Source organism: Trichomycterus rosablanca, chromosome 1 (genome assembly GCF_030014385.1).
Source record: "Trichomycterus rosablanca isolate fTriRos1 chromosome 1, fTriRos1.hap1, whole genome shotgun sequence".
Lineage (NCBI taxonomy): Eukaryota > Metazoa > Chordata > Actinopteri > Siluriformes > Trichomycteridae > Trichomycterus > Trichomycterus rosablanca.
Genome location: NC_085988.1, coordinates 50,809,151 through 51,044,377, shown reverse-complemented (window position 1 = coordinate 51,044,377; position 235,227 = coordinate 50,809,151). Strand labels below are relative to the sequence as shown.

Here is a 235,227-nt window from a genome sequence, read left to right as displayed (position 1 = left end):
TCCTGGGCTACATAAAGAAAAAGTCCTGAAAGATTCTGGAGTAGCCATTATAGTCGCCTTACTTGAACCCCAAGGCAGTTGCAGCATGCAGAACCAAGACTATTACTGCACTGGAGGCCAATGCCCATGAGGAATGGGCTAAGATTCTTCAGGAATGCTGCCAGAAGCTGGTGTCTGGCTATGCATCACATTTACTGCAGGTCATCACAGCAAAGGGTGCTCTACTAAGTACTGAAGACAAGTCATGAATGAGTTAAATAATTCTGAGACTGCAGTAGTCATTAAAGGTGGCATTTTGTGTTGAATTTGGAAAAACCACTTGTTATATTAGTTGTATTGAGTTATTTAAGATGTTTTTATTGATTTCAGCAAATGTAAATGGACAGGACAGATAGGACAGGTAGGACAGACGGACAGACAGACAGATAGATAGATATATACTTTATTGATCCCGAAGGAAATTAAAGCCCCAGTAGCATTATACAACAAAGAATGAACAGTACAGTACAAAACAAAAACAAACAGAAAAGCTACAATAAACTTAGGCTTAATGTATATACTATGTGTGTATATACAATGTGTTGTCTATTAAACACATTTGGTAATTAAATTAGCATGGTTGGTTAATTGAGTAATGGAGGACGCACTTACGTTAGCCAGAGGAGGTGTTGATGTGAAATCATTTTTTCCTTCATAAATAGTTAATATAAATTAGTTTTGGATAAACTTGGAGGACATGCGTCTATTACATCTGGCATAAATCCACCACAGCAGTCCACAATAAGAACACCACACCAACGATTAAACATTGTGGTGGAAGTGTGATGGTAAATAACTTGTTGCTTTAAAGCTTGAGTAATTTGCCACAGTGGATGGAACCGCAAATTTCGGTCACCACCAGCAAATCAATTTGTGGTTTAAAACTGAGGCACAGCTGGCTTACAAGAAGAAAACAACCTGGAATGCAAATCTCCCCTTAATTAAATTAGGGTTTTGAGGAGTCATAGTCAAAGTCAAAAGTCTTCAAATTTAATTAAGGTGCTGTGAAAGGAGCTAAAGCAGAAGCTTAGAGGGACATTTAGTTTTTGTGTTTCATAACATTTGTTTAATGTCTTGTATGAGGATTAAATCGTTTACATGCAAAAATATATCAGAAAATCAGAAGGAGGACAAACCTTTTTTACAGCTCTACAAAAAATAGTGTTGAATATATACAGGACATTTAATCCACAAAGCAAGGATATCATTTGTACATCTAAATCTAAAGCCTCTTTTTATCTGAGCGAGTATAATAGGGCATGTTAAACACTTTGGGAACTTCTTGTATTTTAGTGAGTGCCAGTAAATAAAGAAGTATGGCCGTGGGGAGGTGTGTTGTGGTTTCACATGCCTTCCCAAATTGGTTTTGGCATTAATAGACCTTTTGAATAGAGCTTGCAAAGAAGGGGAAGGAAAGTGGTTCATTGTTTGAGAAGATAAAATGCTCATTGCAGCATGAAGTAAAAACTGTCGATACCACACACACACACACACACCTACACCCATCTAACATAAAAATGGGGACTACATGACATAAATTCTACTTTTGTGGACATAACATTCTGTAGGGCTTAAATAAAAATATCTGTTGTTCTGTGTTACTAAGAGAGTAAATTGTTTTAGTAAAACACATTTTAAACATTTTTAAAATATTACATATTTTTTATATATTTTAAAAATTATATGAATGTATTTTAATATATTAAAATTTATATAAATGTATTTTAAAATAAGACAACAGTTTGGATTTCTGAAAGTATGCTTCATTTTAATTTATTTTTGTTGGTTTTAGCAAATGTTTGTGTTATACTACTGTCTAGTCTTGAGGCAGGATATTAAAGAAATAAAAAATGTTATAGTAGAAACGATTTGTATGTAGTAAGTTTAAAATTTTAGTCACAAAAAATGATCTTGGTGACCATACATGGTTATTACTGACAGCTTGTTTTTCTTAATGCTGTTATTCAGTTCTTGACATTGAATTTAACAGCAGTCCATGCCCGTCCTGTTTTGAAAAGTATGGGATTCATCTGGCAGACACAGAAGTCTTTCTTAACAAGTACTTGGAAAATCCTTGAGGTGTCTTTCAACCGCTTCTACCTCCTGCGTGTCCCATCTTTTTGGCATTACTTAAGCTAAAACAAAAATATTTCAAAAACAAAGATCCTTGTGAAAACAAAGCAGAAATTAATAGAAGGTATGTTCATTCATAGCATAACTAAGCAGTGGCAGAAATAGCAGAAAAAGCTGGCTAAAAAAGCATGCAGAGAAACAGATGGACTACAGTGAGTAATTGTAGAACTACAAAGTGCTTCTATATGGTAAGTATAGCTGATGAAATGGACAGTGAGTGTAGAAACAAGGAGGTGGTTTTAATGTTATGGCTGATCAGTGTAGCTGTGTATGTGCAGTCAATTTGAATAGGTTACCCTACTTTTTCTGTCTTTCTGCCCAAAATCTCTTCTTCATCCTCTTCACTTCTGGATGATAAAATGTCGGTTGCTGTATCTAGTTTTCTTTATTTTCTATTTTATTTATGCATTTTCTTCCATTTTCTCCCAATTTAGCATAGTCAATTTGTCTTCCGCTGCTGGGGGATCCCTGATCGCAGTCGAGGTGGGTATATTGCTGCTCACCCGTCCTCCGACCCGGGCGCAGCCCTTTGTGAAACCCTTTTCCACCTATGCACTTTGCACAGGCACCTCTTTATCTGCCAATCAGGGTCCTACACAGCGTTTGAAGACCCCACCCACATAGTCCAGTCATCCCGCCCTAGCAGAACCGTGTCTGCAAGCACTGGCAATTATGCCCGCTAGATGACGCTCAGCCGACGGGTGGCAACTCCAAGTTTCGAACCGAGGAGTTCAGAATCTCGGCGCTGGTAACATCTCATCTTTATCACCAATTTAATTCTTAACACTATAATGAAAAAAAAAAAATTTAACTCACCAGCCGGGCTAGTTGTGATTTGAAATGTGTAGTCTTAAAGCACAGTTTTTTTCTTCTCAGTATAGCTCATGTGCACTAAATGAATAAAACCTGGTGTCATCGACCTTTTTCAGAGCAGTCATTTTGACATAAAATAGTAGGACAAATACAGGTGTTAGCAATGACATTAATTTGGGTTCTATTCCATTTAGGTTCACGAGGTTCTTGATATTGCTCAAGTGTAAGAGAAGTTCACACTAAATACATACCACTTTAACATATAAAACCTTCTTGTTTCTTCTTTTTTATCCCTTTTTAGTATTGCATACACATTTCCTGTGTTTTCTGGTTGTATTCGAATAAAGAGACTGAGAAATAATAATATATTCTCACTGTACCTCAGACTTTTGCACAGTACTTTATATATATATAAACTATATACCTTTGTGTTGATTTATAACAGGCTTCCACAAGTGGGGGGGAAAATATTACAATGCTCCTGTATGCTTTATCAGTGAGGTGCAGACAGGAAACAATACCACAAAATACTGTGTTTTTGGTTCAGAGATGCACACACATAAACAATGTGGTTTGTGATAACAATCACATCACAAGTTCCTTTTTTAAGTCCCTGATACTGTGTCATGGCACACACCGTTTATAATTTCCATGCAGTCTTTGACTGATTGCTGTCCTTTGTTAGTTCCTGTCACTGCTAAATGGCAATAATCTCAGCACGGTTCTGTAACCTACCTCTCGCCCTCTTTTTTTTATCACGGTTCATCTATTCTTTTACATTTTGCACACGTAAAAAAGAGGAACTTCCCTGTTAGTCCGTTGATATTTAAAACTTGTTTCTTGGTAGCAGGAAAAAGACTAATGTATTCTTAAAGGTTCAGATTACAATTAGCGAGATGTTAGTCTCGGCCAGGCATCTATTATTACATAAAGTGACACTGATTTTACTGATGGAACTGTGTGGTTTACATGGTCATAGTTAATCTTTAGATTTAATAGTACAAAATAACATTACAAGTACAAACCTTACTGGTGCTTATTCCTTTAAAGTTTTATAGTGTTGTAATGATACACAGAAACAAGGCAGTGTGAGTTATTTATACACAGCCCAAATTCACACTCAACCTTTACAATGGTAAAATGATAAATTAGGATAAATAAATATGATTACATTTAGGTAGGCTGAAATGCTACAATATGTGCTTTTTATAATGCTTAATGCCTATGCAAACAAAAAAAAATCTATTTCGCGGTGGACAAAATAACATCATGTCAATGAGGTCTGACAGCACTTTAATATGTTGGATTTACCAATAACATGGCAAAGAAAAAACACAAGGTGAATAATTGATGTAATAAAATAAAGCATAATATACAAAATAAAGAAATCTTACATATAAAAGGGGAAGGAATATAAATAAACATACAAACTGCTACTGCAGATAGAGTCACAGATTTAAAGATATGTGCTTACATTACCATCATTTCTATTGTAGAATTTACAAAGCCTAAAAGCTTGATGTTTTCACACTTAAATTAACACTGTTACATCCCATTTGTTTAGGCAGAATAGAAATAAGTAAATAAACAAGTTAGAAAATAAACAAATAAGCCATTAAAATTAGTTAAAATTACTCCTTAGCAGAAAAAAGGTAAATCCTGTAGATCTATGTTAAAGTTTGGGTATTTCTGGCCAAATTGATGCACAACCTGGGTCAAAAGTTTATTTTCTATATCTTTGCAATAAATTAATTTCGTCATTCAAGCTTCCATGAATTTTTCAATTAACTTGTTTTTGATCATCACAAATCCTTATTTCAGTTTTATATTTTTTGCTTTTTTAATAAAAATAATTTTTGTATCACTACCCTTCTAATGCACAACATGGGTCAAAAATGACCCTTATGTATTTACTATGGAATTTCACAGAAACTACTGACATTTGTAAGTGTTTGTAGTCAAAAACATATTTACTGATCTTTTGAAAGACAACCAAAGATTAGGCTCTTGAATCTTGAATATGTCCAATACTATTTGCTAGCTAGCTGTTTACATATTCTAGTATAGATAGCTTTTATTAGCTAAGACAGCAAATACATGAATAACTGACAAATGTGCATATGAAAATATTCTTGAATGGATGAATATGGGTCATTTTGGCAGCTTCAGTTTCTTGACTCACTGTCCATTTTATCAGCTCCACTTACCATATAGAATAGAATAGAATAGAAGAACCTTTATTGTCATTATACTTGTGTACAACAAAATTTAGTTTGACACCCTCCGAAAGATAAAAAGAAGAAGCAAAGTATTTACATAAACATATGGATATATACACAGAATAACCAGTACAATTTAAAGTGTGGATTTCAAGATAAATAATAAAAATAAATTATGGGTGAATATGAATATATAAAGTGACTGTGCTTTGTGGAGATACCAGTTCAGTTTAAAAAATGATGATTTTATGCTTGAGTAAGAGAATGGTTGTATGAAGATGTGCAAATATGCAATGTTCAAGTTCACAGTCTATGAGGTGTTGAGAGGGGTGATGGAGGCCACAGCTCTTGGGAAGAAGCTGTTCCTCAGCTTTTTAGAAGCACTTTGAACTACAATTACTGACTGTAGTCCATCTGTTTCTCTACATACTTTTTAGCCTGCTTTCACCCTGTTCTTCAATGGTCAGGACCCCCACAGGACCAACACAGAGCAGGTATTGTTTAGATGGTGGATGATTCTCAATACTGCAGTGACAATGACATGGTGGTGGTATGTTAGTGTGTGTTGTGCTGGTATGAGTGGATCAGACACAGCAGCGCCGCTGGAGTTTTTAAATACCGTGTCCACTTACTGTCCACTCCATTAGACACTCCTACCTAGTTGGTCCACCCTGTAGATGTAAAGTCAGAGACGATCGCTCATCTATTGCTGCTGTTTGAGTTGGTCATCTTCTAGACCTTCATCAGTGGTCACAGGACGCTGCCCACTGGGCGATGTTGGCTAGATATTTTGGTTGGTGGACTATTCTCAGTCCGGCAGTGACAGTAAGGTGTTTAAAAACTCCATCAGCATTGCTGTGTCTTATCCACTCATACCAGCACAACACACACTAACACACCACCACCATGTCAGTGTCACAGAGAATGATCCACCACCCAAATAATACCTACTCTGTAGTGGTCCTGGGAGAGTTCTGACCATTGAAGAACAGCATGAAAGGGGGCTAACAAAGCATGCCGAGAAACAGATGGACTACAGTCAGTAATTGTAGAACTACAAAGTGCTCCTATATGGTAAGTGGAGCTGAAAATATGAAATATGGACAGTGAGTGTAGAAACAAGGAGGTGGTTTTAATGTTATGGCTGATCGGTGTATGTGTTACATTTTCTTTCATTATTAGCTAACATTTATGGAAAGTATTTTTTCGTCCATTTTTGCAATGTTTCTTGTGCCAATTGCAGCCACACAAGACTAAACCATAACAGATCTCCAAACTTACTCTTTAGATCCTAATCAACCCTTATTTCCAAAATGTATGTGGCTAATGTACAGTATTACATTTTTACCAGTACTTTCAAGAGACATGTATGTTTTATATTTTTTATTTTTTATTTTTTATTTTTTTAAGTCAAAAGCACAGCAATTTTGATTAATAATTTAGTGGTTTAATGAAGTGTTATTGTCTCTTAATACCTTCTTTTTGGCCTTATTAACAGGTATAGTGTAACTGCCCTCATTTAAAAAAACATTGAACAGTGATCTCCTGCCATTACAAACTATCACCTTATGCTCAGGTTATTTAGATGTCAGATGTTATAGAAAACACCTAAAAATGGTATGTAATAAATTTAAAGCTGCTGGAACATACGAGACACTGTCCGAAGTCAAGAGTCAAGCAATCTTTAGATTGCTTTAAGCTTAGAGACTGCCATACAAGACCCCAGGTCTCAAATCAGCATCTTAAAGTATTATATCTTAAGTATTCCAGTGGTGTTACAATCATTCAGCTGCCTAGGTTAAGCATTGTTTGTTGAACCCAAGATTAGAAGCATCAATTAATTTGTTATTTTCTGTAGCTGTTCTCAGTTAAAAAATAATGCCTAAACATTTTTTTAAGTTTTCAGGGTATTTGAAAGTCTTCAAATATGTTTGTGCATTTTCAGGTCAAAATGCTTGCCAAGGGTAATAGGAAAAAAGAAGCTTATTCAAAAGAAGCAAAGACAAGGAAACAATAAAACAAATAAAAGGATCATTTAACAATGAATATGATCCCTCTGTGCTGCAGTGAAACAGTTACATGAGTGCCCTTAAGCATCTAACTAGACATGCAAATATACAATTTATCACAGCTGTCTTGGGGAACAATTAAAGCCAATTGTGCATCATTTAATATTAAGATTAATGTGCATCAATAGAATATAGAATTTAAAGTACACACAGTTCTCCTTTATTTAGCAATTATAAGTAACCGTGTTAGTTCTGCAAGAGGTGACGTCTCTTATCAGTTAATAGGCAAATACTCTTGTTTGTTGAATTGAATATATATTTAGGGCTTAAATAAGCTGTTATGAAAGTGTAAACAGTCAGTGCATAAGCAAATAACTAACAATTTTACACCAGCTGATGTGATTTCAAATGTTGTAGGTGCACACTAAGCATCTAACCAGAAATGCAAATATGATTCCCAAACAAAGTAAAGGATTTGAGGGAATGTTTTTATCAGTCGATGGAGATAAGGAGATAATGTCAGAGAGCGATTGTCATGGTCCTGCCTGGTCTACAATTCCAAAAAGAGAAGTACCATAGAGGATGGGTTGAACCATAAAAAGTTTGACGTTGTCACATTTAAATTGAGTGAAGACTATTACATCCCACTTGTTTAGAGAGGCTATAAAAATCACTTGCTGTTCCCAAAAACTTGTATACACCAGTTAGAAAATAACCAGATGAACAGTTAAAACACTACCTGCTGAACCACACCTGGATTAAACATTGGGCAATATGGTAAATTTAAATTAATTTCAATTTGAACTTAAATTAAAATGTTTCTAAAATGGTATTTAAATAGTTAATATCCAGCTGATTGTTAAGACATTGTAAAGACAATATTGTTGGGCACTTTATTATTCATTGGATGTTTTTTTTGTCTTTAAGAAATAAGTTTTAATTCCATTATTATTATTATTATTTATTTATTTATTATTATTATTATTATTATTATTAATAATAATAATAATAATAATATTTATTGTTAATATTATTATTATTATTATTATTTATTTACTTTATTTAATGTAGGTATCTCTAGATAATGACATCAATCAAGATTTTCAAGATGCCATTGATGTGATGCAGCGACACTCAGACATTTTCTATTGTGACACAGGTATTCTATCATAGTTATGTTTCATTTTAGGTTTAATTTAAAGCGCTGTGTGCAGGCCAGTTAATGGAATGCTGTAAATATGCACTATAAATGTAATTTATTTTAACCTAATTTAAATGGGGTACCCTATTTTCACATATGTAAATATATATTACAGCAACACAATTTTGTATATGAATGTTTCTGTTTTTTATCATACAACTGTATATTATTATTGTTATTAATATTATTACTATTATTACATGTATTATTATTATTATGATTGTCAGACAACTGTTATCTAAATGACTTTTCAGTAGACAGCAAACACTACGAGTCTCTCAGGAGTCAGGAGTCTTCACTGCAGCATCCTGCGTCTTGTTACCACTACACCCCTAACTGTTGGGTATCACCAGCCCCAAGTGACTGGAGTGAATTATCAGTAAGTCATTATTATCATAATTATTATAATTATCAGTGGAGTGAATAAATAAGTAAGAAAGTGTTTTCCCATCATCCTGTACTGTATCTGCTATGGTCTAACTGCTGAGTTGAGTTTGTAATTAAGCTATTTTGTCTTGTTTTTATTAGCAGTGGTCTCCTCTTGTGCCAGAGGGAAATCCATGGGCAATGACTGAGCCCACAACACTTTATCCTATTTTACCAGAACGCCTCAGAAAAGGTGAGTGCCGACTTGGCTTCTTTTGCTCCCTTTTACTCCTTGTGTTTTTTATTTGGTTCTGGCTCAATTTAGCTCTTAAATGCATTTAACTGGCTGACTCATTTGCTCTTATCAGCTATTTTAACAGAAAAAATAAATAAAATAAAACAGGTCTTTTTAATTAAACTGGTCAAATTTTTATTTAGTTTAAATCACTAAATAAAAACTCTGCAGAACTAAATGTATGTTTGTTTTTATTTTTGACATCTGTTTTACCTTTGTTTTAAAATAAGTATATTGAAAATGTCCCCTCCTGCATGCAGATATTATTAAAAGCTACGTCCTTTTGCAAAACCATAGCATAGTGGGCCAGGGATAAAGTAAAAGAAATATCTAGTATCAGAGACAATATTACCTTAGATTAGAACAAATACATACTTGTATCTAAATAAATTCTTAGTAATAAGAGGAAACCAGAGCACTCAGTGGAAACCCACACAGACATAAATAGAGCATGCAAACTTTACAAAGAAAGGACCCTGGCCACCGTTGTATGCAGGTCAACATTTCTTTATATTGCCTTTATTCTAGCTTACTTACCTTATAGCCTTATTGATGTTGTATATTTCTTTTTTTACACAAAAAAACTGTGGACCTAAAATACAGACATAGTGTCACTATAAAGACAACAGTTCAGCAAACAGCTCAGAATAGATCAATTCTTGAGCCAAATGTAAATCCTCCTTACAAATATTTGCTTTATATCACACAAGCCTTGTGTACAGTATTCTTTGCACATTGTTTCATTCTTTTCCCTTATACTCTTATATTTTAAAATAAACAGAATGAACATGTACAGCAATTGTCTTTGCTTACTTAGTAGATATAATAAAATTAGAACTTATTACTTTTAATATTTGTATTTTTTTTATATATTTAATATGATCACTTATCACTTAATATTATATTTTATTATATGTACGTATATATTATTTGTGGAATTTCTTAAGCCCTGACGGTTTACCTTTACAAGATTGAAGCAATTATTATTTTGTAATCAGGCACCCAGATGAAGAAAACTTACATGTGGGTTTCCTTTGGGTACTCCGGTGGTCTTACCCCTTTCAAAGAGACCAGTAGGTGAACTTGAATAATTAAGTAGTTAAGTGTGAGAAACCCTACAAGGGATTATGCTCTAATCAAGTTTAAATGTGCATTTATGGTTAACAAATAAATAAACTGTTTCCAACCAATGAAGTCAGAGCCAGCAACAAGCTGCTAAACTCGCATCAGGATTAGGAATGATACTGGAAAAACATGAGTGGTCACACAGGAATACACCCTGGACAGGGCTTTAATTCATCATTACTTATTTATTTATAAACCGAATCAGTGTTAAATAAAGATTGGAGCTAAAAAAGGTCAGTCACTAATGTTAGATACAAAGGTTTGCAATCGATGGTCTAATTCCTCCCAAAGTGGGGCTGATGTCAGTGCAGTGAGGATCACTGAAGTTCATCCACACGAAATTATGTTGGGGTGTCAACATACTTTTAGCAATATAATGCATAAAACAGTACTATAACTTCAGTTGTAATCATAAAATCATAAAGTCAGGAAAGTCTGCTTGACCTCAAGTTCTTAATATTTCTGTTGTGTTCTTTTCTGTCATCCTAAGGTCGTAAGAAGTTGCGTCTGTACGAATACCTGCATGAAGCCCTGCATGATGCCAGTATGGGTGACTCCATTCAGTGGACAGACCGTGGCAGTGGAACCTTCCATTTCATTTCCAAAAACAAAGAGAAGCTGGCTGAATGCTGGGGCCAGCGCAAAGGTAACCGCAAGGCCATGACCTATCAAAAAATGGCACGGGCACTTCGTAACTACAGTCGCACAGGAGAGATCGTCAAAGTGCGTCGCAAGCTCACCTACCAGTTTAACCCCATTATCCTGCAAAGACTAGAGACCATGACAGCACCCACATCTGGGCATCCATCCCAAGAGCTTGTTCCTCATCACACCTCACACATCCCGGCTGAACAGGGCTATTACTGCACAGCAGGAGCTGACTGGCACAGATGGTATGGGCAGCACCCTTTTCAGACAGATTATGACATAACTGCTGTACTAACATCCTCAGACAATCTGAAAGCACATGTTCTTTCTCAGTAAAAGGACTGTATGTAAATCACTTTTCTATTTTTATGTGCATGTTACTCCCCTGGGGGTGACTGATGCTATTCAATAAAGCTCACTTAAATAATATGGGGTTTTTAAATGCTGTTCATGTTGTAATGTAAATATTCAACCTGCACTGTTCTTACTCGTTTTGATTCAGAAGATATAATAAATGTGTCATTGCAATAAAATGTCTTTTAACTTTGCATGTATATAATCATATCTTCTTTAAAAACATATCAGGTCAATAATATGTTTTATTTAATTTTACATTTACTTTCAGAATAAAAATTTATTTTCTTTTTCAAAACGTGCATTCAGTGTGGCTGCTTTATGATTGTATTGAAGTTTACACCCTCTGATCATGTTTTACATAATTCTTTCATTCATTCATTCTTTATCAGTGTGTTTTCAAATCAAACATGGTGAAGTCAAAACTCATGAACTTACAAAAAGAATGAAGAAAACTGATGCCTTTGGATTACTGCATTATTACCAATTAAAGGTTGCCTGACATTCTCATCTTGGCAGCAGACAGGAAAAGTGATGCGTTCAATAAAGATAATAAAGATAAAAAAGTGTTTTTATTAATATTTATTTTATTAATAAATATTAGACCACAATTTTAATGTAAGTTATGTTAGTTAATGCATTTATTTATCTATAGAAACCACTTTTTCTGGTAGTAAATAGAAATGTATATTTTGTACACTGGGCACAGCATCTAGCCTGCATTTGGTTGGATTTGCTACTACAAATTACCCCTGGGATGAGTGACTGACTGGAGTGTGTGAAGCCCTGCAGTAGACTGAAGATGAATGAATTAATAAATGTATTAAATACACTGTTAAAACTAAAGGGAACACTTAACCATCACATTACCACACCAAGTCACACACAATTAAACTTGAGATACTAACCTGCCCCGATAGTAAGCATACAGTAAATGATTTAGTGCAAATAAAAGTAACAACAGGTGCACTGGTAAGGCAACAGCAAGACAAACCCCAAAAAGGGAATAGTTTTTCAAGTGGTGGCCACAAACAATTACTCTCTCCTTATCCTTCCTGATTCTTCTCTAGTTTTGCATCTTGCTAGTGTTCTTGTCACTACTGATAGCTCGAGGAGGTTCCTGCAACTCATTCAAATTGCACAGGTAGTCCAGCTTCTTCAGAATTACACATTCATAAGTGCTGCCCAAGCACTGTCTTAAGAGCATAGAGGAGATACCCATCAACCTAACCCAGCAGCAGGTCCGGTATCTGCTTCTTTGTGTGAGGAGAAATGGGGAAAACTGCCAAAGCCCTACAACAATGACCTCCAACGGCCTACTTATGTGCATGTTTCTGACTAAACTGTCATAAACAGACCCCGCCAGGTGCCGATTGAATGGTATTCGCCAGCAGGTTCACACTAAACACATGTGACAGACGTAAAAGAATCTGGGGATGCCGTGGTGAATGTTATGCTGCCTGGAACATCATCCAGCATGACCAGTTTGGCAGTGGGTCAGTGATTTGGTGTTTGGGGAAGCACATTCTTATAGGGTCGCACAAACCTGGTACCTTGGCTGTTTGGTCCTGGGATGAAACCCTCAAAGCCATTATCAGACCTTACACTGGGTTCCCCCTGGTACAGGACAATGCCCAGCCTCATGTGGCCCGATCTGTTCCTGGATAAAAAAAGGCACTGATGCTATTGGCTGTCCTTCATGTTTCCCAGTCCTGAATCCAACTGAGAACCTCTGGGTTGTTATGTATTAGTGCATACAATGCCACCGAGTAGTGTCACAGACTGTTCAGGAGCTCCCTGATGTCCTGTTCCAGGTCTGGGTGAAGATCCCCAGAGCCCCATCCGCCATCTCATCAGAAGCAGACGTTGTTGGGAGTCACATTATGAGTCGATGTGATTTTAAGTTTGGGCCTCAATGGGTTGAAGATTTTGTTTTTAATTGTTATTTTGTTTTGTTCTTAACAAACTACACAATTTATATCAGTAAAGATTTTCAAATCAAACCATATTTTTTAGCAGAGTAATACATTTTGTTGAAGTTGGTACAAAGTTGGTACAAAAACCTCTCTATGGAAAGATCTCATACATTTCATATTTTATCATATGCTTTTCACATGATCATGTTCAGATGAGTGACATAAAAAATGTGTAGAATGTAACATGCACTGTCTAAAAGGTATAATGTACATAGATATTTAATGCAATTAATTATAATTAACATGTGAATATATACATAATATAACCTAAGCAGGCAATTTGTAACTGAATTGCCCTGTAATATACATTCTACAAAAACTAATAACAACAATAATAATACACAATAATACAATCCTTTATTAAAGACATTAACTATACATTTACACTCTTGGCTGAAAAACATATGTGAACTAATAACCTCTCAGAATATCAGACGTTTTAAATGATGATGTGAGATTAGAGGTGTGAGTTGTAAAGGTGCTTTGCTCTTATGAGCTATTCCTGTTCAGAATTTCTAATTACACTGGTGTAAATTAATCCACAGACAAAAGACAAAAAAAAATCCAAAGAATTTTGGTGTCAAATAAGAATAGAATGGAGAACACCAATTTAAACAGGCTGTTGTAAAGTTTTTTAATGTATAATGAAAAGAGGATTATGGATTGGAGCAATTATTTAGGGAAAAATACATAAAAAATTCAACATAGCAGTCCAGTAAGAGTTCCATCGTTTGAAGCTTATCTAAACCTTACAAGTAAATCAACAACAAAATGGGATTAAAGCAGGAAAACGTATGCTATGGATTGACTAAATTAGAATTTATAATTTGGCTTATCTGTGAAGCTGTGACATAACATTTTGTTTATATCTGATCAGCAGCTTCAGGAAATATAACTGCTGCTGCTGCTGTTAAAAACGCTCTACTTATTTTGTTTAATTTCCAACCTGAACTCTGGAGAAAGTGTGAATTTCATGTGTTCTTACTTAAGGGTAATGGCATTCGATTTTCAGTTTTACCCTCAATTTAAGTTAGAATGCGGGGATATTTGCTGCTGTAGAATGTGGCTGTGATGTGTGGTGGTTGTGTTTTCCTTATCTTGCTTAGTTAGGTGGAGGATGTGGTCAAGGGACTAAATAATGCCTCCAAGCAGGAGATGTGTGTGAGTCAGAGATCAGTGGCTGCCTGTGTTATGGTGGATGTGGTTCAGTGTGTAAATGTCGAACATATTGGAGAGTTTGGGCCTCTTCGAGAGGCTGCTTTTGTTGTATAGGTCGTAGATCATGACAGAGGGAAAGTTCACTCCCCTGCACTGAGCTTAATAAGGGGCAGTCGGAGACTTATTCTGCATCATTAGTACTATTTTACTTACCATCCATTTTAAGTCATTCTTGCTTTTTATGATAATCTTACAATTACTATTGATTTGGGAGAAAGTAATTGGAAGGTTTAACAATACAGAGTCAAGTGACAAGAGTGACAAAGCAGCATGGTAAATGTTTGTGTTAAGTTTCTGGATGTTGTATTGTCAGAACCTCAGTATATACTTGACAGATAGGATTTGGTTCTTCTTCTCGAACAGAATTACTCACAGGCCTATCAGACGGATCTGGAAGTCATCTTAGAGTTCCTGGAAGAGCACTGCAGACAAGAGGCTAGAAAAAAGGACCTATGGGACAGCTGTGAGTAATTCTATAAAAGAAACCGTTTTGAGAGTAAATTGTAATTAATTAAATGTATTTATACTGTAATTGTTTAAATTTTCACAACCCAGAATGTCAATTAAAAGCATGCAGAAAGGAAACCTGTTTGAAATGCAAAAACTTCATAACATTAATGAGATATGGCTGCATAAAATTTCCTTATCAGTTTATGTAAGTGGGTGAGTGTTTGGATGTGTGTTGCCTATCAGCTGTATTGTCACCCTGTCCTGGATGTATTCCTGTATAGTAAATGAATGAATGATCTTAGGGTCAAACCAACTTGCATAGTAAACCTATTTAGCCATGATATTACTGTGTAGTATTTGTGTAGTATTGTCTTTCAAATGAATAATTTAAAATTTTTTCTTAAAAACTAAAGTTGTTGATTTTGCCCCATGACGTCAAAACGTATTGGCTTTTCTGATAAATATCAGATTATCAATTTCATTTTCGTTTTCTTTATCTGAATTGATGGTTTAATGATTGCACTCTGTGACCTTTTAAAGTTTTGTGTTGTAATGAATGCCAAAAAATGTGTTTATAAAAGTACAATCACAGTGATGTAATAGGTACTGAGGGTTCAAACATTTAAACCTTACCTCCAGTTACTGTAATCTGTGAAGAGTTTGGCAATGTCCAGGGTTCCCTCTGAATCTTAATGAGTACTCTGGTTTTCTTGTCCCTAGATGTAATAGAGTCAGTAAATAGGTGAGGGAGAGATGCCCTACAGTGGACTGGTGCTTTGTCCAGAGTATATTTCTTATATTTATGTCTTGCATACAGTGCAAATAGGTTCAAGACCATTTTAAAGATATTTGAATGTTATAGAAGTGGACATTTAAACAAATAATGTCTTGATACTGAACTATAAATATGGTGTTTTGTTACATTTCTTTACCAACAGCTGATTTCCATCTGAGCCAGCAAATTATGGGAGATGATTGCAGCGATACAACACATAACCTGGATTCTCTACAACTTCTTTCTTTGACCAAAAATCAACAGGTAGAGGAGTTTTACTGCAGTTAAATGATGGCTGATTTAATAATATACAACCCCAAATCAGAAAAAGTTGGGACAGTATGGAAAATGCAAATAATGCCTTTGTAATGTGTGCAGCATGTGGTTTTGCATTGTCTTGTTGAAAAGTGCATGGACGTCCCTGGAATGCAAAATGCATGGACGTCCCTGGAAAAGATGACGTCTTGAAGGCAGCATATGTTGCTCTAAGATCTCAATGTACTTTTCTGCATTAATGCTGCCATCACAGAAGTGTAAATTAGCTTTGCCAAGGGCCCTAACACAACCCTATACCATAACAGACCCTGGCTTTTGGACTTTTTGCTGATGTCTGGATGGTCCTTTTCATCTTTGGTCCGGAGCACACAGCTTCTTTTTTTTTTTTTTTTTTTAAACCCGGAATGCTGATTCATCTGACCACAATACACTCTGTGATGGTCCATCCTAGATGCCTCCGAGCCCAGAGAAGTCAACGTGGCTTCTGGACATGGTTAACATAAGGTTTCTTTTTTGCACAGTAAAGTGTCGTTTGTGCATGTAACTCATATTGTAGTGCTTGACAAAGGTTTGCCAAAGTAATCCCTTGCCCATGTGGTTATATCAGCTATTGTTGAGTGGTGGTTGTTGATGCAGTGCCATCTGAGGGATCGAAGAGCTTAAGCTTGCACCCTTGGCCTTTACTCACTGAAATTCCTCTCGATTCCTTGAATCGTTTAATGATATTATGCACTGTAGAGGAGAAATATGCAAATCCCTTCCAATCTTTTTTTTTGTTTGTTTTTAAACATTTCAATAATTTTCTCATGCATTTGTTGATAAATTGGAGATCATCTGATCATCTTTGCTTTGTACTAAACCATGATTACCATCACCTGTTGAGTATCACATCATTATTTAGTTTTTTCACCTCATTACTAGCCCTAAATTGCCCCCATCCCAACTTTTTTTGGAATGAGTTAACAAATGAAATGAAGTTGTGCAGACAAAACATGAAATATATTGGGTTCAAACTGTCTGCAACCAAATAAATGTCAAAGTGAATGTAAGGAACACTGCATTTTTATTTTATTTGCATTTTCCATACTGTCCCAACTTTTTCTGATTTGGGGTTGTATGTTATATTTTCTGTTCTAACCATAAGTCATTGCACTGTGAAGGATGCAGGTCTGCAACTTAAGGGAAACGGATTTGATTCAGTTGTGGAGTTTGGAGTAAGGGACTCTGTAATCCAAACTGTTTCCAGTGAGCAGGCTTTAAAACCCTTTTTTGGTACAGAGACTCCACAAAGCCCTGTGGAGAGAGCAGGTTCGTCACAGATCTCTGCACCTGCAGGCAGAGGTGAGTTCAGTTTTTTTTTGTGGTTTGCCATATAGGAGCAGCTAAGCATTGCCTTAGGGAACAATAGATTAGGAGGGGCCAGTCCTGCCCATAACTGCCATGCTCAAACTCTCAAACTATTCTTTCTTATCGCTCATCTGTGGCCTGACTAACTATAATGTGGTGAGCAAAAGATATTTATCTCAATAAGTTCTGCACAAAGCCCGTATTCATTATACCTTTTAGGAGAAATGCTTTGCCTATGCTATCAAACTCTAATCCATTACACACACACACATATCTACACACAGCATTTAAATACAAATCTGTTTATGCTTTCAGGGAAAAAACTCCGCCTGTTCCACTTTCTGTTCGAGGTGCTGGAGGACCCAGGCATGGCGCATTGTGTGTCCTGGGTTCCTGCAACTGCAGGTGTTTTCCGCTTCTCCTCAACAAACAAGGAGCGTGTGGCTCAACTCTGGGGCCAACGGAAGGGCAACAGAAGGCCCATGACCTACCAGAAGATGTCCCGTGCCCTGAGAAACTATACCCGCTCAGGTGAAATTATTAAAGTTAGGAAAAAACTGACCTACCAGTTCAGCAGAGCCACCTTGACCAGATTGAGGAGTCAGCAAGGAATGAAAAATGCCTCACGCTGAAAGAATAGATCTCTACACAGGCGTCATTTCATCTATTCTTTATCTGTCTTTGCTGAGTCATAGTAAGCATAGATGGCTGTAATTAGCAGGGTTAGCAGGGTCAACTCTTACTCAGAACAGTTACTGATGTACTGAACTGTGGCACTGTACTTAATAAAATGTACGTAAGACCCTGAGCCTGTTTAAAAGCAAGGGTAATTCATTCAAGTTCTCGACTACACTAGTGCTCTTACAACAGTTATAACCAGAAAGCTTCAGTAGTTATTTGTACAATACACTAAAATTCTGTGAAGTGTTGTTTCCTGGTTTGTATCATTTTACTGTGATTTCATGTTACAAATAAAATAAACTCATTCATTCATTCATCTGTTATAATGACTACCCATGCTAATGGGTCTGGTGTCACTTAGGAACATTGGACATAAGGTTATTCACTGATTACTTCCTTGGTACACATGATAAACATCACAAATGCCTCACAGACAGTAGCCATACTACCCGCTGTGGTGCTCTAGACTAAAACTCTGTACGTTGTTATGTCAGTTTTAGTTTCCTTCTGTATGTTTTCCCCTTTATCTTCCAATCTAGAACTTTTCAAATTCAGACTGTGTATCTGCTGTTGCTTGAACAATCTACAATCAAAGAGAGCCAGGTCACGACTTGCCTCTTTTGTCCATATCCAATTTACAGACACTTCTTATCATCTGATTACATTTTTTTTAAATATTGTGCCATTAAAATCATAGATTTAAAATTGAGGAGAAAATACATTTTAGAACCATTTTCATCAGCTGTGATAATCAGCAACAAAAAAGTCACTTGCACAATGCACAAGTAAAGAAGATTATTTTGGTGCAGCTTGTGCTTCCTGGCGCGAGAGCAGAAATGTAGAACGTAGAAGTCTATTACTGTAAGGTTCCGAGATTGGTTAGTGTGATAACACAGTTAATGAAACATCTAATGTAATTTATTATAAAACATAATTACACATTTTAACTGTAAGAAAAACATTTTTATTGAATTTTATTTACTAAATCTACTACACAATTTCACAAGTGTTCAAACCTAGTCAACAGGGAGCACAACATAAACAAAGTAAAATACGCTAGCACACCAGAGCAGGGATTTCAAATACATTGTATCGAATCTCAGCTCTGCCATTCAGCTGGGCTGGGCGGCTACATGAACAACGATTGGTGGGAAAAGCTTGACCAGGGTTCCTCATAACTGGTGCAATTACGACCTCTGCTGGTTAACTGATGGCGCCTAGAGCTGAGAAATGATCTCAACTGATCTCGTGCACAAGGCTGATCCGCATATGAACTCCCCTCATGCAGGTGAAAAGATGCAGTCGGTACTGCACACATGTCAGAGGGGGGATGTGTCAGTTGCGAAGCTCCTCAGTCAGCAGTGGAGGGTTGTATCGGTAGAGGTGAAGCATAACGCAATCAGGGTAATTGGATACGACTAGATTAGGGGAGAAAATTGGGGGGGGTTGGAGAAAAAGAAAAAAAAGAATGAATAAAAATGAATAAAAATGCTATTTTAATTAGAATGTCTTATTTGGTTACATGTTTATATAATTAACAATAATTACTTTAATTACAATAGGATTATGTGAATAATTGCATATGACACTACAGTACAACAATATTAATGTATTTAGTGATATAGTTGAATAAGTGCAAATATACTGTAAATGTTTCATTACATTCATTTAATTTCATTTTCATCAACTGCTTTATCCTGGTCAGGGTTATGATGGGTCAACCAGGAGACACTGGGTGCAAGGCATGGCAGATTTTTTTTTTTTTTTTTTTTTTTAATTCCACTACATCTTTTGACAAGACTGTTTTGCTAAACCATTAATCAGTATTATTTACATGAAGTGCGTTTGTAGTTTTACTGGTCCCTCCTTTCTATCTTTACCAACCTTAAATAAGTCTTAGTTTTTCTGCCCTGTATGATTATAATTGGATAAATGAAAAAGATGGACTGTTTATTTTCCACAGTGATTATTTAGGCAGTACAATATAACCCAGCTGAAATTCAAGCCTATGTTTACGCATAGCTCTTTTTTCCCAAAAGCATCATTACAGTATAATCCTAAACTGGGACATATGAAGTGCTGTCTGCTGTTATATTTAGCTTTGACTAGAGGACTTGACTTTAGTAACAAAGACATTTCTGTATGCTGTGGGGACACTTAATTAAAAGTAAATCAAAGCCTATATTTAGATTTACTGTGGTACCTTTTGTTTAAACATTGTGTATGTGCTGCTTTACATTGTGTTATTACAGTTTTATTCAAATAATACATTGTTTAAAGCTAAACGCTACCTAGTTTGTGATTTTTATCTGCAGTAGAACAATACATAAGCAGAAGTAGGTGGTTGTGTGCTACTTCCACACTATTACATTCACTCAGCTATCTTTTTAAATACATTGTACCTGTGAGAGTATTTTTTTTCTGTGGTTTAAAATGTCAAACACTGTTTGCTTGGGTTGGGCATTAAATGCCACTCAGTTTCTGAACGCTGTGTAAAATATGTGAGGTAAAGTTAAGCAAAAAGTAAAAAGAAATCATTTAGGACAACTAATATTAGCATTTGAGGTTTAGGTGATGCCCATAGTGTTTTGTTGATTCTGTCTTCGACAGATTTAATATTCTTTGTATTACAGATAGGTTTACAGATAATATTTGAGGTGATATTTAATACATTTATAAATGTTCATATTTAAACATATCTCAATTGATTGTGTGTCTACTATTTTCTAATTTGAGTCCTTTCTTGCTTTTACTCAGTCAGTTAGTTGAATAGATTGGCATCCTGTCCAGGGTTTTTTTTTTTTTAAATACAATGGCAAGTCAGTCCCAGTGTGGAAGCTTTTGTTTCAAGTAAATTCAAGCTCATTTCAATTTGTGAGTTGACAGACTTTGGCTAAAGAACAAAAATACTCACAATATTAAAAAAGTGGACCTTTGGGGCTATATATAGTATGAACTTGATGTTAGGGACAGTGGTAGCCTAGTGGGTAGAGCTTTGAACTATCAATTGAAAGGTTGAGAGTTCAAATCCCAGCTCTGTCTTGCAACCACTGTTGGGCTCTTGACCAAGACCCCTAACCCTCTTAGCTCCAGGGGCGCCATATAAGGGCTGACCCTGTGCTCTGACCCCAGCTTCCAAAAAAAGCTGGAATATGTGAAAAATGAATTTTTATTGTACTGCACTTGTGTTTGTATATATAGGACAAATAAAGACATTTGATTTAATTCAATTCTAAAGCTAAAGGCATTTGGTAAAACCAAGATTGTGTCACTATTTGGCAAATACTGGGAAGCTCGGTTGCTGTTCCAGCATGACCATGCACCTGTGCACAAAGCTAGGTCCATACAAACATGCTTTGAAAAAATGTTTTTGTAAAGAAACTGCCAAGAACCTTGGCCAAAAACACAATGAACATCTAAGGGGTCAACTGGAATGTTGACTTCGAGCCAGGCCTTCTCGTCCAACATCAGTGCCTGATCTTTGAATGATCTTAACTGAAGAGTGAAGGCTGCTATAGCTGCAAAAAGCTGACCAACGTTACAACAATGCCAACAGGCTATTGATCTTATGGTCAGGTGTATATGCAACCCTTCTGCAGTATGTAAAACTAAATCCCTAAATTGCATGTAGAGAAAAAATAATTGATTCAGTGGTTGATACAGTGACCCAGTTCAATGATTAAGGTACTGGACTAAGGTATTCAGAAGCTTGCAGGTTCAAGCACACATCTGCCAGATTACCACTGTTGGGCCCTTGAGCAAGGTACTTAACCATCAGTTGCTTGGAATCTATACTATCACAATTGTAAGAGTCTAAAATGTATAATTACAGCTATAAATGCCATTTTTACCTCTCAGGTTTCTGGCATTTTGTCTATATAATGTTTATTATCCTTCAGTTACACAAAACCATCTTCGACCACAACTTCACTCACAGCAGATGGCAGCATTGCTACAAGGTTTGTTCCTAATAAAACCTTCCACAGTATTTTCAGATCTTCTGACTGTTTCAGAGAACGTTAGATTGCATGCAGTGATAACGCTGTACCTGCTTATATTTACTAATCTACTGTTATATTCTGTAACCTGTAAATTATAATATTATAATTTAGGAAATAGATCCATAATAGACTACCATTATTTGAAATGAAGTAGCTGCCCTGTCCTTTAAATACACTCCAAATACTAATTGGCATGTCATTCTATAATTTGGGGTACATTCCATGTCCAGTGATAATAATTACATTTATTCTAACAATTTTCTTAAAAAATGTCATATTTTACCTATTAATGGAAAACATGTTGTAATATCACAAAAACATTATGTGCATCCTATGCTTCATTTAGCTTGACATTTGTCATGATGTTCCTAAATGAACAGTTTTTGCTGTGTCTGTTTTTTAAGTTGAGGGTGCCTTGGTTTCAAAATAATGAATAAAATTATTAAGGGCATCAACATCTTTTTTTTAATTTATTTCAATAGTTTAAATACTAAAGAAAAATAATATTTTATATTTTAAATATCTCTTTTAAATAATTTAAATATATTTATTTATTATTGTCCGCAAAAGTTCTGTGAACTATGTTACTAACAGAACTCCACTCAGCAACTCAAAAATGGTTTGTTCTAAACTATGTGACCAGCATTACATGATATAATTTTTCTCTGTGGAGGGCATATTGAACAAACTGTGGTGAATGTTCTCTTATTTTTTTAAATATTTGATCTATAATAGAACATTGTCAATGAGTATATTAATTGACCGTCAACTATGTTACATACATTGTTATGGTTACAATTTGTTTAATAATTTTAATTCAATTGTATGTTCAAATTAGACATTATTCTGTTCAAGAAATGACATGTGGTCAGCCAGGCAAGGTCTACCACTGAAGTTATGGGTCAAAATAGGGAAATTGTCAACTATGTTACCTGTCAACTAAGTTACCTAGTAGTCTACATCTACTTGCCCTTTTAAATAAAATAAAAAATAATTATGTTTAAGCTTTGCAACTAGTGGATATGTTACACTAAAGGAATATATTAATTTGAACCACTGATTGTTCTATTGAGAGAGAACAATTTTTTTGTACTTTTTTGGAGATGTGAAATGTACCCCAAATTATAGAATGACCCATGTACACTTATCAGAATGCACATAAAATCAGAGCAAATTTATTCTGACTCATTCATCTTATACTGGATTTTTATTATGCGTTACCTTGAAAATAAATGTACAACGTAGGTTTGACATGTACCAAGGTATAATAATAACCCATCTTGAGCAATTTACACAGCAAAGAGTTTCAGCTAATAATTATTATTTTTTTTTTTTTGTAGACTTTAAATTATGGGGCAGTTGTTAGGAATTTAAATTTGTTAGGAATTAAAATTGTATTCAAAAGTTTTTTGAATAAAAGTTGTAAAGACGAGCCTGAAATTAGGTTCTACTATTTATTTATATATTAAGATTCTTCCTGATCAGGGCGGTAGTGGGTAGTGTGGGCAGTAGTTCTCTTGGAGAGAACAAGAGTACCCTATAATAAAATGATTGAACAAATGAATAAACAAATAAATAATTAAATGAATTAATTTATTAACAGGCTTATTTAACTTTGGTTTACCTTAATAAATGTTAATCCTAACAGTAAACACAACTTAAATATGCATCATATTAAGTAGTACAAATAAACTGTACACTTCATCCACTTTGTTGTGCAAAATTGTAATACAGTGTGGTCACAATTTTAACAACTTACCTTTAGATTATGGTAAAGGGGTTCATGACTTCAGTATAGCACTGTCATCTGATGTTACCCTTCCAACAACCCAGTCTGTCAGATTTTGGTCCTGCTAATGGTGCCCCGTCAACTGGGCTGTTGAGGTACTGTGATGTGGAGAAATCTAAGAGCAATAACATCCAAACAACAAAGTGATTGGCTATGTGGGCTCTTAAAAATAGACTGATGACTGCTTAAGTCTATTGCACAAAACACGTCCGTCCTTTTGCCACACACCACTGGCTTTTAATGATCAACAATGATATAGGAATGGAAACTAGGTCAAAAGTTGGGTCAACAACTGTCCTGTCTTGCCAGAAGGTTAAATGTCCATCTTTATTAAGCAGGATTGTATTTAATAAATCAAGGAAACATTTTGAAAAATAAAGGCTTCAGCTGAGAGCAATGCATTATAAGTATAACGTTTATTTTCTGTTTATTTTCATTATTACATATAAATTGGGGTGTTTATTTCTGTCTACGTGTGTTTGGACATGCTCATGTGTGCAAGCACATGACACAGGGAGTGCCTGTTTCATTATTCCTCAGCTCTAGGCTGGTGACCTCATAGGTAAAACCTCCAGTGTGACATGAACCCCAGTGCAGTCCAGGCGCTCCCAAATAGTGTTGCTTGTTCTTTGTAACCAGCCCACATGATACTGCATCTAAGCCTAGCATTTACTACTGGTGCCCACTTAGAGTTATAAATGGGCTGGGACCACCAGTCACCAAGAAAGGCCACATACTTTTAACTAGCCAGTCTGCCAACACTATAATAGCGGCCCACTGAGAGCCGGTCCATTGGCAATTGCTTTTAATTCAAGAACATCAGCCTGTCAATAAGACAGTATTTAGGAATGTAATTATTAAACCAATTAGATAATTAGGGTGGATTATTTGCTGGTTTAGGTCATCATGGAGATAAACAATTCTCACAACCTGGGATTTGTATACTCAAAACATGATATCTAATAACAATATAAAAATTAAAAACTAAAATAACAACAGGCCAGCATGGTGGCATACCAATGTGCATTGCTATAGGGTCTTGAGAACCTTCTTTCTAAAAATCTTGATCTTCTCAACCTCGCTTAGGTTTTTTTCAGACTCTGTTTCTTTCACAAACATGCAGAGGGTGTACCCGTCGCTCTAAATCAGCATTAAACTAAAGTGCATATGTGAGTGAGTCTGTATTATTCTAGAAGAGATTTACACCCTGCACAAGGGCTCTTAACTTGCATCACTCATTTTTCAATCAATTCTGACCAGACTGCTAGTCCCTGCTGCTGAAAAGCATCTAAGTCTATCAGAGCACAAGACTATCTGCCACTTTGTTAAGGAGAATTCCAATTTATGCCTTCAGTTACAGTAGCCTTTGTATCTCAATCTATTTTTAGTTGGTTCACTAGGTTCAGAAGATTGCCTTATATAGAGAGTGTTGTTGTACTTTTAGATTTTTACATGTTTTTACCTAGTCTGATAGAGTGAACTGAGATATGAGGTATGTTTAGCGCATTTGAGATGACTTTGTGCTTCTTTATGAGTAGATTCCTGGCTTCTTATAAATGCTATTTATGGTCTCCACCATACAGACAGGTCCCACAAAGGATGTGCTATTTATCCTTGAATAGTTTTTGAAAACATCTCAAGTCTAGCATGACAAAATACATGCACATTGGTCTAAGTCAAATAATATTTACAGTGTATCACAAAAGTGAGTACACCCCTCACATTTCTGCAAATATTTCATTATATCTTTTCATGGGACAACACTATAGACATGAAACTTGGATATAACTTAGAGTAGTCAGTGTACAACTTGTATAGCAGTGTAGATTTACTGTCTTCTGAAAATAACTCAACACACAGCCATTAATGTCTAAATAGCTGGCAACATAAGTGAGTACACCCCACAGTGAACATGTCCAAATTGTGCCCAAATGTGTCGTTGTCTCTCCCTGGTGTCATGTGTCAAGGTCCCAGGTGTAAATGGGGAGCAGGGCTGTTAAATTTGGTGTTTTGGGTACAATTCTCTCATACTGGCCACTGGATATTCAACATGGCACCTCATGGCAAAGAACTCTCTGAGGATGTGAGAAATAGAATTGTTGCTCTCCACAAAGATGGCCTGGGCTATAAGAAGATTGCTAACACCCTGAAACTGAGCTACAGCATGGTGGCCAAGGTCATACAGCGGTTTTCCAGGACAGGTTCCACTCGGAACAGGCTTCGCCAGGGTCCACCAAAGAAGTTGAGTCCACGTGTTCGGCGTCATATCCAGAGGTTGGCTTTAAAAAATAGACACATGAGTGCTGCCAGCATTGCTGCAGAGGTTGAAGACGTGGGAGGTCAGCCTGTCAGTGCTCAGACCATACGCCGCACACTGCATCAACTCGGTCTGCATGGTCGTCATCCCAGAAGGAAGCTGACGCACAAGAAAGCCCGCAAACAGTTTGCTGAAGACAAGCAGTCCAAGAACATAGATTACTGGAATGCCCTGTGGTCTGACGAGACCAAGATAAACTTGTTTGGCTCAGATGGTGTCCAGCATGTGTGGCGGCGCCCTGGTGAGAAGTACCAAGACAACTGTATCTTGCCTACAGTCAAGCATGGTGGTGGTAGCATCATGGTCTTGGGCTGCATGAGTGTTGCTGGCACTGGGGAGCTGCAGTTCATTGAGGGAAACATGAATTCCAACATGTACTGTGACATTCTGAAACAGAGCATGATCCCCTCCCTTCGAAAACTGGGCCTCATGGCAGTTTTCCAACAGGATAACGACCCCAAACACAACCTCCAAGATGACAACTGCCTTGCTGAGGAAGCTGAAGGTAAAGGTGATGGACTAAACCCAATTGAGCACCTGTGGCGCATCCTCAAGAGGAAGGTGGAGGAGTTCAAGGTGTCTAACATCCAACAGCTCCGTGATGTCATCATGGAGGAGTGGAAGAGGATTCCAGTAGCAACCTGTGCAGCTCTGGTGAATTCCATGCCCAGGAGGGTTAAGGCAGTGCTGGATAATAATGGTGGTCACACAAAATATTGACACTTTGGGCACAATTTGGACATGTTCACTGTGGGGTGTACTCACTTATGTTGCCAGCTATATAGACATTAATGGCTGTGTGTTGAGTTATTTTCAGAAGACAGTAAATCTACACTGCTATACAAGTTGTACACTGACTACTCTAAGTTATATCCAAGTTTCATGTCTATAGTGTTGTCCCATGAAAAGATATAATAAAATATTTGCAGAAATGTGAGGGGTGTACTCACTTTTGTGATACACTGTACCATTTGAAGCACATTCTTAGTTACTTCTTATAAGTTACTAACTTGTAGTGTCTGCAATATAAATGTGGGCTGTTGGTTTACATCACAGGAAAGAAGACACTGAAAGTATTAAAGTAACTAGCGGCATGTTGTAGTGCAGAGACCAGTTCTTTTTTGGGCATTAGATCAGGATAGATATCCTCCCAAGTGAACTGAAGTTAATCTGAAGTGCATCCAAAATGGTCATTTTAATTTTTCATCCAATCCCCTTTCACTATCTTATTACCCTTATTAAAAATAGCCAGTCTTTGCATATTATTTATTTCGCACATTGAACACAAGTGCAGACTGGCTTGTTTCTTGCTAATGAACTAAGCCTGCTTGCATTTGTCACATTCACTTAAGTATGATCCCACCATCTAACTTAACTCTTAAGTTTTTATAATAATATTTAAGAAATGTATTTTACTAGTATCAGAATCTCTTAATCTGTACTGAACAGTTTGAACAGCCACTGGTGTTAATAGTATTGTTGTAGTTATATAGTAGTTAATAGCATTACAACACCAGTGCTTTAACTTTAGCAACTTAATTTTATTTAAGTTACTCATTCATAAGTCATGGCATCATTTCATAGTCCAGGGAGGAAAACAACTTAGCATTATAAAAACAATGCCAAAGTCCTGCACTTCACCACAATTGTGTAACATCCCCATCAAACCACTTAGTATAGCTTAATTACTGCACAGAAACAAGGACAAAGTGTACAGTGCACATAAATAAATAAATAAATAAATGCAATAAGCAATTACTCCAAAGCAAATCTGCCCTCTTACAACAAATTAACCCTTTGTTTGAAAGTTAACACACTTAACAAAATCTTAATAATGGGTGCTAACTTACTTAAGTGTTTTGTATTTAATATTCATTTGAATTGAATCTATTGTTCCTGATGCTGATTCATCTTTAAACTCTATATAAGCCTATATACACCGACCAGGAATAACATTATGACCATTGAAAGGTGAAGCAAATAACAATGATTATCTCTTCATCATGGCACCTGTTAGTAGGTGGGATATATTAGGCAGCAAGTGAACATTTTAGCCTCAAAGTTGATGTGTTAGAAGCAGGAAAAATGGGCAAGCGTAAATAAATTGAGCGAGTTTGACAAGGGCCAAATTGTGATGGCTAGACGACTGGGTCAGAGCATCTCCAAAACTGCAGCTCTTGTGGGGTGTTCCCACTTTGCAGTGGTCAGTATCTTTCAAAAATGGTCCAAGGAAGGACCAGTGGTAACCCGGCGACAGGGTCATGGGGGGGCAAGGCTCACTGATGCATGTGGGGAGCAAAGGCTGGCCCGTGTGGTCCGATCCAACAGACGAGTTACTGTAGCTTAAATTGTTGAAGATAATTAATGCTGATTCTGATAGAAAGGTGTCAGACTTCATGCCTTGACTGGTCAGAACTGTTTTGGCAGCAAAAGGGGGACCAACACAATATTAGTAAGGTGGTCATAATGTCATGCCTCATTGGTGTATGTAACATGCCTTTGCAACTAAAACAGCCTCAACTCTACTTGGACAACTTTCCATAACATTTCAGAGTTTGTATGTGGGAATTTGTGCCTGAGGTCAGGCACTAATGTTGGGATAATTAACATTTCCTTAACAACCAAACTGTGCAAACCATGCCTTTATGGGCTTTGCTAGAACAGAAAAGAGTCTTTGTCAAGGTGCCACATCTGGAAGCATGGAATTTCTTTTATACAAATGGTCATACACCCAGAAGCAAACCATAACTCCTAAACCTCGGCCATCTGACCCCCTCTGCCCTCTATCTTAGACCCTCTCTAAGGGCGTAGAGTGTCCTGGTGTTTCCCTTCTGCATACACCATAATAGACCTGTTAGTAATGGGTGAGGATGAAAAACCTGAACTCATTATTTGCAAATTATTTGGCCACTTTTATTTTTATGAACTCCTAATAGACTCTTGTCTTTACTCTCGTTGTTATAATTGCTGAATATACAGAATTTAATTATTCTTTTTAATTTGAATGTATTCTTTTAAGATGTAAAGGCACTATTGGAGTTATGTTAATGTTGTAGTTTTCGCAGGTTTGTTTGCTTATTAATTAGTTTGTTTTTATTTATAATTATTATAATATTTGCTAGTTTCCTAGTTTCCTAATTTTTCAAACAGTGAGTTCTTTAGCCCTAACAGCTTTAAGCCCTGTTGAGTGAATCACTGTCATGTCAATGAAAAACAGTTGCTAGTTATAGTGGAAGCAATGTTATGACAGCTTAATTAGAGTCCCTTACCAAAAACTCTTTCCATGGCACATCTGTCAAATTTTCAAGTTTTACTGAAGCCTTCTATTTATAGACTGTAAAAACACAGCTTAGACACCCATCAGAAGTTAATGCTTTGATTGTTTATTTAACCACTCTTGGTATTTGATCTCTGGCGCTTCGTTGAAAAGTGAGAAGAAGGTTTTATTTTTTGCTTACTTGTCTTTAAACCAGCCAGAAGACATCTAGTGATATTCTGGGCTTAAAATCTGATAACTCTGGACTATTTCAACCGGGTCATTCACAGCTGGGTGTCCTTTCCTATATTAGCCACATTTTATACATGCACTCTCGGTTATTAAGGGAACTGATAATTGCTTTCTCAGATGCAGATTTTTAAAGTTGCAAAAATGTGAAATGTAATGAAATGTGCTCATGAATCTAATGTAATAAAATGAGATATATAGCCCCCAAGTCAGCAAGAGGTCTTGCGGTATCTGGTACTAGATGTCCTTAGGGCTAGCATGTCCCTAAACAGTGCATCCATGTGTCATCTGGGTAAATGGTGCATACATGTGTCACATGATTTTAAGTAGTAAACAGGATCTGTTGGGCCAGTTGACCTTTTTGGGTTCAATGTCTAGTTCAAATGCTTGTGTAAGTGTCATAGTTGCTTTCAGTGGGCTATGTAGCCCCATACACAGAAGAGTTTGATGCACTGTGTATTGTAACACATTAATTCCACCACCAGTATCTGCAGTTTGAGCCACAGTAGCTCTTCTGTTAGTCTGTACCAGACGCTGTAGCATCAGTGAGTCTTCATTACCCAACAGCCTCTTAGACCACTGTCAGTAGGTACTCACTACAGCAGGTAGACAACCACGAGGAGGAAAAAGTATATAATGCGTATGCTGAAGGAGCATCATGTTTTATTGACAGCTTGCCGTCATTGAAGAAATAATCAGGAAAATGACACCTGCTTAATAAAACGTAATAATTTATTTATTTATTTAGCGCAATAAAAGCTTAATAAATGTTATGCAACAACACAATGAAAAGAATGATTTTTAAAAAACTGTGTTTTCGATTGACCAAGTCAAAGTCCTGACATGAAGAGGGCTGTTTATTCAATACATAAAATAATGGTCACAAATTCCTCCTCATAGTTATAAAAGTTTATCAATGCTAAAGTTATTTGATTGTATACCTGCAACAAATGAAACCGTTTAAGACATTCCACAATAAGCAGTTGAACTGGTAAAAGGTAAGGCAATCATGATTCGGTATTAGGGGAGGATCCACCAAATGCTCATTCTTGATGATGCCATCAAGGTAACATCTCCCTGGGTGACATCTCCTATGGTTATTTCAATCAAACAAAGGTTAATTACATTAGATTTCCATGGCACAGTTGTCTATGTTATGACTCTGGCATTCTATAACTTCTCCCAAATATTTATATTCAAATCTAAATAAATTTTGTACATAACTAAGTGGATTGCTCTTCTCCTTCTTTTAAACATTTTTTGTGGAATTTATTCTTAATTTTAGCAAGTTTAGAGTCAAAGCTTCTTCTGTCATGATTCTGTCCTCCACTTACTGTCCCCTAACAACAGTGTAGAGGAGATGGAAGAGAAAGCCACCCCTAATCCTTTGAACTGTTGGAAAGGGGAGAGAGGGGAGACAGGGGTGCATTTGGGTGTAATGATCTAACAGATGGGGGAGTGACTCAAGCCAAGGCTATATAAACCTACTTAGTCAGTCTCCTTCAGTTCTGTCACTTCCTCTGTCACTGTCCCCTTACCCAGGGACTCCTTTCTCTTAACTTGGTTATTTCATCATTAGTTTGGCTCTCTTCCTATTTCTCCTCTGTTTCTTCACACGATCTCCAAGCTAAGGGACCAGGGCGCCATCTTCAAATCTTTACACTAACTTAGGGCAGAGGGCGGCACATCTGCTGGAGCACAGCTCAAGATGCCTGAACCCACACAAGGTATGAGTTATTCCGCAGTTTAGCAGGCACAATAGTGATGCACTGATTTTAATCTAAAGGATTTTACTGTTTTTGTGATAATGCTTTGTTTATTTTAATCGCAGAGCTAAAATGATTACATAACATATTATATGTTTTATGTTTCATTAAATGTTTTAATATTTTATATTGGGAATTAAATCTAATAAATATTTATATGATACTTTTGCTGCAATATGGTGCATGTAGTATGATCCAAGTGATGTTAATACTATCTAAACATTGAGATTAATAAAAATTCAGAAAGTGACTTTGCCAGTGCTGTTGTAAGGCATTAGGAGAAAAAAGGGAAGACATGATGTCTATGGTGAGCTTTGATTAAAAAAAAAAATCTGCTATTGTTGATGCTGGGGTGATTAACAGAATTTAATCAAGATGGTTAAATGGTGGAGGAAGCACAGAAATTATGTGTTAATAATGTCCTAGCTCTAACTGAGGAGGTTTATGCCTAGCAGTGATAAATGATGCCATGATGGCAGCCTGGCAGAGTGCTAAAGGGCTGAAAGGTGCTTGTGATGGGACAGATATGTCATGAATAATGTGAAGGTCAGATGAAATCAGGTGCTGGTAGCAGAACAAAATATCATGTATTAAATGAAGGATTAAGAGAGGATCTACTTTTCCTTTTCAGTTTTAGGGGTGAAAAGTTTGCACCCCTATGTTTTTATTGCAAAAGTTACATTTAGATTTATTAGATTTTATTAGAATTTATTTATCATATCTATAGAGACAAAAATGTTTGTGTCCTTCAACATGACACCAGTTCAAAATTATTGGCACGGTATATTCACTTTTACTTTATGTATTGCAATCTGTTCATAATATTTTCCAGTAAAGGTAACTCTCCCAAAGAGTTCCTTCCAAGTTGGGATTAGATGATGGAATGAGAGGGATTTGCAAGACTAGTATGGCATGGCAAGACTAGTATTGCAGTCAGTTATTTTGATGATGCTCCAACATAGCTAAAAGCACCAGGGGGTGGTACGGTCTGTTCGTGTTTAGTGAACTACTGATGGACAGCACAGATGGTAAACACATTGTATGATCCTGACTTTGTGTAATGCATGGAAAATAGTACATCTCTACTGTACAAAAATACATTGCTGAAAGCTTGGTAATAAACCACTATTAGACATGTGAAAAGCAAACAGTGTTGAGACTGGAAAAGTGCAAACAGAAGATCCAAGATCATTCATCAGGGTGTGGTTTTTTCAACCTATGTGCCCCAGCAACAGAGCATAAATAGCGTCTATAGTCCCTAAGAGAGATCTTATTCCAAGGACTGTTTGTAAACAACTGTATTGTTCTCATTACAAAAATGTTATAAAGGGCAGCTGAAGGTAATGTGGTTTAGGTTGCTCTAAATGACCAACAGCAGGCTGTAAAAGGCAGGATGAGAGTCAGGCTTTGCAAAGGTCCCCGGGGAACTGGATTCCTGGACCTGGGAATAGTTCAGAATGAGCAGACTTTTAATCCCCGTTCCTCCCTCCCTCTCTATCAGTTTCTCCTCACATATAATCTGCACCCCTCTTGCTCTTTGACGCTTTGACTGTTTGCATATACCATGCCAGAATTTTTTGACTCCTGTTTGTTTAAACTTTAATTCTGGCAGATAGCAGGTGTTATAAGTATAAGCAAATACGTGCCAGAGGGTAAAATTTCTTTTGAATTATGCACCTCTGATTGTGAGCATTATGTAACCTCTGAGACCTTCCAAAGTTCAGGGAAAGCCCATGACTTCATCTATATTTATTCATGATCAGCCATCAATCACTCATTCCACTCATCATTGCACATATAACATCAAATTTAAAAACCACTGCAGCACTAAAGTCTCTACAGGATTTGTCAGCACTACAGGCAAGCAGTTTAGGAGATTATATTGTCAAAATTGCCAAAGATCAATGGAAAATTCTCAATCACAATCTTTATAACTTTAACATATTGCTTAATATTAATATTGACGCTCTGCCAGTTGCCTGCCTTCACAACAGTAAACAGAACTAATCACCTTGGCACTGTCAGCACTTATGATGTATGAGTTGTTTATGGAATAACAATAACATGTGGGCTCTTTATTACGTGGGATCAACGTTAAACAGTCTATATTATAATAATGTGGGTCAAAAATTTGGCTCAATGTGCTCTTAGTTTAAGCCTCTCTGTCCACACAACAAGGGTAGTGACAGCTGAACATACCTGGCCTACAAGTTGCATACTTGTAGAAAGACAGGGGGACTATAGGCAGTATGCCATATCTTACTCAAAGCTGAAATATGGCTTACAAAGAGATGTGGGGGGGTGTGCGGTCTGAATGACTCATAGGTGTTCAGATATTCTTTTATGACGCTAACACAAAGCATTAAAAAATCCAAACGTTTTCCATTTTATAGCTGGTGATGTATGCCGACATGCAGAGCAAATGTAAGTGATGCAACATTGAGTTGTTAAGCTAAGGAGTAAAGAAATGTAGTATTTCTTTTGTCCTATAGTAAAATAAAACTAGTGCACCACAAACACATTACCACAAAATAATGTATTTTTATGATGCTTAGGTGGTACCCTTTTTTTTACAAAATATTATATTTTATAGTCAGTTGAAGCACAGGTGACTCCTCTGGCTCCATCTCATCAACAGTCTTTACATGACCTTTTAGTCAAAAGGACATATATAGAACAGCTGGCCTTGGTATTCCTCTAGGCACTGCTCATACCTGGCATCCTCCCAGAATTTACAGCAGACTGGGCCAGGGATGAGGGAAATACATGACGGTGGTTAAGAAGTCAATACTGACATCATGTATTATGCATTTCACACCTCTGTTTTGACCAGCCTGTAAACAAAGACGTGCCCTTAGAGATTTCATCACCAGTGAACATAACATGAGGGTTTAGCAGTAACAGCAGATGAAAGACATGAATCTAGACCTAAAATCTTACTTCATATGGTCAGACTAATAATAAAGACAATGTGATTAGTAACATACTGCCCAAAACATGCCAATCATTGACCTCTGTGTGTCAGGGCATGCCAGTTATGTTTGATCCACTACTGTGTACTTACTTGTGTAATCATGATAATATGTGAAAGGACATTGTGATGTCTGATGTAATCAACTTTCATACATTTTTAAAGCTATGTGCTAGGTGTGATATTACTTTTATATTTAATCAATTATATTTTCCACTGTAAAGCAACAGTTTGGGAAATACTCTATCTTGTTTTAGCATGACTGCACAAAGCAAACTGAAAAATCTAAATAAATTAAATCATCAAATGCAAACCAAACCTTCTCATCCAACATCAGTGCCCAACCTCACAAATGCCCTTTCAAATCAATGGGCACAAATTCCCAATTACACACTTTAATATGTTGAGTAAAGTCTTGCCAGAAAATGATCAAATCGATATTTGAAATTACAATTATGGCATTTACCGGATGCTTTAATCCAAAGTCCCTTGCAGTTGTGACCAAATATAATACAGACCAATACAGCAACTGAGGATTATGGGTTTTGCTCAGAGGTCCAACAATAATCTAGTACCTAACAATCTGCCAAGCTACCACTTTCCTTATTATAAATGCACACGGTTTTGGACCATGTCCAAGCTCATGGTCAGGTGTCCACATACATTGTACATATAGTGTGTTCCTAAAAATTGCAGATGTCTCTAGCCTAAGACCAGTTAATGACTACACAACATGTAAAAGACAAGGCAAAATGAGATTTGTGTCAGGCTAATTATGAGGAAAAACACTTTTCAGACAGAAAACATTACTGCTTGTCTGATGTTGTTTTGGGATAATGTTATATGCACTGAAAAAGGGACACCAACTGACTTAATATGGAGGTGGGCAAATATAGCATCAACATTAAACCATGCAGGTGGTAGTGTTGGGTTGCTGTGCTGTGCTCCATCAGGTCCTTGCATTTACTGAAAAATCATTAAGTTTCACTGTGTATTAGAAAATCCTTAAATGGAAATAAAAACATTTGATCATAAGCTAAAGTTATAGAGTAACTTTCAAAGCTGAACCACATTGGAGAGCTGCCATTAACATTTTTCAAACTTAACATCATTACTTGCTTTGTTGTCAGTTAGATTCTGCATGTTATTACAATCCTGTACATGTATTTGCCACAAAAAATGTCTAAAATGTCTTTTATTTCTTTTTTCTTTTACAGAAAATGGTCAGCCTGAAGGTGAGTTATTTATTTTAAGTTATTTATATGTGCTCTTTTTGATATAGGAGGATCACATAGCAATATAAATATCACTTTTAACCCTTTTTTTTGTTAAGAAACCATTTAAATAATTTGGAAAACTCCTCTTGGGTTGCCACCTCTAGGTTAAAACAGATATTTGGGACAGTGCAAAGTAATGCTTTTACTTTTATTTAAAACAGAACCTTTCAGAAAATGTACAATAGAATCTATGCTCTGTTCACCTAAACATTAATCCTAAAATTTTTATGGAATTCTTTAATTTACAAAAGGATGATTTGGTCTGTAAAAAATTTGGTAAAATAGCAAATGTTAGCCAGTGTTAGCAAATTTAATGTTTGGTTTAGTTTGGTATATTTGGCTACTTTAAATAAATCGACGAACAATTGGAATCAAGGCTCTGATACAGATACAGAAATCCTATTTGTTTTAATAATTTCCCATGGAAGGCTATATTGCATACATGAAATTGTGTAAATTATATTCTGAATAAATAGCTGATATAGTTTTGTAAATCAGTTAATCCCAACCATGCTTACCTGTGATCAACAAAAGCTAGTTTTTAGCAGCTATCAGACCTGTTAGGTACTGCTGAAATCAAAAATTTACATACACTTGTGATTTGCAAAATCAAGAATGTACTGGTTTTCCATCTATAATATAAAATAGAAGTACTGAGTGCAAATCAACACTCAACTGAATCAACACGATACTGAAATCACTTACATGGTAATCTGTAACATATCCATGGTATTATAGTTTGGAAGCGGATATCCAGCCAGTCTGCTATTAAATATTGCAAATGAACATGTCAGTTTTGCACAGTTTTGCACTATTACACCAGCCCACCAACACTAATATCTGGGTTCAAATAAGATCTAGCTGGCTGGGTGATGTCTAAAGGGGTGTCCAAAGTCCTGTGATGGACTGGGGTCCTGTCCAGGGCATTCCTACCTTGCAAACCAGACCAGGATTAGGTGAATGAGGAGAATGAAATAAAAATTAAGTGTGTTTTAATGCATAATCATAGATTCTGGTATTTGTACTGAGATTAAAGATGTAGTCCTTTTTTTATTTTCTTTTAATTTTATTTTCAGTGGTATAAATGATGTTCTAGATACTTTTAGATAAAGTTGAGCATATCCAAATTAACCCCATGCTGAAGGGCCTGTTTAGCTTCATATACCTCTGGCCAGGTATATATAAACCTGTAAATTGATACACATTCTCTCTTAATAAGCTAAATACAGAGAAATTTGGCAGCTCTCCTCCTCTGTATTTTAATGAATGAGCGTAACTGACTAATTTGTAGTGTAAATGTGTAAACATGGTCAGTTTATTCACTAGCTGTGAGTGTAAATGTGCCAATGTGTCAATGCTGTTCTCAAACCAGTAATGATGACCAGAAGCTTTGCGTTCCAGCATTACACCATGTGATTCTGGGGTGCTGATTCAGCTGTCACTTGGAGCCCATGTGACTACATAGCTGATATTGAATGGCCTATAAAGGGGCCTCTACTAATGTTCTGCCAGTTAGCTAGTAAACTAATAGTCTAGCATGACAATAATTTCACTGATTTCATCGCACAGTTCATACTGAGATATTCTAGTCTTCAGTTTCAGTCTGTAAAGGATAGAATTCTAACCAGCTGATGATCTTGGAGCTGTCAACACAATGTTTGAAATAATTTAAGCATGACTGCATTTAACTGCAGATCTGTAGTCATCTCGAAAATAACCTTAGTGACCTTTTCCAGTTTATATTTCCATATATGCTAAAAGCAGCTCAGTGTTTCAGTCATCTCTCTCTCTCCTGCTTTGAAGAGAAAAGGCTTTGATGAATAATATATTAATCTTAATTTCAGCCCTGTACTAAAATGTGTGTATGTATGTGTGCAGGTGTGGTATACAGAAATGTGTTGTGTTGCATATATGTGTATGTATATATTGTTATGAATATATGTGTATATATGTGTCAGTATGTCTTGTCAAGCGTTTTGTCTTGTCTATGTTTTTAAATGAGTGTCATGAGTTGTTGTGAATAGTGGTGCTTGCATTTGCGCTGTTTGTCACACACTCAGAGAATGGTGCAGCAGGTACTGGAGAGGCCTTGCCTCCATCTGAGATTTCCCTTGAGATATCTCCACCAGGTAGGTCTTCCCTAACCTTTTCCTTCCTCCCTTCTTTCACTCTGTTCTTAATCTTTACCCATGAAACATTTCCCTCACATCTGCAAATGTATAGTTGGTTTTCCACCTTGGTTTGACACAGCCCCTTCATCTTTGTAACCCAGACATGACCACGAAAGGATAGAAATATAGATCTTTTGTGCATAATGTGTATAGACTTACAAACACATACACTTGAGCACTACCTATCCCTGCTTGCTTTGTTTGCATGTATGTGGAACTGCTCTTTTGTTTATGATGTTTGTCTCAGAAATCATGGTAATGTACACTTACTAAATAAAGCACTTTATAAGGTACACATATCTGAATGAAAATGACCCATCAACCAAGCATTATCTAGTCAGTGAGGGTTCTACAGGAATTCCTTTTGATAAATTGGATAAATTTGATAAATGGGTACAGGGTTGAAAATGTTGAGAGCAACAGATGGGCTATAATCATTATAGTCATTACAGTAATTTCATACCCACAAAAAGGTCATCTAAAGTATTAAGTGAATGTACATACCAGATAAGTGTGCCTAATAAGGTGCTTGGTGAGTGTACATACACTGAATGAACATCAATAATTTCCCTCATGTAAATATACAAGTAAACACAAAAATCACAAACTCAGACAAGAGAATTCACTTTCACTTCAAGTCTTACAGTGCTGTAAAAAGTATCCAGTCCCTGAACTATTTTCCGTCTGTATAGTCAGACTGCATATCAAGTTTAGTAGAATGGTTTTATACCCTCTATAATTGTATGACTAGCCTTACCCTTAAGCAACATATTACATTGCCACTTTAGTCAATTGTTAAGAGTCAACATATATGTAAAAACATATTGAACAGACATTTACAAACATTTTAAAAGGATAAGTAACCTATTCTGATCCAATCCAATCATAGGCATGCAAAAAAATTTTTTTTAATTACAATATGACCATGCCTCATAGCTTAGTTTAGTTCAGTCCACTGTAAAGAAAACTGCAGTCTGAAATGGCACCCAGCATGGATTATGGAATAACCATATCTAATATTACATCAAAAGGACCTAAAACAGCTAATTAGATTTTATTGAAAAAAGTTTACAATACAACATTTAAAATACTGTTAACAAGAATTCAATAAGGTACATCAGCCAGGTAAGAATATCCTTAATGTAAAATACAGTGGTGGTAGTGTCATGTTATGGAAATGCTTTGTAGCAGCAGGGACTGCCACTCTGGTTAGGATTGTTTGAAAAATAAGTTCACAGTACAGCAGAATGCACAGTACTCAGAATCTTGGACAAGAAACCTTGTCCTTTCTGCCACAAATCCTAACCTGAAAGGGAACTTCCATGTATAGCACACTGCAACATTGTGTTGTTTATAACATTACAAATCCAACATTTTGTCTGAGTTTGTGTTATTTTGCTTACTTGTGTTTTGATGTTGTTTCATAGATGTGCAGTGGTTAGATTTGGGATGACCGCTTGTCGGTTTTGCATTTGGGACAAAAAGATGATTGTTAGAATTACAATTAGTATTAAAACTCAAAAAAAGCTAAAATACTAATCTAAAATGTTGGAATTGAACTTTATTTGAAAACAAATCTAATCACTCAGCATCTATGTGCGGCTTGTTGAATACAGCTGTAAGGCTTGGCTGCAGACATTTGCTTGCTGCTCCAGCTAGCTTTATTTGCTATGCCTGTGCAGAGGCTACAACGACAGTCAAAGACCCAGAGCAAGAGCCAATAGCACCTGAGGCCTTAGAGCCACAGCCAGTAGTGACTGAGGTTGCTGAGCGACAGCCAGTTGTGGCACAGCCTGAAAAGCATGAACAGGCAAAGCCAGAGCCCACAAAAGCTGGTAAGGTGGTAAAAGTATGTGAGGTTGAGGAGGCTCCTAACCAACCCCCAACCCCAGGTAAGTATCGCTCAGTTTTTGTTCCTAATACATGAAGTATAGCATTTTACAAACACTCATTGTATCTCTTAAGGCTTTGACTAATCTGCATGAATTTTGTTTATTCCTAATTTTTTTTCATTATAGCAATAATATAAATCAACGATACCCAGTGAAGTGACTAATCAGAGTACACTATATGTGCAAAAGTATTAAACACCTGACCATGACCTCTATGTGATATTTTAAGCTGTAATAACAGCCACTCATATGAGAAGGCTTCTCACAAGACTTTAACGTACTGTATGTCAGTGAGAATTTGTGTCCATTCAGTTAGGAGAGCATGTGTATAGTTTGGCACTGCTGTTGGTCAAGAAAGCCTCAACTGATGTGGGGTTTAGGTCTGGGCTCTGTGCAGGACACTGGAGTTTCTTTGAACCAGGCTTTTCATAATGTCTTTATAGACGTTGCTTTGTGGACAGCAATACAGACATGCTGCAACAGGGAAGGGCCTGAACTGTTGCTGTTGGAAGTTGGAAGCATGGAAGTTGGTAGCTATAGTTGTGGCTGCAACACATGAATTCAAAAATTAGAAAGGGTGTCCTAATACTTTTGTCCATATAGTGTACACTGCCAGATATTGGCACACTTCAGCAGACTCTGTCTTATACCAGAATTGTAGTGCAAGCTTTGCTTATTTATTTTTATGTGCTGCACCATGACTCTGAATAGGATAAAGCAGTGGTAAAAGAGACAATGAATAAGTGTTGTCAGGGTTACATTCATGTTCATTTGGAAACTCAGAGAGGTCATAAATAATATACTACGATGTAAAGTAGTCCTAATTTTAATGAAATTATAACAATGAAAATATTGTTTGTTTGTTTATTAGGATTTCAACATCATGTTTTACACTTTGGTTACATTCATGACAGGAACGGTAGTTACTCATTACACAAGATTCATCAGTTCACAATTCACCTCACTTGCATGTCTTTGGACTGTGGGAGGAAACCGGAGCACCCGGAGGAAACCCACGTGGACATGGGGAGAATACGCAAACTCCACACAGAAAGGACCCACCTGGGAATTGAACCCAGGACCTTCTTGCTGTGAGGCAACAGTGCTACCCACTTAGCCACCGTGCAACAATGAAAATACTGATGGATTATTACAGAGATGAGAACCCAGTTTTATTATTTTAGGCATTTAACCATTGCATAAATCCCAGTTTGAATGTACCTGATTAACTGGTAAAGTCAAAACTATATCCCCTCATACTCTTAACCCAGCTTCTGGGTTACAAAATTATAATAAGATAGTCATTATATAAAAATGATTGCCTTACTTTCTATGTATCTCAAACACACTTAAGCTTCTTTAAAATGTCCTTATAATAGGACTTTATAATATTCTATATAATATTCACCTATATAAAATCTTTAAGACTTTAAAAAATCAGGAATTTACCTGATGTGACCAAAATTGTCATTTTTATCTGGCATGTCTTACTTTTAAATTATTTGCATGACTGAACACTCCTAGAGTACATGACTTACCTAAAACACATATATTGATCATAAAGCAGACTTGTGACTAATATTGGAAGTCATAAGAAGAGCAAAATGTTTTAATGAAGCAAGTAGGTTTGCATTACCATACTTACACTGTATATACAAGTGTTTATGTAAGAGTCAGAGAGAGAGAGAGAGAGAGAGAGTTCTAATATATGCTAGCCTTGTCCCAATCAGCAGCACCTACGAATGACGCAGTGCCGGTAGTCTTGGTGGTTCCTCTTACTTCCCCTACCAGCAAAGGTCTGATATTGTGTAAAATATCGCAAAATGTGTGTGTGCGTGTGTGTGTGTCTAAGATTTTTGGCATTTATGCTGCTATATTCAGTCTTCACTCACTATAAAATTTTCATCACGATTTAGGATCATGCTGTGTGTGTACTTAGCTCATTTTGTTACAGCAGATATACAGTATGTACCTGTGTATGGCAACACCAAAAGGCTGTGTGTGGCACCACTGAAAGGGTTTTTGTATGGCACTGTGTATGGCACCAATATGAAACTATTTGTATAGCACTGTTTACATTTGCTTGGTACTAGCAATGAGAGCAAATCCAGTTGCAGATGAAGTTGCGACTACAAAAAATGGCTTTATGGCATTTTAACAACAAAGCAGATTTAACATACTTTCTCTGCCTATAGTTCTGTTCTGTTGGAAGTTGGTTTCCCAGCTAGAAATCAGAAGAAATAGCAGAAAGTGAACTGTACTGGACATAGAAATAATTCATTTCAGAAGGAATCCTACGAATTATGCAAAGAATTATGATCATAAAAAAACTAGAGCACATATTATTGACCAGAAACCTTTTTTGGGGGATATCAAAAAACATACTGGTTCATATATACACACACAGCACTTAAATTGTTATTTTGGATTTATAATCATTTAACATTGTGGCATATGGCCTCCTAATTCCTTGTCAATGATTAAGATTGAATACAGGTAATAACTTATCTGTTCCCAGAAAAACAGGACTAGTACGAGAAACTATCATTTGTAAACTAATGCTAAAACAAAGTTTCTCAAAGTGGTCATATCACTAAAAACAGAAGCTGCTGGAACTTTGCAGAGGTTACACTGTCCAAAGTCAATCAGGATTTTTACTCCCTTGGGTGTAGAAGCTGTGGTGCAAGCTTTTTTTGTACCTGGCAATCTCTAAATCCATGGTGATGGAAAGACTGCTTATGTCCCAGCAGATTCTAATTCATGGTAGTTCTAACTTGTTTTGTTGGAAATGAAATTCAATCTGGCCATCTAAAAACGAAAGTCAATCGTAATACCTAGAAGGTTATACCACAAAATGAAATAAGCTTATGTAACACATTTCTGCACTGGTAAAATAATAACTGTTGTTTTGTTAGTTTTTTTAGCCCAGCATTTTTAAAGAAAACATAAAGTTATGAAGGAGCTAAAATTTTGTATTTTTTGGGCACAGACAAAGAGCAGAAATCTCCTTAAACATTACAAATCATATGTTGTTTCAAAATGTCTTTAATTATTATATAATGTGTTATATTATTTTCTTTTTAATATTGCCTTTCTCGTGTTTATTCCAAAAGAGTTTATTCTAAAAATCTGAAGGACCTAATAAGTTATTTTCATGTTTATGCATTAAAAATAAAGCATAATGTTCAATTTGTTTTAAATCACTACTATATAGGTAGAGGATTTGCTCCTGCAAAGTTACCATAAATGAGTGCTTCTTGGGCTTCAACCTCATTTTGCATTCAGTTATTTTGCTACATCACAATAGCACCACTGCTTCTCATGTCATATCAAAATAAAGGCACAAACCCCATAATGTCTTTTTATTATGTGTATTTAGACAAATCACATCATGCAACATTGTGGCTGAACATTGTTTGTTATTATTTCTGAAGTCACTGCTGGTCACTGCCTGCTGCCATAATATCATATCACCTCATTCTGCCAAACACACTTCCCTATACCTCACAGAGTTGTGTTGTTCAAAATCACATCTCTCACTTCGCACTCGCACGCTCTGTTGGTGTATTATTGAACATGGAGCTCACTAATAGGTGGGTCTATGTGTCAATTGCACTTTTGTTGCAGATGGTGATGTAACTGCCAGCAGTCCATCACCCACACCTCCATCAGGTTGGTAACCACCATGAATCCTTATAACTTCATTTTCTTTTGGCTGAGGAGTTCATCATGAAAGCAGCATAATAGTTCTGTAGAATTTGGTGTCTGAGAACAAGAATAAGCTAACACAAGATATTACTCAAAGGTTTTGATTAAATAAAACATTTCCATGAGAGTGTAAAGTTATGTTGTTTTGTTTTATTTATTGCTATTTATTGCTTTTTATGCAATATTTAAATGCATAAAAGTACAACGGTCTTGTTCTCTTAGTGCCTATATGCACAGGCCTACATCATATCTGTATTTATATTGGATTTTTGTATTGTATCTGTACTCATAATTATCTGTCCATTCCCTATATAATAATCATGAGTCTGTATGTACTTTGGATGTGTTTACCAGACTTACTTCATTCAAAATACTGAAATTGACATTCCTATTTTTTTTTTTTTTTTTTTTTTTTTTTTTTACTTAAAGATGATTAATAACACTTTCTTTCCTTTCCAGAGAATGGCAAGAAACTTTCTGTTGATCTACCTAGTAAGAATTCTTATGAATTCTCAAAATACATAATTAAATAATAACAATTAATTAAAAAATTAATTAAAATGTATATAGGAGCACTCCTGATATGTACTGAATGTCCCTTAACACTATCTAAGTACCCCACCTAAATTAGGGCTGGTACCAGTTATTGTTTCAATGTAATAATATAATAATTATTATTTATTAATAATATATTATAAGTAAAAATTATGTATATGTAATTAAGCACTTGACACTGTAAGTACTTGATAATCCTTGCTTAATTGGGATTTTGAAAACAAATCCATAGTAAGTGATGTAAAAAAGTATTAGTCCTTCTTATATACACTGATCAGTCATAACATTAAAACCACCTCCTTGTTTCTACACTCACTGTCCATTTTTACAGCTCCACTTACCATATAGAAGCACTTTGCAGTTCTACAATTACTGACTGTAGTCCATCTATTTCTCTACATACTTTTTAGCCTGCTTTCACCCTGTTCTACAATGGTCAGGACCCCCAAAGAGCAGGTATTATTTAGGTGGTGGATCATTTTCAGCACTGCAGTGACACTGACATGGTGGTGTGTTAGTGTGTGTTGTGCTGGTACGAGTGGATCAGACACAGCAGCGCTGCTGGAGTTTTTAAATACCGTGTCCACTCACTGTCCACTCTATTAGACACTTCTACCTAGTTGGTCCACCTTGTAGATGTAAAGTCAGAGACGATTGCTCATCTATTGCTGCTGTTTGAGTTGGTCATCTTCTAGACCTTTATCAGTGGTCACAGGATGCTGCCCACGGGGCGCTGTTGACTGGATATTTTTGGTTGGTGGACTTATTCTCAGTCCAGCAGTGACAGTGAGGTGTTTAAAAACTCCATCAGCACTGCTGTGTCTTATCCACTCATACCCGCACAACACACACCAACACACCACCACCATGTCAGTGTCACTGCAGCGCTGAGAATGATCCAACACCCAAATAATACCTACTCTGTAGTGGTCCTGGGAGAGTCCTGACCACTGAAGAACAGCATGAAAGGGGGCTAACAAAGCATGCAGAGAAACAGATGGACTACAGACAGTAATTGTAGAACTACAAAGTGCTTCTATATGGTAAGTGGAGCTGATAAAATGGACAGTGAGTGTAGAAACAAGGAGGTGGTTTTAATGTTATGGCTGATCGGTGTATGTAGTCACCCACATACAGTATATAAATATGCAGAAGCTAAATATCCACACATTTTAAATCCACATGTAATTTTTTTATGGAACAAATTGATCAAAACTCATATTTCTCACAGAAAAAGTAATTGCCTTTCATGTTACTAGTTATAATAATGTTTAGCTAAGAAGCAAAGCAAATGGTTGATTTTAGCCCGCACTGTAAAATATAAATCTTACTCAGTTTCAACCTTACTATTAAAATTAAGCAGTCAATCTAGAATTTTTAACTTAATGACTGGTTTCACTTTCTTTGGCAGCAATGACTGCAACTAAACACTTTCTAAAATCCGGTATCAAAAAGCCTCAGCTACAGTTTTGCAACCCTTTCAAAACTGATACAGCTGAACGATTTTCACAGAGTTTCTGGTATTTTTAAATTGTACAATATTTCTGTATGATGTATGGTTTAAAATGTGTGAGATTAAGATTCTATAATTCTGACGTATGAGGTCAACAGTATAAATATGAATATTAATTAATATAGTTGTCCTAAGGTCTAATTTTTTAATTGCTTGTTGCCCAGTCCTTTAGACAGTCCCTCTAGATTCGTTTTGTCATGTGAATGTCTTCTCAGCTTGCAATTTAAATTGCAACTGTTGTGCATAATAAACCTCCCAATAATTTACCTCCAGAGCTAAAAAGAACCAGTCTGCCTCTATCCCCATGACTGCATGCTCTCCTAGTGTGAGCGAGTCCTAACGTTTGACTGCCTCCTTGGACTTTACAGTTATATTTATTAAAATATGCTGTAAAAAGGTTGTTCTTTGTCTTTATCATAGACGATAATGTTGAGTCATCCAGGGAGAGAAAAGACTCAGGTAATCCTTTAGCCATCATAGAAACCTTTATTTTTAAATGAACTATTAGAGATACATCCAATATTAAGGACTGTTTATAGAAACTTGACATAAGTCAGTAACATAACTGTATAAGATGTTGCAATAGTAGACAGAAAAAGCCATACCAGACATAACTTTTCCAGCAAACTTTGCCCCGTATACGCAAGTGTCCGTGAGGCATGTCAGCAGTCTAAACACTGATGTTTTCCAGTTCTGATTGTGAAAAGAAATTTGACAAAGGAGCTTACTGTTGATACGTTTTTTTGTAAGCATTCATAGCGACATGGTTTTGCTTCTGCTAATGTTTTTATACCCCCTAGGGAACTGTGTTGTATTATAACTTCAACAAAATGTAAGAATCTTTGTTGTGATTGGTTAACGCATTCTGGTGTCACTAAGAACTGCTGAAAAAAAGGAATGCATGATGCATTTAAGGTAACATTGGGATAAAACAAACGTCACAGTTGATTCTTTTCTGTGTGACTTAATAATTTGCCTTTCCTCATTTTACAGGTTATTTATTGTCTTGATGCTTTATATGTTGCTAAATGCTATGTTCCATATGTGTATATGTATGTATGTGATGTCTTTGTGTTTGCAAGATTGAGAAGATCTGTGTGTTTTTTGTTGTGAATGTCTGTATTTTGGTATGTTATTTGATTAGTAGTTCTGTTGTTATATGATATTCTTCTTCTTCTGTAGTGTGGTCTCTGGGGGAGGGACAGACACCTGATGACATTGACAAGCAGATTGAAAATCCACCTCTGTCTAGCTTACTTATTGAGAAACCACAAACTGGCTCCATCCATGTAGGTTGGTAAACCTAATACTTTTTATCCTTTACGCATACAGCAAAGGAGGACCTTTTAAGAGGTTTGCAACGTTAGCAATATTTGCTCGTTTCTGCCTGCCTACTTCAGTCAAATGCAGTCCATCCACATCTCTAAATGCACTCCCTCAAAATACTGCAAAGAAAAGACAATGTGAAAAAAAGCTAAGTTTAAGCAGCAACATATTAAGAAAAGCAGTTCCAACAATAATTACTAATTGTAGACTTAGTGTTTTAACCACTTAAGACAGGAACAATCTATTAAATCATCTAATAGTTGATTTTTGTGTAACTAGTTGTTTTGCCAGTGTTTACAACAATGTCATTTAATTGACAGCATTTTGTCACTTATCTTTACCCCTAATTTTCACTCTGTTATTGTTTATGGACATTTTCTTTATCACTACACTCATTGTCAGCAGTGATGGAACAAATACAAACTCTTATCTTTATGCTGTTCTTCAATGGTCAGGACTAGGGATGCATCGATACCATTTTTTCCCAACCGAGTACGAGTACGAGTACATGTATTTTTGTACTTGCCGATACCGATACCTATTTAGAATACCGTTTTTTTTAAACAAAAACACACGTGAGAAGTGACGAGAAGTTTAATGATACCACGTCCAAAAATGCACGTCAACAAGTAGTGAGTGATCAAAGTGTTTGTGCGCTGATGTGATGAAATCAAGGAGGAAAAATAAATGAATCTGTTTACACTCCTCTCCTGCGTTTCCCCTCACACCGTATCCTGCGTTCTTATTGGCTGTTCGACATGTCACTCATTCCCAGTCGCACATCTCACATCAGATATCTGATGCTCGGTGAGCCGGTCGGATCGAGTTGTTGGATAGTTCACACTTAGCGATTGAGAGCCCAGTTTTGATCGCCGAGCGAATGGCGAGTTGCTCCCGAGCTCAGCGCTAGATTTGCCGGCTCGGGAGCAACTCGGTGTTCGCTCGGCGATCAAAACTCGGCTCTCAAGAACGCAGGATACAGTGTGAGGGGAAACGCAGGGGAGGAGTGTAAACAGGTGGGACAGGGGCTTAATTAATATAGTTTATATCAGAATTCACCGGCACACACACAAGTTTTACAGTATTTCTGATTTGATCCTCTACAAAACATAACACCAACACTGCATTGCAAAAATATTTTTTAACCTCCAACTCACTACAGAACATCCATGCTGTTCGTGTTGCCAAATCCACTCAGATTCATTTATTTTTCCTCTTTGATTTTACGCTGCACATCAGCGCACAAACACTTTGATCACTCGCTACTTGTTGACGTGCATTTTTGGACGTGGTATCATTAAACCCCTCATCACTTCTCATGAATGTTTTTGTAAAAAAACTAAAAAACTTAGTTTGGGAGATCAGAGAAGCTCGCCTGAGATTCCAGTTGGTGATAGATCGTGTAGTGTGAAACCCCCTATCACCGATCAGTCGTGTAGTGTGAAATACACACCGACTGAAAGACTCCCGATGTGCAAAAGATTCAGTCGTGTAGTGTGAACTGTACAGCGACCCGGCAAATCAGAAAATCGTGTAGTGTGAACTAGGCATAACGCAGCAACGTGCACTAGGTACACGGTATCAGATGTTTAGTATCGGAGCCTCGTTTGCGAGTACAAGTACAAGTTAATGAGCGCGGTATCGGGCCAATACCCGATACCAGTATCGGTACTCATGCATCTCTAGTCAGGACCCCAGAGGACCCCCACAGAGCAGGTATTTTTTGGGTGGTGGATCATTCTCAGAGGAGTTTTTAAACACCTCACTGTCCCTGCTGGACTGAGAGTAGCCCACCAACCACAAATAAACAGCCAACAGTGCCCTGTGGGCAGCGCCCTGTGACCACTGATGAAGGTCTAGAAGATGACCAACTCAAACAGCAGCAATAGATGAGCGATTGTCTCTGACTTTACATCTACAAGGTGGACCATCTAGGTAGGAGTGTCTAATAGAGTAGACAGTGAGTGGACAGAGTATTTAAAAACTCCAGCAGCACTGCTGTGTCTGTTCCACTCATACCAGCACAACACACACTAACACACCACCACCATGTCATTGTCACTGCAGTGCTGAAAATGATCCACCACCTAAATGCTCTGTGGTGGCCCTGTGGTCCTGACCATTGAAGAACAGGGTGAAAGCAGGCTAAAAAAGCATGTAACGAAAGAGATGGACTACAGTCAGTAATTGTAGAACTACAGAGTTTTTCTATATGGTAAGTGGAGCTGATAAAATGGACGGTGAGTGTAGAAAGAAGGAGGTGGTTTTAATGTTATGGCTGATCAGTGTATTCTTTGACAATTTGCTATGACATCAACTTCAACTTTGAGATTTTCTGTACATACATAGAATCACAGAGTAATTGCGAAGCTTCTAACTAAGCAGATGCATGTGTTTTAAAGGTGAAGACATTACCTTTATTGCAAAAGTGGAGGGCAAGGACTTACTTCGTAAGCCAACTATCAAGTGGTTCAAGGGAAAATGGATGGATCTTGCTAGCAAGACAGGAAAACATCTACAGCTGAAGGAGACTTTTGACCGTAATGCTAAGGTAATACACGTAGTCAGCACAAGAGGACTTTAGAAAGCTATAACTCAACTCATTTCATTTATACTGAGCACTTGTGGAAACCTGTTGCACTGCAGGTTTACACTTTTGAGATGCGCATCATCAAGGCAAAGGAGAACTATAGTGGAAATTACAGATGTGAGGTCACCTGCAAGGATAAGTTTGACAGCTGCTCTTTTGACCTTGAGGTCAAAGGTTTGTCTCTATCATCTTGCTTTGTAATATTTAATGAAGCAGTTATTTGGAGAATATTTAATCCATTAAGTGTTTATAATATTGTGTCTACAGAAGCTCCTGATTCAGGAGGTCTCGACATTCGATCAGCCTTCAAAAGAAGGTAACAAGGGATCTTTAGTTTACTAACATTTAGGCTTATTTGATTTTATTGCCGTAGTAATAATAATAAAACAGCTAAAAAGATGCAATGTATGTTAGTTGGTATGCTTAGGCTTTTATTATACCCTATCAAGATGTTTAGGTACTGTTTTTCTGTTGGGCTTACATGACTATAAGCAAACTTGCAAAACCAAACATGATTTTATAATGAGAATATAATGAGATTCTTTATATAATGTCGGCTATATAATGTCGGCTCCTCCGACACATTCGCATGTATGCGAATCAGCCTTGTGTACGGAGAGGCACACCCTGATCCGCACTCTTTCTCCGCCTCTGTGCAGGCGCCATCAATCAGCCAGCAGAGGTCGTAGTGCATCAGTTACGAGGAGTCCCTATCTGTCTTAATACCCCACCCCTATATGAACAATATGGCCAATCGTTGTTCATGTGGCCGCTCAGCCCAGCCGAGACTCGATATTATGTATTCGAGATCCCAGCTCTGGTGTGCTAGTGTGTGTTTTTACCGCAGCGCCACCTGAGCAGCCCCATACTTGGTCTTTTTGTATTTCAGTATTTTACTTGGATTTTGGAAAGTCTTTCTGTATTTTACTTGATTCTTATCTGGTTTTAAGGGTGAATTATGCATATCTTGCATTATAAAACATTTTGTTTCACTAAAACGACCGAATGTTTCATTTTAAAATATATATATACCGTATATACACCATTTTCTCATAAATTATTTCAACAAAACTGGATTAAAAACTTTTTTTAAGCTGCTTGTAATGTTTCTCTGGGCGCAAGAAACCCATCAACCTACTTTACCCATGTTCTTATTTGGTGGCTGTTGGCCTTGATAACTTTTATCCATAGTAAAGACAGATACATTGTCAGACATGAAAATTTGAGTAAATCCAAACTACATAAACAGTATTAAGGACCAGGATATCATTGGTGTTTTATGAGCTTTGACATGAAGTCTGTTTCATTCACAGCTGTTGTTTCAATTATTGAAAATTATTATTGAGTTATTATTGAATTATTGAAAATTTAAACCCTAAACCTTTAATTAGCTCATCTTGAAAATTCCTTTGGTTCTCTAGGTGTGTATTTCATTATGAGATCAAGTTTGGCTATGCAAGTCTATGAGATAACAAAACATTTAGTAACCAAATGCATGCAAAAATACACTGTTCTATTTTGATAGCTATTTTCTGAATCTGGGTTTGACATTGTTGTCTTTGCAAAGATAAATATGTGACTAAGTAACTGTGCTTTTTCTCAGACAAGAAGACAAAGGTGGCTGATTTATTTAAAATTGACCTTCCGTCACTGTAATCCTTCTTAAACCAATGTTGAAACATGGGTTTGATAAATTCTTGATTACCATGTTTCCAATTAACTCCAATGATTTGCAATGTTTTAACTTACAATCAAACAACGAAACACATCCAATGATCTTATGATGTGTTAAAGGCTAATGCTCCAAAACCTCGCTTCCTGTATTAGAAAGCAACGCAGACATTCCTGCCTCATACGATTCTCACATAAGATGAATGATATGAGAAAACTGTTATGAGTCTCTTGGATGTTTTTCTTGCCTTTGCACAAACCAGTTTGCTTGATGCAAAAGGTTTTTGTGTACGCCTCAATTGTGCCTTTGCTTGACAACAATGCATAGATTGCAGGCAGTGGCCCTGGTTGCGTTGTTTTTATGTCAGTGTTTAAGAATTTCCATATTGATTTCTATTAATCCCTTTTTTAACAACAGCAGTGAAGGCCAGGAGGATGCAGGAGAGCTTGACTTTAGTGGGCTTCTCAAACATAGGTGAGCTTCTCAAACATAGATCTGCTTCACAGGGGTCTATTTTTTCCTTTCTTTTTGTGTGAAATCCTTTTTTTTAATTCTTGCTTTGTTAAATTGGCCTTTTTGTTGTGTGAATATTTTACATTTTTTATACATACAGTGATGAGTCAAAACAATGAGTAACACCTGTCGATTATGTAGTCAAAACTGCTCTGATGGTTATCTGGTACCAAGACATTACCAGCAGATCCTTCTGTACCTCTGCATCTTGCAAGGTGGATTATCCAACAGGCCATCCTGGTGCCATATATTCCATGGTTAAATGATGTGCACATGCCTGGACATCAAGTCAAGTCAAATTTATTTGTATAGCGCTTTTTACAATGGACATCGTCTCTAAGAAACTTTAATAATCGCAGAAAGAAAAAACCCTAATGAGCAAGCCAAAGGCACTGGTGACAAGGTCTAACTATTATAAGAAAGAAACCTAGTGCGTATTTTGAACAATACGAATTCAATTTAAAAAACACATAGTAGATAATTTAAAATAAAATGAATTATAACAAAAGCAGCAATAGCAAGCTTCTGGACATTGTGAGTGCAGTCACTGCAAATTCCCCATCAAATCCAGCAGTCCGGTAAGAACAGCATTATTGGCATGTCTCAAACCTACAGGCTTCAGCCTCAGTAAAAATATCAGAACCACCGTAGAGTAAAAAATATATAAAATATGATCTAAAATATATATACATTAAAATATATGAACAAAATAAATAATAAGAAGTCAATATTGCAAAATAAAGCATGAGACTTAGGCATCCCTAAGTATTGCAAAATAACTAAAAATGACAACTAGGACAGATATGAGACCTCCTATAGAACATAAACATAAACAAACCTGAGTGATAGCAACTGAACATCCTTGATCACCTCAAATCTCTCGGACCATGACTGCCAAGCTTTGTGCTTTTGTCTGAAGCAGGGGTGAATATCCCCAGTCCTAAAGGGCTGGGACCCAGCACAGCCAGATGACCCAAAATATCACATAAACCCAGGCCGGTGGAACAGAGCATGAGGCACCAGACTGCCCAGACACGGCCTGCATTTTACATGGTAACCAATTAAAAGCTAGAGTAATATACTTGTAAACATACTTATTTTTAATTTGGACTCAAATATTGAGACAGTGTCTAATACCCGATCCGAGTCATGGATATTATTCCAAAATCGTGGAGCCATGTATGAGAGTGCTCCTCCCCTGCTGTGATCTTTTTTTTTTTAATTCCAGGAACAGATTGAGTCAGATTGGATTGAAACCAAGAGAGTGCCAGTCATTTTACACCTACTCCATTTTCTAGCCTATCCAGTAATATACTATGTTCTACAGTATCAAACGCTGCACTAATATCTAATAGAACAAGAATAGAACAAGAAAAGAGACACATTTATTATCATTATCAGCAGATATAAGGTAATAATTAGCTGCTATAATTAATGCAGTTTTAGTATTATGCTAATGTCTAAATTATAATATTCTGAAATGTTTTATGAATAATATTTTTGCTCAGATAAGAGCAGAATTATTGGTACACACTGCTTTTTCTAGGATCCTTGAGACAAAAGGAATTGTTATATTGGACTAAAATTAGATAGCACAGGATTCTTAATCATGGGTTTAAAACAGGAATATGTAAAATATTTGGATATGTATACAAGGATAAAAGACATATTTATTATAGTAAGAAAAGGTTCTATGGTGGGAGGGAGTAACTGTTTATGTAAGCGTTTCCACATAATTGGTCAGATTGGTTGCTCTTTTTCCATTGCTCCGATAAACAGGGTGTCCACCTGTTTATTCTCCCTATTTAGTTTGTGGCTGTTTAGCCACAGTATTATTCTACCTTGTGTGTAGGGATTTGCCTCGCTAGAGTCTTTCCCCATTACATATATGTACAGTTTTGTGCGTCGTTCCCCATTACATACAGTGTATGTACATTTTGAGCATCTTAACATTCATTTTTAGAACATGAAACCTTTAATTATTTTTGTAAATCGCACAAAAGTTATTCCATTTATAAGAACATAATTCCACATTTATTTTCGGCTTGTCTCTTTCTCTTCTTCCCCACACATTTAGAAATACCAGGTTAGTGCAAAAAGTAGGTAATTAAATTAGACCTTACTGCTGGTAAGTACGGTAATCCCATAGATTACCCAGCATGCATTGTAGTTATCAATACTGGAGGAGCAAGAGTGTTCACTTGCTGTAGTCTGGTAACACTTAATTTAAAGCCAGCATTCATGATAGCCCCAGAAACTCTCATGAATTATGGAAATTGCTTGTTGTACTTCTGATCAAAGTTTTAACCCAACCAGAAAGTGTTCAAACAGCTAGATGGCATAGGATGTACTGTAGTCTTTTAAAAAGACAGTGGTATAAAAAGTTAAACACCGAATACTAGTTATTGCCTTAATAATAGCAAGCTAGAAGGGAAATAAAGTAGATTATCAGGGATAAAACTCCCAGACTGGTGCTTTGATTGAGAGTTTCAAGGGTCACAATTTTCCATTGATTCATGAGTAGCTGGTAGATCTATGAAGCTGCAAAATAGTGTTATCGCTACATTTTACTATCATTAAAACGCAAATGTATATCATACAATTGCAGATATGCTCGTCAGTGTTTTTTAATACCTGCCTGAGTTTATGTAAACCTGAACATTAGAAGAAATGAAAATAATCATTTCATGTTGTTCATATCAAGTCTTTCTGACATTTTGAAGAATGTCAATGAAGTAAAGGCCTGATTGACGTAGACCAGTTTTAACTAACTAAACTTCTCATGTCCGCAAAAACACAAAACACTGCACTATATATACATAATAACCATGATATACCATCTTAACTTTCCATTATCCATTAATCAACCATAATCCATTTCATTATCACATCATGTCTATTTAGGAAGTTTGTTTTTTCTTATGTTTATTTCAAATGTATATTTGAAAAAACCCTGATGAGCCTTTAAAATCCATATAATTTCACTTATCATTATACTTAAGTAGTTTTATGACATTCCTTGTCAAATGCTGTAACATTATTAAAATATTCATTCTTTATATATATGAGTCAGTTATCATATATCAAGGCAGATATATATCATTAATATTTACAAATATTATCAAGTGCCTCATATGAAATCCTCCGTTTGTCTATTCGTGAGTATTCTATGTGTTACATTACACAATTACCCTTACTAGCAATAAATTATAGAGTACCTTAAGTAAATCATCATTAAGAGTATAATGCAGGATATTTAAGTTACTTTTAAGACTTTTATTGACTTGTTAAATACATTGTGTATATGTGAGGATATTTAAATTTGCCATAAATTTTGTTTTATCTTACCCACATGTAAACATGTAAGAAAGAGGATGACTCTTAAAAACTGTGAGTCAGTATTATTAAAGGAACCAGTAATCCACAAAGAACCTAAAAATTAGAGGTTCTACAAAGCCTTTTTCTGTGCATAACAGTATTAAAGTTTAAGAACTCTTAGAATACCTACTTCCAACAACATCTTTAAAAAAGCAATAATAATTTAAATTGCTTTTATTAAATTGCTATTAGAAAAGGCCTCTTAGGTTTCAGGTGACCTCTTGCTTTTAGAAAGTGTACATATTGTGATATTTGTATGACATATGGCTAGTCATGAGATAAAAATAAAAAACAACCCTAAATCCACAAACATTACTACAAAATATTACAACTATAACTGCACTTTAATACACACATTAAAGAAATAAAGACTGTTAGGTCCATATAGGCGTGACATACAGTGAAAGCCAAACATTCACGCTTAAGAATCTTTAGCAATAAGTCATAATCTTATTCAAATATACCAGACAGCAAGCATGCTCGTTCCTCAGCATATGTTGTAAGGAACAACCTGGAAGAGGCTGGTGATCTGACATGTTTTGGTATCAGGGAGGTAAAGCAGGAGGAGGTACCAGAGGTGGATGTGTGGGAGATCCTTAAAAATGCCAGACCTGACCAGTATGAGAAGATTGCGTTCATGTACGGAATCACAGATCTTCGTGGCCTGCTTAAAAGGTTGAAGAAGACAAAGAAAGAGGAGAAGAAAAGTGAAGGTACTGAGTAGACTGAATTTCGGTAAGTACATACTGAATATAGTATGCATTTACCTCTGTAACATACTGGTATTCAATATTTCTTGTAGCATTTGCCAAGAAGTTAGACCCTGCATACCAGGCAGACAAAGGTGGAAAGATAAGATTAGTGGTGGACCTGGCTGACCCAACTGTTGAACTGAAATGGTACAAAAATGGCCAAGAGATTCGTCCTACCCCAAAGTATGTCACTTCTAAATTCTGATCAAGTATTTGTTTTACTTACTACATTTCTCCACAGATAAAAAGGTATTTCATTGTGGAATGGTTTTGCTAGAGTTTTGTTTTTATCTTGTGAGGCTACAGCACCCAGCTAATGTAAGTCAATATTACCAATTTGCCTAGCTGATATTGTTCAAATTACTTTTTAGATCATATACAGATCATATTTGTACTTGTTAAATCTGAGTTTATTGCATTTATTTCAGTAAAAGGTCAAGCAAGAAAATATGAAAATGAAAAAAGGATTAATTTTAGATTAAAAAAAAATTACTAATATCAGCCGTTATGAACTGTTGATGTACATCCATAACACAAGGCACTGATAACTCCGGGTGTTAAAGTGACCTCCACATCTAAATCTCCACATTTGAATCAAACGAACTATATTAATATTTTTAATGACAAAGAGTTGGCTGGCCAAGAAAATCTGACTTTATCGAGACTGAATCACTTCAAAGTTTTAAACAGCTGAGCCACTTAGGTAGTGCAGCAGTAACATATGCTAGCACACCAGAGCTGAGATTTTGAAATCAAATCTCAGCTCTGCTATCTGGCTTGGCTGGGCGGCTACATAAACAACGACTGGCTGTTGTTCAGGGTGGGATTCTCATAACTGGTGCAATTACAACCTCTGCTGGCTGATTAATGGTGCCTGCACAGAGTTGAGAAATAATGCTGATCAGGGTGTGGCTCTCTGTGCACAAAGGCTGATCCGCATATGAACTCGCTTCGTGCCGGTGAAAAGAGCCAGTTGGTACTGCACGTGTGTCGGAGGAGGTGTGTCAGTTGCGAAGTTCCTCGGTTAGCAGTGGAGGGTTGTATCGGTAGAGGTGAAGTGCAACGCAATCAGGGTAATTGGATACGACTAGATTAATGGAGAAAATTGGGGTAACAAATCTGAGAAAAAAAAGTTTAAACAGCTGTGTGTTATAGCTATCTTTTTTTTATTCTATTTTTCCCACTTTTTTCCCCCAATGTTCTCCCCTAATCTAGTCATGTCCAATTACCCTGATTGCGTCCTCTATACTGATTTGACCCTTCACCGCTGACTGAGGACGCCTCTCAACTGACAGACTGCATTTTTCACCTGCACGAGTCGAGTTCATACACTGACGGGCACTGTGTATGAAGGGCCACACCCCCATCAGCATTATTCCTCAGTTCTGTGCAGGCGCCATCAGTCAGCCAGCAGGGGCCGCAGTTGCACCAGTTATGAGGACCTATGATCCGACTTTTTACCACAATCCTGAACAACAGCCAACAGCCGCCCAGCCCACTCGGAAAGCTGTTATAGCTATCTTAAGTTACATACATTTGAGCCTAAGCCACTCATTCTGTTTACAATTTTTTAAATATGTCTGGGTGCTTAGTTATATTTGAGTGAAAATCATCAACATGTTATTAATTGAACAGAATATGGCTTTGTAACAACCATTGTTTTTTTTATCAGTGTTGTTCCTGCATTTGCGCTGTGACTGATCAAAGCACAATTCAATGATTTAATTAACTATAATTGGCACAGAAATTTTGGTATTTATAGTATGTGATTTATAATGTAGTATTTATAGCTCTGTGAAAGTATTTGCCCCTTTCCCAGTTTTTTTCTTTTTTACATATTTGTCACACGTGTTCCAGATCCAAGTACTTTTAATGTTAGACAAAGATAATCCAAGTAAACACAAAATGCTTTTTAAATGATTATTTCATTTACTGAAATAAAAACAAAACTGTTTAGCCTTACCAGGCACTAGGTGAAAAAGTAATTTCCCCCTTAGCCATTAAAACAACAATTTTACAAACAAACTAATTTTATATAACAATTGTGTTTTATTTCCCTAGCCACACACAGGCCAGACCTGTTAAATCTAAACATCACTTAAATAGAACCTGTCTGGCAGTGTGTATCAGGCTAGAGGGTTTTAAAAATCAGCACAATGCCACATTCTATAGAGTCATTGGAACCAGTCTTTCTTAACCGTTTATCCAATCAGAGTTGTGGGGGAGTGCTGGAGCCTATCTCAGCTTTTCAATGGGCGCAAGGCACACAGTAACACCCTGGACAGGGCGCCAGTCCATCGCAGGGCAGACACACACACACACATTCACCTATAGGGCAATTCAGTATCTCCAATTAACCTGACTGTGGGAGGAAACCGGAGCTCCCGGAGGAAACCCACGCAGACACGGGGAGAACATGCAAACTCCGCACAGAAAGAACCCAGGACCTTTTTGAGTGGACCTTAAGAGTGGCTGGCCTACCAAAATTTAAAGAACACATCAACGACTCATCCTAAAGGTCACAAAAGAACTCAGCAAACATTTAAAGTGCTGCAGGCCTCACTTACTTCAGTTAAAGTCAATGTACATGATTCCACAATAAGAAAGACACTGGCATCCAGTTGCAAGGTGCAAACCACTGCGGACCAAAAAGAACACAAAGCCTTGCACTTGCTAAAAAACATCTAGATGACTTGCAAGATTTTTGGGATAGTATTTTTTGTTAAAGTGGAGCTTTTTGGAAGACATGGCTCTGGTTACATCTACAGTGTAAAGCTGATGCCACATTACACCATAAGAACATCATACCAACAGCCAAACATAGAAGCAGCAGTGTGATGGTCTAGAACTGCTTTGCTTCTGCAGATCCTGGATGACTTGTCATAATTGATGAAATCATGAATTCTGCTCTCTATCAAAAAATCTTGAGTGTTCGCCTATCATTTGTGACAGTTGGGTTGTGCAGCAAGATAATGACCCAAAGCACACAAGCAAGTCCACCTCTGAATGGCTGAAAAGAAACTAAATAAGATTTTGGAGTGGCCAAGTTAAAGTCCTGACCTGAATCCCATTCAGATACTGTGGCAAGGTCTTAAAGAGGCCGCTTGTGTTGGAGAACCCTCCAAAATAATACAGCAACACTTGACTGCAGTTGTTACTGCCAAGGGTGGTACCACCAGTTATTAGGTTTAAGTAGGCAATTACTTTTTGGCATGGGGGATTTAGGTGTTGAATCAATTTTTATCTTTAATAAATGGACTAATCATTTAAAAGCTACATTTTGTGTTTATTTCTGTTTTCTTTATCTTATATTAAAATGAGATCTGAAACATTTAAATGTGACAAATTAGCAAAAAGAATAAAAATTGGAATAGGAGTAGATACCTTTACACAGCAGTGTAATACTATAATCATTAATACTAATTAAAAAATAATTAATTTAAAAGAGTTTTTCATTCAATAGTTTGAATGTTCTTTGTTGTTATTAAATTCTAAAATTCTTTCATAGTTCAAAGCCATATGTGTTTTTTGCCATATTGGTAGTCATTGCTTTCATATATTCAACAGTGTCTGTTGTCCCAGACCTTCTTGCTTTTTAGGACATTCTCCTGCTATAACATTGTAACAATGCCTTTTTTTTGGCTCAGTTGATCCAAGCATGATAACATTCTGTCCTTCTGTTCTGTCTGACTGTCTGTTTTGTTATGGTGCTTTCACCTGCACCATAACTTCCATCTCCGTCTCCTCCATTCCCTGGTGCGGACTCCTCTTTCGGTACAAAGTAATAGGAAGTAAGTCTTCAAGTCTGTAAGTCTCGGATGAATTGTTTGCTTTCGTGCTTTAACAGTGTTGGTCTTGGAGTGCTGTGATTTTGTTAGACTTAGATGCATGCGGGATATTGAGTCTACTGGATCTGTGATAGAAGCTGTAATGGATCAGGTAAAGTAATTCAGTCCATTGGTCTTACTGCAAGTCAAAACTCTACAACCATTATAGTGAATGACATTTAGTAATGTATAAGATAAAAGATATTTTTTTTACAATAAATACAGAGATTTGCTTACAATGCTAGCCCCCAATACACTGATGTAAAAATAAATAACATATTCCACCAACTAGCTTTGTGTAATGTTAGGATCTGTCAGTGTTCCAATCAGTTGTTAGCATGACAAAATGTTTTTAAAATGCCCCTCCGCAAAAACCCGGTAGATTGGGGGCGGCCCCAATCTACCGGGTTTTTACCGGGTTTCTACCGGGTTTTTGCGGCAGGCAGAGCTGAGATTCGATACGATGTATTCGAGATCCCAGCTCTGGTTCCAGCGTGTATTTTTACCACTGCGCCACCTGAGCGGTCAGGTGGCGCAGTGGTAAAAATACACGCTGGAACCAGAGCTGGGATCTCGAATACATCGTATCGAATCTCAGCTCTGCCTGCCGACTAAGGCTGAGCGGCCACATGAACAACGATTGGCCTGTTGTTCAGATATGGGCGGGACTAAGCCAGATGGGGTCTCTCTCCCATGACTGGTGGAACCAGAGCTGGGATCTCGAATACATTGTATCGAATCTCAGCTCTGCCTGCCGTCTAAGGCTGAGCAACCACATGAACAAGGTACGGGGGACTCTCTCCCATGACTGGTGCAATTATGACCTCTGCTGGCTGATTGCCTGCACAGAGATAAGAAAAGAGTGCTCTCAGGGTGTGTCTCTCCGTACACAACGCTGAGCTGCACTGCACTCGTCAAAGTGCAGGTGATAAGATGCATACGGCATGCTGCCCACGTGTCAGAGGGGGCATGGGTTAGCTTCGTTCTCCTCAATCAGAGCAGGGATCGGCATTGGTGGAGAGGAAGCATGATGCAATCGGGCAATTGGTCGCGCTTAAGGGAGAAAAAGGGGAGAAAATGCATAAAGAAAATGTTAAAAATTAAAAAAAAAAAAAAATGTTCAGTGATGCTGTTATTTTACTCAGTGTATTGGTAAATATATTTACCTATTCACTTAAACTGTAGAATAAAATGTATTATTAGTCTTGATTTGCCGCAATATATATATAAATTGCTTAAAATAGTAGTGATTTTCCTGAGTTACTAAAGAACACAACATGGAGTGATAGTGTACTAAGCTTTTCTCTAATAAAGGTGTTTTTTTTATTTTTTATTAATATTGCACAATTGTATTTTTATTAACATTTAACAGAAATTTTTACGGTGAAGTCCCCTGGGTTATTTAAGCTTAAGGAAGACACATTTTGTTTCCGTACATGTGAGATTCTTAACAATTAAGTTAAATGAAGTAGCTTTTCACATAGTAGTTTTCGTTTATTTAAATATTCGACTGATTCTACAGGTATATCTTTGAGCACAAAGGCACACAGCGGATCCTAATCATCAATAACTGTCAGCTAAATGACGATGCTGCTTATTCAGTGACTGCAGGAAATGACAAGTGTGCTACTGAACTGTTTGTGAAAGGTATATCCACCCACATCATTTAAACACATGCAAAATGAAAATAAATGACTTGTAAACAAAGATAAAAGTTTATAGATGTGTATTATTTTGGTTATGTTGACGACTAGAGGTGTTCTACACAGTGAAGGTCCAAACTTTACATACACATGTATGCATTGACATTCTTGTGTTTAGCTCTGCATCCTTTTAGATCTCTGTAGCTAAAAAATTGTAACACAAAATTTCTGATCCAAAAACTTTCACATTTATTTCTCCTTTCATAAGATTATTGTTTAGAACATATGAGTCAAATATGACAGGAACATACTGGAACCGATCAGCCATAACATTAAAACCACCTCCTTGTTTCAACACACACTGTCCATGTTATCAGCTCCACTTACCATATAGGAGCACTTTGTAGTTCTACAATTACTGACTGGAGTCCATCTGTTTCTCTGCATGCTTTGTTAGCCCCCTTTCATGCTGTTCTTCAATGGTCAGGACCCCCACAGGACCACTACAGAGTAGGTATTATTTAGGTGGTGGATCATTCTCAGCACTGCAGTGACACTGACATGGTGGTGGTGTGTTAGTGTGTGTTGTGCTGGTATGATTGGATAAGACACAACAATGCTGATGGAGTTTTTAATCACCTCAATGTCACTGCTGGACTGAGAATAGTCCACCAACCAAAAATATCCAGCCAACAGCGCCCCGTGGGCAGCATTCTGTGACCACGGATGAAGGTCTAAAAGATGACCAACTCAAACAGCAGCAATAAATGAGCAATTGTCTCTGACTTTACATCTACAAGGTGGACCAACTAGGTAGTAGTGTCTAATAGATTGGACAGTGAGTGGACACAGTATTTAAAAACTCCAGCAGCGCTGCTATGTCTGATCCACTCATACCAGCACAACACACCACCACCATGTCATTGTCACTGCAGAGAAGGATCCACCACCTAAATAATACCTGCTCTGCCGTGGTCCTGACCATTGAAGAACAGGGTGAAAGCAGGTTAAAAAAGTATGTAAATAAATAGATGGACTACAGTCAGTAATTGTAGAACTACAAAGTGCTTGTATATGGTAAGTGGAGCTGTTAAAATGGACAGTGAGTGTAGAAACAAGGAGGTGGTTTTAATGTTATGGCTGATGATGAATACTACTAATATTATGGTGATGCAAATATTGTTGTGTTGAAAGTTTTATCATGCAGTTAAACTGTTTTGGCATTAACTCTCTCGTAGTTAATATAATTGACTACAGGTGGTGACTTCTCTGTGGCAATAAGTAGGGTTAATTTGACTATGCCCATTAAAATGTACATGAAATAGTCATCTCTTACTGGAATTCAAATAACACTGTCCACAGACAAACTTACTCTTCACATAAGATGACAGTTTGTAAGCACTTAGTCATTTAGTCACAGAAATAGAAACCAGTTGCATAACTTACAACTTATTGCCATAACATGTCCCTAACAAGCATATACACCAACCAGGCATAACATTATTATGAGCAATGACAGGTGAAGTGAATAACACTAATTATCTCTTCATCACAGCACCTGTTAGTAGATGGAAAATATTAGACAGCAAGTGAACATTTTGCCCTCAAAGTTGATGTGTTAGAAAGCAGGAAAAATGGGCAAGCGTAAGGATTTGAGCGAGTTTGACAAGGGCCAAGTAGATGACTGGGTCGGAGCATCTCCAAAACTGCAGCTCTTGTGGGGTGTTCCCGGTCTGCAGTGGTCAGTATCTATCAAAAGTGGTCCAATGAAGGAACAGTGGTAAACCAGCAACAAGGTCATGGGCGACCTAGGCTCATTGATGCACGAAGGGAGCGAAGGCTGGCCCGTGTGGTCCGATCCAACAGACAAGCTAATGTAGCTCAAATTGCTGAAGAAATTAATGCTGGTTCTAATAGAAAGGTGTCAGACTCCATGCCTTAATGGGTCAGGGCTGTTTTGGCAGCAAAAGGGGGACCAACACAATATTAGGAAGGTGGTCATAATGTTATGTCTCATCGGGGTATACACATTATACCTGAATTGTATGTTTCTGTATAAGTAGATAAATCACCAGTTTAAAGAAAAGCTTTCTTGTCCTTAAATTTCTGACCTACCTACATTTGACCTTTGACAGAATTACCAGTGAAGATTGTAAAAGATCTGGAGCCTGTGAAGACTACTGTTAATGAGAGAGTAGAGTTGGAGTGTGAGGTATCAGAAGAAGGAGCACAAGTGAAATGGTTTGTATGGGTGCCAATAAGTAACAGAACACTTTGACTTATTAATGAAGTTTGATCATTGGTTTGCTAATTGTATCTAATTTGTTACTCAGCTTAAGCTCTTTTTATTACTTTGTTTTGTTAATTTGTTTCATGTTTTTTTTTTTTATAAAAGAACCTTAAAAAAATAAGTTAACTAAGTAATGGGACATAGAAATAGCATTGATGACCTTTATAGATTTTTATAAAACCATTGACAAACAACCCTGCATAACTTTGTAAAACTAAAACTGATGTAAAACCTGTAAAACTAACTGATGTCCAACCATGACAGGATGAAGAATGGTGTGGAGGTTCCCACTGGAGTACGTTCAAGATATCGTGTGAAGAGTGAAGGCAAAAAGCACTGGCTAATCATAGAGGATGCATCAAAGGAAGACACAGGAACTTACTCTATAATGGCAACTGGAGGCACCAGTGAGGCTCATGTCCAAGTAGACCGTGAGTACCATTTGCTGTTTTGTTTTACTGATTAAATCATATTCTGGGGTTTTTTTGCCTATTAAATGGTGCATATTTAAAGCTGCATGAAGTACAGGTGCATGAGTGAGTCAAAGATCTTTCTAGAAAAACTAACTTGATGTTTTTGACTGGTTCAGTAAAGCCTTTCAAGGTTCTGCAAGACCTGAAGGATATAACGGTACGGTTGGGCCAGCCACTGAAGTTACCCTGTGAGGTCTTCCCTGGAAATGTTCCTGGGCAATGGTACAGGAATGGACAACTCATCCAGTCCAGTGATCGAATCAACATTCTCCACCGTGCTAAGTACAGTCACCAAGCTTTACTTCTTTACCCACTGCTAGCTCATATTTTCTGACATGATTAGATTTCTACATACTTTTAGTTCACTCTAATTAAAAACAGTAACACTCAGCTTTGACTTATTGTCCTTACAGAAACCACAGCCTGGAAGTGGGGAGTTGTACCCTCCATGATGCTGGAGATTACACTTTTGTGCTTGAGGGATACACCGAAACTCTTTCTGCTCATGTCCACATCATAGGTAATAATTAGTTTCTTACATGCTTTGTTTTGAAGAAGTATTGGCACCAGCTTAATCCTTTTCTTTGTATTGTAGAGTAATAATTAAAACCTTATACAGTATATAAAAATCCATGATGTTTTAAGTGTGTGCAAACATTAGACTCCAGCTCTTCATAGCTCAGCAGCATCTTAGCCACACCAAAGATCTTTTGACAAACGGAACTGAACTGCACATTAACCAAAACAACAAGAATCAGAACTGCAATAAACATCATTCTTTATTATCACCAATTTACATATTAATCAAATTATATAATGCTGCCAGATCATTTGATCTTGCCTTACAAAAACATCACAAAAAACAAGAACAGCAAGAATACTAGTACAAATAATGATGACAACATTAATACTAATATTGATAATAACAACAACAATACAAACAATAATATGAGGAAGAACAACATCCATAATACTAATTAAGGCTGGCACCGATCCGATACTCGGTATCGGTCCGATATTGGCCAAAATCACTGGATGTCACTGGATAATGTAAATAAGACCATTGTTTGTGTGTAAAGCAAATAACACACAAAGATACGTTGTATATGTTGTAAAATAATTAAATGTCCAAACATTCGAGTGGGGTTTCACAAGAACGCTACTTTAATGTCACAATTTACGCTCAGTGCAAACACAGAACAACATAGCACTTCCAGTTGTAGACACTTTTGTTAAACAAGCCAAACATAGTGCTACATGTTCTGTGTATAAAAGTTCAAATAAAAACAGCAGTTTTGCATAACTGTGATTCTGTATTCATGTAGATTCTGTATTTATTCCTTTAGAATATTTGTTTCACAGTCTGAGCATTGTTATTAAAATAGCTACTTTAACCATGGTGCATTGAGACATGTATTATTACTGCTTAGTTGTTTAAGAGGAGAAATGACGGTATCGGATTGGTATCGGTATCGGCAGATACTCAATTTGCAGTATCGGTATCGGACATAAAAAAGTGGTATCGAGCCAGCCCTAATACTAATAATAAGTGTAGCTTTTTAACCAACTTAATAAAATGACATGAGTCCTAAGTTAATAACTGTTAACTAACAATGATTTATTAGACACTCAGTCACAGTATGAGGACATTATGACGTGCTTATAACCCACACCTCTGGTATTTCATTTTTTCAGATCCCCCTAAAGCGCACTTAGATGCTCTGAATGCACCAGATAACACTATCACAATTGTGGCTGGTAACAAACTGCGCTTAGAGGTCCCAATCAGTGGAGAGCCAGCACCCAGAGTGGTGTGGACGAAGAGTGAGAGGGTGAGTGCAGATGGACAACTCTTATAGCCTTAAGAATCCAAAGTATCATGGGAAACTGAGGGTAACAAACCACATCTATTCACTGCTTGTGTACACAGGTTATTCTCGAGTCAGGGAATCGGGTTCGTGCAGAGACATACCCTGACCAGACTTCCCTCACTATTGACGTAACAGAAAGAGAGGATACTGGCAACTACAAGATTGTTCTACAGAATGAAGCAGGGGAGGACACAGGCAGTGTCAGGATCAAGGTTGTAGGTAAGGCTTACCAATAAAATGTATTTGTAGTGAAAAGTATCTGTAAATACTGTGACTATACAGGATTTTCTACAGGATTTGTCATTTTATTATAGTAAACAGCCCCAGTTATGTGTGGCATTGATTCCACATATTACAGAAATCTTGAAAACAAGATCCTTTGAGATATTGGTCCATGTTGACGTGATTGCATCCACGCTGCAGATTTGTTAGCTACACATTTAGACTGAGAACCTTCAATTTTACCACATCTGCACAGTGCCTAACTGGTGCACAGTGCCTAATTCAGCCATTCATACAGATATCCAGTACTGTAAATGTATTATGTTAATGGGACCAGTTTGAAATGACTTCTGCTTTGTGACATGGTGCAATATCATTGCATTTACGGGGCAAGCCGTAGCCGCAGTGATTAAGGTACTGGACTAGTAAACCACTGCCAGGTTGCTGCTGTTGGGCTCTTGAGCAAGGCACTTAACCCTTAATTGCTCAGACTGTATACTGTAACTGTAATGCAAGTCTCTTTTGATAAAGGTGTCTGCTAAATGCAGAAAATGCAAAATGTTCATCACATTATTACACCACCACCGGACTCAGCTCTTGACAAAAGGTAGAATGGGTAGATGAATTCAGACTCTTTACACCAAATTTTAGTCCTGCATTCACCAAGATTCTTCCATTTCTCTTTCATTTCTGACCAATTGGCATCTTTACAATGAGTAAAAACTTAAATACATTGTAAAAGCAATAATTTCAGCTTCAAGGGTTCTTGGATATAAATCAAATAAGATTTGCATAGCTAAATTAAGGATCAGCCATATATACGAGGGTTCTTCAAAAAGTTTCCACACTTTTTTAAACTCTATTTAATAAGAATTTCAAAAACAAATTACATCACTTTTCTACATAATCACTTTCCAATGCATTTTTCCCAACATCGTACCAACTCTTTAATGCCATCAGCAAAAAAATGATTTTGGTTGAGCGTGTAGCCACTAATGTACTGTACCACTGCTGTCACATCATCATCACATGAAAATCTTCTTCCCCTTAAAGCTTCTTTGAGCTTCCAAAAAGGTGGAAATCAGATGGCGCTAAATCCGGACTATAAGCTCTCTCTCAGTCTCTCAGACATGCTGATCCTTTTAATTTTCATCAGATGTTCAATGAGGTTGTTGTCTAGGCTTTGTCTGGTCACATAAGGTGATTTGTCCCTGAAAGCTGACGTGCAGCTTCTTCAGTGTAATGTTGAAAGGCTGCATGTCCTCTGGAGAACGTTCCTGTATTTAGTTGTATTCTCTATCTCTTAACCTCTCACTATCCCTAAACAGTGTCTGTTTTTGTTTCATTTTAAATACATAGTAAAATTTTTGTCTCATCAGACCAGAGACTTATTTTTTTTATTTTATTCTTTATAAGCTGTTTAGCAAACCCCAAGCAGGCTGTTGCAATGCTTTTACTGAGCTGTGGCTTCCGTCTTGCCACTCTGCTATAAAAGGCTGATTTATGAAGTGCTAAAAAGATGCTTGTCCTTCCAACAGGTTTTCCCATCACTGCACATGACTTCTGGAGCTCTTTTACAGTGACTGTTTGATCCTCTCAAATTTCTCTGTCCAAGGCCTTTCTTGCCCAGATGCCCAATTTGGCCCCACGGCTAATTCTAGTAAGGTTCAAGGGTGTGCCAAGCTTCTTCCATTTCAAAATTAATAAGGCCACTGTGGTCCTATGGTCCCACTTATACTGTAGATTAGATATAAATTTATATCCAGATCTGTGCTTTCCCAAACTATGTCCAATCAATTCAAACTGCAGCAGATGGACTCCAGTTAAGTTCTCTTATCTCAAGAAATAAAGCAAACAGAATGCACCTGACTGCAATCTGGAGTGGATACTTTTGTGAGAGATTTCAGTTTTTAATTTTAAATAAATTTTTGAAGGGCAGTCTAAAGCCCTGCAATAGATTTGGTGCCCTGTCCAGGGTATAATTCTAACCAGGATAAATAGGTTGGTGTAGTAAAAAAAAGAAGTATGCTAAAGGTCAAAGGGTCTGAATATTTTCAGAATCATAACTGCTCATTAGTATTTCTACTTTTTTCCTTGTCTAGATATCCCTGATCCTCCTAGTCCTCCCTTGGTTACTGAAATTGGTGGAGACTGGTGTACGATGACATGGGACCCTCCTGTTTATGATGGAGGTTCTCCAATCCAAGGTATTAAACACACAATAAATATGACGCCATAAATATAAGATCTCATTTTACTTATATTTATTTTTTAATTTGAAGATATTTTTTTGTATTATAAATGTTACCCAAACTAACCTGCATCTGTCTCTTACCCATGCCTAGATTACATTTAAAGAGCTTCAAAATACCAAAAAAATGGCAATACATCCTACAAAGGGGCTATTTAGTAAGCTTAGAATAGGGGCCAACATAGAAAAATTATATCAGTTGGGAGGCCACAGACACAAAGGCTAGCCTCTAAATTTTCTAGAGACAATTGATAAGCTTCCCATAAACACACATGCTTTGTACCAACGTGCTCAATGTGTTCTACTGTTCTGTTAATAAAAAGCCACATTTTAATAAAAGCTAAGCTAGCTAAGCATGCTGGACTTGAAGAACTGAGATGGCAGCTTCAGCTTGTGTATCATCACATAATTATAAAACTGATTAATGATCCAACACTTATGTAGTCAAGGGCTAGATCTGACCTTCAGGCTGCTAACTGAACAGCGAAGACTTACAGCTTTGCTCTTCTGTTTGTCAGGATACTTTATTGAGAGGAAGAAGAAGCAAAGCTCTAGATGGATGAGACTCAACTTTGATCTTTGCAAAGAGACCACATTTGAGCCTAAAAAGATGCTCGAGGGAGTTCCGTATGAGGTGCGGGTGTTAGCCATTAATGCTATTGGTGTGTCCAGGGCCAGTGAGCCCTCCAAACCCTTTATCCCCCTTGGTGAGTAACACTTTTACCTCTTTAAGCTTGCTGGACACCATTATCCATATAGTAATTAACAGAGAAATTAAGTGTATACAGTAATTCTGGCAGACATTTGATTGATACACGGTACATTTAATTGATACACGATACAGTAAAGAACAGTTTCCAGTTACAGTTACAGATACAGTTACCAGTTTGCCCTTGGGTCACCTCTTTTGCAGCTGTTGCTTAATAGACATCTGAAATATTCTCACTCTACACTCCACTGCACAAGCCAGAGATTTAGAGGATGTTATATGTCTTTTTAGTGTCTGCCAAATCCGAGACTTAAAAGGTTTAGGAGATCAGAACCTCTCTCAGCCTAATGGGATCTGAAGAAAACATGCCATAAAGATACTGTAGATAAAAAGTGCTCTGTGAATTTATATGATAACATGCTATCATATGATAATGCTCAAATGTGACTACATGTTCAGATTGTGCTGACAACCCACACATACATGTGAGAAATTGACCCTAGCCCAGTGGTTCACATACTTTTTAGGCATGGTACATAAATAATTGATGAATTAACATTTATTTTCTGCCTTGTTTTTCAGCTGTTACCAGTGAACCCACAATGCTGGTGGTAGACGATGTCACAGATACAACTGTGACAGTGAAATGGCGTCCTCCAGAAGCTATTGGTGCTGCTGGGTTAGATGGATACCAAGTGGAGTATTGCATCGAAGGAAGTGAGACATATATGTATATTTTTCCTCAATTATTTAATAGCTGCTCGAACAGCTGCTACATATCTGTCTGTTTGCATTGTAACAAAGCCCTATCGGGGCGGCACGGTGGCTCAGTGGGTAGCACTGTCGCCTCACAGCAAGATGGTCCTGGGTTCGATCCCCTAGTGGGACAGTCCAGGACCTTTCTGTGTTGAGTTTGCATGTTCTTCCCATGTCTGCGTGGATTTAAAATTGTCCATGACTGTGTTTGACATTAAACTTGTGAACTGATAAATCTTGTGTATCGAGTAACTACCGTGTCTGTCATGAATGTAACCAAAGTGAGTAAAACATGACGTTAAAATCTTAATAAATAAATAATAAAGCCCTATCAATGTAAGATTTAGCATTTCTGTTAGTGCTTATTTTGTGTTTTTTTCACAGCTGACGAGTGGATACTATCCAATAAAGAACTCATAGACAAAACCAGGTACACCATCACAGGCCTGACTCCAGATGCCAAGATCCAAATTCGAGTGAAGGCGATTAATGCAGCCGGCGCCAGTCCACCTAAGACAACTCAGCATGCAATTCTGGTCAAAGAGGTCGTTGGTGAGCCACCTTAGTCACTGGACCTGCTGTTAGAATTAAAAATAAGAAAACATATGTACCTCTTTGTCAGCTTATAACCCCTTATTACTTATAGCACATTTTTGGTACCTACACTAATTAGTAATTTGATATACATCTACCACATTATTGTAGCATATTTCAAATATTTTGGTGCTTTTTTTCATTAGTAATCTGCTGCGTCACTAATATACACACAAAGATGATTAATTTGGTTGTTACAATGTTCTGCAATGTCATTTAAATGTGTGATTTTGTAACTTTGTCTCTTGTTTGGTAGTAAGCAGGTATACAGTAAGCTTCTGACTTATTTTTTGCCCATAGGCTTTGATTACACCAATTGGTCCCAGCCCCAAGCTTTACCAAGGGAATGTCTATAGATCTCTGTAAACATTTCAGATACTAGATTATTAATCTAGGAGCCATTCCTAATTAATTTAAGGTCACAGGATTATCTCATGCTGAAAGGAAATTGTCTACAGTCAAGCAAGCTTATAGTACTAGGGGGTAGAGTTGTGGGTTACCAACTAGAAGGTTGCTGGTTAGAGTCCTGGCTTTGCCATGCAGCCACTGTTGGGCCCTTAACCCTATTGGCTTACATTTAATTGTACTATATACATATATAAAAATAAAGGCATCCCATCTGCCCAAGATTATTATAATTATCATGAGTTTAGAGACTCACAAGTGTGTGTGTGCATTTCTATATTGCCAACTGTATTGGCAGCCCACCTCTGCCTCCTCTATCAATGGAAGCAGCCACCATAGGTCCATTTTCAGCACAGGAAGGGCGGCACGGTGGCTAAGTGGGTAGCACTGTCGCCTCACAGCAAGAAGGTCCTGGGTTGGAACCCCAGGTGGGGTGGTCCGGGTCCTTTCTGTGTGGAGTTTGCATGTTCTCCCCGTGTCTGTGTGGGTTTCCTCCGGGTGCTCCGGTTTCCTCCCACAGTCCAAAGACATGCAAGTGAGGTGAATTGGAGACACTAAATTGTCCAACACTGTGTTCGATATAAACTTGTGAACTGATGAACCTTGTGTGTAATGAGTGACTACCGTTTCTGTCATGAATGTAACCAAAAGTGTAAAACATGACATTAAAAAATCCTAATAAACAAACAACTAAACAGCACAGGAATGACACTGACATGATAAAGACATGAAAATGTGTGTGGTGTCAGTACGAGTGGATTAGACACAGCAGCATTGCTACGACATCTAAAACCCTCAGTGTCACTGACGAGTTCAAATTAATTTAGCAGCCAAAAATATCCAGTCGGCAGCATCTTGTGTTATGATACTGACCACAGATGAAGGGCAAAAAATTTATTGACATTGTATAAACTGTCTACGGTAGAGAATAAGCTGTAGTCTCTAAGTGAACGCCCAGAACCTGCACTGACACTGTAAACTCTAATAAAAAAAGTAGCCAGTATGAGTTTAAAGTTTTAAAAGAAGATACATTTATATTAAATGATAAATCTGAGCACAATATATTATGCTCAATATATTATGATGGTCCCTTACTACTGATGTACAGGGGGAAGGGGACTGAAACTGTATACTTGTAAAAATTGTCTATAATTTAAGTGTACTTGATAGCAAAGAGGGTAGATCTACTACCCTAAACTGACAAATAAGTGTTCTTTACAATCAATAAGTGATCTTTACAATTAAAATACATATGAGTACAAATAATGTCAATAAGACTAGATTCATGGATTGGGATCTTAAGGTCTTATTAACTGTATATAGGCTTTATCGGTAATATGGTTTAATAAATACAAACAATAAAGTTTTAATAGATTATTTAGCCATGTAAGTAGCTTTGATTCCTGTGTCTTGTAGAACCACCTAGGATTCGTGTTCCTCGTCACTTGAAGCAGACGTACATGCGCAAGGTCGGAGAACAAGTCAACATTGTCGTGCCATTCATGGTAAGTCAACAGATTAAGTAAAAAGACTAATTATATAAAACATGTTCTTGCTCTTTTTAAAAAAAAATGGTAAACTGGTCCACAGGGTAAGCCCAGACCACAGATCACCTGGCTGAAGGACGATGAACCTATTGACCCTGCACAGGTCAACATTCGTAATTCAGACTGTGATACCATCATTTTTATTCGCAAAGCGGAGCGTAAGCACTCTGGGAAATATAAGCTGACTGTGACGGTAGAAAGCTATGTGGACACAGCTATCTTGGATATCCAGATTGTGGGTGAGTCACTGATGCCAAAAGTGGTAACTGGACACATTCGTTACAATATGCCAGCACTCCTAATAATATAGACATTTTTCTTTATTTTAGACCTTCCTGGTCCTCCGCAAATTGTTAGAATTGATGAGGTGTGGGGTAATAATGTAGCTCTGGACTGGACGCCACCCAAGGATAATGGCAATGCCCCTATAACAGGTTATACCATCCAGAAGGCTGATAAAAAGACTATGGTATGTATGAGTCTTTGATTCTTTGTTGCAGTTTGCTGCTTCTTGCTATGAAAAATTTAATGTTTTGTATTAACATAAGTTCTATATGAATACAATCATTATGATAAATAAAGCTAATAGATATCATTGTATTGTTGTAATATATTGTATTCATGTGAAACTGTTTGAATCCATTACTTGTTCTGTAAGTTTGTTTGTGTGTAATGTCAAGAACAATCCATTTTACCTCTTTTAAACTGAGTTAGCTTGTACTTGCAGGAGTGGTACACCTGTTTGGAGCACTACCACCGTACCTGTGTTACTATCCATGAACTGGTGGTGGGTAATGAGTATTACTTCAGGATCTTTGCAGAGAACATCGTGGGTCTGAGCCAAAGTGCCACCACTTCTAAAGACACTGCAGTCATTGTAAAGGAAGGTAAGTCTTGACTCTGTGACTCCATTCTGCTACATCAGCTGTATATACTTGGATAAATTATTAGTACAAATCCGAGACCACCTCATAATACCCAGTGGGTTTTATTTTTTACTTTGGTTAACACTGGACAAAACTGTTTCTTAATAGGTAATTGTAGGTTTAGTTATTCTTACTAAGTTACCCTGTTAGGGTCAAATTAAAAGCTAAGGAGACGTTTTGTTTATTTTTCTGAATTATTTTCTTCCTTAAAGGTTTGCTTTGTGACAGCAAACTACCCATGATCAATAGTACTGTTGTACTGTACGTCTCTAATCCCAAACATAAGGTTTTAAATAAAATCTTAAAATATCTAAAACCTTAAATTAGATGTTTTAATTGTTTCTAAACATAGCTTAATTTCACAGTGATGCTTTAAGGCCAATATTTAAAACATAAAATATTTTTTAACAACAAAGCATTCAATGTGGGAGGCTGTGCCCGTTCATACAGTTCGTGCAAAACAGCTTTTTTATAATAATAATAATAATAATACATTTTATTTATATAGCGCTTTTCAAGATACTCAAAGACGCTTTACATAAGACAAATAATCAAAACAAATACGTACATACACCATACAAATCATAGTACAAAATCAAAATAGTACATCAACATCAAGAATAATTAAGATAAAAACAAAGAGAGCAGCATAAGACAGTTCATTAAAAATTAGCTAAATTATGAGAGAGAACAACAAATATAGAACAATTTCTTAAAATTAGACAGAAACAGGACAGATTCACATGCAATCAGGAAACTGAAAACTTTACAAGTTTTAGGATCTAGGACTTCACATTTCTGTCGTGATCTAAGTATAAAAACTATTAAAAAGAATAGCAAAAATAAAAGCATTTATTTCGTGTTGTTACAAGTTAAATGCCATATTGAATAGATGAGTTTTGAGAAGTGACTTGAATTTGGACAGGTCAGGACAATCTCGTAGGTGTTTGGGGAGAGCATTCCATAAAGATGGAGCAGCTATGGAAAAGGCCCTGTCACCCCAGGTCCGGTGCTTGGTCCTAGAGGGTATGGACAGTAGGTTAGCCTCAGAAGAGCGAAGGCTACGGGAGGGAATGTGCTGATGGAGCAGGTCGGTGAGGTAGGATGGGGCCTGATAATGGAGAGCTTTGTGAGTGAATAGAAGAATTTTGAATTGAATGCGTTGAGCAACGGGAAGCCAATGAAGTTTTTGTAGAACAGGTGTAATATGATCACGGGAGCGAGTATGAGTAAGGAGGCGAGCAGCTGAATTCTGGATATACTGAAGTTTTTTTAGGATTTTGTTAGATGTACCATAAAGGATGCTATTGCAATAATCAATTCTGGATGTAATAAAAGCATGAATCAAGGTTTCGGCGGCAGAAAAGGAGAGTGATGGACGTAGACGTGCTATGTTTTTTAGATGAAAGAAAGCAGTTTTGGTGATGTGATTTACATGGCGGTCAAAAGAGAGGTTGCTATCAAAAATTACACCAAGATTTCGGATGTTAGAAGACGGAGACAAAGTGTCATTATCAATGGTAATTTGAAAATTTTTTGTGGTTTTTGCCAGGGTTGTAGGACCTACGATGATCATATCTGATTTTTCACAGTTTAATTTGAGGAAATTAGCTTTCATCCACAATTTCATTTCAGTGATGCAATTTGTCAGAGTGGAGTGAAGTTCAGTATTAATGGATTTGGAGGAGATGTAAAGCTGAATATCATCAGCATAGCAGTGGAAATGTAAACCATGCCGACGTATGATGTCACCAAGGGGGAGCATATAAAGAATAAACAAAAGGGGACCTAACACTGAGCCTTGGGGAACGCCTTGGGACAGTGGAGCAATGGCAGAACTACAATTGTTGATATTAACAAACTGTTGTCTGTTTACGAGATATGACCTTAACCACAAAAGGGCAGTACCAGTGATGTTGACAGAGGATTCAAGGCGGGACAGAAGAATGGAGTGATTAATGGTGTCAAAAGCTGCAGTAAGATCAAGGAGGACGAGAATATTAATTTGTCAAGAGTCTGAGGAAAGAAGAAGGTCATTTGTGACTCTGAGGAGGGCTGACTCAGTGCTGTGCTGGGGGCGGAAACCAGACTGAAATGATTCAAATAGATTATTGGAATTTAGGTGATCTTTGAGCTGTGAGGCAACAACACGTTCCAGTATTTTCGACAGAAATGGAAGATTGGAAATGGGCCGAAAGTTACTCATAATGTTAGAGTCAAGTCCAGGTTTTTTAAGTATGGGAGTAACAGCAGCCAATTTGAGTGATTGAGGGACTGAGCCAGAACTAAGAGAGGAATTGATTATCTCTGTGATAAGTGATGAGATAACTGGAAAACAACCCTTAACAAGTTTTGATGGAGCAGGATCCAAAACACAAGTGGAGCTTCGCATCCCTGTTAAGATCTCAGATAGGTCCAAATGAGACACAGGTGAGAACTGAGACAGAGGCTGGGTAATAAATTGAGATGAGATAGGCGGAGAAACAGAGATGACAGGGGAAACTGTCAGAAAATTGTGGATATTCTCAACTTTTGTTTGAAAAAATGAGAGGTAAGAGTTACACTTGTCAACTGTAAAGGAATTGGTAGTATTGTCAACTGGTTTGAGAAGTTTATTTATTGTGGAAAAGAGAGTCTTAGGATTTGTTGATCCAGCATGTATGAGTTCGGAATAGTAAGTGGATCGGGCTGCCGTAAGAGCGTCTTTGTAATGTTGAAGATAATCAGAATAAATCTGATAATGTACTGTTAGACCGGTTTTCTTATAAAGTCTTTCAAGCTGGCGTTTACGGGATTTCATTTGGTGAAGCTCAATTGTGTACCATGGTGCGGAATGACTAAATGAAACAAATTTGGTTCTCAAAGGAGCCAGCTCATCAAGACATGAGGCGAGTATGTCATTATAGTAATCGACAAGGTCAGATGAATTACTAGACAGTACAGGACAGACAGACATATTTTTAACAAGAGAATCTGAGAAAGCAGAGGGAGAGATATATTGAAGATTCCTGAAGGATATTTTACGTTTAGCTCTAGTGATGGGCCTAGTGACCTCAATGTCCATGATGATTGTCAAATGATCAGAGACAGTAAGGTCATGGCTGGACGGCTGATGAACTAGGACACCAGTAGAGCAGACAAGGTCAAGAGTATGACCTTTTTTATGAGTTGGAAAATGTATATGTTGTGTGAAATTAAAACACTGTAACAATTCCAAAAATTCCCTGGCAAATTTACAGTTGTTGTCATCAATATGGATGTTAAAATCACCCATAAGCAGTACAGAGGATGAAAGGGCACTAAGCTGGGTTAAAAAATCTGAAAAATCAGAGAGAAAGGAAGCGTTTGGCTTTGGCGGACGATAAACCACAGCAGTGACCAGAGGAGTAGGCCCTGACAACTTGAAAGCCAGGTGTTCAAAAGAAAGAGCAGCAGGAAAAGACAAAGTGGTTATTTTAATATCATCCCTATAGACTGCAGCAACACCACCACCTCGCCCTTCCATACGAGGTTCATCAATATACGAGTATCCCATTGGCGTGGTCTGATTTAACATAAAATAATCCAAGGGTTTATGCCAAGTTTCAGTGAGACAGAAAAAGTCTAGTTCACTGTCAGATATAAATTCACTGAGTACAGTACTTTTTGTGTTGAGTGAACGAACATTAAGCAATGCCATTTTCAAGTGGTATTGTTGTGTAGTTGGCTGTGAGGAACGAGGAAGAGAACGGAGATTTGCTAAGTCCACTCCGCGTTTCCCATCCCACTCCGTGGACAGCGTTGTCATGGAGACTACACCGCTACTGGTGTGCAAGGCAGCAGCGCTCTGATGACGTGTTTGCGGAGCGACAGTGCGCACGGCTGACCAGAAGGATGGAATAGCGTTACCGTTTCGAAGATAAACAAGCTTTCTCCGGGAGCCCCTGTGAATATAACGAGGCCGGCGAAGGAGTCCAAGCTGTTTGATGACTGAAATACACGATGGAGTAGTGCAGTTGTTGAACTTCCTCAGCTGGTCAACGGAATAGTTCAACATCGTGCCGATCCCAGGAAAACTCATCCACCGTTCACCACCGGCCGCAGACGCGATGTACAGTAGAAAGAACAAAAAGTATCAAAAGCACAAATAAAAGTATCAAAAGTAACATAAAAGAAATAGATCCACAAGGTGTGTAAAAAGATGAAAACGAAAAACGATAAAAATACAATAAAATACGGTAAAATACGGTAACGGTAGCGGCAGCCAAATGCGCCAGCGTCCACCATCACCATGGCCCATACATGTTTCAGTCTTTATATAAAACAGAACAGTATATTAACTTCAGGTTGATCATTCTAAAATAATGTTTTAAATTTACAGTATTTGATGTTTGGACTGCAGATTTTTAAAAATAAGCATATTTATTGGTACCTGAACATGTTCTGTCTGTTCTCTGTATAAGATCATTTGAACAGAATTATCAAATGACAAAATCATTTGGAATTCATTCAATTTTATACTGAAATTAAACTGACAAATGTGCCTGTCCAGAGAAATCCAGCTCTGATTAACTATTGTGAGTAAATTGTAAACAAACAGAAACATGGACAAAACATCAGAATTATTAAAATTGTGTCTGTTTTCTCTGTTTCAATGTACTGCGTATTGGAATTAATTTCTAAAAAATGAGCTTTTTGCAACACTACAAACTACCCATTTTTTCACATGCTTCCTTTTACGATGATAAACGATACTGATATTGTCATTTCCTCATCATTTAAGGAAAGTTCCCCATGATGCAGTGCTCGTCTCGTATCACGCACACATCCACTATCCATTTCTCCTCTATTCTTCGTCTTCCTAATCTCACTTCTCTCGCTGTCATCCAGGCATGAACCTGAAGAACCCAGAATACATTGATCGAGACTTTAAAGAGGCACCAAAGTTCACACAGCCACTCATCAACATATGTGCCATCGCCGGCTACAACACAACCCTCAACTGCAGCGTCCGCGCCAACCCAAGGGTACATGAAGATATGATTAATGTTGTTCTTGTCATGCCAGCATTCAGGTGTAAAAACATAAAACAAATTGTGTGTGAGTGTTTGCAGGGCCACATTATGCCACAAGTATATAAAGTGTATGCAAGTGTATAAAGTGTCTAAAAGTAAAATCTTGACAAAAATGTTAATGACACAACTGAACAACACTTTAGTTGAATAAATTAGTATCATACTTCATTTTAAGCAGTTCATTTAATACAGACATGAATACTTCCTGACTTTTTATTAACACTGATATGGAGGATGACATTTAAAATAGTGAGCTATAAAACAACGTTAACAATTGTTAAAACAGATCACATCATGAGGTGAATGATGAAAATCATTGATATAGTTATATAAAAACTCTTAAAAATTAAGTACTTCTTTTTTGTGAGATGAAAAATTCATCATGAGGGCAGTAATGTCAGGTGCTCTTGCAGTTCATTTGCACTGATATTGAAATCCCAGTTTTGGTTGAAAGCTGGTCAACTATGTGGCTGTAACAGCCTCCACTCCACAAAGAAGCTTTTAAGACAATATTTTGGTGTGTATGTGGACATTTGTGCCCATTCAGCCAGTAGAGCATTTATGAGTGCAGGCACTGATGATGAACAAAAGTTCCCTCACACCAAACTTGTCAATTCATGTCTTTATGGAGCTTGCTTTATTTTGTATAATTGATTTTATACATTTGTTAGCAATGGGTGTGGCTAAACACCAGAATTAAGTAATAATATATAAATAATATAATAAAATAATTATATTTTATAAATATAAAATCATGTAATATCATATAAATATAATTTAGTATGATCTATTATAAAATATAATCACCGGGTCTTTCATTACGAATACCTACCTGATACATATAAATTTATTGATTTGTTTATTAGCTACACAAACACTTCCTAACTGTAGCTCATCCGTGCTCTATACACTTTGTCACTCCCTGTACCACATCAATTGATCAAAAGAGACCCCATAATACCCCCACTGACAAGATAATGTTTAAGTGGTGGACCATTCTTAGCATTGCAATGACACTAACGGCATGATAATGTGTTCGGTTCTAGTATGAGTTTACAAGGTGCAGAACTGTTGTTCATCCAGCACCCAAATAACATCTGGTCATCCTATGTGGTTCACTTTTAATTGATACCATGCAGTACAATGCAGTGACAAAGATTGCCCACAGTACAGTATATTCTTCTGTATGGTAGACAAACATTTACATATCAAATAAGTGTGTATATTAGAGTGTTTTTATTATTGACATGTGTCTTCATAGGTATTATAATGTCTGTTGTTTAACTTTAGGCTTATGTGACTTTTGCCACTGGTACTTATGTAACTAGCTAGTGAGCTACAGTTTCAGGATCTGATTTTGTGCTCTCAGTCCAGCATGTCATGGTGGGTTAATTACCATGGTTCACTAAACATGCAAATAGATGCACTTAAAAATAAGATTAGTTAAACAAAATCTGTTACGATGCACAGTCAATAAAACCAATTAGGTTGTTTTAATTTATGCTGTGTTCATAGATTTGCCCTTCATGAATTGCTGATCCAGATTAATCATGTCTGAGCACTGTGGATCATACATGATTGTGTTGGACCAGCCAGTCACGGCTGTCTGGACTTTTAGGAAAATCCTTGTCTCTTTATTTTATGGCTTTACACCTGTCTTGTGGCTCAGACTTTTCCAGGAAGCTTACAAACACCTGCTGGCTATTGTCATGTCCACATGCATACAAACACTTGATATGGCTCTGTCACTGCAGTGTTACAATAAGCATTTATCCAGCTATGTTATTGCATTTAAAGTTACAGTACAAACTTTCACAGTTTGTTTTCTGCATTTCTACTTTGCAAAAGTTCTCCTCTGCATGAAACCTGATCAGAATAATGCTGGTGTTATGGTGGGTCTTCCTTTTTAACGTCTAAACATCTGTGTAACCTAGCCCAAGGTGATCTGGATGAAGAATAAAATCATTATTGTTGATGACCCACGCTACCGTATGTTCAGTAACCAGGGCGTGTGTTCACTGGAGATTCGGAAGCCCAGCCCATTTGATGGAGGTGTGTACACCTGCAAGGCCGTGAATGATCTTGGGGATGCCCAGGTGGAATGTAAACTAGAAGTCAAAGGTAAGTGTGTGCTGTAGGAGGAATTAGGAAATTGCTTTATCATATTATCATTCTACCATCGGATATTAGCTCAAAATACATTGTAGCTCAGCAAAAGCAGCATTAACCAGCAGGTTCCAATTTTAGTGTACGTGGGTCGTCTTTAATCATCTTTAATTTATACCTTTAGCAGTTAATTATTTAACCTTTAATATTTCATACGATTTAATTTTCTTCACTTTAAAAAAAAAATATGTCACTGGTGTAATAAACCAAGCAGGACAAACATTGGTACCTTGTAACTCAACGTCCCCTAAACTCAAAATCTTTAAAACTCAGTGCCCTTGGTCGAGAAATTTGTACCCTTACCCTTAATTTGTACTTAAACTCAACGTTTACCTTAAACTCAACGTGTTCAGTTTGTTTTTAAAACATGTATTTATTTCATTTCAAATTAACGATGAACAGTCGCTTTGTTCAGCGCTCAAATTGACCGGTGCGGTAATACGTCATCAAAGTGCGAATATGAGACGAAACTGCATTTGTGTGGAATAACCATCAGATCCATTCTGAAAGCTTCTACATCTTTTTTTAGCTGGATTTTCGTCACTTTCAAACTTGTGTTACAGCTCTGGGTTCTGAGAAATTGTAAGAATCAGCTTTTTATTTCAGTGTTTTTATATTACACTTGTGTTATTTTCAGTGTATAAGTGTCAAAAACAAGCCCATTATTTTACATAAGCCTAAAATATATGCAGTTCCACAGGACCATGGAACGCATTAACAGGTTTCCCATACATCCTTTTGGGAAAAAATACCTTAAACTCAACGCCAGTCCCAGAACCAGTTGACGTTGAGTTTCAAGGTACCACTGTATATTCATTTATTTATTACAGCTCACATAATGGTTAGTAAGTAAAATTATTTATGTGTAAGACCATTTATATACAACACACACTATAGATATAGACATATTTACTGCTAAACATTTGTGTTCCTGTGACATCACTGACCAAATGTTTTATATAAAAATGTAAATTTATCATTGTAATTTTTTATGATACCATAGTGATGCCTCATTAAGTAATGACATTGAATATATAACTTCATTCTGCAGTTATAGTAATTGACCAGTCGATTAGGTTTGGTTGCAGGATAGGCTATCGTATAGTAGTAACAACTGCAAAAAGGAACACAACTTATCAAAATGAAACATTATTTATTTCAATATTGCACTTTCTTATTATTGTTATTGATCTAAAACCATATACAAATACTAAACGGCAAATCATTCTAAAAGCATTTGAAACCTATGAACTCATTGGACACACCCTGCAACCCCATGCAGAAAATGACCCACATTTTTATAACACCTCGAGGTGTCATTACCATGACACAACTTCTCTGATATCATAAAGTAAAAATAACTGCTGCTCTTCTCTTTTACATATAGCAAAGCTGCCCTGTCTATTGGTGTATACATCTTAATTTTTTAATTAGTTGCCTTGGTAGAAAAGATTCAAATATCTTCTTCATGAGATAAGATCTGTTGCCTGTTACTTCATTTCATATACGAAATATGTGTTTTATTTTCATACAACAACAATCCCTATTAATAAATACGTCCCCCATAATTCATGTGAGTTATAGAACTGTGTCCTACATTCTTACATCACCTTTTCATCTTTGGGTGATAAAGATGTTCTCCTGTAATATGTGTCATAATCCTCTTCATCATGTTAAAGCTATAATGACTAAGTCAGCAATGCCATCTGACACACACATAACTCCCTCACATAAATCACTGGTTTTAACCCCTCTTCTCTTCTCTCCCCAGTCATCACTCAGGAATAGTGAATGTGTTATTCCCATCTAAGGTAAGCTTTCATATGGTTTCGGGCATATGAAGCTTATTTATGTCATTCATTCTGCAGCTCTTGCTAATCCTGCTTTAAGTAAGGTCATTCATTTGGCATAATGTTTTATGTGACCAAATTATTGGTAAGAATTCTAGTAGGATCATTTTTGTTTATTGGAATATGTAAACTTGCTGTGTGTGTCCATGCTGCATGCTTTCTTATTACAAAGTGCTGACTGTAGTAGGCTGATGTCTGTCTCTCTGTAATCACCTGGGAACCAGAGTATGTCCACTGCAGATTTGCCAATATTAATTTTGTGTGTGTCAATCTTATGTTCTTCATAACTGTGCCTGTTGCATCATGTAACTCGTGAGTAACCTTCTCCTGACTAAAATGGAACAGTATGACTGCAATCACTTGAAGGATGTTATTAAACATCACATTTAGCACGTCTGACCAAATCAGAAAGCACCCATAACAAGCTTAAGAAGCTCAAAAATCTAGATTAGACTTGAGCTGGGCTATGAGGAACACACCTTAAACCCCACACAAACATGTAGAGAAAATGCCAAGGTGCCCTCACAGACACTGCACTGAGGCTAGGTTTGAACCCAGGTCCTTGGTCCTGTGCCATTACCTTCTGTGCCACCAAGCCAGCCAGTTAAAAAATCACAAAAACTATAACTAACATGTTATACATTTACTGATACAGTCAATGTATTTTAGCTTTCTTTAGTGACCACAGTTGTTTGGCTGCTTTGGCCAATATATTGTTGATGACAGCTTCTGTTGCATACATTTTAACGACAGGCTGTTGTCATCTATTTAACATATTGCATTGTATGTATCATATTGCAATATAATGCTTGGTTGAGTGTGAACAGTGTCACACATGTTTCAGATGTTATTTTAGTATATTATAAATTGGTCTAGTTTTTTGGTGGTTCTTGGTTCTTGTATACACAACTGACCTCTTTTATAAGATTGAACCATCAAATGAATAATTTAAGTTGCTCTATTTGTATGTTTAGCCAAGAAAATTGTCCACATTTTTTAGAAAACTTACAAAAGAACTTGATAGAACAAAATAGCTATTTTTGTTCCAGTCAGAGGAAAATAATAGTTGCAGAAATCCTAAAAAGCCCAAGGGACTGTTGAAAGTGCCACTGATTTGACTGGGCACTCTACAAACACAATGACCTGTATCCAGGGGAAAGAAAACCAAATACCACATTGACTTTTACTGTCTGGTCAAGGCGCCTGCACTAACAGTGGAAAAATACTATAGCATGTTTCTCTGTGCATGTTATATAGTAAAAAAGAAGGTCAATGGCTTCACACATTTCTAAATCTTAGTCTGTGGTCCATTCTTCTTATATCTTAAACTGTTTATAGGTTCATTCTTTGTATTTACAGTTAAAGTTCAGATCCTTTTTAATTACATCTGGACCAGTAATAACCAGTAACAACACAGTACACATTTATATTCTGCTGACCTTTAGCTGGTTCCAGTTACAGTTATATATGTTGGTTACAGTTACAGTTACAGTAACATGACACTATTGCGTATACTTCTGTTATTTTTGTCGTAATATAAAAATAACTGCTGCTCCTGATTTTCAAACACCATAGCCACTCCGTTTCTACTTGCACTAGTCACTTGCACTAGTAACAAATTCATCTGTCAACATTAACAAAGGTTTAAAAACACATCAATGTATTTAATTCAACTTTACTGTCATTTTACCAATACAGGGTTGTACAGTACATCGAAATGCTGTCAGGCTACTTCTCTGGTGCAGCAATTAAAAAAAAAGAAATATAAAATATAAAACACAACAGTGCAAAGACAATAGACAAAAAAATCAAGACAAAGGAGCATAGACAGTTAATACAGAATATGAAGGTCAGAGAGGTAGTATTAAAGTGTACACTAAATTACAACTAAATATGTAGTCAGAGTGACTGCAGCTTAGGTGTTTTGCGTGCATTGATTGCTAGTGTACAATATGTTAAGGTGAACCAGGTGAAATGTGCAAATGTAGTTCATATTTCTTGGTTAAATACTTAAGCCTGAGCTATGTATGTACAAACCGAAATTCAATCCATTTCCAGATTTGTTTAAATCAAATTGCTAATTTGCAGGCATTAGTGCATATAGTACAGTATATATATGTCTACTTACAACTTTAGCATTTGTGAGGTGCTTTTGTACTGATCTGTCCTGTCCTTATGTTGTTTTTTAGGTCTCTGCATCACAAATCCACACTCTTAAAAATTAAGGTTCCTAAATGGTTCATTGTTAGGATTTAGAAAGCAAATTAATTATGTAAAATGTTTATTTGCAATAGATTCTTTATTTTTAATAAAGATTCTTCGCATTCACTTATCTCATTTTACAATCACTGAATGTAATTAAACATGTCCAGTAAAATGTAAATAAATGCAAACTTAGTAAGGGAGATTTTATCACAAAAACTAATACCACAATTTATTAAGCAAATTGTGAACTAATAAACAAACAGAAATATATATTTAATGTTTATTTGTCTTGACTATCCTCATATATATTAATTAAATATTGTATATATTATAATGTGCTCCGGTGGCACAGCCCACTACTAATCCCAAGCAGTGCAACTGGCCAGTTTGGCCATCTATGTACAGACATGATTGGGTGTCTTTTAGGGATGGCTGAGGCCCTGAGTTGTATTGGCATGTTGCCTGGGGTGTGCTATTGCATTGCGCCCAGTAATTATGGGGAAGCCAGAACTGCCGCAACCCTTACTAGGATAAAGTGTTGGTAAAACCTAAAATGAAATTAAATAGAAAAAAATACATGAATATACATTAGAGTACATCCAGTTCATGTTATTAAGAATATAAATATACTGCAGGAAGTTTATACTATAGTTATTAAATATATTAAAGTTTATATGTATTATAAAGTTTAGAAACAAAATTATACCGCACATAAAGTACTATTGGTTTGCTTTAAGAACCCATTCTGGTTCCTATTTTTAGTGTGTGTAAGTGTACTGCTTTGAAATGTGGATAGTGTCCTTTCTTTTCCTACTGACTTGATACCTGCTTTATCCTCCTATTCACTTCATTTGTTTCTCTTCTCAGGAGGATTTACGTTCTTTCAGCTGATGAAGCGTGGCGTTCCCCTGCATCTCATTAATAAGTACATTACCGACACAAAGCCCCCCGAGTCTGAGAAGAAGGGTTCTGACTGATGAGTGATTTGCCCAAAGCTTTTCCAGTAATCCCTGTTGCTAGAGCTCATCATTCATGTGTGAACAGTCTTTGGCATGGCATGCAGTGTTCAGACATGAACCTATAGTTCCCATAGAAAAGCCTGCTCATAGGCTACTGTATGACAGGCTGCTTTACCCTTCATATTGATGAGTAAATAAACAAGATGAATCCCAGAGTTGGTTAAAAAAATATATGAAACAATTTTGGTAATGAATTCAGTGTATAAAATAGGCCTGTGGGTTGCCAATGGCGTTTGTTGTTCTTTTTTGTTTTACTTTCTTAGCTTTCCCTATTGTAATGTAACAAAGCCATTTTCTTGCAAGTTTGTAGCAGAAACAATATTATCTCTGATATGCAAGATGTTACATCATTTACATACAAAGTATTAACCTTTTAATCCAATAGAGCTGGTGAAGATGAACTACTTGTCTTATGTAGCAATGCTTTATTTAGCATGGTTGAGTTGATTAAATGTCAGTAAAAAAAATAAAATAAACGTATAGTAAGTGTTTTTAAACGATCTTGATCTTTTGTTGTTTTTGCATTGCACCCAATAAGATAGGTATTTGTTAAACTTTAAAGAATGTCTATCAGTCATTTTACCTGACACTAAGCATCAGAGTGAAAAGGTGGGGCATCTAAATTTTAGTTGATTACACAGGGACTGCACCTCACAGAAAGAACAATCTTGGTTTGATTTCCCAGCATGTTCTCCCCGTGTCTGTGAGGATTTTCTTCCGGGTGTTCTGTTTCCTCACACAAGTCCAAAGACATGCAGTCAGGCCAATTGGAGCTAAGTGTGAGTGTGTCTGAATGTGTGTGTGTCTGCCCTGTGATGGACTGGCAACCTGCTTTTCACCAAATGAATTAGACACACCGCAACCCTGACCAGGATAAAGCAGTGGTAAAACAGACAACAAATGAATTAATGAAATTTCACACACAGTTATTTACTACCTATGGTAATAGAGCACTGAAACAAAGTTTTTTGCTCTCAGTAACTTAGGTCACTCTTTATTTTTGCAATCAAGTAAAAAATGCAGTGTTTCTTACATTTACCTTAACCTTTACTTCACTGCAGACAGTATGAGGCCAAGATATTTCATATTTTGTCTGGTTAACTTCATTTCATTTGTTAATATACACTCATTCTTTTATTTCAGGCCTGAAACTTATTCCAAAAAAGAGTTGGGACAAGGGAAATTTAGGGCTAGCAATGAGGTTAGAAAAGCTAAATAATTATGTGATGTTCACAAGTTATTGTAAACATGATTTGGAGCAAAAGCAGCATCCAGGAAAGAGGAGCAAAAATTAGCAGAGGACCTAATCTCATTTGTCAACAAATGTGTAAGAAAGTTAATAAACTGTTTAAAAACAATGTTCCTTAAAGAATGATTGAAAGGGATTTGCATATTTCTCCCTCTACTATACATAATATTATTAAATAATTAAAGGTATCTGAAAGAATTTCAGAGTGTAAAGGGCAAGGGCGTTCGCCTAAGCTGTACACCCCCTAATCTCTGATCTCTTAGACGACTCTGCGTCAGGGACCGTCATTCATCGATAGCTGATATAACCACAAGGGCAAGAGATTACTTTGGCAAACCTTTGTCAAGCACATTCATAAATGCCACTTCAAACTTTAATGTGCAGAAAAGAAGCCTTATGTTAACCATGTCCAGAAGGCTTTGAGTTCTCTGGGCTCTGAGACATCTGTAATGGACCATCACATAGTGGTCGGACAAATCAGTATTCCAGGTGTTTTTTTGGAAGAAATGGATGCCAAAAAAGGACCATTCAAGTCCAAAAGCCAGGGTCTGTCATGGTAATTTACACTTCTGTTATGGCAGCATTAATGAGGAAAAGTACACTAAGCTGTACAGTACTGTAGTTGAGAACCTGTGCTGCACTCTCCTGTACTGTGTGTTTGATTTTCCCGGCTCAGGCGACTTCCGGTCGTTGGTTTCCTGCTCACTTGGTGTCAGCAGCGGCTCTGAAGTAGTGACGAGCTTTAGCACAACAGTTGGTGTTTAAAATGACTTCGAACACGTAGCTGAGGTGTTTCACGGCGCACCTCGGTGTACATTCGAGGTCTACATGTTCTGTCGGAATTGAAAACAGGCGGTATTCGCGTGTGAGTGTGTGTGTTTTATTATTGCGGTATGGCGCAGTGTGTGTGTGCGGAGCCGCTGTCAGCGGTACAGTTGCGGCGGCTAGCTGAGCATAAGTACAGCTCTGCGGGGCGCTCTTTACTCGAGCCTCCCTGTCAGCTCTACTGGAACTGGTTAGTGCAACAGATCCCCACCTGGGTCGCTCCTAACACCCTCACCATCACCGGACTGTTCATCAATGTGTTCACCACAATTATCTTGGTCTATTACTGTCCCACCGCCACCGAGGAGGTGAGTGTAGATATTTTTGGTTCACTATTTTTGGTTTGGACTGTATTACTGTTCTCGTTACCTCATGTTTTGCATAGCAACCAGTTGTGTAGTCCAGTCTGAAGGTGTTGGCTGTTACTTCATTGAAATATACACACAAACAGCTCAGTGGCCTTTACACCATCCTGTACACACAAATCTGCTACTAAAATCAACACTGTTACTGTACTGGATGTACAGTAATGTACTGGATTAAAATGAGTGTTCCTGGACTGTAACTCAGGTGTAAACCAGTGGTATCTTTGGCAGTTGTTAATTTTGATCAGGGTTATTCTAAATTCAAAGCCTAAAGACTCTCTGTAGACATATTTTTGGAAAAAGCCTTCTGAAACACAGGACAGATTCCTTCCGGAGACCCAGGCAGGGATTGTATCATGGTCCCTTGGATCCTAGAGCTGTGTGGCACCTACACTACTCACCTTTTTTTAAGATTCAATATACATTTTTACCTTAATATACGAGTTGCATTTTATTATTTAGATTCTTGATTGAAACATGTCTCATAATTCAAAACATACTAATAAACACACGGAACATTGTAAACATCACTTACAGGCTAAACATTATTGTTGTGTCACTACTAATTTACAGGTAAAAAGTTTTCCCCCTCTTTAATTCCCAACCTAATACTCGCAATTGTGAGACCCCGATCTGATCAAGGAGAGCTCGATCACCATACGTCCCCTCTGACACAGTCTGAATGAAATCGTACATCGCAGTGGCAGCCTAAGAGACCCTGACCGACCTCTTGTCCCGCAAACATTGCCAACTGTGTTTGTGTGGATGCCTGGCCAGGTCACTATGTTTAAATTCAAACACTCCACAGTGGTAGCTAGCTAGTTTTTTGTGCTTTAGTTTGTAAAAACAGCTTATAAAATGGGTATAACAAGTCTACACACCCCTGTTATGATGACAGGTTTTTGTGGAATTAAAAAATCAGACCAAGATGAATCCTTTCAGATCTTTTTACACCTTTAATGTGACCTATAATCTGAACAATTTAATTGAAAAACGAATAAAAGACAGTAATGTGGTTGCATACATATTCTTAAACAAAGTATTAGTTTATGACAGAACAGTCTTTTTGGGTAGGAGTCTGTCAGCACGACACATCTTGACTTGGCCATCTTTGCCCAGTCTTCCTTCGAAAAGTGCTCTAGATCCAAGTCTGTGCACATTTCAATTAGATTCAGATCTTGGCTCTGACTGGGTCATTTCAAAACTTTGATCTTGTTCTGGTGATGCCATACTTTGTTGATGTGGAGGTATGCTTTGGGTCGTTGTCATACTGACTGGTGAGATTTCTTTTCACCTTCATCTTTTTAGCAGGGACTTGAAGGCTTTATGTCAAAATTAAGTAATATTTAGAACTGTTTATAATTCCCTCCATCTTCATCAGAAAAACAGCCTCCAAAGCTTAATGCTGCCACCATGCTTCTGTTGCTATGGTGTTCATTTGGTGATGCACAGTGTTGCTTTTGCACCAAACATACCTTTTGGAATTATGGCCAAAAACTTCACCTTTGGTCTCATTAAACCATAACACAATTTTCCCACATGCTCTTGGCATACCTGCTTCCTTTTTCTTACAGTTCTGACGTATAAATAATACAGGAGATTGTTTTCACATGGTTCATGTAAGCTGTTTGGCAGCCTCCCAGACCAGTTTTCTTGTCTTGTTATCAATTTTGGAAGGCTGGCTGGTGCTTGGTGATGTCACTGCTGCTCAGTATTTTACTTACTTATTTATGACCAAGTTCTCTATCCTCCATGGTGTATTTAATGCCTTGAAATTTTCTGTCCACCTTTCCTGACTGATACCTTTCAACAATGCAATCCCATTACAGACCATGGCTTTTGCTATAAGATGCAACTATTTTTTTATTATTGTTGTTACAAAACAGTAGTACACAGTAGTAAGTGAGTATGGTCAGAAAGAAATAAAGAATTAGGATAAATAATAGGTTATCTATCAATAATACTACTACTTCTAATAATAATCATTATTATTATTATTATTGTGGTTATTATTGTTATTATTATTATTTATATAAATCTGTTATTATTCCTAATATTTATTATTTATTTCCAACCATATTCACTTACTACTGTACTACTGTTTTGACTAAGTTAAACCCCTTAGCAAAGGCATGGAGTTGCAAGAGTGGTCTGACTGGTACTGTCAGTTATAAATGAATAACAACACTGAAATGTGTGTCAGGCTTTGAATCTGTGACTGTCATGCTTTTGTTACAATTCTTTCTGTTTTATATTCATGAGGGTACATCACTAAATTGGGCGGCACGGTGGATAAGTGGGTAGCACTGTCGCCTCACAGCAAGAAGGTCCTGGGTTCAGTCCCCAGGTGGGGCAGTCTGGGTCCTTTCTGTGTAGAGTTTGCATGTTCTCCCCATGTCTGCGTGGGTTTACTCCGGGTGCTCCGGTTTCCTTACACAGTCCAAAGACGTGCAAGTGAGGTGAATTGGAGATACTAAATTGTCCATGACTGTGATCGATATAACCTTGTGAACTGATGACCCTTGTGTGTAATGAGTAACTACCGTTCCTGTCATGAATGTAACCAAAGTATAAAACATGACGTTAAAATCCTAATAAACAAACAAACAAACATCTAAATTAACACCACCGGTATTAACTCCAGCCTGACCTACACTGAACTGTTCTTTCTGTGTTTAATTGTAACTGCTGACGATGAAAAACATTATGAACATTGCTACACCAGTTCCAGCATGACAAGCCTATCACTAAAACAGTAAAGGTGGGGCCAGTCTAAATTGCCTTGCATGGTAGTTTCAGTGCAGCACAAACCAGCTGTGGTCGACAACTTTCTATATGCTTACACAAACTTTTGACTTTCGACCTCTACAATATACACAAAAGTAAAAAGCTGACCAAACTGTCCAAATTCCACTCCTGCTGTTTTATTACTACAGATATGAGTAGTACTGCTGGGGTGTGAGCAGTGCCAGATAAAGGCCAACCTTTAACCCCATTGGCCTTAAGTTACGTAGGGAGATTTGTAGCAACAAAACCGGATTCACTGTTCACTGTTACCTGTCTGCTCTGAGGCAGTACTCTATCCCTTTTCTATCTACTTTCTCTGTTGTGGGCTAAACGTGTTTTTTGTTTTTATTTGTTACTTTGTTTCCGTTACTTTGGCCGCCACATTTATTTATGATTATTCCCTGTTTGTGGCACAGTTACAATACAAGAATAATCACATATTTTTGGTTATTATATGGAATAAAAAAAAGTATAACATGGGTCTATTTTTAAGTAAAACTGGTTGCAGGTTTAGACACTATTCTAAGTCTGCTTACCTATCCAAATATTGGCATGTTTAAATGTGAAGAGAACAATGGACCTTAATAATGATGTTATTGATCAGCATTTTTTTTCCTTCAAGTTTTTTCTTTTATGCTTCTTAACCAAAGTGAAATATATCAATCATGGAAACAATGTCTTGCAATTCTTTAATACTCATCATTACACTATATAGCTGCCAAGGGATATGGACTGCAGGCAGGCCAGTATAGCACATACACTCTGTTGTAGCACATGCAGAATGAGGCCCCGGGGGCAATGAGGCCATTGTTTTGCTAAAATAACCATGGGACATAGCCTTTATGGCAGCATATGTCTCGCTGTTAATGGTATCTTCACGAATATGCAAAGAATATGCCCCATTGACAGATGTTGGCTTTTTAATTTTTCACTGCTTATGCCAAGTTCACACTACACGACTTTCCAAGTCGTCAGGTTGCTGTACAGTTCTTGTAATCAGGAGTCTTTCAAGTCGGTGTGGCTTTCACACTACATGACTGATCGGCGATAGGGGGTTTTACACTACATGATCTATCACCAACTGGAATTACAGGCGAGCTTCTCTGGTCTACCAAACTACGTTTTGTCACGAAAACAAACGCGAGAAGTGACGAGGGGTTTAATGATAGCACGTCCAAAAATACACGTCAACAAGTAGCAAGCGATCAAAGTTTGTGCGGTAATATGCAGCGTAAAATCAAGGAGAAAAAATAAATGAATCTGAGTGGATTTGGCTACGCGAACAGCATGAATTGTTCTATAGTGAGTTGGAGGTTAATAAATATTTTTTGCAATGCAATGTTGATGTTTTGTATAGAACGATAAGGTCAGAAATACTGTAAAACTTGTGTGTGTGTTGATGTATTCTGATATAAACTATATTATGCCCCACTCCCACCTTTTTACAACTCCTCCCCTGCGTTTCCCCTCACAGTGTATCTTGCGTTCTCATTGACTGTTCAACAGCACTCATTGCCAGTTGAGCGACTCAGATCCAGATATTTGACATGCTAGCTATCTCTCTTCAATCGCCGATTGCTCGGCGAGCCGCTTGGAGTAGTTCACATATTCACATTGTGAATTTCCCCACTGTGGGACTAATAAAGGATTATGTTATCATAGCGATTGAGAGCCGAGTTCCGATCGCCGAGTTGTTCCCTAACCGGCAAATCTAGCGCTGACCAGTTGGCAAGCGAAAATCAGGGCAAAAATCGTGTAGTGTGAACTAGGCATTACAGTGTGGATGGTCCTTTTTTCTGTTTGGCACCTAAAATTCGATGTAAGTTTTCCACTAAAATAAGCTGAAAGGTGGACTCATCTGACCTCTGAATGTTTCCACTCTCTTTTAGTCCATCTGAGATGAGCTCAGGCCCAGAGCACTCTACGGTGTTTCTGCACAGAATTGATGTTTGGCTTTCTCTTGAGTGACAGCGGTTTTCCAAAGTATTCCAGAGCCCATGTGTCGACATTTTTTTGCATTATCATGACCGTTTCCAATGCAGTGCTGTCTGAGAACTCGAAGGTCACTTACAGTCAGCACTCGTTCCTGGGCTTGCCCTTCATTGGCTAAGATTTCTCCAGATTTATCTAATCTTTTTTTTTTTTTTTTTTACAATATTATATACGATAGATAATTAAAGATCTACTCACTTGCAATATTGCATTCTTTTGCAGGGAGTCATTTTTTTTTGTTACTCTCAATCATGATACCCTCACCTGATATCAGTTAACCTGCTTATTGTGGAATTAGATGTAACTTGAGTATTCTGTAAACATTTCACTTTTATTTTGACTCTTTGCAAGGCACTTTAAGAAGTCCCAACTTTTCCAATACATGGGCTTTTTAGAAGTGGATTGCAATATTTTATGCTGTTGAAAAAAAAGCAGAATAGATTTAATTAATCCAAAAAACATAAATATAAAAGCAATTTTTAGAATGCAACAGTAATGAAATCATTTAAGAGGATAAAAATATGCTCTAAAATCTAAAATATGCTGTTTTATTTATTGACTGGTTCCTCTCAAGGTTTCTTCCTGTATTTTTAAGGGATTTTTTTTCTGCCACTGGTGCCCTCGGCTTGCTCAACAGGGGGTTTTTGGTCTGTTGGTCCCGGAGTCTGTAAAGTTGCTTTGAGAAAATGTCAGTTGTAAAAAGCGCTATACAAATAAAACTGACTTGACTTAAATTGACCTTTATTTAACATTAGTGTAAAAAATAGAAAATGTTTGGAAAAATGGAAACTTTACCAAAAAGGATGACTTTTAATATTATAATTTTTAGCTGCTTCTGTATTTAGGGGTCCCACGGTGGATTATTCTTTTTCACATGTTCACAGGTTCACAGGTTTTATACCAGATGCCCTTCTTGATTCAACCCTCCTTTTTTATCCCCACTTGGGACCGGCACTGAGAGTGCACTCACAAGTGCATTTTTCCAATTTGTATTATTAAATGGCTTTTTAAACATAAGATTTTTAAAAAACAAAACAATATACCACAAGTAGTTATGGTAGTGGTTAGTAGTTAAGAACAAGGTGGATTATTGTTTACTGTTTGTTCTTGCTTGAATTGTTTTAGTTTTTGTCTTTCTTAAAGATTTGCTGGTCAGTATTGATTGTTTTCATGTGAAAATGTCTGGAAAACACAGTACACCACTTCTGTAATTGTTAAAGCAGTTTGATCTAAGCAAGTGTATTACAAGTATGAGGAAACATCTGAAAAACACTAAGTCAGGTAAGCGTCATGATCCATTGAGTAATTCAGTCAACTTCTGCATTCTTTTAAGATTTTACTTTTTTGTATGAAATGATATGAGGAGTCACTGTGAATCACTGTGAATAGGATGTTGCTATAAAAATAATGAATGTGCTGTATCAGAATGAGGGATTTAATAAGTCGCAGATATTGGAAAAAAAGAAAGCTAAATGTGTCTTATTTATTTTTAGGATATTACCATGCTACATTTAGTAAATTAATATTATTTACAGTGCCTGAAAATGAATATACCCTACCACAGTACTTTTGGTAACACTCTGATAATTAACCGGTGTTTAATTAATCAGTGGTCTGCACTGTATCACGTTTCACCCTTACGTTTGCTTTGGTACCCTTTTCCCCTGGCAAAGAAGGGTAAGTAGCCATAGGGTATAGGGAACCTTGACCCCACTGAACCCCACCTCTGATCTTGACCCCACTGAACACCTTTGGGATTATTTAGAAGGTTGCTTGCAAACTGGAGCTTCTCGTCCAATATTAATGCCCTCCCAAAATCTCTTTTGACTTTTGGCACAAATTTTTACAGACCCATTTCCTTCTCACAAAAGTGGAGGCTGTTTCAGTTGCAGTGTGTGGGCAGCTTGAAATGAATGCTTATAGTTTTAGAATAGGATGTGACAACAAGCTCTTTCCTGGTGGACCATTCCCAGCACTGCAATGACATGGTAATGACGTGATCGCATGTATTGTTCTGGTATAAGTGTCATGTTATCAGAAAGTGGCCACAGTGTGCATGAAATAAAGAGGTTCCCAATAAATAAACACCTCTGAAAAACATTCTATTAAATAGCTACTAAAATAGGAGAAAAAGATTGTTTTGGTGATTATGATGTGTGTTGGTGGGCTGTAGAGAATGTGCCTTTGTGCTTGTCATTATTTGATTTGGCAGGATCAGTTCTGGTAAACAAGCCAGTTGTTTTTTTATGAGCTGTTCTGTGTTGATGTTGTTTCAGACATTGCCTCCTCAGATCGCTGTCCTCTCTTTTTTTACTTTCACTTTACTGTTTAAAAACGTTTTGGTGTACTTTCTGCTGAAATAAGTACTTTAAACCTACTCAGGGAATTGTTGTTTATTTTTCATTTAATTTTCATTAACCACTTTACCCTGGTCAGAGTCGCAGCAGGCCAAGTTCTAACAGGAAACACTGGGAACAAGACAGGATTACTGAGCACAAGACAGGGCACCAATCCATCACAGTGGTTCGGCCACCCACCCTTTCTCAGACATCGCCATTCATGTCTGTGTAGACGCCCAACCAGCTGATAGCAGTGCTGAGGTCTGAAGCCGGTTCTCAGGCTACTTTGTGTTGGGCTACTTTAAAAGACGGCCATCCAAACGCCTATGTCATAGAAAATAGCAAGTAATTCCTCCTACAGCTGTATTATTTTTATAAATCATTATTTTATTAATCACTTTCCTATTTCCTTAATAGTAAATCAAAATATGGAAACTGGTGGGTTTTGAATCTATCCTTTTGACCTGTCAGCCCAAAGTTGAGAGGTTTGGTCATCACGCACAGCTCCATGTAGTGAGGAAACCACAAAGACCTCATACCATTTGTAAGTGTGGTGGTGGAGGGGTGATGATTATTTGAACTTATTTTGCTGCCACACGACCTGATAAACCTTTAATCACCTTTAAGTGACTAAAACACCTTAACTCGACAATTGTGCCATCTCTTCCGCAAATAACCGATACACACATGCCTTGTCACATTTCTGACCACAGTCTACGGATACATAACACAGCTGCATGTGATCACTCCTTGCTGTTTCATAGCTACTTCATCCCATTTGTCTGGCCGTATTGATTTGGTCCTTATTTTAATCACTCAGGTCTTTATGCTGATTATATCTGCTGCGTTCAAATTTTATTTATAAGCGCCTTTCAGGACTCTCAAGGTCACCGTACATAAAAGAATAAAATCAAAGCAAAAAACATATACAAACAACATAAAACAGCAATAAAAACAGAGAAGAAATTTTAAAAATATATAAAGTCAAAGGAGCAGGCTAAAGACAATTGCCTTGACTATAGCATGCATAATTTTTACATATAGGCTTTGCCTATTTTTGGGGGCTGGTCCTAATGTTTTGCACATCACAGTACTGTCTTTAGAGGTTCTTTGTTGTATTTGCTGTCTCGTAAGTCCCTTTTCATTTAAAATGACTTTTTTTTTTCTCTTGCAGGCTCCAGCATGGGCTTTTATTCTTAGTGCTTTAGGTCTCTTCATTTACCAATCACTGGATGCCATAGATGGGAAGCAGGCCAGACGAACCAATAGCAGCTCTGCTTTGGGGGAGCTCTTCGACCATGGTTGTGATGCTGTCTCCACAGGTATCCCTATTTCCATTATTAAACATTCACTTAGTCCCTATACTGACTCCCTGTACATTGCATATTCTGCATGAAAAAAAAAAATGATCTCGCATTACTGGATCAACACAATTGAATAAAATTATTTGAAGCACCTTGCAGCTCATGCTTTGATGTTCTTGTCTCTCCAGCATTACAAAAGTGTTAGAAGAATACTTACAAAAGTGTAAGAAAAACTTACACAACAAGTTAGCATGATACTGGGCTCTGATTCTGCTGAGATCAGTATTTTGTAAGGAGTCACACACTGATCAGCTAGCAGAGGCCACATCTGCAGCACATAGCCAATCAAATCTGTGTAGGCACCTAGCCGGCCAATAGCCGAGCTAATGTAACTGTTGTAACTTTAATGTAATTGTTATGTAACTGTTGCCTAATTTATGACCCCTGATCAGTACTGTCTCTGCCCTTCTACAGTTTTTGTTGCCGTGGGGACTTGTATATGCGCTGGCATGGGAGCCTACCCAGACTGGATGTTTTTCTGCGGTTTTGTGGGCATGTTTATGTTCTTCTGTGCTCACTGGCAGACTTACGTGTCTGGGACACTCCGCTTTGGCATGTAAGTACACATACATACATAGACTCAGGCTCGGTGGATAGCACTGTCGCCTCACATCAGGTGGTCCGGGTCCTTTCTTTTTTGGAGTTGGCATGCTCTCCCCATGTCTGCCTGGTTTTACTCCTTGAACTCTGGTTTCTTTTCACAGTCCAAAGACATAAGTTTGGTAAATTGGAAATACGAAAATGCCAGTGACAGTGTTTGACATTGAAGTTGACCCAATAAATCATGTGTAACCTGTAAATGTAACAAAAGTGTAAAACATAATGTTGAAACATTATGTTTTACATAACAAACACACTCATGCATGTACACTAATACTCACCCTCATGCAGACTCACACACACGCATGCATGTTCACTAATACACACATACTGTATATGCACATACACTAATACACACAATCATGTTCATACACATACAAAAACAGTTATGCACATTTTTCCCAGAACTTTCAAGATAGTCAGCATAGTGACGGATGAAAAGGATCTGAAAGCGAACCTTCATAAGATTTCACTGCACTGACTCAGGACAAAGAAAAACATATTCAGCAAAATACACTTTTTGCAGCTTAATGTTAGTTTATGTCATGTAATAAATTGATCACTGGGAAGATTCGAGACTTCATGTGACTACTGAACTTTGTGCAATAAAACCTATAAAATCTGTAACAGCAAACATTATGTGTAAGATGCCTTCAAAGTCTGTTAAGATTTTACAGGTCCTTTAGAGTAAATAATTAGTTATATTTATAATATTTATAGTTACACCGATCAGCCATAACATTAAAACCACCTCCTTGTTTCTACGCTCACTATTTTATCAGCTCCACTTACCATATAGAAGCCCTTTGTAGTTCTACAATTACTGACTGTAGTCTATCTGTTTCTCTGCATGCTTTTTAGCCTGCTTTCATGCTGTTCTTCAATGGTCAGGACTCTCCCAGGACCACCACAGAGTAGGTGTTATTTGGGTGTTGGATCATTCTCAGCACTGCAGTGACACTGACATGGTGGTGGTGTGTTAGTGTGTGTTGTGCTGGTATGAGTGGATAAGACACAGCAGTGCTGATGGAGTTTTTAAACACCTCACTGTCACTGCTGGACTGAGAATAGTCCAACAATCAAAAATATATCCAGCCAACAGTGCCCCATGGGCAGCGTTCTGTGACCACTGATGAAGGTCTAGAAGATGACCAACTTAAACAGCAGCACTAGATGAGCGATTGTCTCTGACTTTACATCTACAAGGTGAACCAACTAGGTAGGAGTGTCTAATAGAGTGGACAGTGAGTGGACACGGTATTTAAAAACTCCAGCAGCGCTGCTATCTGATCCACTCATACCAGCACAACACACACTAACACACCACCACCATGTCAGTGTTACTGCAGAACTGAGAATGATCCAACACCTAAATAATACCTGCTCTGTGCTGGTCCTGTGGGGGTCCTGACCATTGAAGAACAGCATGAAAGCGGGCTAAAAAGCATGCAGAGAAACAGATGGACTACAGTCAGTAATTGTAGAACTACAAAGTGCTTCTATAAGGTAAGCGGAGATGATAAAATGGACAGTGAGTGTAGAAACTAAGAGGTGGTTTTAATGTTATGGCTGATCGTTGTATACTATTAGGATTAGTTAGAAATGGAAAATGATAAACTATTCTGAGAAACTAGTCAGCTAGTCAACCTCCAGAAATGTGTGTCATTATGTGTACCTGATGCAACATCAGACACACCTTGACCTTGACCAGCATAAAGGGGTTGATGAAAATGAAAATACAAATATGAATGTAACTTCACGGTATAATAACAATAATAATATACTCTTTTTTTTTTTTTTAAATAGTAAACTGCTGGCACCAGCCTAGTGTAGATTGACATATATTTTATTGTGTTTTTAATCACACAGAGTTGACGTCACAGAGGTCCAAATTGCCATCATAATCATGTATTTGATGTCAGCCGTCGGAGGAGTAAGCCTGTGGCAGACTACGGTATAGTGCTACATATACTCTTACTGCATGGAAATGTACTGTCCTGTCATCACATCCACACACAACTTATGAAAAAAGTGTTATTGAACCATGTGAACTTCTTGATGGTGGAGAACAATATTTACACTTCATCCTCAGACTCAAACTGTCCTGAGTACCATTGGTTAAATTAGACTCTCTCTCACTTTTGTTCTGTGCCGCCCATGGAAATTTGACAAACAAGCACTGCGAAGGTAAATATGATTAAGTGCTGATATACCTTGTTGCCATGATCTTTTGATGCCCAGTTGGCAGATGATGGAACCATTTGGCTTTTCCCCCTATATGCCAAAGCTTGCTTTACATCTTCAAAGCCTGAGACGAGCAAAAATTCTCATCCCGGTGTTGGATTTTGTATTTTTCTAGTTACCAGTGCTCAACATAAAGCTGAACAACTTGCCGATTCTGGGTATCATCGGAGGATTCCTGCTTTCCATGTACAACTACTTCTCAGTCATCCTGAGTGGCGGCGTGGGGAAGAATGGCTCTACAGTGGCAGTAAGTTATTGTAGTTTCAGTCATTGATCATGGCACCTGCAATAACAATAGTACTAATAAACCAATAGCACTGTAAAATTAGGTCTTATAACTATAATAATATGTTCACATTAACCCAGCTGTTTTCATCTCTTGATGTAAATGTACATTTTTATTTTATTTATCTATTTTTAATTCTTTATTTGTAATGACAAATGTAGAATACAGGTGCAGTTTATTGTTGTAACAGGCCCACTTGCCACATAGCTTAGCAGGATGAGCACATTTTACAGTATCATGCCCATCTGCCATGCCACTAATGGCCAGCAGAGAAGACATGCAGCCATCTGCGCCTTGTTGAGTGTTAATTCCTTCCAGGTGGATGGATGTGTACTTAATCATGGTTTCTGTGCTAGACAGCTGCTGGCACTTATGTTCTCTTTTATGAAACCGTGATCCTGAGCTTAGTTCCCACAGGGGTGTATGTAGGCATGTACATTCTCATCCTTAGTGTAGGGGCCCCTTTTACAGTTGCAAACATACAATAGCACCTGGGGTGTGGCACAGATAGTTCTGGTTTGGAAGTGTTTTCTAAGTGAACAGTGGGGGACTGTGCAATTTAGGTTTTTTTGTAGAAACGGCATCCTCCACCTTTCTAGAAAGGCCTTCCACAAGATCTTGCAAAGGGTCATTGGTTTTATACACCTAATTGCACAGGGGTCACCTGAACAATATATAGTGTACAAACAGAAACAAAAACAAAACTATAAAGAAATGCAAACAATGCATTGCAAAATAAATTATAATATGTGCATACATGCATTTATAGTATGTCAAATGACATTAATCATGCTTCCAGCATGCAAGTACAACCCCCCAAAAAAGTTTGTACAGTATGAAAATGCAAAAAAAAAAAAGTAGTGTTTCTTATTTTTACTTTTGACTTTTATTTAATTGCAGACAGTATGAACCCAGGATATTTCATGTAAATCCATTCCTGTACTTTAGACCTGCAACACATTCCAAAAAAGCTGGGAAGGCAAAGCAACTTAGGGCTAGTAATGAGGAAAAAAATTATTGAAATGTTTTAAAACAATGTTCCTTAAAGAAAGAAGGATTTGCATATTTCTCCCTCTACAGTGCATAATATCATTAAACCATTCAAGGAATCTGGAGGAATTTCATTGTGTAAAAAGCAAGAGCGCAAGTCTAAGCTGAACACTTCAGAAGGCACTACGTTAAGAATCGTCATTCATCAATAGCTGATATAACCGCATGGGCAATGGAATTACTTGGTCAAACCTGTCAAGCACTACAATACAGAGTTACATTCACAAATACCACCTAACACATTATTGTGCAAAAAAAGAAGCCTTATGTTAACCATGTTCAGAAGCGTCATTGAGTTCTCTGGGCTTGAAATCATCTGGGAAGGACCATCACACAGTGGAAACGTGTATTGTGGTCAGGCGAAGAAGAGGGTACAGGTACTATACTTGCCTGTCTGCATAGAGAATGTGTAGAAAATTTTGGAACAGAAAATGCCTGTACTGTCGCACATTTTATGACATGTTTGCAGGAAAATGGGACAAAATAACAGCTGAATGAATGGCAACATTACAATGTCATTTGTGCTTTACTGTCTTAACTTCTTATACAATTAGATTGCAGGCCTGAAATGCAGAAGTGGATGTATTGTAACAAACAAAATGAAGTTGATTAAACAAAACATGAAATATCTCAGGTTCATCCTGTCTGCAATGAGGTAAAAGTCAAAGTTAATGTAAGAAACACTGTCCCGACTTTTGTTCTGATTTGGGTTTGTACATGCGCATTTATAGGCAAGAGTCAAAAACACAGAAGAAAACTCTGTAATGCCTTTTAGAGGAAAGGTTATGGAAATGGTAAATGTGTATTCTTCTCTCTCAAAGGACACCAGTGTGTTGTCTCCTGGCCTGCATATAGGCCTCATCCTTAGCCTGGCCTTCATCATCTTTAAGAAGTCAGCCAGTCTGTTTGAGCATCAGCCCTGCCTTTACATCCTTACGTTTGGCATGGTCATTGCCAAGATCTCCAACAAGCTGGTGGTAAGCCTTCCTCACTTCCCTTTTTAACAGACCTGGGGTTTGGGCTTCTGAGTTTACTGTTCTGGATTGAAACGTAGGCTTTAGGAGAAGTAAGCTCAAGCGAAGTACTACAAAAGTTGGGGCAATTGGTAACATGCAGTAAAAAAAGATTCTGTAATTTGCTAATTATTTAAAATCTGTATTAAAATGACAAAAGAAAATATATTTTGTCACTGCACAAATACAGTCAGATGTGATTTAGAGTAAGACTGTAGATCTTACATAGAGTGTGTAATATGTCTTACATAGAATACATAGAATCTTACATAGAATAAGTAATATAAAATATAAACAAGAATAAATAATGATTTTAAAAGGTATTGTGCCTAAAGGCTGGTGTAATAAATAAATATTTCACAGTGTGTGAAGGGTCAATAAATCACAATGTGATATGGTACAGTTACAGTCATAGCTGAGATAGGAAGACATTCAACATTCAGACATTCAGGTTTCGGGTCTTACATGGACTGAGATTTCTTTGGATTCTCTGAATCTTTTCACAATATTATGTATAGTAGATAGTGAAAGACCTTAATTATTAACAATCTTGCTATTTTCTTTCGATGTTTTGCACAAAGTCTTGAGCCACAACCCATTTTAGCTTGCAAAGACTAATCTTTTGATGGATCCTCCTTTTACCCAATTATGTTTCCTTTACCTGTTACCAGTTCACCTGCCCATTGGGTTATTTACATTTTCAGCATTTAGCAGACGCTTTTTATCCAAAGCGACTTACAGTACTGTGATAGTATACTGCCTAAGCAATTGAGGGTTAAGGGCCCAACAGTGGCAACCTGGCAGTGGTGGGGCTTGAACCAGCGACCTTTTGATTAGTAGTCCAGTACCTTAACCGCAAGGCTACAACTGCCCTTTGTATTTAAATGGGTTGCAACCATGAAATAACATTTGAATATCTTATCTTAATTCCTGACATTGTGTGTACATATTTTACATGGTAGTCAAAATTCTTGGGTTAGCTAATTTTACTACAAGCGTTTAACATTTTGGCATTGCTAACATTTTTAGCATTCTGTGTTTTCCTCAGGTTGCTCACATGACGAGGAGTGAGCTTCATCTCCATGATACTGCCTTTATTGGCCCCGGCCTTCTCTTCCTTAATCAATACTTTAACAGCTTTATTGATGAACATATAGTCCTCTGGATTGCTTTGGTAAGTATGTTCAGTTAAGAATATGACTATTGTTATTTTAAAATATTAGAGTGCTTTTATACCTGCTTTAGTCCAGTTGAATAGAAACCCGGTGTGTTTAATTTTTTAGTGCAGTTTATTATGGCAGGTGAGAAAATAGCAATCACACTTGGGTTTGAAACTAAATAGTTTCATACTTTCATGAGCTATTTCAGAGTGTGCATTAAAATTGTAATCATTCTTTATGAAGTCTAGTCAAGTTCAATTACAACGACCCAAAAGCCAGTTTTATTTAATTAAGCTGTAAAACCAAATGAAAGAGTGGCATTATGTGACCCATTTCAATTAAACATTAAACAAAATTAACAGGCTCATTCAACCTGTACCCTACTCACAATTCTGCACAGAAGATTGAGCCAAAATTCCTCCTATCAGTCAGTACTTTCAGTATTACGTATTGTTTTCAAGCCAGGCACTCAGTAACACAGCAGCAGAAACTGGCTTTGCCATGTATCATATAAAATGCCTAAACGCAGAGGTAAGTGGCAGACCTAGACCTGTAGACCTAGTCTCTTGGTGTACAAAGCCTTTAATGTAACAGGCCCACCTGCCTGGCTTGGTTACAGAATCATGTCCATCTGCCTTGCCATTTATGGCTGACAAAGAAGGGCACAAAGGCACAGATGGTCTTTTTAACTGACATTTTTTTCTTGAAACCATAAAGCCTGGCTTGATCCAGTCTGACACATGATGCCACCACATTTTTGCAGCACGTTTTGGCTCGGAACTTATCACGAGGGAACCACCCTGGATAATCAAGCTGCACCAGAGGCACATAAATGGTGTGTTTCTGGAGCAGGCACCATGTTTGGACTCACACTTGGTGCAAGATATGCCAGTTGGTGGGTGGGCTGTCCTCCATTTGTTATCGTGTTTGTTTCCATTATTTTTGCCACTGCAAAAATGCATTCACTTTCCTGTTGCAGGGCTTCTTCTGCTGCCTCAGTGGTTAGGTGCAATCTGCCCTGTTTACACTTTACTGTTACTCTATCATGCAATAGCTAACGAGAAAACATAGCAAGAGGTCAAAATTGGCAACAACTAAACCGGAAAAAAAAAGAGTAGAGGTAAACAAATCACCTAACCACCTAAATGTGTATGTGTGTGTTCTACAGGTCCTGTCTGTGATTGACCTTACACGTTACTGCACAGGGGTGTGTCTGCAGATAGCCTCTCACCTGCGCATTCAGGTCTTCAGCATCACTCCACAGGGCCACAATCACAAAGACTGACAATTTGCCCGGCGGGAGGAGGAAGCGGGGCAAAGCAAAGATGCCGCCCCACTTCTGGAGCCAGAGCAGGAAAACCAAAACCACAGCAGCCTTGACAGTGTGAAGAGCGTCGAGTAAATGACCTAAACTGAACCAGTTACACTGCCAGTTTTGAGTTGAACAACCTTACATACTAAACCGAACACACTGAGTAACGTCACACTGGATAACAAGTATACAGCATACATTGCAGCTGCAAATTATGTTACCAGCCAAATTGTTTTGTTCATTTAGATGTCAGATTGAATCAATCTAGTCCAATGTCATTTAAATTAAATAATTTTAGTTCAAATAGTATTCTTCCCAATCCTGAGAAATGATCACAAAAATGAGTGCATTTACATGTACAGCTAATGTCATACAATGAGTAATCTAATTATGGACTTCCCCCCAATTTCTTCCCACACATAGCCAATTATGTCTATGTAGATGCCTGACCTGCCGATATCATCTCTGGGATTCAAACCCTGCCTCCCACTGGTAGTGGGTTAATGTAATTTACCACAGCACCTTTGTAATATTCCTCGCACATTTATAATATTTTAAGTTTTTACATTTTTTGTTCTTAGCCTTTACCTGGGCCACAAGGGGCTGCAGCACTGGTCAAAAGCCGGTCCCCTGTGCTGCACTCAGTCACTAATACATAAAAATCATAGGGCTAAGACCTAACTGTTTGTAATATTCTCATCTAATACGGGCATTTTTGATATGCAGTAATACTATAATTTGTTTACATTTTTTATTAGCGGGGTATCTAAATTAATCAGCTGTGAGCAAGGAATTTAACAGTTTTACTGACTAAATAGTTGAGCCATTCAACTTCTCAGTTTCTAATTGCTTCTAATATTGCTAGTAGCATAATTCTTTAGTATCTCAAGATTATTAGTTTTTAGTAAAATTTTAGGTTGCTCTGATGTTTTATTGTTTTAGAGGCTGCCACAGTGGTTCTGGTACAGTGCCAGTCCCAAACCTGGGTGAACAGAGTAGGTTTGCATCAGGAAGGGTATGCGGCGTAAAAAATTGATAGTGCACTAGTGGTGTAGCACACTTGTTGTATACGGAAACCTGAATGCAATGCAATTACTTTGGTATATGTAATAACCAATTACTGGGCTAATATAATACAATAATTCCAATAAATCCATCCATCCATCCATTCATCTATTTATCTATCTATCTAAAACCCAAGTGGCTTTATCTGAGTATAAATCATTGTTATATGGCTGTTTCATTTTGGCTGCTCATGTACTTAGGGTTTGCCACAGCAGATAATTTTGATCCGCATTCTTTGAGTATACCTTCTGTTTGTGTCTGTGGTTGGGAGCAGCACTGAAAGCGCACTGACAAGTGCACCTCTGAATGGCTACGCTGTTCTGATTACAACCACCCCCCAGCCCCCCCCCCCCCCCAAGAAAAAAAACATAGTCAATCATAACGGACATAATCTCATAAGTCTGTTTGAATGACCGATCAGTCGATAGCACTGCTGATATCCAAACCCTTAGTCTCAATGATAGCTGGTTAGTGTGTTTAACTGCTGTGCTGCCTGTGTGCCACATATAATATGGCTTTACATAAAAATAAAAAGTAATATATGGCCTCATGACTATTTGTGTAATTGGATTACTGCCAAAACGAGTAAAATAAGATTATTAGCATGCATGTAAACGCACTCAGTTTTAACAAATAAAAGGAAGATTCCCTTTCTATTTTTTACTGACCATTTTAATGTATTATGTATTCAAACCAAAAGTGTTTCCTGACATTCCATAGCAGTGGTGCCAATTTGCTGCTATGACAGAAAAGCAGCATTATCCTTTAAAAAAAAAAAACTCATGTAATTGACCAGTGATTGCAGTGCTTGTATTCATTTTAGAAATCAAACTGGATTTGGTGTAAGACAAAGTCAGGTCTTGAGACGTAATTGTCAGACTGTGGGTGCTGGGACCAGGATTGTGCTTTTGTGCTAAAAACAGGAAGAACCACTCAACCTAAATCTCCAGCTGCTTCCAGATTGAACTGAGGGATTGTGGGTAGACGTTATGGGTTCTCATGACGTTCCTGTTTAATGATGCACAAACTTTCACAACACTGCCTGCTTTGAATATCTCCTCCCAAAGGGCTAATTGTACAAATAATTTGTATGTGATTTGTGTAATAAAGTTTTAATTGTGTTGCATTGTTTTAATGTGTTATTTTCTGGCACTGTAGGGCTGGGGTATGTAATGAAATATATGATCTGACAACAGAAATGTGTATACCAGTATAGATTTGGCTTTACTGTTTCTGCTGCAGATAACTGGATCACTCAGATTGTGCTGCTTCAATTCATTACACAGAACTGAGAGCACAGAACTGATATTACAATCTAGTGATTTCAGTTATTTCTTCATTTTTTGGTGAGTATATGATTAGAATAAATAATTGTAATAGGCTTATTGTGGGTGTTCTGAAAATGTGATAGTTGCAAAAATACTCAAAAACATAAATTCAGCAACTGTATGAATTTGGTGGTGTAGAAAGTCAAAACACTGTTATTTAACTTTTACTCATGGCCTCAAAATTCATTGGTAGCTATTATATTATGCCAGTTGGTAATTTCTTGCCTGTATTCTGTCTTGTACTTTACCTTTAACCCAGGGATTCTCAACATGCAACACATAGAGGCTCATCCTGCTTGTCTATTATATACAGTAGGTGAATTAAAGCTTGACTTGCTGGACTGTATTCAGTTCACTTTTTGTGTGTGTGTGTGTGTGGAGGGTGGGGGGGGCATTTCCTCTTAGCATAAGCCTGGGTTTTCTTTACAGTCTTTACTATGGTTTTATGTCCTTTTATTCAGACTAGTATTGTTTATATGGGCACAGTTACTAGCTAACAATGAATTAAAGAGTCCGTGCCACAAGGATTAATGACACTTTCTACGCCACTAAGTTATTAATTGAAGTTTCGGTATGTAAATGTTTGACCCAGCAGACCCACCAGTCTTATTTTTCTACCAAACAAACACCCCACACAGTGAATGAAGGCAAAGACTGAACCCTGGTCACAGGAATCTGGAGTGGTATCCACATTCACATCTACATGCGGCACCACAGTGCTGGCTCTGCACTCATCAATGAATTGATTAAATAGCAGACAAATTAATGATTTTACTTCTCTGCTTTGGTTTAGTATTTTAGTGGTTTAGCTATTGGTCTGGCTTACTCTTCTTTACGAGACAGAGAAAATACCAGCAAAGCATCCAGTCTAAATATCTGTAATATATCCATTAATGTGACATCATTACATATCAACATTGATTTGCAAGTTTTTGAATATTTTCCTGTTCTATGGCTATGCCAGAAATGGACTGTTTATTTAAAAATGCTTGATGGTGTATTAGTCATAAAAATGTGGAATCATTTAGCAAACAAATGAGGCCATGTTTAATTATAGCTCCATCAGACTTTATTAAAAAAGAGCAGGTTGCTCGTAGCATTACCAAATATAACATCTGATAACCAAACCACTTTATTCATTAATACATTATTTAAAAGAAAAAGACAAACACATTTGTTTGGCATCTTTGTTACTTAATATGTTTTACAGAGCACATTACATTTACCCCCTTCCAAATTACTTCTATTTCTGTCATTCATATTTGTCACATCCATGTTTAAGATCATCAAAACATTTTTTTTAATTAGACAAAGATAACCCAAGTAAACACAAAAAACCCTTACCTACTAAATCAACAAGTTAACCAAATTCAATTGACAATTGGGTTCAGTTACACTAGCCAAGGCATGATTTACTGCAGACCTGTTGAATCTGAACATCACTTAAACAGAACCTGTCTGTAGATGTGCAGCAGGTCTGCTTTTAGCAGCACTCAATGCAACGTTTTAAAAAGATGTAAATACAGATTCAAAGCAAAGTCCAACACTGAATGGTTCAAAAGAAATAAAATGAGGCTTTTGGAGTGGTCAAGTCAAAGAGGAATTGCTGTGACAAAACCCCTCAATGTAGCCGAATTAAAACCCTCCTCCTAAAAATAGTGGGCCAGACTTCCTCCACAGTGATGTAAAAGACTCATCGAAAGGTATCACAAGCATTTGATTGGTTGATTTGATTGGGTTAGGATCAATTACTTTTTCACATTGGTGATATGGGTTTTAAATAAACCTTTATCTTCAATGAATGGAATGATCATTTAAAAGCTGCATTTTGCGTTAGTTTAGATCTGAAACATTTAAAAGCAGAGTGTGAATTATACAGTGACAATTGGGGGAAGGTCATCTTTATACTGTATATTAGCTAACTAACAACCCCTACCCCACCCCATACTGTTGTTTTTAACTCTTTTTAGGGTGGATCTAAGAATTAATTAGGAGGGTCAGACCCCCCTCCCCAGAATTCAAACCATTTGGGAAAAAAGTGACAAATTAGCAAAAATAGAAGAACATAGGTGAGGGGCAAATACTTTCTCACAGCACTAGGCACAATAGTGTTCATTGATGTAATTACTTTATGTAATTTACACTGGGGTGGCACGGTGGATAAGTGGGTAGCACTGTTGCAACACAGCAAGAAGGTCCTAGGTTCGATCCCCAGGTGGGGCAGTCTGGGTCCTTTCTGTGTGGAGTGTTCTCCCCGTGTCCGTGTGGGTTTCCTTTGGGTGCTCTGGTTTCCTCCCACAGTCCAAAGACATGCAAGTGAGGTGAATTGGAGACACTAAATTGTCCATGACTGTGTTTGATATAACCTTGTGAACTGATGAATATTGTGTAATGAGTAACTACCATTCCTGTCAATCCTAATAAACAAATTCTCAATGATAAAAGAAAAACACAATTATTTTCTCAAACTGATAAAAAAAATGCCTCAGACTTCACATCCCAGTCACAGAATATCAGTTAATACTTAATGCAGAACATTTAGTATGTGCCTAGTCAACATTCTATAATCAGCAGGTCATGTCATGGTAGTTAAACATCCTTTGGTACTGATTTATTGGCGTAGCCGCTTTATTAAGACAGAACTGACAGATAACCAAGGGTGCAAAGTAGCACACAGTAAACGCACAACTATGTGTGGGTGGTGAATCACTTTCTCTGCTGTTTTGCTTGAGTTATTTTTAAGCAGCATGGACAATGCAGTGTAAATCAAATCAAATTGTATGAGTTTAGATGTCAAATAACACATCAGATTGTGCTGTTTGAGGAGCCAACAACGTACACACATAAGGATGCTTTAAATAACGCTATGGTGCCAAAACTTTGCTATACAGGTTAAGTGGACTGCACTGGAAATCTGATGTGCCTGAATAACACAATGAAAATCATTACTGATATACTGAAATACTGTCTAACACTGTGAGCTATAAAATTCCTATCTTTGCTTAGAGCCAAAAATCAACTGCAGTACAGTTTATACTATAGTGATAATAGACAAGCTTCATGCTAGCTTTGTGATTATAAGACATGCCCAGAGAGAACTGTGGGGGATATTTCTTACTTATGCTGCATTCAACTAACCTTAGGACTGGGAAACAGGAAGACGGAATTATGTCCTTCACGACCTCTGCACGTTTAAACAAAAAAGTAGGCAAATATGCAAGCTTTCTCTGAAGCTTGTCTTTAGTTTGTTCAGGTTGAAACAAGTTCCGTGTATATGGTATACATGTAACTAATAACTGTATCTGTATGTTGGCTGATAGGAAGTAAAATTACAGTTACCTCATTTAAAAGTAGATTTATGGTACTGTATTAATGTTGTGTGAGCAACCTTGTTGATCTGGTGTCATACACCAGTATGTCTAATTTCTTAGTGTAAAATTCTGAGTCAAATGCAGCAACAAATTACAGAGGTGACCAGATTGGGTTTCGAATGTTTATAAGGCAGATTAATTTATTTTAATAGTATTGCTAAGTAACATTTAGTACATTGCATGGGGTTTATACACCGACCAGGCATAACATTATGACCACTGACAGGTGAAGTGAATAACACTGATTATCTCTTCATAATGGCACCTGTTAGTGGGTGGGATATATTAGGTAGCAAGTGAACATTTTATCCTCAAAGTTGATGTGTTAAAAGCAGGAGAAATGGGCAAGCGTAAGGATTTGAGCGAGTTTGACAAGGGCTAAATTGTGATGGCTAGACGACTGGGTCAGAGCATCTCCAAAACTGCAGCTCTTATGGGGTGTTCCCGGTCTGCAGTGGTCAGTATCTATCAAAAGTGGTCCTAGGAATAAACAGTGGTAAACCAGCGACAGGGTCATGGGTGGCCAAGGCTCATTGATGCACGTGGGGAGCGAAGGCAGCAACAGACGAGCTACTGTAGCTCAAATTGTTGAAGAAGTTAATGCTGGTTCTGATAGAAAGGTGTCAGAATACACAGTGCATCGCAGTTGCAGGGCTGTTTTGGCAGCAAAATGAGGACCAACACAATATTAGGAAGGTGGTCATAATGTTATGCCTAATAGACTTAGGCCTTTTGTTTGATTATCTTTAGCTTTAAATACATTTTTTTCTATTTAGTTATTTAAGCTATTTTAAAGTCTTTTTAAAAGCTGTGCATTGCTAAATGTAAGACAGCAATTCAGAGCATTTAGAAGCAATTTTAGTTAATTGTGAGGCTATATATTTTTTATTTTATTATGTTGTTTAATTTATGTATGTTAATTATGTGTCCGAGTTATGTTAATATACTGTATATACTGGCTTGTCAACACTGATTCAGCAACAACGTTCTACCTTTATTATTATTATTATTATTATTGGGGGTGGAGACTTGATTTGACTTCTAAGGATGTTAGAAGTGAACAGACTGGGGAGGGTGTAGAAGGGAAAGTCTGTAACCACAAGTGAATCTGCACCTAGTTGGCATTTTTCATTTAATACAATGTTACAAATCAATTTCTTTAAAAACTGTAGATGAATTACAGGATATCTTAGTATTGGTGTGGCCGTATAATATGTGAACAATGGCTGAAAATCTGACTTAAACGAGCTTCTGAAGGGTAGAAAGGATAAGAGGTATTTTTTACTAGTGGTCTCAAACCTTTGCCCCCACTGTATATTTTCGTTATAAGATGTTCTGGGAGAATACTAGAAAACTAGAACTTCTGTGATGATGTATCATATTATTTGTACAGGCTCAGAAGTTTCACAGGTTTATTCATACTGGAGAAAAGGCACCAGTGTACAGTATGAACAAAGAGCAACAGTAAAAACTAAAATCACACAAACCCCATTCCCTCTGCAATTACTCTTTTAAATCATATTCACCTTCATTTTATTTAAAATTGTGTTCGTTTAACAGAAATGTCTGACCACCTGCACGTCCATAAACACTCAAGTTCTGGCACACAATGTTGTGTTTCTGGTGGTTATCTGCTTATCACCACACACAGGAGTGTCTCACTCTCCCCCTTGTGGAGAATACATGCAGCTGTTCCACTTCATCAGCTTTATTTGTTCAGTCATTTATAATAAACCTAGGCAAGGAAGAACAGTGCATCTGATCCTTCTGATTTATTCTTATTAAGAATAAAACAGGAACACTGCTTAGTCCACAAATCTGCAAAGCTTCACTCTCTACTCTTCATCCTCTCACAGAGAGTAAGAAGGAAAGCAGAGAACAAGGGTGCTTTTAGCCTTTCAGTCTTTACTCTGGTCCTTACACACGTTCGGTTTCCTTACTGACCCTGCGTCTGGGGAAGAGCCGTCGCTTCAGCAAAATTAGCTACACCAAGAAAAACAAAACAAAAAGTTATATTCACACTACGAACATTTACTCTGTCTACACTGATCAGCCATAACATTAAAACCACCTCATTGTTTCTACACTCACTGTCCATTTTATCAGCTCCACTTACCATATAGAAGCACTTTGTAGTTCTACAATTACTGACTGTAGTCCATCTGTTTCTTTACATACTTTTTTAGCCCCCTTTCATGCTGTTCTTCAATGGTCAGGACCCCCACAGTACCACCACAGAGCAGGTATTATTTAGGTGGTGGATGATTCTCAGCACTGCAGTGACAATGACATGGTGGTGGTGTGTTAGTGTGTGTTGTGCTGGTATGAGTGGATCAGACAGCAGCGCTGCTGGAGTTTTTAAATACCGTGTTCACTCACTGTCCACTCTATTAGACACTCTTACCTAGTTGGTTCACCTTGTAGATGTAAAGTCAGAGACGATCACTCATCTATTGCTGCTGTTTGAGTTGGTCATCTTCTAGACCTTCATCAGTGGACACAGGATGCTGCCCATGGGACGCTGTTGGCCCAATATATTTTTTGGTGGTGGACTATTCTCAGTCCAGCAGTGACAGTGAGGTGTTTAAAAACTCCAGCAGTGCTGCTGTGTCTGATCCACTCATACCCGCACAACACACACTAACACACCACCACCATGTCATTGTCACTGCAGTGCTGAGAATGATCCAACACCCAAATAATACCTACTCTGTGGTGGTCCTGGTAGAGTCCTGACCATTGAAGAACAGCATGAAAGGGGGCTAACAAAGCATGCAGAGAAACAGATGGACTACAGTCAGTAATTGTAGAACTACAAAGTGCTTCTATATGGTAAGTGGAGCTGATAAAATGGACAGTGAGTGTAGAAACAATGAGGTGGTTTTAATGTTATGGCTGATCGGTGTATATACAAACCCAATTTCCAGAAAAGTTGGGACATTTTGTAAAATGCAATGAAAGAAAAATAAATGATTTGTTGATTCTCTTGAACCATTATTTAACTAATAAAGGTAGAAAAAAAAGATTTCCAAAGTTTTCACTGATCAGCTTTAGTGTATTTTGTAAAAAAAAAAAAAAAAAAAAAAAAAAAAAAAAAAAAAATAAAAAAATAATATTTCTATATTTTTACAAAATATTTCTCCTCTTGATGCTGCACCATACACTTTCATCATGACACAGATTTGGACTGCAGGTATTAGACTGAGGTCTGGGCATTGTCTTGCTAAAATGACCACAGACTTCCCAGGAAAATATGTCATCTTGATGCATCTCTATAAAATCCCAATATACACCTCCACACCAGTAGTACCGTCACACAAATGCCAGTCACTGATGCACCCCTATACCATGACAGATTTTGGTTTCTGCACCCTTCAGTGGTTCTTTTCATTTTTGCCATAATGTCAGTGTTGACTCAACATCTGTTTTTCCCTAAACTTTCTATCTGAGATGACCGCAGGTCCAGTGTGCTTGCAAAGACTAGGCCAGGGGCCGGCAACCTTTTTTGTACTCTGTGTTGATTAAAAAAAATAAATTGAAGATGAAGTACTAAGTGTGCCATGGAAAACAGTCATGTAACACAAACTGCTGTTATGTATGTGACATAAACCAATTAATCAGTTAATTAAACTTACATGTCAGTGTGATCCTTGTCCATGACTTTCTCTGCAAAGATTATCCATCTGTGGTGTATAACTTTTATGAGGTGAACTTTTACCATGGCCTAAATTTTAAAGAACACTTGTCTGTTTCTTGTACCTTAAAATTGCTCGTTTGATTGATTCCATTTTGTCAGCATCATCCTTAATGAGCTTTGGTGCTTTGTCAAATCTGTCCAGTCTTGTTGAATTGAACGAACATCCACTTTTGCCAATTATGCCCGCCAGATGGCGCCCAGCCGACCGGTGGCAACACCGAGCCTCAAACCCGGGAGTTTAGAAACTCGGTGCCGGTGTGTCACCTGGGCACCCTAACTAGCATAATTTACTCAACCTTGACTGGCCATAGGTGGAGGTGGTGGAGGCGGTTAAGGTGGAGTAATTTATGCTTGTTAAGATTAATCAAGGTGTCGAGAGTGAGCATATGGCATAGGGTGTACATTTTTTTTTACTCTTACCAATCAGCGTGCTAGACAAACTTGCTTCACATGCCAGCTCTGGCACGCGTGTCATAGATTGCTGATCCCTGGACTAGGCCTTTGGTGGCTCGTCCTTTTATACCCAAACATGATTCCCTCAGCAAATACCCATTTACCAGATTTTTGCTTTACCAGATTTTTACCAGAACTTTTTACCTAGTGTGTCACACGAATTCTAAACTTGGTCATTAAAAAAAAAAAAAAAAACATATAATTTTGTCAGTTACATAAAGAGAATTAACAAATCACAGATTCCTGTTTTTACTATTTTTTTTAATTTAGTTTGTAGGAATAAAAGGAATAAAGTTAAACATCATTTAATGCATTGTGATGAAAACTATATTTAAGTGGCATATATTAGGAAAAAATGTTACAAGATACAGTAAGTCTTGGATGGCTTTTCCATCATTTTTTTTTTTTAATCAACCTGAGCATTAATTTCTGTGGCACTGGTTGCCATACAACTCTAAAACATAACAGATCCAACCACCCTATGCTTACTAGTTGACGGTGTACTTTTTAATAAATTCTGCTTTTCTAGATCTCTCCCTGTGTTCTAGACATACATTAGCTTTATTGTCAGATCTTTGGTTCCAAGGAGCCCGTGGTTGTTGGGAGACATGATTGGAAATGGAAAACCTTATTCACACTTGTCCTTAGCTGACTATTCGAAATGACAATTCTTGCTATGCCCAACATGGCCTGACAAGCTGGGTTTTGAGACAGCAGGATGGGTATCCAAACTATCCAGTTGAAAATATATTTTCTTTATTACATATAAATAAAATTAGTTCGCTGCAGAGAACGTGTTGACGTTTCACTTAACAAAATATGACCAGGAGTGATCAACAATTTTCACACAAAACTATCATGTTGATGTCTATAAACACCCTAATACTGTTCATAAATCAGTGTCTGAGTGCTAGAATGCCAGCTGCCACTATATGAACTTATTAAGACACACCTGCTATTTTACTCAATGTGAGCGAGAGAGATTGACCTTGTGATAATCCATCACCTTTAGCTTGATGTAAGGGTTTTGATTTCTGTCCTGTCACAGTAGACAGACCACTGGTGTAATTAACCTTTACCCAGGTCAGCAGGAAGGAACACAACCCCTCAAACATACAGTCCGTCAACACAATTTGTCTGCACGCTTCATAAATGTGCCTGTCACAGGCCAGTGAACTGAATTGACATCATTGTTAAATAGAGTGACCCATGTAAGTCATATGTACAGTATGTAACATATTAAGATGAGTCAGATGGAAGTGGATGAAAAAGTGGAACTTACAGGTCACACTCAGTTTCTTTAACTGTGCGACACTCATTGTGTTAAATCATGTGTGACATTTTACTTCCCTGTAAAAATTCAGTGCCAAAGGGTATGTTCAAATTAGTTTTTTTTTTCTTTTCCAACTGCCTGTTTACTATTTTACATTAAAGTGATAGGAAGATTTTTAAATCAGAGCTGGGGATGCAAATCTTAAAATTTACCAACCATCTATCAAGAGTCAATAGTGAACCATTATCCAACAAGCATATGGTAACCCATTAAAAAATCAAACACCTCACTAAGTGTAATGTCAACAAGGCTTCAGGCTTAATAAAAAAATAATAAAAGTAAACCAGCTTAACGTGACAATTTTTTTGCAAAACATTACTCTCCAATTTTATTTACATTTTTCTTATCATCCCAATTTGTTTTGGAATTGGATTAAGTGATGTGTAACAGTTTTTTTTTTTGTGCATTTTTCCCAATTTTCCTCCCAATCTAGTCGTATCCAATTACCCGATTGCATTACGCTTCCTCTCTACTGATGCCGATCCCCACCCTGATTGAGGAGAGCGAGACTGACACACGCTCCCTCCGACACGTGTGCAGTAGCGGAGTGCTCAGCCAGCAGAGGTCGTAATTGCATCAGGGTCCCTATGAGGTCCCTATCCGGCCTCCCACCCTGTATGAACAACAGCCAATCGCCCAGCCCAGCCAACGAGTTAAAAATATCAGCTAGCGTGTTTTACTGCTGCGCCACCTCAGCGGCACCGTTAATTATTTCAATAATTTAAGTAGTTAAAAAACACTTCCTGCTACTGTCTACTGTTAAACATTAAGATAACATTAATGTGAAAAATTCATGAAATGATAAATTTTGTGACGACAAACATGCAGCATCATGTCAGTTATACTCACTCCACCTGCATATCTAATCACAGTACAAAACAATTAGTCAGAATACTACAGAAATATTAACAATATTACCAGTGGTGTCATTTCTAGTCTCTTTTATTCTTTAAAATCACTTGTTATACACTAAGAAGTCCCTTTTTTCAATATTCAGCATTTTACACTGATCAGCCATAACATTAAAACCACCTCCTTGTTTCTACACTCAATGTCCATTTTATCAGCTCCACTTACCATATCTCTAGTTATACAATTAATGACTGTTGTTCTTCAATGGTCAGGACCCCCACAAAGCAGGTATTATTTAGGTGGTGGATGATTCTCAGCACTGCAGTGACACTGACATGGTGGCGGTGTGTTAGTGTGTGTTGTGCTGGTATGAGTGGATAAGACAAAGCAGTGCTGTTGGAGTTTTTAAATACCGTGTCCACTCACTGTCCACTATATTAGACACTCCTACCTAGTTGGTCCACCTTGTAGATGTAAAGTCATAGACGATCGCTCATCAATTGCTGCTGTTTGAGTTGGTCATCTTCCAGACCTTCATCGGTGGTCACAGGATGCTGCCCACGGGGCGCTGCTGGCCGGATATGTTTTTGGCTGGTGGACTATTCTCAGTCCAGCAGTGACAGTGAGGTGTTTAAAAACTCCATCAGCTGTGTCTGATCCACTCATACCAGCACAACACACACTAACACACCACCACCATGTCAGTGTCACTGTAGTACTGAGAATGATCCAACACCTAAATAATACCTACTCTGTGGGGGTCCTGACCATTAAAGAACAGGGTGAAAGGGGGCTAACAAAGCATGTAGAGAAACAGATGGACTACAGTCAGTAATTGTAGAACTACAAAGTGCTTCTATACGTTAAGTGGAGCTGATAAAATGGACAGTGAGTGTAGAAACAAGGAGGTGGTTTTAATGTTATGGCTGATCGGTGTATATTAACACTAACCCTTACTGCATTCATTATTTATTCAGTCAGGTGGTGTGTTTCAATTGAAAACAAATTTTGGCAAATCACTTTTTAAATTGAAATTTGATTCAATACCAGTAGCCAGTGATAACAGAGACATGACAAAAACAAAAATGATTTTATTAAAGTAATATTGGAAGTACCACTGACCTGTTCAGCAAAGAAGGAGATGACTGTGAAGACGACCAGTGTGATCAGTACACAGTGGGTCCAAAACTTCAGCTGATCCCTGTATATTCTCCTGCAAAACACCAACATGCATACCAGCTTAGAAGCTATGTTCATTCTTGTATAGTTACACTTCTTCTATGCTCAATTTATAATTAATCATAATGACAAAATATAAACATGTTATTGGTTATTGGTATTGTCTCTCCTACACAAGTGTTCAGACCCTTTATTTAATATTTTGGAGAAGGCCCATTTGGCAGAAATGACAGTTGCAAGACATTTTGGATATGTCGAACGTTGCATGCTTGGATTTGGGCAGTTTAACCCATTCTTCATAGCAGATCTTCTCAAGCTCTGTCAGACTGGCTAAAGAGCATCTGTGACCTGCCATATTCAGGTTGATAGGCTAATAAAGGATATTCAGGCCCTTGCTCCAAATTCAGGCCCTTGCAACAAGTGTTTCCCAATGGAACATGACCAAATTAAATTAATGGAAAAAAAATTTATATACAGTGTATATACAGTGTATCACAAAAGTGAGTACACCCCTCACATTTCTGCAGATATTTAAGTATATCTTTTCATGGGACAACACTGACAAAATGACACTTTGACACAATGAAAAGTAGTCTGTGTGCAGCTTATATAACAGTGTAAATTTATTCTTTCCTCAAAATAACTCAATATACAGCCATTAATGTCTAAACCACCGGCAACAAAAGTGAGTACACCTCTAAGAGACTACACCCCTAAATGTCCAAATTGAGCACTGCTTGTCATTTTCCCTCCAAAATGTCATGTGACTCGTTAGTGTTACTAGGTCTCAGGTGTGCATAGGGAGCAGGTGTGTTCAATTTAGTAGTACAGCTCTCACACTCTCTCATACTGGTCACTGAAAGTTCCAACATGGCACCTCATGGCAAAGAACTCTCCGAGGATCTTAAAAGACGAATTGTTGCGCTACATGAAGATGGCCAAGGCTACAAGAAGATTGCCAACACCCTGAAACTGAGCTGCAGCACAGTGGCCAAGATCATCCAGCGTTTTAAAAGAGCAGGGTCCACTCAGAAAAGACCTCACGTTGGTCGTCCAAAGAAGCTGAATGCACGTGCTCAGCGTCACATCCAACTGCTGTCTTTGAAAGATAGGCGCAGGAGTGCTGTCAGCATTGCTGCAGAGATTGAAAAGGTGGGGGGTCAGCCTGTCAGTGCTCAGACCATACGCCGCACACTACATCAAATTGGTCTGCATGGCTGTCACCCCAGAAGGAAGCCTCTTCTGAAGTCTCTACACAAGAAAGCCCGCAAACAGTTTGCTGAAGACATGTCAACAAAGGACATGGATTACTGGAACCATGTCCTATGGTCTGATGAGACCAAGATTAATTTGTTTGGTTCAGATGGTCTCAAGCATGTGTGGCGGCAATCAGGTGAGGAGTACAAAGATAAGTGTGTCATGCCTACAGTCAAGCATGGTTGTGGGAATGCCATGGTCTGGGGCTGCATGAGTGCAGCAGGTGTTGGGGAGTTACATTTCATTGAGGGACACATGAACTCCAATATGTACTGTGAAATACTGAAGCAGAGCATGATCCCCTCCCTCCGGAAACTGGGTCGCAGGGCAGTGTTCCAGCATGATAATGACCCCAAACACACCTCTAAGACGACCACTGCTTTATTGAAGAGGCTGAGGGTAAAGGTGATGGACTGGCCAAGCATGTCTCCAGACCTAAACCCAATAGAACCTCTTTGGGGCATCCTCAAGCGGAAGGTGGAGGAGCGCAAAGTCTCGAATATCCGCCAGCTCCATGATGTCGTCATGGAAGAGTGGAAAAGCATTCCAGTGGCAACCTGTGAAGCTCTGGTAAACTCCATGCCCAGAAGAGTTAAGGCAGTTCTGGGAAATAATGGTGGCCACACAAAATATTGACACTTCAGGAACTTTCACTAAGGGGTGTACTCACTTTTGTTGCCGGTGGTTTAGACATTAATGGCTGTATATTGAGTTATTTTGAGGAAAGAATAAATTTACACTGTTATATAAGCTGCACACAGACTACTTTTCATTGTGTCAAAGTGTCATTTTGTCAGTGTTGTCCCATGAAAAGATATACTTAAATATCTGCAGAAATGTGAGGGGTGTACTCACTTTTGTGATACACTGTATATATACTGTATATATATATATGTATACTATATATATAAATATATACACTATATATATTTATATATATATATATATATATATATATATATATATATATATATACAGTGTATCACAAAAGTGAGTACACCCCTCACATTTCTGCAAATATTTCGTTATATCTTTTCATGGGACAACACTATACACATGAAACTTGGATATAACTTAGAGTAGTCAGTGTACAGCTTGTATAGCAGTGTAGATTTACTGTCTTCTGAAAATAACTCAACACACAGCCATTAATGTCTAAATGGCTGGCAACATAAGTGAGTACACCCCACAGTGAACATGTCCAAATTGTGCCCAAATGTGTCGTTGTCCCTCCCTGGTGTCATGTGTCAAGGTCCCAGGTGTAAATGGGGAGCAGGGCTGTTAAATTTGGTGTTTTGGGTACAATTCTCTCATACTGGCCACTGGATATTCAACATGGCACCTCATGGCAAAGAACTCTCTGAGGATGTGAGAAATAGAATTGTTGCTCTCCACAAAGATGGCCTGGGCTATAAGAAGATTGCTAACACCCTGAAACTGAGCTACAGCATGGTGGCCAAGGTCATACAGCGGTTTTCCAGGACAGGTTCCACTCGGAACAGGCTTCGCCAGGGTCGACCAAAGAAGTTGAGTCCACGTGTTCGGCGTCATATCCAGAGGTTGGCTTTAAAAAATAGACACATGAGTGCTGCCAGCATTGCTGCAGAGGTTGAAGACGTGGGAGGTCAGCCTGTCAGTGCTCAGACCATACGCCGCACACTGCATCAACTCGGTCTGCATGGTCGTCATCCCAGAAGGAAGCTGACGCACAAGAAAGCCAGCAAACAGTTTGCTGAAAACAAGCAGTCCAAGAACATGGATTACTGGAATGCCCTGTGGTCTGACGAGACCAAGATAAACTTGTTTGGCTCAGATGGTGTCCAGCATGTGTGGCGGCGCCCTGGTGAGAAGTACCAAGACAACTGTATCTTGCCTACAGTCAAGCATGGTGGTGGTAGCATCATGGTCTTGGGCTGCATGAGTGTTGCTGGCACTGGGGAGCTGCAGTTCATTGAGGGAAACATAAATTCCAACATGTACTGTGACATTCTGAAACAGAGCATGATCCCCTCCCTTCAAAAACTGGGCCTCATGGCAGTTTTCCAACAGGATAACGACCCCAAACACAACCTCCAAGATGACAACTGCCTTGCTGAGGAAGCTGAAGGTAAAGGTGATGGACTAAACCCAATTGAGCACCTGTGGCACATCCTCAAGTGGAAGGTGGAGGAGTTCAAGGTGTCTAACATCCACCAGCTCCGTGATGTCATCATGGAGGAGTGGAAGAGGATTCCAGTAGCAACCTGTGCAGCTCTGGTGAATTCCATGCCCAGGAGGGTTAAGGCAGTGCTGGATAATAATGGTGGTCACACAAAATATTGACACTTTGGGCACAATTTGGACATGTTCACTGTGGGGTGTACTCACTTATGTTGCCAGCTATTTAGACATTAATGGCTGTGTGTTGAGTTATTTTCAGAAGACAGTAAATCTACACTGCTATACAAGTTGTACACTGACTACTCTAAGTTATATCCAAGTTTCATGTCTATAGTGTTGTCCCATGAAAAGATATAATAAAATATTTGCAGAAATGTGAGGGGTGTACTCACTTTTGTGATACACTGTATATATATACTGTATATATATACACAGTCAAGCCGGAAAGTCTGCATAATACCATAAACCATAAAGGTGTGATTTGTGGAGTGCTGCCTGGATGGTTGATCTTCTGATAGGTTCTACCATCTACACAAGGATACGCTGGAGCTCTGTCAAAGTGACCCTCAGGTTCCTGCTCACCTCCCTGGCCAAGGCCCGTCTTTCCCGATTGCTTAGTTTGGTCTAGGAAGATTTTTGGTGGTTCCAAACTTCTTTCATTTACCAATGATGGTGGCCACTGTGTGACCTGTAAAGCTGCAGCAATTTTTCTGTACACTTCTCCAGATCTATGCCTTCACACAATCCTGTTTCTGAGGTCTGCAGATAATTCCTTTGACCCCATGGCTTGGAGTTTGCTCTCTATCTATCTATCTATCTATCTATCTATCTATCTATATATATATATATATATACAGTGTATCACAAAAGTGAGTACACCCCTCACATTTCTGCAGATATTTAAGTATATCTTTTCATGGGACAACACTGACAAAATGACACTTTGACACAATGAAAAGTAGTCTGTGTGCAGCTTATATAACAGTGTAAATTTATTCTTCCCTCAAAATAACTCAAAATACAGCCATTAATGTCTAAACCACCGGCAACAAAAGTGAGTACACCCCTAAGAGACTACACCCCTAAATGTCCAAATTGAGCACTGCTTGTCATTTTCCCTCCAAAATGTCATGTGATTTGTTAGTGTTACTAGGTCTCAGGTGTGCATAGGGAGCAGGTGTGTTCAATTTAGTAGTACAGCTCTCACACTCTCTCATACTGGTCACTGAAAGTTCCAACATGGCACCTCATGGCAAAGAACTCTCTGAGGATCTTAAAAGACGAATTGTTGCGCTACATGAAGATGGCCAAGGCTACAAGAAGATTGCCAACACCCTGAAACTGAGCTGCAGCACAGTGGCCAAGATCATCCAGCATTTTAAAAGAGCAGGGTCCACTCAGAACAGACCTCGCGTTGGTCGTCCAAAGAAGCTGAGTGCACGTGCTCAGCGTCACATCCAACTGCTGTCTTTGAAAGATAGGCGCAGGAGTGCTGTCAGCATTGCTGCAGAGATTGAAAAGGTGGGGGGTCAGCCTGTCAGTGCTTAGACCATACGCCGCACACTACATCAAATTGGTCTGCATGGCTGTCACCCCAGAAGGAAGCCTCTTCTGAAGTCTCTACACAAGAAAGCCCGCAAACAGTTTGCTGAAGACATGTCAACAAAGGACATGGATTACTGGAACCATGTCCTATGGTCTGATGAGACCAAGATTAATTTGTTTGGTTCAGATGGTCTCAAGCATGTGTGGAGGCAATCAGGTGAGGAGTACAAAGATAAGTGTGTCATGCCTACAGTCAAGCATGGTGGTGGGAATGCCATGGTCTGGGGCTGCATGAGTGCAGCAGGTGTTGGGGAGTTACATTTCATTGAGGGACACATGAACTCCAATATGCACTGTGAAATACTGAAGCAGAGCATGATCCCCTCCCTCCGGAAACTGGGTCGTAGGGCAGTGTTCCAGCATGATAATGACCCCAAACACACCTCTAAGACGACCACTGCTTTATTGAAGAGGCTGAGGGTAAAGGTGATGGACTGGCCAAGCATGTCTCCAGACCTAAACCCAATAGAACATCTTTGGGGCATCCTCAAGCGGAAGGTGGAGGAGCGCAAAGTCTCGAATATCCGCCAGCTCCGTGATGTCGTCATGGAGGAGTGGAAAAGCATTCCAGTGGCAACCTGTGAAGCTCTGGTAAACTCCATGCCCAGGAGAGTTAAGGCAGTTCTGGGAAATAATGGTGGCCACACAAAATATTGACACTTCAGGAACTTTCACTAAGGGGTGTACTCACTTTTGTTGCCGGTGGTTTAGACATTAATGGCTGTATATTGAGTTATTTTGAGGGAAGAATAAATTTACACTGTTATATAAGCTGCACACAGACTACTTTTCATTGTGTCAAAGTGTCATTTTGTCAGTGTTGTCCCATGAAAAGATATACTTAAATATCTGCAGAAATGTGAGGGGTGTACTCACTTTTGTGATACACTGTATATATATCTATATATATCTATATATATATATATATATATATATATATATATATATACCTGTATATATACACAGTATCTCACAAAAGTGAGTACACCCCTTACATCTCTGCAAATATTTCATTATATCTTCTCATGGGACAACACTATAGAAATAAAACTTGGATATAATTTAGAGTAGTCAGTGTACAGCTTGTATAGCAGTGTAGATTTACTGTCTTCTGAAAATAACTCAACACACAGCCATTAATGTCTAAATGGCTGGCAACATAAGTGAGTACACCCCACAGTGAACATGTCCAAATTGTGCCCAAAGTGTCAATATTTTGTGTGACCACCATTATTATCCAGCACTGCCTTAACCCTCTTGGACATGGAATTCACCAGAGCTCACAGGTTGCTACTGGAATCCTCTTCCATTGCTCCATGATGACATCACGGAGCTGGTGGATGTTAGACACATTGAACTCCTCCACCTTCCACTTGAGGATGCCCCACAGGTGCTCAATTGGGTTTAGTCCATCACCTTTACCTTCAGCTTCCTCAGTAAGGCAGTTGTCATCTTGGAGGTTGTGTTTGGGGTCGTTATCGTGTTGGAAAACTGCCGTGCGGCCCAGTTTTCGAAGGGAGGGGATCATGCTCTGTTTCAGAATGTCACAGTACATGTTGGAATTCATGTTTCCCTCAAAGAACTGCAGCTCCCCAGTGCCGGCAGTGCCGTTGGTCGACTCCATGCAACACAGATCTCGGAAACAATTGTTATGCCACTAAATATTAGTTCAGTAATTTAAAGTAAAGTGAAACCTCAAACATTTTCAGTTAATAGATACATTTTTTGAGTTTTTAAAGAAAAATGCTGGCACTGCTAACAGCCTAATATTCATTTTCTTAACTTTCTGTAAAGGATTGACACAAACTGGATAAAATTTGGTTAATGTTTTGATTTAGAATTGAAAGTGTAGTATTTTTAGTGCATTTGCATTTATAGAAACAAAAGTTATGATTTTGTGCTTATATATACAGGGGTTGGACAAAATAACTGAAACACCTGGTTTTAGACCACAATAATTTATTAGTATGGTGTAGGGCCTCCTTTTGCGGCCAATACAGCGTCAATTCGTCTTGGAAATGACATATACAAGTCCTGCACAGTGGTCAGAGGGATTTTAAGCCATTCTTCTTGCAGGATAGTGGCCAGGTCACTACGTGATGCTGGTGGAGGAAAACGTTTCCTGACTCGCTTCTCCAAAACACCCCAAAGTGGCTCAATAATATTTAGATCTGGTGACTGTGCAGGCCATGGGAGATGTTCAACTTCACTTTCATGTTCATCAAACCAATCTTTCACCAGTCTTGCTGTGTGTATTGGTGCATTGTCATCCTGATACACGGCACCGCCATTGGATGCACATGGTCCTCCAGAATGGTTCGGTAGTCCTTGGCAGTGACGCGCCCATCTAGCACAAGTATTGGGCCAAGGGAATGCCATGATATGGCAGCCCAAACCATCACTGATCCACCCCCATGCTTCACTCTGGGCATGCAACAGTCTGGGTGGTACGCTTCTTTGGGGCTTCTCCACACCGTAACTCTCCCGGATGTGGGGAAAACAGTAAAGGTGGACTCATCAGAGAACAATACATGTTTCACATTGTCCACAGCCCAAGATTTGCGCTCCTTGCACCATTGAAACCGACGTTTGGCATTGGCACGAGTGACCAAAGGTTTGGCTATAGCAGCCCGGCCGTGTATATTGACCCTGTGGAGCTCCCGACGGACAGTTCTGGTGGAAACAGGAGAGTTGAGGTGCACATTTAATTCTGCCGTGATTTGGGCAGCCGTGGTTTTATGTTTTTTGGATACAATCCGGGTTAGCACCCGAACATCCCTTTCAGACAGCTTCCTCTTGCGTCCACAGTTAATCCTGTTGGATGTGGTTTGTCCTTCTTGGCGGTATGCTGACATTACCCTGGATACCGTGGCTCTTGATACATCACAAAGACTTGCTGTCTTGGTCACAGATGCGCCAGCAAGACGTGCACCAACAATTTGTCCTCTTTTGAACTCTGGTATGTCACCCATAATGTTGTGTGCATTGCAATATTTTGAGCAAAACTGTGCTCTTACCCTGCTAATTGAACCTTCACACTCTGCTCTTACTGGTGCAATGTGCAATTAATGAAGATTGGCCACCAGACTGGTCCAATTTAGCCATGAAACCTCCCACACTAAAATGACAGGTGTTTCAGTTATTTTGTCCAACCCCTGTATGTATATGTGTATGTGTGTGTGTGTGTGTGTGTGTGTGTGTGTGTGTGTCCAATGGACAGGATAGAGAAGTGGCTGACAAAATTCTGCATAGCAACAGATGGACAACCTAATAAACTGGCAACTGGGTGGAAATAGTTAGTATTATTTATCAAAGACCTAATCACTTTCTTCATCTTTGCATTGCTAGTTTAGTGCCTTCAGCATGTCTGGCATTTTGCAAGATGATACAAATATCCAAGTATGATGTCATGCGGTACCCTGCCAGAAATGAGAGGACAGCGAGCTGACATAATCGGCCTGGTGGGGAGCCACCAACTGCCGGTCATGTTGCTGTCACCACTCTTTGTGTATGTGTGTGTGTGTAGTGTTTGGGGTGTCAACTATAAGGTGGAAACTATGATAGCCGAATCATTTATCACCATTTATACATAAAAGGCCAGGAAGCTCTCCACTGCAGTGGAACTGACTTAGTAGCATGTGACCTGATGTTCTTCCCAGTGAGATTTATAGATGCTAGACTATTTAAAGGTTCAAACCCTGCTACTCATTTTACAAGATGTGCGTGTGATAAAAGTGCTCTCCTTAGACACAGACACACAAACACACACACACTCACACTTCTACTCTTACTACCACTAAAAAAATAATGACAATATTTTTATTATTATTATAATGTAAAAAAATAAAAACTTAAATATCTGATTAAGTCAATAATTAAAGTAATTAGTATTTAGCCTTTATTTAATATTTAGAAAAACAATCGTCAGTAGTAATTACAGCTACAAGTCTTTTTGGATACGTCTAAACAAGCTGGATTTGGGCAGTTTATCCCATTCTTCAAGGTAGCTCCTCTTAAGCTTTGTCAGATCGGTTGGCTAATGTCTAAAAACGTACATCTTCCTGTCTCAACACCAATGTTCCATGTGGTTTAAGTCTGGGCCACTCAAGACATTAAGAGACCCCAAAGCCCCTTTAGTGTTGTCTTGGCTGTATGCTTTGCCCTAGAGGAGGTTTTCTTCAAGAATGTTACCATATTTAGGCTGAATTCATCTATCCATCCCTCAATTCTTACCAGTCTCCCTGTTCCTGCTGCTGAGAAGCTGGGATTGGCCAAATTGTCTGCAGGGCACTGTTGTTGCCAGACAATGTAAAAAAGAGCCTAAAATGTCTGATTTATGAAGTCTTGGAGACACGATTGTCCATCCAACAGGTTGTGGGCCCTTACAGACCAAAGTGTGTGTCTGTCCAAATTATGTCCTATCAATGCAAAATGCAACAGGTGAACTCCAATAAGCTAGACACATGTCAAGGATGATTAAAGCAAAAGGGATTCACCTGACCAAAGTGTCAAAGGCTCTAAATACCTTTGTATTTAGAAAGAGATTTCAGCTTTTGGTTTTTAACACATCTGAAACAATGTCTTTTTTCATTTAGGGTAAGTAAATGTGAATTGATGGGTAAAAATGGCAACTATATATTCAAAATGAAATAGATACCAAAGTGCAGAAAAAGTCTGATTTGTTTTTTTAATCCACTGTATACACACACAAGTATAAATAAAGTAATTTAATTTATTTCTAAATCTGACCGTGACACACAGCTTATCCATATCCAGTGCCCTGACCAAAATTATTGACACGGTCAAGGAGAGTAGTTTAAAAAATAGAAAAGCAAACAATGCATCATTAAACCACAAAAAGTAAATAAATAACATCTTGTTTTCATGTGGCCCAAGCATGTGGTCCACACTATAAAAATACCACAGCACACACAAAGCTTTTTCCTGGAATCCCTACCAGCGTTGACAGCTATTGTCATTGTGACAATGTGATGACAGGAATGACAATCCTCTGTCATTCAAAACCACCAAGCAACAAACATGCTATAAATTACCCAAGCAGAAATAAAACACCTAGAGTACAGTTGCAGGAAAAAGTATGTGAACCCCTAGGGAATCATCCTCTGTGCCAAAAAGTATTTTAGATGTTGTGGGAAGGAATGGCAACATTACAAAGTGGTAAGTGCTTTACAGTCTCAACTTTTTTGGAATGTGTTGCAGGGCTGAAATTCAGAAATGAAGGTATATTTACAAATTATATTAACAAATGAAATGACGTTGACCAGACAAAACATGAAATATTTTGGGTTTATACTGTCTACAATAAAATAGAAGTAAATTTAAGAAAGATTGTGGTTTTTTATTTGCACTGTCCATACTGTCCCAACTTTTTCTGATTTGGGATTGTAGCATAATTATAATATATATGTACGATAATATATGGACTGATGTAACAAAATTAAAATGTTCCTTATCTTTAGCAAAAGACATTTACAGCCCTTCATAAAAAATTTAGAAATTATCATTACACTAATCCAATTAACCTGACTGCTTGTCTTTGGACTGTGGGAGGAAACCAGAGCCATCAAGGAAACCCACACAGACACAGGGAGAACATGCAAACTTCACACAGCAAGGACCCAGACCGCTCTACCTGGGAATCCAACCCAGCTCCTTCTTGCTGCAAGGCAACAATGCTACCCACCAAGCAGGGCTCTAGAGTGCGACAAATTTGGTCGCACATGCGACCTAATTTCTCAATGGTGCGACTAAAAAAATCTCAGGTCGCACCGGTGCGACCAGGCGTCCGAGGGAAGAAAAATACAACAGACACACATTAGGCCAATATCATGGTCTAAACCAATCAGAGATAGTGACGGGCGGGACAATATTGTAGCGGTGATATGTGAGCGACATTCAGCTCAGCCAATCAGAATGCAGCACCAGGTTTATACACGTGCGTTTGGACGTTCTGCCGTAAGTTTAGTTTTGTATATGAGACTCGCCGGATGTCCCCAGAATGGAAGTTCGGGTTCTGGAGCTCGGCGGTGTAAAGTGTTGTAACGCTCACTTAAGTCCTGACTAAACAGTTAAAGTGACTCTACCCTGTCGTGTGCCTTTATTCCCACACCTCCACCACCGCACAGCAAAAGACCCGCAGCATCCCCACCGGACAGCAGCTAGGTGAGCCGACCCTCTACGGTAGCAAGGGGCTAATGCTAGCGGTAAAGTGCCGCGATAGTGAAAGTAAAAACACGACAATATTTTCGTTAAGTAAAATATAAAAATAACTAAAAGACCAAAATATATTACAATACATGTAGTCAAAATACGCAGTGAGTGCACCGCAAGCGATTTTGGGAATCTGTGTAAAAGATTCAGTAAAGCCGATAATATAATGCACTGCATTTAAGATTACACTCTAACACACACACAAACATATACATATAATTTTAAATATACACACACATATAAATAGATATACACACATACATACACATTTACTCTATTATTTTTATAATTTTTATAAGTGTGCTATAATTAGTCTGTAATACTATAATTAACTGTAAAGAAGACAGTGGCCGGCAATAGTATATTTGTGACTGGTTCTAATACATTTCGAATTGAAAGGCTGAAAAAGCCCAATGCAGCTATAAAACACATTACATGCCGCGATAAATGCACTGCCCAAGTGTCCCCCTCTCCCCACTGCCCTTCATTGTCAGGCAGCAGCAAACAGATCATCAGACGAGGCCATGTTGACCAGATTGTTAGTTATTTCCAAGTCAATATTGCCTGTATAGACAGTGATTAAAAAAAAAAAAAAAAAGTGAACCTGTAAAACTGCGGTGTTAAATGCGATGCGGTCGAAAATTTGGGTGCACCTAACTTTTGTGCTGGTGCACCTAAGAAAAAAAGTTAGGTGCACCAGTGCAACCAGTGCAAAACGTTAGTCTAGAGCCCTGCCACCAAGCCACAGTGCTGCCCGATTTCGGTTTGTCTTTCAATCTTTTAATTAAATTGCACAGATTATTAGACACATGAAAGGTGGAAATAAATCTAAAGTAATTTATCACTAAAACTTGCCATTTTTACAGGGGTGTGTAGACATTTTATATAGGGGTGTGTGTGTGTGTGTGTGTGTGTGTGGCCTGCACAGAGCCCTGAACTCATCCTTACTGAACAACATCCCCATTTGAAACACTGATTGAGAGCTACGTTTACTTGTCCAACATTAGTTGTGTTGTGTTGCGTTTTATCGCCATTATAAGCTCTGTATTTAGAGCCATCTCTATGGCGTGCCATTTGTATGTTTTTAGAACATTCTTATTACAAGAAAGGTGTTTGAAGAGGTTGAGATTACAACAGATGTTTTAACTTTATGCTTTTCAGAAATTTTTAAATCTTAAAAGGAGCCGTTTTAAAAAAAATGTCTTTTATGTCTGATCCCATCAAGTTCCAACATTAGTGCCTATTTTTAAAAATGCTGTTTTGAGTGAATGGACACAATTTCCCACACACAATTACACATACAAAATTCTTATAAGAAAAGTGGAGGCTGTTATAACAAACTAACACAGATAGTTAAGGTGTGCACATATACTAGTCCATATTATATACAGTGTATCACAAAAGTGAGTACACCCTTCACATTTCTGCAAATATTTCATTATATCTTTTCATGGGACAACACTATAGAAATGAAACTTGGATATAACTTAGAGTAGTCAGTGTACAACTTGTATAGCAGTGTAGATTTACTGTCTTCTGAAAATAACTCAACACACAGCCATTCATGTCTAAATAGCTGGCAACATAAGTGAGTACACCCCACAGTGAACATGTCCAAATTGTGCCCAAATGTGTCGTTGTCCCTCCCTGGTGTCATGTGTCAAGGTCCCAGGTGTAAATGGGGAGCAGGGCTGTTAAATTTGGTGTTTTGGGTACAATTCTCTCATACTGGCCACTGGATATTCAACATGGCACCTCATGGCAAAGAACTCTCTGAGGATGTGAGAAATAGAATTGTTGCTCTCCACAAAGATGGCCTGGGCTATAAGAAGATTGCTAACACCCTGAAACTGAGCTACAGCATGGTGGCCAAGGTCATACAGCGGTTTTCCAGGACAGGTTCCACTCGGAACAGGCTTCGCCAGGGTCGACCAAAGAAGTTGAGTCCACGTGTTCGGCGTCATATCCAGAGGTTGGCTTTAAAAAATAGACACATGAGTGCTGCCAGCATTGCTGCAGAGGTTGAAGACGTGGGAGGTCAGCCTGTCAGTGCTCAGACCATACGCCGCACACTGCATCAACTCGGTCTGCATGGTCGTCATCCCAGAAGGAAGCTGACGCACAAGAAAGCCCGCAAACAGTTTGCTGAAGACAAGCAGTCCAAGAACATGGATTACTGGAATGCCCTGTGGTCTGACGAGACCAAGATAAACTTGTTTGGCTCAGATGGTGTCCAGCATGTGTGGCGGCGCCCTGGTGAGAAGTACCAAGACAACTGTATCTTGTCTACAGTCAAGCATGGTGGTGGTAGCATCATGGTCTTGGGCTGCATGAGTGTTGCTGGCACTGGGGAGCTGCAGTTCATTGAGGGAAACATCAATTCCAACATGTACTGTGACATTCTGAAACAGAGCATGATCCCCTCCCTTCGAAAACTGGGCCTCATGGCAGTTTTCCAACAGGATAACGACCCCAAACACAACCTCCAAGATGACAACTGCCTTGCTGAGGAAGCTGAAGGTAAAGGTGATGGACTAAACCCAATTGAGCACCTGTGGCGCATCCTCAAGTGGAAGGTGGAGGAGTTCAAGGTGTCTAACATCCACTAGCTCCGTGATGTCATCATGGAGGAGTGGAAGAGGATTCCAGTAGCAACCTGTGCAGCTCTGGTGAATTCCATGCCCAGGAGGTTTAAGGCAGTGCTGGATAATAATGGTGGTCACACAAAATATTGACACTTTGGGCACAATTTGGACATGTTCACTGTGGGGTGTACTCACTTATGTTGCCAGCCATTTAGACATTAATGGCTGTGTGTTGAGTTATTTTCAGAAGACAGTAAATCTACACTGCTATACAAGCTGTACACTGACTACTCTAAGTTATATCCAAGTTTTATTTATATAGTGTTGTCCCATGAAAAGATATAATAAAATATTTGCAGAAATGTGAGGGGTGTACTCACTTTTGTGATACACTGTATCTGTGCTCTGAGCTTACCACAACCTCTTTGTACTGTTAACAATACAAAGACAGACAAATTAATAAAAGGTTACTGCTAAAGCTAATCCAGTAGCACTCACCATTCCTGCAGCTCTGTCATGTGGAGGAAGCGGTTGCGGTACTCGCGAGGCAGCTCAAACTGCGAGGGCAGAGGGAACATGGATTCATAGAAATCCCTTAGTACAGCTTTCACTGTGCTGGCATCCTTATGGCTGTGGTCTATGTTGTCATTCAAACAGACAAACTTCCTATAAAATAAAGTGGTTAAGTTTATTACACAGTAAACTTTCATCTGCAGACATTTCAATTTCTGCATTTATCAAAAGAAACCATTAGCAAGCTTTTTAAAAAGGTTAGCTTAGTAACACATCTATACATTTCTGTGGTCAGGCTACTATTGGTCTAAAAACAAACATTACTGAAAATTGTGTTTAATAATGTTTGTGTTTTAAGACCAAAAGTAGCCTGACCACAGACATGTATAATGTGTTACTAAGATAGTGTTTTTAAAAAGCTTGCTAATATCAGTTGATTCTATTCTATTTAATTCTGTATTACAAAATTACAAAAAAAGATGCACTGATCTGGTCCTGTCCTATCAAGGATAAAAAATACGAGATGCTTAGAACTGACAGTATTGTCATAACAGATTACATGTTGGATAAACTTGACTGTAGGCCTGTCAAAGTTATTAAATAATAACAGTCTATTAAGATTATTTAACAATTATTAATTACAATTTGATCAATTAGGGGTTAAGGGCCTTGCTCAGGGGTCCAACAGTGGCAACTTGGCAGTGGTGTGGCTTGAACCGGCAAACCTTCTGATTACTAGTCCTGTACCTCAACCACCAAGCATTTACAGTGTTGTGGCCTATGCAATAAAAATGTGAGAAAGCACTGACTCACACACATTGAATGCAGGGGGTAACATTAACCCATTCCAACTACATACTACCAGTCAAATGTTACAGTATGAGCCTATAAGTAGAATATTTACCTTGGGGTCTTCCTAATGTCATCCAGCTGGCCCACTACATGTGACACATTGGTTCGAATCATCTTGAAGGCAATCTCTTCCTCACCCATGATCTCAAACCTATTTAATAGAAGACCAAATAATTAGGTGGGATTGTTTAAACATGGGATTGATTAATTAATGTTATAAAACGGATAGTTCCGGTCCTAAAATCTGATTGGCTGAGCAGCGTTCGAAGCCGTTGTAAAATCCCAGATAAACGCACACCTATGACCACCTCACATCATTCCATATTAATACGCCACTGAATACAAAAGTTAATGTTATTTTCGCCCTCATGTTGCCTAGCAACACTGTTAATCGAACTTTTTTGCGTCGCGGAAGAACGCTTTATTGTAAGTTTATACACAATAAATACATTTATGAATTAAACATTGTTGTATTTATTATATTTTATGTTGACCGCTGTTTTATAAAAGCAATAAGCCACTCGAGACCGTGCATTACTGTTATGATTTTAGCACGGGGAAAGAAGTTTTAGGCACTCCGCCTCGCGTCGTGCCAAAAACGTCATCCCCGTGCTAAAATCACAGTAATGCACGGCCTCTCGTGGCTTATTGCTTTAATTTATGAGGAATAAATTATGTCTTATACTGGACCTACTTGTATTTGTTCTGGTCTTTGTAGGCCTTCTGAATTTTCTCTGCGATGGGCTTGCAGTGGATCACTAGACCTTTAGTAACTGGAGGCTTTACACAAGATATACAAAGCACATGAAGCATAATGGCCAGATTATATAGTAACTATCATAAACTGTTAAACAATACAAACATTTAGAGCCAATATTTGCCATGTCCATATATCATTAATGTACTATTGAACAATTCATGAATTTGACACAAAAAGGTCATTAGATCTGTTCATGGGCTGCTATGGTAATGGTGGACTGTTGCTAGACCTTTTACTATTGCCAGCACTGTTTAAATAAAACATAAATAAATAACTATGAATTGTAATGAAAATGTAACTCAAAAAAATGTACAGTTGCATTTACCTATAGCTGTTTGCCATGCCTGATTGCAAACATGACACTAGATAGGAAAGAAGTACTGATCACACCATGAGTAGATTTTTAATTTTTAAGTTTTTTATACAGATGTATGTGGTTTGGGACACAGCAAAAATAGTGTACAATACATACCAGCTAATAGAATAATTATTTGCATTGACTATAAACCAATTAAATAAAAATTGACAGCAAATTTACATTCAGTCATGGCTTTGAGTTGGTTCTCTTACCATGCTGGGGTCGTAGTAGGTCTCCTGGGTGGGGTTAACCATATGGAGCTGTGTCTGATTAGTAGGCAGATTCCTTGAGCAGTTTATCAGCATCTGTTCCAGACCGGTCAGATCCTGCACGAAATCACAAATTTTTTTTTGAGTCGAGCTTGAACATCCACCAAACATGAACAGACACATTTACAGCAAGTCATGGAGCCATATGTTCAAAGTTTTCTGACCATAGTGCTTCTAGTTTTAACTTTATCAGCATCCTAAAAGTCTGCAAACCTTTATTACAAATCCAATATTACAAAAACAAAAAGTACTCACAATTTTAGCCATTAAAATAATTTTTAATGAATGAATTAATTAGGTTATTATATATTTAATAAACATTAACCCAAAATTAAAACTACAGTGGAACCTCAATTTAACAGACCTCCATTTAATGGATTTCGGATTTAATGGACAAAATCTGGAAAACCAAATGTCCGGTCTGATTGTTTAGAAGTCCAGAAAGAAGCACACCAAGACCAGTAGTTCTGTAATTGTTCACTAGTCCCCACTTTACAATCACAGCAAAAAAAAAAAAACATCTCCACCACACAAGGTAAATGAAATTTCTTTGCAGTAGTACAGTACACCAATTTTTATATTTATTAATATGATATTAATATAAGTTTTACATGACATATTTACATATCTATTTACGTTGTTTATTTTACTGTTTATCAAAGTGCACCCCCCTTTTAAACTGTTAAATCAAGTTTCCACTCTATATGCAAAATTCATTTCATTTTTTAGCAGTTTAACTAACTAAAAGACACTAATATAAATATAAAAATAGTAACAGATGTAGAGGTGGACTAAGACTTGCTTTTATAAGTGTTTTATACAACTGACCTTTATCCTTTAATTTTAAACCGATAATAAGCTATAGCCAATTTTCTATCATCTTTGTTGTTTAACTGTTATAATACAATTTTTATTTTTAGAAAGGTTTTGAGACCTCTCTTGACCTCTCTCACTAATTACTTAAAAATTAGACATAATGTGGCATGGTCGAAAAGTTTGGACACTCATCTAGTTGTTAAGAAGGGCCTTCAGCTCACAATGTTTAATGGTCTAAACCATCATTAGAAAATGTCAGTTGAGAAGGATGGTGGATGATGTGAGAACATTTTTTAATTTACACTAGAATTATTAATACATAATCAATTACTACTTAGAAAATGTAGATATGCTTAGGGCATGGTTAGAGCCAGTAAACATGTTCCAAGAATACTGCTACAGTAGAATGTTACTGGATGTGTAGATGGTGTACGTGATAAGAACTGCATCAATTACATTGTATGATGTCCAAAACCCAGTTCTAGCTGGTTTAGACCAGTTCCTATGTCCTAGCTGAGAAATCTCTGTTAACAAGAATCTTCAACTGTCCTACAACATCACCAACAAGAGTATACACGGATGTTTATTTTTCCCTATGTTATCGCATACACAGAGTCTGTATGTGATCCATCCCTGCAGACAAGACTAAAACTCCTTTCTATTTTATTAAGGGTTCTTCCACTACTAAACAGAAACTTGCAAACTATCAAGCATGGGGGTGGGGATCTATTATTCTAAGTGTTGTGTGGCAGCCAGTGGCAAAGGAAATCACGGCTATAATAAAGAATTATTTTAAATAAATATCAGCAAATTCTTAAAGCAGCCTCATACAGACATGATTGGCTATGTCTAAGGGGTAGAATAGCCAAGTGATGGATTCGCATCCGAGGTGTGTTACTGCATTGTGCCCTTTGATTCTGGAAAAACCGGACCCACCATAACCCTGACCAGAAAAAAGCGGTGAGAAAACATGAAAATTTAAATACATTTTATGAGCAAATGTGACCAAGTTAGTTCAATAATTAAAGCTTTGGGGAAAAGTCTTACATATGCTAGACATGCAAGGCAGCCAAGAATATCCCAAAACTAGAATCATTTTGCAATAGAGAGTGAGAAAACATGTTTATAGAACAAGCTTAAAATTCCAGGCTTGCAAGCTGTGAAATTTAGTACAAATAGGGTGTCCAAACTTTTCCCAATTTTGATTTCCATTTTGTAAGTTCTACAAAATAGAATAGAAGTATTTTTGTACACAAGCATAGCTTTATGTTACTATCTATACTGGACCTGCAGGCTCAGCGGTAGTTCATGGATGCGTGTCGCAAGGGTGCGGATCTCTCTGTCAGACAGAACGCCCGAACCATCCGTGTCGACTTCGTCAAAGACCTGAGAGACGTTGAGCTGCTCCTGAGCACTCATCAGAAAATAGAAGTAGGAGAAAGCGAACTGCATGTCCTCAGAGTGGCGCACGCGATGGGATGAGGTCTTATCAAACCCTTCAGGAAAGCTAAGAATCAGAACGACAAAAAAGGGCAACAGTTCAAAATCACAGACAATGTTGTCCCACTCATCCAGTAAAAGTTTGAAATACCTAGTACATACAGTTGTCATCTAAACCAATGGTTTCCAACACATTTCTATCAAAAAAACAAAAATGCAGCATTTATACTGCTTTGTAGAAAAAGGAAGCTCCTTGAAAAAATGGACTAAGATTCAGTTATTTGTTTTCTCAATTACTTGTGCACTGTGGCAATGGAAATTTTATGAATTCAACAACTAAATGGGAATCATTCATGGTGCCAATCTGTTGACCTTTGAATCAAATATTTGTCTATTTTCGAAAACCCAAAGTTGGCTATGAGTAGTTTAAATTAATTTTATATTACATTACAACAGATCTGTCATATGCTAATAGCCTGCTTGATTTTCCTGTCCCATTAGAGTTGATGCCCCCTAGTAGGCCCTAGTAGGTTGAGAACCACTGTTCTAAACTATATTTGATCTCACAGCAAGAAGGTCCTGGGTTTGTTTCCCAGGTGGAGCAGTCTGGGTCCTTTCTGAGTGGAGTTTGCATGTTCTCCCTATGTCCACGTGGGTTTCCTCCGGGAGCTCCAGTTTCCTCCCACAGTCCAAAGACATGCAGTGAGGTTAATTGAAGATACAAAATTGCCCCTAGATGTGTGTGTTAAGGTGTGAATGTCCTTGTCGCAATGTTTTTGTGTGCAAAAAGCTCCAGCACCCCCCCACAACACTGATTAGGATTAGCAGCTTAGAAAGTGTATGAGTGAGTGAACACTTGCACCTTGTTATTCCCAAATTTATAAAAACTGCAAAGCTATATATTAAAAAGAAGGCGTGAATGGACAGAACAAGAGAGTGACATATAACATACGTGTCCTGTAGTTCCTGCATAATAAGACGATCGACCATGTGCGGCATGTGGGCTGGCACTTTCCGTGATGTGAAGCCAAATTTTCCATTCAGTAGTTTGTTGACGTAGCGTAGAGAATCAGCGAAGGTGTCCTGCAACTTTCGGCTTGCTGCAGCACTGTCTGCTTCATACTGCAGCTCTAGCTCTAGTCTCTCTCCTTCCTGTAAAGCAAAGAGAGCTATTACTGCTGGGCCAGACTTTGAATGCTTTAGTTATACACAATGTAGGACATTAGATATTGTTTGTTACAAAGCCTGGAAATCACTGGTAAATGTTGTCAGTTTGTAGCAGAGGGCATTTCCGTAAAGGAATTCGAAGTGAATAATGGAGCTGAATAGACTGCTGTTAACCAGTAAAAAAAGTGGAATAAAAGACAACAGTGCTTTGAAGTGAAATGGTACATCTACTTCTGAAAAAGTCACATTTAAAAGAACTTTGGACATGCCCATGGTTGATTTCAGCTGCATAAACTGCAGACATTCCCAGATGCAAATCTTAAGAGAATGGCACCTGGCCAAGCATAGACTACTTGATTCCAAGCTGATTTTGCTCAAGTTCATCCACATTAGCAGATGCTGTCTGACAAAATGCCTTTTAATCCCACAAATTTGGTATCTCTGCCAATTTGATCTGTGGATTTTTGCTTTAGTTGCCCTGACAAACTCTTCATAGAAACACTATCGTGTTATAGGTGTATGTGGGCGCATGCTCAATTAGCTAAAAATGTATGACCACCCCCCAGAAATGTGCAGGGGAATGCTCATACACACGTAATTGTGCATGTTACAACAGATATTAAATATTGGGCTCATGGTAGTTACTGATAATACAGTACATGTTTTGAATGCAGCAGATACGATCAGCATTAAGACCTGAGTGACTCTGATAAGGGACAAATTATTACGAAGGGACAACTGGGTTGAAGTTGTCCGAAAAAAGCAAGGGATGCTCACAAGCAGCCGTGATGCCAGAAAACGTAAAGGCTATGGCATCTGAAACGGACTAACACAGGGGCAACTAAGACTTAAATTGAAAAAACTGTAATACTAGAGATGAGGTGACTATCTCAACACCCTGTGTGCATCAAACCCTTCCATGTATGGGGCTGCGTGGTCAGAGAAAGCGTCCATGCAAACATGCCTGCTGGGATTCAAATCCACAGCCTAGTTGGTAACACACATCTCTACCCACTAGAATACCACTGTCTCAGTACCTGACTGTATTTGTGACCATCCCAAAGCGATAATGATAGTAGTTAATATGAGCAATCACTAAATTCAATTCCCAAGTTTAGCAACTTGCAATTATGATTGAATACAATTTGAGCAATTGAGGATTAGGGGCCTTGCTCAGGGGTCTAACAGTGGCAACTTGGCAGCAGAGGGGCTTGAACAGACAACCTTCTGATTACTAGTCCAGTACCTTAACCGCTGAGCTACCACTGCCTTATCAAGTGCCCACTTGTGGACCAATATAGGTCAACTTCATTCAATTCACACATTTATGGGTGTTTATTTACTATTTACACATAGAATACAACCCACTACTGTTTTTAAAGCTGACTAACCTGCATGTCTTCTAGCATGAATTTCGCTAGAATCGAATGATTACTCACCTCAAGAAGGTCCTGGAAATATTTGCTTCTTTCCCATGGCAAGAAGCTCCATTCAAAACCTGGGTAATGCTGGAGTTTACGAGCCACACGGTGTACCACATTATCCTCCACATTTCCTTCCTGGGGTTTCTCCTTAACCCTGCTTCCTACCAGTGAGCTGAGGAATCTGGAGACAAGAACTTTCTCTGTAGTCTTGGCTAGCTCCTTTTTAGGCTCACTGTCAATGTTAATTGCGATGAAAGTGGTTTTGGCCCCCTGTTCATCGTTCATTTTTGATTCATCCCCACCCACTGTCTCTTCACCTGCTGCTTGCTGTTTATTTTTTACTGATCTGCTGTTTCTTTGAAGCTCAGAGCCTTCACTTTTAAAGAATTCTCTTAGCAGTCTGGCTTTTGTGAAGTTATAGCCCTTCTGGGTGATGTCCCCTAGAAGAAGCTTTTTGTCCAGCCGTTCAAGCTCACTTCTAACTTTGTCTGGCAAGAGAGATTCATTTAGCTCAGGCACTTTAACAGTCACCTCAGGTCCACCCAGGTGGTCTTGTCGTACATGGGGGCCTCGTTTTTCAACAGGAACATCTGTGAACAGAACCTCTGGCTCAGTGCTTGACTCAGTCGGCTTGGCATCGTTGTCCTTTTCCTCCTGGACGGTATCTGATATGTTCGATTTTGGAAGCTCCCGTGTGTCTACCGATACAGTGATGCCCATGGTGAATTCACGATCACCCGAGCCCTGGAAAGTCAGGTTGTACTGGATTTGGGTGGCATTGTAGCCTGGCAGCAGCAGGAGGTGTACCGTTTTCCACTTGTTGGCGACAGATGAGTGGCGTACCACAGGGCTGTCGCTTACTTGTGCCTCCAAAATGCGATTGGCAAAACCTGAGAAGCTGAAGTATGGATGCAGCTCGCCCCGAGGCAGGGTGTAAAGGGTCTGGTTCCTCTGCAGGTCAACACGGTGCAGCTGACTGAAGTGATCTGATTAACACATATAACAAACAGACACAAGGAATAAGGTTTCAGAATACACTGTATATACACTTGGACATGTGCAGTTGAAGTCAAATATTTACATACACCTTAGCCACATTCATATAATCCCAGTTTTTACAATTCCTGACATTTGATCCTAGTACGGGTCTTCTTTTAGGTCAGTTAGGTTGCCATATTTTTAAGAATGTAAAATGTTAGAATAATACTAGACAATGATTCATTTCAGCTTTTATTTCCTTTATCACATTCTTAGTGGCTCAGTATTTGGTAGCATTGCCTTTAATTTGTTTAACTAGGGTGAAAAATTTTAGGTTGCCTAAAATTTGGGGATTTTGGCTCCTTCCTCCTGACAGAACTGGTGGAACTGAGTTAGGTTTTTAAGCCCCCCTTGCTTGCACACTCTTTTTCAGCTCTGCCCATACATTTTCTATGGAACTGAGGTCAGGGCTTTGTGATGGCCACTCTATTATCTTTAATTTGTTGTCCATAAGCCATTTTGCCACAACTCTAGAAGTATGTTTGGGGTCTATTTAGAAGACACATTTGCGTCGCTCAGGTGGCGCAGCAGTAAAACACGATAGCACACCAGAGCTGACATTTTGAACTCATCGGTTCAAAACTCAGCTCTGCCATTCGACTGGGCTGGGCGGCTACATGAGCAACGATTGACTTGTTGTACATACAGGGTGGGAAGCCGGATAGGGACCTCATAACTGATGCAATTACGACCTCTGCTGGCTGATTGATGGCGCCTGCACAAAGTTGAGGAATAATGCGATGATCAGGGTGTGGCTCTCCAGACACAAAGCTGATCCACATATGAACTCACCTTGTGCAGGTGAAAAGATGCAGTCGGCTACTGCACGTGTCATCTCCAGAAAGTAGGATTTTCAGCCCCACTTGCAACTGCAAGCTGTTCCCTGGTCTTTTATTGTGATTTTGGAGCAGTGGCTTTTTTCTTGTTGAGTGGCCTTTCAGGTCAAACTTCTTATGCAATGATATTACTATTTGGAAGTTCCCAAGCTATTTAAAAGCACAGTGAAATTGGTGTCTGTAAACTTCTGACACACTGGAATTGTAATATTGTGAATTATAGGAGGATGTAAACTTGTGACTTTAACTTGCTATTTCAAGATATCTGAGGTTTTGTGACTGAATTCGCAAAACAGAGGATGCCTGACACCACTCCTAATTTTTGAGTCTGAACTGTTTCAGGTAAACTCATTACCCATTAAGTCTGCTTGACTGATCAGGGTCAGGGTTCTACAGTGCAAGTAAAAGGATAAGGATAATCTAGAGCAAATGAAACATCTTCATTTGTCATATATTCACATAGCACAGCTTCCTAGTAAGCGCAAAGGCAGCCATTGTACAGCACCCCTGGAGCCGAGAGGGTTAAAGGCCTTACTCAAGGGCCCAGCAGTGGCTGCATGGCAAAGCTTCAAACCCACGACCTTTTAGTTGGTACCCACAGCTCTACCCACTAGGTTACCAAGTCCCACTTGCTTGCACTGTAGAGCCCTGATCCTGGACTTGACACTACACTTGCTCCTTCATGTGTAAATGTGACTAATTATTCAAGTGCATTGGTACACAAAAACAAAACTAAAAATGTTTGCTCAAAACTACTGTATAATAAATTGGAGGCATTGATTCTCCTAACATAAATGTAAACATATGTAGCGCTGACCAAAATAACTCTAGTTCTTGAACTGGTTCCATTCAGGCTTCTCTAACCCTTGGTGCTTTTTGGGCGGAGGGTTTATTAATGTCTTGAACATAGCGTTTCTGGGTGGCGACGGACCAATCATGACATCTGGGCAGGGTTAAGTGCTTAGTGAAAAATAGGTGAACTAAAAATTTGTTTTAGTATGAACCTTATTAAGAGGAAAGATAAGACCTTTATTTAACTGACAAAAGTACAAAAAATTCAGTGGATAAATGTTAATCTAAACAGTGGTAAAATCATGTTTACCACTGTGCTATCTTTTCTTACAGTTTACTTACAGTTTTTAATCATTTGATGATGTCTATTGATCTGAGATGAGCATTTCTGCGTGCAACTGGCCTTCTCTTTGCAAGATAAAGTTTGAGGTATTAGATGACAGCGGTCCTCCAAAGTACTTCCCTGCCCATGTGGCTATATTTATCACAGTAGCATGATGGTTTTATGCAGTGCCATCTGAGAATTCACACAAATGTAACAGTGGTTTTTTGACCTTTCCCTAACTGGACCAAATCTTTTCACAATATTATGTATAGTGGACGTTAAAAGACATAATTATTTGCAATCTTTTATTGAGAAATTTTCTTTTTCCTACAATTTTCACCTGCTTATAGAGGAATTTTTCAAAACTTCAATATATTCTCGAAACTTTTACTTTTATTTTGCCTTTGTTTGTTTGTTTGTTTATTAGGATTTTAATGTCATGTTTTACACTTTGGTTACATTCAAGACAGGAACGGTAGTTACTCGTTACACAAGATTCATAGTTCACAATTTTGTATTGAACACAGTCTTGGACAATTTAGTATCTCCAATTTACCTCACTTGCATGTCTTTGGACTGTGGGAGGAAACCAGGGCACCCAGAGGAAACCCACGCAGACATGGGGAGAACATGCAAACTCCACACAGAAAGGACCCGGACTGCCCCACCTGGGGATCGAACCCAGGACCTTCTTGCTGTGAGGTGACAGTGCAGTGCTACTCACTTAGCCTCCATGCTGCCCTATTTTGCCTTTGTCACAAAATATATATTTAATGTATTTTAGGGATCAAAATTAAATTTTGTTTACATTTACAAAATACAACCAAGCTGAACAGCTAAAACAATAAGAGTAATTTTTTTTGTACTTCTGTCATGTAAAATAAACTTTCATGAGAATGAACAAAACACAGATTCTTGTTTATATTGCATTTTACAAAATGCCCCAACCTTTTTTCTAAAACAGGATTTGTAATTCCATTTTCTTTGTCTACCTGTTTTTAACTATATATACCTTGTCCGCAGTCTCCTACGTCGAAGCCGCAGGCCAGCACATTGCATGCATGGTCGCAAAACTTATCAGCCAGCCAGGAGTTAGCACATCCTTGATTACAGAAGGAAACTCCACCCAGGCCTCCTAATCCTGCAGCAAACTGCCAGGACTGTCCAGCTCCTCCAACTGCACCAGCACCTCCGCCGCCAAACCGACTGCTGCCTGCCACACCTGTGTGATCATCCACACAACAAAAAAAGAGAGCAAGATTACCTCCTAATTAGGACTAAATGGTTTCCTAACAAAACCTGTACATTCTGGAATGTTGTTATAAGATAAGATTTCTTTACTGATTGCCATGGGAAAAATTTAATTGTTACAAGGGTTCCAGCACAAAGTAAATACAGTTAGATTAAATACAATAGTTTAGAATAAAAATATTGACTATGTAATGCAATTACTATTGTACAGCTGTATGACAAATTACAACTATATAGGAAAACACTATATATAGTATATATTGTAAAGTCAAGTGCAAGAAAAAGTGGGGGAGAAAGTTCTTTAAGTTATTGTGTGATGGGGGGGGGGGGGGGGGTATTTGCTATGTATTCTGCTATTGTTATGCAGTCTGATGGCAGTAGGCAAAAAAGAATGCCTGAAGTGCTCCGTCTTGTGAAGAGATTCCAACTCACCCAGACAATCTCCACCATCCCAGTCACAGGCTGAGTTATTGCAAGCCTTGTCGCAGTAGCCATCCTTGATCCAAGAGCCCGGGCAGCCCTCGGCACAGTTAGGAACAGGCCAGGTCAGGTACACCTATGGATGACGTTTTTACCTTAGTTAGCATGTTCATTAAACAGGGTAAATACTGTATGATCCAGAATTACATTTGGTGGGGGTCTATATTCTAATTATTAGTTAAAGCTGTAGCCTAGTGGTTAAGGTACTGGACTAGTAATCAGAAGGTCACTGGTTCCAGCCCCACCACTGCCAGGTTGCTGTTGTTGGGCTCTTGAGCAAGGCCCATAACCCTCAATTGCTTAGACTGTATACTGTAACTATAATGTATATACAGTCATGTGAAAAAGTTAGGACACCCCATGGAAACCTTTGTCTTTTTGAACATATTTAAACATATGAACATTTGAGCTTCATTTGAACAGTACTGAGGGATGGAGCTTATATAACTAAACAAATAAAATGTTAAAAATTACATTTAAACACAAGGTGTAAAATGTAATGAACAAAAATGGAAATGTATTGTGAGGAAAAAGTTTGGACACCCCCACATTTATTACTACTTAAAATGTCTAAAATTAGAATCCGGTGCACCACATCAGCTGCAATGATTAGACCATCATTACAGGACATTTAAACCTCAGACATTAGTTTAGTCTTGATTGTTGAAGTAAGTGTTCTCACCATGGTGAAATCTAAAGAGCTCTCTGAGGCCTTCAGAAAGAAGGTTGTAGATGCATATGAGTCTGGGAAGGGATTTAAAAAGATCTCAAAACAATTAGAAATCAGCCATTCCACTGTCCGGAAAACAATTTACAATTGGAGAACATTTAAAACAACTGCCAACATGGCCAGGTCAGGCCGTCCTAGCAAGTTCAGCCCATGAGAAGACCTCAAGATGCATAAAGAAGTCTCCAATAATCCTACAATGTCATCACGGGACCTACAGCTAGCTCTTGCCACAGTTGATGTCAAGGTACATGCATCTACCATCAGAAAGAGATTGCACAAGTTTGATTTTCATGGGAGGTGAGCAAGGAGGAAACCCTTGCTGTAAAAAAAAAACATCAGAACAAGACTAAAGTTTAACAGAGAACACCTAGACAAAGACCAGCACTTCTGGAACAATGTGTTTTGGACAAATTAATCCAAAGTTGAATTATTTGGGCACAGTAACAGAAGACATGTTTGGCACAAACCAAACACAGCATTTGGGAACAAGAACCTCATACCAACTGTGAAGCATGGAGGTGGAAATGTCATGGTTTGGGGCTGCTTTGCAGCAGCAGGGCCTGGCAAGCTCTCCATTATAGAATCCACAATGAATTCTTCACTGTATCAGAGGGTGCTTGAGAAAAATGTAAGACCATCTGTCCAAAAACTGAAGCGGCGGTGAACCATGCAACATGACCGACCCAAAACATTACAGTAAATCCACCAAGGAATGGCTCAAAAGAAAGAAATGTAGAGTTCTGGAATGGCCAAGTCAAAGCCCGGATCTTAATCCTATTGAGATGCTGTGGGGTGATTTGAAACGGGCTGTGCATGCCAGAAACCCCTCAAACCTCACACAGCTGAAAAAACTTTTTCCCAGTCGATGGCAGAGACTGATAGATGGTTATAGAAAACGTCTAATTGAGGTTATTTCAGCCAAAAGGGGAAATACCAGCTATTAGGACATAGGGTGTCCTAACTTTTTCCTCACAATCAATTTCTATTTTTGTTCATTACATTTTACAACTTGTGTTTAAAAGTATTTTTTTTTCAGTTTTATTTATTTAATGATATAAGCTCCATCTCTCAATACTGTTAAAATGAAGCTCAAATGTCCATATGTTTAAATATGTTCAAAAAGACAAAGGTTCTCCTGGGGTGTCCTAACTTTTTCACATGACTGTAGCTTTGGATAAAGGCATCTGCTCATCTGCTAAATGCCAGAAATGTAAATGTAAAAAAAAATTAATAAAACTCTAATAAAATAATCATCAACCTTTATTTGAAAGCTTAGGAAATCTGGAGCATACAAGGATGTATACTTATTTTGCAAGTTCAAGGTGTAGTTTAACTAAAACTGTCCAACACATGCACACTGCCTGACTGCCTACATACCCCACCCTTTAGCAAGCCTACTTCTAAAACATTCATTCTGTTGTTGTATACTGTACTTAGTTTACCTAAGGTTGAGATGTTTTGCTTAGGCTATAAAGGCTATATACATTTTTAGAAGCATTTAACTGGATACCTAATCTGCATCCTATTCAAAGCTTTTTAAGAATTTCACTCTAAAAAATGTAAGCTTTCAGTAGAATGAAACCAGCAGTATGTAAAAAATACAGGTTTACTATGGGTAATATGTACCAGACCAATGTATAATTATTGATACTGATTATTTAAGCTAAAGTATTACAGGAACTGGAGAGAAGTGGTAAAAATACAATTTCTTTATGCAGATTACAAATAATTTAGGTCTTCCACTATCTACTGTACATAATATTGTGAAAAGATTTAGTGAATTTGGAAAACTGCCAGTCCAGCTAGAGCAGGTCTGGAAAACTAGGCATGTGTTAGTTATGCCCTCCTCTGTCAGAATAGAGGTCTCCAGTTGCAGAAGAGATATAGCTGGGTAATTAGGTATGACTAGATAGGGAGGACAGTGGAAAAATGCATTTGTAGAATAATAAAAAAAGAAACTGGCAACCTTTGCATCCCTAATATTTACATTATTTAAAAGATATATGGAAAACATATACAGGCTGTTTAATATTTGTATGATCAGGACCGTACTGTACTGTAAAGGTTAGAGTAAACAAAAAGTCAGCAAAATAAGTACAACCGTGTATACAGTGGGGCCAAAAAGTATTTAGTCAGCCACTGATTGTGCAAGTTATCCTACTTAGAAAGATGAGAGAGGTCTGTAATTTTCATCATAGGTACACTTCAACTATGAGAGACAAAATGAGAAAAAAAAAATCCAGGAAATCACATTGTAGGATTTTTAAAGAATTTCTTTGTAAATTATGGTGGAAAATAAGTATTTGGTCAATAACAAAAGTTCAACTCAATACTTTGTAACATAACCTTTGTTGGCAATGACAGAGGTCAAACGTTTCCTGTAAGTCTTCACCAGGTTTGCACACACTGTAGCTGCTATTTTGGCCCATTCCTCCATGCAGATCTCCTCTAGAGCAGTGATGTTTTGGGGCTGTCGATGGGCAACAAGGACTCCACAAATTTTCTATGGGGTTGAGGTCTGGAGACTGGCTAGGCCACTCCAGGACCTTGAAATGCTTTTTATGGAGCCACTCCTTCGTTGCCCGAGCGGTGTGTTTGGGATCATTGTCATGCTGGAAGACCCAGCCACGTTCCATCTTCAATGCTCTCACTGATGGAAGGAGGTTTTGGCTTAAAATCTCACGATACATGGCCCCGTTCATTCTTCCCTTAACACGGATCAGTCGTCCTGTCCCCTTTGCAGAAAAACAGCCCCAAAGCATGATGTTTCCACCCCCATGCTTCACAGTAGGTATGGTGTTCTTGGGTTTTTCTTCTTCCTCCAAACACGACAAGTTGAGTTTTTACCAAAAAGTTCCATTTTGGTTTCATCTGACCACATGATATTCTCCCAATCCTCTTCTGGATCATCCATATGCTCTCTGGCAAACTTCAGACGGGCCTGGACATGTACTGGCTTAAGCAGGGGGACACACCTGGCACTGCAGGATTTGAGTCCCTCTCGGCATAGTGTGTTACTGATGGTAGCCTTTGTTACTTTGGTCCCAGCTCTCTGCAGGTCATTCATCAGGTCCCTCCGTGTAGTTCTGGGATTTTTGCTCACCATTCTCATGATCATTTTGACCTCACGGGATGAGATCTTGACCCCAAGGGAGATTATCAATGGTCTTGTATGTCTTCCATTTTCTTACAATTGCTCCCACAGTTGATTTATTCACACCAACCTGCTTGCCTATTGTAGATTCACTCTTCCCAGCCTGGTGCAGGTCTACAATTTTCTTCCTGGTGTCCTTCGACAGCTCTTTGATCTTGGCCATGGTTGAGTTTGGAGTCTGACAGTTTGAGGCTGTGGACAGGTGTCTTTTATACAGATAACGAGGTCAAACAGGTGCCATTAATACAGGTAACGAGTGGAGGACAGAAGAGCTTCTTAAAGAAGAAGTTACAGGTCTGTGAGAGCCAGAAATCTTGCTTGTTTGTTATTGACCAAATACTTATTTTCCACCATAATTTACAAATAAATTCTTTAAAAATCCTACAATGTGATTTCCTGGATTTTTTTTTCTCATTTTGTCTCTCATACAGACCTCTCTCATCTTTCTAAGTAGGAGAACCTGCACAATCAGTGGCTGACTAAATACTTTTTGACCCCACTGTATGTCTTGAATTCATAGAACTTGAATTCAACTAACTATTATTTAAGCTTAATCTCAAATGTCACATGACTATTTTTTATATTATTTACAAACCACCACAAAATAAATGCTATTATGTAAGCCTATAAGAACACTTTTTTTGTACTAGTTGATCAGTATAGCTACAAGCCAAATGATGCTTACTGATCCAATCAATTAACAAATCTTATCCATCCTGGTTGAATAGTAAACAAATCTAAATTTCCCAATTGTAAACCCATTATGTTGGCACTTTACATTTACATTTTCTGCATTTAGCAGACACCTTCATCCAAAGCGACTTATAGTAGTGTGACAGTATACAATCTGAGCAATTGAGAGTTAAAGGCCTTGATCAAGGGCCGCAAGCTGGCAGCTCTGCAGCTTGAACCAGCAATCTTTTAATTACTAGTCCAGTACCTTAACTGCTAAGCTACAACTGCCCATTACAACTTTAAACACACAGTAGTCTTCAAGGGTTTCAAAGCATATCATGTGCCGTCTGACCTTCTGGCCCTTCGAGTGGCTGTAGAAATCATCAGGCCACACATCTTTGCCGAACATGACGTCATCATTGAGGTAGATAAACTTCTGCGAGAGACCTGGAATACGATGGATGTGAGTCTCGATGGCGGGAGAGCTGAACGTAGGCAGGTGTGACTGGTTCTGAAAGATCTCCTGGAAGGCAACACACACAAGAATTATTGGCACATAGGGACACATATTACATTGCCAAAAATATGTTGACACCTCTACTATTTATAAAGTTCAAGAGTTTGAACTACTGTACACCCATTGCTAACAGGTGTATAAAATAAATTATATGAAATAAATAAAAATGCTTTCAACTTTGTGGCATGAACTGAATAACTGTTTTAGCATGAATGAACCTGCACAGAGCAAAGTCCATAAAGACATGGTTCGTTAAAACCAAAACAATTTATTTTAACATAAAAGAACAAAGTTTTTTATAGAAACATTTTTAACATCCCGTTTGTCGCCCCATGTTTATGTTGGTCAATAAACTTTTTTTTTATTAAGGAACCTGTGATTAAATAATTATAACTACCACTTAAACATAAAATGTAACATAAATATAGTTCACACTTATTAAGCTCAATCTTCTATAAATTTGAAGCCTTTGTTTCTCAGTGATTGATTGTAGGGACTCCAAAACTGTGTTGATTAAAACCGAAACCAGGACATTGCTTTTCATCTCAGTGATGGAGAAACTAGAAGTTAGGAGCTACCTTTTTTTCTTTTGTTTTGGTATTAGGGGTCACCACAGTGACTCATCCTGGTCTTCATACCTGACCTGGCACAGGTTTACGCTGATGTTCTTACTCACAGAACCCTCCTAATTTTATACAGGTCTGGGACTGGCACTGAGAGTACACTGACAACTGCATCTCCCAATGGCAAGGCTGTTCAGCCATCACCCAAGTCCCCCCCTCACTCCAGCCATAGCCAGTTATGTCAGGGTGTAAACCTGACTGGTCGACAGCCCCGCTGAGATATGAACACCTAAGGGGCCAGTTTGTTTCACCACTGTGCCACTCAAGCTCCCACAAATTATGGGTTACTGAGTACCATAAAAAAAGTATTTGCAGGGTAAATCTCTGTAATACTTACAGTTTTGTCTTCATTAACTAATGATCTTTTCTTTTGTTCTTATGAACCCAAAAAAGAAGGAAACTACAAATCCTAGCCACTCAATTTTGGCACTCCCTAGTTCTTTACTAAAGGTAAAACTGGTACTGTTTAAACATTGTGCTACCAATACTTCAGAACAGAATACTTTTATTTATTTACTATTACACTCATAAAACAAAGCACTCTTGCAGCAATTTAATTAGACACAATGCTGCTAAAAGTATTAGCATTAGAGTATTAGTATTGTTCATAGTGGCTAATAATAGTGCATATATTGTAAAACCAAACATTATTTTCATGCTTAAGCTGCATTAAGCTGTATAGCAACTACAGTTACATTCGATCCAACAAGCCCTTTCTTCTTCTTTTTAATACTGCTATTTTCATATTAGACATAATAAATTATCTATGGGTAATTGGAGAAGAGCTACAGTGAAAACGTCAAATATAGAATAAAAACGTAGTCAACTAGACCTCATTCACCAACCTGATGGGTAACTACAGTAACGCGAGGATTGTCAAGGTTTAACCAGGAAGGAATCTGCCCGTTGGTCACTATGAAGATATGCCGCACCCAAGGGGCGTGTCTCTCCACTGAACGCAGAGAATAGCGCAGCTCCTCGTTGTCCTCGAAGCGACTTGCCGACACATCTTCATCCTGCTTCGACTGGAAACAAGAGCAAAAATAGCATCTTAATGTCAGGTAGTAGAAGGGTCAGTGTTAGTAATGGACAGTTTATTACAAGCACTAACTATCTAATGATAATGATAACTATCTAATGACTATTTAATCCTAATGAATAGATATGAAGTCGTGATATTAAAGCTCATCCTGACAACAAGTAAGTGTACTTATAAGACGATAAGATCCCTCTGAATAAAATTTTTTAAAAATCTTGTTTCTAGACACAAATAAAGTAAACTGATGAAATATAGACTTTGTAAGGTGTGAGGGAGAAATGTTAAATTACACTAGAAATATTAATACATAATCAAATACTATTTAGAATGTGTAGATATGCATTGCCAGTAGTCTTATTCCAAAATTCCTAGACTACTGCTACAATTGAATGTTACTGGAAAGTGGTGTAAGTGACAGGAAGTGTGTCAATTATATTGTATGACGTCCAAAACCCAGTTCCAGCTGGTTTGGCGAGTTCCTAGGTTCTAGCTAAGAAATCTGTGTTAACGATGGAATCTTTCTCTGTTCTACAAGGTCACTGATGGGAGTATAAAGGCTAATTATTTTCTTTCTGTTTTATCGCATTGGCAAAGCTTTTCTATTCATCAACCAGTCTTTGATGTATTTCATTAGGGGTTTTTCCAACACACAGGTCATTAAACGTAAAGTAAAAAAAAAGTGTGCATCAATGTTTCTTTGCCAAATGAGGAGTAAAGACAGCCTAAACATGTTTTTTGTAAAACAAAAAATGTTACGTATATGGTTACAATTACCTGCGAGACAGCACTGAGGTCCCAAAAGAGGTACGCTGGGCTGACAGTGAGCTCTTTACTATCCACAGTTAGGTTCTTCTTAGCCTGTTGTTGGAGGTCTATGAAGTCCTGTGCTCTGTTTAGGTGAAGGAGAGCAATGCTGGCTTCAGAGTATAGCTGGAGCTAAAGAACATAGCAAGAAATATTTAAAAATCTTATTTTTACACAATTTTACACAAAATAAACTTGAAAAAGAACAACTTTTTTTTATTTATTTATTTTTTTTTTTATTATCATAAATCATTCCCATTGGATTTTGTGTATCAAAATGCTGTGTAGAGTCAGAGCTTCAAAAATTAACCCAGACCAGCCACAAACAACTGGCCCAATGACATCATTGTCATGAGCAAAGTAAAAACTCAAACATGTTTCCTAGACATTAATGTCATGATAAATCATGCACCTCTTTATTTATGCTGCTACAATGGTGCTGTTTTTTCCAGCACACTAAAGACACAGTGATTTCAAAGATCCAGTTTACCCGGCTTGTTTTTTTTTTACCAATGATTTAAGACAAAAATCTCTGCAGGCAGGACAGTCTAGCACATGAACTCTGTGTCTACAAACCTACAGTGTTGTAGCACATACAGCATAAGGCTTGGCATTGTCTTGCTGAAATAACCATGGACTTTCCAGGAAAATGTGTCTCTCTAAAATCTCAATATTATACATATGAGTCACTCATGCCGTGTTCACTGATGCAACCCCATACCATGATAGATGTTGGCTTTTCCACCTTTTGTGAAAAACATACTGGATATAATCCAACATACATGTGTCCTGAAAACTAGCTAAAGTCTGGACTTACAAATGCAGAGGGTGCATGTTGTTATGTGAACCTAGCCATTAGGGGGCACATATCAGTTAAAGAATAAGAGAGCTGTGCTAAAAAAGACATCAGGTGTAAACACTATGTCAAATCAAATATGTGGACGAAGCCAAAGGAAGTCATTCATTTACAGATGGTTAAAGACCTCAATTAGTTACAATCAGTTATGTCAGCATGTCCACCTGACTGGCCGACAGCCCTGCTAAGATTTGAACCCTGGATCTCAGTGCTAGTGAGTTAGTGTGTTTTATCACTGTGCAACTCAAGCACCCACAAGTAATGGGCTACTGAGTAACACAAAAACCAAGAACTACAGTATTTGCAGGGTTTTTTAATCTCATTAATACTTACAGTTTTGTCCTCATTAACTATTAATCTTCTTTTATTTTCTCATGCAGTATGACCCAAAAAGAAGGAAACTACAAATTCTAGCCACCCAATTTTGGCACTCCCTAGTTCTTTACTAGAGATACGCATTAATCTATCAGTGAGAAATGTTCTTTTTGAACTTGCTAACAATTCTCTTACGAAGTTTGGCACTAAATGGTGAGTTGAACAAACTTTGGTGAACAGACACAGCCTATATTGGATCCTCCTTTTACACCCACTCATGATACCTTCACTGGTTACTAGTTAATTTTGCCAATTTTAATGAACTGATAACTGACCATCTTAGTCGATGGTCAAAAGATGTAGTTTGTATATTGAAGCTTTATCTGACAACAACAGGGAAGTTATAAGATGATTAATTCTACCTTTATCACTAGAAGTCCCAGAAATTTCGAGCTCCCCCCTGAAGTCCCGAAAGAGGGTCAAATGACCCTTAGTCCGAACTGACGACTCTGATGGCTCCAATTAGCATCCTTTCAATTGTAAATGTGGCCATTGCCTGAGGAATCTGCAGGGGGGAGTAGAGCTGAATTCACACTAACGTCTGTCTAATACTTGAAAAGGACTAAAAACCTGGCCTTTCTGAGCCAATGGCCTTACAGACAGATCTTTTACTTTTTTGGGTGTCAATGACAAAAAATACCAAAATTCAACATTAAGTCAAATAATAATGATGATTTATTAATATGAATATAAGTAAGTTTACGTCTAAGTCTTCCTTCGGATCCAGACGAGTCTTCTGAAGCTTCTCAGGAGAGAAAAGTTCAAAGCAAGAAGCGAAGCGCCAGTGAGGAAAAAAGCAAAAAGAGCCCCCACCTCTGGTCACTCTTTAGTTTTATACCTTCATTAATTCCTGATCACGTCAAAAATGCTTATGTGTGTGCGCTGTCTTTTGCACAAAATGCTGAAGCATACAAAATCTTTTTCTGTACCCCTGTACATTTTGGCAAGACACAGAGTCCTGGGTCTTCACAAAGATCAGTTTCAGTTCCCTGTTCCTAAATGTTCTGTACAGAGAATTAGCCAGACATTATGTAATGGCTTTTTCCATCCAAAAGTCAGCTTTTTAAGTACAGTTATAAGTCAAAAAGTTTTACCATATAAATCAATACATTTTACCTAAAAAATCCATTTCTAACCGAGATGACATTCTCAAAACACCATGTGAAACACAGGTCAAGAGACTTTGCATTTTGAGGGAACTGACAATTTGTATAAAACACACATTTTGTTTTGAAGCACACATGAAGTGTTTTGGGAGAGATGTGACCTTTTGCTGCTGATCCGTGATGTTGTGCTGCATTATCCAGGTCATTTTGCCAAATGTACATATAGTTTGCAAAACATACAATCTGTTTCAAGTTTTCAAGTTTTTCTAAAAGAATTTATTTATGTTTTTCTTTTAAAAAAAGATGTGAAAGAAGTGGGTTCAAAATGACAGACAAAAAACAAAACAAATTAATTGTGTTGATCCACCTCAACAAAGGTCTTGTAAAAGAGTGTAAGCAAAAGAATGTAAGCTGCTCCTGAGTGTGTCTGCCCACCCCCCAGCTGCATTGTTGTGCAGGGGATATGCATAAGGTTGCTAACACCTTAGCAAATTATTTGCATGCAGCCTTTTGTGCTGTGGGGGATAAATAGGTGACTGCTTCACCTATTTTGTTCAAAAGAAACAAAATGCAGAGAAGGCTCACCACTCAACAGGCATTGGAACTGATACTGACAGTGTATGCACCCAAACGAAAGAAGGCCGTCTACATTCTCAGCAGCATGCACAGCGTGGTTGAGACTGAGGATACCAACAAAAGGAAGCCAAACACGGTCACACAATACAACCACACAAAGTGCGGTGTGGATGTAATGGACCAAATGGTGCGGGAGTACAGCGTGCGTGCAGGAACACGGAGATGGCCAGTCGCCGTGTTCTACAACATGATTGACATGGCAGCACTGAATGCGCATGTTCTTTATCAGGCATGCACTGGGGTGCAGGAGAGACGGGTGGACTTCCTGGTTGAGCTTGCAAAAGAGTTAGGTGACTCTCATGTGAGTGAAAAGAAGGCACGCAAGGAGAAACTCCTTCGGCAACAACCTTCCACACCCAGCCCTGGCAAAAGGGCGAAGTGTCAGGTCAACCATCGATGCACGAACAATTGTGCAACTGAGAGATGTGTTGACTGCTACAAATACACGTGTGGCAAATGTACCAGGGACATAGCCAGGCAGTGCCAGGTATGTTCCGACAGTGCAGACAGACTGCTGAGTGAGTGCTGAAATGCTAGTCACACAAGAAGGACATGCCACTCACACACACACACGCAGCCCCCCACTGCAGCCTATTGTAAATATGTGTGGAATTGTTTTATTCCTTGTATTTTTTTTTTTTTTTTTTGCATGGAAACAAATAACAGTTGTTCTTTTGTATATTTTTCACACTGAAATTTCAGTCCTCTTGACTTAGACACAAATGCTTCTGGTCATTACTCACAGCTGTACCTTGCTCTAAAATTTCTAATTCTCTATTTAAAATATATAAAAAATGATTCATTGTTTCAGTGCTTTTTTGCTCAAATAAAACTAAACTAAATACAATATGTATAGTCTTTATATTATCAAATACAATAAACTGAATAGAACTAACTAGAAACTAAATGGCTAAACTCAATGGAAAACAACAACCTCCTGTGGTGCGACAGTAATGGCCTTATTTGCAGAACAAAAGACGGTGATTATAGGATGTTAGCTAAAATCCTTCAGGTCATTCGACCCGTCTCTGGGTTCCAAAGGTAGAAATGTTAAATGACCCCTCTCTGGGACTTCTAGTGTTATATCAAAGCATGATGCAAAATATGAACATTATTACACACAGCTCCACATGTGCAGAGTTTACCTTGCAGTCAGACACCATGGTGACCCAATTATACACCAATCAGGCATAACATTATGACCACCTTCCTAATATTGTGTTGGTCCCCCTTTTGCTGCCCCATACGCAACAAACTGCGATGCACTGTGTATTCTGACACCTTTCTATCAAAACCAGCATTAACTTCTTCAGCAATTTGAGCTAATTTGGATCAGACCGCCTTTGCTTCCCACGTGCCGTCCATGACCCTGTCGCCGGTTTACCACTGTTCCTTTCTTGGACAACTTTTGATAGATACTGACCACTGCAGACCGGGAACACCCCACAAGAGCTGCAGTTTTGGAGATGTTCTGACCCAGTCGTCTAGCCATCACAATTTGGCCCTTAACAACTTAACAACAAATCCTTATGCTTGACCATTTTTCCTGCTTTTAACACATTAACTTTGAGAAAAAAATGTTCACTTGCTGCCTAATATATCCCACCCACTAACAGATGCAGTGATAAAGAGATAATCAGTGTTATTCACTTCACCTGTCAGTGGTCATAATGTTATACCTGGTCAGTGTAATGCATAATACTTCTGTTGTTTAATATCAAATGCATAAAAAGTTCTGAGTAGAACTGAACTGTGGTGCAGCAGTCTATTACGCTAGCCCACCTCAATGCTAACAGCTGATAGACCACTATGATAGACACCTACGCAGACATGACTGGCTATGTCTGAGGGAAGAAACGGCCAAACGACTGCAATCCAACAATGACAATTCTTGTCGGTTATCGAATAAGCAGTTAATCATTCACAGCCTGTACTGTTAACAATGAACCTGCTTACTGTGGAAAGTATTAAAATAGTGAACCTTGAATATTCTATACATTTTTTAACTCCAATTTTAACCCTGTCATCTGCGGTAACATGTTACTTTCCAAAACATATTATAATAACTGGTTTCTAACGTGCCCTGACGTGATGATTTATTAAACAAGAATATTCAAGCGATTATGTCACTCGCTCTCTGACTCTCAGTTACACACATACATTTGTGAAAGTAAGCAGATGACAGGGGTCATGGGACAGCTATCATCAACATTGTGACCAATCTAACATGTACTATGTATAGAAACAACCTTTCAACACTCCGCATCTCTCTCACTCACTCACTCCTTTTGTTTCCCCCCACTTATCACAGCAATGTACTTCCCTTTCATATGAAGGTTACAGCACACCTCTTTATTATTAACATGTTAGACATAGTAGCTAAGTGTACGATTTTGGACCAGCATATGCACACGAGACGTAAACCTTTCCTCATTTCCCCTGGGAACAATGTATAAAATTGCAGGCTGATTTACTTATGGCTGCTTTATGTACTGTCATCCAGTGCTATCAGACAGTCAGAAATGTGTTGCATAAGGGGAGTGGTGAGGCAACTCGGAAAAGTTACTCTCCAAAAACCAGAAGCATTCAAAATCTCTGCCCACCTCAAGAGTGATTGGTTAGTAATCAGTAAAGTGTAGACGAGGCTTCAATGACTGGCGAGATCAGTCTGCATTAATCGGCATTACATTTAATTTCCAAGAATTGGGGTGGTCACCTACTTTGTAAATAAGTTACTTTGTAAAAGAATTGTTTTGGGCAAAAGTTTGTAGAAACCTGATTAAGCTACAAAAGCCTTCACAAAAACACATGTGAAGTCAGGCACTGATGCTCTACAAAGCCCAGTTTGTAACTGAGGTTCAAGTTTATCCCAAAGGTATTCAGTAGGATTGTGGTCAGGCCACTATTATTTCTTCTAGGGATGTCCCGATCACGTTTTTTTGCTCCCAATCCCAATCATTAATTTTGATCCCGATCCGATACCGAGTCTCAAACCGATACTTGTATTTTCTAGATATTGTCTAGATAAGAACTGGATAATACTGTTCACACAGTGCACACTTTAAGTACATTACAGTTATTCAAATGAATCCAATGTATATGTTTAACAACTGAATAGCTCTGCAGTGCTGTAGGAAAAAAATTGCCTGCATTCAAGCTAATGTTCTTTTATTTTTACAAACTTAGTGCAGCATGGTAGTAGTAAAACTGGAACACTCAAAATGTTGTGACAATGGTTTGATGGATGTTTCTACGCAAAGTGAGTGTGTTTTGACCCTTTGGGGCTTCCATAGTGCATGGAATAGCGTGCTTGGCTAACGCGATGGCTCTAGCTGTCCGCTATTCGGTACCGTAACAGAAAAAGTTAATGAAGTGTTATGCTCCCGACAATTTGTGAATATACAGTGTATTTATTTCTTTATTAAGCAAGTGCATCACTACGACACTCAGTTACATAACTAGGCCAATCAGAGTGCTTGATACTGAGATGTTGTTCAGTCTTGTAACACGTAAACTCGTAAAAGCTGTATGTTATGGTCCTGAAGTTTTCATACTCGGATTAAAAGTTATTGTTTTGTAAACCGGAGTGATCCTTGACTCACACACCATATAAATAGTAAAATTCTACAGTAATGAACGCAGCTCTGCTCCTACCGCCTCGTGAAACGCTCGCATTGCAGACATTACACTTCGCTGTTGGACTTGTTTCACTTTCCAATTTTAAGTATTTCCACACAGCGGACATGCTGACGTAAAACAAAGGATCGGGCTTAGGATCGGCCTTAGTAAAGCCGATACCGATCAGTTAAAAAATGCCTTGATCGGCCCGATTCCGATCTTTGAGATCATCCCTAATTTCTTCCAAACAAACTCATCAAACCATGTCCTTATGGACCTAGCTTTAAGCATGGGGGCACAATCATGTTGAAACAGGATGGGTCTGGAAGCACATCAATTAATTCATATTAAATCAATAATTATATCTGTTAGCAATGTGTGTGCAAAAGGATCTGTAAGCCAGGCAGAAGAGTAGTGGGGGTAAAGAAATACATTAAAATAAGTTCAATCCTGGTTGGCCTTTCTATGTGCGGGCATTATGCCATTCTAAACAGCTGCTCAGATTTTAGCCCCTGTCCATGAGGTAGAGTTACACTCACCAGAATCAGTTCTACTCTCCACCCAGTCTGTATAAATATTATAACATGTTTTTAACATGTCACAAAGAAAATTTAGGGACCATAGTACTAACTTAACTTACTTAAAAATAGATCCTTTACATTGATAAATCATATGTTTAATTACAAGCCAAACAAAGATGTTTTTTTTTTATCTGGCAACTTAAATTTGGAACTAAACGTTTACCCACAAATGTCCCTCATGTTTGAAACTGAGGACTCAAGTTGCATGAGAGATTAACAAGGCTCTACAACATATTCTAAGTTCAGCTGCCTTTGCTCTTATGAATGCAAGGAAACCAGCTGGAATTAATGGTTCTTGTGCGCCACCATGTGGTCTTATTTAACACCTGCTGTATCTGGTACCAGGACATCACCAGTAGGTCTTTCTTCTGTACACTGCGAGGTGGATTGTTCTACAGTACATTCAGTGGCATCTTTTTCACGAGTAAACACATGATCTTCAGAAAAAACAGGATTTGTTGGACCAGTCTACCTTCTTCCACTACTCCAATGTCCAAGCACAACTGTTATGAAATAGGTCTTGGTGTGCAGTTTTTGCGGTTGATTCAAACGTTTTAGCTCATCAATGTATATTCCATCAATTCCACTGCATGTGAAACATTGTATATCAAGTGTTCGATGTGTTAAAGGGTGCTACCTGATCAATTGTGCATGTGTAAACACGCAAGCTCAGACATGACTAGTAAAGCTAAACAGGTATGTACACAGGTTTGAAGTATAAATTTGGATTATTGCTGTATTTGCTCCCACCTGTTTGATTTTGCTGGTCACCACAGATGGCAGTTTGATTCTCAGCTGCTCCGTCTCTTTGAAGGAAGAGGGGAAGCCACTCAGGTAGGCTAGCATTTGAATCCGTACCAGACCTGGAGCTTCTTTATCTGTCGTCTAGATAAAAATCACATATTCAAAGGACTTTAATGTCCAGATATAGTAAGGACCTACAATATAGGTGCAGTATGTGGCAAAATAGAGAGATATTTTATTTATACAGGACCCCAGGATTTTTTTTTTATCTAAACCTGTACAGAAAAAATATTCAAACAACATTTTTAAGCATCTTCCTACAAAAAGTACGATATGGTCATGTATACTGTTACCATGGCATCGCATTACAGAAATTTGAAAATGCTTGCTTATTCTGTTTGAAACACATTTGTTTATTCATAAAACAAAGCTATAAAACACCCATATCACTCTTGTGGAAAAAGTACTCACCACCTTAACTGGCTGCACTACCTTTAGTAACTATGCTACTATGATGATACATTTTAGCTACCTTTGTTTACTCATACCTGTTTAAAGACACACATGTGGGTTGTTGTTTTTTTTTTTTTTTTAATCCCACCACAGAATCTCTACTGGGTTCCAGTCTTGGCTCAATTTAGCTCTGCTTCAAACAAGGTGCCAGCTCCATATTGATGCAGATGGTTTTGGACATTAGCGTGGTTTGGAGATCATAAAATTTTGGCCATTAGCATGGTTTGGAGGTCCTAAACTTTTAGCCATATGGTGTTTTTTTTAAGTTTTTTTTTTTTTACCATAATCAGGAGTCAGTTAGCAGAAATGCAGTAGGCAGTACAAAACTCAACTCATGTCTGTGTCATCCGTTATTTAGAAATGTGTTTTTGGGAGTCTCTGCGAATTCATGGCCTGACCGGCCATTGGATGGACATAATCAGCTGTGTCAAAGAAAAAGCAAGTAAGATTGTGTATCCCCATTGGTTAAGGATTTGGCTCGAATGCCATAAGTATTGCTTAGTATTTCATGTTTTTCTGTGCATTATGGCTCTGTTTTGAAGTCCATCTATTTTGGAAGCCACAACTCTGAACCTGTAGACTGCTCATAAAAAGCAAATATTTAATAAAAGCAAGACTTCTCACCAGATAGGCTCTGGAGATAGAGTTTTTCGGAAAGTCCTTCTGGGCATCAGAGTAAGCTGTATCCGCTGAAAAATAGTAATGTAGAATACTGTTTTTAACAAGTGCATGCTTGTCAGAAGTCAGTCAATATTGGCAGTAACTATCAGCCACTGATCTGTAATATCCACATTAGTGGTCTCAGCACCACTCCATTCCAATAATAATTGTTGACTACTGGAAATGATAAAGTATTTTAACACCATTGATCTAACAATGATAAATCTATCTGGTATCATGATATTATTTTTAGACCATCCAACAAAGGGCACCAACAGTATGTAAATATTTGCTATTAATCCTTAATGCCCAATCCTTGTTTCTCATTTTTATTTGAGATAATGGCTATTTCAGCATGTTCCTGAGCTTGAGCTTGAGCGGTGTGGTAAAATGTCGTCAAAGTGCACAACGGCATGAAGATGCATTTGTTTGAAATAACTGTCAAATCCACATTTAAAAGCATCCACATGTATCTGTGTTTAGCTGGATTTTCCTCACTGTTTCACTTTTAAACTCGTGTTATAGCTAGGGCTGCTGAGAAATCAGCTTTTCCGAGAGAGTGTAAAATGCGTATCATTAAAACAGCTTGACGTGGTTTAATGTACTAAAAGAACGACGCAGAATCTTAATTATCTCATTTATTACTGGTCATAAGTTCTCTTCAGTATGAAATTCCTCGATCACTGTTTTAATACAATGAGTCACATTTAGTTTTGTTCATGTTAAGCGTTGTTCGTACTGCCTGAGTTGCTTTTACTACGTCATATCAAACAGTTCGTCTTATTGGGTGAACTTTAAAAAGGTCAGCGGCAAACTGGGTCAAAGTTTAATCAGGTGAACTTTGAGCGGCGTGGCAACTGCAAAAATCTAAACAGCTGGCACAAAAGCGGCTGTTCTTCTCATGTGAATGCGACCTTACTGTAGAACTGCTTGTACAGGTCTGAGACCATCCAGAAACACCAAGCACAATACACTATGTGTGCTAGTGCATCACTATTTGTCACATGGGTGGAAACCAGATAATTAAAAGCATACTCATGCAGGCACCCACACTAAATACAAGCACCACTGTGCCACCCAAGGAAGGATGTTCTCTGTGCCTCACTTGCTAAAGTGTGCAGAAGATCAGCCTCTGTTTTACTTCATCTCAGCACTGTTCACTGGCCTTATCAGTGAACAGCAGATAAATCTATGCAGCACTGGACCACCCAATTTGTTATTTTTTATACAAGTAGTCATTTTTATCACAACCCATTAAAATGAATATTGTCTTCACACAAATGAGCACTGTCAGCTCATTCCTACCTGAGACAAAAAGTAAATGTTTTTGAATGTCTTGAATGTGTAAGGGTTCCTACCTTCACTCTGGGCATGGAAGAAAAGAACAGTCACACTGCTGGAGGGCTGTAGAGGTTTGGCGACCTGCAGAAGCTGCTTGGTGGATGAGAATGCAGCTGAAATTGAGGGCAGCTCCTTCAAAGTGATGTTAGATGACAGAGCTGGGTCCAACACTAGCGCAGGGCCCACAATGCAGTGTGACAGCAAGCATTCAGGCCTAGAAGAGTACACACAAAAATCTCACATAATATCACATAAAGCAGAATTATTCATGAGGCCTGTTTTCTTGAGAACAAAAGTCTTAGTTAACCTAGATTTAATAATAGAAAATTTGCTTTAGATGTTTCTGGATTTTTGTGCCAGCACAAAATATAAAAAATGCATAGTGTGGGGGGCTTGCAGGGCAAAGCAGTCTAATGCTTTGTCTAATGAGGACAAAATTAAATTTAATCAAGCTGTTTTTAAACTTTTTTAATCATGTTCTGCAGTATTTTGCAGCGAAGACACATGATATCCCACTTAGGGTTGGGCGGTATGACGGTATTACAGTATACCGCGGTATTCAAAAATGGTGACGGTATTTTTTAAATGTGAAGCGCCAAATTTCTGCTTCAGGTTTACCTTGAAAACTGAGACTTTAGGACATGCACGCATCCACAGTAAGGGAGGGGTGGGAGGGGTAGGCGGTTGGAGCTCGCTGATTGGCTGTGGGGTGATAACACACAGTGAGGTAGAGAGAACAGAGTGGCGACACTCCCATAGGGAACCGTTGTAACGGGGGCGGGACATTTTTTCTGCGCAGCTTCCGCATCGTGGGCTGCTCAAAAGTTCCAAACAACCCATAGAGCCCCATTCATTTTCACTACTTAACAAGCATTTTCAGCTGTTTGTTGCTTTGTTTTAAAAAAACAATGAATTTGATGTCATTAATATACTTCATACTGTTATTGTTTAGCATTTGCTCAGCACTAAATGTTACATTTTTATCTTAATTAATAGGTATAACTGAATTTAGCTTAGTCAGTTAAGCTAAATTAATGACACTAGAGTCTTTTCACCTAAAATGAGTCTTATTACAGAAATGATAATAAAACATTAGAGCCATAATAAATCATGCTACTTTACCTTTCATACTTAAGTACATTTGAAGGTAAATACTTCAGAACTTTACTCAAGTGGAGGTAAAGAGTATTTTTACTATTACTACTACTTTTACTGGAGTAATATTTTAACTTGGATATCTCTACTTTAACTCAACTACATGGTTTGTGTACCTTGTCCACCACTTACATTAGACAAAATGAACTTGTGCATATTCATAATGAATTCATTAATGTATTACATGTAGGAATCAATTATTAATCACTCATGAAATAAGACATGAATGAATGCTATTTCATGTATCTGCACTATAATGTTAAAGGTATTGGTACGGTAGTGTGTTTATGAATCTGTTCATTCAGTGCAGGTAAACCTTATGAATCCAGCCACATGGCTTAGTGTTTAACCAAAATGATTATTATTATGAATCCTCAGGAAAGTGAAAGGAGATTAGTTTATGCAAAAAACAAAACAATAAACTCTTTAATCTCTGTACTGTATATTGTCTCTACTACTTAATGATATCGGATTATGTAATGTATGCAAATATAATGTACTGTGTGTTAACAAGAATGACCTATTAACAAGTCATTATAAACATCAATCTTCCACTTCATATACCAAACTGACATTAAAGCAGATGCAGTAAATGTAAAGGCAGTTGAAAATCCCCAGAAATTGTACAAATGTTTATTATTTACTGTTTAATATGTCATTTACTGCTGCCTGTCCCATATGAGAACATGACAGCGCCGGGTTTGTTTGGAACTATTGGAGGGGTACATGAACCACGTGACCGCGTAGCGGCGAGATCAAGGAGTGTCGCAACTCTCTCTATCTACGGCTCTGATAACACAGAGAGACGAGTGAAGAGCCACACTGTGAGCTAACAAGCAGAAACTGAAAAACGTCTCGTCTTTTAATTTTTCAAAATCAACATTTTTTATTAGCTCAACCGGAAATGAACACAAGCGCGTGCATGCGCGGACATGTACTTATTTACTAAATATATCTTCAGTGTAAATCGAGCACAAGTGTTGAGAAAAAGGAGCAAACAGTAATAATAACGTTACGCCCAATCCGCTGTTCTGACTCTTGTCTGCCATAGATTTTCCTGCCTATGTAAGAACTATTTTTTCCTAAATAAAAGCGCTATATTAAGAAAAAAGAATGTCTCACCTGTCGTGTAATGTGAATTATAAAATATATTGTCTGGCCCTTTAAGAATGTTAAGTGCACTATAGGGCGTAGGGAGTGAGTGTGTAGGGAATAGATCGGATTTGTACCGTTTCCGTGCTCGTGTTTTGCACTGAGCTTGTGTGACATGTAAAGTAGCGTTCTCGTTAACCACTCAAATGTTTGGACTTTGAATTATTTTAACATTACTTTACATCACCGTTATCGCAACATGAACATTTACATTCATATTTTTTGTTACGGTATAGAACTTAATTCTGGATTACAGGCATAACTAATCGTACACGTTCATACACTTTTAAGAAACAGCTGTAACTATAAACTAAGCAGTTAACTTTTGAAATATATTAAAGTGTTTTGCCTGCTATTATTCTGTTTTGTGTGGGCAGAGAGATTACAATGCCAAAATGTTGTGTGTTAATGTTTGTGTTAAAGTGTAATTGATACACATGCATTTATACTTATGCGTATTTATTATAGATCAGATAAGATAAGCAATGTTTGACGTTCAGATTGTTAAATCTTTTTATAATAAAACATTGAAATATTGTAATTACACTCAAGTGTGTACACTGTAAAGTTTACACCGCGGTAATACCGTATACCGCGGTATTTCCTGAAGACGGTATGACGGTATGAAAATCGGCAATACCGCCCAACCCTAATCCTACTTATTAAATATTTCCTAGAATTGTACACCATCATACTGTATTTGGATCCACACAAAATAAACAGGAAGATTAGAAGTGTCATGTGCTTGGTAAAAAAATAACTACCAGCAGATTTCATTATAAAGCTAAACCAAGTAAATCTGAGACAATTTGTGGTGTTTTAAAACCAGATTTTACACAGTGATATGATGTATTTTTACAGTCCTGTAAAGTAATTAAAGTCAATGTTACATCACTTTGGGTGGAAGAGTGGTGCAGCTCAAAGGTTTGGTGACACATAGCAACACAGGCCCTAAAAATCATGTTTATTTCTCACCTCTGGTCACAGTCAGTTGTTTGAAATGTTTTTTTTAATGTGTCAATGTACATTTTTAGACTGAATGCTTTAAACTGCCTCTATGGGGCGGCACTAGCGCTGTGGGTAGCACTGTCGCCTCACAGCAAGAGAGACCTGGGTTCGACCCCCAGGTGGGGCAGTCCGGGTCCTTTCTGTGTGGAGTTTGCATGTTCTCCCTGTGTCTGCGTGGGTTTCCTACGGGAGCTCCGGTTTCCTCCCACAGTCCAAAGACATACAAGTGAGGTGAATTGGAGATATAAAATTGTCCATGACTGTGTTTGACATTGAACTTGTGAACTGATGAATCTTGTGTAACCAGTAACTACTGTTTCTGTCATGAATGTAACCAAAGTGTGTAAAACATGACATTGAAATCCTTATAAATAAATAGAAAATAAATAAATAAACTGCCCCTATGAGTGAGTGAGTGAGTGGCTAAGTAAATGAGCAAGCAAGCAAGTGATGCCTTGCAATGAACTGGCACCCTGTGAAATATGTATTATTGATAACTACCTATTGTGTTTTGAACAGGATAACATCATCAGTGAAAATAAATGAATAAATCTTGATACTGTATATTTTGACGTCTGACTTTTGCACAAGTGTGTAAACTATATAAAAGGCAAAACAATCCTAAGTCCCCGTTCCTAATCTGCCATCTACTCAATTAGTAAATAAAAGCCTGTAACCTCATCACAAATTAACAATGGCAGGACACAATCAAACCTCATCTGTTCAATCCTGAATTTAACATCACACGTGCCTACAGAGTCCAAATAGGATCCATTTATCAGACTAAGGTCATCACTCATAAGGAAGATTAATACATGGTTGATTGTAATTGATCAGTCAAACAATAAACAAGTCAAACAGTCAAACCCTTTAATCCACTCATGTAGTTAATCAGCTGGTACCTGCTCAAAAACTGTATTAATACTGTCTTTATTGTCATTTAAACATACACTGTTTAAAAAAAAAGAAGTTCAGTAGGCTAACCAGCCAGTTCCGCTGCACCTTTGTGACCCTATCCTGCAGGGTTTCAAAGCCTGCAGTCTTAGAGTACTCCACTGCTTAAATAAAAAAAAACCTGACTAGAGGGGGCCGAGAAAAAGTCAAAACAGGAAGTGGTCACACTGAAACTGTTAAACCACACATCTTACTGACTCAAGCAGCATGCTATTGAAAAAAAACAGTTATGCTCATAGTTTCCTCACCTTTGTTTAGGGGCCTCAGTTATGTCACTTGCATTGTTCCCCAGCTTCTCCCTATTTGAAAGACAATAAATTATTAAACTGATTAAAGTCCAAAGTGGTACTGGTTTATACAGACTTGTAAAAGTTAATACATCATTAAAACTTCTCCACTGACAATAACTGATTGTTGTTAAATATTTTTCCTTGGTTGTTCTGATATTTGCATTCTATGTCTTATGTCTTATGTCTGGAGTATTATTGATATTAATGAAACATGAACATTCCCTCTGATTACAACCACTGAATGTTGGTGTCACACTGGACATTCTTACAAGTGCCCTTTGAAATAACTTACAAGATTTTTAATCAAGATTTCAACCTAGACAGTATGGCTGTAGCTTCAAGTTTTCTCCACTTCTTCTGGATTGACTAAACTGAGCCCTGAGGTACACTACATGGACAAAAGTATTGGGAGACACCCCTTATCATTGAATTCAGGTATTTCATTCAGTCCCTTTGCCACAGGTGTACAATATCAAGCACTTAGCCATACAGTCTGCCTTTACAAACATTTGTGAGCATCGTATTGTGATTGGATGCCACTGTCGCAACAAGTCAGTTTGTGAAATTTCTTTCCTACAAGATATTCCATGATCATTTGTGAGTGGTGTTATTAAAAAGTGGAAGCGTTTAGGAACCACAGCTACTCAGCCACAAAGTGACAAACTAAGTAAAGTTACAGAGCGAGGTGCCGAGTGCTTAGGCATATAGTGCCAATGCTCTGCTGACTTAATAACTGCAGTGTTCCAAACCTCCTCTGGCATTAACATCAGCACAAAATCTGTATGCTGGGAACCCTGTGGCATGGATTCCCAAAGCTGAGAAGCTGCATACAATCCTTACATCACCAAGCACAATGCCAAGAATTGGATGGAGTGGTGTATACCATAACGCCACTGGACCCTGGAACAGTGGAAATGTTTTCTGTGGAGCGACAAATCACGCTTCTCTATTTAGCAGTTGAATGGATGATTCTGGGTTTGGCGAATGACACAAGAACGCTACCTGTCTGACTGCACTGTACCAACTGTAAAGTTTGGTGGAGGAGGTTTAATGCTATGGGGTTGTTTTTTAGGGGTTGATCTAGGTGAAGGGTAGGGTAATGCTACATCATACCAAGACATTCTAAACAACTTTGTGGCTACCGTTTAGATTAAGGTTTTTTCTGTTCCAGCATGACTGTGCCCCAGTAAACAAAGCAAGTACCATAAAGGCATGGTTTGGTGTGAAAGAACTGGCCCGCACCGATCCCTGATCTCAACCCCATTAAACATCTTTGAGATTATTTAAAACAGAGATTGCAAGCCAGGCCCTCTCATCCAATATCAGTGTCAGACCTCACAAATGCTCTTCTGTATGAATAGGCGAAAAGTTCCACAGACAAACTCCACAATCTTATAGTCCCCCCTAGAAGAGTGGACACTGTAATAACTGCAAAGGGAGGACCAACTCCATAGTTAAAGCCTATGTATTTGGAATAGGATGTCATAAAAACTCCTGTAGGTGTAATGTGTGGGTGTCTTAATACTTTTGTCTGCAAGGAGTATCTGAAGTGCCATTAAGTGCGTTTAAAAATGCTTTTTTTTTTTATATAATAGGATGTTCTCCCTATTGCACCCAATTTGCATATGCCAAATTTTTACTGTGCACTCTGACCACTTCTGGGTCACAGGCTAGAACAGACACTTGCATAGGGCCGTGACACTTCTTCCTTATTTGTGCCGACAATCATGATAAGTATTCAATAAGAGAGAAGTCACTGTTACAGCGATCTCTACTCCATCAGTTATGACCTATAATGTCAAACAGCCAACAAAACCACAAGCCACAGCTGTGTCAGACTGCTGCCTCTCATCCTTCTGACTTATTTATAATTTTCCCATTCATTTATTGTCCTAATTTTACACTGATGCAGCAGCAAGGAGGCGATTTCACATTCCGCGTTCCCTCACTCGGACATGACTAAGTGTGTAAAACTTGGTTTGAAATGCTCTGTTGAGTTTATTATGGCTTGTTCTGTGGGCAGGTGTCAAACAATGTGTTGCAAGACATTTATGTCTCCTTTTTTATTTTAGTAAACTGTTAAAAGGCATTGACTTTTTTCTTGTGGTTTGAAAATATGTATATAAAGATGTTTTAAACATTTAAAACAATTACTTTATAAATTTTGTGATTTGCTACAATTACCTTTGTTAAAAGTGCCTAAATTAAGAATTTAAAGGTAGTGTAACATTCCCAAGTGGACCTACTTCAATTTTGAAATCTTATGGCAAACAAACTACGCTGCTGCATGAATAACACATCCTGCTGATATGTGTGCATTACCTTAGCTTTTTCTGCTCCTCCTCCAGCTGTTGTCTTACTTTATGAAGGTCCTTCAGTATATCAGCATCAGTACCATTCACCCAAGTGTACACCACATCAATGGGCATGGGCAAACATAGTCTGGAGGACAAGAGACACACAAACACATCAGCATTAAACAATCAACTTTGTGATTAACCTGCATTTTGCTAGAGACCCTTGTAACAAAACATGAAACAAAACTATCACCTAAAACATGACGGTTAAGTTTTTCTATCTCAGTCAGAGTATGATTCAGACAATGATTTATTTGTGTTGTGAAATGTTCACCAATGGCAGATTAGAAAGTCAGATTACCAGATAGTAAACAGATAGTAATACAGCTGATGAGAATATTGTTTGTCAGTCTCACTGGGACAGTCATTACCTATGACTATAGGGCTACACACACATATTTATTTGATAACTTTGGTAAATAAAAATCTTTAAACAAATGTTGTAGAAATAAGCTTACTATTTGATTGTACTCTTCAGATGTTTTAAAGCATTTATGGGCATACTACTCTTCCTTGTTCATGGGCAACATCACAGCACAACAATGCAAATCCTATTGTTTACATTTCCATGACCACAGCTGTGAAAACCAGATACACCAGGTACCATTTAGACCAAGGGTGTCCAAACTTTTCTTGTTGGGGGACAGGTGTAGAAAAAATCTGCAATGACGGGCAGCAGACTGACAAATTAAACACACATACTTCCCTCTGAAATTGATGAAAAAGTGTCATTCTTCCAATGTGTCTGAAATCTTTCATTGGAGCCACCACATGTATTTAGTAAAATTAATTGAAGTGTGACTGTAACAGTCGTTACTGTTTTGAATTATGAGGAAACACGATGGGAAGCGTTTTAAACTGTATTTATGTGATAGCGACACCCAGTGTTCAAACTAGGTATTTTTTTAAACCTGTAGGGTAACATTCAAACTAACTCAGGCCGTAATGTAATGTTCCTGTTTATTTGAGCTCCCACAATGTAACCAGTCACCCACCAATTTTTTTCAACGTAATTCACTATGTAAAATCTAAAGAAGACAATGTGTGCTTTTCTCCTAAGCAGGGTCAGGGTAGGTTGTAAAACTACACAAAAATAAGGATGCATGGCAGTAATACAATACAATAACAGGGCACTACAATATAGAGTAGCCAATCCAGCTTATCCATATTTTTACAAGGTCACAAGGAAAAACATTTTATCCCCCTCACCGACAGGTGGTTTGGTCCCAGGTTTCCAAGGGCTACTCTCACAGCGCTGTATCGTATTGTATGGAGAGACACATTATGCTGTTCCATAAGTCCCCCCCCCCCCATTTGCAGTAGCAATAAGGAACCCAGTCAGCCTTACTCCGTCAGGCCCAGCCAGGCCGATAGCACAGCTGAGAATCAAACTCAGGAGCTCATTATCTCAGCTGCGGTGGCTAGTGCATTAGACCATTGTGCCACTCGAGCACCCAACTGGTATGTTTGTTTTAATATTTATAGCAATAAAATGGACAGAAGGGCCAGTAAGCAATTTTATGTATTTTAAATGCATTGCATTGCTTACCTCGTTTGAAAAGACTTGCCAGCCACATTGTCCCTGTAGGAGTCAAACAGAACATGGTACTGATCCCGACTCCATTCCAGCACCACCTGCACAACAGCAAAATAAAATTGCTTTGATGCAACAGAGCGTAGACACATATATGGAATAATACAGTGATGTAAAAACAAAATTCCTTCACTTTATATTTTTGCATATTTGGCACAATTTATTGTTCCAAACAAAGTTTAATTTAAGACAAAGACAACACATGTACAACTTGGTTATGTATCAAGATAATGATCTACAGCACAGCTTACGATGGCTCAGCCTAGTCAAAGTTCTAACATAAACACAAAAGAGATGCCGTGGCAAGACCCTAAACAGGCTGTTCATGTTCAAGAGCGCTTCTTGGCAGCTTCCACAGACTGATCCTGAGCTATGGTTTTGGTTAGCCTTTGTTAAAGTAGTTATTTAACAGTTTTTGCTTCTAAAGGGTGACACAACCACACACAAGTTCTGCTGGTCATTACTTTTTTATACACAGCTGGTCAGGTTGGATTGCTTGTTTCAACAACATTTTAAACTTGTATTTTGTGTTTGGACAAATTGTCTTTGCCGTACATTTCATTTAGTTTAATGATCTGACCAAAATAAGCATGCCAAGCTAAAATTTAATCAGAAATCAGTAACGTGGCAAATACTTTTTCACTGTGCTATATTTAGCAGACATTCTGCTAAATATGACATGTTATTACTAATCCAATACACATTAGTGTTTCTTATTAAAACCAGCAGGATATATGCATGGTGTATCTCATTTAAGAGCAATGGCTGCAACATGCTATGTTCAATAAGTTCCAGTATTGTGGCTGTTTTCAGCTGAATTATGTTACTTTAAATTACATTAAAAGTGCAAGCAGCGTTTGTATACCAAATGCATTGTGATGTAACCAAGCTGGATGTGTCTGACTTCTCACTGTTATAAATGGTTTTAGCTTTGTTGTGTGCATTTGGGCCTACAATTGTATGTGGATTATCAATCCCTGATTATACCCCCTGAAGACAGACAGGTTGCTTTGACTGGACTTAATTTAAGTTAGTGTGTAATTAAAGTGGTAAGCGTGTGATGCCCTGCAGCAGAGTAGAACCCCTTCCAAGCTGTACTCCTGCTCTCCAACACCTGCAAGGGTTTCTAGGTTTAAACTATGCTTACAATGACTCTACCGACAATTAATGAAATAATAAGTTAATAAATTGAAGGGGGTCTTTCTAAAATGTACTTTTAATGAAAGTATAAGGGCAGTTGTTGGGGTGGGCAATTTTTTACACACAGGAAAACATAAAAATGAGCAGCTGTGTTTATTATGCTATATAGGTAGTATATTTGGTATTGATGGAATAATTCTTTAAACAGATGAAACTATAATAACATATTGCATTCAACCCTCTCGATTGTGCACATGCAAACCAGGGTCTATTTAAGCCTGCTGCCTAGTTAAAATCAACAGTTTACATACACTTGTAGGAGTATGTATGTCATGGCAGTTTTGGAATTTCAATTCTGAATCAGAACTATGCAAACAACTTGGTTGTGACACAGCTTATGGGAATGCAAACTTTACATCGTAATGGGCTTAGAGGATGCTATTCAAGAAAGAACATTCTTCTTATGCTTTTTATGTGGCACCCTAACTGTTCAACGACATCCATGTTCCAGCAGCTTTTAATTACTTTCAGACATGATTAGGTTATTATGATTCAGTAATTACTTACCATTTAGACAAATTTTCTCTTTCTATCATTAGGAGGCCGTTTAAGGTTTTCCTAATCTTGACAAGAGACCACTGTTCCATGTATTTTGTAATAAATGTGGTCAAACTAGCCTAAGTATTATAGGGGCACAAAAAGTCACCAGTCATTCATAATTACTAACGAGTAATTAGGAGGTCAAGCCAAGTCAAGTTACAGAATACAGACAATACAGAACTTTTTGCATCATCAAATGATTTATAAATTATGAATTATGATCTATGTATATTATTCATACAGCAGATTTCCATATAATAAAACAATAAAGCTATTTCACAAAATCACCATTGTAAAGGATGTTTTGGAAGAGTAGTTGTAGCAGTGTGTGCTTTAATCACTAAAATCCCCAGACCGTTTGACGTTTGTCCTTTACAAACATTGTGGACATTCAGTGTTCAATTGTATGTACCCATGTATAGCGTATACAGATGTTGTCACGACTGAAGGATATAGACCCTGACCTCTCCGAACTGGAAGGCGGATACGATCATCAGCACGAGTCCTCCGAAGCACAGGTAGAGTCCGTAACGGTGAGACAGACAGGTGTAGGTCTGCCGCTGCAGCAGCTTCAGTACAGAACCGACGATCGCCATGTCCAGATTCTGCAGTCTGCATCTCTCCCGCTGATCTTACTACTGAAACAGCTCGTTCCGGCGTACTGAACACATCTCAATCAGTTACCCGCACAGAACACAGTTACTCAGCAGCACTGAGCCTGATTCACTGTCACCTGATGGGTTACTCCAGATCACGACCCAAAACCTCACCACACTTACTTGTTGGTGCTGACGAAGGACCAAACTTTTGCTCGTCAAAAGATCTGATAGGTCAATAGATCGTTGTCGCTAAAAACTGTCCAATGGAATCCATGTCATGTGAATATCTAGCCAATTGTACTTCTGAAGGCGGGATTTGTTGGAATACAGGTAGGAAAAAAAGAACACGTCAAACGTTTGGTCAGAGAAATTCACGCGGTCTCCCTCTACTGAGTCACACCAGAACTGTAACAGCATTTGATCTGTTTATCTTAGTTACCGTTTTACCCTGAACAGGGTCGCGGTGGGCTCTGCGCTGCCAGCAAATACTGGTAGTAAAAACAGGAATACACTTTAAATAAGAAGACAAATACATTACATTTACTTATTTACTCACACACACACACACACACACACATAATGTAAAGCAGTCGATCCATATTCTGTATGTTTTTGGAAGGTAGAAGTACCAGGAGTAAAAGAAACAAACCAAACTTAAAAAAAAGGGACCAGAGGCAAAGTTTGAACTCTTCAGCATCATGGTGTCCTGAGTCATCCAATCTACCTACAGCACTATTCCAACACAGACAGTAAATTATTCATTTTGTATTTATTTTAGTATCTATTTATTATTCAGGGTCTCAGTGAGTCCAGTGCCATTGGACATACGGCAGAAATACACAGAAATGACCCCTCACATGGCAATTTCCTCGCTCATTTGCACCTAGGAGCAGTTTAGACCAAACAACTTACTGTCTGCATGGTTTTACAAAGTGAAAGAAAGCCAGAGTACCCAAAGGAAACTTATGATACATAGAGAACACAGCACATTTCTAACAGTATTTTAAAAGCATTAATCTTAAGCATGTTGAACATCCCATTCCAAAACCACAAGATCATTAATGTGAAATTGATCAAGATTTTGGACTACATTTTGATTGTAGAGTGTGTCGAGACAATTGGTATTAATTTTAAGTGGGAGTAAGGTCAAGGCTTTGAGAAGGCCACCAAAATTCATTCACACCAAATAAGTAAAACTGTACTTACGGACCTTGCTTTACGAGTTACGAGTCATGCTTAAACAGACAAGGAGTTTTACCAAACTGTTGACAGAAAGCATATAGTTTATTTAATATGATTGATTGCATACACATATTAGCAATAGGTGTGACTTAAACATTTGAACATAATTAATAGCAAGGCTATTCAGATATTTTGGCTATAAAGTGTATTTTGGAATAGGTTCTTCAACCACCGCTGTTTGTAAGTCACTTACCATTCACTTACTTAAAATTAAAGCTAGCAACAATGTGGTTACACTTGTGCTTAACGTAGCATGTCCTATGGTCAGTATTTGTAATGTTTTGATTCTGACACTAGGTGATGCACCATTCAGTGAATGTGGAGGTGATTTTGAGTAGTTATCATTAATAATTAATAACAAGTGAGACAGTTTCACTGGCAGTCATACATGCTCATGAATACAGTACTTATGTTTTGTCTGTTGAACTTTCATTTCATTTGTATATCCATTCTCGCAATTTAGGCCTACAACACATTCCAATAAAGCTGGGACTTAATAAGGTAAAAATAAATAAATAAATAAATAAATAAATAAGCATGTGAAATATTGGAAGGGATTTGCATATTTCTCCATCTACAGTGCATAGTATCATTAAACTTTTTTATGGATTTTTATGGTAAAACACGCTAGCACACTAGTGCTGACATCTCAAACTCGTCGGTTTGAATCTCAGCTCTGGCACCCGGCAGGGCGCTTACATGAACAACAATTGGCTTGTTGTTCAAAGGGGTGCTGGGGGGGACCTCATAACTGACGCAGTTACGACCTCTGCTGGCTGACTGATGGCACCTGCACAGAGACGAGGGATAATGAGGATCAGGGTGTGTTTCTCCATACATAAAGCTGATCCACATTTGAACTTGCTTTGTTAGGGTGAAAAGATGCACGTGTTGGACGGGGCGTGTGTCAGTCTCGGCTCTCCTCAGTCAGAGTGGAGGTCAACATCAGTAGAGAGGAAGCATATCAATCAATGGGGTAATTGGATACGACTAGATTGGGAGGAAAAATATTTATGGATTTGAATTAAAATTATTCATGGAATCTGAAGAAATGCTTCAGTGCTTATAGGGCAAAGGCGCAAGCATAAGCTGAACATCCGTTATCTTCGTTCCCTTAGGCGACACAAATCATCATTTATCAATATCTGATATAACCTCATTACCAAGGGATTACTTTGGCCGATCTACAATACAGAGTTACATTAACAAACACCCTTAAAACTTTACTGTGCAAAAAAAAGAAGCTTTATGGTGACCATGTTCAGAAGCGATGTCAAGTTCTTTGGGCTCGGAGGCATCTGGGATGGACCATCACACCAGGAAAATGTTTATTGTGGTAAGATTTAGAAAAGTATATTGAGCTTTTAAAGCAATAAATGCTGCCTTCAGTAGGACATCTTTTCCAGGGACATCCATGCATTTTTCAACAAGACGAAGTTAAAATGAAGTTGACCATACAAAACTTGAAATATCTTGGATTTAAAGTGTCCGCAATGAAATAAAAATTTTACTACATTTTTATTTGTATCTTCTATACTGACCCAGTTTTTTCTGATTTTGGGTTATACATTTTTGTTAAATCTGTTTACAGGGCTTTGCCTTTGTCCCAGAATCAACCCAGTCTTTTATTTGTTTTAGCAAAACAAATGTATTAGAATTAAGTAGAATATAACCAAATTAAGACACATATTGTGCCACATGATCGAAACAGCACGAATATAGTGTCGGGAATGTGACTGGAATATTTGCTAACGAATCTTTTTATTAGATCAGTACCAACGAATAAATCCAATATTTTCTATACACAAATGGTTTATTTACTAATTATTCAACATAACTCGTACTGGTTTTGCTAAAACGGTGAACTGGTTTCAAAATAAAGGGGAATTATTTACTGTCGTCATCAGATTTAACGAGCGGTAAATGAGCCGATTCCGTAAAGTGTAATTCCCATCAGTAAACACAATAAGGAAGAAAGAACCGAAGTGCAGACTCGCTAATCACGTGACCTGAGGAAAGTTGTTCACGTACTGTAACTGTTGAATGTAGAGCGAGAGATGGATGTAGTCAGCGGTTGCGTTATTCTCTGCGAGCATCTCATGCTCTAATTACTCTTTCTTATCTTTATTATTATTTATTACTAGTTCATGGTGATGCATGTAAATGTTAAACACAATGGTGTGGTTTCTAGAAGGAGTGTGCTTCTTGCCGACTTTTTTGGTTATTTGGTCATCGAGCACTTTTATAATCAACTATCTGATAGCTGTCTTCCGCAGAGACATCGATGTGGTGGTTCCCTATATAAGGTAAGTCCTGTTTAAACCCTACATTACTATAAAGTTCATACTAGAATAACAGTAAAGACTGGAGTTAGTGTTTATACAGTGTTTACTGCGCTCTTCAGTTCTGTAGTACTGCTGTACAAAGTTACTTTACTAAACTGAGTGTGTGTAACACCTGCAAACAGCAGCTTTGCTTAGTTGCGTTAGTTTCGTTTTCCCTGAAGGTTAAAAACAAGTCTTGCAAGTCAATATTTAGGTCAAGGTAAACACTTATTAATGTATTTTTTAATGTAACAGATTTTTTATCTCACTTCAGTCATCTACGTTTGCTCTATATACAGACACAGCAGAATTTACTGTATATATTATACTTACATATTTTTTAATCTGCAATACAGGTACTAACAATAAAGCTAAAGAAAACTGGACCATTAAAGTCACAGTATTACTAATTAAACAAGGGAACTTAATTTTCCTCATACAATCCTTTTTATCTGATAAATATTGAAGCTTCTAGTTTGTGCCCCCTTGTACATTTTTGAAACCTAAGTCTTCCATTTTATTATAAAGACCCAATTACACTTTTATTTATAAATGGTTACAAAATATAATGCATTCGTACATTAGTCATTACAAAGTCGTTTCTCCTGTGTGAAGTAACCAAAGGTGACTGTTCCACTTTTAAAACTGTACACATGCCAACATGCAGCTTTGAATCACTCAGTTGTCTATTAATCATTAACACAAAACTCACAAATTACCAAGAATAACTTACTAATAGGTGATATAGCACTTTTCTTAAAACAAAACACTTCTGAATTCAGATTAACGCACATAAATAATGAAATAAAATATATATAATACAGTTGAAGTTAAAAGTTTACATACATTTGTAAGGGACATGTATGTTCATGTATTTTATTGGTTTCTGCAACTAACTGAAAGACTGGAACACATTTGTTTCATGTTTATTGATTGTAAATATTAATGGTAAATTAGGGTTATTAGCAACATTTACAAACCCTCAATTATTTGCAATAAACCAATCAAACAAGAATTATTTCAATAGCTCAACACAACTAATATAACAAGTGGTTTCTCCAATTCAACACAAATGACACTTTTATTAACTACTGCAGTCTCAGTTTATAAACCCCTTCATGACAAGTGTCTTGAATACTTAGCACGTTTTGCTGCAATTGTGATTAAGACCTTAATGTGCAAACTAAAACCTCAGTGCCTGCTGCCACCAAATCTTGCTGCAGGTCTTTTGTAGCCAGTCAAGGCCACCAGCCTCCTCAGGTGATAGCTTTCACTATCTGCCACATCCAGTGTTCCTTTAATTTTGAACCTGAGACTGTAGTAGTCAATAAAGGTTGCATTTTGTGTTGGACAGACCACTTGATTGATTAGTTGTGTTGAGCTTTTTTAATTGCTGGTGTGTTGAGCTTTTTTAATTGGTGTATTGCAAACAGGCAAAAAAAAGTTTGTGAATTATGAATGAACATGATTTGGATAACACAACCATTGATATAAATTACCTAAAACACAAGAGTAAATTGATTTTAAAAAAAGGTACAAAATCCAGAGAAGTTGGAGATTAGATTTAAACCCAAGGGTTTTTTAGACATGCTGCAGGTGTACCATTTGCACCCATATTTTAAGGCTTATTAATTTTCTACATTAGTGCATATGTTTGTGTAATGCATAATGCATAACAGACTGGTCTAAAATAACTTCTTACTATTGCACAGGTCTGACCAGCAGCTATAGGAAAAGTCTAATTTATTTTTGCATCTTCATCAACTGCTTTAACCTGCTCATGGTCATGGTGGGTCCAGTTTCATTAGGAAACTACGTGCACAAGGCAGGAATAGCCTGGACAGGGTGGCAGTCCATCAGGTCTTTGGCCATCCACCCTCAGACATAGCCAATAAGTTCAGTGTTCAGTGGTGGACTGTTGTAGTAGACCAATGTTTTACTTTGTTCATGTATTGAATTGTGTGTGTGTGTGTGTGTTAGTGATACAGGGGCAAGTCCTCCAGAGAGCTGCATTTTTGGCCTCATGGCCACAATCTCATCTTTTGCAGGTAGGATTTTCAATGTCTTGTATGCATTATATACTTAACATATATTAAGTAGTTGAAGGACAGACAACTTTGGATGATCCTGATAATAATTAATTTAATGACTCATAGGGCAAGCTTTTAGACATATGCTTTGTTTGTTTGCTTATTAAGGATTTTAACATCATGTTTTACACTGACAGGACAGGTAAAACACATGATTCATAAGTTCAAGTTTATTGTCAAACTTTATCACATGCAATTTTGTATTTTCATTTTACCTAACTAACATATCTTTTGACTATGGGAGGAAACCAGAGCTCATTATTGACCCCTGTTTGTCTAAATTCTTGCACTGCGGACACCTGACTGGCTGATAATTGCAAAATTGAACAGGTATACAGGTGTTCTTAATAAAGTGAGTGGTATATGTGTAACCTACATAGACATATTCACACACAGACCTAATCAGTGTGATATATCGTTTGATAAGTAACAGAAGTATTTACTCATGTGCATAAGTAGCAGTCCCACTTCTCTTTTTGTGAAAAATGAAACAGTTTCTCCTCTAGCAGATGTAGGTGGAACATAGAAGTCTAGACATCAACAATAAACCCAAACAGCAACTTAAGAAATGAAACCTTAATGGCTGGCTGCCTTTGTGTTATGCACATGCATTAGCTCATATTTAGGGAAACCCAGTGTTTCACAGCTACAGGGGGTGGTCAGTATAATATGAGAACCAGGCATGACAAGTAAAACAGATATAGGATTTAGCTTTAACCATATTTCCTACATCTGGAAGGATTTTGTGAAAGACTCTAAAGAAAGTTTCAGTTGTTTTGTACAATGCAGGTTTAATAATACTGTACAATGACAGTGGTTTGATAAACACCAGGATCAAGTCAAGTGCATTCCATGGTCCCTTCAGTAACTAGACTTAAAACCTCAATGGAAGTTTCCCTATCTTCATGATCACTTAAAGAACCAGAAGAAAGATTCTTCTTTCTTTTGAGAATTTCTTTGAGGAATACGAAGGGTGACCTTGTCCTTTATTAATTCATTGGTATTACTATTGTGTTACGTTTCAGTTTTGTGTTGTTCTTGCCTTGTAGTTACTGATTTTATACTGTGCAAAATAGTAAAGTATGCTATGCGTTATCTTTTTAAGGCTTTGTCACCATGTTTGCCAGATACAAGTTTGTACAAAGGCTGAGTGAACAAACAGCTAAAGTGACTTCTACTTTGAACAAGATTGCTCTCTTCTTTGCTACAACTTCATGTGTGGGGATGTGCGTTGTAGCTACTTTTCAGGTTTGCTTTCACAATTTTCTGTCTAGTTTGGATATGATTATCTTACCTCTTACAGAGAGTTTCATATAATATTTAAATAAGTAGTTAGATGTTCTGATCTAGTGGCTAAAAGAGTGTGTGTAGTTCAAGTACAGGAGTGCTTTTGATGAACTTGTACTTTATCTTTGCAGTTTCTGACTACTGTCAGCCTTATGATTACTCGCTGAGAACCTTAATCACAATGTTGCCACTTTGTTGTAAAGAGTGGATAAGAAAGATGGTGACTGGCTACTAAAGGAACTGGCAGTTGTTCAGTGGTGTTAAGCATGCTTGCCTTCAGCACTGTTACAATACATTTTCATTTTAATGTTACACTGATGTATCATACACACTGATATATAACAATGCATCTGGTACTAAAACGTCACCAGTTCATCATGACATATATTGGAATTCACTTGTCAGCTCTCTTCCAAAACTGCCCAACCAAACACCGAGACTTTAGAGAACAGCAGGTTACAGGTTACAGGTATAAATTCAAACCACTGATCTCAGTAGTGCTATTGACCAATCAGGTTTGTACATATACAGTGTATCACAAAAGTGAGTATACCCCTCACATTTCTGCAAATATTTCATTATATCTTTTCATGGGACAACACTATAGACATGAAACTTGGATATAATTTAGAGTAGTCAGTGTACAGCTTGTATAGCAGTGTAGATTTACTGTCTTCTGAAAATAACTCAACACACAGCCATTAATGTCTAAATAGCTGCAACATAAGTGAGTACACCCCACAGTGAACATGTCCAAATTGTGCCCAAATGTGTCATTGTCCCTCCCTGGTGTCATGTGTCAAGGTCCCAGGTGTAAATGGGGAGCAGGGCTGTTAAATTTGGTGTTTTGGGTACAATTCTCTCATACTGGCCACTGGATATTCAACATGGCACCTCATGGCAAAGAACTCTCTGAGGATGTGAGAAATAGAATTGTTGCTCTCCACAAAGATGGCCTGGGCTATAAGAAGATTGCTAACACCCTGAAACTGAGCTACAGCACGGTGGCCAAGGTCATACAGCGGTTTTCCAGGACAGGTTCCACTCGGAACAGGCTTCGCCAGGGTCGACCAAAGAAGTTGAGTCCACGTGTTCGGCGTCATATCCAGAGGTTGGCTTTAAAAAATAGACACATGAGTGCTGCCAGCATTGCTGCAGAGGTTGAAGACGTGGGAGGTCAGCCTGTCAGTGCTCAGACCATACGCCGCACACTGCATCAACTCGGTCTGCATGGTCGTCATCCCAGAAGGAAGCTGACGCACAAGAAAGCCCGCAAACAGTTTGCTGAAGACAAGCAGTCCAAGAACATGGATTACTGGAATGCCCTGTGGTCTGACGAGACCAAGATAAACTTGTTTGGCTCAGATGGTGTCCAGCATGTGTGGCGACGTCCTGGTGAGAAGTACCAAGACAACTGTATCTTGCCTACAGTCAAGCATGGTGGTGGTAGCATCATGGTCTTGGGCTGCATGAGTGTTGCTGCCACTGGGGAGCTGCAGTTCATTGAGGGAAACATGAATTCCAACATGTACTGTGACATTCTGAAACAGAGCATGATCCCCTCCCTTCAAAAACTGGGCCTCATGGCAGTTTTCCAACAGGATAACGACCCCAAACACAACCTCCAAGATGACAACTGCCTTGCTGAGGAAGCTGAAGGTAAAGGTGATGGACTAAACCCAATTGAGCACCTGTGGCGCATCCTCAAGTGGAAGGTGGAGGAGTTCAATGTGTCTAACATCCACCAGCTCCGTGATGTCATCATGGAGGAGTGGAAGAGGATTCCAGTAGCAACCTGTGCAGCTCTGGTGAATTCCATGCCCAGGAGGGTTAAGGCAGTGCTGGATAATAATGGTGGTCACACAAAATATTGACACTTTGGGCACAATTTGGACATGTTCACTGTGGGGTGTACTCACTTATGTTGCCAGCCATTTAGACATTAATGGCTGTGTGTTGAGTTATTTTCAGAAGACAGTAAATCTACACTGCTATACAAGCTGTACACTGACTACTCTAAGTTATATCCAAGTTTCATGTCTATAGTGTTGTCCCATGAAAAGATATAATGAAATATTTGCAGAAATGTGAGGGGTGTACTCACTTTTGTGATACACTGTACATGATTGGCTATGTTTTGGGATGAAGGGAGGCTTTGTGGGGACGGGGCATTTAAACAGCCTAGTTATTGGGAAGTGCACTTACCATTGCGCACTTAGTGCTGGCCCCGAGCCCAAACATACACTGATCAGCCATAACATTAAAACCACCTCCTTGTTTCTACACTCACTGTCCATTTTATCAGCTCCACTTACCATATAGAAGCACTTTGTAGTTCTACAAAGTACTGTAGTCCATCTGTTTCTCTGCATACCTTTTTAGCCTGCTTTCACCCTGTTTCTCAGTGGTCAGGACCACCACAGAGTAGGTATTATTTAGGCAGTGGATGATTCTCAGCACTGCTGGAGACACAGCAGCACTGCTGGAGTTTTTAAATACCATGTCCACTCACTGTCCACTCTATTAGACACTCCTCACTAGTTGGTCCACCCTGTAGATGTAAAGTCAGAGGTGATCCGCTCATCTATTGCTACTGTTTGAGTTGGTCATCTTCTAGACCTTCATCAGTGGTCACAGTATGCTGCCCACGGGGCGCTGTTGGCTGGATATTTTTGGTTGGTGGACTATTCTCAGTCCAGCAGTGACAGTGATGTGTTTAAAAACTCCAGCAGCATTTCTGTGTCTTATCCACTCATACCAGCACAACACACACTAACACACCACCAACATGTCAGTGTCACTGCAGTGCTGAGAATGATCCACCACACAAGTAATACCTACTCTGTAGTGGTCCTGGGAGAGTCCTGACCATTGAAGAACAGCATGAAAAGGGGCTAACAAAGCATGCAGAGAAACAGATGGACTACAGTCAGTAATTGTAGAACTACGAAGTGCTTCTATATGGTAAGTGAAGCTGATAAAATAAACAATGTGTGTAGAAACAAGGAGGTGGTTTTAATGTTATGGCTGATCTGTGTATTTATGTAGATTGTTGGTTGGTGGTGGAATAGCCTGCATCAAATTAAATGTGTACTTATAAACCAAATTGCAAAACAGATCTTTTATTTGTGATGTGCTGTTTCAGGAGACTCAGATGATGGTTGTCCATGACATCGGTGCTCTTGTTTTCTTCATCTCTGGAGTGATATACATCATCCTTCAGACCATAATCTCGTACTATTCCTATCCGAATGGAACTTCGAAGTGTGTGTATTATTTCCGTATTGCTTTTGCCTTGGTGGCATTTGTGGCAGCAATACCAAGTATCCTTTTGGTCCAAATTGGACAGCTTTTTACAATGAAAAACATGATTATACTATCATTTTAGACATGCACCAATTTGCTCCTATGACCTAAATATTAAAGTCAGGGCTGATTATGTACACTTAATGGGCACTTTATTAGGCACAGCTATTTGGCAGCTATATTCCTTAATTTGTTTAAAAGGTACACCTACCATATAGATGAACTTTCTGGTTATACAGTTACTGACTGTAGCTCATCTTGTTGCTTGCCAACCCTCCACCTCATTTAATAATCGAAAGGGACCCCCACAGGACCCCCACCGGCCAGATGATTGTAACTCAGCACTGCAATGACACAAATATGCTAATATCATTGTGGTAATAGTATGTTGCTCTGGTATGATTGTATCAGGTGCAGCAGTATTGTTGAAATTTTGACTGTTTTGAATTTACTGTGTACTCATCGCAGTAAAAGTGTAAATCTATCCTGTGGGTGTAGCTTGAAAATGAATAAATGAATGTACGTACCTGAAAAGTATACCTAATAAATTGCGCAATGAGCATATAATTGGATTTGACAAAGCAAATACAATATGGCATTTTATACTGTGAAGGTAGTGGTGGACAAATAATAAATGTAAGTGCTAGCCCAGTGAACAAGTGAATCTTCCTATTTGCTTGCCGTGTTCCATATTTTGTTTGGTTAGAAATACAAATTAAAGGGTACTCAGGTGGCACGGCAGTCTAGCTCACCACCACTGAGATCTCGACTGGCCGGGTGTACACACAAGCACAAATGGCTGTGCCTGAGGGAAAGAATGGTTGAACGGGCTCCGCCAGCGATGGATACAACTAGAAAGGGGTGGAACAGGGGAAATGCAAAAATAAAATAAAAAAAAGAAATAAAGATAAAGGTGCAGTGGTCAATATTTAATAGATTTTATTACTGCAAACCAAGTGAAAATATATAGAGTACAGATATTCTAAAACAGAATTGTTAAAACAATGTTATAAGTATGCATCGTAAGACGGAAAACATTTATTCATTGTATGTTTTACCATCACTTTATCATATTTATTTATTTATTATTTATTAGGATTTTCACATCATGTTTTACACACTTTGGTTACATTCATGACAGGACAGGTAGTTACTGGTTACACAAGATCAGTTCACAAGTTTAATGTCAAACACAGTCATGGACAATTTAGTATCTCCAGTTAACCTCACTTGCATGTCTTTAGACTGTGGGAGAAAACCGGAGCTCCTGGAGGAAACCCACACAGACACAGGGAGAACATGCAAACTCACACAGAAAGGACCCGGACCGCCCCACCTGGGGATCGAACCCAGGACCTTCTTGCTGTGAGGCGACAGTGCTACCCACCAAGCCACCGTACCACCCCTATCATATTAAAAGATGCGGTAGGTATGAATCACTGGGTGTACAGGTTGCTAGTCCATCAAAGGGCAAACACACACACACAATTAACCTGAATGCATGTCTTTGGAATGTGGGAGGAAACCAGAGCACCAGGAGGAAACCCACACAGACATGGGGAGAACATACAAACTCCACAAAGAAAGGACCCGGATCTCTTGGCCTGGGAATTTAACCCTTGAACTTCTTGCTGTGAAGCGACAGTGCTACCCACTGATGCACTGTGCTGCCCCAGACAAAAAACAGCATATGATATAAACAGATCTGGACTGGCTTGTTTACATTTTTTCTGCTATTCACATGGCAGGCATTTTTCCAAGAGCCCTTCATTGTACAAACCCCCAAAAAGTTGGGACATTTAAAATGCAATAATAAAACTAAGAATCTATGATCTTAATTCTTTTGAATATTTTTTATTAACTGACAAAAGTAGAACAAAAAGATTTCCAATGTTTTCACTGATCATTGTGGTTTGTAAATAAAAGCAAATTCAGAACTTGATGCCTGCAACTTTAAAAAAATTGGGACAGATGCAAATAAACAGTAAATAGTTTGTAGAATATATAGAAGTTACAGTGTTTTAAAACGTTCCACAAAAAGCAGGTGAATTGGTAACGTGTGGGAATTATGATTGGGTAAAATGGAAGATCCAGTAAAGCAGTTATTATTTTTATATGTAAAAAATATGAGACATGAGTGAGAGATAGGTGCATACGTTTCAGTCAGGTTGTTTTGGAAACAGTGGATTTTCTTTAACATTTATTCAAGCTATTATTTGTGCAATACAAGTAAATACAACTAAACTGCATTGGAACCCAGAAGACAAGGTGCAGTATTGCTTACTTTATTACAAAAAAACATTGTACCAATTAGTATCATTGTAAAGGCTTAGTTGTTCTAATGTTTGTAGTATTAATAAATTAAGCCACAGAAGACTTTCTGCAAACTTTCACCTATAAGTACAGATAGTGTGAACATTTTTCTTTTGTATATAATTTTGTTTATGAGAAAAACAATACAAGAGGTTTAAACTGCTATGTTTATCTCACTCTTCATATAAAGGACTACACGCTCCATATTGTGAGTGCTGTGAGTGAATGGACAGTCGCCTTCACCTTTGTTTTCTTCTTCTTCACATACATAGAGGAATTTAAGGTAAGTGTATAAAGATATCATAAATTCAACCTATTGATAAAGCTTGCTGTTATACAAAATGTGGTAATTTACACTGGGATCAGAGGTTTAAATCCTCAGAGATGCAATCAGCTACATACAGACATGTGCAGTACTGACATGTACGTACAGACATGAAATTGCTATTGCAGCAGCAAGATGATTCCGTTCCAGTTGTGTTAAGTTGGGAAAAAGGCCAGACCAGACTCTGGTCTCAACAACCAGTATGAGGTTTAGTATACAGTAAATGTATTTAGTAAATAATGGGTGGCAATCAAAACAGCTGTGTTTACACTGATACACAGCTGCTAGCCAAAGCCACAGCATTAACACATGCTACACTAACAATAGACAGGGGTGGTGCAGTGTTAAATTATGCTAGCCCACTATGTCTGAGATCCGTGGTTTAAATCAGCCAGTCGGGCATCTACACAGACATGATTGGCTAAGTCTGGGGGGAACAGACTAGCCAGTGAGAGGTGCACATGTCAGTGCACCAGTACCCTCATACAAATAAGGAAGGTCGCGTCAGGAAGGGCAGCCGGCATAAAAACTGTGCCAGATCAGGTATAAGGACCAGAATGATTCACTGTGTTAACCACTATATATAGGAGCAGCTAAAAAAAGCATTTGGACCCTTTTTAAAATGTTTACACACCTAGCCCGAATACCTGAGTCTGCTTCTGGGCTCATTTGGGAAAGAGCATCATCATTGCAGGTTGATTTTTACACAGACTCCATTAAAAAAATGATTGATTGTGTAACTCTAACATCGCATTTAAAAGAGAGATGAAAAAATATAAACCAATCGACCACATTATTAAAACTACTGACAGGTTGTAAGTTAATAACATTGATTTTCCTACTGCACTGGTCTTGTCAAGAAGTGGGATATATTAGGCAGCAGCTGAACAGTCAGTTCTTGACGTTGATGTGTTGAAAACAGAAAGTGTATGGTACTAGGTGACCTTAAGTAGGACCAGATTGTGATGACTAGACAGCTGGGTCAATGAAAAGAAAGAAAATCGGTGAACTGGCAACAGGGTCATAGGTGCCCAGACTCAGTGATGTGCATGGGAAGTGTAGGCTAGCCCATCTGGTCTAATCCCAAGGACTGACTAGTGTAGCATAAATTGCTAAAAAAGTTTAAGTTGACTATGATTAAGTTGAATATGAAAGGAGTCTGGTTATGTAGTGCATCACAGCATAGCATTCAGACCGGTCAGATAGTCCCTGATGACAATAGACACCTGAACTTCAGAACTGCTCTGCTTGGGTCCTGATATTTACCTGGGTGTTACTTTGTCACATACCTCCTACTTAAACATTGTTTGCAGACCAGGTAGACCTTTTCATGGCAACTGTATTCCCTAACGGCAGTGGCCTCTTTCAGAAAAAAAATGTTCAGGAATGGTTTGAGGAACATGACAAGTTCAGGGTGTTGACTTGACCTTCAAAGTCCCACATTGCAACTTACATGAGGATCTGATGCTTATGTCTTGGTGCCAGATACCACAGGGCACCTTCAAAGGTGGAGATGCCGTGATGGGTCAGAGATGTTTTGGTGGCGTGAGGGTGGCAGGTGATTTTAATGTTATGGCCGACCCAAAGCACACATCAAATAGTACAAAAGACTGGTTAAGAAGGAGAAATGGACTGTTTTAAACTAACCTGCAATGAGTCCTGATCTCAATCTAATTCAAAATCTTTGGCGAGACCTGAAACCTGCTATTGGAAAAAGGAACCCTTCAAACATTCAAGAGCTTGAGATAAGTGCAGTAACAGAATGAAGAATCTTGCAGCAGACAGTAGCATCAAACTCACCAGTGGCTACAAACAACTTTTGGAGGCTATCATTGTTGCCAAAAATAGTGCAAATAAGTATTAGGGAGGGGTGCTTTTAAATCTTTTTTTATACATACCTATCAAGGGTGCCAGTAATGTTGACCACATCTGTAGATAGATGTCATTGTGCGTTATAATTGACTAAAATTGTGAGGTTTTTAAAATTTATATTTTCAAAAGCTAAAGTAAATTATTAGAAAAAATAATGGACAAATTAATCTGTTATTAAAATAATTTGTAAGTTGTAGCCTTCCTGTTGATAATAAATAATATTTTTTTTTGTCTTCTATAGCAGTTCACCTTGAAAGTTCATGTTGAATTACCGGAGTTTACATGACTGCTGCATTATACCGTCACCATGAGACAACAATTTTAAAGCATTAAGATTTTTTTCTAAACAAAGTTCTATTATATATATATATATATATATATGTTGCACAAATATTTTTAAACAGTGTAAGACTACACATTGTATCTTCATTTTTATTTTTTTATTATTTGTATGAATTATTTGATCAAACAGGCCTAATCGAACTGTTAAGCACATTTCTAACAAGGAATTGAAATTCTACTCATGGCTATTGTACTTTAGTCCTGTGTGTTACAGCAATAAAATGAGATGATTGCTTAATGTGCAAGAGTCCTGTATTGTGAAATCAAATCACACTCTTTGGTAATTTTTCCACAGCATTGTGATCTCCTTCAGACCATGGATTTGTAGAACTACATCAGCTTTAAAAACATGTTGGCCAACATATTTGCAAAACAATTAAAACTTGTCAATATACAGTATAAGCCTGGTATAAATTCAGAAGTAGTTATAACTACACTCACTGATCAGAAGTATTTGAAAACTCTTTCTAATTATTGAGTTCAGGGGTTTGTCAGTCCCATTGCTAACAGTTATAAGAGATTTAGCTTGTAAAATACATGCTTCCAACCTTATGGCTGCAATTTAATGAAGGACCTTCCTGTTTTAGCATGACTGCCTGTGCACAAAGCAAAGTTTATAGTGTAGTATATAGTGTTAAGGTTTTGTGTGTAATAAATCAGTATAAATCATTATAAATAAAAAGTTATCAGTAAAGTTATAAGTAAAGTTATCAGTAGCTCTCTTGCTTTTGTCAGAGCAGATCTGCGTTTGAAGCTCACTGATCTCGTTCCTGACATCACAATGCTGCTCCGCTAAACACGCGCACTCACTCGCATGCTCAGTGCTAACTGCAGATATAGTGATGGGTCGCTCACGAACGATCCGATTCTATTGAACGGATCTTTGAAATGAACGAAAGGAGCCGAGTCATTTATTTCTGCACAGTTCTTATTGGCTGTAATCCACCCATTCAGCTTCACATCAGTAGAGGAAATTGATCGTAAGTTGTAATAAAAGCTGTTTATTGTCGATATTCAAATCCGAAACACTTTCAGTATCGCGGAGAGCGAAACACACACGAGCACGCACACACACACACAGAGAGCTGGTAGTATAATGACAAATAATTGAGAAATAAACTATAAACTTGTTTAATTCTGTTAAATCTGATTATTTCATTGTGCTTATGTTTTAAAGCAGAAACAAACACAGTCACATCTCTATACAAGAGAGGATTTTTCTGAAACTTAATGAAATGCAACCACAGTCTGTCTCTTCCCTGTAGTTTTGAAATTAAGCTTTCTAATTTAAGTGATGTTTGAATTAGGCCTACATTTAATGCAAATTCAAATTTGATGTTAACATAGGGTGTGTCTTATAGTTTACATAGTAGCGCGATGAGTCACTTTTTGAACGGCTCTTTGAAAGGAACCGAGCCAAAATATCCGGCTCCCGTCGAGAAGCCATAATTCCCATCACACACACACACACACACACATATATATATATATATATATATATATATATATATATATATATATATAAACACACACCTAACTAATTTGTGCCATATGTGGTTCTGTGATGAGAAACATAGGTGGTACTTGGAAGTTTTGGTTTGATAATGGGTGGTACTCGGTCTAAAAAGTTTGAGAACCACTGGTCTAGAAGATGACCAACTCAAACAGTAGCAATAGATGAGCGATCGTCTCTGACTTTACATCTACAAGGTGGACCAACTAGGTAGGAGTGTCTAATAGAGTGGACAGTGAGTGGACATGGTATTTAAAAACTCCAGCAGCGCTGCTGTGTCTGATCCACTCATACCAGCACAACACACACTAACACACCACCACCATGTCATTGTCACTGCAGTGCTGAGAATCATCCACCACCTAAATAATACCTAGTCTGTGGTGGTCCTGGGAGAGTCCTGACCATTGAAGAATAGCATGAAAGGGGGCTAACAAAGACAAAGCATGCAGAGAATTGTAGAACTACAAGTGCTCCTATATGGCAAGTGGAGCTGATAAAATGGACAGTGAGTGTAGAAACAAGGGGGTGGTTTTATTGTAATGGCTGATCAATGTATATATATATATATATACAAAGCAACAGAAGAGCTACTGTGGCTCAAACTGCATATCATTATAATACAGGTAATAAGGTGAATGTGTCACAACACAGTGCATCAAACCTTTGTTCCCAGTCGAAAGCACTTACAATGGGTACACAGGCATCTAAACTGAAGTCGGACTGGTCCAACAGATCCTGTTTTCTACAAGATCATGTGGACAGCCAGCTAGCATATTAGACAGCTTTATAGGAATAATGTTGTGAGAAATTGAAAACACATTAGTTTCAATGATTGTTTAATGTGTCATTACAACAAAAATACATTTAATGTTATTTTGCCATGAATAAATTGTGCATGTATGAGTAGTTTTACATGCAGGTACTTTTTACTCTTTATTTAGTAACAAAAATGGAGCAAAACAAACAAATAAAACAGGAAAATTACTTTTTTTTACATGACAATCTCAAATTGCTTCATAGGCAATCTTTTCTAATGGAATTATAAAGTCTAAAACCCAGCACTGCTACATCCACATATTTCTACAACCCACCTCTTGATTAACCCTAAAGAAGTTAAATCTATAACATACGGCAAACATTTTGAACAAACCAAGTAATTCTGACAGATTCTGAAAATTTTGACTTGGTTGTCACAAATGTGACAAAGCACTGTAGTTCTTTTTTAATTGTTATCAGTGACAGTAAACTACTTAGTTTCAATGCAAATCCTAGTGTCCATATTTTTACGGCTGTAACCACCTGTTCTTTTGGCTCATACAGTTACAAAAGTACCGTACATTGATTTTACACACAATGTACAGTGGTTGCAGGGGGTATTCAGACCCCTTGAATTTTTGTGCATGTTATTGTGTTGTGGATTTGATTTTGACTGAATATAATTGCCATTTAAAAAAATCAGTTTACACTCCATAACAATGAAGTGAAATCATGTATTTTGAAATGGCAGTTGGCCCCACAAAATCACAAACCAAGAACTATTGTAAGTGAATCATTTTTAATGTGGACACCTGACCTTGTACATTTTATTCCAAGACAATGCGCGTTAGCATATTGTATATGGGGAAATGAATAAAGCCCCCCTCCCAACATTCTATAGCCATACCATGTAAAGTGCTTGTCTAGTGGATAGAGGAACATTTTATAATTGATCATAACTGTGATACAAATTATACATGCAGAGTAAAAATTGGCTTGTAGCTAGTTATTATGTGGGTAAAAGAATAAACAATTCAAATGATACATATACCGTACAAACCCCTAAATTCTCTTGAATCTTTATTTAACTCACAATAGTTGATTTCCAATGTTTTTATTGATCATCTTTGTAATTTGTAAATATAAACACATTGATGACCACAACGCACTCAAAAGAATTTGGGAAAGTGGCAAAATAAGAGTCAAAAGTTGATATAATATTTAAGTTCCATTATTTTAAATGATTCCAAGATAAGCAGGTAAATTGGTAGCAGGTGAGAGAATAATGATTGGGTATAAAAGGAGAATCCACCACAGGCTCAGTCTTAACAAGCAATGATGGGTCATGGCTCGGAGAAATCTCAGTCCATGTAAGGCAAGGCTGGAAACCACTATTTAATGTGTGTGGCCTTCGAGTCCTTAGACAGCACTGTATGAGAAATCGTCATGCTACTGTGATGAATGTAGCCACATGGGCTTAGAAGTACTTTAGAACACTACAACAGAGTGACTTCATAGATACAGAGTGACTAGCCTGCCTGCAGTCCAGATCAGTCTCCTATTGGAAATGTATGGAGCATCATGAAGAGTAAAATCAAACAATCACAACCATGAATTGTTGAGCAGCTGAAGTCTTGCATCAAGAAGGAATGGAGAAAAATTCTACTTGCAAAAATGAGTGTCCTCAGTTCCCAAACCATTCAAAAGTCTCATTAATAGGAAAGGAGATGGTACACAGTATTAAACAAGTCTCTGTCCTTATTTTTCGAATGTGTGCTGCAGGTATCAGATTGTAAATGTGTTTATATTTCCAAAATACAATAAAGTTGATCAGTGAAAACATTTTCTTTCTACTGCTGTCAGTTAAATAACGATTTAGGAGAATTAACAAATCACAGATTCTTCTTTTTACCGCATTTTACAACATGTCCGAACTTTTCTGGAAACAGGGTTTGTACATTCTGTTTGATGATGAGCTTGTTGTGGTATAATGTTAAGAGCCATGCTGCTGTTGTGAATTCCGGGGGTTCCAATCCCAGCCAAAAGAAAACATTCTATCTACATTTCGTATGCTGTCAAATTTATCGTAATATGTAAATTTAAGTAGTTTAGTCACCATACAGTTTTGATTTCACCGTTATCAACAACTGATGTAAAAATTTAATCCTAGAAAACATTTTTTCCACTTTTAACCCTATATTGTAATCAGATGACTACAGTCATTATTTGTAAGTAACTGTATTAGCTCACGATGGAATTCAAATAACCATGCCTGTCCATACAAAGTACTACCTTATTTTGTACCGACAACCCTGGTTTACCTTCTATAATTACTGAACACACTAAATCTAGAGCAGATGGAATGACTATTTGTCATATATACACATACTATACAGGTGTACAGTACAATGAAATGGGTTTTATCTGCATATCGCAGCTTGTTTTGAAGCTAAAAAAAACACAACAATAACAATAAGTAAAATGTCTTCATTAATAAGACAACCCCGAAACACAAGACAGGTATTAAGATATTATATGAAGTTATTCCAGCTATTATCCAAAAAGATAATACTTTCATTTCATAAATATGAAAACACACTGTAAACTCAGACTTACAATGAGTTTAGGAGTTTGTAGGTCAGTGTCGGCCACATCTAAGGCACATTTACGCCACATATATGGCACATAATCGAAAAGACTGTCCATATCAGGGGCATGTACTGTTAGCATATTTACCCTGTACAAAGTCAAGCTCATGAATGCCTGAGCAGCTCAGTTCAATATAAAGTTTGTGCTTGGCTGCAAAGTGGGATCAATCGCTGAACGACGATTCACTGTCGGAGCTGTTGTTGTCTTGTTCTTCCATCTCCTTCTTTCCATCTGGTACAGAAGCATCCGGCGTACTGAAAGTGACAGTAACAAGTCAGTGAGAAAGGTACACCGATCAGGCATAACATTATGACCACCTTCCTAATATTGTGTTGGTCCCCTGTTGTTGGTTGCCCCATATGCAACAAACTGTGATGCACTGTGTATTCTGACACCTTTCTATCAGAACCAGCATTAACTTCTTCAGAAGTTTGAGCTACAGTAGCTCGTCTGTTGGATGGCCAGCCTTCGCTCCCCACGTGGATCAATGAGCCTTGGCCGCCCATGACCTTGTCGCCAGTTTACTACTGTTCCTTTCTTGGGCCACTTTTGATAGATACTGACAAACTCACTTACATTCTTACGCTTGCCCATTTTTCCTGATTCTAACACATCAGCTCTGAGGATAAAATGTTCACTTGCTGCCTAATATATCCCACCTATTAACAGGTGCCGTAATGAGGAGATAATCAGTGTTATTCACTTCACCTGTCAGTGGTCATAATGTTAAGCCTAGCTGGTGTATATTCCTGAATATAAGTGTATTTGTTGTTTCTTTCTCCTTCTTACTTCTTGTGATGTAAATGTAGCACCCGACGTAATGTCTGGACTGTTTTTTTTTGTTGTTGTTCACCTTGAACTAGTAAAACTGACTGCCTTAATTATTGTTTTTTTACTTGGGATTATTACGGGTGGACAATTTAGGTAAAACTTTTATTATTCGATAATATACAATATATACAGTGGGGCCAAAAAGTATTTAGTCAGCCACTGATTGTGCAAGTTCTCCTACTTAGAAAGATGAGAGAGGTCTGTAATTTTCATCATAGGTACACTTCAACTATGAGAGACAAAATGAGAAAAAAAATCCAGGAAATCACACTGTAGGATTTTTAAAGAATTTATTTGTAAATTCCAAGGCCATGGCCAAGACCAAAGAGCTGTCGAAGGACACCAGGAAGAAAATTGTAGACCTGCACCAGGCTGGGAAGAGTGAATCTACAATAGGCAAGCAGGTTGGTGTGAATAAATCAACTGTTGGAGCAATTGTAAGAAAATGGAAGACATACAAGACCATTGATAATCTCCCTCGATCTGGGGCCCCACGCAAGATCTCATCCCGTGGGATCAAAATGATCATGAGAACGGTGAGCAAAAATCCCAGAACTACACGGAGGGACCTGATGAATGACCTGCAGAGAGCTGGGACCAAAGTAACAAAGGCTACCATCAGTAATACACTACGCCGAGAGGGACTCAAATCCTGCAGTGCCAGGCGTGTCCCCCTGCTTAAGCCAGTACATGTCCAGGCCCGTCTGAAGTTTGCCAGAGAGCATATGGATGATCCAGAAGAGGATTGGGAGAATATCATGTGGTCAGATGAAACCAAAATGGAACTTTTTGGTAAAAACTCAACTCGTCGTGTTTGGAGAAAGAAGAATGCTGAGTTGCATCCCAAGAACACCATACCTACTGTGAAGCATGGGGGTGGAAACATCATGCTTTGGGGCTTTTTTTCTGCAAAGGGGACAGGACGACTGATCCGTGTTAAGGGAAGAATGAACGGGGCCATGTATCGTGAGATTTTAAGCCAAAACCTCCTTCCATCAGTGAGAGCATTGAAGATGGAACGTGGCTGGGTCTTCCAGCATGACAATGATCCCAAACACACCGCTCGGGCAACGAAGGAGTGGCTCCGTAAAAAGCATTTCAAGGTCCTGGAGTGGCCTAGCCAGTCTCCAGACCTCAACCCCATAGAAAATTTGTGGAGGGAGTTGAAATTCCGTGTTGCCCATCGACAGCCCCAAAACATCACTGCTCTAGAGGAGATCTGCATGGAGGAATGGGCCAAAATACCAGCTACAGTGTGTGCAAACCTGGTGAAGACTTACAGGAAACATTTGACCTCTGTCATTGCCAACAAAGGTTATGTTACAAAGTATTGAGTTGAACTTTTGTTATTGACCAAATACTTATTTTCCACCATAATTTACAAATAAATTCTCATTTTGTCTCTCATAGTTGAAGTGTACCTATGATGAAAATTACAGACCTCTCTCATCTTTCTAAGTAGGAGAACTTGCACAATCAGTGGCTGACTAAATACTTTTTGGCCCCACTGTATATTATCCTCCTATACAAAATGTAATTCTTAAAATAAATGATGCATTTGGTTACATAATACAAACAATTAAGATGGTAAAGATGGTACTCATATTTATTTTTACATTGCCTTTAATGTAAGAGCAATTTAAATTTAAGTTTGGTTCACGTCTAATAATACAAACCATATACACTGACATGCCAGTAATCATTGGATAGCAGTATGTAAATTGATTATAAAGTGGGGTTACCTCAGGAGACGGCTTGGGAATGTACACACCTGTATAAGTTGTGAGATGTTATCTTGTGACTGAGATTGAGCACTGGCCACTGTGCTCATGACAAGGCGAGGTGAATTTTCGGGGTTCTCATGAGACATGATAGTGCGTGTGGTGTGGGCATTTAACAGTCCTTGATCCACAGTGTTGCATGTGAACTAGAAATACCCACAGCGCAGTGGTCACCCACAGGTGCTTAATGATCATGACCATCAGCGCCTGGCTAGAATTGTCCGTGCTAACAGACAAGGGACTCCAGAAATTACAAGTACATTCAATGCAGGAAGCCATACACACATATCCAGCAGGCCAGTGCAGCGTTCTTTAGCTTCCATGGGATATGGGAGCATAATACCCACTAGAATGCCTCTGTTAACACCACGATACAGCGCCTCACCTGGGCTCGTGAAGTTGCTAACTGGACTTTACAGGACTGGCAACATGTGGCATGGTATGATAAGTTACAGTACCAATTGTTTCGGTCTGATGGTAGGGTTTGTGTGGTAAAGACTCCATTAAGCCATGGAGCCTAGTTGTCAACAGGGCACTGTGCAGGCTGGGGGTGGTTCCATACTGGTGTGGGGTGTGTTCTCATGGCATGGGTTGGGTCTACTTGGTCACCTAAACTCATCATTGACTGGTGCCCACTTCACTCATTTCACCGCTTGGTGACCATTTGCAGCCCTTCATTGACTTCAACACCCGAACAATGATAGGATATTCCAGTATGATGATGCACGGTGCCATCAGGCCCAAAGTTGTCCAGAACTGGTTCAATGAGCATTCTAAAGTTTCGACAAATGGTGTGGCCTGCACGTTCGCCTGACATGAGCCCAATCAAGCATTTATTGATCCTGCACCTACAAATACCACTGAGCTGTGGGTGGCTATCCAGATGGGGTCCTACATGATACGTTCCTGTTCCATGACTAGCACATTAGTGTGTAAGATCTCTTTATGAGGTTTTTCTGATGGTGAATCCTTAGTAAGTATCTCATAAACTTAAAAAGTACTTCTAACAGATGGTACTGGAAATACTTACTCTAAGAGATTGGGATCCAAACCTTCAAGCATCATTTTGTTTTTTATTGCCATCACTGGAACACCCTTAAGATGGAAAACAATTGTTGAAACAATTAGATTCAGCTTGCAGATCAGAGGATAGTATTTTAACATTACTATGTCTACAGGACTGTAGTTACACCATGGCCAAAAGTATGTGGACACCCCCAACATTCCTTTCCTGTTTCAGCATGAGTGTACAACCATGCACAAAGCACCCACTGAACACTTCTGGGTTTGAATTGGAACACCCACTGTAACCCAGGCGTTCTTGTCAAGCATCAATACCCACTGCTATTTTGTTTAAATGAATTCCACTTGCATTCAAAAATCTTGTGTAAAGCCTTCCCAAAATAGTGGAGGCTGTTACAGCTGCAAATTGGTCCGTGGATGGAATGGAATGTTTAACAAAATCTTCGTCAAGCATTCACATACTTTAGGCCCTTTGTATATATAACAGCACAGCAGGAAAACAGCAGCTGCTTACCACTTGCACCATTTTGAGATATCTGGCATATCGTGGGTCCTTTGCTACAGTCATCACATTGTCCACCTCTGCTTTACTCTCATGAAGGCTGTTCTGCCCTTGTCCAGAAACCTGCAAAAAGGTACATAGATTGAACTACTAATGCTAAAATATTACACAGTGGTTTTAAACAGTGGATTTAAACCATGGCATATGGGAGCATAATACCCACTAGAATGCCTCTGTTAACACCACGACACAGCGCCTTACCTGGGCTTGTGAAATTGCTAACTGTACTTTACAGGACTGGCAACATGTGGCATTGGCCGATAAGTCACGGTACCAATTGTTTCAGGCTGATGGTAGGGTTTGTGTGTGGCGCAGACTCCATTAAGAAATACTGGTGTGGGGTGTGTTCTCGTGGCATAGGTTGGGGTCGCCTAAACATTTCACTGCTTGGTGACCATTTGCAGCCCTTCATTGACCTCAGTATCCCCACAATGATAAGATATTCCAGCATTTCAGCCTGACTGCTTTCATTATCCTTGAGATGTATCTAGATCTCAGTCAGAGTCTAGAGTGCTGTGTAAAAGTTTTTTGCCCTTTTCCCAATTTCCTAATTGCAGGTGTCACCTTCGTATACTTTTTATATTTAAAAAAAATACAAGGTTTGTCAATCTTTGTGCTTGTATCAAGCCATTAAACAAACTCCAGATTTTAGTTTTTATTGCATTTTCAAAAAGTGTCCCAACTTGTCTTGAAATAGGAGTTTGTGTATAAACACAGTTGCACTGGAAATGTGCAACACTTAAAGGGTATTATGGTGATGTGTATAGAATTGTATGAAATTTACTATAATTTTGAGTTCAAATGAACATATACGTCTTTTGATGAATGTCCATGTGTGCTATTATTCAACCCCAGCCTCAGTACTTGGTGAAACATACTTGATAACATACTTGATACTTGATCTAATGAGTGGTTTTGGTAAGTGCTAACAAGCCTCTGACACCTCTCTTGTAGAATCTTCACCCATTCTTCTCAGGAAAAACCTCCAGCTAATTGAGGTTTGATGGCTTTCAAGCTGCAACTGCTTATTTTGTAATTGCTGAAGCAGCCAGTCATATTGTGACAAGCAGTTTTTATTTATTCTCTGTTTATGTTTTTGTGTCTTTCGTTTATTATTTTGTTTCTGTTATTTTGGATTTAATTTTACTACTGCACCTTTTGTTTGAGTTTTTTTTAGCCAGAGTATTGTTTTACCATGGTTAAGCATCCTGCATACTGGGTTCATTTTCTTTTCTTGCAGGTGCAGGGCTACACCTGGTGCCTCAGTGGTGAGGCATGCCTCGCTCCATTACACAAATCTTTTCTTTATATTTTTGTCAGTTAAATAAAGGTTCAAGAAAATTAACAAATGACCAATGACAAATTTACTGCATTTTACTAAATGTCCCAAATTTTCTGGAAATGTATATTATAATGGAAATGTATATTAGATATGGAAGTTGGTATATTATATAGAATGGTCATGACATAATTGATCGTATACTGATTTGACACATTATTTAGTATAGGAGTGTGTTGAAACAGGCTTAGTGATTTAAATGAGCCACAGTCCATTACCTGACTGTTTACAAAATTATTAAACACACCCATGAGCAATGCAATTTATCAAGCATTTTATTTATTTTACATACCATCAAAATATTCTATGGATTAAAATTCATACTTGTAATCTATAGAAATAAATAATGCTCAGTTGGGATTGATTATTAATTTTCTCATTATTTGTAAAAGAAATGAGTTATTATTAACATTTGTAATGGCCACCCACTTTGCTTCATCAGTGTCTCTAGTTGCTCATGCCTTCAATGAAAATGAATGATTTCAGTCTTTTTAGGAACTGTGTTGAAGCCATTGTGAAGGCAGGGTTAAAGGTTTTACCTCAGAAGGAGGAGAAGAAGCAGTTGAGGTTGCAGTACTACTGGGTCCCACTGCTGGTCCATTCGTCTCTGTAGAAAGCCTCTGATCCACTGTTACTTCTTCCAAGCCAGGAATGGAGGACAGCTTTAAATGAGAATAAACTGTTGGTCAAATGCTGATATGTTCATGGTAATGTTAATTTTTTTACTATAAGTGTAAGCATACAATTCAATTCCCAAATCAAATTCCCAAAAATCTTCTCATTAATTGACTTAACTACATTTAAATAAATAGAAATTTTAATATGCAGTTAAAATTACAATTTCTATGATAGTATTTTTAATCATTTTAAAATATAAATAAAACATTAGTTTGTATATAAGTGTTATATTACAATGGTTTACAATTAGGTGATTCATCATGTTTTAAAACTCTACTTTATATTATCATAGCATTAAACTTATGATTATATTTGACCATATTTTGGGCATAATTCATTAACCCTAACGTAAAACAAGCACTTATGTGTACTTTTATGTTGCTAAATCAGGTAATCATTATTTAAAATACTGTACATGCACTACATGTAAATAATGTATCATGTGACTGCAAGGTGTGCATCTTTCTCTCAAACTGTTCTTGAGTTTAAAACATGCAAGCAATGCAATACAAATCACAGCAATGTTGTTTACAAAGCAAGATACTTCATTAAAATCCTTGAGAGTATTTATTTAATCCTGTCTGCACTTTTATATGGTCTGTGGTTATATGAGTTATGAGGTGCAACCAATGGAACAATGAAATTGTTAGACTTGATGCAACTGGTAATCCCCATGGTGTGATTTGCATTGGTACCTCCCTAGGATTTATCCACTGGCTTCTTTCTGTTTAAGCTATGTTAAGTAAACGCATGTTACCAAACAGTGTTAACACAGTATTACCCAAACACATTTTACCCAGAACGGGCTCCTGTGGTATTCACATTCTGTAAAGCAATAGTTATTTCCATGCATATGTTAAAAAAACATCTTAATTTACCTTCGCTTCCAAGATGCTGAGGGTGGTTTCGATTTGCTGAATCCGTAATGATATTGTTGAAAGTTTCTACAAAAAAGTGTGACAGTAAGTATTATTATTTTGCTAATTATTAATATTAATATTATTTTGACCAAACAGTTTGGTTTACATTTTGAAAATCATACCACTGTACTGGACAGTATAAAAAAATATGCCACCATATTTACTTAAACTAGTGCTGGGTTGCACTGGGTTGCGCAGCAGTACGTTACGTTTGAATTTCAGCAGTGCTATTGACCGGTAGGTCTGAAAGAAAGGGGATTGGGGGGAGGTCAACTGGAGGTGCATTTATCAGTGTGCTCTTAGTGCCAGTCCATATCCCGAATAAAAACAAGGAGGAGAGTTTTAGGAAGGCTTCCCGGTGTAAAAACTGTGCCAAATCTGGACCAGTGCTAACAAATTTGCAAATTCAAATCTCTTGAAAGTTTGTTAACAAACTGAAATCTTTTAGTAAGGGGGAAACATCTGCCACCACCAAGTCTCACTGTGGGTATAGTGATCTTTTGATAATGCACAGTGTTGTCTTTGTGCCAAATATACCTTCTGAAACTATGGCCAAAAAGTTTAACCTTGGTCTCATCAGACTAGAACACATTCCCCACATGCTTTGGCAAGCTTGAAAGGCTTCCGTCTTGCCACCCTACACCACAGCCCAGACATATGAAGAATACGGCAGATTGTTGTCACATGTACTACACAACCAGTACTTGTAAAAAAAATTGCATTAGTATTAGTAATAATTACATTACCTCTTCACAGACAGTAGAAAAGCGGTTGAGAAAGCGGACAGTATGAACGATGAACTGATTTAGGAAAGCAACAATTCTCCTTTGCTGGATTGCTGGAACCTAGGGTTAAAAACAAAAGAGGCACAATGGTGACTATCAAACTAAACAAATAGATTCAAACAAGTGAGAGATTGTACAGACAAAGATTTTCAAAAGTTTTAGAACCAAAATAATGTCTTAATGTACTCTAAAATTGAGACCAAATAAACAGTGAAAGATAAAAAAAATAATAATAAGATTTTCTGTTAAGCCATAGCCAAATTTTGCTGCTATAAACAATAAAACACACTAGGCTTTTTTCTACAATAAAAATCTAATATTTTTCAAAAAGCTCTTTCCAACACAGACTTCTTATTACATTTCTAGGTTTGCTTTTACTCTTTTCTCCAGTTTATCTTTAACCAGATCAAAGGGGTTTTAATGTTAAAAGACAGGCCATTCCTTGATGTGAAGCCAACCATCTTGCTCTTGTCTTCTAGGGTAGTTCTGACATGGCCTAGAGGTATGGTACGACTCATTGTATTGATGTAGTATAAACCCCTGAACAACTAGGCATAAACCAAAGGGTATTGCATGCAGCCTTATAATGCAGTGTTACCATCACGCTTTCTCCTCCATATTTGAGAGTTGCTGTCACATGCTGATAAACCGTTCTTATGTCCAAACAGCAGTACAAAAAACATGCGTGATAAACTGAAGATTTAAAATTTTGATTAATGAACTACATTCCAGTCGTTATTAGTCCACTGGTAGTGCTGCATGGCCAAGGTTCTTTTTGTTATATTGCTATCTCAGTTGAAACTGAGACTTGCATACTTCCACCAGTGTTTGTCTCTGCTTGCTGATGTTGTCCCATGAGGCCATCAGACAAACTGCTGACTATTTGTAACTTTGTTTCTGATTATGTTGTGTCATTGGGTCTACAAGAGCCATGTCAAACTCAAGGGCCATCAGGTATCATTTCATGTGGCCCGTAAGAACTTAAAAGACTTAAAATACACTGTAAAATTGTACATAAACTGCATCTCCCACAATGCATGCCGATTTTGTGACCCGCAAAGTGACCACATCCTGCCACTAGATGGCAGTGTTTCCACATCAGGGCTTAACTGAGGCGATTTTCCAACAAGTGCTGTTGAGAAATATTGACAAATAATCCCAAAATGTACAATAAGAGAAAATTGAAGCAGAATGAGGTAATTTAATGAAAGATGGGAAAGTGAATATAAGTTTGTGCTTCAACAAGAAAAAACGCTACGTTTCTTGTCTTATGCCTTGTTCACACTACATGATTTTTGCCCTGATTTTCGCTCGCCGACTGGTAGATCTGCTGGCTCTGGAGCAACTTACATATCAGATTAATTATAGGGAGCAACTCGGTGTTTGCTTGGCGATCGAAACTTGGCTCTCAATCGCTATGTGTGAACTACTCAACAAATCGATCCGAGCGCTCGGCGACTTAAGATTTATATCTAGCTTGTCAAATATCTGGATTTGAGTTGGCCGACTGGCAATTAGTGCTAAAGAAACTCAAGATACGGCGTGAGGGGAAACGCAGGGGAGGAGTGTAAAAAGTGGGACGGGGGCATAATATAGTTTATATCAGAATACATCGGCACACACAAGTTTTACAGTATTTCTGACCTTATCGTTCATTTATTAACCTCCAACTCACTATAGAACAATCCATGCTGTTCGCATAGCCAAATCCACTCAGATTAATTTATTTTTTCTCCTTGATTTTATGCTGCACATCAGCACACAAACTTTGATCGTTCGCTACTTGTTGACGTGCATCTTTGGACGTGCTATCATTAAACCCCTTGTCACTTCTCGCGTTTGTTTTCGTGACAAAACGTAGTTCGGGAGACCAGAGAAGCTCGCCTGCAATTCCAGTTGGTGATAGATCATGTAGTGTGAAACCCCCCTATCGCCGATCAGTCGTGTAGTGGGAAAGTCACACCGACTTGAAAGACTCCTGATTACAAGAGATCCTGTTGTGTAGTGTGAACTGTACAGCAACCTGACAACTTGGAAAGTCGTGTAGTGTGAACTTGGCATTATGAGGCCGTGTCTGTGGTAAAGGAGTACAATATAAATGTAGATATACATTATAAATATACAGTATAAATTTGGCATTTTGACACCAAACACAGAATTTAGCCTCCAAGAGAAACAACAAATTGTCCAAGACTTAAAAGACTGCGAGGGCCACCATAATGCAGATGTGGCCCTTGGTGAAAATGAGTTTGACACCCCTGCAATATACTAATAGCAATATGCTACATTCTGCAGTGCGATATTGTAAGTACTGACCTACAGGGTGTAGGAACACGGTCTATTCCAACAAAGCAGGGGGTGTGTAAGTAAAAAAAAAGAGTTTGGGACCCTTGTAGGAATTGTTTGCATTAACTCTCAATGCTTATGTTATAACTCTGATACTGCCATTTTTTAGATTCCTTTTTTCTGACCTAAATATTAATAAAAATAGGAAAAACTAGGTTTTTCTTAAACTGACAGATAGTGTTAAAGTTATAAAAGAGCTTCTGACAAAGACTGAGGCTTGACTGTTTACATCCCTCCTGCCTGCCAGTCGTTAGTCCTCACAAGTAAAAACATGGTAGACTCTTTTGCTAAACAGCTAGTTTTTTATACTAATATGGTAGCCGTGGAAGCAAGAAATCCTACTGTAGTTTAAATTATACTCTATGCGCCTTTAAAGTCATAACTGCCTCCATTTTTAAACGGGTAAACAGAAATTCTGTAGTCAAATATCATAATATTATAATCAGATGCGATTTAAGGAATTGAAAGTAATGAGCTCACTTTTGTAAGATCTACACCCGATCCTATAATCGGTAATCCATCTTCATCCATTATAACCAGGCTTTAAATCCAGACACTGTGTTAAAATAAATGAAATCTATTTCTATTTTCAGTTATTAGTAAACATCAGTGTGGATCCAGTGCTCGCGTGACTTGAATGTGACCTGTGACGCCGCTCACTGCAAGAGCTACACGCGCCAAACTAAAAGTCTTTCCTTAGCCCAGTGTTGCCAACTTAGCGACTTTTTTCACTATATTTAGCGAGTTTTCAGACCCCTCTAGCGACTTTTTTTTTTCTTTAAAAAAGCGACTAGCGACAAATCTATCGACTTTTTCTGGTGCTTTGGAGACTTTTGGAGAATCGGACATGACAGCATATATCGTTCTGCAGTTACTGTTCTGTTGATTTGTCCTACCGAGCATGCGCATATCTGTTTATGACTCGTTCAGTGGAACGACTATAATTCTGTGCTACCGTTGCCTAATTTATTTCTGCTAGCGGTTAGTAATGTGTGGTTTTAGTTTTAATTCCTTTAAAACTTTAAAGTTTAACCATCTGCGACCATAACATTACGACAACACAAGAGGTATTCGGTTATTTTTTAGTTGTGTGCTTTCTTAGCAGTTTAACTGGTACAGTAAAGGTTGTGTCTAATAAAGTTCATTACTGAGTGAATATGTTGAGCATTTATTACGTTATCTTTGTATACGTAAAACAATTTTGTTGCTTTTCCCTTGTCAGTTCTGATTATTTGTTCCTGATTTCATATTTTTTGTAGCTATAGATAAGATCTGTGTGATCTATAGTTTTCTCACTGGGATCTTATCCAATAGGGTATGATAAATCACAGAGGCAAAACCTTAGAAGATATTCCTCATAGAGGGTTAGCATATTATTTACTACAAAATGTTTTGTATATTGGCTAATATAAAATTTAATTTAATTAAAATCCTAATAAATAAATTTGAAATATATGTCTGAGATACAGATCAATGGATCTATCGCTACCTATAGTATATAATAATAATATATAGACCTATTGAGATGTGCTACCACTACTTATAATAAGATATAGACCTATCGACATGTGCTATTCCTTATGCAAATTAGGCGATGACGTCATCTAGCGACTTTTAGGACAGCCAATAGCTACTTTCTTTACTGAGGAGTTGGCAACACTGCCTCAGCCTCGAGTGTAGCCAGCAATGGCGGAACCACTGAGAAGACGTGACACGTCGATTTACTTCATGTTATCATCAACAAAATCAAGTTAAAATGTATTATTTTTAGTTTAACTTGTTGAAACGTTTTTATCATGTTTAAGGCTGAGGCTCCTACCACGCTGACACTTTTCCACACACACTACAGGACCAAAAGTGTGAGGAGACATGAACTTGAGCCAGTTAGGCAGCCCATTCCAAAAATATAGGTAGTAATATAAACCTCGTATCCCTCTGTTTACAGTTATAACAGCCCCCAGTGTTCTGAAAAGTCTTTGCGTCATGCTTCCTTTCCACCAATGCCGATCCCTGCTCTGGTTGAGGAGAATGAAGCTAACCCACGCCCCCTCCGACACGTGGGCAGCATGCCGTATGCATCTTATCACCTACACTTTGACGAGTGCAGTGCAGCTCAGCGTTGTATACGGAGAGACACACCCTGGGAGCACTCTTTTCTCATCTCTGTGCAGGCGCCATTAATCAGCCAGCTCATGAGAGAGAGAGAGACCCCATCCGGCTTAGTCCCGCCCATGTCTGAACAACAGGCCAATCGTTGTTCATGTGGCCACTCAGCCTTAGCCAGCAGGCGGAGCTGAGATTTGATACGATGTATTCAAGATCCCAGCTCTGGTTCCAGTGAGTGTTTTTGCCGCTGCGCCACCTGAGCGGCCTTCTGAAAAGTCTTCTTACAATATTTTGGATTGTGTCTATGGTGATTTGTGCCTAAGTCAAGTCAAGTCAAGTCAAATTTATTTGTATAGCGCTTTTTACAATGGACATTGTCTCAATGCAACTTTACAGAATTCAGGACCAACAGATCAAAAACCCCTGTTGAGCAAGCCGAGGGCAACAGTGGCAGGTAAAAACTCCCTTAAAAATACAGGAAGAAACCTTGAGAGGAACCAGACTCAGCCCCCATCCTCCTTGGGTGGCCTGGAGGATACTTTAAATAGGATTTACACAAATCATGCATACACAAAATTAAATTGAACTAAAAGTTATAGCTAGCAAAGAAAAAATAATTATTGGAGTTCTTCATTATTTAGTCCAGTCAGTGATAAAGTCCGTAGTGAGTTTTTGAAATTTTTGGTGCAAACATGCCAGGATGTCCGTCATATCTAGCAGGAGCAGCATTGTTGGCGTGGCAGTCTCGACTTACAGTCTTCAACCTTGGGTGGGTAAACAGGTTTCACCTCGGAGTAAAACAACAGAAAATGCAGTTAAAAATGTGAATTGAGTAATATGTCAGTTTTATAGAGAGTAGCGTTAGACTCCGGCACCCCTAATCATTACAGCATAACTAAAAGGGAGAGCGAGCAGGTAACAAAGTCATGAAGGCTTTCACAGGACGTCAGCACCCACCATCATCAAACCTGAGTGATCAGACAAGAGAGGCAGAACAACAGCAACCCAACATCCCTGATCACCACAAGTTTCTATGACCAAGAACCCCCAAGCTCTGCACCTTTGTCTATATTTGGGGTGGGCAGCTCCGGTCCTAGAGGTCAGAAATCAGACGCAGCCAGAAGCCAACACACAGCGCCAGCAAATCTGACAAACAGCGACCCCCAGGACCGGAGCCACACACCCCTAGTTTGGAAAGACTAATCAAAAGCCTGAGTAAATGAATATGTTTTCAATCTAGACTTGAACATTAAGACTGTGTATGAATCCCGAAGATTCAGGAAGATTATTCCGAAGTTGTGGCTTCCCAATTCACCCAAATCCTGTTTAGTAAGGTTGAGGTCAAGGCTCTGTGTGGGCCCCTGGAGCTTCACACCAAACTGTTTTTTATTGTCTGTTTTACCACTGTTTTCACCACTGGTGGGTATTCACTGGGCAAAATGCAGGAACCACCCTGATCAGGTCACCAGTTCATCACAGGGCACACATACTGTACATACCTAGAACAATTTTACTATCTCCAGTTAACCTAGCTGCATGTCTTTGGACTGTGTGAGGAAACCAGAGAACCCCCAAGGAAAGCCACACAGACACGGGGAGAACAAGCAAACTCCACACAGAAAGGACCCAGACCACTCCGCCTGGGAATCGAACCCGGACCTTCTTGCTGTGAGGCGACAGTGCTACCTACAGAGCCTAAGTCTCTATGGATGTTGCTTTGTCATGCTAGAACAGAAAAAGGTCTTCCTTAAACTGTTGCCAAAAAGGTAAAAAAAAAAAAAAAAGTAATTTATTTTATATAATTGATATTAAACACCTGTTGGTAAAGGATATGCCTAAACACCTGAACTCAATAAATAAAATAAGTGGCCATAAACTTTTGGCCATATAGTGTAGGTTTGATTTAGAGAAGCCAGTTTAACATACATGCTTTTGGAGAAAAATCCACAGACATGGACAGAACATGTAAAATTCTAGACATTAGACCTAAGCAAGAATCAAATCCAGGTGCCCAGTACATATGTTATGGTGCAGCACATCTTGTACCAAGTATTAATTTTTTCATTTAATTTTCTTTACCCTGGCTAGGGTCCCGGTGGGTCCTGTTCATCCAGAAAAACTGGACACTAGGCAGTTTTACCCTGGATTTGGGACCACTCCATTACAGGGCTTTAGCCATTTATAGTTGGTCTGTGCATGTGGCAATCTCTCAAGCCAGAAAGTCTGCACACCCCTTTCACCTTCTCCACATTTTATTATGTTACAGACTCATTCTATAATAGATTGAGTTCTTTTTTTGCCTCAAACATCTACACACAATCACTAATAATTGCGAAGCATAAATTAGGTTTTAGGGTTCCTCACCCAATGCCTTTTATTAGAGACAGGAAAACCCCAATCACTGTTGGCAAAGTTGCGGCAAAGTTGCTGTAAAGCTGCTTCTGCTATTATGCAAAAGTGGCAACTGACAGAGCGCAACAAGTTCCCACAACATGTTTCCTTTTTTTGTGTAATCTTTAAACAGTAGGGATTCATCACAAACTATTGTGTAACATCATTGAGTACTTTATTATTTTGACAGCTGTGCTTTCCACATTTAAGCCCAAGACTTAAGCGAGTTTAAAGAAAGTAAACAAAAATAACCACACCTACTTTTTATTTTATTCCAGGTCATTCTGGAGGCAGTTTTTTATAGGTTATACCTAGTTTCTTACTTTATTAGAGTGTATTAAATGCGTAATATTTATTACAAATACGACCACTACAAAAAGCTTTAGCATTGAAAATCATTGGTGGCCTGCTGTGTGGTGTTATGGGCTACTGATCATTAAGGGCATCAATCCCAGCTGCTACATGCTGCCACTTTTGGGCCCTTAACCAGAGCTGTTACTTAGGACATAAGTTTCCTTTTGTTATTGGTTCCTCAATGATTTCTGTTTGTTTGTTTAGTAGGATTTTTATGTCATGTTTTACACTTCGGTTACATTCATGACAGAAACAGTAGTTACTCATTACACAAGGTTCATCAGTTATATCAAACACAATCATGGACAATTTAGTGTCTCCAGTTTACCTCACTTGCATGTCTTTGGACTGTGGGAGGACACTAGGCAGTAAACCTACGCAGACACAGGGAGAACATGCAAACTCCACACAGAAAGGACCCAGACCACCTCATCTGGGGATCGAACCCAGGACCTTCTTGGCGACATTTAGCCACTGTGCCGCCCCAATGATTTCTGCAACTACCCATTTTCTCTGACTGCAAAACACAATTCTTTGTACTTCTCTGCACCTATAATAAAGTGCTTGACACTGTGCTCTTTTTCAGGTAAGGCTGGAGAAACACAGATGACTCTGTCCACGGACAACTGAGTTAGTCAGAGGCTGCCTGTAAGACAGAAGCATGTTCCGATCATACAGTAAGAGAAAGAAAAACACTGCCACACAAATGTTTGTAAATGTTTGACTTTAACTACAGGGGCGGTACAGTGGCTCAGTGGGTAGCACTGTCACCTTACAGCAAGAAAGTCCTGGATTTGATCCCCAGGTGAAGCAGTCCGGGTCCTTTCTGTGTGGAGTTAGCATGTTCTCCCTATGTCTGCGTGGGTTTACTCCGGGAGCTCCAGTATCCTCCCACAGTCCAAAGACATGCAAGTGAGGTGAATAAGAGATAAAAAATTCTCCATGACTGTGTTTGACATTAAACTTGTGAACTGATGAACCTTGTGTAATAAGTAACTACTGTTCCTGTCATGAATGTAACCAAAGTGTGTAAAACATGATGTTAAAATCCTAATAAATAAACAAATACAGTAATTAACTGTAGGTAAGCTATAGTAGTCATTTAAAGAAAAGGCAAGTTATGTCTTCAATTAGATTGATGTTTCAGTAGGACAGTCATTCAAAATAAATATGTAATTACTTTTTACATATGGCAAAAAATCTGATATACAAGATCACTCAATTTACACAAATAAGGTTGTTCATTTTGTGATATGTGGATAGTTGTTTTCTTGGGTATACTGGTATACTGGATTTCACTGCCAAAAGAAGCAGAGGAGCTTTTAAAGATGAATTTGTTATTTAAGTTATATTTTTGTTAAAAATGATGAGTGCAGTTTACGTGACAAGTTTATAAAAAGTATTTGTTATAGCTTTTTATTGTTATCATTTAGTTTATGAAGCAATAAGAGCAGATATAATGGTTCAGAACTGCATACTACTGTAATAAATTACAGACCAAATAAATACTTAATCAAATACAGCCTGTGTAATTATAAAAAAAACACACAAAAAAAACCAGCTGCTTTAAATAAATGTGTTTTTTTTTTTTTAAGTCACAAGTTTGCCCACAGGAAATGAAGTTAAGCTTTATGGTTTGAAATGCTATATCTGCTTTCAATATGCTCATCCACACTTGAAACATTATAGTGTCACACAGTAAAGGCTACCAGAAATCAAGAGAAAGGTTTATTCCACATTAGTCACATTTCCAGCCACATTTTTTTAAAAAGTGTCCAGACTTTTCCATACAGTGTATACACAGACAGAAAAATCTTTTTAATAAAGGATTGTTGGGTAAAACAGATACTGCTGGCTATACAGTATATAACAATAACAGTCAAATACTAACAAACATTCATTTAAAAATAGGCCAGGCGAAAACAGAACTTCAGGTTCTATCTTTTTGAAATACCTAAAATCCCTTGTTTGTTTATGAAGTCAAAGCTATAATAACAAATATCTCTTATAACAATTTAAAATGAAGTAAATATAAAAATAATTTGTACTGCAGACATGCCACCAAGTGGTTTCTATCATATCTGAATGTGTAAGTGATCGTGTCTGAGAAAAAGCATTGTTATTTAATACATTCATCAGTCATTCATGGTGAAATCGAAGGGCTGGAATTTGGAGCGGACTTGTTGGGTCAATGCCTCTTCCTCCTCTCTGCTGCTTTTACACTCTCTCCAGTCTGAGCGTGTTGGGATGTTCAGCACCGCCTCACTTGCCAGCACCTCCCTTTGGGTGCACGCACACAGACATGAAAAGACACACACACACACACACACACACACACACACACACACACACACACACACACACACACACACACAGAGAGGATTTAACAAAAATTTTGTAAAACATTTTTTTTGTTAAACACTGTGTTTTAAAATGATGATGGTCATCATCGGGAATTAATCCCTCAGACTGCGTGATCTTCAGGACAGACGATGTTCATCTGCTCAGACTTAAACTGATAACTGACGGATGTAATTGAGCCTGTGAATGGGTGAGAGATCTCACATCTCCACCATAATGCATTTGGGTTAAACCAAGCTCAAATATTTTAATATACGTGGTGCTGCTGGACTGACCATGGGTCTCAACAGGTCTGTCCGTTGGGCAGCTGCCACGAAAAAGCACATGCTACTCATACAGCAAATACAACTGAATCAGAATGTCTGGAAAAAAAACAAAAACGGTTTTCTTAATGATCAATATGAATATAATGAAATAGTAAAATTTTAATACAACTGTCTACCTGCCAAACTGCAATGGGAAGTTCTTCTTGATCCGATAAAACAGCTTCTCGCCTGTGTCCAGCTCCACATAAAAGTACGGCGTTCCCGGGGGAGCAATCTTGGACAGAGGAAGGGATAAAAAAAGAGGCTGTTACTTGCAATGTTGGATTTTAACAGAGCATTACTGTAATACACATCCTCTGGTAATCATTTTGAACTGTCCTGAAATGAGGTCCAACACAAACAGCTGCTCCTACAGATGTTATTCATTGAAGTAGTATAAAAACAAGCACAAAATCTTGCACTCAGGATAACTTGCAAATGCCTTTGATTAAAAATATTTATTTGCATCTGATACACACCATAAGTTATGCAAATGTAGCAAGGTATAAGTCAGTTAATATTAGTCACTATAGTCAAAAGGAAAATTAATGGTGATTAGGTGAGACTTCATCTGGTGTTGTTGAGAATAGTTGGGTAGATACGATGTTAAGGACATAAACAGAAAGGGACAGATGGTAGTAGGCAGAAATTGATGGAAACTGAAATTTTAAAATGAGAAAAACAGGGTGACAAATGGAAAGGTGTAGATAGGTGGACTATATCATATGCTAGAGACAAAGCTGGAGACTGTTAAGTATGAGGGGAGAATGTAGTTAGACAGCAATGGAGTGTGGTCTGTAGGATGTCTTTGTAGGTGAACAGGGTGAAGAGATTGAGGACAGAACCAAGAATCAGGTGGTGGAGACAGGTGATAAATGGTAAAGAAGGGGTGATAGACAACTAAGCAATAAGCCAATCTAGTTTTTTGATCTGGAACATCTAAGAATGCCCAGTTTATAAGGAGAACAGAATACACTTTATGATTAATAAGGAGCACTGCAGATAAACATGGCAGTTTCATGTCAGGTGTAGTAGGTTATGTTATGCATACTTGTTTGAGATCAGTGTGCTCTGGTATCTCCATTAACTCCATCTGCTGCTCTTGAGCCTGAACCATGAAGGCTTCTTTAATGTCCTCCGTACTGCATGTCTGCATGGGTACCGGCACAACCTGACAGAAGGAACCACATAAGATATTTGACATGTTAGATGTCAAATAAAGCTTTATCAGACAGCAGTTACCATAAAATGTGCTTCTGAAAATAACCACGTAACAATCTGGGCCTACAACAAAGCAGTATGTACAGATAACCAGAGTCAAAAAAGCTTTTTTTCCAAGCGACCGACATTTTGTCCATGATTTTTCATGTGACCCAGGCAACACAAACAATGCATCTTACTTTATCTGGTCTCACTGTAATTTACAAGATGTACGAGAACGCCCCCTTGTGGAGGTTTTATGTAACAAGTTTATGTAATTACTATTATTTTTCTCTGACATTTTTTTTAGATCCAGGGTTTGAAAAACCCTGCTCTATGACAGGCTGGTTTCAAACTTTGCATTGATAACAATTGGTTATCATGGTTTTTTTCCTGGAGAACAAGACCCCTATTATTTTCAAAAACAATTTCAAAGGATTTCACATTGAGTTTCCACGTTTTGTCAGAACATTTAGATGACCTATAATCATTCTACAAATTTCCCAGTCTTACACTGCCTGTAAACCAATTTTTTGGAATGTGTTAGACAATCAGAAATTAATTTATGCTTACAAAAACAATTAAGTAGATATGTTAAAACATCACTGCTGATGTCCTTTTTAATAGCAACTTGTTAATCATGATGTTAATGTAAAATAACAAGTAAACTACACTATTAAACTTGCATACAGATATACACATTTAAAGACCTTTTATAAGCATGCTAAAGAGCACTATGGATAGTGAATGATACACTGATCAGCCATAACATTAAAACCACCTCCTTGTCTCTACACTCACTGTCCATTTTATCAGCTCCACTTACCATATAGAAGCACTTGTAGTTCTACAATTACTGACTGTAGTCCACCTGTTTCTCTACATACTTTTTTAGCCTGCTTTCACCCTGTTCTTCAATGGTCAGTAACCCCACCAGGTAGAGTAGGTATTAGTTAGGTGGTGGATCATTCTCAGCACTGCAGTGACACTGACATGGTGGTGGTGGTGTGTTAGTGTGTGTTGTGCTGGTATGAGTGGATCAGACACAGCACTGCTGCTGGAGTTTTTAAATACCGTGTCCACTCACTGTCCACTCTATTAGACACTCCTACCTAGTTGGTTCACCTTGTAGATGTAAAGTCAGAGACGATCGCTCATCTATTGCTGCTGTTTGAGTTGGTCATCTTGTAGACCTTCATCAGTGGTCACAGGATGCTGCCCACAGGGCGCTGTTGGCTGGATGTTTTTGGTTGGTGGACTATTCTCAGTCCAGCAGTGACAGTGAGGTGTTAAAAAAACTCCAGCAGCAAAAACATTTATTGACATTTTTTGAATAAGTAAGATCAAAATATAAAAAGACTCACAAGTTGAGTGCAGGTAATAGTCATCATAAGGAAAGAATACCTCAGACCGTGTTATCCAAGACAGTGTTTGTTTGCTGATAAATGTAAGTGAGCCTGCGTATGGGTAAGAAATCTTAAATCGCCATCATACTGCATGTGCACCATTTTTGTTTATGTGGTGCCACTAGGCTGACCTGGGGTCTCAACAGGTCAGTGTGTTTTGGGTAGCTGGCACAAATATGCTACACAATGGCAAGTTTAATAGAACACCTTGATAGATGGGTGGATGGATGGATGGATGGATAGATAGATCGATCGATGTTTTTGTAACCGTCTCAGACTTTTCAACATACAGTAAAATACTGTTCAAATCAGAGTGCATAAATTGCAATAAACTGTTGAATATAAATATAATCACAATTAATTATAACTGTAGAGATTCAATGAAAGTACAGCACCTGTAGCTGAAGATGCTGGCTGCGGTAATTCCTCTCAAACATAACGGTGCGTTGGCCGCAACTTTTGTAGAATTTCCTGACAGCACTTTTGTATTTCTCCAGCTCCTCCACTACGTCAGAAGGCATCTCCACCACAGACTGGTAATGGCCAATAGGTAGCAGCAGCACATGGTTTGGAGTAAGGTAGCCTTTAGCCAGGGCCATGTAACACTGGGAAGACAACACAATCCAGCTTACTACACAGTACTGGTTATACGTAACACAACCATAACATTAACAACTAATATGCTCTGACCAACCAAGATGTGGACTTCAAAAGGAGTCCTGTAGTGTCTAGCACTAGGACATTACCAGCAGGTCCTTTATCTTCTGTACGCGGCGAGGTGACGAGTCCTACAGTGCATCTTAGTATAAACGATGCATGTGCAGGCCATCCACATGATACTGGAGAAAACAAAATCTGGCAGACCAGTAAACCTTTGCTCTGACATCCAGTTCCAATTCCTGTGTGCCCATTGTAGGAGCTCTTAATGGTGAACAGAAATTAAGTACTGTACTGGGACTGGCCTGTAACTATGCAGCCCCATATACAGTGCCTTGCAAAAGTATTCAGCCCCCTTGAACTTTTCAACCTTTTGCCACATTTCAGGCTTCAAACATAACGATATGAAATTGTAATTTTTTGTGAAGAATCAACAACAAGTGGGACACAATCGTGAAGTGGAACGAAATTTATTGGATATTTTAAACTTTTTTTTAAAATAAAAAACTGAAAAGTGGGGCGTGCAATATTATTCAGCCCCCTTGCGTTAATACTTTGTAGCGCCACCTTTTGCTGCGATTACAGCTGCAAGTCGCTTGGGGTATGTCTCTATCAGTTTTGCACATCGAGAGACAGAAATTTTTGCCCATTCTTCCTTGCAAAACAGCTCGAGCTCAGTGAGGTTGGATGGAGAGCGTTTGTGAACAGCAGTTTTCAGCTCTTTCCACAGATTCTCGATGGGATTCAGGTCTGGACTTTGACTTGGCCATTCTAACACCTGGATACATTTATTTGTGAACCATTCCATTGTAGATTTTGCTTTATGTTTTGGATCATTGTCTTGTTGGAAGATAAATCTCCGTCCCAGTCTCAGGTCTTTTGCAGACTGCAACAGGTTTTCTTCCAGAATGGTCCTGTATTTGGCTCCATCCATCTTCCCATCAATTTTAACCATCTTCCCTGTCCCTGCTGAAGAAAAGCAGGCCCAAACCATGATGCTGCCACCACCATGTTTGACAGTGGGGATGGTGTGTTCAGGGTGATGAGCTGTGTTGCTTTTACGCCAAACATAACGTTTTGCATTGTGGCCAAAAAGTTAGATTTTGGTTTCATCTGACCAGAGCACCTTCTTCCACATGTTTGGTGTGTCTCCCAGGTGACTTTTTATAGATATCTTTGAGAAATGGCTTTCTTCTTGCCACTCTTCCATAAAGGCCAGATTTGTGTAGTGTACGACTGATTGTGTCCTATGGACAGAGTCTCCCACCTCAGCTGTAGATCTCTGCAGTTCATTCAGAGTGATCATGGGCCTCTTGGCTGCATCTCTGATCAGTCTTCTCCTTGTTTGAGCTGAAAGTTTAGAGGGACGGCCGGGTCTTGGTAGATTTGCAGTGGTCTGATACTCCTTCCATTTCAATATGATCGCTTGCACAGTGCTCCTTGAGATGTTTAAAGCTTGGGAAATCTTTTTGTATCCAAATCCGGCTTTAAACTTCTCCACAACAGTATCTCGGACCTGCCTGGTGAGTTCCTTGGTCTTCATGATGCTCTCTGCGCTTTAAACAGAACTCTGAGACTGTCACAGAGCAGGTGCATTTATACGGAGACTTGATTACACACAGGTGGATTCTATTTATCACCATCAGTCATTTAGGTCAACATTGGATCATTCAGAGATCCTCACTGAACTTCTGGAGTGAGTTTGCTGCACTGAAAGTAAAGGGGCTGAATAATATTGCACGCCCCACTTTTTAGTTTTTTATTTCTAAAAAAAGTTTAAAATATCCAATAAATTTCGTTCTACTTCACGATTGTGTCCCACTTGTTGTTGATTCTTCACAAAAAATTACAATTTCATATCGTTATGTTTGAAGCCTGAAATGTGGCAAAAGGTTGAAAAGTTCAAGGGGGCTGAATACTTTTGCAAGGCACTGTACACAAAATGGTTTGATGCACTGTGTGTTGACACATTCACCTCATCACCAGTATTAAAATGATCTGCAATTTGAGCCATTGTAGCCCCTGGTGTGGTCCATACTAGACGCCATAGCCTTGTCCTTCCTCGGACCACTGTTGTGCATACTCAGCACAGCTACCTGTGAGAAACCCTTGCTGGCCAAATCACTCTTCATGCTGGTCATATCTGCTGCATTCAACACATGTACTACTAGTAACTACCACCAGCCCAACATATAATATACCCCTGACCATGACATAAACAACTGTTACAAAATTGACATTGGCATGCACATTATTGGCGGGTGGTCCTGATGTTTAGGTTCGACTGTGTAGATTTTACCAGTTCAAGTGTTTATAGGTATTCAAGACTCCAAAAACGTTAGAGATTGTATGTGTAACTGGTACTCACATGTGTCCCAATACTGATGACCAGATGTTTCTCTACCTCTGGACTGGCTAGACAGAACCAACATGGGCCAGTAGGCTGAGCTGAGAGGTAAATGATAAACAAAATATTGTAAGTATCTGAATTTTTGTAAATAAATAAATAACTACTCCTTTCTGATTTCCTCAAATATTTATTACAGTAAATATAAAAATTCTACAGGCTGCATTATTTAATGTACCCACTGTAGCTCACAATCATTTAACTCTCCACAACAGAATTTTTATTACATCTTTAATCCAACAAAGCTGGGTGACTGGAAGTAGATTTGACTTACGAGGTCTGCGAGGCTGTTTGTGCTGAAAGGATCCATCTCCACCTTCTGACTGTCTTTTCCTACCAGCACCCTGGTGCCGCTGATTATGCTGCTGCTTCTTCTGGCCCAGATCAAAGAAAAACTGGGAAGCGGGTTCCTCCTCCTAAAAGATGATACAACATGAATGCTACTGGCTCGGAAAGGACAAAAAGAATAAACTGAAAAAGAATAATATTTTACTAGTGTATAGCTGTATAGAAAAAGCTAGATAGTGGCAGTCATACCAATGTCAGATGGGTAGCTCAGTGGTTAGGGTACAGGGCTAGTAATGAGAAGGTTACTTTCTTCTTGTCAATTTTGGATTTGTCACTGTTGTGCAATATTTTATCCACTTCTTAATGATCATATTCACTGTGTTCGATGTTACATGTTATGCCTTGAATATTTTTTACACTTCTCCTGACTGATACCTTTCAACAATAAGCTTCCTTTGCTGCTTTGTAAGCTCTTAGTTGCATCCTACAGTAAAAGCTACGTGGTCCACAAAGTAGATGTCAGGAAATTCCTACTAGAAGAGCTGAACCTTATATGTTGTTAATCAGTCACTTTAGTTGAAGACAGGTGTCACTGACTACTGTTTAACATAAGTTTAAATGTGATTGGTTCATTATAAAAACACAGTATCATCCCCAGTTATAAGAGAATATGCACACTTATACAACCACATTTTAGTTTTCATTTTATATTTTTCCTCAAAGCGATTGTTTTTCAACTGAATTGCACAGATTATACGACATTAAAGGTGGACATCAATCTAAAATGATTTCTTTTGTTCAGATAACAGGGGATTTGTAGACTTTTTATATTCACTATATATCAATCTGGTAATAAGCATTTTTTGTTTCAGCTGTACGCTCCAGAAGGGGTCTGTAATGGAAGATCACTTTCATGTCAATCAACAAGGACTCACGCTTAAATCATTTTGAAAATGCAGCTAAATAACAGACTCAAGTGTTTAAAGCATTCATTTTACCCCACTGTAAGTGGCGGCACGGTGGCTCGGTGGGTAGCACTGTCACCTTACAGCAAGAAGGTCCTGGATTCGATCCCCAGGTGGGGTGGTCCGGGTCCTTTCTGTATGGAGTTTGCATGTTCTCCCCATGTCTGCATGGGTTTTCTCCGGGAGCTCCGGTTTCCTCCCACAGTCCAAAGACGTGCAAGTGAGGTGAATTGGAGACACTAAATTGTCCAAGACTGTGTTTGATAAAACCTTGTGAACTGATGAACCTTGTGTAATGAGTAACTACCGTTCCTGTCATGAATGTAACCAAAGTGTAAAACATGACGTCCAAATCCTAATAAACAAACCCCACTGTAAGTGTTTTGTCACACTGTGACCAGGCCAGACCAGTCTAGTGTAAAACTGTGCAAACAAATAATTTGCTGTAAAAATCCTGCATGCATAAAAGGCACAAATGTGGGACATGTGGTAAATGTAAACAGCCTGGTCAGCCGCTCAACAGACACAACTGGCCATGTCTGACACAGTCATGCATTTCTCCATGCATGCTACAGCTCTATGTAGGAATCTGCCACCAGCTGGTGAAAGGAAGAACTCAATGTATTGACACATTTTGAACGGAGGTGTGCTAGTCTGTGGTTCTCCTCGGAAAGCAGGGATATCATGCATGAGGCAGACAATGAAGTTAGAGAAGACTGAACAGTTGTACAATAATAATAACAAAATATGTATCAGAAATGGGTGTGCTGAAGCATGCATGCTGAAGAGTCAAATTCACAAAAGTGGATAACCAAATTAGAAACACACCTGTTCAATAGCTGCAGACTTCTCCTTTTTGCCATCTTTTGTGGGTTTCCTGTAGGGGTTCTCTGTGACCTCCTGAGGCTGTTTGACCAACTCTGTCGGGTCCATACTTTTCATGGGGACGATGTTAAATGCATACAGGTACTAAAATAAATTACACACAGCATTTCAATTTATACAGCTTACAAATTAAATGACCAGCCAAGTTAGACTAGATAACTAAATGTAGAGTTACCTTTTTCTTTCCAGGGTTGTTAACTTTTGCCAGTGCAATAAATCTACTGACATGCTGGGCATTTTCTTGAAGAACCAAATGGTTTCTGTGTAGATAGATAGATAGATAGATCGATCGATCGATCGATAGATAGACAGACAGACAGATAGATAGATAACTTTATTAATCCCATAGGGAAAGTCAGTTATTACAGCAGCTCCAGGTACATTAAAGCAAAAAGTATTAAAGTACAAAGAATTAAAGTACGCAAGTAATGTTGTACACAATATGTAATTGAATAAATAGAATAAAATAAAAAACGTAGTGTCATATAAAAAAATTAAGTCTTCTAGAATTAAAATTGTAGATGAGATATGTAATATGTGATATACTAAGCTGTTGTAAGTGTTAAATAATAACAGATATGTAGTATAGTCTTTATAACCAGAGTGCTAGAACATGCTCCATGAGTCTGTAGTAGGAACAGCGAGTATTGTTCTCCATTCTGCTCAAAAAGTACTTATAACTAATAAACTGCGTGTTTGAAATAGACAGAACTAAGAGTAAAAAAGTAGAAATAAAAAGAAAATAGAAGTATCAACCTAATATAGGTTAGAAACAATGTCTCTAGGATGGAGCTGTTGCAATCGGCTGCTGCTGTGTAGTTAAATTTTTTTTACATTTGTTCAGGGCAAAAAGATGCTGTGACACAAACAAACTAAAATACCAGGAGCACATGTATCCCTCTCATCTAGTTGCTATAAATGACAAAGTCAAACCTGTACGGCAGTCGCTCATAGTAAACTCCCTCCAACCCTGTAAAATGGTAGCGAGGCTTCAGCTTGTCAGCCAGATTTCCAATGGAGGAAACTCCACAACACTTTGTGTCAACTTCCTAAAAAATTTAAACGGGTTAGAAACATAGTATTTAAAATTTATGAAATGTTTTTAACAGGCGATGTAAGTACCGGGTTGTTGCTATATTGCCATACTCCTCGAGGCCACTGTGAGGTCAAAAGTATGTCAACACCCTTAAATTTAGAGTTGGAAACCAAAGGTGTGACAAGGGCTGTGAGATCTTTAGGGGTGAAGCAGTATGAAGGTGCTGGTTCCTGCTGAGCCTCCCTACCACTGACGTATGCAATCTGGAGACCTGATGCCCCGGTGAAAACACCCCTTCGACCTAGAATAAAAAAAAAATTAAAAAAATGCTGTCCATGACCCAGAACACTAACAAATTAAACCATACAGTTAACATTTACGATTAGCAGGGGTTATTAATTTTTTTCACATGGTGGTGGAAACATTCTTTTGAAACATTCATCATGAAATTGCTGTGGATTTGTCAGATGAGCACTTATGCAGCAAACCTCCCATTCTAACACATAACACTGGTGCTTTGTTGGATTTAGATTTGGTGACTGGGAATGCCATTTAAGTACACATTACTCACATATATTTATGGAACTGGTGAATTTATGACATGGACTATTATTATCATCCTAGAAGTGGCCATTGTAAGGTAATACACAATGGCCATAAAGGGAAGCTGCATTTAAACAATGCTTAATTGGATTACAGGGTCTATATGTGACAATGAAACTGATTTATTGGATAAGGTTGATTAAACAATTGATAACCTTATAACGAGTTCTGAAATGATAACATACAATTTTATAAATGCTTCAGAAAAGCAATAGTATAGTGAATATACATTATAGCAGAATATACATTATAGCGGAACTACCAAAGTTATGCTATGACTGACGAACAATAGAGGAAAAGATGTAATCAACAGGATGTTATGTAATTTTCTTTTAATGCGTACATGTATTCCATGCACTTTGAATTTACACACTGTCTTCTGACTTTGCACTCATAAATACACTATATGGACAAAAGTATTAGGACACCAATTCTAATTACTATAATTGCTAATGTGTAATAAATCAATTATATAAAGAAAATTAAATGCTTCAACTTTGTAGCAACGATTTAGAGAAGGTCTCTTCCTGTTCCATTATCACTGTGCCCCATTGCACAAAGCAAGGTCTATAAAGATACAAAAAAAATCTTGGTTAACTAAAACTCCAGTGTCCTGCACAGAGCCCTGACCACTGAACAGCTTTGAAATGAACTGGAACATTAACTAATGCCTTCTTGATCAAAATCAGTGCTCAATTATACAAATGCTCTTTTGACTAAATAAGCACAAATTTATATTACATGTTTACGTGTCCACATCCTTTTGACCATATAGTGTGCATACTTTTTGGCTTATATTTCTTAGCACAAGGTCAAACATTATAAGTGCATGTAAAGTGGATATATTTACCGAAATTGATTGAATACTTGTTTCTCTTATTTTAATGGGACAAATAATACATCCCTAGCTACTACCACAAAAAAAACTCCAAAACAAGCTGCTTACCCAAATAAATGATGTTTTCGGCCAGTTCACAGCCATCAGAGTTGGAGAAATACTTTACTGTCTCCTGGCTTGCAGCTCCTAGGATGTATGTATGGATAGGAGCTGTGGACATAAACATAGAAAACAATTTGTTTATAAGGAAAAATGTTGCACTGATTTAATATGATGTAAATTAGGTTAAAATTCACTAGTAGAAACAGTTACCCTTCTTAGCTCCAGATTTATATGCCTCCCAATCAGCTTCAGCTTCTGGAGATGTGCCGAAGAAATCACCAACACATAACAATAACTGTAACAGAAGAGATATCATATGTGGTATCATCTCTTTATCTCACTAATAATCATACCATAATAATAACCAAACTATTTAAAATGAATTATGTATACAATCAAACAAAAGCTAAATAAATCAAACAAGTTATATTTCTTATATTTCAACAATAGGAGTACTTATAGTGCTGTGAAAAAGTATTTGCCCCATCTCAATTTCTTCTATTTTTGCATATTTGTCACATTTACATGATAATCAAAATACATTTGAAATTAAAAAGATAAACAAGTGAATAGAAAATACTTTTTCTAAATGATGGTTTCATTTATTGAAGGAAAAGGCAGTTAAGCCCCAGCTGAGTAATTAAAAAAAGTAAATACCTCCTTAGCTACTACATCAACCAGTTAACCACATACAGGCATGATTAAGTAATGAAAACATCACTTATACAGAACTCGTCTGTAAAAAAGGCTGAAAGGTCTCAAAAAGCAGCAAATGATACATTCTAAAGTGATGCAAATGCAAAACAAAGCCACTAAAATCTACCAGTATTGAAAGAGTTACAAATCGAACCACAGGGAGAGACATTATCCACAAATGGAAAAGAACAGTGGTGAACCTTTGAGGAGTGACCGGTCTACCAAAAAATGCGTAGATGACTTATCAGTTACTTCAGGTATGGTCAATGTACACAATTCCACAATAAGAAAGACACTGGGTGAAAATGGCACTTACAAGGCACAAACCACTTCTGATCAAAAGAACACAAAGCCTTGTCTTGTTATGCAGACGGACAATGATCCAAAGCACACAAGCTGGTCTACCTCTGAATGACTCAAACAAAAAACAAAATTGAGGTTTTGGGGGTGACCGAATCAAAGTCCTTATAGGTCTTAAATAGGCAGTTTATGCTCAGAAACCTTTCAACTTCGCCAAAATTCAAACAGCTGTAAGAGTAGGCCAAAATTCCTCCACAGTAAAAGCTTTCACAAAGGTTTGATTGCAGTTATTACTGTCATGGGTGGCAGAACCAGTCATTAGGTTTAATTAAAAGCAGGTCAGCTAAATGCAGTTAAAAGCTGTGCTTTGTGTGTACTCCTTCTTTATCTTTTATTAAAAATAGTTGAAAGATCTGAAACATTTTTTTTTCCTTTTAAAAGGGAGGGCAGACTGCCATGTCACCCGTGCAGTGCCCTCTTAGTAAGTAAGTTAGTATGCGGGATGAGGGAAGTGTTCTTATACTTCTTATACAGGTTGCTCCAAGTCCTGTATAGAAGGGAGGTAAGGGTCAGCTCACCGTTACCTCCAGATCTGAAACATTTACATGAGGTCAAATAATGATAAATAGAAAAAACTGGGATAATGGGAAATACTTTTTTACAGCAAGGTATATTTATTTCTTCCTTTTCTTCTAATGAGAGTTTTTAGTTTTCAAATACTGTATTTTGCATCCTGAGCAGTTTATCACAGTTTAACATTGGTATTTTATTGTCAATATTACTGACAGAAACCTGTAAAACATCTAAACTCACTTTACCAACTGAATTAAACTGCTAAGTCTGATGTAAACATACCTAGGTGTGCTGCAAACTTAGTAAATGTACAATGCATCATGACGTTTGCTTCAAAGACCGTTTATATGTTGCACTTTTCTTATAAATGATAATAATCACAATCAATATTATTATAACATATAAACAAATGATATTCTAAAAGTGGTTTATCACAGTGGTACCTTTATGTAACGTTGCTTTTAAGCAAATTTGAACTGTTAGCAGTAGGAAAGGCTGAACTAATCAAAGTCAGTACAGTATTAGAAAAGGTGTCCAAACAATGTAATTTAGGAACTGATATTTCCACATACTTACATCAAACTGGCCGCTCTTTTTCTGGATCGTGTTTACCCGGTTGAATAATGCAGTGATTCTGCCTTCGACGTCGCCGCAAGCAAGTCTAAATATGAAACAACCAAAAATAAAATAAAATCCTGATCAGAAACGGTAAAGTAGTTCTAAATAACACATGGCTTTACTAAAACCCAGAGTCTGCCAGACAAGTGCATTACAGATCCCTCATCCACATACATACAGGGTACAAATGTAAGTAAAAGAATTTCCAAATCAAACTTAAACTTACATTCTTAAAGGCTTTTCACCCATTCCGCCCAAATCAGCAAATATATGATTTAATTCGATGTACACAACGCTACGTGGTTTTACTTTTGAACTGCTTTAGCGTCCGCTGACAAAATAAACCCTGACAAAACATGAGGAACAATTTAGTGTCCGACTGCACTCAAGCCGTCCGTGCTTATCCACTTCAATAGCGTGGGTTAATACATATTGCTATTACCAATGCATGCGTATGTACCTGGGCATTATGTTTCCTAAAGCGCATGATACATCACTCACCCCAATGTATACTTTGTTCATACTATATTTTTATTATTTATACATTTTTTCATGCTATAACCTGAAGCCCCTGATGTTGGCCAAAATAATAATGACGCGAAAAGAGTACGTCAGAAACCTGCTGTACAGCCTTGCTTTTTTATCAAACTTTGCATATTTAATAACCCTCCCCTCTGAGCCTTCTACATTTAACCTAATTATAGTACTAGCTAAACATTATATTCATAAAGCTGAAAACTCCAAAAAAGCCATCTTTTATAAATGTAAATGTATATTTTATAAATATATTAGCAGACGGTAAATTCCTTGAGTCCCTCTTTGAACAAAAAATGTTGTAGCTTGTTAACTGTCTTAAAGAATTTTAGATTTATATAAAGATAACACATTTTCTAAAGAGGATTATACTGTCATTTTTATTTGATATGTTATGCTACTTGAAATAAAATTTCTTGAATGATTTGTAATTGCTCTGGCTTTGTTTCTTTGCTTTTTTATTTATTTATGTTGTTGAATATATACTGTTCATAACTGTATTCATGTTCAATCATATTTTTGGTACTATGCTAATATACACTGATCAGCCATAACATTAAAACCACCTCCTTGTTTCTACACTCACTGTTCATTTTATCAGCTCCACTTACCATATAGAAGCACCTTGTAGTTCTACAATTACTGACTGTAGTCTATCTGTTTCTCTGCATGCTTTGTTAGCCCCCTTTCATGCTGTTCTTCAATGGTCAGGACTCTCCCAGGACCACTACAGAGTAGGTATTATTTGGGTGGTGGATCATTCTCAGCACTGCAGGGACAATGGCATGGTGGTGGTGGTGTTAGTGTGAGTTGTGCTGGTATAAGTGGATAAGACACATCAATTCTGATGGAGTTTTTAAACATCTCACTGTCACTGCTGGACTGAGAATAGTCCACCAACCAAAAATATCCAGCCAACAGCGCCCCATGGGCAGCATCCTGTGACCACTGATGAAGGTCTAGAACTAGAAGATCACCAACTCAAAACAGCAGCAATAGATGAGCAATTATCTCTGACTTTACATCTACAAGGTGAACCAACTAGGTAGGAGTGTCTAATAGAGTGGGCAGTGAGTGAACACAGTATTTAAAAACTCCATCAGTGCTGCTGTGTCTGATCCACTCATACCAGCACAACAAACACTAACACACCACCACCATGTCATTGTAACTGCAGTGCTGAGAATGATCCACCACCTAAATAATACCTGCTCTGTGGTGGTCCTGACCGTTGAAGAACAGGGTGAAAACAGGCTAAAAAAAGTATGTAGAGAAACAGATGGATTACAGTCAGTAATTGTAGAACTACAAAAAGTGCCTCTATATGGTAAGTGGAGCTGATAAAATGGACAGTAAATGTAGAAACAAGGAGGTAGTTTTAATGTTATGGCTAATCAGTGTATATTATTTATACTGTTATGCTGTATATTATTTATACTGTTATTTATACTGTTATGTATATGTAAAATAAAAAGGTTTTCCAGATATAAATTGATAAATAATTGTTTCCAAGAAGAATTGTTTCCAGAAAGTCTGGTAACCCTACTAAAAAATAAAATAAAGTAAAATAAAAAGGTTTTCCAGATATAGCTCTAAAATTGGTAATTGTTTAAAAACAGTAAGTCTGGTAACCCTACTAGAGACTGTTGAGCATACTTAAATCAGCCAATCTGATGTTTGTTCTTGACCTGCATCTGTATAACTGTATGTATTGCACTGCTGCTACATGATGGCTGATGCAAATATGCATAGGTATTTCTGATAAAGTAGCAGGTAAATGTATTTAGGGCATAGTACACCATTGTCATCATCTGTAAAAAACTTTAATAAGTTGTTTAAATCTTAACTGTCCTGGGTGTATTTCTGTGTTGTGTCTATTGCTTCCTGGTGGAACTGGACCCACTGTGACTCTACCTAGAATAAAGCAATGTGTTCAGTACTTTGCAAAGAAACTTGTAGTTCAAAAGCATCTGTTTATGTCAGTAGATCACTATTGGCTAATCTTTAATGTATGTTGCCATAATTAATATTTGGTCATGATTTTTTTTTTGTCTGAGAAAAGTACACTCATACTTGTACAATAAAAATATAGCCAATACCCAATGTGTATAATTATGATTTGCATTAAACATCGATTACATTTTATGAGTTATTGATGCAGAAATAAGAGTAAATTCTAAATAGGTTCGGAATTACATTTTCTAATATGTGTGTAGTTTTCTCCATTATATGCCATCCTTGAATTGGCGTCCTGGGCCCAATGTTTCCTGGTGAAACTGGACCAGTAACTCTCACCAGTATAAAGTGGTTGATGATTCTTCAAAGAAAAGTGGGTTGGAACTGTACTGCGCCAATGTATAATACTATTTTTAGATTGTTAAAAACATTCTGTGGTTAAGACCACATTTTAAAGATCAATAAAATAAGCAAATCAAATTATTATCAAATCACCCCACCAGACACTTAAAGAATACTTACTTTTCTACTGACTTTATGAGGCGCTGATATTTATATTGTACATTTCACTTTACAACTTGACTTAACAATTTGATTTGATTATTTTATTTGACTAAAAAATTTGGGCTTAACACAACAGAATAGACATTTTACACAACTTTGCCATCCCATCACTTCAGATTCCTACAGTAAAAATGTCTAAAATTTATTTAATTAATAAAAGAGTTAATGCTCCTAAAGAATACAGTGAAGTGATTTGACAACATTTTGATTTGCTTAGGTACATTTTTGTGCATCGGAACTCGTTAGGTTTTGTATATTAAGCTGCAAAGATATGAGAGTGTGAAATTCCTTGGGGTCCACATATCCAACAATCTAACATGGTCCCTGAACACCTCGTACCTGAACAGAAGGGCACACCAAAGACTGTGTTTCCTGAGGAAGTTAAAACAGGCTCAGCTTCCTCAAAAACTCCTGGTAAACTTCTACCGCAGCACTATTGAGAGCGTCCTCTCCAACTGCATGTGTGGTACTCTAGCTGCACAGCCTCAGAGAGGAAGGACCTACATCGGGTGAAATGTATCATCGGAACCAAACTCCCCAACTTGGACAGTGTATAAAGATCAAGGCCGACAGCAGTAGTAAGGATGCAACACACCCTGGGAACTGGGTTATCCTGGGTTACCACCTGGGAGGCGGTACAGAGCTATTCGTGCACACACGAACAGACTGAGGAACAGCTTCTTCTCAAGAGCTGTGGCATCCATTACCCCTCATAGACTGTGAACTTGAACACTGCGTATTTGCACATCTTCATACAACCATTCTCTCACTCAAGCATAAAATCATCATTTTTTAAACTGAACTGGTATCTCCACATAGCACAGTCACTTTATATATTCATATTAACCCATAATTTATTTTATTTTATTTATCTTGAAATCCATACTTCAAATTGTACTGGTTACTCTGTGTAAATATCCATATGTTTATGTAAATACTTTTGCCTCTTGTTTTTATCTTTCGGAGAGTGTCAAACTAAATTTCACAAGTATAATGACAATAAAGTTAAATTTACCCTCTTCAACGCTTCGCAACTGTATTACCGTAAAACAGGGTTTAGACACGCAGTAAAACCTTTAGTGTAGATCCACAAAGTTGAATCAGTTCATCTGGACACAAGTTTGTTGTAGAGATACGTTTCGTCACTCAATCCGAATGACTTCTTCAGTCTGAGCTGGTGTTGAATACCCCAACCTTATATGCAGTTGATTTGCATAACGACTGATCACTGCCCATTGCATAACAATGGAACTGGTGATCAGGTCCATATGAAATTCACAATGACCATTAATTACAATGGTCATGTGTGTCTTTCACACATGATTGGGGTAAAGCTCCAATTACGGCGTTGTAAGATGGTGAGAGATGTACTCTCAGGCCCCCTCCCCGGTTCAGAGATGGTCGTTCCCTCTTCACATAGATGGCCTCTTCGACTCCACGTTCAAACCTGCGTTACAACGTTTCTCTCACCATCTTACAACGCCGTAATTGGAGCTTTACCCCAATCATGTGTGAAAGACACACATGACCATTGTAATTAATGGTCATTGTGAATTTCATATGGACCTGATCACCAGTTCCATTGTTATGCAATGGGCAGTGATCAGTCGTTATGCAAATCAATTGCATATAAGGTTGGGGTATTCAACACCAGCTCAGACTGAAGAAGTCATTCGGATTGAGTGACGAAACGTATCTCTACAACAAACTTGTGTCCAGATGAACTGATTCAACTTTGTGGATTTGTGTACCTGGATTATTGAGCATGCATCAACAGATTTAGTGTAGATCGCGTGACCGCGGTCGGATTTTAAATCCGTGGGTACAGTTTTGCTAAATTGAGGATACAGTTTACAAACCCGTGGGTACATATTACTAAACCGTGGGTACTGATTTTGCTCTTCACATATTTTTTTTCGTTACTGTCCCCTCTGTACCGAAGGGGAGATAGGCATGACGAGAAACTCAGAAGTAACTTTCACAGTTTATACTGTAAACCAAGTGTTGCACAGTTCCAGCTATAGGTGGCGCGCATGCGTTTTGGGGTCTCCTCTTACACGGCGGCAGAAGGAGAGAAGAGGCTTGACGAGGCGGCGCTCCGCCCTGCTGCTTCCTCTTTCACAGTGGCACTCAGAGAGTTACCATGAAGGCGTCCGGCACAGTACGTAATTTATTCACTTTAACCATCCAGTTCTTGTTATAAAGCGATGTATGTCGCCTTTAACGTGGTATAATATCGTATTTTATCTACGGAGACGCTTACAGTCCGGTTATTTGATGTAAAACGCTCTATAATACAAAATCTACCGGACTCGTAGAATTTCAACATGGCGGTCGACAAAATGTGTTGTGAGCCATGTGGTGTCTGTGGCTACATCAGTTTTACTATGTGTTAATTTCACAAAAAATATGAACGGGTTAGATTACCGTGGCTTGTTGATTTTAAACTGAATATATTATTTGTACCTAATTGAGTAGTTATATAAGGCGAACAAGCGTATCAACAACGCCCGTTAAGAAAAACACGATCAGTTCTAGTAATGTAGCTTCACAAGCAGAAATTGTACAGAAGTTGTTCATAATTTTGATCCTCTTGTTCTAAGCTGATAACGGTAATCTCACTATTGAGTCGTGAAAACTCCAATGTTTTAACTTTCCCCCCACATGTAATGTACTTGAGCGCCATGACATCACGTTAATGTTAAATGTCTAGCAAAAAAATAAATCTTATTTCAAAACAAGTTCTAGCACTTATGTACACCAATGGTCGTTGAGCTATTGTGACAGTTTATCCAACAATGTGTTCGGTCGTAATGTAGTCATCAGCCGAGCTGTTGAAGTTAGTAAAAAAACAAGATTAGTTACTTGTAGCTTCTATAAAGCTGTTTGGATGAAGTTGTTGATACAGAAGTTAAGCTTTTGCTGTATTTCCAGCAGTAAGTGGCAATAACAGCAGTACGCATTACTGTTAAGATTAAATGTATTGTGCAAATTGTTGCCTGGTAGGCCTTGTTACCACTTGACAGTACATGCAGTAAATTGGTAAATTCTGGCCCAGGTATTTCTGTCTTAAAATTTAACAAAGGCTGGAATCACATCATAATGACATTGGCACTAGTTAAAAAACTGATTTTCTAGGCTGAGATGCACAAACAATTTAGGTTTTGAGTTTATTTGTAATCATGCCAAGAAGTCACTTTCAAATCTAAAAACTCACATTTAACTGTTTTTAAAAGAGCTTTTCAATCTTAAAATGCATGGCATACCCACAACATGTACCGCGAGTACAGAGACCTGACCACCTCTGAAGCTGTTCAGTGCTGCCAGTATGGGTGTCCATAGCACAACTAGATGGCATTAGAGACTTAGACATCCTTTATTGTCATTCATTACACACAAGTGTACACAGAACGAAATGTCGTTGCGAATCTTTATCCGAAAATGCTGACTTCTGTCTTGTCATGAAATGTGCACATTAACCCAAAGGTCATTATTACTTTGTATAATGTTCTATGCTATGTGTGCACAAAGAAAAAGGACCTTGTCGTCTTTCATACGCTGTCATGTGCCAATGAAAGTGAATTCAAGGTTCGACAACAAACCTCCTGGCTGTGTCAAAAGCTCTGAACAGCCATGCTAATCTTATTGAGTCTTGACTGTTAGATTATGCCTTGATGCACCAGTGTCAATCATGAGAACTAGGGATGTTAGTTCATGCTATTTTCTTTGTAGTGATGCCATTTTGTTAGTGCACTCATATTTGAATGCACTGTGGACGCAAAGGTTTAAAAGAGTTTGTTGTGACGATTTGTTAAAAGTAGGCAAAAATGGGGGTGGTGGGTGTCTGAGGCTGATCAATTCGACCATTTAATTTTAATTTGGATTTTGCAGAGGTCGCTGCCTTCGCTTTTGGCTTGCTTGCTTGTAGGGGGACACACATCCAACACTAAACATCAGCATTAGGGCAGCTACTCGCCTAGAACATCTTGATGCGTTTGAAGCAATTTACCTCCACAGTTCATACCATGAACTTGTAATTGCTGAAAACACAGATCTTGCTCATGAATGTAAAAAGTTTTTCTAGATTAAATAATTAACTAATGCTTTGGTTTGTGGTTTGCACCAGCTTAGGGAGTACAAAGTTGTTGGGCGTCTGTTGCCCTCTGCCAAGAACCCGACCCCTCATCTGTACCGCATGAGGATCTTCGCTCCCAACCATGTGGTGGCCAAGTCTCGCTTCTGGTACTTCGTCTCCCAGCTAAGGAAGATGAAGAAGGCTTCCGGAGAGACTGTGTACTGTGGCCTGGTAAGAACACAGCCTGCATTGTAGTGTCTGATGATTTTAAATTTTCAGGGTGAATTTAGGACAGTGTTTGTGTGCATGTATCCAATTCCATATTTACCAACAAAAGTTTTTAGCAGGTTAACCTATTAATACACTGAATGGGTCTTATCTACCAAAAATCCACACAAATAATATTTTGCATAACCTCTTTCCAATACTTTTTAAAAAGGCTCTCCTTTATAATATTCCTATACTGCCTTTAGATTATGCGGAGGACTATACATTCTAGCAAGTCTTGCTTTGTCTTTATTGAGTTTTTTTTTTATTGAGAATTCATGCTCATTGGGGGGAATGGTGGCCTCACAGCAAGAAGGTCCTGGGTTCGATTCCCAGGTGGAGAGGTCCTTGTCCTTTCTGTGCAGAGTGCATGTTCTCCCTGTGTCTGCGTGGGTTCCTCCGGAAGCTCCGCTTTCCTCCCACAGTCCAAAGACATGCAAGTGAGGTGAATTGAAGATACAAAATTGTCCATGACTGTGATTGCTATTGAACTTGAACTGATGAATCTTGTGTAAGCAGTAACTACCTGTCCTGTCAAGAAAGTGTGTAAAACATGATTGTTAAAATCCTAATGAAATAAATTCATACTTGTGTCCATGAAGGGCTTGCATAATTTCAAGGACCTTCAGCAAAGTAATAAATACATGATGCTATTTCGATGAATCACTTTCATGTGCTCCTTTTGCCTCTTTCATTTTCAGGTTCATGAGAAGTCTCCTCTGAAGGTCAAGAACTTTGGCATCTGGCTGCGTTATGACTCTCGCAGCGGCACCCACAACATGTACCGCGAGTACAGAGACCTGACCACCTCTGGAGCCGTCACCCAGTGCTGTGAGTATAAGTGTACATAGCACAACTAGATGGCATTAGTGAATCTTTATCCGGAAATGCTGACGACTTTCTTGTCATGAAATGTGCACATTAACCCAAAGGTCATTATTACTTTGTATAATGTTCTATGCTATGTGTGCACAAAGAAAAAGGACCTTGTCGCCTTTCATACGCTGTCATGTGCCAATGAAAGTGAATTCAAGGTTCGACAACAAACCTGCGGCTGTGTCAAAACCTCTGAACATTTATGTTAATCTAATTATTTAGATGGCTACCAGTTGGTTATAGACAGGTTTACCTTGGATCATTAATTAGACCACAAGCTCTGTCAGAAATGTTTAATGCTTAGTCTGTATAGTCTCTTTAAATTGTTTCTCCTGTCTGTTTCCAGATCGTGACATGGGAGCTCGCCACCGTGCTCGCGCTCATGCCATTCAGATTATGAAGGTGCAGGTGATCGCAGCTAACAAATGCCGCAGACCCGCCATCAAACAATTCCACGTAAGTTTTACTAGTTTTCTTTTTTACTATTCATTTGTGCCCACGGAAAAGCCTGTTTTCTAATAAGTGTGCAACACTAAGGCCAGCCACTTTAAGTGCTACTTTAAATGATGCTAAATAAGCAGGTCTCTCACTGAACTGGTATTGTTGCCAGTTTGGCTTAAAAACCTGCAAGATAATGGCCAGATACCTCTTCCAGATCAAGTTTATTGTCTTAAAATCTGGCGGCTTTAAAAAAACTGGCAACATCTTTGTGAGGATTGTTGGCATTTTAAATACATCCCAGCTTTTAAAATAAAAATAATAACACATTTTTTTCTTACAGGACGCCAAGATCAAGTTCCCTCTGCCCCACAGGGTTCTGCGTCGCCAGCACAAGCCTCGCTTCACCACCAGGAGGCCAAAGACATTCTTCTAAAGTGTATGTTTGTGCAGTCCTGTTTAATGGGAAATAAAAACGTTACAGAAATGCTATGTCTTTGCTTTTTTTTTTTTTTATAATGATTTTTAAATAAATAAACACTTAATTTGGTGCTGACATGTTCAAAAGGCTAGAGTTTATTATGCTGACCTAAATAAAGTGTAATGAAATACATAGATGAAAACGTTCACTGAGTGGGGAACTAGCTGGATGAGCAATGATGAGCTATTATTAAGAAATCATATTACAGATATCAATGAATGTAGTCTGATAAGGCAAACTATTTGACCACCTGCTCAACATGCTGTTAAGACAAGTATAGTGTTTGTTAGACATTTTCTTACAGCAACTTAATAGATTTCAGAACCAAAAACCCATGATCAGCAAACTCTCAAGGAAAAACTTCCTAAATATTACACGAAACATTGAAAGGAAACACTCAACAGGGACATTCCTCCTCCTCGGGTGGCCTAGAGGATAAAATTAATAGCATTCCAACAGAAATATAAAAGCATAAAAAGAATGTTATTAGAGATCATCCTTTAGTCCAGTAGAAGGTAGAGAATGCTTGCAATGTTTAATGCCATTTAAATGCCATCATGTTTATATGGGGAAATTCCACAACTCGCAAAATTAACCTACCAAATAACAACTAGAATATTGCTAACATGTTAAAGGCAGAAGTGATGTAATACAGAGTCTATAAAAATGAAAAATAATGTATGTGCCATGTTGTTTCTCTGCTTAATGCAAAACACTAATTTGGATTTCTGCCTCAAAAAAGCTTCTGATTTTCTCTTAATTTTCTTTAGGTTAACCAAAACAAGTCGTTTTTGCATTATAGTGTAAAGTATCTTTCTATTCATGCTTAAAAAATGAGTTGTCTAAGTAGTAGACAACAAATATGTTGGCATATCCTAAGTGACCATAATTACATTTCATTAAATATCAAACAAATTAAAATGTGCTAGAAATACCAAATTTTTGCTGCTAATATCATGTCTGTTTACTTTAAAAATATATATTCTTTTTGATAAAATGCATGTATTACCTATGAAAGTAAGGTAATTGACATACGTTAATTTTTTAAACTTGTCACGCCATAGAATAACTACTATATAATAATGAATCAGTCCTCGTGACATCAGCGTTGACGAAGGGACGTTACACAAGTCTCTTGAACATGCTGCAAATAAAGGCAAGTGTCAGTATGTTTTCTTACTTTTACAGCATGGTTTTTGCTGTCAGGTTTAGATTCAGGCTCAACAATTAATATGATGCTAAAAATGCCACATGGTGCTACTGTCTCTGCTAAATATGTTTACTATGTAATATGACTGGTTATGCTATACTATAATTGAATAATACTTCAGTTGAATGTTTCTTAGTTTGTTAGGATTTTAATGTCATGTTTTACACTTTGGTTACATTCATGACAGAAACAGTAGTTAGTACGCAAGATTCATCAGTTCACAAGGTTATATTGAACACAGTCATGGACAATTTTGTATCTCTAATTCACCTCACTTGCATGTCTTTGGACTGTGGGAGGAAACCGGAACACCCAGAGTAAACCCACGCAGACACTGAGAGAACATGCAAACTCCACACAGAATGGACCCGGACAGCCCCACCTGGGGATCGAACCCAGGACCTTCTTGCTGTGAGGTGACAGTGCTACCCACCGAGCCACCACCGAATGTTTCTTAGTAGATGTCAGTTTAGGATATTAATGTGAATTCTCTGATATGTGTGAATGTACAGTATGTTTGCCTTGTGATGGACTGGCGACCTGTCTGAGGTGTTTCATACCCTTCGCCCAGTGAATCGTACCCACCGCAAAATTTTACATTTTTCTCCCACATTCCAAAAGAAGTGGATTTATACTCCCAAGTGTAAGTGTGTAATGCCCAGCAATTAAATGGTACCCTGTTGACATGGGCGGATCTACCGGGGTGGCATAGGGTGGCAAATGCCACCCTAAAAGAAAGCCTTGCCACCCCTGCTGCCACCCCAGTTGGCAGCAACGAATTAAAAAAAAGTTATGGCCAATTTGACATTTACGAGCGCGAATCTCCAATGTCCGACTGCAGTGAACGTAGCACGAGATAACGTCAGAGCTAGCGCAAAGCGAGGGAGCCAGGAGACACGGGAGGAAAAAGGTAAAAACTGATTAACTATCTATCAAGAAATGAAATTATAATGAAAGCAGTGCTAGTATAGTCGCAATGCTGATTTTGAGATGATAAAAATCAGGTTGAAGAATGTTATTTCGCTAACTATACATGTAATGTTAGCTAGGTCTGACGTTAGTTCTGTGTAAAGTAGGCTATACAAGCTAATATTGATTCAACGTCTGTCAAGGAAAACATTGTAAAGTTACTTTGAATCTTACAGAAATGAACCTAAAAATACTCTCCCAGGCTAAAATGTTAGTGTGTGTTAACACAGTCTGATGGTTATAACTAATCAATGACTGTTCCAAATTGATTATGTTTTTACTAGTTGTTATAATGTATAATTAGTTCAGATGTAATGCAGTTTGAATCTTTCCTCCCCTCCATTTTCTAGACGTATCCAAGTCCAGGTGTGAGGTGCCAGTGCAGCCAATGCGAGAGAGTTTCCCTAAGACCCTCCAGGGAGGAGCAGGGTGAAGCTTCCACAGCGACTGGTACAAATCTCATCCCTGGTTAGAATACTCGCAGTCGAAAGATTCAGCTTACTGTTTATAACTGTAGATAAATTCATTAAGCGTTTTGCTGAGCAACATGGAAATCGCCGCATTCAGCTGTTTACATTTACATTTTCAGCATTTAGCAGACGCTCTTATCCAGAGCGACTTACAGAAGTGCTTCTATAGTGAACATTTCATTTCTCAAGTTTAGGAAAACAACAGTCAAAGAACACAAATCTGCTAAAACCTGTTAGAACCAAAGTGCCTTTTTTTTTTTTTTTTTTTGGAAATGGAAAAGAATGGAACAAAATGTTAGTAAATAAGTACAAGTCAGCCTAAGTGTTTAGTAAAAAGGTGGGTTTTTAATTGTTTTTTAAAGACAGCAAGAGACTCAGATGTTCGGACAGACAGAGGAAGTTCATTCCACCACTTCGGCGCTAGAACAGAGAACAGCCTTGATGCTTTTCTTCCTTTAGTCCTGGATGGGGGCTCAAGTCGAGCGAGACTAGAGGCTCGGAGGTTGCGTGGTACAGAGCGGGGTTTGATTAGGCCACGAAGGTAGCTTGGGGCTGGTCCATTTTTGGCTTTGTAGGCGAGCATCAGTGTTTTAAACTGAATGCGTGCAGCTACAGGAAGCCAGTGAAGAGAACGTAGCAGTGGGGTGATGTGGCAGTGTTTGGGTTGGTTAAAAACCAGACGTGCAGCTGCATTTTGAATGAGCTGTAAGGGTTTAATCGTGGACATGGGAGCTCC

At 38.1% G+C, this 235,227-nt stretch overlaps 9 protein-coding genes, 1 long non-coding RNA gene and 2 other non-coding genes across 16 annotated transcripts; 8 read left to right on the top strand and 4 right to left on the bottom strand.

The window, feature by feature from the left end:
• Positions 1-8,278: 8,278 nt before the first annotated feature.
• Positions 8,279-11,228, top strand: spic (Spi-C transcription factor (Spi-1/PU.1 related)). Its single transcript, XM_063004053.1, is given in 4 exon segments — positions 8,279-8,372; positions 8,672-8,793; positions 8,943-9,033; positions 10,691-11,228. Coding segments are annotated over 4 exon segments (801 nt in total). The 3' UTR covers positions 11,185-11,228.
• A 2,721-nt stretch (positions 11,229-13,949) lies between these two features.
• spi2 (Spi-2 proto-oncogene) lies at positions 13,950-17,876 on the top strand. Its single transcript, XM_063004934.1, has 5 exons — positions 13,950-13,970; positions 14,760-14,859; positions 15,785-15,885; positions 17,058-17,238; positions 17,560-17,876. Exons 1-5 carry the CDS (start codon positions 13,950-13,952, stop codon positions 17,874-17,876), a joined length of 720 nt encoding a protein of 239 aa, XP_062861004.1.
• Positions 17,877-18,866: 990 nt separating this feature from the next.
• Positions 18,867-23,942, bottom strand: LOC134322286 (uncharacterized). The gene is made up of 2 exons (XR_010013965.1): positions 23,686-23,942; positions 18,867-19,343 (listed from the first exon to the last, which is right to left on the bottom strand). It is a non-coding gene; the product is annotated as an uncharacterized LOC134322286 (long non-coding RNA).
• Positions 23,943-31,064: 7,122 nt separating this feature from the next.
• On the top strand, positions 31,065-85,929 carry mybpc1 (myosin binding protein C1). Of its 2 annotated transcripts, none has more exons than XM_062994144.1 (29): positions 31,065-31,264; positions 35,492-35,509; positions 46,573-46,683; positions 49,119-49,267; positions 49,363-49,480; positions 49,574-49,622; positions 51,396-51,452; positions 55,419-55,582; positions 55,672-55,804; positions 59,404-59,412; positions 60,971-61,095; positions 63,227-63,332; positions 63,646-63,812; positions 63,971-64,136; positions 64,268-64,374; positions 65,550-65,686; positions 65,785-65,944; positions 68,050-68,154; positions 68,717-68,905; positions 69,490-69,624; positions 70,048-70,215; positions 72,079-72,167; positions 72,253-72,448; positions 72,539-72,678; positions 72,937-73,096; positions 78,005-78,141; positions 80,124-80,310; positions 82,127-82,166; positions 85,278-85,929. In XM_062994144.1, the coding sequence occupies exons 1-28, from the start codon at positions 31,246-31,248 to the stop codon at positions 82,141-82,143; spliced, it is 3,318 nt and encodes a 1,105-aa protein (XP_062850214.1). In that variant the 5' UTR covers positions 31,065-31,245; the 3' UTR covers positions 82,144-82,166; positions 85,278-85,929. The 2 variants fall into 2 exon arrangements, with proteins under 2 accessions (XP_062850214.1, XP_062850222.1); XM_062994152.1 differs by having other exon boundaries at positions 55,374-55,582.
• Positions 85,930-87,430: 1,501 nt separating this feature from the next.
• On the top strand, positions 87,431-107,132 carry chpt1 (choline phosphotransferase 1). Of its 2 annotated transcripts, XM_062994124.1 has the most exons (11): positions 87,431-87,811; positions 96,161-96,308; positions 96,765-96,906; positions 98,820-98,904; positions 99,310-99,441; positions 101,352-101,507; positions 102,592-102,717; positions 103,872-103,946; positions 106,323-106,426; positions 106,668-106,720; positions 107,004-107,132. In XM_062994124.1, exons 1-11 carry the CDS (start codon positions 87,572-87,574, stop codon positions 107,051-107,053), a joined length of 1,311 nt encoding a protein of 436 aa, XP_062850194.1. In that variant the 5' UTR covers positions 87,431-87,571; the 3' UTR covers positions 107,054-107,132. The 2 variants fall into 2 exon arrangements, with proteins under 2 accessions (XP_062850194.1, XP_062850200.1); XM_062994130.1 differs by lacking the exon at positions 107,004-107,132 and having other exon boundaries at positions 106,692-106,750.
• A 4,045-nt stretch (positions 107,133-111,177) lies between these two features.
• gnptab (N-acetylglucosamine-1-phosphate transferase subunits alpha and beta) lies at positions 111,178-172,317 on the bottom strand. The gene is made up of 21 exons (XM_062994112.1): positions 172,139-172,317; positions 169,890-169,975; positions 168,306-168,425; positions 165,942-165,992; positions 161,442-161,638; positions 160,048-160,112; positions 158,917-159,051; positions 150,965-151,126; positions 149,997-150,176; positions 148,364-148,534; positions 143,405-143,528; positions 142,734-142,943; positions 138,746-139,716; positions 137,092-137,291; positions 135,987-136,206; positions 133,827-133,940; positions 133,191-133,276; positions 132,549-132,647; positions 131,630-131,797; positions 117,237-117,327; positions 111,178-111,762 (listed from the first exon to the last, which is right to left on the bottom strand). The coding sequence occupies exons 1-21, from the start codon at positions 172,268-172,270 to the stop codon at positions 111,697-111,699; spliced, it is 3,648 nt and encodes a 1,215-aa protein (XP_062850182.1). The 5' UTR covers positions 172,271-172,317; the 3' UTR covers positions 111,178-111,696.
• Positions 172,318-175,573: 3,256 nt separating this feature from the next.
• On the top strand, positions 175,574-187,612 carry dram1 (DNA-damage regulated autophagy modulator 1). The gene is made up of 7 exons (XM_063004052.1): positions 175,574-175,821; positions 177,820-177,887; positions 179,035-179,177; positions 182,362-182,539; positions 184,732-184,790; positions 185,026-185,118; positions 187,274-187,612. Exons 1-7 carry the CDS (start codon positions 175,679-175,681, stop codon positions 187,316-187,318), a joined length of 729 nt encoding a protein of 242 aa, XP_062860122.1. The 5' UTR covers positions 175,574-175,678; the 3' UTR covers positions 187,319-187,612.
• Positions 187,613-192,113: 4,501 nt separating this feature from the next.
• washc3 (WASH complex subunit 3) lies at positions 192,114-203,182 on the bottom strand. Its single transcript, XM_063004051.1, has 7 exons — positions 203,041-203,182; positions 200,176-200,274; positions 199,388-199,453; positions 198,371-198,493; positions 196,445-196,555; positions 195,938-196,002; positions 192,114-192,549 (listed from the first exon to the last, which is right to left on the bottom strand). The coding sequence occupies exons 1-7, from the start codon at positions 203,089-203,091 to the stop codon at positions 192,459-192,461; spliced, it is 606 nt and encodes a 201-aa protein (XP_062860121.1). The 5' UTR covers positions 203,092-203,182; the 3' UTR covers positions 192,114-192,458.
• A 5,944-nt stretch (positions 203,183-209,126) lies between these two features.
• On the bottom strand, positions 209,127-222,972 carry cwf19l1 (CWF19 like cell cycle control factor 1). Of its 3 annotated transcripts, XR_010013964.1 has the most exons (15): positions 222,878-222,972; positions 222,610-222,694; positions 220,675-220,759; positions 220,471-220,572; positions 219,008-219,222; positions 218,819-218,934; positions 218,061-218,145; positions 217,829-217,969; positions 216,022-216,163; positions 215,709-215,788; positions 213,079-213,288; positions 211,129-211,248; positions 210,215-210,312; positions 210,048-210,134; positions 209,605-209,691 (listed from the first exon to the last, which is right to left on the bottom strand). XR_010013964.1 is itself a non-coding variant. In XM_063004049.1 (14 exons), the coding sequence occupies exons 1-14, from the start codon at positions 222,898-222,900 to the stop codon at positions 209,547-209,549; spliced, it is 1,647 nt and encodes a 548-aa protein (XP_062860119.1). In that variant the 5' UTR covers positions 222,901-222,972; the 3' UTR covers positions 209,127-209,546. The 3 variants fall into 3 exon arrangements, 2 of the variants coding, with proteins under 2 accessions (XP_062860119.1, XP_062860120.1); XM_063004049.1 differs by lacking the exon at positions 210,048-210,134 and having other exon boundaries at positions 209,127-209,691; XM_063004050.1 differs by lacking the exon at positions 209,605-209,691 and having other exon boundaries at positions 209,846-210,134.
• A 4,786-nt stretch (positions 222,973-227,758) lies between these two features.
• rpl18a (ribosomal protein L18a) lies at positions 227,759-231,848 on the top strand. The gene is made up of 5 exons (XM_063004048.1): positions 227,759-227,866; positions 229,832-230,011; positions 230,749-230,878; positions 231,270-231,379; positions 231,705-231,848. The coding sequence occupies exons 1-5, from the start codon at positions 227,849-227,851 to the stop codon at positions 231,795-231,797; spliced, it is 531 nt and encodes a 176-aa protein (XP_062860118.1). The 5' UTR covers positions 227,759-227,848; the 3' UTR covers positions 231,798-231,848.
• Positions 229,173-229,304, top strand: LOC134325782 (small nucleolar RNA SNORA68). Its single transcript, XR_010014352.1, has one exon. It is a non-coding gene; the product is annotated as a small nucleolar RNA SNORA68 (small nucleolar RNA).
• On the top strand, positions 230,961-231,092 carry LOC134325776 (small nucleolar RNA SNORA68). The gene has a single exon (XR_010014350.1). It is a non-coding gene; the product is annotated as a small nucleolar RNA SNORA68 (small nucleolar RNA).
• Positions 231,849-235,227: the final 3,379 nt, after the last annotated feature.

Bases quoted from the DNA above. Each gene is read 5' to 3' on its own strand.
- dram1 (XM_063004052.1), top strand. From the start codon at position 175,679: ATGTTAAACACAATGGTGTGGTTTCTAGAAGGAGTGTGCTTCTTGCCG. The intron at 175,822-177,819 runs GTAAGTCCTGTT...TGTGTGTGTTAG, and splicing joins GTGGTGGTTCCCTATATAAG to TGATACAGGGGCAAGTCCTC. The intron at 184,791-185,025 runs GTGCAGTATTGC...CTTCATATAAAG, and splicing joins ATTGGAACCCAGAAGACAAG to GACTACACGCTCCATATTGT.
- rpl18a (XM_063004048.1), top strand. The intron at 230,879-231,269 runs GTGAGTATAAGT...GTCTGTTTCCAG, and splicing joins TGGAGCCGTCACCCAGTGCT to ATCGTGACATGGGAGCTCGC. The intron at 231,380-231,704 runs GTAAGTTTTACT...TTTTTCTTACAG, and splicing joins CCGCCATCAAACAATTCCAC to GACGCCAAGATCAAGTTCCC.
- gnptab (XM_062994112.1), bottom strand. From the start codon at position 172,270: ATGGCGATCGTCGGTTCTGTACTGAAGCTGCTGCAGCGGCAGACCTAC. The intron at 160,113-161,441 runs GTAGGAACCCTT...ACTATTTTTCAG, and splicing joins CTTCCATGCCCAGAGTGAAG to CGGATACAGCTTACTCTGAT. The intron at 133,941-135,986 runs GTCCAGTATAGA...GATTTCGTGCAG, and splicing joins AACTACCGCTGAGCCTGCAG to GATCTGACCGGTCTGGAACA.
- washc3 (XM_063004051.1), bottom strand. From the start codon at position 203,091: ATGGATGAAGATGGATTACCGATTATAGGATCGGGTGTAGATCTTACA. The intron at 200,275-203,040 runs GTGAGCTCATTA...TTTTAACCCTAG, and splicing joins CGGGTGTAGATCTTACAAAA to GTTCCAGCAATCCAGCAAAG. The intron at 196,556-198,370 runs GTAAAACCTTTA...ACCTTTTTGCAG, and splicing joins CTTCTTCTCCTCCTTCTGAG to GTTTCTGGACAAGGGCAGAA.
- mybpc1 (XM_062994152.1), top strand. The intron at 49,268-49,362 runs GTAATACACGTA...GTTGCACTGCAG, and splicing joins CTTTTGACCGTAATGCTAAG to GTTTACACTTTTGAGATGCG. The intron at 63,333-63,645 runs GTTTGTATGGGT...CAACCATGACAG, and splicing joins GAAGGAGCACAAGTGAAATG to GATGAAGAATGGTGTGGAGG.
- cwf19l1 (XM_063004049.1), bottom strand. From the start codon at position 222,900: ATGGGTGAAAAGCCTTTAAGAAT. The intron at 222,695-222,877 runs GTAAGTTTAAGT...TTTCATATTTAG, and splicing joins GGTGAAAAGCCTTTAAGAAT to ACTTGCTTGCGGCGACGTCG. The intron at 218,935-219,007 runs GTACTTACATCG...TAAATTTTTTAG, and splicing joins GGCAATATAGCAACAACCCG to GAAGTTGACACAAAGTGTTG.
- chpt1 (XM_062994124.1), top strand. From the start codon at position 87,572: ATGGCGCAGTGTGTGTGTGCGGAGCCGCTGTCAGCGGTACAGTTGCGG. The intron at 106,427-106,667 runs GTGAGTATATGA...CCTTTAACCCAG, and splicing joins AGTTATTTCTTCATTTTTTG to GGATTCTCAACATGCAACAC. The intron at 106,721-107,003 runs GTAGGTGAATTA...TTGACCCAGCAG, and splicing joins CTGCTTGTCTATTATATACA to ACCCACCAGTCTTATTTTTC.
- spi2 (XM_063004934.1), top strand. From the start codon at position 13,950: ATGGGATTAAAGCAGGAAAAC. The intron at 13,971-14,759 runs GTATGCTATGGA...CTTCTCGAACAG, and splicing joins TGGGATTAAAGCAGGAAAAC to AATTACTCACAGGCCTATCA. The intron at 15,886-17,057 runs GTAGAGGAGTTT...TGCACTGTGAAG, and splicing joins CTTTGACCAAAAATCAACAG to GATGCAGGTCTGCAACTTAA.